General features: G+C 43.0%; 3 protein-coding genes across 5 annotated transcripts; all 3 read left to right on the plus strand.

Annotated features, from left to right (window-relative positions):
* Positions 1-22828: 22828 nt before the first annotated feature.
* LOC144691239 (uncharacterized) lies at positions 22829-32200 on the plus strand. Its single transcript, XM_078559285.1, has 5 exons — positions 22829-23205; positions 24228-24313; positions 28036-28163; positions 30322-30477; positions 31936-32200. Exons 1-5 carry the CDS (start codon positions 23156-23158, stop codon positions 32137-32139), a joined length of 624 nt encoding a protein of 207 aa, XP_078415411.1. The 5' UTR covers positions 22829-23155; the 3' UTR covers positions 32140-32200.
* Positions 32201-33268: 1068 nt separating this feature from the next.
* Positions 33269-185786, plus strand: LOC144690297 (uncharacterized). The gene is made up of 56 exons (XM_078557651.1): positions 33269-33306; positions 33744-33832; positions 40081-40214; positions 43003-43127; positions 45376-45544; positions 46950-47162; positions 48607-48777; positions 48953-49090; positions 54217-54266; positions 56303-56423; positions 60955-61040; positions 62728-62857; positions 64243-64433; positions 68820-68907; positions 76612-76732; positions 79601-79779; positions 80475-80621; positions 82436-82563; positions 83972-84105; positions 91288-91382; positions 94396-94555; positions 96061-96080; positions 97858-97879; positions 97964-97991; positions 99036-99117; positions 100710-100877; positions 103475-103686; positions 108812-108906; positions 111956-112074; positions 112999-113166; positions 116413-116621; positions 118286-118389; positions 125714-125832; positions 127530-127688; positions 137065-137267; positions 139568-139656; positions 141447-141577; positions 141732-141853; positions 146098-146248; positions 149176-149388; positions 152868-153038; positions 155890-156030; positions 157122-157174; positions 157887-158004; positions 160332-160417; positions 161745-161871; positions 166667-166854; positions 167388-167478; positions 167736-167853; positions 169201-169382; positions 173949-174095; positions 175869-176002; positions 178962-179095; positions 183483-183577; positions 184166-184352; positions 184477-185786. Exons 1-56 carry the CDS (start codon positions 33269-33271, stop codon positions 184578-184580), a joined length of 7197 nt encoding a protein of 2398 aa, XP_078413777.1. The 3' UTR covers positions 184581-185786.
* Positions 185787-202353: 16567 nt separating this feature from the next.
* On the plus strand, positions 202354-237798 carry narfl (nuclear prelamin A recognition factor-like). Of its 3 annotated transcripts, none has more exons than XM_078558652.1 (11): positions 202354-202479; positions 208758-208853; positions 209289-209432; positions 211468-211603; positions 214175-214309; positions 216396-216514; positions 217701-217830; positions 218612-218684; positions 224549-224686; positions 226248-226405; positions 236001-237798. In XM_078558652.1, the coding sequence occupies exons 1-11, from the start codon at positions 202405-202407 to the stop codon at positions 236240-236242; spliced, it is 1446 nt and encodes a 481-aa protein (XP_078414778.1). In that variant the 5' UTR covers positions 202354-202404; the 3' UTR covers positions 236243-237798. The 3 variants fall into 3 exon arrangements, with proteins under 3 accessions (XP_078414778.1, XP_078414779.1, XP_078414780.1); XM_078558653.1 differs by lacking the exon at positions 202354-202479 and adding an exon at positions 207636-207775; XM_078558654.1 differs by lacking the exon at positions 202354-202479 and adding an exon at positions 207776-207900.
* Positions 237799-278556: the final 40758 nt, after the last annotated feature.

Here is a 278556-nt window from a genome sequence, read left to right on the forward strand (position 1 = left end):
TACTTTACAGATAATGTCCCAGACACCACCGTCACTATCCCTAGGTATATCCTATCCCACCGGCAGGACAATCCCAGCAGAGGTGGCAGCACAGTGGTATACAGTCAAGAGGGAGTTGCCATGGGAGTCCTCAACATAGAATCCGGACTCCATGAAGTTCTCATGGCATCGGGTCAAACATGGGGAGGGGAGCCTCCTGATGATTAGCATCTACCCTGCCCTTCCCCCCACTCTGCCTCCCCCTCAGCTGATGAATCAGTGCCCCTCCATGTTGAGCACCACTTGGAGGAAGCACTGAGGATGGCAAGAGTGCAGAATGTACGCTGGGTGGGGGACTTCAATTTCCACCACCAAGAGTGGCTTGGTAGCACCACTATAGGCCAAGCTGGCTGAATCCTAGAGGCTATAGTTGCTAGACTGGGTCTGCAGCAGGTGGTGAGGGAACCAACAAGAGGGAAAAACATACCTGACCTCATCCTCACCAGATTGCCTGCTGCAGATGCATCTGTCCATGACAGTATCAGGAGTGACCACCACACAGTCCTTGTGGAGACAAAGTCCTATCTTCACATTGAGGATTTGGCATTGGTGGCACTACCACCATGCCAAAATAGATAGATTTCGAACAGATCTAGCAACTCGAGTTGGCAACCATTAGGCACTGTGGGCCATCAGCAGCAGCAGGTTTGTACTCAATCACAATCTGTAACCTTATGACCCAGCCTATTCCCACTCTACCATTACCACCAGGCCAGGGGACCAACCTTGGTTCAATGAAGAGTGCAGGAGGGCATGCCAGGAGCACCAACAGGCATACCTAAAAATGAGCTGTCAACCTGGTGAAGCAACAACAAAGGACTACTTGCATGCCAAACAGCATAAGCAGCAAATGATAGACAGAGCTAAGTGATTCCACAATCTGCAAATCAGATCTAAGCTCTGCAGTCCTGCAACATCCAGTCATGAATGGTGGTGGACAATTGAACAGCTCACTGGAGGGGGAGGCTCCACAAATATCCCCTTCCTCAATGATGGGGGAGCCCAGCACATGTGCAAAAGATAAGGCAAATACATTTGCAACAATCTTCAGCCAGAAGTGCCTAGTGGGTGATCTATCTCAGCCTCCTTCGGAGGGTCCCAACATTACAGATGCCAGTCGTCAGCCAATTCAATTCACTCCATGTGATAACAAGAAATGGCTGAATGAACTGGATATTCCAAAGGCTATACGTCCTGACAATATTCTGGCAACGGTACTAACGCTTGTGCTCCAGAACTTGCTGTGCTCCCAGTCAAGCTGTTCCAGTAGAGCTACAACACTGGCATCTACCCGGCTATGTGGAAAATTGCCCACGTATGTCTTGTACACAGAAAGCAGAACAAATCCAAGTTAAACAATTACCATCCCATCAGTCAAGTGATGGAAGGTGTCATCAACAATGCTATAAAGTGGCACTTGCTGAGCAATAACCTGCTCACTGATGCTCAGTTTGGGTTCCGCCAGGGTCACTCAGCTCCTGACCTCATTACAGCCTTAGTCCAAACATGGACAAAAGAGCTGAACTCCAGAAGTGAGGTGACAGTGACAGCACTTGACATCAAGGCAGCATTTGACTGAGAGCGGCATCAAGAAGCCCCAGCAAAACTGGAGTCAATGGCTGGTTGGAGTCATACCTAGCACTAAGGAAGCTAGTTGTGGTTGTTGGAGGTCAGTTATCTCAGTTCCAGGACATCACAGCAGGATTTCCTCAGGGTACTGTCCTCGCCCCAACCATCTTCAGCCGCTTTATCGATGACCTCCCTTCCATCATAAGGTCAGAAGTGGGGTGTTCACTAATGATTGCACAATGTTCAGCACCATTCGCAGCTCCTCAGATATTGAAGCAGTCCATGTCCAAATACAGCAACACCTGGACAATGTCCAGGCTTGGGCTGACAAGTGGAAAGTAACATTTGCGCTCCACAAGTGCCAGGCAATGACCATCTCCAACAAGAAAGAATCTAACCATCGCCCCTTGACATTTAATGACATTACCATTGCTGAATCCCCCACTATCAAATTCCTGGAGGTTACCATTGTCCAGAAGCTGAACTGGACTAGTCATATAAATAATGTGGCTACAAGAGCAGGTCAGAGGTTGGGAATCCTGTGGTGAGTAACTCGCCTCCTGACTCCCCAAAGCCTGTCCACCATCTACAAGGCACACGTCAGAAGTGTGATGGAATACGTTCCACTTGCCTGGATGAATGCAGCTCCAACGATACTCAAGAAGCTTGACACCAACTATGACAAAGCAGCCCGCTTGATTGGCACCCCATCCACAAACATTCACTCCCTCTACCACCAACGAACAGTGGCAACAGTGTGTACCATCTACAAGATGCATTGCAGCAGTTCACCAAGGCTCTTTAGGTAGCACCTTCCAAACCCACGACCACTACCATCTAGAAGGACAAGGGCAGCAGACACATGGGAACACCATCACCTGGAAGTTTCCATCTAAGCCATTCACCATCCTGATTTGTAAATATATCTCCATTCCTTCAGTGTCACTGGGTCAAAATCCTGGAACTCGCTCCCCAACAGCACTGTGGATGTGTACATCACATGGACTACAGCAGTTCAAGCAGGCTACTCATCATCACCTTCTCTGGGTCCGTTAGTAATGGGCAAAAATGCTGGCCTAGCCTGTGACGCCCACATCCCATGAATGAATTAGAAAAATGTCCTGGAGCATCCCAGGGACTCTCCCAAACTTCTGCGTCAACTTGGGGAGTGCCAGCCGATGCTTTGCTATTGAATCTTCATCACAGTAATAAATAGGGAAGCATCTCAATTAACTGTCTAAAGTTGTGCTCCTGTATTTTTTAGCCTTTCTCCTTCTTTCTGCACTCGCCCTACCCTTGACCTTTGCTCCCAACGTTATAAATGCCAAAATGGATTGGGCAGCTAAGAAATGTCTCTGTTTTCTTCAGGTGGCGCTCCAGCTGATGATCTGAAGTCACTTGCTAATAATAGGGTTAACATGGACTTTGAAACCTTCAAAGGGTTGAATCCTGAGGAAGTAAAGGTAAAGTCTGATTATAATGTCTGATTGCATTAGCATGGCAGCAGTTCCATATGTTTTCCTGTCTCATCACAGCTCATTTTCAGCCCATAGACTGTGCCTTTGACCTTGAAACAGTGCTGTCGATTAGTGGCATGTCATTGTAAAATTGACCCTCAGTATTTGAAACACAGAGAAAGGTAATTGTGTTTGCTGTTATATGATTGAAAATACAATGAATGTAAAGGCTGCATAATGAACATTGTAAATGCTGCACTGTTTCAAATTCTAAGATATGTTAGATAATGAATATAGAGACAGTGGACATATGGTTCAAATGGGATTATACATTGTGGGAACAAAAGGCCAAATAACTTGTTTTCTAGCTGAACTGCTAACATGGGAAAGTTATTGCAGCTTATTGTCTTCCTATTGGAAGATGGGCCAAGTATATGTGAGAGCACATATGAGAGATGCAATATCTAGATGACAGCAGAAAGGGACCCCTCAAGTTATTCAATTCTGTAATTACATATGTAACACAACAGGCACGCTTTGACCATAATTTGTTGGTAGTTGTGTATGAATTGAGTTTTCTTCGATGCAGGCGGTGGGCATTATCTAGGGATTCATTTGGTGCTCTAGGAATAGGAACAGACTGGAACTGGGGTGGGCGTTTAGCAGACGCATGTTTGTAATGTGTGTCTCTTTGAATAAATGCTGATAAAAATGTGTAAAGATTAGTTCCAGTTTTATCCTTCACCACCAGGCTTTCTGTAGAGAAACACGTCCGGGGTGACTTACAACACTAATGGTTAGAGTATAACTCAGAGAGGTATAATATGTAGCTTATACTCATTAATCTATATGAAACTGCTGCTAAAGGTTTCAAGATCCTGCAAAATAATTACTTGTTGATACCCACTATATCCAGTTCCTCGCTACATCTCGATTTCATGTTGTCAGGTTCATCAAGGGCAAGTCCCTGATGAGGTGTGAAATCTAAGATGTTTTATTCATTCATCACATGTTCTTACTGTTTCAGAAATTGAACCCTCAGAATCTGATTGACTTGCTTGGATTTAACCTTCAAGCTCTTCGGCGTGGAGTGAATGAAACCGTAGTGATCATCTGGGTGGCCTCACACACTGAGTCTGAAGTGAGGAGACTTGGGTTGACAGGAGGAATTCCAGATAATTCATCAGGTGCCTGTATTTTGCTGTGTATTTGAAAGCCTCCATGGCACTTTCCAAGATATTTTCTACAACAACAATTTTTATTTATATAGCACCTTTAACATAAGGGAACATCTCCAGATGCTCCACAGGTGGGTTATAAAACCAATTTTGATCCTGAGCCACGTAAGGTGATATTAGAGCAGATGGCCAAAAGCCGGGCCATGAAGGTAGGTTATAAAAAATGTCTTGAAGGAGGACAGAGAGGTAGAAAGATTTATGCAGGAAATTTCAAGCTTAGGGCCCAGGAAACTGATGTCATGGCCACCAATCGTGGAGCAGTAAAGTCAGGATAATTAAGAGGCCAAAATTAGAGGAACACAGAGATCTCTGAGGGTTGCGGGAATGGAGGAGATTACAGAGCTAAGGAGGAACAAAGCCATGGAGGGATTTGAAAAGAAGAATGAGTGTTTTAAAATCGCAACGTTGTTTGGTAGAGAACCAGTGTAGGCCCGCACGCTTAAGGATGATGGATGAATGGAACTTGTCACAAATTTGGAAATGAGCTGTACCTTTTTGGATGACCTCAAGTTTACTGATGGTATAGTATAGAAGGCCAATCAGGAGTGTACTTAAATAGCCAAGACTAGATGTAACAGAGACATGGATGAGGGTTTCAGCAGCAGAGCTGAGGCGGGCAGAGCTAGGTAATGTTGTGGAGGTTGAAAAAGGCAGTCTTTACGATGGCATGGCTATGTGGTTGGAAACTGAATTCTGGATCAAATTTGATATCAAAATTGCAAATTGTCAAGTTTAGCCTCAGACAGTTGCCATGGAGATGGATCAGTGCCAAGGGAACAGACTATGTAGCGTGGACCAAATACAATGGCTTTGATCTTCCTACTTTTGAATTGGAGGAAAAGCCTGCTCATCCAGCATTGGATGACGAGCGGGCAGTCTGATAATTTAGCAACAGTGGATGAGTTGAGGCTGGTGGTGGTAAGGTAGAACTGGGTATCATCAGAGTGCCTATGAAAATGTGTTAATAGTTCACTGTTCATTTTATTGCCATTTTGTACATTAGCATACATTGAGTATAACAGAATATCACGAGTACATGAAGTTACTACAGCTAATGTAGTGGATTAAGAGGCTAACATTTGCTGTGAAGCCTGTCCATTTTACAGTACAGTGTGTGTCAAACATCAAGGCTGGAATTTTACGTTCCACAGGCAGGTGTGCGCTTGACCTGAACAGGCATAAAATTGCGTGAGCATCCCGACATCATCATCCACTCGCACAATATTTCACTCAGTGGGCATGCACAAAAGTTGGAAGAGCGTCCACCAACAATTAAGCGGGCATTTAAACTCACTAACAGCCCAATTGTAAGCGATTTTTTTGTACCCCATTCAACCTTACGGTTGGTGGACGGGCCAATCGGCCAGGCAGGCTTTACATTTTTGATTAAACCTGATCCAAGGATGGGATGAAATCTCCATTAGGATTTAAAATAAATAGAAATATCTGGGGACAGCGTTTTTATGAGGTATGCTTTCAGGTGCTTGACTGTGCTGCCTGGACATTTTTAGCAGCATTTTTGTGCTTTCTTTTATTATTTGGAGGTCTGCAGCTCCCTGAGGCATCTGTCTGGAAGTACTCACCAACACTCGCGGTGATGTTGGCGCGCACCCTCTTCCCGCTCCCAGCAGCAGTGCTGAGCCTTTCTCAGGGCATGTATCACGCTGGTTGGCTGTTAATTGGCCAGCCGGCGTGAAATCACGGTCGGAAGCTGATCGTGCTCGGGGGACAATTTCCCATCTGCTCCCAGGCCCTCTGATCGTGCGTGCCAGACGAGCACAAAACTCAGGCCCAAATGTGGACACATTGTATTCTCAAATTAGAACATAACATAAGAACTAGGAGCAGGAGTAGGCAATTCAGCCCCTTGAGCCTGTCCCGCCATTCATTACGATCATAGCTGATCTAATTTCGGTCTCAACTCCAATTTCCCACCCTCTCCCCATAACCTTTCAACCCATTACTAATTAAAAATCTGTCTATCTCCTCCTTAAATTTATTCAGCGTCCCGGCATCCACTGCACTCTGAGGTAGTGAATTCCACAGATTCACGACCCTTTGAGAAAAGTAAGTCCTCCTCATCTCTGATTTAAATCTACCACCCCTTAGCCTAAAACTATGGCCTTTCATTCTAGAATGCCCCACAAGGGGAAACATCCGCTCCACGTCTACTTTGTCTATCCCCTTTAGCATCTTATACACCTCAATTAGATCTCCTCTCATCCTTCTAAACTCTAGCGAGTATAGGCCTAAACTGCTCAATCTCTCCTCATAAGACAAGCTCTGCATCTCTGGAATCCATCTAGTGAACCTCCTCTGAACTGCCACCAGTGCAACTACATCCTTCCTCAAGTAAGGGGACCAAAACTGTGCACAGTACTCCAGGTGCGGTCTCACCAATGCCTTGTACAGTTGCAACAACACTTCCCTATTTTTATACTCTATTCCTTTAGCAATAAATGCCAAAATTCCATTTGCCTTCCTTATTATCTACTGTACCTGCATACTAGCTTTCGGTGATTCATGCACGAGGACACCCAGATCCCTCTGCACTGAAGCATTCTGAAGTTTCTCTCCATTTAAATAATAAGGTCGCCTTTTTATTCTTCCGACCAAAGTGGATAACCTTACGTTAAACTCCATCTGCCAAATTTTGGCCCCTTCACCTAACTTGTCCATATCCATTTGTAAATTTCTTATTTCTTCATTGCAACTTCCTTTCCCACCTATTTTGGTGTCATCTGCAAATTTAGCTATAGTACCTTCTATCCCTGAATCCAAGTAATTAATATGGATTGTAAATAGTTGGGGCCCAAGGTTCGAACCCTGTGGCACCCCACTAGTTACAGCTTGCCATCCAGTTGAATGAGCCTTGCTACCAAAGTGAGTATGATATTTCAGCAATATTTCCTATCCCTTCTGAGAGCAGTAACTGTGGGTGCAATTTAATCTAGTGAAGTGGTGTGGTTAAAAATACTGACACATTATCGGGAACCCCTTTTAATAGTAATCATTCTGTTTTATTTTTCAGAACCCCAACCTGATGACAGGGTAAGACAGTCAATAATTTGCACTTAAAGGGGTCAATTTTCAACCCAGTTTCTAACCTTATGTGTTTTAAAGCCACTATTTTGGATTCAATATCTATTTTTAAATTTACGCAATTGTTACTTTAAGCTTGTGTAGATTATGGAAAGGACATTGGTTTAATGATTTTTCTAAACATATAAAATAATCGCTGTAAATCAGGTTGCATTTATCCCATCAATTTAAGATGGTTCAGTGGTAAACATATTATTGTGCTTTCTCTTCTATAGCCTGATAATACCAAAGTTAATGGTGAGTGCTTTTTCCTTCACTTTTTATGATTTCATCCAATAATTTTAGTGATTTATTCCTACATAATTTTTTTCTTACTTTTCAAACAGAAACAACACTGTGCAAAGCTGTAAACAGGTAAGAATATGCAGAGAATACCTTTTTCTCAGGTGGGGCTCTGTTTTAGTGGCCCGATCAACTTGCTGGTGTGTGACTTCACCTGATACTGAGAATGCCCAAAGTATCCTGAATGAAAAACGTAGAAACTGTGTGGAAACTTAAATCACAAGTTTGATTAGTTCCAAATAATTTGACATGTTGAGCATTCAGTAGAAGTTGTTCGGTTGTTTGTTCCTTAATGCATTTCCTTTCCTAAGAGGAGTTTATTTCTCTTCCCACAGTTCAGCTTTGAATAATTTCTTAATTAAAGTCAACATGACCCAACTCTGCAATTTCAACATTAAAGACTACGCATGTGCTAAGGTAAGCTGTGTTTCCATGCAGGTAAAGCAAAGGACATGTAGAGCTGCTGCAGCCCATGACTGCATTTTAATCATTGGTATGACAACATTCAGCACAATATACTACTTAATGAATTGATTGACAATAGAGTATTCCTCACTTGTTGATATTTTATATCATTGTACCGGAATGCCTTAGTCCACCATATGATTTTTTTCTCATTGGATTTCTTTGCAGACTGATCTACTGCTTTCAGGTTTAAGCAGTGATGCCTTGACAGGTATATTTCAGTGTTTCATTGACCCTAAGCATCTGAAGAGGTCAGATGAAGCAGCACTGTCCGTTTTTGTTCAGAAACTTGACAGGACCACACTGAATGAGGGACTGGACAAATTCAACAGCAAGGTAATTAATTATTAAGCAGAAATAATTTGCAGAGGAGCAAAAACTATCCAAACCGCTATATACATGCAGTGTCAGGGATTTCTTAACACATTACTGTGAAAACTTCCATATAAAGTCTTCCTGATTTGACTAAAGATATGCAAACTTAGTTGGCCATTGTTATTGAATCATAGAACAAGCTATTGGGCTGATTTTCCCTTCTTAGGCCGGTGTGCCTTGAGGGCTGCCAGTGTTCTGGAGGAAGACTATTGTGGTAGCATTCTCTCACCATGACTCGGCTCCTTAAAAGCCTAAGAAATCTCCTTTTCAGAAACAGTAGGCTGGTATATTTGGACTCTTTGGCAGATTTTACAACACAGGCATGTTAACTACCATTTCTTGCATGATGGACTGTGTTGTAGCCACCCAACCATTGGTGCTGCATCGGGACGCTGAGGAAATCCTGGCGCCCACCTAGGAAATTTAAATTTCTGATGGGCTGATTTGTGCTGCCACGGATCCTCTGGGCCAGATACATGGAACTTACCCAGATACTTAGCCTGGAAATGTTATGCTGATTAATTTCTGTATAATTCAGTGATTAGCCAGCATAACTGAACTGAGCACCACACTGACACCACCCCCGCAATCACCTCCTGACCCGACTACCCCCCCACCCCCACATCACTGTCCCAACCCAACTACCTACCCAGCCCAACTACCCATCCACTCACTTACTCATCCACACACTCAGTCACTCACTAAAAGACTTGAGACCTTTACAAACTTACCTGAATCGGGCAGCTAGTGTTGCCAAAAGGGGATTTGCTTTCTTTCTCTCCATCGTTTCTTACACTTGCCGTGCTGTCCCGTCTCTGCTACAGCCAGGATAGGAAATCCCAGGTGAAAATGTGCAATATAGTCAGGACACTGAAAACTTTGTGGGCAGCAGCAATGCTGCTTGACCTGTCGAGCATTTCCAGCATTGCGCTGACTGGAAGATAATCCTGGCTTCAGCAACTTATCTAAGAGCTTTGATTTCTGCATTCCTTGCCTTTGGTCTAGCAGTTTTTACTTTGTTAGTTTTTACAAATTAACAAATCATTTCCTGGCTTCCTATCTGATTCCAGAGGTGGATAAGATCGTATTGACCCTACTGATGATCTCCTTCCCAAGTTTATACCTGGTGTGTGAATATCAGAGAGTGATTACCGTATTTAACTGAGTCAAGTATCGTTGCTTGCTTGGGCAGTTATTCTTGCATATTAGGTATTTCAGTATCATTTTGTGATTATCTTTGAGGCATATAGCTGGAATTTTGCTTAACAATAGCATCAGGAAGTGTACAGTTATACAAATCAGGGATGAAAGTGGCTGAAGACAAAAAGGTCTGAAAATTTTTGTGACAAGGAATCATGTAGTTATGGCACTTTTCATGAACTGTAGTGAAAGGCAAATGCTTTTGGGCCATTCAAATGAAATTATTAGACTTCATGGGCAGAAACATTAGTTTTACCTTTGTTCACTGTCAAGAATGTGGACTGATGCATTTCTATAAAATCACCAAAGTGACCTCAACATTTCAGTATTCAGTGCAGTTGGTGCATGTAATACAGGATGAGTTTATACTAGCTACAGCACATGACCTTTCTGGATTATGTACATGCGAAACGAAGCAAAGGACTATGGCAGTACTTCACAAACTCTTTTCCAATGAGACCCCATTTAAAATCACCACTAAGGGCATTTAGGGATGGGAAAAAAAATGCTGGTCTTGCCAGCAAAGGTCATATGTCAGCAGCCCTGCTTCCCAACCCTCCTCCCCCCACTCACTAGCTTAGTTACTCATTCAGAAGTCCCTATTTCCTATCCACCTTCCCTTACTCACTGACTCAGCAGAAGTTCTTCCCAAAACCTCCCCACTCCCACTCACTCAGCAACCTTTCCAACAGCCGTGTAGCACCATCAAGCAGCCCATAACCATGGCGCACCACCTTCTTACACCAATTTGAAAATGAACAGATTCTTTGTTGCAAAAGCAAAATATTAATACCATATAATAACAATTTCTAATAAAAGGTTGTCGACCTGAAACATTAACTCTCTTTCTCTCCATAGATGCTGCCTGACCTGCTGAGCATTTCCAGCATTTTTGCTTTTGTTTCTTCATTAACCCAATTAGTTGATTATTGGCTGTTAGTCAAATGCAAACCCACCCCCCTCCCCACCACCACATCTCAGTATTTTCATAACTAATAAAGAAAGTCAATGAAAAATAAAAACAATTGTTTATAAAGCCCCTATCACTCCACATGATATCAAGAGACCACTGAAGGTCCTGGATACTGCAAGGACTACGGGCCCTGACAATATTCTGGCAATAGTACTGAGGGCTAATGCTCCGCAACTTGCCACATCCCTAGCCAAGTTGTTCCAGTACAGCTACAACACCGGCATCTAACTGGCTATGTGGAAAATTGCCCAGGTATGTCCCATCCACAAAAAGCAGGACAAATCCAACCCGGCCAATTACTGCCCCATGAATCTACTCTCAATAATTAGTAAAGTGATGGAACGGGTCATCAACTGTGCTATCAAGCAGCACTTGCTTAGGTATAACCTGCTCACTGACGCTCAGTTCGGATTCCACCATCTCCTGACCTCATTACAGCCTTGGTCCAAACATGGACAAAAGAGCTGAACTCCAGAGATAAGGTGAGAATGACTGCACTTGACATTAAGGAAGCATTTGACCGAGTATGGCATAAAGGAGCCCTAGCGAAACTGGAACCAGGAATTGGGGGGGAAACTTTCTGCTGGTTGGAGTCATACCTAGCACAGAGGAAGATGGTTGTAGTTGTTGGAGGTCAATCATCTCAGTTCCACGACACCATGGCAGGAGTTCCTCAGGGTAGTGTCCTTGCCCCAACCATCTACAGCTGCTTCATCAATTACCTTCCTTCCATCATAAGGTCAGAAGTGGAGATGTTCGCTGATGATTGCATAATGTTCAGCACCATTCATGAGTCCTCAGATACTGAAACAGTCGAGAATCTAACCACCACCCCTTGACATTCAATGGCATTACCATCGCTGAATCCCCCACTATCAACATCCTGGGGGTTACCAAAAACCAGAAACAGAACTGGACTAGCCATATAAATGTTCTGGCTACAAGAGCAGGTCAGAGGCTAGGAAACCTGCAGCAAGTAACTCACCTTCTGACTTCCCAAAGCCTGTCCACCATCTACAAGGCACAATTCAGGAGTGTGATGGAATACTCTCCACTTGCCTGGATGAGCGCAGCTCCAAAAACACTCAAGAAGCTCGATACCATTCAGGACAAAGCAGCCCACTTAACTGGCACCCCTTCAACAAACATTCACTCCCTCCAACACCAATGCACAGTGGCAGCAGTGTGTACTATCTACAAGATGCACTGCAGGAACTCACCAAGGCTCCTTACGCAGCACCTTCCAAACCCATGACCGGTAGAAGGACAAGGGCAACAGACAAGGGAATACCACCACCTGCAAATTCCCCTCAAAGCCACACACCATCCTGACTTGGAAATATATCGCCGTCTCCTCACTGTTGCTGGGTTAGAATCCTGGAACTCCCTCCCTAGCAACACTGTGGGTGTACCTACACCACATGGACTGCAGTGGTTCAAGAAGGCAGCTCACCAGCACCTTCTCAAGGGCAATTAGGGATGGGCAATATATGCTGGCCTAGTCAGCGATGACCACATCCCAAGAATGAATAAAAAAAAGTTTTCTCCTGGCCTTGCTCGCAGCAATGCCCTGAAATTTCACCTTTAATTCCTGGAGACTCCAGGGCAATCCTGGAGGGTTGGCACTCCTCGTGAGTACAAAGTGGGGAAACCTGCCTCATATCCTTTGCGAACCTTCACTTAGCATACACCTAGCATCTGCTGACCTTTCTCCTATATTTTGCTCCTTGATCCTACCCTTTTCAGAGTCTTCACCCTTCAAAAGGACTTCTGAATAAAATGATCTGCATTTTTTGAAAATGAAATAATCTGCTATTGAAAAATTTAAAATTAATGTTCACCAGAGCTGATTCTTTTATGCTGAAGATGAGTTCACCAGTCGGGTCTGTGTCTCTAAGGATAAAATCTTTGCCACAGCACCAGCTATGGGATCAGGCTTTAGTTTTTTTTTGAAGCTTTTAGGGTTGATCCCTATTTGTTGGATTAAACAGTATACAAAAGACAACAGATAATTTGGTAAAAACTGAAGTATACGTTAATGAAGCCAGGCCACTGTGACTGAAAACTGACGCTGATTCAGCCAGCTAAGGCTCGGGCTCCATTGTTCCTTCCACTCTTTCCCCCCAACCATTGGCTGTCGAACCCCATGGAAACCTGGGCTCCGCTGCTCCCCACCTGCTGTCCCGCCCTGGTCGCCTGCAAAATCCTGCTGAGAATCCATTTCCACTGCTCCCTCCTCCTCCACATCTGCGGTTCCACCAAGTGACTAGCAGCAGAGCATGCCCTTCCGATGACTGAAGTTGGGGCCAGGCTGACATGAGGCTGAGTGGTGGGGATTGGAGTTCGAGTCCGGGCATGAACTACGATGAGATCAAAGTCCAGCGCACCAACAGCTAGGGAGAGGTAAAGGTTGGAAAATCATTTCCAAGGGTGGAATTCCATACTTGAAAAGTCAGAAACCTGCTCCTTTCTCATCCCTGACGATCCTAAATATTATTCAGTAATAACTGAAGTCACTGCCTGTTGTATCGGGATTGCCAAATTGAGGCCTCACCTTTTTCTTCTGTTATCTCAGGATACAATAAGATATTGCAAGAGATGTAGCCATTATTTGAAATGTTCTAAATTTAGGACTTTATTTTCCTCAAGTAACTCAAAATACAATAAGATACAGCAAATGTACAGCCTCTGTATGAAAAGTTGTAATTGACACCGGGATTAATTTTAACCTGACCCGTCTATCAAGATCAGATCAGCCGTATATTTTATACTATGCCCAGTTTTATTTTCCATTGATTTCAATTGAGAGTAAAATCGGGCAGTGTAACACCACTGGCCCATCTAATTCTGTCGGGTTCTTTCCTGGCGGGAAATGTTAAAATGACCCCCAAAATGACTGTTGTTTGTTCCCCGAGAATTAGATCATTTTAGTATTGTCACAGAGATGCAAAAATACCATATTGTTGACATGTTGCCACGACAATAATATTAGCTATTGTACAATTCATCAGATTGTTTAGACAAGGATCAGATGAAGATGTAGGCAAAATACTGTAGATGCTGGAAATCTGAAACAAAAACAAAAAATGCTTGCAAAACTCAGCAGGTCTGACAGCATCTGTGTGAGAGAAAGACAGAGTTAACTTTTTGAGTCAGAATGATTCTTTTTCAGAGCTAAAGGGAAATAGAAATGTGGTGAAATATATACTATTTGAGTGGGGGTGGAACAGGTGAAGTTGAGTAGAAGGCCAGCAATAGGTGGAGGCAAAGGAGAGATGGCAAAAGATGTCATGAACAAAAGGTCAAAGGGTTGTTAATAGTGGTGGTACTGGTGAAAGGAGGTGCTAATGGTGACATTAAGAGTGGAAAGCAGAATGTGATAATGGTCAGATCAGGGTAAGCACTCTGGAAAGTGACAGGTGGCCCTAGTGGGGTTTGGGTGGGGGGAAGGGACAGTGGTGGGAAAAAAAGATTAAAAATAGGCTAAAAGCTGGTCATAAAACACTGAATAAAAATGGAAATAATTTTTTTAAAATAATAATAATGATAATTAGTGGAAAAAAAATAAAAATTTTGGATGTCCAATCCCTCTACAACACCATCCCCCACCAGGATGGTCTGAGGGCTCTCCGCTTCTTCCTTGAACAGAAGCCCAAACAATCCCCATCTACCACCACTCTCCTCCGTCTGCCTGAATTTGTTCTCTCACTGAACAATTTCTCCTTAAACTTGTCTCACTTCCTCCAAATAAAAGGTGTGGCAATGGGTACCCGCATGGGCCCCAGTTATGCCTGACTCTTTATAGGGTATGTGGGACATTCCTTGTTCCAGTTCTACTCAGGCCCCTTCCCATAACTCTTCTTTCAGTACATCGATGACTGTTTCGGTGCCGCTTCATGATCTCAACTGGATCTGGAAATGTTTATCAATTTTGCTTCCAATTTCCACCCCTCTATCACCTGCACATGGTCCATCTCCAACACTTTCCTTCCTTGACCTCTCTGTCTCATTTCTGGTAATAGACTGTCCACCAATATTCATCCAATATTCATTACAAGCCCACCGACTCCCATAGCTACCTTGATGACAGCCCCTCACACCCTGCTTCCTATAAGGATTCCATCCCATTCTTTCAGTTTCTTCACCTCTGTTGCTTCTGTTCCGATCATGCGACTTGCCAAAACACTGCTTCTGACATGTCTTCCTTCTTCCTTAACCGAGGTTCCCCAACCACGGTGGTTGATAGGGCCCTTAACCATGTTCAACCCATCTCCCGCGCCTCTGCCCTCACACCTTCCCCTCCCTCCCAGAACCATGATAGGGCCCCCCTTGTCCTCACTTTTCACCCCACCAGCCTCTACATTCAAAGGATCATCCTCTGCCGTTTCCGCCAACTCCAGCGTGATCCAGCGTGATGCCACCACCAAACACATCTTCCTTTCACCCACCCCCGTCGGCATTCCGTAGGATCCATTCCCTCTGGGACACCCTGGTCCACTCCTCTATCACCCCCAACACCTCAACCCCCTCCCACAGCACCTTCCCATGGAATCGCAGAAGGTGCAACACCTGCCCCTTTACTTCCCCCCTCCTCACCGTCCAAAGGCCGAAACACTCCTTTCAAGCGAAGCAGTGCTTCACTTGCACTTCCCTCAATTTGACCTACTGCATTCGCTGCTCCCAATACGGTCTCCTCTATATTGGAGAGACCAAACACAGACTGGGTGACCACTTTGCGGAATACTTTCAGTTTGTCCGCAAGCATGACCCAGACTTTCCTGTCACTTGCCATTTTAACACACCATCCTGCTCTCATGCCCACATGTCTGTCCTTGGCATGCTGCAATGTCCCAGTGAAGCTCAACGCAAACTGGAGGAGCAGCACCTCATCTTCCGACTAGGCACTTTACAGCCTTCTGAACTTAATATTGACTTCAACAACTTCAGACCATGAACTGTCTCTCCATCCCCACCCCTTTTCATTCCCCTTTTATCTACGTTCATTTTATTTTTTTTTCCACTTCCATTATTATTTTTTAAAAAATTATTTCCATTTTTTTTCATTGTTTTAGCCCCAGCTTTTTAGCCTATTTTCGATCTTTTTTCCCTCCACCGTCCCCTCCCCCCACCCCACTCCCACTAGGGCCACCTGTCACTTTCCAGAGTGCTTACCCTGGTCCGGCCATTATCACATTCTGCTTTCCACTCTTGGGGCAGAATTTTCTGCCTGTCAGGCGGGCAGGCCCGATCCGATCTCCGGCGGGCACGGAGCCGATCCCCACCAGTGAAGCGGGCCGCACCGCCATTTTACTTGGGCGAGCCAATTGAGGCCGGCCCAGCATGACGCCCAGCGGGAAGCGCTATGTGCTCCCTGTGCGAGCAGGGGGATTCCCTAAAAGCGAGAGTGTGCTCTTTCGCGCATGCACATGAAAGAGCGTACATCTCCCTGAGGCTAAGTGCTGCCTCAGGGAGATCGCATGGACTTTGAAAAATATTTTTTTTTTAAAAATTCCCTTACATGTCCCCCTCATGTGACAATGTCACATGAGTTGGGACATGTTCATAATTTACACAATAATTTTATTAAAATTTTTAAAACTCTGCATGAAACCTCATCCCGCCGCTGGAAGAGGTTTCATGTTTTCTTTATTTGCCAACCTTAAGGTTGGATGAGCAGGTCCTTTAATTGTTTAAATGATCCTGTCAATGGCCTCAATTGGCCACTGACAAGTGGGCGGGCCCACGGCTGATTTTGCTTCGCCCCCGCCTTCTTGAAAATTTAAATGGGGTGGTGTGAGGTCGGGGGTTCCGCTCGACGTCATCCCGCGTCATTTTACGCTTCGGTGAGCGGGCCCCACCCCCTGCTCGCTGACGGCAAAATCCTGCCCTTAATGTCACCATTAGCATCTCCTTTAGCCCGTACCACCACTATTAACAACCCTGTGACCTTTTGTTTATGACATCTTTTGCCATCTCTCCTTTGCCTCCACCTGTCGCTGGCCTTCTATCCAGCTTCACCTGTTCCACCCCCCTTAAACAGGATAAATTTCATCACATTTCTACTTCCATTTACTCTGAAGAAGAGTCATACAGACTCGAAACGTTAACTCTGTCTTTCCCTCCACAGATGCTGTCGGATCAGATGAAGATATGTTTTGCTCCCTACGCTCATACAATTCTGCTGTATGATATTTTGGGTTCGAAATATTCCTATTTTCTTTAAGTTCCCCAATGGATGGAAATATCAGTTTTGAAATCCGTAAAGGAATCTCTTTATTCATTGAGTTTAAACATGCATCATGATTTGTTTCAGACCCTGAACACATCATTGATTCCTTTGATGACAAAGATCACATTCATGAACGCTCTGTGGGAGATTGTCAAGTCCAATGAAAACTTAACCAATGCAGATTTCTTGAGAAAATGGTTCCAGGAACGATTCAGGCCTTTCATTGCTGGCATTTCTCAGTCGGTGCTGAGCCGCCTTCTGACAAGAAACATAACTTGTGATGGTTACCAAGCAATGTGAGTGAATCACTATTTTTTTTACAATAATCCATTACTGCATATTCAATTGTAACATTGATCCATGTCAAGACATTTTTAGATATTAGTAGTCTGGAAGCACGTGTACTACTAAATGCCTTACACAGGTGGGGAACATTTCAAGACTTAAACTCAATTCAGTACCAAGTGATGCTGTCTGTCCAGTGTGTCAATATTGGTAAGTCCAATAATCCATCACTGCCTATTCAATTGGAAGCACAACCCCCATCAAACAACTTAAAATGTTAACAGTTGGGGTTGCATTTAATACTAAATCCCTTAGAGCGGCTGGGAAATTTCAAGATCCCAATTCAATTAAGTGACCAATGAATTTCTCAGAGCTTTGAACTGATCTCTGAGTAATTATTCACCATGGGAGAAGTACATGGGTCAGCTTTCGATTACAGGGACAGGACTTGATTATTGAGCATCTTAAGTGAAGGATCCCAACTTGTTTTCTACAAAGTATAAGGTTGCTATTGACCTGATATCTGATTAATAATGCTAGCAATGTTTATCCATTTAGCATAAAAGGACTGAATGATGGATTCAACGAGATGTCACAAGGAACAAGAGAGACTGTGCTGAGAGTGTGGATCTTTGGTTACCTCAACACCACAGGTAAGCTGGAAAGGCCCATGAGTCAGTGAGAAAATTAGATTCACATCCAGCAAAATGAGAACCCATAACAATGTAGTAAATTTAACTTTAAAACTATCCAGAATAAAAATAATTAAATGGGAAAAAAACAATTTCAATGGGGTATGGAACTGGGCTGAATAAATTGGAGTCAAAGGTTGGCAGGAAAAATGGTAGCTGATCAGTGGGCTTCCTTCAGAGAGAGAGTTCAGACACAATCACGGTATATTCCCTTGAAAGGGAAAGGTAGAGCAAACAAATCCAGAGCTCCCTGAATGACAAAAGAGATAGAAATTGAACTGAAGAAGATGATGTGTGCTTATGACAGATGTCAGGTAGAAAATACTTTTGAGAACCAGTCTGAGTATAGAAGGTTCAGAGGGGAGGTGAAAAAACAAATAAGAGAAGCAAAGAGAGAGTATGAAAAGAGACTGGCTGCCAAAATAAAAAGGACTCTCAACGTCTTCTATATATAAGTGGAAAAAGGAGGATTAGGGCCAATTAGGGACTAAAAAGGAAATTTACGCAGGGAGGCAGAGGGCATAACTGAGGTATTAAATGAATACTTTGCATCTGTCTTTACCAAGAAAGAAGATTCTACCCAAGCTATGGTGAAAGAGGAAGTAATTCAGACACCAGAAAGGCTTAAAATTGATAAAGCAAAGCAATTGGATAGGTTCTCTGAACTGAAAGCTGACAAGGCACCTGGACCAGATAAAATACTTCCAAGGATGCTGGAGGAAGTGAGAATGGAAATTGTGGAGGCACTGACTATAATTTTTCAGCCCTGCTTCAACTGAGGTGGTGCCAGAGAACTGGAGAATTGCATATGTTTCAAAAAGGGTGTAAGGATAAGCGCAGCAATTACAGGCCTGTCAGGTTAACTTCGGTGGTGGGGAAATTACTGGAAATAATAATTTGGGATAAATTGGTAACTACATGGACAAATAAATGTGGGTTATTTAAGGAAAACCAGCATGGATTTCTTAAGGGAAAATCATGTTTAACTAACTTGCTGGAGTTTTTTTGGAGAGGTAACAGTGAAGGCTGATGAGGTCAATGCTTTGGTGTGGTGTGCATGGATTCCAAAGGTATTTGATACAGTGCAACACAACAGGCTTTGAGCAAAGTTATATCTCATGGAGTAAAAAGGACATCAGCAATATAGGTATGAAATTGGCTGAGTGACTGGAAACAACGAATAATGGTTAATGGATATTTTTTGGGTTGGATGAAGGTTTGTCGTGGAGATCCCCAGGGGTCAGTGTTGTGATCCTTCCTTTTCCTGATATATATTAATTTCTAGGCCTGGATGTACAGGGAGCAATTTCAAAATTTGTGCATGATATGAAACTTGGAAGCATTGTGAACTGTGAGGAGGATAGAGTAGAATTTCAAAGGACATAGACAAGTTGGTGGAATGGGCGGACAGATGGCAGAAGAAGTTCAACGTGGAGAAATGTGAAGTGATTCATTTTGGTAGGAAGAACATGGAGAGACAATATTAAAAAAAAAGTGAGTGCAGAAGCATAGGGACCTGGGTCTATATGTGCATAAGTCATTGAAGGTGGCAGGTTGAGAGTGTGATTAATAAAGCATACAGTAACCTAGGTTTTTTTAATAGGGGTATAGAGTGCGAGAGTAAGGAAGTTATGTTGAACTTGTACAACACACTAGCTCAGCCTCAGTAGGAGTATGTGTCCAATTCTGGGCACCGCACTTTAGGAAGGATGTGAAGACATTGGAGAGAGTCCAGAAAAAATTCACAACAACAGTTCCAGGGGTTAGGACCTTCAGTTTTGAAGATGGATCGGAGAAGTTGGGTTTGTTTTCCTTGGAGTAAAAAAGGCTGAGAGGAGATTTGATAGATGTATTCAAAATTATGAAGGGTGTGGACAGAGTAGATAGGGAGAAACTGTTAACGCTCATGAAAGGATCAAGAACGAGAGAGCACAGATTTAAAGTAATTGCAAAAGAAGCAAAAGCGATGTAAGAAAACATTTTTTCATGCAGGAAGTGGCTAAGATCTGGAATGCACTGCTTGAGTGTTGTGGAAGCAGGTCCAATTGAAGCATTGAAAAGGGAATTAGACTTATCTGAAAAGGAAGAATGTGCAGGGTTACGGGAAAAAGGCAGGAAAATGGCACAAAGGGAATTGCTCATTCGGAAAGCTAATGCAGACAGGATGGGCCAAATGGCCTCCTTCTGCACTGAAACAGTTCAGTGATTTTAATTTAAACCAAGAATAATATGTGATGAAAGTTTAATTTGTTAAATAGTCACTATCTTCATATATTTCTTTTTGATCAATCTGAAAATTTCTAAGCACTTTAAATGTTACTGTGAGAAAATATACATATGAAATGTTTGTCCGAACGTTTTCCTTTTAATTGTAGTTTATGTTAATATGTGGGAGCAATATTGCCAAAAAAAACAAATGGAACAATCCAAATCGTCTAACCTTATGTCATGCAATAGCAATTGAAGGGAGCCAGCTTGGCTGATGGACTCGGAGCAATTCTTATTCAAACATAGCTCTTGCAGAAGTTCATTCTAAGCGATTCATCAGACAGAAGCACAATAAGATATGAAATGTTTCTGGATAATCAACTGGAAAATGTTGAATGCACACAGGTAATCTCCTTTTATCCTTCAACTGCAGATGCTGGTTGTATCAGTAACACCAATGGATCCAGAGTCTGGCTGCTGATGAATTGGGGAATGTTCAGTCAATTTGTCCAGATAGGGGATTTAACCAGGCTGAATTCAGACTTCAATGCAGTGAGTTACAGAACCAATCATAAGCTTGTAGAATGCTGAATAAAATGATTTTGCTGGTCTGGGTTTGTTGTAATAAGAATGAAATTATTAGTTGAATCTTTAATGTGAAGAAGACTTAAATAACAACAGTTAAATAGCTACATATGATATTGTAGTGTTGCAGTCTTTTATAAGTGGCAACTTAGGTTTTATGAAGTTATACTTTTTAAAGGTATCAATAGGTTAGTAGGTTAAATCATCTAATTTTGTCTCCAGTTTTTATGAAGTTTTCCTTGCTTCAAAAGATAAAGTTCCCATTTGTAAACAGATGCTATTCAACAGTGCAATTGCCTTTTACTCTCTCAATGAAGCTACGAATGGCTGTCTGTACAAGTTTACATTTACTAAAATGTTCTATTTTCCTATGCCACGCGGTATCATGTAATGATAAAAAGGTTAATGGAACTTCTGCAATGTCCAAATTTAACTGCAGCTATTTATCAAACATGACAGAACGATGGAAAATAAATTGGCACTTGAGTACAATGTTATTTTAAATAGAAGTCTCAGTGAATTTTACTGGGGTAGCAATTTATCGTGGAAGGTAGCGCAAAATGGGTGATAATGCATTGGCCACCCAAGAATAATTTCTACACCACCAATTGGAAGCTCAATGATTACAAGTTGATAGAAATCAACAGAATATATGCACCAAACCAATTTTTTGTGTGCCCCTATGAAGATTGGTGATTTGTTAGCCTGCAGGATTCTGATCATCTCTATAACAGGATTAGTCTTCAGGGTTTTCTTATTTCACAGCTTGATGTAGCAGAATTACTGACAGCTTCCCAACTCGGAGAGTTTGCTGGTAAGAATGGAACATTGACTAACGCTGATGACGTGCAGAAGCTTTTCAACAGCATCACTAGTGCTACTGTTACTAATTTCATCGAAAAATTCAGAACTGCTGCCAGTCAGGTAGTAGACTGTTTCAAGTAATCTTTTTAAAAATGCTATGAGTAGAATTTAATACCCTCCCCTGAGGTGGGTTTGGAGGTTGGCGGGGGCATTTAATTGGTTGGGAGGGTGCTGGATGGGGACGCCGTTGCCTTCCCACCTCTGCCCCAATTAAGTCCAAGAGGTGAAGACTCATGGGAAGCTTTCCTGCCCCGCTGTCAATTGAGGCCCTTAAGTGGGTAATTCATGCCCATTTGAGGGCCTCATCTCAATGCTGCTAGTATTCAACCAACAGTAGGCAGGATGGTCGCCACGTGGGAAGCCCGAAAAGCAAACCCTGTTGTGTTAGCTTGTGGACTGTCAAGGGAAGATTTCCTCATTCAAAGGCACTCAGTTCCTGATCAAGGGATTTGGAAGGAGGTCTCACTGAAAGCCAACCCCCTCACTCCTCTCCCATGATCCCCATGCAACCCTCACTCACCTATGGCCTGGGGTCCCTTGCTAATCCTGAGCCTCTGGTGAGCGCATTGCTGGCTGCTGCCAACACTCATTCTAGTGCTGCCTGCAATGGACATCTGCTAACTCCTGGTTGGCCGACAGCTCTTGGGGAGCAGGATATCTGCCCCGCGGTCCTTGATCCCAGGAAAGCCCTGCCACTGGCCACTTAAGTTAATTAAATTAATTGGCAGTTAATATGGTGGGTTTTCCCCAAAGGGGGTGATTTGCTGCTCTCTGGCTGGCGAGTGAGACACCCATCGTCTGGATTAAATACTGCCTTACGCGTTTAAAACACTGCCACTCAGCAGTTTCCCTGATGAATTAAAAGCAAAGTACTGCAGTTGCTGGAAAATTGAGATAAAAACAAAGTGCTGGAAATACTTAGTGGGTTTAGCAGAATCTGCAGAGAGAGAGAAACAGAGTTAACTCCTGAAGAGTTCTGAAGAAAAGTCATATTCAACTCGGAATGTTAACTCTGTTTCTCCCTCCACAGATGCTGAAAGACCTGATGAGTATTTCCAGCACTTTCTGTTTTTATCCCCAGTTGAATTGTTTAGTTTCCAAAGTATGTATCATTGTGAACACAGCGCATCAGAGAATCTCCAGTAATATTTAATTCTGTGAGAGTTGTAATGCGCAGGTCATTCATAGCAGCGCAAATTTATTGTTATTTTTGTAAAATTATTAATGTTAAACATAATCATAAAATTTACATTGCAGCACATATTTCACCTTCTGCTACATGAATTTTCTATGAAGGAGACTGGATCAATGGATACTGAAGTGTCTGAAAACCCTTGACATTGAAAGCAGTTTTCAGTACTGATTTATCAGTTCGTACCTATTTTTGAATTAATGCTGTTTTTCCCTCCACTCTGCATTCTCCTCCCAAATTTTTTCAGAACAATGTGGTTTTCGCTTCTGGTGTCCGAACAGCTTTACTACGAGAAGTTCTGAACCGCACACAGCCAATTCTTCTGAATGCCAGCAACACTGAGCTCCAGATTTGGTTTGGCACAAGGCTGAAACTACTACTCACAGGACTCACTGAAAACATGGTGCCTTTAATTTTTGTCACTGAGAGCTGTAATGGATCTCAAATCATGTAAGTGGAGTTTTTTTTTGTTTCGGTACAAAAATGGGGAAATTGATTTACGTGGCCTTGCTGCTTTTGGTTGCAGCGAAGAACACTTTGAAATTTAATGGCAAAGGGACTTGTGTCTTTGCCTTTGCATTGCTTGGCAACTGTTCTCTTGCTCTTTGTCAGTTGCTGTCCAGTCTTAAAGCAGCTGGATCCCCTGACAGCTTGATAGATAAATGCTTCACATAATGTTCTCCTCAGTCACAAAAAAAAAGCTCTGTAGTGTGCTGAATTAATTGGTGCCATTTGGAGCAGTATACCTTTGACTCTCTGAGGAAATCTCAGCCATGAAGCCTACACCTCATTGCAATTGCTATGAAATGGAAATCCGTGAATATCAAATAAATGCAAAACCAGGCTCAGCTATGATAACCCATGGTCCAGACTCTCAAATAATACTGGATACTGGAGCAAAAACAGAAAACCCTGGGAAAGCTCCACAGGCCTGGAAAAAGAAACTGAGCCAACACCTCAAGTCCGTATGGCTGGAGAGCTGCCTGTACTACCAGCACCTTTCAAGGAGCTGAGGAGTAAAAGGAATCTAATTGCACCACCATTGTGAATGTATTGGAAAATTTGGAATTTAATTTTGATGGCATTGCTTCATCTACAGTAAACCCCTTTGATGTCAAGGAAAGTTTTCCAAAAATAAATCAGTTACTAATTGCAATTATGCTTCTATAGTTATTCCAACAACATGAAAAATTCTTTATTTCATAATGTGAAGATACATTTTATGAGTTTCTGCTGCAGGCATTCTGGGATTTTGGGCATGCGACCTGCTGGATTTTCCATCTGTTAAAACTTCCTATCCATTAATTTTTTAGGGTCCGATGATCTTCATGTACAAATTTCTAATGTATGCTTCCATTGCAAGTAACTCCAAACTAGGAACATAAATTTGTGAAATCTACAGTTTCATATTAAGAGAACACTGTTGTCAATTACAGCGATCAATGTATCTCATTCATTTGTTTTTTTTGTAGTGTCTCAACACTGAGCTCAATCAAGCAACAGCTGACTAGTAGTGTTCAAGAAGCTATATATCGAAACATACTAACTTATACTAAAGGTAATGAAATTAAGTTTAATTTCATAAATGTGATTGTTTCTGTTCAACAGACAATGTAATTTAAGACTTAACTTTTCATACTGTATGACTGCCCAATAATTTTTTCAATTTCCTACTCTTTCAGTGTGATATTGATCATGTTGGTTTTTTCATGTTTGGGCTTTGCCAAAACATGAAGAGGTGGGGTTTAAATTGGATCGTATAGGGCCCATGTTTCAGGCACTACACGGTCTCTAAAGGTCCCAAAATAGTGGACAGGAAAAGTGCACGCTTCCAACTTGGATAAGGACAAACCAAAGGTTTCCTTTATCTGTGCCTGTAGCAGGCTTTAGGGTAGCATTTCCCAAACTATTTTCCAATATAGCACCATTTTGACACTTGAAAATTAACGTGACCTCAGATGCCATCAAAAACAAAACAGTAATGAAGAAGCAGCATAGCAGCATATAGTATATAATTATTAAAGTTTGCATATTATAGATCAACATATAATATGTCATATAAATATGAAAATGTGTGATGAAAATCCCAGGTCCTTGGTGACTGGGCTGCTGCTGGTTACTAAATTCATGTTTGCCTCCATCACGTTTGCCCCAAGGTGGCATTGTGGGAAACTTCTGACATATCGACATAGACACACAGTTACGTCACAGCATGCCTGATTAGAGGAGCCACAGCAAATCAAAGTGACAAACTTCGGGAGTTCATCTTGTGATTGGTTATTTCCCATTGCTGGGACAATATGAGGGAGCGGGAGATTAATGTGATTTTATTTCTTGTGATCTATTCACTGTTTCTGCAAATCTAATTGGGCTTATGACGCACATTTTGGGAACTGCTGCGTTACAGCCTTTGCATGTGCAAATAAGGGAACTAGCGCCTGCTTCAGATCTCTGTTGCAACATTAGTTTGACCAGAGGCAGAGGCAGCTAGTGCTAAACTAACCCTAAACATCACATTTTTAAAATAAGGCAAACCTTTACCTCCAACACTATTCTGATCGCAAAGAGAAAAGCAAAATACTGCGGATGCTGGAAGTCTGAAACAAAAACAGAAAATGCTGGAAAAACTCAGCAGGTCTAGCAGCATCTGTGGAGAGAGAAACAGAATTAATGTTTCGAGTCCGGATGATCCTTCCTTAGAGCTAAAGAGAAGTGAAAATGTGATGAAATTTATACCATTTAAGGGAGGGTGGAGCAGGTGAAGCTAGATAGAAGGCCAGCAATAGGTGGGGACAAAGGAGAGATTGACAAAGATGTCATGAACTGAAGAACAAAGGGAGTGTTAATGGTAGTGGTAAGGGCTAAAAAAGGTGCTGATAGTGGCGTAAAGGTAAGAAAGCAGAATGTGATAAAAGCAGAACAAGGGTAAGCAGTGTGTGAAAGAACAACATGGAACAAGTAACATGGCCCTTTTGAGGATGGGGTGAGGGAAGGGGGTGGCGGTGGGGGAAAAAAGGATAAAAAATGGGATAGAGGGGGGGTAACAAAGGGGGTAAAACAATGAATAAATGAATAAAAATAAATAAAAATGTGAATAAAAAATAAAAATGAATAAAAAAGGGGATTAAAAAGGGGTGAAGATAGAGGAGAGAGTTCATGGTCTAAAGTTATTGAACTCAATGTTAAGTCCAGAAGGCTGTAAAGTGTCTAATTGGAAGATGAGGTGCTGTTCCTCCAGTTTGCGTTGGGCTTCACTGGAACATTGCAGCAGACCAAGGACAGACATGTGGGCATGAAAGCAGGGTGGTGTGTTGAAATGGCAAGTGACAGGAAGGTCTGGGTCATGCTTACGGACGGACCGAAGATGTTCCGCAAAGTGGTCACCCACTTTGGTCTCCCCAATTTAGAGGAGACCACACTGGGAGCAGCAAATGCAGTAGACCAAATTGAAGGAGATGCAAGTGAAACACTGCTTCACCTGAAAGGAGTGTTTGGACCCTTGGACGGTGAGGAGGTAAAGGGGCAGGAGTTGCACCTTCTGCAATTGCATGGGAAGGTGATGTGGGAAGGGGATGAGGTATGGGGGGTGATGGAGGAATGGACCAGGGTGTCCTGGAGGGAAAGGTTCCTATGGAATGCTGACAGGGAGATGAGGGGAAAATGTGTTTAGTGGTGGCATCATGCTGGAGTTGGCGGGCGGAAATGGCTGAGGATGATTCTTTGAATGCGAAGGCCGATCCTTTGAATGTAGAGGAAAGTGAGGACAAAGGGGACCCTATCATGGTTCTGGGAGGAAGGGGAAGGTGAGGGCAGAGGCGCGCGAGATGGGACAGACAGGGCTGAGGGCCCTGTCAACCACGTTAGGGGGGAAACCTTGGTTAAGAAAGAAGGAAGACATGTCAGAAGTATGTCTGATTGCCTCTGATTCCTGCACCCTGGTTCCAATCTCCAGGTCTACTAATCCTGACAGAGGCCCCAGTCAGTCCACCCAGCCCACAATCCTGAGTTCAGATCCTAAACTCTCCTTTGAAACTCTCAATCCTGAGTTCAAGGCCCTCCCAGGCCCCATACCTCAAGTTTCACTTAACTGTTGAGTTGACAGCGGCCCAAACTTGGAGCACCTACATCCTCCCACTGGGCCAACCTCAATATGATGAATTCCAGGGTCCGATATTAGTAACTCCAAAACCCTCACCGTTTGCAAGTGGGGAACAACATTGTGTCTGGTAGGGGAGTTGGGAGCTCCAGAATTTAACTCCCTTGCTCTAATTTGCATTTGAAAGATATTTGACACGTTTGACCAATTTGTACAGTTGTTCCAAGACATGCAGTCTGCTGCATACCACTCAATTTGGGCCATTTAGCATGAAAATGCAGGAGGCAATAAAATGCTGATTTCCACATGGAAATGAGCAACATCAAGTTACTTGCACTGGTAAACACTTGCTCTATGGAACATTCCCAATGGACTAGAGAATATTCATGCCAGTACTCACTGTTCACAAGCTCGTACTGTGAAAATAAGTTGTGGTAATGCAATCAGCATTTTGAGCTTAAAACAATGCTAGTTATTGTAATAAATACACATCCATAACTTTAGAGAAAATAGAGGGGAATATGCCTAAACCAAATCTTTTTGCCCAAATAATAGGTTTTGCACACCCTGGGCTAGGGGAAATTCCCAATTTTACATTGCAATGGCAGATACTTGTACCACAAGGGTCAGAATGAGGGCCGCACCATAATAAAAGAGGCCAGAAAGTCTGGTGGAGGTTCCTGGGCTAGAGGGAATGTCATGATACCTGTTCCCTATCCTTAGAAACCATGCTAAACTGCCCCTTTGTAAGAGCACTGCTTTTAAATATAAACATTGTCCCTTTGCAGATGTCTAGGTTTTGACCCTAGCCTGGGCCCCAAGTAGAGCTCAATTTAAAGGTCATAACCCGACTGCAGTCCCTCTGTGGGCCAGAAATGGGGAATGCTCTGACAGAAGGACTCTCAGGTACCACAGACCTCTCAATGATAATTGCTGCAGCAAGCTGTCCTGGTATATCTGGATCCCAATGTAGTTTCTGACTCTTCTAGTACACCCCTGTGCTGGAAGGGTAATGGATTTTCAACCCGTTTATCCTGATGACTAGTTATCAAATGAATTTATCTTTATTCAGTTGAATTAACACAGCTAAATTGGTGACAGTTTCCAAGTCACAAGGTAATATCTTTATGCAAGTACTTGTTAGAAAATAACCAAAACATTTACAGTTCTTTTTCATTCCCTAGCAATCCCTCTTCGCTGTTATGAAAACAACAGTTTCAGCCTTTACCTGGACAGCCAATTTGAAAATTTCTCCGAGTTTCTAACTCTGTCTGATGTATCATCATTTGTTCCTTCCAACCGTGCAGTGGAGGTAAAATCAGCTGTGGTAACTTTAAACACGAAGGGCCTGAGAGGGTTTTGGGGGTTGGGTTGAATTGGCAAATAGTGAAACTTGACAGCAACCCACTGTGAAGGTGCCCACTTCCAGTTTAGCTGTGGTGTTTTTGTGTTTTGGCCACGTAAGCCATTCTGGAGAGGTGGCCATTAATTATAATACGTAAATAAGGATTCAGGAAATCTATTAGCTGACGGGAGGTGAGAATTGCCAAATCCAACAGGTAGGCGCTTTATTTGGAGCACTGGCTGTGGGTCAAGAGGAGCAGGAGCGCTACTCTCCCCCCACCCCAGGCACCCAAATTAATCTTCTACAGCAATCTGCCTTCCCATCCCATGATCTGCTTCCCTCCTGTGGTCTGCCAACCGCCTGACATGCTCCAATCTTTTCTGATTGCTGAGACTGTCCCCACAGCTCCCTGGCTGCATCCTTCTTTTGCAGGCTTTTCCGCCTGGCAGCCGGCCTGCCTCTTATTCTGGCTGGGCAGGAAATGGAGTAAAAAAAATTAATGAGAGCCTGCAGCTGAATTGAGCTGGACCTCCCACATTTCCGCAAATATCTGAGCCTTCCTCCTCTCCGCTTCACGGTAAAATTGGGACCAGCTTGCTTTTGAGTGTCAAGTGGGGTGGGTATGTGTCTTTTCAGTTTGACGTTACTTAGTTGACCTTCCAGTGTACACCTCAGTCAAGCTGTTTAAAACACTTCAATTTTCCATATGATCAGTCTGGTTTCCAGAATAACCTCTGTAGCCTTCTGTAAATTCAGCCATAAATAAAATGCATTAAGGAGAAAAAAAACATTTGATGCCTCTTTAAACACCGTCTTCCGTATCATGTGTAACTTTCCAAGTGAGAAGCTTATGGGGAGGCAAGGATCTTTCTACAGATCCTGTCTTTAGCTTTGTAACTGTTAAAGAACAAGAACAAGGATTAATACTTTCTGTAATAAATGACTGAAGTTATGTGTGTAATTGTTATTTTGAATATCACATTCATAGAAAAATTTATTATAAACGTCATGGTGCAAGTGTCATTGGATGTTTGAACATTAATATTAATATTGAAAACCCATAGGCACTGTTGAAATAGCAGCCTCCCCACCACCGCCCAACTGCACTTCACACATACAATGGGAAACTGCCCAAAATGTGCTTGAAATTGCATTGGTTAGGTTCCAGTTCAACTTTCCACTAAAAATATTTTGCATAATCCAAACACAAAATCTTTCATGAATCAGTGCAATCAGGCAGAGAAATAAAACATAATTGTTTACTTTCTATCAAGAAGTATTCCTTGATATATTTAAGTGTGGTAACCTGGTGCAGTTTTATTAATACATCTGAAAATGGATCTATCACAAAAAATAAGCATTTTTAATAAGTCTACTATCCTTTACCTTTGAGTAACTTCATTTAAAATCATTTAAAATGTCTTTTTAAAAAAGCTATACTAAACCATTTACTACTTGCATTGGTGTACACCAGTTGGTTTCTTAGTAAATTCAGTGTTTTTGATATATGGTAACTGTGCCTGTGTGCCTAAGAAAATTAGTGCAATTTGACGAACCATTCTAACCAGCACGGTCAGCAGAATCAAGCAATGTCGACACAGTGGTGTGACCAGTTTTGTGGGTGGGGTTTGATCTGAGTGAATTGAATCTTGAACCATCATTAAAAAAATGCAGAGACTTGAGCATAAGTATTTTTGGGTATTAAAATCTCATTTTAAATTCCCAATCTTTTCCACTGGTTTGGTTGATTCCACGCAAAATGCACTGATATTACTGGGGTAATTGAGCAGAAATTCTTTTCCATTTACTACTTTTTAATAAAAACACTTATGGATGCACATTGGATATGACGAGCAACATTATCCCCCCATCGGGGGGGATGTGCAGGAGTGGGCGTGGGCGTGCGGCCCTCCAATTGGTGCCCCCGATCGGAGGCACGCCACCATTTTTCGTGGGCAGGCCAATTAAGGCCCGCCCAATGTGACGTCCGCACAGAAGCACTATGCTATTGGAGAATACTTTGACATTGCCCAGTTTGTTCAACGTCCAGCACAGCCTTTACTTCTAATTGCCTCATACAGTCTGTCGCAAAAAGGTTAAGAATTTCCCTATTGTGTTGTTACAGGTGTTTAATACCGCTGATCCCAGTGATTTTGCTGATTTGTTCAGCAGGCCTGGATTCATTGACGACAACAATATTCTGATAATGGTGTTAACGAATTACCAACCCATCCAAAATCTGGCAACATTTGTGGATCAGTTCAACCAAAAGACACGAGATGTGAGTTGCCAGTGTTATTTAAAGCTTTAGAATCACAGGAGTACTGCAATACAGTTTTTGACCTCCTTACTTACTTGTCTTGGAGACAGTTCAGAGAAGATTCACTAGGCTGATTCCTGGGATGAAGGGGTGTCTTATGAGGAAATGTTGAGCAGATTTGGCCTATATTCATTGAAGTTTAAAAGAATGAGAGGTGGTCCAATTGAAACATATAAATTTCTGAGGGGGCTTGACAGGCTAGCTGCTGAGAGGATGTTTCCCCTCGCTGGGGAATCTAGAACTAGGGGGCACAGTTTCAAAATAAAGGGGATCTCATGTAAGACAGAGAGGAATTTCTTCTCTCAGAGGGTCATTAATCTTGAATTCTCTACCCCAGGAAGCAGTGGAAGCTGGGTCATTGAATATATTCAAAGCTGAGTTGGTGAGATTTTTCATCTACTAGGGAGTCGAGGGTTATGGGAGAGGCAGGCAAGAAAGTGGAGTTAAGGCCACAGTCAGGTCAGCCATTATGTTATTGAATGGTGAAGCAGCTTTGAGGAGTCAAATGGTCTACTCCTACTTTTATTTCTTATGATCTCATGTTATGAACTTAAATTTTTGCAATGCCGTTTTTCTGGGAATTCCAGGGATCTTACACCAAAGTTGCAGGAGAGAACTGAGAGAACCCGTGTATAGAGTTCAACCCCACAAAGTTTAGCAGAGCACCTTGAGGATTACCAACTTTAGCTTCCTTACCTGTCATACCCACAAAACTCTCAGATATATGAACGATTGGAGGCTAATTTCTAATGATTCCACATGATGCAAGATTTAGACATCACAGTACATTGAGCACAAAATCAAATTATAACATTGTGTTGTTTGCATCCAAGCTCCCCAACACAGGCAAAATCATTTGAACTTTTTTCTGCACTTAAGCATGTCACACAAACTACCATCATCAAATATGCACGCTGTGATTTTTAAGGTCAGAAAGATCTCCTGATTCTGGAGGGCCAATAGAAGGTCCTCCAGTCCTGATACATCAGCAGATTCACCATCAGAGGTGGAAGCTGTTGATGGAGGTATATGAAAGAGGCTCCCTCTGAAGACCTTTTAAAAAGTTTAGAAATAAGAAGAGGCCACAGCTGTCAAGCTGTCAGCAAGGAGGGGGAATCTCTCCACAGAGCGGTCTAAAGCCACAGCTGTAACCATCCCTGTCCCTAAGAGGGAGTGGTTAAAAATAGTATAAGGAATGCTGGCCCCCTCTCTCAAAAACATGGCTAATTGCTGTAGTTCATTTGTATATATATATTGAGTGAGAGTTGGCTTCTCTTGGGTCATTGCTAAAGAAAATTCAATAATTTAAATATCAGCCTCTGCTTGAAACAAACACCAAATATAGTAAACTTAGACCATCTGTTTTGTAATTTTATGTATCTAAAACGGTAACAAACTCATTTCCTATTTCTTTTTCAGGATAATCTGACAGATGCTAAACGAACCAGCATCATAGAGGGCCTATGGCCTCAGTTTGTCAACAGCTTGCCTGTACTCAATGACACAGAACAGGGTGAATGGCTTAATGCCAGACTAAGTCCCTATCTGTCTTTCATCACCACTGACCTCCTGGCTTCCAACAAAACCCTTCGAGTCCAGTGCCTTCCTTACAGGAAAATGTAACTATAGTCATATCCATTTATAATCTATTTTATGTTAATAAATTCTACCATTATTCTGTGCCAATTGTTCAGAAACATTAGCTTATTCTTTACGGAGTCATCAAAGTTACAATCAAATCAGTTTCACAGAGCTAAATCATTGCTAATTATTCCTTGTACTGTAACTCCAGGTTAACCTGAACAATACTGGACTCTCATAATGATTTTCCATAGCTACATGTGGCATACTTCATTCAATAACTAGAATATATATGTCACCTATAAGAATTCAAAGCATAATTATTATTATCTTGATGTAGTTCATGTTGAATTTATTCATGCTCCATTTTAAGTATGTGCAGCAGCAAAATCACTTACTAATCTCTTCCATAGCAATGAATTGATTTCCTGACACAACGATGTGCATACTCCTGATCTAAGAACATTGTTTACATTTTCAATATTGATTCTACTGATCAAAGTTATGGTCCATTTTATATCACCAGTCATATAGTGAAAAACAGAATACTGCAAATTGATTTTACATGGTCTTTTATAATCTAAAAATTCCTAAGGCCCATCTAGTTCACCTTCCACCATCCTGGTAATCATATGATACGATAATGGAGTTGTTGACTAACTGAGAAATTAATCTCTATTAATTAACAGACGCAAAAACATCTTTCAAATGTTATGATTTTTAAAATATCTGATTGTGTCACCTCTGAGGAGAAGATGCAAATTGAGTATTGTTGAAATTTGATTACATGCTCATTGATCAGTTGTCGGTTGCTGTGATAACAATCCCTTATAACATTTCTAAACTACTTAGTCCTTCACACAGACAAATTTTTTTTTTTTAACTCATGATGAATCTGAAATTGCTGGGTTCATTCTTGGAGCAATGGGAGTGTGTGGGCCGGAATATGGGGCAGTTCTGTCAGATCTCTGTCCCTTTTTATTGTGGTATCAAATGATGCTGGAAAAAGAAGCCATCACTGCTCCCATCCCTGGCCCCTCAGTTCAAATACATCAGAAGAGGCAGGAATAGTGAATTAAAGTTGTCCGTCAAAAGTCTTGCTGGTTCTGACTCTATTGCATCCACCCTCCCTCTAGCACTAAGTTTGCCTACATGTTAGAGACATGCCAGCATGCCAGATCTAGGTCATAGTGGAGCTAGAGTCTGCAAGTAACTCAAATACCAGTTACCCAATGACAAGTGATCACAGATTGGAAAAGGAGCAACTTTGAGTTATTGACCATTTTTTCATGTGCGGCATCCTTAGACAACATGGTTAACATCCTTAATATTCTTCCCTTCCCCTACTAATTTGCCCCAGTGGGTGGGTGCCCACCCTTCATAGGCAGATGCCCTCATCGTGAGATTTCAGAGAAGGCCTAGGGCTCAGCAGATTGACGACCAATCTCTTAACTCTTCACACTTCTGGCAGAAGAGGAATTGCAGGTCCCATGGACATGTGTAAGAAAGTAAAAATACAGTAGATTATGCAGTTATTCTTTTCTGATGATGTTACAGGGATCAGTTCAATTATATTGCTTGAACTTTAGAAATTAATTGTAAAAACTCAAATGCTTAGATGTTAAAAAATTACATTTTACATTTAGTGTGAGAACACTGAATACTCGTTACAGTGATTTTACCTCAGACAAACAGAAGGAAATCTACAGTGGCATCAAAGTTTATCTACAACAAGGTATGTATTGTATGCATCTTGTATGCAATGCGTGGAATTAAAATAATGTGAAAGGAACACATTGTTCAGTAAACAGGATATAGCCACCAAATTAATTTATCAGATGTTAGCAATCCAATTTCTAGTTTATATAGGGTAGATTTTAAGGTTACATGCAGGGAAATTAGTTTTGTACTGCAAGGCTCAAACATGGTGAGATTTTGTATTACTGACTGCTCAGCTACATGCCAATTACAGATCAATGCTGACAGCAACTTTCCCTGCTATTCTCCTGGGCTCTAACCTATGTCTAAACAAAGTAAAGTTAGCTTTATTTAGTCTGAGATAGAGGCTATTTGATTCTGATATATAGTCTTATGAATATCATAATGTTTACTCATTGAAATATTTGTACAGCAAAGAAATGAATAATACATGCACCGACCTCATATAATTCATTCACAAAGCACCATTTGTAGTCAGTGACACATGGGTCATACAGGGCTGCAATTTACTATGCCTCAAGCAACTTATCAGAATCATATAATGGTGACAGCACAGAAAGGCCCCTTGGTCCATCGTATCCATGCTGGATCTCTGAAAGAGTGACTCACTTAGTTCCACTCCTCCACCTTTTCCTGGAGCCCTTCAAAATTTTCTTTCTCCTGAGATAGTTATCCAATTCTCTTTTGAAGCCCTGCATTGACCCTGCCTTCACCACATTCTCAGGCAGTGCATTCCAGATCCTAACCACTCGCTGCATTAAAAAATTTTCGTCGTGTTGCTGTGGCTTCTTTTGCCAATCATCTTAAATGATTGCTGGTTCTTGATTCTTCCACCTACAGAAACAGTTTCTCTCTTTCTACTCTGTCAAGACCCCTTAAAATTTTGAACATCTCTATCAAATTTCTTCTTAGGGCAGAATTTTCCTGTTGGCGTGCCCCAGACGTCTGCGCATAAAATGACGCGCGGTGACATCAGGCAAACGTCCCAACGTCATCGCGCGCCATTGCGATATTTTGTTGGGCAGGCACGCAATGTTATCCACTGCGCACCCGTCATTAATTAAAGGGCCACTTAAGGCCCTTCACTCACCAATCGATGCAAATTTTTCGGCTCCCATGCAATCTTCGGGTCGGTGGACAGGCGCAACGGGCAGGCGGGTAGGACACATTTGTATGAACCTCATCCACGGGCAGGATAAGAGGGCTCGCAAGTGTGGTCTTTCAAGTATTAATTTTTCAAAGTTTTTGAAACTTGCCTGCGTGATCTGCAATACTTCAAACAGCTGCTTTGTCTGGACTCTTAACCCTCAGGTCAGCACTCTGCAGTGAGGAATTTTTTTTGGGCCTGCAGGTTTCAGGAAGCCTTCCCATAGCCTGGGAATGGGAGCTGAACTCTCCACTGGAGGCACCTCCTCTGAGGAGGGGGGTGAGGAGGCCAGGAGTGCACATTCAGCCTCCGGGGGATTCACCTTTGGGAGGACAGTTGCAGGCACAAGGGGAGCAGGGTCAAAAGGTAGACCAAGGTGGAAGGGGCCGCAGAAGACGCCACTATCCTGCTGCCAGGGTATACAGGCGGTGAAGCAGCTACCTCAATGTGTCTGAGGTGCAGTGCCAAAGGAGGCTCCGTCTCTCAAGGGAGACAGTCAACTATATCTGTCAGATGATTGGGCTTGAGATCTCCGCTAACTGTATGGGTGGACACCCCATGCCAGTGGCTTTAAAATTCACAGCTGCCCTCAACATCTATGCCTCTGGCTCCTTCCAGGGGTCGGTGGGTGATCTTTGCGGTGTCACCCAATCAGCTGTCCACACTTGTGTCAAGACGCTCTGTTTAGGCGTGCATTGACCTTCATCCACTACCGTTGGGACCAGACGAGCCAGACACAGCGAGCCAGAGGCTTCACAGCGATTGCTGCCTTCCACCATGTTCAGGATGCAATAGACTGTACACATGTGGCCATCAAGGCGCCAGCAGGTGAGCCGGTGCCTTCGTCAACAGGAAGGGCTTCCACTCCATGAACGTGCAGATAGTGTGTGATCACAGGATGCTGATTTTACAAGTCTGTGCAAGTTACCCAGGCAGCTGCCATGACACCCACATCCTCAGACACTCCCAGGTGCCAGGGCTCTTCAGTGCTTTGGCCCGGATAGATGGATGGCTGCTGGGTGACGAGGGCTATCCCCTCAGAAGGTGGCTCATGATGCCTCTCCGCCATCCAAGAACAGAAGCTGAGCAGCGGTACAATAGGAGTCACCCCTCCACAAGGGCTGCAGTGGAGAGAACCATCAGTCTTCAAAAGATACGCTTCCGATGTCTGGACCGCTCGGGGGCGCACTCGAGTACCCCCCAGATCATGTCTCGGTGATAGTGGTTGCATGCTGCACTCTCCACAATCTTGCGCTGGAAAGGGAGGACGCAGTGGACGATGAAGATGTCGATGCAGTGGCTGCGGCTGCACACGATGAGTCCAGCAGTGAGTTTGAGGATGAGCATGCACAGGGAAATGCTGAGGGGGTAGACGCTGACCCGGGCATACACCAGGGAGGCAGGAACACCCAGCAGGCTTTAATCCAACGAACCTTCAGCTAGCACACCACAGATGGACCTCCAGGATTAAGCCTGGGCTGTAGACTCCATACTCTATACCTATGTGCCAAATCTTCCAGGTTAGGAATAGTAACTGAAGGCCTTGTTAATAAAGCTGAATGTCCCACAAAGCACTCCTAACATTTTTGGAAACCATACACATGCAGAAGAAAAGAGGCACCCTCAGCCATGGTCACATGTCTGAATTTAATATCACAGGCAAAGAAACTTAATGGGCAGAATCTTCTGTTCGGTGAGCGGGGGCAAGGCCTGCTCACCGGCGTGCAAAATGACGTGGGGTGACGTCGGGCGTGCATCCCGATGTCACCTCGCGTCATTTCGATTTTCAGGTCAGTGGGCACACAGCCGACTCGGCTGCGCGTCCGTCGACCTGTCAACGGCCTATTAAGGCCATTAAAAAACTAATTGAAACCATTAAGGTTGGATGGGCAGGCCGGGAGCCCTGGTGGGCTTCTGAAAAATCATGAAACCTCATCCACGTGTGGGATGAAGTTCCATGAGTGATTAAAAAAAATCTCGGAATATTTCAAAATTAAAGTTATGGACATGTCCCAATTCGTGTGACAGTGTCACATGAGGGGATACGACAGCGAAATTTTTCTCTCATCTTTATCTGAAGTTTCAAATCTGAGCTGATCTTTCTAAGGCAGCACTTCAGGAAGATCTGCGCGCTCTTTCGCGCGCATGTGCGAAGGAACGCACTCCCGACAAAGGGAATCCTCCCCCACCTGTATAGGGAGTGTATAGTGCTTCCTGGTGGACGTCACGCTGGGTGGGCCTTAATTGGCCTGCCCACGTAAAATGGCAGCACGCCCCCAATTGGGGGCGCCGATCGGGAACCCGCCTACCCGCGCCCGCTCCCACACATTCCCCCGGACAGGGGGAAAATGTTGCCCAGTGAAACAAAATGACAAGGGTGTTCCAGTTCAAAGCAAATCATAAAGACCTCATCTCGGGCCAACACAAAAGCAGCAGTGATAAACCCATGGTGTGCCTAAGGTGCCTTATGTTTACGTTTCCGGGTGCTACATCTTGGTGCTGCCCCAACGCTGTGAGTGGCATCTGAGACAGCTGCTGACTCTGCTGTCCTGTTGGCCTCGATGACCTTGGCAGTCGCCCTCTGGCCCGTGAAGCCTGTGCTGGCCTCACCTGGGAGGGATCTGCCAGTTCCACAGCTGGCATCTCCCCAGTCATCGCAGCCTCACCAGATGCTACGGAGAGGGGCAGAGGAGCTGCTGCCCTCATCCGGAGCGCCCTAAGAGGTGCCCGCAGAGACGACAGGCAGCTGCTGCACCGACGTGAGTTTGCTTCGGACCTCCCTGCACACCGTGGATGCATGGGCACTGGGCTGGGAAACTTGGTGCCCACACCATCTCCCACATTGGCACTGACCAGCTGAGGTCAATGCTGATCTGAGGGCTTGCTGGTCCAAGTGCATCCCCAGGAAACCCTGATGGGTCTCCTGGAGGAGGCTCTCCACAAGAGTCGCCACTCTCTCCATGGAGGACACATGGCGCTTGGACATGTGGCTCATTGCGTCGGTGATCATCTGCGTAGACTCCTCCACCATGGAAACCAAGCCAAGGATAGCCTCATGTATCTCCCCCAGATGCTCCCGCACTCCCGGCCACATTTCATGTCCTTGCTGCATAGCGGACAACTCCAGAGGCACATCATCAGGCACCGACTGAGCATGTGCCAGGTCCCCTGCAGTCCCCTGACTGCTGACACCATGGGCACTCTCTGTCTCTACCAGCTACCCCAGCGACTGTGAAGTGCCCTCACCGCTGTGCCCCGGGACACTAGCCGATGTTCTAACTCCCACCGAGGTGCTAGTATCTGAGCTAGTGCCAGCCTGGCAGAGATGCCAGGTGTGATGCTGGTGAGTCAAAATGGTCAGGGCCCTCTGCCTCCTCCTCCTGGCCCTGCTCCGGTGGTGCTGAAAGGAAGAACAAGGACATTTGATTAGTTAAAGTGGAGACAATGTCAGTGTGCATGCCTGTCCCCCAGATCATTACGCGCTCATCCTTCCATAATCAATGGTCAACCCATATTGCAGACTTCAATCACTGAGCATTCAGCAGTGCCATGGTTGCTGGGACACACATGGTGACCTCAGTGCTCCGCAAACATACCTCCCCGTGGCACCCCAGACTCACTGCCACCAGTTGACCTGGGCGCATGGTGCCTCTCCAGATCCATGGCCTGTTGCTCAAATTAAGTCACAATGACCAACTGGGCCCGGCCTCCGCCAGTCCACATCCGCTCGGTGGAATTGTGCGCAGTCTTCTCCTGAAAAGAAGAGAAGAGCATTGATTAGTCCAGCCTGCACCTGAATTCCCATCGCATCCCTGCCAACCCAACCAGAGTGGGACATTGCAGGGCTCTAGTGCTTTGTCACCCCCCAGCCGCCGCACACTCATACAAAGAAGCCAGGGCTGATCCCCCCTTGTCCAATTCTGCCTCCATCACGCTTGGCAGCACACGGTCTAACCTTGCAAAGCAAGGAGACACAAGCATGTGGAACGCAAAGGCCAGCAGATGGATTGGTGCCCCACCACCGGAAAGCTCCCCTCCCAGCATGCTAGCACCCTGACTTTGACGTGCTTCACAGTTCCAGCACTGTGCCTAGGTGCAGATCCTTGAGTTTGCCCCCAAATCTATAATCTGGGTGTCAGTGACACACATGCTGCGGGTGCAGAACCCATCTCAGGCTGGGGGGTTGTGGGGGGCGGGAAAGGCTGACGGCTGCATTAAGTGACCTCTGCCAACATGGTACTCACCCCTCCCCAGTGCAGGAGGCCGTTGAATCTCTTGCGGCACTGAATCCACATGCATCACACAACATCATGGGAGCTCACAGTCTCGACCACTTCCTCCCAGGCACGTTTGGTCAGGTGGGGGGGTCTCTGCCTCCCGTCCCTCGGAAGCAGGGCCCCCCGTCGTGCTGCCACCTCCTCCAGGAGGGCAGCTAGGCACTCAAAAGTAAAATGAGGGCACACTGCCCCGCTGGCCTACCCTCCAGCCTGGCCTGCTCCGCTGGCCTACCCTCCGGACTTCCCTGCTCACCAGAAGCCCTTTGCCATTCTTCTACCTGCCATTATGAGCAGCCTTGCAAAGGCTGCCAGCGCTTCATTTAAACAGGCTGCCGGGTCACCACTGGACCCGGCGGTCAGTCCACTGCTGTGTGCCCACTCCTGCTATCCTTGGGAGTTGCGCATTACGCTGGGCAGGCCTTAATTGGCTCCCGCTTGGCCTGCCCGACATGGGGAATATTCTCCCCAAGATTTTATTTCTACTACTCCCATCATAAATGGCACCGGAAACTAAATCTAAGCACCGCCTACTAAATCAACTCACCAACAGATGTATTCCTTACTGTAACATTATATTGTACCAATAAAGTATGCAGTGCACTCAATGTTACAACTTTTGATCCATTTGAAAGAAGCTACCTGGAATAAAAGGCGAAGGTCTTAACCAACAGATGCACTCCTTAAACTGACCAATCAAAACAGCCTGGACAGGCAAAAACTGCATATTATTTTATTATTATTATCATTATAGATTGAAAGAAACAGGATTGAATTGAATTTTAATTTCTATAAACCATTCTTTAATCACCATTCTAATATTTTGTTCACTTTGTGTAACAGAGCCCAAACCAAAATGCTACAATGTTAATGATCCAGTCCTGAACTCCACTGCTTGGTTTGCTCAATATCTGGGACTCTTTATGAATAATGTGACAGCATCTGATCTTCAGTCTTTCACCAGCAACGAATCAATTGTACGTAGCTTTCTGTTTGCTACTAAGATATAACACAGAAAAGAGATTGAGCCTAGGAAGAACTGATCTCCCTCAATGACCAAGTTATCTGAAGGTGCCACTGGAACTAATCTGATGGGGTGTAGACTGCCAACTGGTTTAATATTTCAGAGGGGTTGAAGTAATACGGTGTGTTATTATGTTCACATGAAAATCTACTCTGAAAAATCTGTTAACACAATTCCAATAAACTAGTAGAAATCTTCATTAAAATAGGGGACAAAGATTTGCTTATTACGCAGTGTAGTTCTGACCCACAAGTTACTAACATTTGAAATTGCATTTTCATGGAAAGATTTAGTAGATAACTGATCACTAAAATTATATGTTCAGTAAACATGCAAATAAAAGCTCTTTGGGCCAATCTTCCTTGCTTTAGCAGTTACCTGAATTAGCCCTGGGGCTTTAGACAGAGAAAATTGTCGCAGTCCCCCCTTACGCTGGGTCGAGTGGCATCCTTGGCAATGGTTAGGAAGCTTATGCCTAAAATAGGTACAGGCATTTAAAAGTAATTGTAAATATTGTGGAGGCATTGTAAAGAGTGGATTCACCCAGAGAAATTAGCCATTTGAGGTTACCTAAGCTCCTCAGACCAGAGGATCAGAGAATAGGCTGCCATCAATCTTTTCGGATATCCAGAAACGTTTAATGATGCTGCAAGGAGACAGCTAGTGTTGGCAAAAATTCATGTCTTTGACATTTGAATATATTGATTTCTCTTCCTTCCAATGCAAATGAAGGTATATTGGGGCAAGGTCTACAGCAATAGCTAAATTTCTGTTACTGGTTGTGGGCTCAGGTAATTGCTAAGGTACGGGCCTGCACTGAGGGCAATTCTTGAGCCATGCTAATTAATGATCTGGATCTGGAAATACAAATAGGTTCAGGCAGTGAAACAAAGGCCACTTTGAGTCCAGTGTGTCAGACTAGCACTTGGCAAAGGAGCAAATAATCATTGGGTCTGCTGGACACTTTTTAACTTGCGTGTTGTTAATTTTAAGTATTTGGACAGTATGAGCACTAATGCCTGCATGCTCTGTAAACCTTTCAGTTTTACTTCAGGGCAAGCTCAGTGCATATATATAGGCAAACATAGGAATGATACAAATGCAAACAGAAAGTGCTGGAAAAGCTCAGTAGGTCTAGCAACATCTGTGGAGAGAGAAACAGAGTTAATGTTTCAAGTCCAATATGACTCTTCTGCAAACTCTGTTTGGCATGGCAATTACAGATTGGCAGTGCAAGCAAAGTACTGCCTGACTGGAATTGATGATGTGAATTGATAGAGGTGGTTAAAATTACAAGGCAATGCAATAAGTTCCCTAATAGTGTTTTTCCATTGTATTTAATATTACTGATTTTTACTGCATCACTTGGATTACAGAGCAGATGTATCATAAATAGATTGTTTCCAATAGGGAAGCGCTTTAGAATGAGAGGCATAAATATAAGATTAAATGTAAGAGATTTAGGACAGAGAACATAAAAATTTCTTTCTTTCACAAGTTGTGAGGCAATGTAATGCATGGGAGGGGAATGGTAGTAAAATGGTAATGTTTCTGGACTGGTAATCCAGAGACCTGGACTCATGCTGTGGAGAGTTGAGTTCAAATCCCATTTTGGCAGCTGGGGAATTTAAATTCAATTAATAAATCTAGAATAAAATGCTAGACTGAGTAATGGTTACCATGAAACTATTGATAGTTATTAAAAATAAACCCATCTAATTCACTAATATCCTTCAGGGGCAGAAATATGCCATCCTTACCTGGTCTGGCCTAGGTGTCACTCCAAATTCACAACAATTTGGTTGACTCTTAACTGTCCACTGAAATGGTCTAGCAAATCACTCAGCTGTATCAAACCGCTACAGAAAAAAAGCACTGAGAGTGTATCTACACTTCATGGACTGCAGCGCTTCTAGGATATAGCTCACCACCACTTTCTCAAGGGTAATAAGGGATGGGTAAAATATGCTGGCCTTGCCAGCAACGCTCGCATCCCAAGAACAAATTTTAAGAAAATCACTTCAAGACTGAAGCAGCAACTATGGGCAGAATTTTGCACTTGATGGGCAGGCGGGCCCCAATAGCTCGGTGGCGGGCGGGCAGCCGATCGCCGTCGCCGCCATTTTAAGTGGGCGGGCGAAGTAAGGTATGCACTTCCTGTGCTGGGGGGGCGAGGGGGGAAATTCCCCAACTGTCAGAGTACGCTCTTTCGCGCATGCGTGCAAAAGAGCGCACATCTCCCTGAGGCAAAGTGCTGCCTCAGGGAGACCGCTGAAAGACTGGCAAATATAAAAAATAGAACAATAAAAAATTCATTAACATGTTCCCCCAGATGTCATCCTGCGTCATTTTCCCGTCGGTGTGCGGGCCCCGCCCCCAGCTCGCCACCGAAAAAACTTTCCCCTATGTCAAGAATAAAGAAAAGGAATAGAGTGAAGGAAAGGAGGATAAGGGGATATTGAAACAAAGGAGGCACATGGAATTAGAATTATTGCTCTTGTAGAGGCTAAACACCATTATTGACTGGTTGGGCCTAATGACCTGTTTCACTTCTGTAATTTCTAGGATTTCTGTGACAACCAAGTATAAATGCAACATTATTCTGCTCCATATTAGTGCTAAGGATTATCAGTTATAAAATTTTAATCTTGTGACGTGTAGAGTGTGGAACCTTTTGTGATTTTATTTAATCTATAATTTGTGGTAAAATATTTTTCATTCTGTCAATCTGCTTTGTGCAGCTTCAAGACTTTGCAGCAAACCGTGAAAATCAACTACTCATAGTGAATTTGACATTACCCACTGAGATCTCAAAGCTCTATGTTAATTTCCTGGTGAACAACAACCCAAATATTGATATCTTAAGGTATGTAGTCATTGGGTGATATTTTTGAACAATTATTCACAAAGATAATTGAATATAGTTTGAAAATATGCACATTTTCCACATTTGTCCAGAAAATGTTTTTAAATGTTCAGTTTCTGCTGCTAGTGATTTATAATAGTGTATCAACAATATCTTTGCCTGATTATTTAATAGAACACCCCCACTTTCCTGCATGAAATAACTAAACAGTTGGTGGAGGTTTGTAAAGCAAATACTAATTATTCTTCTCATTACATACTTTAAACTAATTACATTAAAGTACACACTCAGCTGCAGATTGTAAAGTGCATATCAGCCTCAATTCACAGAAGGCCGTTGCAACTCTTTAGATATAACAATATGTTACAAAATTGCTTGATTCATGGGAGAAGGCATCATAAAACTGTTTTTTATTGGATAGGGTTCGGTTACAATGAGGAAATTGTAACAGTTGGCGAAGTTATTCATGGTGTGGTCTGTATTTCCAACTGATGTTGGATTGCACACCTTGGCTACTTGATGTTTTATATTATAAACTGTACTGCAGACCACAGTATTAAAGTTTCATTATCTGTGTATTATTAAGGGCAATATGTACAAATGAACATATGAATTATATGAATTAGGAGCAGGAATAGGCCACATGGCCCCTGGAGCCTGCTCCACCATTCAACAAGATCATGGCTGATTTAACTGTAACCTCAACTCCACATTACCACCTACCCCAAATAACCTTTCACCCCCTTGCTTATCAAGAATTTGTCTAGCCCTGCTTTAAAAATATTCAAAGACTCTGCTTCCACCACCTTTTGAGGAAGGGGGTTCCAAAGACTCAGTACCCTCAGAGGAAAAATTTCTCCTCATCTTTGTCTTAAATGGGCGACCCCTTATTTTTAACAGTGACCCCTAGTTCTAGATTCTCCCACAAGAGAAACATCCTTTCCACATTCATCCTGTCAAGACCCCTTCAATCAAGCCCCCCCTTAACCTTCTAACCTCCAGCAGGTATAAACCTAGCCTGTCCAACCTTCCCTCATAGGAGAACTGCCCCCATTCCAGGCATTGGTCTAGTAAACGTTCTTTGAACTGCTTTCAATGCATTTAGATCCTTCCTTAAATAGGGAGATCAATACTGTACACAGTACTCCAGATGTGGTCTCACCAATGCCCTATATAACTGAAGCATAACCTCTCTACTTTTGTATTCAATTCCCATGCAATAAACAAGAACATTCTATTAGTTTTCCTAATTACTTGCTGTACCTCCATACTGTTTGCGATTCATGCAGTAGGACACCAAGATCCCTCTGCATCTCAGAGCTCTGCAACCTCTCACCATTTAGATAATATGCTTCTTTTTTATTCTCCCTTCCAAATTGGACAATTTCACATTTTCCCACATTATACTCCATTTGCTATATCTTTGCCCACTCACTTAACCTATCTATATCCCTTTGTAGCCTCCTTATGTCCTCTTCACAACTTGCTTTCCTACCTATCGTCGTGTCATCAGCAAATTTAACAACCATATTTTTGGTCCCTTTATCCAAGTCACTTATATAAATTGTAAAAGTTGAGGCCCCAACACTGATCCTCGTGGCACACCATTCATTACATCTTGCCAACCAGAAAAAGACACATTTATGCCTACTCTCTGTTTCCTGATAGCTACCCAATCTTCTATCCATGCCAATATTTTACCCCCATGAGTTTTTATTTTCAGCAATAACCTTTGATGTGGCACCTGAACAAATGCTTTCTGGAAATCTAAGTACTGTACACCCATGGTTCCCCTTTATCCACAGCACATGTTAATTCTTCAAAGAACTCCAATAAATTGGTTAAAGACTATTTCTTATAAAACAATGTTGACTCTACCTGATTACCTTAAATTTACCTAAGTGCCCTGCAATAACATCTTTAATAATAAAATTAATTGAAGTAAAAATGTATTTGAAATGTACAGTGTTACTTTTTGTATGCTGTTCTCACCATTATAAATTTTTAGTCTGTTAAGCTAGGATCTAGTTAGTGTAAATAATTTTTTAAAAGGGCTGTTTAATTTTACAGCTTGTACCAGGATTGATGAATGCTTAGAATCTATCAGCCCTTTAAGCTTTAGAAACAGCAGTTTCTAAATAACTACAATGCATTATATTTTTGATTCCTATTAAATGTACATATGTAGAATCCTGATAATTTGTGATTCTGAAAGACCCATTAATAAACCTCTGACATTTTCTTGTAGCATTCCAGACTCCCTTGTTTGCTTCAGTGCTGGTACAACTGTATTTCAGTCCTTGAATGAAAAGAAAGCCTTGTCTGTTATTGAAAGGGTGAACCAAGTTTGTGAGTTCAGGACAACATCCAACGCAACAAGCGACACATTGTCTGAAATAACTGATGAACAAATCAAGGTAATAGGAAAAAAACCCTCTTCAAAAGCTAGAGGAAAATGTTCACCTTGCTTGCACAACTGTGCAGGCCAACAGGTTGCATGTATATCTGTTGTTTAGAACGAGTATGATCAAACACTTAGAAACTTTCTACTTTCAGTTAGTACTACACATGATTGACTTTCTCGGGATGGGGGAGAGAGACCTGAAGTAATTTTACTTTGGGTAATTGTACAAAACAGATGATATTGGATCAGCTGCCCATTAAGCATCTTTCCTGATTTTAGTTTCAATAAATATCATGTGTTTGCACAATTATTCAAAGCCAAAATTACACTCAGAGGGAGCCATGCACTTAGTGTATTTCTGTCTGGACAGAGACTATACATTTTCCAAAATAATCTGAAAATTGGATATTGACTGAGTGAAGTGAGCTCATTGCCAATTCAACCAGCACTAGCAATAAACATTAGAGGGTGACACTTCTTGTCTGCCAGTTGCTGATGTACAGAACCATGGAAAAGTTACAGTACAGAAAGAGGCCATTCAGACCATCATGTCTGTGCCAGAAATTGATTACATTATTATATATGTATGTATATTTCAGCAAAACATCAAGACAACCTAGTAATTATCCTCCTTTGCTAAAAATGGTATGGGTCCCTGGAGACAACGGTGCAGATTTTTGTTTAAATGTTAACTTAGAGCTAGACCATTTAAGAGTAAAATCTGGAAGGACTTTTCATTAAAGGGTGGTTGAGACAGAGAGCTCTCTTCCCAAACAGCAGGGTCAATTGAATTTTTAAGACTAAGATGAATTAATTGAAATACCCTACTCAGTATCTGCTGTCACTTGACCAATAAATCCTATAAGTGATGGCAAAGACCGAGAAACCAATAGAACAGCTCCTGCTGGTTTTTTTGCTTTGTTGCTTTCCTGCATGGAAGTTAAAATAGAGCTCAGAGTGTCAGCAAATAACTGCAGAAAACATTTTTAAACAGTGTAAACAAGAAATAATGTCTTAGTAAGTCAAAATTAAGAATCCTCGAGTTACTGTTTACAATCAGCCCCAGATGAAAAGAAATCTGCATTTTAAAAAAATTCTTTGTGATCCCTTTATATCACCTCCTAAGGTCCTGAGATCCCAGTTAAAAACATGATCTGTAGCTAATCATGTATCTTTTATTCCCTTGTATCATAGCATAAGGGTGGGAGTAGAGTGGAAGGGTATGGGCCGTGTTAACTGGTGCTCAAAGGAGGCTCATAAGTTGTCTTGAAAAATTGCAACTCAACCCTTGGCACCTTTTGCATTCATGTCAAAGTTAGTTGAAACAAATGCTGCACCCTAGTCTTTCGCATATCTGTCGAATTTCTATTCAACGAATCTCGAGTTTTAATGGCATTTCCTTTTCTTATCCCTTGCAGCTCTCCAGATCATTAGTGAGTAAAATTGACAATTTTTCAGCCAGCACTCTGAACAATTTGAAACAAACAGCTATTGGAATGTCAGTGTCACAGATTGAAGAAACTGATGCAAACAATTTCAAGGAAGCCCTGACAAGTTTGAATAATGTCAGAGGATGGAACCTTGGTCAAGCCAAAAACATTGTGTCCAAGTTATCCAGTAGTGGTTTGGAGGTAAGATATGAATAAACGGGAAACTAAAGTTTTATAATCATATTGAACTCTGAAAGTTACAGAGAATTTATGAGATGTAAGTGGAGTGACTAGTATACTTACAAAAAGTAGTTTAATACATTGAGAAATTATCAACTGTAATATGACTTCCTGGGATCAGACAACTGTGGGATTCTCTGATCAGTTTCTTTTACTAATTCTTTCACGGGGTGTGCAGGCAGCCAGCATTTATTGCCCATGCCTTTGAAGACAAAGAAAGGGGGCATTTTACTTGCCAGCATGTTTCCAGTGGAAAGCCACTGGATTCAGTGGGCAGAATTTTCCCGTCGGCGATTTGGGGGCAGGGCCCGCTCGCCGATGGGAAAATGACACGGGATGACGTTGGGAGGAACCCCCGACGTCATCCCGGTCCATTTAAATATTGAGGAAGGCGGGCGGACAGCGAAATCAGCTATCCGCCCGCCGACCTGTCAATGGCCAACTAAGGCCATTGACAGGATAATTAAGCTTGTTAAATGCCCTGCCTGTCCAACCTTAAGGTTGGTGGGAAGGCCAGGAGCCCCAGCGGGCTTCTGAAAATACATGAAACTTCATCCACTGGCGGGATGAGGTTTCATGCCCGTTTTTAAAAAGTTCAATAAAGTTTATGTGCTTCTTATTAACATGTCCCATCTCATGTGACATTGTCACATGAGGGGGATATGTTAATAATTTTAATATTTTTCTATTTCTAAAGATTTTTATACTGTCAGTAATATCCCTGAGACAGCACTTAGTCTCAGGGAGATGTGTGCTCTTTCCCTCCACCCCCCGCACAGGATGCGCATAGTGCTGCCTGTCGGGCAGGCCACTGGGTGGGCCTTAATTGGCCCGCCCACACAAAATGGCGGCGGGCCCCGTTTCGGCGGTGGAGTTTAGCTGCCCACCCACCGCCGAGCCAGTGGGGCCCGCCCGCCCATCAAGGTAAAATTTCTGGCCAGTCAGTTTTTTGTCAGAAACTTGCTGGCAGTATGCGACTTGGTGACTTTAACCTCTGGCTCTTGTTAGTCTACTACTTTTCGGGAGTTGGGCAGGAAGCTGATGCCAGCCTCTGGAAAATAAGGCAGTCCTTGTAACCTGCCAGCACTCTGTAATTGGAAAGAGGGTTCCAAGGTGCTTGTGGCACGATGGTCATGGTGGGGAGGGTTTGGTGGTTGGGAAGACTGATGTTGAGGAAGTCTAACGTTTTATGTAGGCTTGGGGAAGCAATCCTGCTCCTCCAGATTCCATAAAAGAAAGTAAAAGAACATACCTGGAGGCCTTCATTAGCTTCCTGATCCACTTCCCACAGCCTTTCACCTGGTGGGAAAGCTGCCATGGCTTCCCCACTTGGCTCAAAGTTAAAATTGCTGTCGGGGCCTGTTTCATAGTTTTGAATTTATTTTTTCCTTTTTCTTTTTATTAGTTTAATAACAAAGACAACCTGGTCAGTCTCGGAACCTTGGTGTTTGGTGTTCCAAGCAATGTGTTTGAAAGTATTGAATCCACAGTTCTTGCTGATGCGACCTCCAACCCTACTTTTGTCAGAAATATTCTAGAAGCACCGCAACCAACACAGCAGATTATCATTCTGAAGGTGAGCATCATATGTATTAATGGCATCAGAAAAATTAATTAAATCTAGTTACTATTGTTGCGTGTATTTGTGCATTGTGTTTAGTCACATCTGGGAAACTTCAACAATATCCTGAACTCCTGCTTAGAGAGTGCAATGCATTTCCTAAATTAAACTGCTTTTCGTTCGAATCCAGGTTTTGCAGACTGAAATTGATCCTTCAAGGAAAGTGAGGAAGATTCCAAAAGATCTGGTTAAAGAGATCCCAGCTGTGTTCTTGACCTCAGGCCTAAATCTTAATGATGTCAATAATAAGCAGTGGGTGCCAAATCAAGTAAGTGATTGTATCCTTCAGTTTTGAAGCTGACACTTAGAAGAAACATGAAGGAAATTATTTAACTACAATATGTGTGGTATTCTCCTCACTAGTCTGTGTAATACGAGTATTTTCTCTGACCAATGTGTGAGAATCGGGACTGAGTTGTGAGGTGGATTTGTGGAGTGAATGAGAGTGGGCCACTTTTCCAAAGTGCCTCATATAAGGTTTAAGTAGTTGAAGAGCAAGCCTAAAATTGCACTGGGGTCAGAGGCATAGAACATCAGACTGGCTGAAGGTAAATTCCTGTTCCACAGCTAAAAACTTAGAACAACAGCTCCTGGAAGGAATTCCTCGGAAACAGGCATGAGATGGCATGCTCATTTTTCCAGGACTAAGTGCTTACAATGATTAAATTCTAGAGAGGCAAACATCTGCAGTTCAGTTCAGTTCCTTCAACTTGAGCAACGACAGTTTGAAGCAGTATGATGTGTTCATGGTGTGGTCATGATTGGCAATGACTTCTACGTTTTAGAGTGAACTATGCAGCTCAGCATGCTTCACCTCGAGCTTCTAGTACCTGCATAAAAAGGGAGAACTCAAATAGTTGCTTACCGTTTGTTTTATGACTAACTATCCTCCCCATTGGTTTGGGTTGAAGGAATAAGCGAGATGTCTTAGAAATCAAAGTGGCTGGAAAACAACACAAATGGGAATGGAGATTTAGAACCAAGTCAACCATTTGTGACAGACTCCCAATTTCCAGTACTTTTTACCAGGCAGGCCCATAACCCTCCTGGACACAATTAGTTGACCAGTCAACTTGAACACTATATTGATACTTCACCTTGGGGATCCAGATACTTCCTACTTATTTCTGGATAAAATGAAAAACCTCTATGCTCAATGCTCTAGGGGCTGACTGCACAAATAACAGAAGACTTACCAGTGCTCTATGCTGGTGACCTGTGTGGTTTTAGATGGTTAAATTCCAGCCGTACTCTTCTATGCAATTGATCTCAAAAACGTGGCTTCTCCAAACTGCACCAAAGCTCTCTAGATTTAGATTGAACTGTGTCCCTATAGGGAAAATTTATGAGCTCCATATGGGACAAAGGGAAATTCTACAAGAGTAAATTTAGCAGTTGTTTGGTTCAAACATTCTTAAATTTATGATGGATTTACCAAGTGCCATCCACACACCATAGAAAAAAATTATTACTCAACAAGAGCAAATTTAATCACTTCAGTAACTCCTTCCTCACTCCTTGGCCGGGATTTTGTTGGGCTGACAGGAGGTTTCCCCATCGGTCAGAGAACCAGCAGGGAACCCCCTGTCAGTTCCGAGGGGGAGGCTCGATTGAAACAAGTGCCATAGCTTCAGGCAGTTAAGTGGCTGCCATTGGACCTTGCCCAAAATTGAGGTCTCCCGGCAACTGAAGTTCTCCTGCCAAGAGCTGCTGGCCAGTCAGAAGCCGGCAGCTCATCATTGCCACCAGCAGGAGCAGTGACTGCTGGTAGCAATGCACCCAACTAAGGCTCAGGATCGCAGAGGGATCACAGATAGTGAAGGCAGAATGGGGGTGCAATGCAGGAGAGGGGTCAGAGGCAACGATTGGGAGGTGGCTTTCAGCAGCCACCTCCCTGCCTCATGTCAGATTCCTCAATAGGGTTCCTCCCCAGGTTCCACAGAATTGTTGAAAGCAAGGGACGTGCCCCCCACCCCCTTGGGAGGCTGCTGGCAAGCCCGACAGGTTTTGCTGCACGGTCGCCCAAGGGCACGGGAAACTCATGCATTCTCCATTTAATCTCTGCGCCACCACTAAACAGGAAACTACAGACCATTTAGCTTAACATCTGTCATGGGAAATTGCTGGAATCTATTATTAAGGAGATTATAGCATGGCATTTAGAACTTCTCAGTGCAGTCAAGCAGATCAGCATGGTTTTTTGAAAGGGAAATCATGCTTGAATAAGTTATTGGAGTTCTTTGAGGAAGAAACAAGCAAAGTGGATAAAGGGGAACCTGTGGATGTGCTGTACTTCGATTTCCAGAAGGCATTTGACAGGGTGCCATACCAAAAGTGCTACACAAAATAAGAGCTCGTGGTGTAGGGGGTAGCACATTAGCATGGATAGAGGATTGATTAGCAAACAGGAAGCAGAGAGTAGGAATAAATGGGTCTTTTTCTAATTGGGAAGATGTGACGAGTGGAGTGCCAAAAGGATCAGTGCTTGTGCCTCAACAATTTACGATTTATATCAATGACTTGGATAAAGGGATCGAATGTAATTTTGCTAAATTTGCTGATGGCACAAAGATAGGTAGAAAAGTAAGTTGTGTGAAGGGATGTCCCTGCATCCCTGCAAAGGGACAAATGCCCCTGCAAAGGGATATAGATTAAGTGAGTTGGAGTATAATGGGAAAATGTGAACTTGTTTACTTAGGCAGGAGGAATAGAAAAGCAGCATATTATTTAAATAGAAAGAGATTGCACAAGCCTGAGGCAGAGAGAGATTTGGGTGTCCTGGTACATATATCAGGAAAAGTTAGTATGCAAGTACAGCAAGTGACTAGGAAGGAAATGGAATGTTGGCATTTATTGCAAAGGGAATGGAATATAAAAGTAGGGATGTTTCGCCACAGTTGTACAGGGCATTGGTGAAACCACATCTAGAGTACTGTATACAGTTTTGGCCTCCTTATTTAAGAAAGAATATTAATGCGTTAGAAGCTGTTCAGAGAAGGTTCACTCAACTGATATCTGGGATGGGGGTTACCTTACAAGGAAAGGTTGAACAGACTAGGCCTGTACCCATTGGAGTTTAGAAGATTGAGAAATGATTTTATTGAAAAATATAAGACCGTGAGGGGACTTGACAGGGCGGCTACTGAAAGGATGTTTCCCCTTCTGGGAGAGACTAGAACTTGGCGACACAACTTAAAATAAGGGGTCTCCCATTTAAGACAGAGATGAGAAGAAATTTTTTTTCCCTGAATGTTGTGAATCTTTGGAACTCTGTAGCGTGGGGGCAGGGTCAATGAATATTTTTAAGGCAGAGGTAGATAGATTCTTGACTATCAAGGGAGTCAAAAATTATTGGGGATAGGCAGAATGTGCAGTTGAGGCCAAGTCAGTTTACCCATGATTTTATTGAATGATGGAGCAGGCTGACAGGGCTGACTGACATACTGCTGTTCCTGATTCATTTGCTCATACGTTCTGGGCTCCGGGATAATGGGTTTCAGTATCTGAGGAGTCACAAATGGTGATCAACAGTGTGCAATCATCAGTGAACATCCTCACTTCTGACCTTATGATGGAAGGAAGGTCATTGGTGAAATGGCTGAAGATGGTTGGGCCAAGGACACTACCCTGAGGAACTCCTCAGTGATGTCCTGGAACTGAGATGATTAACCTCCAACAACCACAACCTTCTTTCTTTGTGCTAGGTTTGACTCCAACCAGTGGAGAATATTCCCCCTGATTTCCAATGACTCTAGTTTTGCTAGGGCTCTATGATGCCCCACACATTCAATTGCTGCCTTGATGTCAACGGAGTCACTCTGGAGTTCAGCTCTTTTGTCCATGTTTGAACCAAGGCTGTAATGAGGTCAGGAGCTGAGTGATCCTGGCAGAACCCAAACTGATTGTCAATGAGCAAGGTATTGCTAAGTAAGTGCCGGTTGATAGCGTTGTTGATGACCCCTTCCAACACTTGACTGATGATCAAGAGTAGACTGATGGGACAGTAATTGGCTGAATTGGATTTGTCCTCCTTTTTGTGACAGGATGTGGCAAGCTCTGGAGCACAAGTCTTCAGTACTATTGCCAAAAAATTGTCAGGGCTCATAGCCTTTGCAGTATCCATGTTTAATTAAGTTCAACTAACTGGCTTGAATTTTTTGATTAGGTAATGAAGAGAGTTCATGAAGGTAATGCTGTTGATGTGGTGTACATGGACTTCCAAAAGGCATTTGATAACATGCCACTTAACAGGATTGTCAGCAAAGTTAAAACCCTTGGAATAAAAGGGATAGAGTCAGCATGAATAGACATTGGCTGTGTGACAGGAAACAGAGTAACGGTGAACAGTTGTTTTTTGGACTGGAGGAAGATATATAGTGTTGTTCCCCAGAGGTTGTTGTTAGGAACACTGCTTTTCTTGATCTATCTGCATTAATGACCTAGACTGTGATATAGGGCACAATTTCAAAATGGGCAGATGACACAAAACTTGGGTGAACTGTGAGGAGAATAATGATAGAGTTCAAGAGGACATAGACAGGCTGGTGAAATGGTCAGTCATGTGACAAATGAAATTTAATGGAGAAAAGTGAAGAGTAATTAATTTTGGTAGGAAGGGTGAGAAGAGACAATATAAAATAAAGGATGTAATTCTAAAGGAGGTCCAGGAGCAGAGGGACTTGGAGGATAGACAGATGCACTGGTCAGATGGACTGCAGTGATTCGAGGTGTCTCACCACCACCTTCTCAAGGGGAAGTAGGGATAGGCAACAACTGCTGGTCTTGCCAGCCCTGCCCATACCCCATGAAAGAATAAAAAGATGTATGCATAAATCATTGAAGGTGACAGGGCAGGTTGAGAAAGCAACTTATAAAGCATACGGGATCTTGGGCTTTATAAATAGGGGCAGAGAACACAAAAGCAAAGAAATAGTGAAAAAGCTTTATTAAACACTCTTTTGGCCTCAACTAGGGTCTTGCATCCAATCCTGGACACCACACTTTAGGAAAGAAAAGATGTGAAGGCATTAAAGAGGGTGCAGAAAAGATCCACAAGAATGATTCTGGGGATGAGGAACTTCAGTTACATGGATAGATTAGAGAAGCTCCTGGTGGCTTTGCATTCAACATATAGGCCAGTGCCAGTTCCAGCAGAAATAAGGGAGGTAAATTCAGTTTGGGATAATGAGCTGGCTGTTGGCCTCACCGCCCAATTCTTGCACATGTTTGGTACCAATCACCTGTCATCATCACAAGTAACAATGAGTTTACCTAATTACACCACAGTTGTTCTTATTTAACTGCTTTGAATTACGTGTCTTTCTACTTTAATGGTGCAATTTTCCAAAAGCAGTTAGTATTGCATAGTAATATTTTATAATTTCCTTTTCTAAGGCTGCTGTATTCTTTGAAAACATCATAACAGAGAATAAAGATTATAAAACGTAAGTAATTTTTAACTGCTGTTCATCTATTTAAAATGCCTTTTCAAATATATATCTCTCTCTGGGTCTGGCTTCATCATTATTTGTAGAATTGTTTTTATTCATTTAAAGGAATATATTCCATACAGAATAATATATATCTTTAAAAAAAAATTCAGAACTAAAAAAGCCAGAACTAATGTTCAAATAAATAAATAACTATTGGAAGTTGTTGGAGCATTAAATAGTTTGTCATAGTTAGATTTGAACTGATTTTGCAAAGAGCTAGCATAGGTGCAATAATCCAATGCCGCCTTCTGTACTATATACTTCTATGATTCATTGGTAAACCATACTATGGCTGAAAAGTTCTTACTTTCATCTGTAAAATATGTTTTAACCACATGAGTATTTTATCCATTAGCTTCAGGAGCAGACCAGTTTCAATTCGATTTACACTACTCTTTAGACCTCTTTGAATGTTAAAAGCAAATAGAACTCCATTTTAACATCTAACCTCATTTGAATAGTTATGTCTGCCACTGGTAAACATCCTCAATGGCGAGACTGCATCAGGGAGCCATCCCAATGCTGCTCCTGGGCATTTTACTGGCCTCTCCACCTCCATTCCCGCCTCCTGGGGTCCAGTAAAATTCCATTCAGTAAGTCTGGCGAAGTCAAACTCAACCTACATAGTGCTCAGTTAAGATCATTCCATCAGTAATGTGTCCAGTTCTGATCACTGAAACACAGCTGTGAAAGCAGTTCAGAGAACTGTTGTAATGTTATATGTTGTCTCATGAAGAGGTCTAGAGGCTTTTATGGTTGAACAATAACTGTTTATTAATAACACGTAACTATGTACATATATATAGGATACAGCCCTGACGAGGTGCTATCTTCATGCCGACTTCTACCAGACTCACTATTACACTCTACTCTCCCATGTGTCTTTCTACATCAGAATGTGGGGGGCACTATTTCTCCAGTCCCCCATTAACCCTTACAGTCCCAAATACCTAATAATACAAGAACCACGCAACTGAGTATGATAACAGGATTAGAGCAGCTTGACATTTCAGCCTTCAAAGAATGTGAATAAGAGGTGATTGTGTAAAGGTACATAAAACAGCATACTTAGGACTAAAGTCCAGAAGTTCTTCATTACATAAATAGTGGTCAACAAATAGTGATCTGACAGGAATACAACAGAAGAGTACAGAATTTAGACAGGGCCATGATATATCAGGGCCGATCTATGCTGAGAGTATTCTGAGGGGTGGAGCTTCCACCTTGTACAGGGCCAGTGATGCCAAAGGGATAAAGTGAAGCAGGACTCCTGCACCCTGGCCTTCAGACAGGATCCAGGGCATGATCAGTGACTGCTATATCTAGTTTGGCCAGATATGCCTGCCTAACCCTAGCAGAAATGTGACCAGCTGGGTATCTAATTGAGTTTGAGACCTGGATCCACAGAGATGTGAAGCCATAGAACTATTGACAGAAAAGTTTAAGTGGGAAGGGCAACTCAACCAACATGAACATTCTTCCAGAAAGGGGCTCAATCAGCTACTACTAATGTCCTCCGAGGTTGTGCTTTGGAATTTGCCACATAAGTTCGCTGACACCTCTGAAGGCCTGCCTGATCTCATGAACTTGACAGGGTTTGTTGCTGATTTCAACATCAGGTGTGATTTTCCAGCCACAGCATGCATTCCTGAATATAGTAATGAGAAAAACCCTTGCAATCATCTAGGAAACATGTGATGCTACAGTGGGGGTATGAACTAAAGTGTTGTAGATGGCTTTTCTCATCTGTATTTATATCGTGACTATGGTTAAGTTTGTTCACAACAGTGCATTCCTGGTTGTAGCATAACAATGCAACAAATGAAAATTTTGCCTAGTTGCCCTGATGAGTAAACCTCAATAATATTTAAGGAAAATCACACAATGAATGATTGTAATGAACGGGATTGCTGTTATGAAAAGAAATAACCTGTTGGAAGATAGTGAGTTGTTTAGAAATGAATTAATGATGTCATTATTTGTTTCAGATTCTCACCATCTGTCCTTCAAGGCTTCAGTTGTGGTGCAGTGAAGGACCTGAATTCTAGTACATATCTTCAGCTTATTCAAGCAATGAAGGGTAAAGGGGCCGTGTTTGATGAAAGTCAGGTGAGGTCATTCACAAAAATCACAATGGAGGAAAGTTTGTTTTGTTTCTATTTTATTAATGCAAACAGGTTTCTTTTTTAAAAGTTCTACTTTGTTAGCTGGTCATTCAGTTTAGTCTAGGTGGTGAAATTAGTGCCAGAGATCTAATATTACCCAGTGAGCTGAATTTTACAGGCAGGGGGCATAGTGCTCGCATCCCCACCCCCAGAAGAAATTCGGTCCCAAACCAATGTTAAACAAGGCCGCCCCGCAGCCATAACATGCTCTGGGCAGCATTAAAGAGGTGAGGGTGGGACTTCCGCCCCTCAGTGGGAGGAAGTCATGTCCTTGAGAGCTGCCAACCAACTGATTGGCCGTCAGCTCTAGCAGTCCCAGCAATGCTAGAACTCAGTAGTCGGAGCTGCAAGAAGACCCTGGGATAAAGAGGACATGGCCACCAGAGGGAGTAAGTTTGGGGATTTTGGATGGGGAGGAATCGGGCAGCCTAGGGAGCAGGGTGAGAGTGGGGAGGGGTGGGTTTGGTGGCCGGGCAGGAAATGACAAAGGGGGAAGGGGGTAAAATCTTAGAGGCGGAGGGTGTCCCAAGTGCGCACATGGCACCCCCCTGAAGGATGTACCCTCTCCCTTCCCTCCTGCCTTTTAACTAGTTGGGTCAAGAAAACGGCTTTCCCACGTGCTTGCCCATGCCAACCGTATTAAGGTGGCTTGTTAACAAGTTCAATTGCCCAGTAGTTTTTTTTTAAATGGTAGGTCACTGCCGATTATGGCACCCACCACCTACAATTCTGTGGGGTATGAGTCGGGGGTGGGTGGAAAGAGTGTGGGCTAACTAAGCGTCATATTTTACATGTCCCACTGCACCCCAACCAAAAACATGCCCAGGATGGCTGTAAGATCCAGCCCAATGTTTCTCTACGAAGCAATGTTGCAATATTTGTTGTAAAATGAGGGCAAAATTCCTGGGGATTCTGCTGAACTCTCACCATAACCACAGCTAGAAACCAACACAGCCCTATGGAAAATGGCAGAGCTTTGGTTACGTCAGATCTCTGCTATTAGTATGGATATTCTGTTAGAGAGAACCTCATCCACTCCATGCAAACAAATTATGCTGAGGGGCACTCTAGCTCCTAGGCCTGAAGAAAAATCTGGTATCTCTGATAATTAGCATGCCAAATGATTGGAGACATAACAACAACCTTCACAAGGGTGTAATGTGTGGACATATTGGGGCTGAAAGTGTGATGATAAGTGAGGATCCTGGGTAAACCCTCTCCACAACACTTGACTTTTTGCCATAAATAGGAGGACAGGTACCGGAGATTCAGCCAAAGTGGCACTTACACTCACTTGACCTGTGCAAACCCTCCCAGTGACCCCGTAAACTCTGATGGGGTCAACATTGAAGAGCATTGTTGGGATCACAATCTGAGAAATGTCAGACTATTGTTTTCATTTATATGGAACATGAGCTACATCTCTATAATGACTAGCATTGATAGAAAATATTTTCTCATAGTGGCTGTAGTTGGTGGTAAATATCTCTTTGAACTATTTAACTTATTTCCTATCAACGTCAGATAAAGTGTTGGGATGTGGTTGTTCATGATAAAGAAGATTGGCAGGTTTACTTTAGAATTAACAGATACAGAACCTTAAGAAATAAACAGTATAAGAACATTTCATTTGATTTCATAATGTTGGCATGTTGGAAGGCTGGGTATGATGTATGTTTGAAATGCAAATTGAACTTGTGGTAAATATGTGACTGCACTTTATTTTAAGATCCAAAGTAGCAAGAACATTAACAAACTACTATTTTCTGGCCTTCAAACAATTCTGAAGCATTCACTTGTAACAAACAATTGAGATCCATAAGGCAAAAAAAAATTTTGCTTTTTCTAAGTGCCTTCCTCTCTGCTTATAACATACGGTGATATTTCTGTGGCAGTACCATTATAATGGAATATGTGCTGAAAATGGCACAGTTAGAACTGGAGAAAGCACATCACAAATATGAATTGTCCTTTGATAAAATGGGCTGAATTTTCCAAGGCCCGCAGAGGTAGATTTGGAGGTGACACCAAGAGCAAAGTTAGAAAATAGCATGTCAGGTTGGCCACCCGTCACATTCCTAACTTTGAGTAATCTTGCTGGAAGCAGAATCAAGTCCCCTCTGGCCACAGGAGAGGTGCCAGAGGACTGGAGGACAGCGAATGTGGTGCCATTATTCAAGAAAGGTAGTAGGGATAAACCAGGTAATTACAGGCCAGTGGGTCTAACATCAGTGGTAGGGAAACTATTGGAAAAAGTTCTGAGTGGCAGGATTAATGTCCACTTGGAGAGGCAGGGATTAATCAGGGATAGTCAGGGGGAGATCATGTCTAACAAATTTGATTGAATTTTTCGAGGAGTTGATTGAGGGTAGTACAGTTGATGTAGTCTACATGGACTTCAGTAAGGCTTTTAACAAGGTCCCGCATGGGAGAATGGTCAAGAAGGCAAAAGTCCATGGGATCCAGGGTTATTTGGCAAATTGGATCCAAAATTGGCTTAATGGCAGGGGGTAGAGGGTGATGCTCAAAGGTAGTTTTTGCGTTTGGAAGCCTGTAACAAGTGGTGTACTGCAGGAATCGGTGCTAGGACCCTTGGTGATTGTTGTGTACATTAATGATTTAGGCATGAATATCGGAGGTATGATCAGTGAGTTTGCAGGTGACACAAAAATTGGTGGTGTCGTAAATAGTGAGGAGGAAAGCCTTAGATTACAGGACGATATAGATTGGCTGGTAAAATGGGCAGAGCAGTGGCATATGGAATTTAATCCTGAGAAGTGTGAGGTGATGCATTTTGCGAGGATTAACACGGCAAGGGAAAACACAATGAATGGTAGAACCCTAGGAAGTGGGGAGGATCAGGGGACGTTGGTATACATGCCCATAGATCCCTGAAGGCAGCAGCACAGGTAGATAAGGTGGTTAAGAAGGCATATAGGATACTTGCCTTTATTAGCCGAGGCATAGAATATAAGAGCAGGAAGATTATGTTGGAGCTGTATAAAATGCTAGTTAGGCCACAACTGGAGTACTGTGTGCAGTTCTGGTCGCCACATTATAGGAAGGATGTGATTACACTGGAGAGGGTGCAGAGAAGATTCACCAGGATGTTGCCTGGGCTGGAGTGTTTCAGCTATGAAGAGAGACTGGATAGGCTAGGGTTGTTTTCCTTAGAGCAGAGGGGGGAACCTGATAGAGGTATACAAAATTATGAGGTGCTTAGATAGGATAGATAGAAAGAAACTTTTCCCCTTAGTGGAGGTGTCAATAACCAGGGGGCATAGATTTAAGGTAAAGGGCAGGAGGTTTAGAGGGGATTTGAGGAAAAGTTTTTTCACCCAGAGGGTGGTTGGAATCTGGAACATACTGCCTGAGGGGGTGGTAGAGGCCGGAACCCTCACAACATTTAAGAAGTATTTAGATGAGCACTTGAACTGCCATAACATACAGGGTTATGGACCAAGTGCTGGAAAATGGGATTAGAATTGTTTGGTGCTTGATGGCTGGCATGGACACAATGGGCCGAAGGGCCTGTTTCAGTGCTTTACAATTCTATGACTCTGTGCAGCTTGAGCAGGTAGCCAATTGTCCCCAATTTACGGACCAATTGGGGAATGCTGATGGTGCCACTGTGATCATCCTGGCAGTGATCAGGCCCCCACTGAGGCCAAAGCCCAGCAACTAACTGGAAGTGACCGCCCAACAGCAGGCAAGGGAAACCATCGTATCTCCTGTGCATCACCCAAGTACAGACATGCCGGGATATGACAGCTGTGGCTGCTAGCTACCCTTTGGATGGGCTTCCCCTCCAGTCTGATGGTCTGACTGTTGTGGCTGTATATTATTTTAATTTTTCACAATGCTGTAGAGAGTGTCTCCATTTTGATTTTGACAACATGAGCAGTCTCATCCTACCTCAGTGTCCACCCCTCCTGACTGGGCAGATGGCTAGACATCACCGCTGGCCCTCTGATTAGGCATCCTACTTCCCTGGTCATCCCGACATCCTTAATTGGATGGGGGGTCCTGGAGGTGAGTTCTTAGTTGGCCGCCCCCAGGAAAATCGTGACCGATGTCCCGTCACATCACGTCCAGGTTCCCAACCCAGATTTGAAGCCAATGTCAGGATTGCAAACCAACTGGGAAAATTCAGCCCAATATTTTTGGTAAATTTTCAAAGTTGTCCCACTGTTGTCCACAACAAGAAAAAAAAACTTGCATTTATATAGAACCATATCACAATTTCCAGAGTATCCCAAAGTACTTTACAACTAATGGGTTGCTTTCAAAGTTTCAGCCATCAACTACCATGCTTGTCTACATGGTAACAATATAAGTACAGCAATTCTCATAAACAGCAAAGTGATCAGATGATCAGTTTTTGGCAATGTTGATGGCATCATGATTATTTTATAGAACTTGTTGGCTTTGTACTGGTTGTTTGTTAATCATAAATTTATTGTCTCTCTCTTCAGCTAAGCTGTATGTCACATAGATTAACCTCTAATGGAACGCCATCAGCCATAGACACCTTCCCTGAGGATCTTCTGTTGTTTTTCAAGTAAGTTGTTTTCCTTATGGGTTTGGAATTTCCTTGGAAATACTCTTGTCTGCCACTGTACCTTTGCTGGAAGTATGATGGAAACCCAGTTTGCACTACAATTCAGACAGCTATGCAGGAGCAGCCCTGAGAAAATTGCAGACCAAATTATTCTTAATCATCTCATTTATGTCCATGTATCCAAAACCTAACAGTAAAGTTCTCTAAGGTCTGTCATTGCTTTCATCCTTCAGCATGATCATCAAAGAAAAAACATGATTACACAAGCTGTGCAAAAGTGCAGTAATTTTCTTATTAGAAGCCTTGAAGTGTTGATTCTGATCTGATAATTATATACTGACTCTAGGCAAATCCCAAAACTTGGTTATGTTGCCTTGACCCATCATGACACTTGTCCAGCAACTTGCATTAATATAGGCCACTCATGCCTCCCAGCGCTCAGAAACCTCTATTCCTCTCACCTCCCAGCACCCAACTCCTGCCACTTCCGGTGTCCATTTACCCACTGCCACTCAGACCACTTAGTCACCTGTTGGAACCTCATTGGAAGAACTCTTGGATCAGCCCAACCTCTTGGTTGTGTGGTTGGTGGTGGTGTGAATGTTTTGTGTTGCAGGGAGACCTACTGAAAAGAATGGAAAGTTTTGTTTTGCTCCAAATTTGTAGCAAAGTAACTATTTTTACTTGTGCCACTGAAGGTGAGCAGAGGTGATGTTTTTGCCCCTGTTAGTCTGTTTGTTTGTAAACAATATATCTCTCAAACTAATGGATGGATTTCAAAGAAACTTGGTAATCAGGGTATGCCCGAAGGAAGTTTTTGGCGGAGTTGATGATTCAGATCCTGGAAATTTTTGAACGATCCGTTAACATCCATTAACATAGGACAATTTGACTGTTGTAGGTTGATTTATTTGGAATGTTGTTGATTGTTTTAGAATATTGTGGTTTGGCTCAGCTGCTGTGGTGGAATTTATCACAGCTGTCAAAATGTGAGCAAAGTTTTCAGAACAGGCTGTTGGATGTGGATTGGCCTGAAACCTCTGCAGAGAGTTGGAAGCTCTTAATATAAAGATTTATTTTTTTCAGCTTTGTAGTTACAGAGCTTCAACAAGGCAGGGAAAAGCCTCAAGGAAGAGCTCTATCTCTGAGCTGGCCCTCAATAAGCAGATGTCCTTTAATATGTACTGTCTACGATATGTAACCTTTTGTCCTTTCCAAGAGGTTTCAGCGTAGTTCTGTTCGGCAGTTCTTAGGTCTCCAATTCCTTTTTTTATTTTTGATTGTAGTTTGAAAGTTTGTAGTTGGCTCTTATGAATCCCTCTTATACTATTGAGTCATTTTTAGGACTTCTGCTTTTTATGACCTATCTAAGAGGGAGCAGTTTCTTCGACGCTGGATGAGCTGCTTCCAAGAGGCACTTATACCATATTAGTCCATGCTCCTGGCTATTATTTTAACATGTTGTTTTCTCGTGCTAGAGTTCTTGCAGCTTGAATTGTTCTTATTGTTCACATTGTTGCTGATATTTTTATATTATCTGAAGAGTATGGGAAATGGAATGAAAATAATTATTTCTGCTCTAGTATTTAACCCTGTTGTTTTAATGTTATAATCCATAAATAGTAATTAAAACAAAGCTATAATATTAATAGATTAACATTATCATATCAACTTTTGCCTATTTCAGCTCTAACGAATTCAGGAGATCTCCAAATTGCAAGGCATTCTTCAGAGCTATTGGAAAATCAAACCTTAATATCTTAAGAAAAGGATCTAAAAGGCGACAAAAACTGTTGAATGATGCCTTGATCTGCTTGGTAAGGATACAAATGGGCACAAATTAGAAACAAAAACACAAAATGCTGAAAAACAGTCAGGAGTTCAGCCATTCTGTGGAGAAAGGAAAAAAGTTAATCTTTCTGGTGCAACTGTTTGTAAAAATGAAAGGTTATATCTGCAACATTTTTATTCTTTCTTCACAGACACTGCAAGCTATGCTGTGTAATAATCTCCAGTATTTTCTGTTTTTGATAAAGTTTCTAAATTTATCAGTTATTAGGCAGGTTGCCCTTTTGTTTTCTGCTAGCCTGTCTTGATGGAATATTATATAATCATCCTTTGTTTTTCTTTGTTTTTGGGTGCCGTTTAATCTCTGGTCCATCATGGGAACCATAAAACCTGCATGTAATTTGACCAAAATGGAGCGTTTTATTTGGACTGCCAACAGATAATGTCAGGGAAAAGAGGACAGCTATTAAAACTGCTGCACTGTTCTGCATTGGGAAATTGACATTCAGTGCAAGCAGAAAGCCACAATTTTAATTAAACCATGGGTTGAAATTTTTGGTTCCTTATTTACCTTTGGAAATGCAATAGGCCAGGATTTCTTGACGTTGCTCTCCTTCAACCTTGACTGTGCCCTATATCCCATAAAACATGATCATCTTCATGAGAAGGGGGGAGGTGGGGTGCGGCAGTGTATCGTGGGTGGTTTTTGGCATTAATGGGGTGCCTGTCTCAGCAGGGGGAGGAAATTTCAGTGACACAACCTTATGGGGTCATATCTTACCTCGGAAGGTACTCCAGCATTATGAAAATTAACAAATGAATAGCCACCATTCTCTCAACCCTGTTAGGAAATTAATAGATGATACATTTATGTGCCTCATGTATGGTTTTGGCACACAAATACACTTGAATCATGCAGATATACTTAGCTTCAAGGGCACTGGAGGCTAAAATGGTGTGACTTTTGATGGATGACACCATATTGCCAGCCCAGCCTTTTCTGATACTGGCCACACAGAGGGGCATGGAAACAATGTGTCCACCCCTTCTTCCAATAGAATTTTTCAGCATCAATTAAAAGGCCAGAGACCTGGCAAAACTGTATTCCACTAGAAATTCTACCCCCGCTTCCCACTCCAATGCACTCCTGCCGCCCCCCACCTCTCCCCCAACCTCCACAACCTGCTCCACATTGCACCGAGCCATCCCAGGGCCATATGTCTAAAAGCTGTTTACCATAGAGCCTTATTGCCCAATTTCAAACTCATCAAATATACATTTCAGATATTTTCTCAAAGTCTAAGTGCATAATATTTTTTAACAAGTGTAATGCCACATACAGAGTTAAGATTAATTGTGTGAAAATAAAATATTATACGGTTAAAGTTTGCGCCTTAATCTGTTTGAATTTCAGGGAACTGCTGGTGGAAATTTGACAAAGGAGAGTGTTACAGTACTAGGTGGTTTGACCTGTGACCTTGAGGGATCCATTATTGCAAACTGTGATATTACTATTTTGGATCCATTGAGGAATTGCATCTCGTATTCAGAAGATCAAATGACAGCAATTGAATCCCTACTTAACAACAGAGCCAACAAATTCGGGTGAGTTTGAAGTTATTCATCTGTAAATTATATGCAGGCTGTTAAAGAGCGCTGAGTTGCATACTTCTCTATTTCACAATATGTGATAAGGAGAATATAGATGCTATTAGATAAAGATCAAAGAAATGTTTGAAGATCAAATTGTGATGCTTTGAGCTCAATGTTGGTGACTTTTAAAGGCATCCTCATACTATGCAGGTGTGCAGGCTGGTCAATGCCATAGGTTTTTTGATTGTGTGATTGTCTTTTAGAAAGTTAATTTTTCAAGTCACCAATCTGCCTGCTGCAGATGCATCTGTCCATGACAGCATTAATAGGAATGACTGCCGCACAGTCTTTGTGAGACGAAGTCCCATCTTCACATTGAGGATACCCTCCATTGTGTTGTGTGGCACTACCACTGTGCTAAGCACGATAGATTTTGAACAGATCTAGCAACTCAAGATGGGGCATCCGCGAGGCACTGTGGGCCATCAGCAGCAGCAGAATTGTACTCAACAACAATCTGTAACTTCATGGCCCAGCATATCCCCCACTCTACCATTACCACCAAGCCAGGGGGTCACCTCTGGTTCAATTAAGAGTGCAAGAGGGCATGCCAGGAGCAGCACCAGGCATACCTAAAAATGAGGTGTCAACCTGCTGAACCTACAACTTAGGACTACTTGCATGCCAAACAGCGTAAGCAGCATGCAATAGACAGTGCTAAGCAATCCAACAGCCAACGGATCAGATCTAAGCTCTGAGGTCCTGCCATATCTGGTTGTGAATGGTGGTGGACAACTAAAAATCTCACTGGAGGAGGAGGCTCCACAAATATCCCCATCCTCAATGATTGGGGAGCCAAGAACATCAGTGCAAAAGATAAGGCTGAAGCATTTGCAACAATCTTCAGCTAAAAGTGCCGAGTGGATGATCCATCTCGGCCTCCTCCAGAGGTCCCCAGCATCACAGATGCCAATCTTCAACCAATTCAATTCACTCCACATGATATCAAGAAATGGCTGAAGGCACTGGATACTCTAAAGGCAATGGGCGCTGACAATATTATGGCAATCGTATTGAAGGCTTTTGCTTCAGCACTTGCTGCATCCCTAGCCAAGTTTTTCCAGTACAGCTACAACACTGGCATCTACCCAGCAATGTGGAGAATTGCTTAGGTATGTCCCATCCACAAAAAGTAGGACAAATCCAACCCGGCCAATTACCACCCCATCAGTCTACTCTCAGTCATCAGTAAAGTGATGGAAGGGGTCAACAACAGTGCTATCTAGCAGCACTTGCTTAGAAATAATCTGCTCACTGGTGCTCAGTTTGGGTGCTGCTAGGATCATTCAGCATCTGACCTCATTACAACTTTGATTCAAATGTGAACAAAAGAACTAAACTCCAGAGGTGAGGTGACAGTGACTACCCTTGACATCAAGGCAGCATTTGACCGAGTGCATCATCAAGGAACCCTGGCAAAACTGGGGGGAATCGGTGGGGGGGGGGCACTCTCCGCTGGTTGGAGTCATACCTAGCACAGTGGAAGATGGCTGCAGTTGTTGGAGGTCAATCATCTCAGTTCCAGCGTATCACTGCAGGAGTTCCTCAGGGTAGTGTCCTAGGCCCAAACATCTTCAGCTGCTTCATCAATGACCTTCCTTCTATCATAAGGTCAGAAGTGGGGATGTTCGATGATGATTGCACAATACTCAGCACCATTTGTGACGACTCAGATACTGATGCAGTCCATGTCCAAATGCAGCAAGACCTGGACAATATCCAGGCTTCGATTGACAAGTGGCAAGTAACATTCATGCCACACAACTGTCAGGCAATGACCATCTCCAACTAGAGAGAATCTAACCATTGTCCCTTGACATTCAATGGCATTACCCCCAACATCCTGGGGGTTACCATTGACCAGAAACTGAACTGGACTAGCCATATTACTGTGGCTACAAGAGCAGGTCAGAGGCTAGGAATCCTGTGGTGGGTAACTCACCACCTGACTCCCAAAGCCTATCACCATCTACAAGGCACAAGTCAGGAGTGTGATGGAATACTCTCCACTTGCCTGAATGAGTGCAGCTCCAACAACACTCAAGAAGCTTGACACCAACTAGGACAAAGCAGCCTGCTTGATTGGCACCCCATCCACAAACATTCACTCCCTCCACCACCTACACGCAGTGGCAGCAGTGTGTACCATCTACAAAATGCACTGCAGGAATTCACCAAGGGTCCTTAGACAGCACCTTCCAAACCCACAACCTCTACCACCTAGAAGGACAAGGGCAGCAGTCACATTGGAACACCACCACCTGGCAGTTCCCCTCCAAGCTACTCACCATCCTGACTTGGAAATATATCGCCGTTCCTTCACTGTTGCTGAGTCAAAATCCTGGAACTCCCTCCCTAATAGTGTGGGTACACCTACACCACATGGACTGCAGCAGTTCAAGGCAGCTCATCACTACCTTCTCAAGGTCGTTTAGGGGTGGGCAGTAAACATGGCCTAGCGAGCGATTTAAACATCCCTTGAGCAAATAAAAGAAAATTGTGGAATCCCTGGAGAAAGGTACATGACAATGGGATAGCGGTTGCAAGGATATGGGAGGGGCTCGCTGGCAAGGGGGTGATTGGTGAAAAGGGCAGGGAAGTGGGTATCATGCCATGTTCCTCAACCAGGATCTCAGTGCCTTTGAACGAGGGATTCTCCAAACCCTACCCAAGCTAGGCCACAAGCATACCCAATAGTTTGCTTGTCAGTCTCTCCACATGGCAAATCCCTTGACTGCTGCTGGTTAAATATGATTAATTGCCCACTTAAGGGCCGCAGTGGCATCTGAGCGCGAAGGCAGCCCACAAGCCTTCCAACCCTGGATTTAATTGCAGAGGAGGCCATAAGGTGGCAGGGTCCCCACCCTGGACCCTCAACCCTGATCAAAGTCACCCCACCAGCCTTGGAATCCGCCTCCTGTGGGGACATTAAATTCCGACCATTATTTCAGCATGCTAGTAGAAAGCTGTATCATGTTATTTTGTGGCAGCGTGATTTTCATTGTTTGCTTGCTTGGATGCCCATGAGTGACTGGATTATACGTTGGAATCTTGAGCCATGCCATCAAAGTATAAGTCCTTAATTGCCCAGTAGCCATCCTCTGGTTTTTCATGCTGGCTCAAAAGCAGATGGCACAGCGCACTACCACAGAATGAAAGCATCATGACTGCTTCCGGGATACCGGGCATTAACTTACATGATACACTGCTTACGGTCACACACTAGCTGCATGTTGAGGAAGCAGAATCCATTTCAGTTGCAGTATATCTCAGAAGTTGACATGCAGCACCCACAATGCAGCGTGCGTGCAGTCAATGGGGCCCTCCAACCTGCAGCATTCGCAAAGCCCTGTGCTCGTTCTGCCAGCTTCTCTCTGGCAAGAGAGAATTAAAGGTATTCAGCTTTCCTGGAGCACCAAACCTCATTAACCTACTTTATGCAACAGGAGATGCCAAAATGGGAGATGTTGTAAATACTGCCTGCTCCAGCCTGGAAGTATAGCCACAGTCAACTTCATGGCCACTGACAATGCCACCTTCGTCCTGCTCAAGGTTGCTGTTCTGATGGCAAAGGCTGGCAGATTTCAGTGAGCATGCTGAAGCACAGAATGTGACACACTGTTCCTCACTGAGGCTCAGGTGAATTGCTCTGAACACCCTGGGTGGACATGGCCTCCTGCTCTGAGCCCTTCTCCCTCTCATCCTCTGCCATCTTCAGTTTGTCCTGATCTCTGTCACCTCTGATCTTTCTTCTCTATCATGCTGTAGTCCAAGGGGAATGCATATTGCTGCACCCACATCTGGGAGCAAATGGTATATACAGAATCCTTGAAGTTAAGACTAAGCCCTTCAGCATGTGTCACACTTCCCTGTAGATTTATCAACTTCACAGAACTCTAGACAGCACCAAAATATTCAACAATAAGAGCAGAGCACATAGAAATCAATCAACAACTAACCTGAAAGTAGTTGATGATCCTCTTAGTGATTGGGGGGTGTCCTTACTGCTGCTGAAGAAGTGTTCAGTTGTGCACGTTTAACAGGCATTGTTAGCTGAAGCGTTGAGCCCTAAAATGACATTGCTGGTGTCAAATCAGCTTTACACAGCAACTCTGCGTATGACCAGCGGACACACCCTGCGGCATGCTAATGACCTTACCAAAATGGTCTTGAGCATAGCCAGCACTACAACTGTACACACACTGCAGACTCTATTTTGGAGTCAAAACTGAACTCGTAGCAGTGAACAACTAGATCTTAAGGAATAAAATTTTGCAGCCAAACTGTCATGTGCAAGAATTCATTTAGTAACTTGAAGAGTTTTTTGTTTGCCTGTAGTTTACCTCGATCATGGACATCCCGTACAGTGGCTGAACTCGGAAACCTTCCTTTGGCTTTGTCTTCGATATGGGAAAAAGTGGATCAGGTACAATTTAAATGATTCACTACCAATTCATGCAAAGTTAACTGTTTGGGACTATTAAACCCTTTTACCGTTCCTTGTATAGACTTCCTCCGGCTTCATAATGTTAGCTATCAATTTGAAAAATACTAGAAAATACTCCCAGTCCCACTTTACGAACATGTTTCACACCTTTTTAATCAGAGCATTAAACACAGAAGGCAAAATGCTGCATCTTGTATCCATTCTAAATGTAGTTATATAGTCTAGGCATTGTTTTAGGAGGTGCAGACCTGTCAAGCATCTGTTGCTGATATCCAGAGCAAAGACAAAAGCCTATACTTTTATAGTCTAGCCAGTGTAGGAGTTCCCAGAAGGTGCTAATTTGAGGGAAACACCAACCTCCTAATGGGACTCTACTCCAGATTTTGTGCTAGGTTTGCTTCCTTAAACATTAATTCCTGATGTTGTTGTTGTTGTTGTTAATATTGAAAGACACCAACCAGCAGGGTCCAGATTGCCACAGAAATTGTGGAGGATCTTGCCCTTCCGGGTGTACCATTCCCTAGCCCTCTCACGGCAACAAGCCCCCATCTCTGGTGCCCACTGGCTAAATCCAGCCTAGCCACATGGATGGAGTCACCACCTCAACAAATTAAATTATATTAAACCCCATCACAAGCCCACCACCTCAGCAATTTAACCTCCTCAATAAAGCCACACCTCAATACTAAATCACTTCAGTAAGCCCCCACCATAGCACTAACTGCCCTCCAACAGCCCCCTTTCTTCTAAAACTCCAGCAACCAGGGGAACTATTATCCAAGCGCCACAGGTCCAGCTGGGACTGTCTTGAGGCCTCATGTGGCTAAGAGAGTCTTCAATGATTAACCAGAGGTCACATGTTTTCTGGCCTGGTTTTTAAACACTGTGAGGGGCTAATTGAGGATACTTAGGGCAGGATTTTCCCCCCGTTGGGGGGGAAGTTGAAGTGTGGGTGCGCGGAGACATGCCTCCGATCGGCGCCCCCAATCGGGGGCATGCCGCCATTTTACGCGGGTGGGCCAGTTAAGGCCCGCCCAGTGTGATGTCTGCACGGAAGCGCTATATGCTCCCTGTGCGGGCGGGGAGGAATTCCCTCAACCAAGAGTGCGCTTTTTCGCACATGCACACGAAAGAGCGCACTCATCTCCCTGAGGCTAAGTGCTGCCCCAGGGAGATCGGATCTAATGTACAAATTATTAAAAATAGAAAAAAAAAAATTCCCTGACATGTCCCCTCATGTGACACTGTCACATGAGTTGGGAAACGTCCATAACATTTTTAAAAACTTAAATTAAATTTTTTAAAACCTACATGAAACCTTATCCCAACCATGGATGAGGTTTCATGCTTTTTCTGAAGCCTGCCAGGTTGGATGGGCAGGTCCATTAATTAGTTCAATGACTATCTCAATAGCTCAATTGGCCATTGACAGGTCGGCAGGCACACTGCTGATTTTGCTGAGCCCCCGCCTACCTGAAAATTGAAATGGGGCGCAGTGACGTCGGGAGTTCCGCCCGATGTCACTGCGCATCATTTTACGTGTCGGCGAGCGGGCCCCGCCCCCCCCATTCGCCAACTCGAAAATCTTGCCCTTAGTGTCATAGTGAGGAGTCATTACTTTTGGGAGATTTAGTGCTGCGGTGAAGGTTTTTTGGGGGGATTGCTGTGGTAAGGGGTTTATTTGGTGGGTTTTAATACCGTCATGGGTTTTATTTGGGGGAATTTAGATCTGTGTTGCGGGGATCCTTTGGTGGGATTTAGAGCCATGGTGAGAGGTTTATTGACGAAAATGCAGTTAATCCACTTTAGATAAAACTGCATTGTAAATCAAATCAGGCCACCTCTACAAGACCTGCCCCAAACGCGGCCTCACTTATGCACAGGCAGCCAAAGCCAACGAGGGGGAAGCAGATGAAATGCTTCATGTCACTACTACCAAGGACACTTGCAACCCTCCAACTACCAAAGCCCCCAATGAGAACAACGGGATAAAGGAGGGCACAGAGAGAGACAAGGTGGAGGAAAAGATTGAGGCAGCAGCCAGCCAATCAACAGCACTGCCCCCTGAACCTCCCACTCCTCAGGAGAGCGAATCAATGGAGGAGGAAGCAGCAGAAAATCAGCAGGGGGAGTGGTAGCTGGTGAAGAGAGCCAAAAGGAAGAACGGGCTAAGAAGGGACCAAGCCACTTCCCAGACAAGTGGCAAGAGGCGTCTCCCATCCGACACGGATGACAAGGATAGCTGCTCTTCAGACGAAGAAGTGCAAGGGCGGCACCGACAGAAGAAGCGGCAAAGCTCTAGGGAGTTGGAGGACAAGACACCCGAGCTCCAGAACATTGGAAACAATGAGGAGACCAGCACACCCCAACTTTGCCCACAACCCGCAGAGGCCAGCGTACCCCAGCCCCAGGAATCTAGGAACAGTGAAGCGCTTAGCGTACACCAGCTCCGGGAAGCCGGGAGCAGCAACGCCCCAGAGGGGGTGAGAATTGGAGAGACTTCTCCAACGGAGGACATTTCAAATCCCGTTCTTTGCACGAACCCCCAGATGCCACCTGAGTGGAACATCTCCAATGGGGTGGTTCAGGACAGTTTCCTCAGCCCATCCAAAGTGAGGCAATTTGTGGACACTATGGGTATGCAGGAGCAGACCAAAGGTCTGGAACCTTCAAAGACAGCAGGTTGGGTAAGCGACTAAATGCTTTAAAATAGGTGTAAAGATTGTATCCATAAATGTGCATAGCATTAAATCTACTACGCGATGTGTTGCGACCTTGCACTACCTTGCCAAGGTCAAAGCTGACCTGTTGTTTCTGCAGGAGTGTGCGATACCGCACCTCAGCTCCTACAGGCAATGGTCACGATGGTAGTCCCATGGGCCATCGATCTGGTCAGGAGGAAACGACTCTCGTTCCTCCGGCCTGGGTATTCTGCTGCGGGGAGGCAATTTCACCGTTTCTGAGGTTAAGGAGGTGGTGGGTGGGCGCCTCCTTGTAGCCGACGTAATGTACAAGAATGCTCCACTCTGGTTAATTAACGTGTACGTCCCGGCACAAAAGGGCAAGCGGCTGGCGATCTTTCAGCAGCTCCCACTGCTGCTGGCGACCTCCAGGCCGGTCATTCTGGGCGGGTGACTTCAACTGCATCATCGATGCAGCTGGACGATCCGGCAGGGCTGACAGCAGATTGGACACTACGTCCAGATCCCTGATGGAAACAGTTAAGGATGCCAAGCTGCACGATGTCTTCAGCAACTCTGCAGACGGAGCGCAGTGTAGATACATCTGGTCGGGCTAGACGGATCCATCCATTCCAGGATTGACTTCCTGTTTGTGTCCCGTGCATTCGCAGTCAGATCCACCGACGTCAAGCTGGTGTTCTTCTCTGACCACTGCCTCCCACTGGCTGACTGTCACTTAGAGGAAGATCAGAGGGTGGACAGGGGGGCATGGAAGCTAAACGTGCAACTGCTGACCTCAGAGAACATTGAGGAGCTCAAGAGGGATTACAAAGGTTGGAGAACCGTGAAACCCCTCTTTGAGTCCCTGACACACTGGCGAGAAGTGATCAAGAGAAACATGAAGAGGTTTTTCATCCTCAAAGGCACCCAGAAAGCTAGAAAGGAACAGAGGGAAATGTCCCGACTCCAGAAGAACATGCAGAACCTGCTTCGGCTGCAGTCGATGGGGGTCGATGTCAAGGAGGAACTCCAAGAGGTGAAGAGCTAGCAAGCCTCACGCTTTGCCTCGGAGGCCTCCAAGATCATCTTCCGGTCCAGAGTCCGCTCCGTGGAGCAGGATGAGACGTGCTCACGTTTCTTCTTCCAAAAGATACACAGAGAGAGCTCTGTGATCAGCAGCCTGAAGGAAAATGACGGCTCAGTAAAGTCATCGCATTCCGACATTTTGAGGATCAGCAAATCCTTTTATGTCAGATTGTATGACGTGAAGCCCACAGACAGCACGGCCTCCCAGTCCTTCCTGTCTTCTATCACGGAGGTCTTAGACGACAGTACACGGGAGAGCCTGGACAAACCGCTAACTCCTGATGAACTGACTAAAGCCCTTGAGTCCTTCGAGAAGAGTAAAACTCCCGGAAGCGACGGCTTGCCAGCGGAGTTCTATTCTGCTCTGTGAGACTGGATCAGCCTAGACTTGCTAGAAGTGTACGCGAGTATGCTCCTGGCCGGCAGTATGTCAGAATCCATGAGGAAAGGCATCATCACCCTCATCTACAAGCACAAAGGGGAAAGGGAGGAAATTAGAAATTGGCGACCCATTTCACTGTTGAATGTGGACTATAAGATTCTGTCCAAGGTCATTGCCAATCGGGTCAAGTCCGCTCTGGAATTGGTGATCCACCCTGACCAGACCTGCGCTGTGCCCGGCAGGAAGGTCTCTGACAGCCTCGCGCTGCTCAGGGATATGATTGCCTATGTGCAGGACAGGGGTGTGGACACCTGCCTCATCAGCCTGGATCAGGAGAAGGCCTTTGACAGAATATCGCACACCTACATGGTGGATGTGCTCTCCAAAATGGGGTTTGGGGAGGGAATTCGCAATTGGATCCAACTGCTCTACATTAACATCAGTAGCGCAGTCTCAATCAATGGGTGGGAATCAGATAGCTTTCCTATTAAATCTGGAGTCAGGCAGGACTGCCCTCTCTCCCCTGTCCTGTTTGTGTGTTGCATAGTACCCTTTGCTGTGTCCATCGTGAAGGACCTGGGCATAAGAGGAGTGATGATCCCAGGCAGTGGAGGCACTCAGGTCAAAGCCTCCCTGTACATGGACGATGTCGCCGTCTTCTGCTCGGATCCGCTGTCGGTGCGCAGACTGATCCATATCTGTGACCAGTTCGAACTGGCCTCGGGAGCCAAGGTAAATCGTGGGAAGAGCGAGGCCATGTTCTTTGGGAACTGGGCTGACTGATCCTTTGTCCCCTTCACCGTCAGGGCTGACGCCTAAAGGTGCTGGGGATATGGTTCGGAGGGACTGGAAGGAGAGAGTGTCTCTGGTGAAAAAAAAGCTGGGCATGTGGGAGCGACGCTCCCTCTCCATTGCGGGTAAGAACCTGGTCATCAGGTGTGAGGCACTCTCGCTGTTGCTGTACGTGACATAGATCTGGCCCATTCCAGACTCCTGCGCGATGGCGATCACCCAAGCCATCTTTCGCTATATCTGGAGGTCGAAAATGGATCGTGTCCGCAGGGACATGATGTACAAGCCTCTAGATAAAGGGGGAAAAAACGTGCCCAACATCGCCCTCATACTGATGGCCACCTTTGTGTGCGGCTGCATCAAGCTGTGCGTAGACCCTCGGTACGCAAACACCAAGTGTCACTACGTGCTGAGGTTCTACCTGTCCCCGGTGTTGCGAAGGATGGGTCTGGCCACGCTGCCGCAGAACGCTCCAAGTAGTTGGACCATGCCGTACCACCTGTCCCTCGTGGAAACATTTATGCAGAAAAACACCTTTGACCACAAGTCCATCAGGCAGTGGTCGGCACGTGACGTCTTTGAGGCCCTGAGGGAAAAGGAGAGGGTGGATCCTGTGGGATGGTTCCCCAAGCAGACTGTCAAAGTCATTTGGCAGAATGCCTCATCGCCAGAACTTTCCAACAAGCACCAAGATATAGCTTGGCTGGTGGTGAGAAAGGCCCTCCCGGCAGATCCTTCCAACATGCCAGGAGCCTCACCCCCTCCACACGTTGCCCTCGAGGTGGCTGTGGTGGGGACGAGACTGTTGTTCACCTCCTTGTGGACTGTGCCTTTGCAAAGAAGGTCTGGAGAGAGATGCAGTGGTTTCTGTCGAGGTTCATCCCGAGCGGTTCTGTGACACAGGACTCTGTGCTCTATGGGCTGTTCCCAGTGACACACACCGAGACAAACATCAACTGCAGCTGGAGGATCATCAACTCGGTGAAAGACGCTCTTTGGTCTGCCCGAAACTTGTTGGTCTTCCAGCGCAAAGAGTTGTCCCCAACTGAATGTTGCAGACTGGCACATTCCAAGGTCCAGGACTACATGCTGAGGGACACACTAAAGCTTGGGGCAGCCGCCGCAAAGGCGCAATGGGGAAAGGGCACTGTCTAAGACCTTTCTGCCATAGTGCACCGAGGGGCTGGGAACTGTTGAGAGCCCCTCGGGCTGTACAGCTCAAAATGAATGTATGCATTGAATACTAATTGTATTATAATTGTATTGAAGCACCTCAGAGTGCAACATGATATATGTTGATAACTCCAATACCATTGTCTGATTGTCTGCATTGACCATATTGGAATGATTGTAATATTCATTGATTGTATTGATGCACCTTGTGATCTATGTGTAAAAGTTGAATCTGATTGTACTTTTGTGATGGTGATTTTGAAATGTTTTGGAATGTTCTTCCAGATATTTTATGAATAAAGTATATTTTTCAAAAAAAAAGGTTTAAAAAATTTTAATAATGTTTTAGTGAAATTTATTAACACGTCCCATCTCGTGTGACATTGTCACATGAGGGGGACATGTTAAGGATTTTTTTATTTTTCTATTTTTAATGTTTGAACAAGTGTAAGCGATCTCCCTGAGGTAGCACTTAGCCTCAGGGAGATGTGCGCATGCACGAAAGAGCACACTCTCTCGCATTTGGGGAATCCCCCCCCGCCCGCACAGGAAGCGAATAGCGCTTCCTGCCAGGTGTCACGCTGGGCGGGCCTTAATTGGCAAGCCCACTTAAAATGGCGGCGGGGCCCGCTTCTCTGGCGGGGATCATCTCCCTGCCCACCGGAGATTGTGTCAGGCCCGCCTGCCCAGTAGGCAGAAAATTCTGCCCCACAAGTTTCTCAACTTCAAGTTCGCTCATCAGCGTGTGTTTCTTTTTCAAGTGAATTTTCTCAGATTCTGGTTGACCCCACAAAGAATCCATAGGGCAGAATTTTTCTCTCGTCGGGCGGGTGTGCATGCAACCCGAACGAGAGTAAAATAGTGCGTGATGACGTCAGGCAAGTGTCCCAACGTCATCGCGCACGCTCACGATATTTCGTTCGGCAGGCGCGCGTGAGAGGCAGCAGTGCGCCCACTGACTATTAAGGCCCTTAATCAATTAATTAAATCGGATTTTTCACTGCACATCTAACCAATCGGTTGGCAGGCGGGTGAGAAGGCCAATCGGCCTTTGGATTTTTCATGAAATCTCATCCACGGGCGGGATGACGTTTCCAATAGGAATTAAAAATAAAATACAAATGTTTAAATCTCATTTATAACATGTCCCTGCTCATGTGACAGAGTCACATGAGGGGACATGTTCACCTTATTTTTAAAATCTTTATTTATACTGTTATAAATCTTCAGCCCCCTGAGGCAGCTATGTGCCTTCAGGGAGCTTTCAGTACGCGCACCTGCACGCATGCGCAAACTTCCCTCCTCCTGCCCTCACCCCGACAGCACGCAATTCATGCTGGCTGGCCGTTAATTGACCAGCCAGCATGAAATCATGGCTGGGGCCCGATCGTGGGCGACGGTCGGTTTCGTGACCGCTCCCAGGCCCACCCACCGCGCCCGTCCAACAAGGTAAAAATCTTGCCCATAGTTTTTGGATCCAAGATTTTTCTGGAAAATAATGTTTTTACTACTTGAGAATTGCATGTAATTAATCATATACTAAGAGTATTTCCTTTTTGTACCCTGCAGGATGCCTTTAATGAAGCCATCCCTAAAGTTATCAGAAAAGTGAAAAGGTTTAGAAAACGAAAAGATGTGCTTAAGTTTTTAAAGCAGCTCAGACGACAAAGAAGATTAAGGCGAGCAGCAGGTAAATAACCAGTAGGAGTAGGAAAGATTGAATAATAAAGCACTATTATCTGCATGGAGGCCTCATTAATTAAAATAAAAACTGTGAATTCTTCGTGAATGTGATTGGTCCCATGAATAGAATCTTTAATTAAGTGATTTTAATTAAGTTTTACAAGAATAACAGGACTGGATTTTCATCCTCACGCGGGTAGTGGGAGTCAGGAAAATTACCGGCTTGGCCCCCTGCCTCAGGAGAAAATACAAGGAAAGATGGGATTTTCATTCTGGGAGGTGCAGGGGTTGCTGGTGGTTGGTGTAGGCTGCAGTCAGGCCAGTTGACCCAGGAAAGATTTCAGAGGCAGCCACAGGGATGACAGGATGCTGAGGTGAGTTGTTGAAGAGGCCTGCCTCAATGCTATGGGACTTCTCCCAGTTATAATGAAAACAGGAAGGCCCTCTAGCCTTCAAATCTCAAGCCCCTCACCCACCCCCCCACACACTCCCCATGCCCATCCATGCCACCTCATGCCCCCCCACCCACACACCCACCCACATCCATGCCACCATGTCAAACTATGGCATTTTTATGCCCATTCACCGATCATACACTGTATAGAACCAATGAACCCTATAGTGACAATAGGATGTATAAAGAAAGCTTTAAAAAAAGTAATTCATTGTTAACTTTCCACTTTCTTGAAAAAAACTCCTTTGAGCTACTGACCAATAAAAATGTCAATCACCCATACCCTTTAAAGTATCAATAGCTGAAAATGAAAGCACTTGAAACCTCTTTATCTTATGGAAATAAATATTTTGCAATTGACAGAAGAGATCAGAGAGCCAGAGTTGTTCATCAAGCAATGTTTTCCCTGGGGCTCAGATGTTTCAGTACTCTAATAGATGCCTGGGCCCTCAGCCCAGAATACATAATGAAGCTAGACCATTAATGCTAAAAGGTTAGTTAAGGAAAAATTGGGACCTATCAGAGATGAAGATGGAAACTTGTGTGTAGATGCAGAGGCTGTGGGAAGGGTTTTGAATGAATATTTTGTCTCCGTGTTTACAAAGGAAAGGGAGGACGTAGATATAATAGTTCAGGAGGAACACTGCGAGATATTGGATGGGATAGTCATAAAGAGAGAGGAAGTACTCGAAGGGTTGAAATCCTTGAAAGTTGATAAGTCACCGGGGCCAGATGGATTGTTTCCAAGGCTGCTGAAGGAAGTCAGGGAGGAGATAGCAGATGCTCTGAGGATGATTTTCCAATCTTCACTAGATACAGGGGAGGTACCGGAGGACTGGTGAAATGCAAACGTAGCTCCATTGTTTAAAAAGGGATCAAAGGAAATGCCAAACAATTAAAGGCCAGTTAGTCTTACGTCGGTGGTGAGCAAATTAGTAGAATCAATCCTGAGAGATAGGATTAACTGTCATGTGGAAAGGCATGGACTAGTCAGGGATGGTCAGCATGGATTTGTTAAAGGAAGGTCTGGCCTCACAAATTTGATTGAATTCTTTGAGGAAGTGACAAGAAGGGTTGATGAAGGTAGTGCAGTGGATGTTGTGTATATGGATTTTAGCAAGGCATTTGACAAGGTCCCACATGGCAGATTGGTCAGGAAAGTAAAAGCCCATGGGATTACAGGGTAATGTGGCAAACTGGATAAATGGTTGGCTTTGTAACAGGAAACAAAGGGTAATGGTCGATGGATGCCCTTGCGAATGGAAAGTTGTCTTAAGTAGTGTTCCACAGGGCTCAGTGTTGGGACCCTTGCTGTTTGTGTTATATATTAATGATTTGGACGTGAACGTGGGGGGTACAATTGGCAAATTTGCAGATGACACAAAGATTGGCTGAGTAGTAGATAGTGTAGAGGTTAGCCATAATCTCCAAAATGATATAGATGGGTTGGTGGAGTGGGCAGTAAAGTGGCAGATGGATTTTAACATAGAGAAGTGTGAGGTCATACATTTAGGGAGGTCAAACAGTTACAGGGATTACACAATAAATGGGAATATACTAAGAAGGGTAGATGAAGTGAGAGATCTTGGCGTACAAGTACACAGGCCCCTGAAGGCAGCAGTCCAAGTAAACAAGGTTGTAAAGAAGGCATATGGAATGCTCTCCTTCATTGGCAGAGGTATAGAATATAAAAGTAAGGATATAATGTTGGAATTGTATAAAACACTGGTGAGGCCACAACCGGAGTATTGTGTGCAGTTCTGGTCACCACATTACAGGAAGGACGTAATAGCTCTGGAGAGAGTGCAGAGGAGGTTTACAAGAATGTTAGCAGGGTGAGAAAAGTGTAGCTACGAGGAGATATTGGATAGATTGGGGTTATTCTCCTTAGAACAGAGAAGGCTGAGAGGTGACTTGATTGAGGTGAACAAAATTATGAGGGGAATAGATAGAGTGGACAGGATAAAATTGTTTCCCTTGATGGAGAATTCTAGAACCAGGGGACATAGATTCAAGATAAGTGGCAGAAGGTGTAGGGGGGACATGAGGAAGAACTTTTTTACGCAGAGGGTAGTGGGTGTCTGGAATTCGCTGCCCAAGTTGGTGGTAGAGGCAGAAACTTTAAACTCTTTTAAAAAGTACCTGGATCTGCACCTAAAGTGCTGTAAGCTGCAAGTCTATGGGCCGGGTGCAGGAAGGTGGGATTAGAAAGGGCACCTGGGTGTCCTCAGGCTGGCATGGACAAGATGGACTGAATGGCCTCCTTCTGTGCTGTAACTTTTCTATGGTTCTATGGTTCTAATCACTACAAGTGTTGTGTTTGACCCGCAATTCAATAATCCATAGACTTTGCATGAACAGTCATTTTTAATACTTTGAGAACAAACTGAGTTGGTATATCAAATAAAACTTTATTTGTAGACTGTACAGTGGGACAAATAACATCAGAAGTCATTAACGAGCTGATCCCAGTAAATTATGATGCTGCCCAGCTAGAAGCCTGTTTGAGTAATGCTACATTAAAAGATAACGTGGAGTTATTGGGCACCCTTGACTTTGATTCTGATCAGCTTCAAGTTCTGAAAAACAAACTCAATCAGGTAAATAACATGATTGTTGCTCTGCTCTTCTCTTACTTCTAGTATAATATTTTATTATTTAGGGGGTATGTTTTCAACTTCACTGCCTAAACATTAATCTGGTAGAGTGAATCGCACTCTGCTCCCCCCAACCCCATGATTTTCATCCCACTGGGCGATTTGTCTATATTAAAGGTTCTACATAAATGAACGTTGTTCTTGTTCCCTGACCAAAGGCAATATTATGCCCTGTTTTCTCATTTCTAGTTTTTGTTAAAATTAGCAAGCAGAGGAAAATATACTAGGTCAAGGATTTGCAAACAGGTTAAGCTCTGCGGTCATGTTATTGTGGTCTGTCATAATTGTATAAATATTATGCATTTCACTTTGGTGTAGACTATGTGACAGGCAAAGATAGCATCTTATACAGTTCTCCAGCATTAACTGTTCATTTGCTGTCCAGTTAATCAGCCCATTATCAAGGTATACTTATTATTAGACAGAGGGCAGAACCCATTATTTGTAACAACATGTCTTTGAGACATCTTTTACAAAGCAAAGATTCTAGGTAGTAGTCTCAAGTGTAAGGAACTTATCTGTCAATCAGTCCCATTCAATACTGTAACTACAGTAGGCATTTAAAACTGTATTTGAATACTGGGAAATAAAACCTTAATAAGTGAATGAATTTTATTATGTTGGCTTTCCTGAAACAGATTTACCTCAATGGACTACCAGAAAACCAGATTCAACTGCTAGGGAACATATCCATTGTGTTTAATGGGACAGAAGTCAGAAACTGGAATATCACTCAAGTTGAGACACTTGCTACATTAATGATGCAAGAGCTGGCAAACACCACGGTATTGAAACCAGGATATTATGAATTTTAAAATATTGATATCTGCAAATATAGAGGGATTTGGTCCTGAAGGAAATTTGGAATCCAGGAAGAATTTTAACCTCCATCCCAATTCAATATGGTTGGTTTCTTGAATTATTGATGAAACCACCTGATTCAGGTAGAAGCCTCAGGAATACCTGTAAAACAGAGTCCTAAGGTATACACAGTAGCCTGGTGGGAGTATTTGTTGTTGCAGATTCACTCAGTAAAACTTGATAACCAAGAAACAGATGACTTAACAGCCTTGAGAGCAGAATACTTCTCCGGGCATCTCAAAGAAAGCTTGGACCACTGCTGCCCCAGGTTGTTCCCTGCAGGTCTTTGCTGCCACCCCTCCAAACGAATGTCAGCTTGCCTAAGTGTTGATCAAATGGCCTCTGGGCCACCTAATATTCAATGGCCAAAAACCAGTGAACTGCCTTTGGGCATATCATCCCATCTGTGTTAATGAGGCCTGGCCATTCTATTCGACCAGGCCTCTTGCAGCACTTCCTGAATGGCAAGCCCCTGTAGTCCACTAGCTGCCCAGCCAAGAGTTAAAATTCCCCCTTCTGTGTCCCCTTTTGTTACACTATATTTTTGAAATATGCTTGTTACTGGCTTAATATTGGCAATTCATGATGGTGCCCAAGAACAAAGAGTTCATATACCTCTTCGCAATGTCCAGAATGTTGTGATAGGTGAAGAATTGAAAAACTTTAATGAATTAGAATAGAAACATTCATTAATGGGAATTATATGACTGGAAGATATTACAGTTTGTACAGTTTAGTAGCATTAACTCATAAATCCATATTAGCACATATCAATCTTTTTTGTTGAAGCGTTACAAATGCTTATATTTATTCCATTATTTATTAAAAACACAATGGAAATATTGTGTAATTCATGCATTATCATTAAGCAGAAGGCATAAACCACCAGTTGCAGAGACTTATCTTTGCGACGCCCCTAACAAAGCAAAGATTGGAGTTAGTGGATAAAACTGTACAAGTCAGAACTACCAATAGTTTGGCAAATAAAATGAAAGGGTCAAATGCATGCCAAATATCCGCAATGAAATTGCTATTTTAGTGAGTTTAGTGGAGGCTACAATTCTAAGGATTATCAATGCATTAGATGCAAAAACTAGTAAAATATTAGTAAAATAAAATTCAAGACTGATGTCTTATAGCTTTATGAGCAAAAATTTCAGGTCCCATTAAACCAAATTAAAACTTAATAGATGCCAAATTTTACTCCGTTCTGATAACTGTAAAAAGGGTATTGTGAATACTTAGGATCCAACATTTGAAACACAATGGTATGGGCCATGTGATAGTTGTTGATACTCAAGTGCTATGTCTGCTAGAATACAAGTCATAGGCAAGATCCCAGCTGCAAATTGTTGGAAAGGAGAAGCACCAATTAGAACTGAAGGCTTTTAACTCTATTTCCTAACAGGATTGAGATGGGGGTCAGGTTAACAGTGAATTGCCATAGACTGCTCCTAGTTAGCTCTTAGTAATCAGCTGTAACTTAGCAGTGACCAAAATCGGAAATAGGGTAATGAGTAATGGTTACTTGGAAAAGAAAGGCAGGAAAAATTGAATAATAAAAACTGTTGGAAAGTTTTATTTCCAGTTATGTGGCGGGATTAAAAAGAATGTTGTGTTGGGTTACATATTCTAAAGAACATAATTTCAAGGGTTACACAAGGAAGGTAAACGGACAAGGGTAAACATGGAACTTATTTGGTATCTTCTCTTTAGTGATTTATGAACTGTTCTTCAGGTTAAAGGCATTATTACAAGATACCTACAATTGGGTGGAACTCTCGATGCAGTTTCTGTGAAAGCTATTGGTGGGCCTAACTTGTGCACTCTGGAGGAAAGTCAGCTGGTGACTATTTCAAATTTGACGTAAGTATTGTATCCTTCTCCTCTTAGTTTTCTCAAATCTATTAAATGTCCTTGTTCCAAATGCAATGTGAATGACTGTCCTAATCATTTCAGCACACTCCCCAACAAACCAAACAGTAGCAATGAAAAGGTGAAAGGTACAAGCATTCCTACTTCCTGGAGATAAATAAACTTATTCTTTAAATAAGAGTATTCCTTCTACCACAAATTGTTTCCCCTGGTCAGTTCATGTGAGATTCAGGGGTAGGAGGTGGTATAGTGATGTTGTCACTTGACTAATATTCCAGAGACCCAGGGTAATGCTCTGGGGACCAGGGTTCGAATCCCACCATGTCAGATGGTGAAATTTGAATTCAATAAAAAAAGCCTGATTGACCACAAAGCCATTGCAGGTTGTTGTAAAAACCCATCTCGTTCACTAATGCTGTCCATCTGCTATCCTTACCTGGTGGCTCAGTTCATAGCACCCTCGCCTTTGAATCAGAAAGTTGCGGGTTCATGTCCCACTCCCGGAAAAACCAAGAACTGTGAATGTACTCGAAAGAGTTACCTGGTCTAGCCTACATGTGACTCCAGACCCACAGCAATGTGGTTGACTCTTAAACACTCTCTGAATGGGGGCAGTTGGGGATGGGCAATAAATGGTGACCTAGCCTGCAACGTCCACATCAGATGAACAAATAAAAAAAAATTTAAGACCACCTCCTAGGATTCCTGATTTTTAAACCAATTTTATGAGCTCCATCTTGATTAACTGGTTATTTCAATCCCTAAACTAGACAGTATTCAAATATTTGGGTTGAATTTTCAAGCGTCTGATTCCATCAGGCAGGTGATGGGTGTTGCCATCTTCATTTGAATAATCTCAGTGAGCTGAGGAAATGCTGAACTAGTGGTAACTGACAGCTGACTGGTTGGGGGAGGAGTGCAAAATTTGGCACCTTCGCCTTGGAGCTGAGCCTCAAGTGGGACCTTAAGTTTGGGGGGTGGGGGGAGAAGACACAGAAGGGTTGGACCAGGTGCGAACTTTTTTTGTGGAGCCAGAGAAGGATTAATGCTGAGCTGACCCCATGAAAATCAATTTAAAAACTTGTTCTCGTATATTTTTGAGCAGCCTGCCTTAGTCTCTTAGAGTGGCCTATCCAGTGATCCTTTATGTCAAATATTATCTTATGGTAATTGGGTCCAGCTGCTGACATACAGGAATGTCAGCTACTATTTCATTGCAACTGCCAGTCATGTGCAGCTACTGTTCCCTGGGCTAAGGGAGTTACCAGTATCAATAATTAAAAGGTTAATTGTATATTTGTGACTGTTAATGACAGAATGACAGTTAACAAGAATGTCAATGAAAGCATATTGATTCTTGCATGTATTTTAAATTAAGTTTGTATCTATTCTTCCACAGGAATGCTGGAGTTCTGGATATTTCCACATGCACTCAGTCAAAGAAGAACCTGCTTTACAGCCAAGCATTGTCTGAATTAATATCTCAGCAAAATAACTCAATTGCTTACTTCAATCTAATAAAGTCATACCTTGGTAAGATACTTGATTCTTGACATTAACCATATTCGATAAATGTCTTTATTTGGGTTAGAATAAAAAAATTCATCATTTTGGCTGGTTGACAAGTTAAATCTAAAGCATAATGAAAGTGGTGAGCTAATTTATTCTTGGCTGTAAGGCTGACCCTTCATTGCAGTACTGAGTTATTGCTGCGTTGTTGGAGGTGTTGTCTTTAAGGTGAAATGGTAAACCAATGCATGGTCTGCATGTTTATTAAGATGTAAAAGATACCATGGCAAATTCAAAGAATAGGGGAGTTCTTCAGATGTCTTGGCCAACATTTATGCCTCAACCAACAACACCATTTTAGATTATCTTGCCATAATTACAATACTGTTTCTGGGACCTTTCTGCACAAATTAGTTGCTGCATTTGGTTACTTAACAAGAATGACTACACTTCAAAAGTAAGTCATTGGCTGTTAGAAGCTTTAGAACATCCTGAGACTATTGAAGGTGCTTTAGAACCACAAGTTTTTCCTTCACTGGTTCAATAAATGCATGTATTTTAACACATTTAAAATAAATAACAACTATGTTAAAGTAACGCAGACCAGATTTTAGCATGAATGGATTCGCTACTAAGTTAAAATAACAGATAGTGAAAGTCAAACTACCAAGTTATGAGGATGTGATTTTACAAAAACGGCAATAGGTTAAAATGCCTTGAGTATTTCTTTTGAGTATTTGAGTATTTTAAGATGATATAGGGTGGAAAAGCAGCCAAAGCCTGTTGTCTGACTTCATCCAACTCAGAGTACATCTTCTAAACCAAGCATTGCATCAGACCAGATCTAAACTTGGATCTAAACCAGCAAGTTGACCGCCTGTCTGGTAGATGCAATAGGAGATCATGGTAATTTTAACCACTAGGCCTCATTTAAATGTTGCTGGTCCACGTCTTGTCTGGCCCACCATCCCAGTAAGTGATAGGGAGGAACTTTCAGGAGAGTCGCACATGAGGGAAGAGGGTGGGGGAGGGCTGTTTAGGATATTGGAGGCCACAACTTCCAATGTGGAACCCAGAGGAGTACACCTGCACCTCCTGACTCCACAAATTAAAATTTAGCAATTATTTTAGGTGTCTCTTCTGCCCATGGACCTATTACAGCCTGGCAGCAAAGCCGCAGTGACCTTTCAGCTTAAGCCCTGGCTAATATCTCATCCGAGTCCTTTTGACATCATTGGACCTTGCTTAGAATTTATGCAGGAGGTTCCTGCTTGCCCTAACAGAAACTAATCTCTACCAAAACTAGTGACATTAAATTTAGAAATTGCTCCATTTTGACTGCTCTTGCGCTCCCAGTCTAGCCCAGCAAGGAGAGTTAAAGTTTCTCCTGTAAAACAGACCTGTATGAGTGACCTACGCAACCTGCTGTGTGGCAGCTCCATGTGAGAAAATTCTTGGTTGCACGCATCCATTTACAGATTGACACCAGATATCTAGTTCTCCCTAACACTTGCAAACTTGTTTTGTTATATTTATCTAATGAGCATTGTTATTTTTTTAGTTTAAGGTGAATATAACCCCCATGCAAAATGAAGAAGCAGCATCATGCATTTTGACAAAGATTGAGATAGATTTTCAGTTTGCCACTCAGGCATAAAACTAGCATCAGCCGCCTGTTAGAGAAACCACCTGATTTTCATTCCTGTTGGTTTTAGTGGAATTGAAAATTGGGTGGTTTCTACAAATCTATCTCATAATTTTCATTTTGAATCTCATATTTTATCTATTCCACCAATTTCAAATCAGCCAACATGTGCAAATTGATTATTAACCTCAATTTTTTAAATCAAGTTCTAAAAATATTAATGTTGAATTGCCATATACAGGTTGTTTGAAAAATAAACATTAAATAGTTACGCTATAATAGTGTAGATTTTCCAAACAGTGTTATTTAACACGGGTAGAAACCTAGTTAAAATAAAAGGGCTGTGGGTCAGTGTTTAATTCAGGCTTTTAACAGGTGCTGCAATTGTTCATACGAACTAGGAGCAGAAGTAGGAGTAGGCCACTTGGCCCTTCAAGCCTGCTCCGCCATTCAATAAGATCATGGCTGATCTGATTGTAGTCTCCTGCCTACCCCCGATAACCTTTCACCCTCTTGTTAATCAAGAATCGACCTAGCTCTGCCTTAAAAGTATTCAAAGACCCAGCTTCCATTTCCCTTATGAGGAAGAGCGTTCCAAAGACTCACGACCCTCTGAGGAGAAAAAATTTCTCCTCATCTCCGTCTTTACTGAGCGACCCCTTAATTTTAAATCATGCCCCCTAATTCTAGATCCCCCCACAAGATGAAACATCCTCTCTACATCCACTCTGTCAAGACCCCTTAGGATCTTAAAGATTTTGATCAAGTCAACTCTGACTCTTCTAAATTCCAGTGGACACAAGCCTAACCTATCCAATCTTCCCTCATAAGGCAACCCACCCATTCTTGGGATTAGTCCAGTACACCTTCTCTGAATTGCTTCCATCGCAGTTACATCTTTCCTTAAATAGGGAGACCAATACTGTACATTGTACTCCAGATGTGGTCTCACCAGTGCCCTGTACAACTGAAGCATAACCTCCCTACTTTTGTATTCAATCCCTCTCGCAATAAACAATCACATTCTATTAGATTTCCTAATTACTTGCTGTCCCTGCATGCTAGCCTTTTGTTGAGGCCCCAACACTGATCGTTGTGGCACACCATTCATTACATCTTGCCAACCAGAAAAAGACACATTTATGCCTACTCTCTGTTTCCTGATAGCTAGCCAATCTTCTGTCCATGCCAATATTTTACCCTCATGAGTTTTTATTTTCCGCAATAATCTTTGATATGGCACCTTATCAAATGCCTTCTGGAAATCTAATTACATTATAGCCACCAGTTCCCCTTTATCCACAGCACATGTGACTCCTTCAAAGAACTCCAATAAATTGGTTAAACATGACTTCCCTTTCATAAAAGCATGTTGACTCTGCCTAATTGCCTTAAACTTTCTAAGTGCCCTGCTATATTATGGTTAATAATAGCTTCTAACATTTTCCCTATGACAGAGGTTAAGCTAACTGTCCTGTGGTTTCCTGTTTTCCCTCGTTTTTTGAATAAGGAGCTATTTTCCAATCTAATGGAGCCTTCCTGGAATCTAGGGCCAGGATTTTCCCATCGAGGGGCGGGGCCTGCTCGCCGACACGTAAAATGACGTGCGGTGATGTCGGGTGGAACTCCTGGTGGGCATTAGAAAAAACATGAAACCTCATCCACGGGCGGGATAAGGTTTCATGTAGGTTTTAGAAAATTTAATTAAAGTGTTTTTAAAAGTTATGGATATGTCCCAACTCATGTGACAATGTCACATGAGGGGACACGTCAGGGAATTTTTTTTTCTATTTTTAATATTTTTTAATGTGCAGCTTATCTCCCCGAAACAGCACTTTGCCTCAGGGAGATGAGTAAAAGAGCGCACTCTTGGCTGAGGGATTCTCCCCCCGGCCCCCCCAAGCCCGCCCGCACAGGGGGCACATAGCCCTTCTGTGCGGACGTCACACTGGGCGGGCCTTAATTGGCCCGCACACATAAAAGGCCGGCGTGCCCCCCAATTGAGGGCGCCGATTAGAGGCACGCCTCCAAGTGCTCGCTCCTCAACTCCCCCCCCCCCCCCCCCCCACCTCCCCGAATGGGGGGAAAATTCTGCCCTAGGGATTTTTGCGAAATTAAAACCAATGCATCAACTATTCCACTAGCCACTTCTTTCAAGACCCTAGGCTGATGTCCATCAGGACCTGGGGATTTGTCAGCCCGCAGCTCCAACAATTTGCTCAATACCACTTCTTTGGTGACTGTAATTTTCCTGAGTTCCTCCCACTTTCCATTTCCTGATTTACAGCTATTTCTGGGATGTTACTGATATAGTGAAACTGATGCAAAATACCTGTTCAACTCATCTGCCATATCTTTATTTTCCATTAATTTCCCAGACTCACTTTCTGTAGGACCAGTGCACACTTTGTTAACTCTTTTTATTTAAATATCTATAGAAACTTTTACTATCCATCTTTGTTTCCAGCTAACTTTCTCTCGAACTCTGATTTTTCCCTCCTTGTTAATCTTTTTGTTATTCCTTGCTGTTCTTTATATTCTGTCCAATCTTCTGACCTGCCACCCATCTCTGCACAATTATATGTTTTTTCTTTGAGTTTTATACTGTCTTTAACTTTTTAGTTAACCACAACATATGGTGGATTCTCTCCTTGGAAGTTTACTTTCTCTTTGGACTGCCTCTATTCTGTGTATTCTGAAATATCCCTTTAAAAGTCTGCCACTGCATCGCTATGAACCTATCCCTTAACCTCATTTGCTAGTTCACTCTAGCTAGCTCTGCTTTCATGCCCTCAATTGCCCTTATTTAAGTTTAAAATACTAGTCTTGGACCCATTCTTCTCTCCCTCAAACTGAATATAAATTTCAATCATATTATGATCACTAGGGGTTCTTTCACTATGAGGCTATAAATTAATCCCATCCTGTTGCACTGTACCAAGTCTAGGATAGCCTGCTCTCTGATTGTGAATGTGCTGTTCCAAGAAACTATCCTGAAAACATTCTGTGAGCTCCTCATCTGGGTTACCTTTGCTCATCTGCTTTTTCCAGTCTGCCTGATTATCAGTGTACCTTTCTGACAAGCTCCCATTATCTCTTCCTTTATACTCTGTCCTACTATGTAGTTACAATTAGGGGGCTTGTATATCATTCGCATAAGTGACTTTTTGCCTTTATTGTTTCTCATCTCAACACAAACTGCTCCTACATTCTAGTTGCCTGAACTTAGGTCATCCCTCACTAATGTGCTATTATCATTAATGAACAGTCACCCATCCACCTTTCCCTAGCTTCCTGTCTTTACTAAATGTCACATACCCTTCAACATTCACGTCCCAAATGTTATGCTGCAGCCATGTCTCTGTAATGGCTGTCAGATCGTCCTTATTTATTTCTATCTGCGCTATCAGTTCATCTGTTCTGTTTCGAATGCTACATGCATTTGGATACAGAGCCTTTAATTTTGTCCTTTTTATTATTTTTGTAATGTCTGGCCTTACCTGCTGATTTACTCTTGGATTTGTACTCTCTGTCCCTTCCTGTCATGTTCTGTTTATAATTTCCTATATTAGTACCATTCTCTCTTGCCTTGCCTCTACTCTTTGCTTTTCCACATCTTCCCAAATTTGACCCCTTGCCCCACTATTTAGTTTAATGCCTTGTCCACTTCCCCAGTTTTGCAGCTCGCTAGAACATCAGTCCCAGCATGGTTCAGTGTAGACTGTCCCAACGGTACAGTCCCCACTTTCCCCAGTACTGATGCCAGTTCCCCACAAACTGGAACCCATTTCTCCCACAACAATCTTTGAGATACACATTAATTTCTCTAATCTATTTGCCTTATGCCAATTTGCATGTGGCTCAAGTAATAATCCAGAGATAATTACCTTTGAGGTTCTGCCTCTTAATTTAGTGCCTAGCTCCTCAAACTCACTATGCTGAACCTCTTTCCTTGTCCTGCCTATGTCGTTGGTACCTACATGGACCACGACATCTGGTTGCTCCCTCTTCCATTTTAAGTTCCTCTCCAGCCTTGAGCAAATGTTCTGAACCATGGCACCGGGCAGGCTGGATTCTCACTCTTTGCTACAGAGAACAGTGTCACTCCCTCTCACTATACTGTCCCTTACTGCCACTACATTCCTTTTTGCACCCCCTACTTGAATGGCTTCCTGTACCACAGTGCCACAGCCAGTCCGCTCATCCACCCTGCAGCCCCCACTCCTACCCAGACAAGAGGAGAGAACCTCAAACCTGTTGGACAATTGCAGAGGCTGATACTCCTGCAGTCCTGGCCTTTCAGTCCCCTTACCTGCCTCACTTGCAGTCGCAGCCTCCTTTCCCTGGTCACCTTCCAAAGCAGAAGACCCTATTCTAACGGGTGTGACCGCCTCCTGGTACAGAGTGTCCAGGTAACTCTCACCCTCCCTGATGTGACAGTGTCCGCAGCTCAGCCTCCAGTTCAATGGCTCTGAGCTGAGGCTTCTCAAGACGCAGACGCTTACTGCAGACGTGTTTGCCCTGGATCACAATGTTATTCAGGAGCTCCCACATGCTGCAGCCATGACAAATTACCTGTCCTGCCATCCTCATTTGTTTTAATTAATTACTTAATTATTTTATTCAATTATTTCTTTTCTTTTAGGTATTTTGTAAATCTTAGCGCAAATTCCCGTACTATTTTGAATTAAGCAATTTCAGCATTTTACTGGGGGAATAGAGTCCAAATGATGAAAGTGCCTGTGTTGTACAAGAATAGCACACAAAAAATGGGCAAAATTTTTACCTTGACGGGCGGGCACGTGCCTGACCCACTCGAGCGTAAGAGGAGTGAGTGTCCCTACGTCAACCCGCCAGTTGTGCAATATTTTGTTCAGCGGGTGCGTGCCAGAGTCAACAACGCACACAGCAACAATTAAAAGGCCTGTTAAGGCCATTAAGAAATCAATTTAATTGAATTTTTCACTGCCGTTCAACCTTATGGTTGGCGGGCAGGCGGAAAGGCCAAGTGGCCTTTGCACTTTTTAGGAAACCTCATCCACAGGCGGGATGAGATTTCCTAATGCAAATAAAAATAAAATTTAAAATTAAATTAATAACATGTCCCAGCTCACAGAGTCACATGAGGGGACATGTTTTATAACATTTTTAATCTCTTCATTATCTTTTTTAGACTCTTCATCTCCCTGAGGCAGCTCTGTGCCTCAGGAAGATTTTCAAGAGCTCACTCGCATGCATGCACGAAGTTCACACTTGCCCCGCTCGCACACCCCCCGCCACCCAGCTGCACAGGCACGCTGAGCACTGCCGCTTGCATTTCATACTGGTGAGCCAATTAAATCGCCTTCCGGCCTCAATCGCTGGCGGCATCCCAACCGCCCCCAATGAGCCCGCCCGATAAATGTGAAATTCTACCCAATGTGTTGATAAATACTGGAAGACAATTATACGACATTCCATCTTGAAGAAATTATTTATAACACAGAATTCTAAATGGATACCAGTTCATATGTGGAGATTGTTACTGGTATGTGATAAATTAATTTGTCTGGTTTCTTAAGATGGTGCCAAAGCAGTTGATCTGGACATCCTTGCAAAGAATAAGGTCAACATGGACTTTGCAACCTTTATAAAGCTGAACCCTGAAGAAGTAATGGTATGTATATATTAGAATAATATGGTTTGATCACAAAAGTTGAGGGTTCCTGTTTCTTCTTTTGTTTAGTACATTTAAAGCTGGGATGGACAGATTTTTGGTATCACAGGGAATTAAGGGATATCGGGAGTGGGCAGGAAATTGGAGTTGAAGCCCAAGATCAGCCATGATGGTATTAAATGATGGAGCAGGCTCGACAGGCCACATGGTCTACTCCTGCTCCTATTTCTTGTGTTCAGTTATGCATTTCCATCAGGGAACAACTATGAACTTCCTGGGAAAAAATATAAATTCATGGGGATAATTTTCATGTCAGCGTGTGGGGACGGGCCCCGCACGCCGCCGCGTAAAATGATCTTCCATTTGGCAGGCGCACGCCAAAGGTGGCTGCGTGCCCGCCGAACTGTCAAAGGCCTGTTAAGGCCATTAGGAGAGTAATTTAAATAATTGACAGGGCTGCCCTTTCAACCTTAAGGTTGGTGGGCAGGCAAAGAGCCAAAGCATTTTACATGAAACCTCATCCACGGGCGGGATGTGGTTTCATGAACATTTTATTAAATTAATAAATATTTTTCACACATTTCATAAACATGTCCCAGCTCATGTGACACTGTCACATGAGGGGACATGTCTAAATAATTTAAATCTGTCTTTATTTTAAACTTTCAATTTGAACTTAATCTCCCTGAGGCAGCTTTGTGCCTCAGGGAGATTTCTGCAGTCATTCGTGCGCATGCGTGAAAGAGCGCAGGCCCCAACTCTCCCTCCTCCCCCTGCCCGCACAGGTAGTGCTGAGCACTACAAGGCGTGGGTCACTTTGGGCGGGCCTTAATTGGCTCGCCCACATAAAATGGTGGCGTGCAGCCGAACGCGTGCGGTGATTGGCTCCGTGCCCACTCCCGACTGGCCCGCCCGATAGGCAGAAGCTTCTCCCCATGTTATGAAAGCTGTTCAGTTGTAATGGGAAGTGTAAGATCAGGTATTGTCTTCCCACACTGTAATGAATGGTGAGCTGTTTTTAATGACAATCACTCTTGATATCATTGTGCTAAATGGCAACAGACTTCACACAATATGGGGCAGCGGTGTAAGATTAGTGTAGACAGAATTCACCAGTGTTCCCATAGGATATTAAAGCATTCCCAGATTGTTATTCTAACAAGCGTTTATTAACAAATTATTCTCTGTACTATCCAATATTTCTATTAATGAGCTCTTTTCTCGCTTCAAATATCTTTGTGATTTTGAGGATCACCCAACTTTATAATCTCTTAGCCTTGCTACATCATAGATGAGTTTATTTGCCTGGGTAGAGTCAAACACTGAGGTTGCTAGTGAGTACTTCTCAGGCAGAAAAGGTTCCATGTTTGGCACAATAGAGACTGATCTGGTCATATTGTAGTTGTCTGGTTAAAACAAAATTTTGGAGGTGGGCCTTCATTCAAATTTTGAATATGTCTTTCAGCTCCTTATTGGATGGTAGCAGTCAGGAGAAGATGGAAATGAGATGGTTAAGTTAAATGAGAATATATAGAAAAAAACAAAACTAAGCTAAAATCACAAATGTGGTGAAGAAAAAAATGGGAGAAACAAAGATAGGGCAACTAGGGTGGTATTTAACATTATATTTGAAGTATGTATTTTAGCTGTGTAAAATAACATAAGGATAATAAAGCAATTCCTATAATTTTGGAAGATCAGACAGCACCTGTGTAAAGAAACAATGTTTATGTTTCAAGTCAAGATGACCTTTCATTAGGATGGTTCTGAGAAAAGGTCATCGACCTGAAACATTGAGTAGGATGTTGTTGAGGCGCCAGGGGGGGGTCACACCTGCAGCTGGAGAGCCGGTGGGAGACCTGTGCTGCCTCTTTTTGGGAAGGCATACCGAAACACATGCCAGTCAGGCAGTGGCGGGGCAAGCAGTGGGACCTCCCCTGGAATCAAGACCGCGGTGGCAGAAGTCTCGACCACTGAGCCTGCTGGTCAATCAGAGGCCAGCGGCTCTTGTGCGGAGAAGCACCACTGGGAAGGCCATGGCTGCTACTGGAACAACAGGTTCCCAGAGTCCCTGCCACAGATAAGTAATGTGTGGGGGTGGTGAGGGGTGGTGTGTTCACGGGCTGGTGGTCATGGGGAAAGGGGTGCCGGGGGTTGCCAGCAAGGGCTGAGGGGGTGGCTCTCAGCTGACCCTTCTCACCTACCTCCCCCTGCCCCTTTCCGATGTTACGAACCTTAATCAGGCACTGAGTGCCTTTAATTAAGGGACATACAACCCCCTCCCCGCCACAGGAGGTTACAAGCTGGCCAACTAGTTTTACCTGTTGTACATGCCGTATGGCGACAGGCCCACATGCAGCTGGGTTCATACCAGTGGCAGTGGGATGAGGCTCTTAAGTGTTAATTAATTGACCACATAAGGGCCTTAGTTGGCGCAGGATGGAAAAGTCAGCCATGGATCTTCATGCCCAGAACTTAATTCTGGTGGAGCTGGGAAAGGGCGGGGTCCCAGTACGCCGCCATCCTGCCTAAGTAAATGCCCTTCCTGCCTTCAAGCTCACCACTAGTGAGAGCACACGATTCTGGCCATTAACTCTTGTTTCTTTCCATGGATGCTGCCTGACAAGCTGAGTGTTTCCAGGACCTTTTGTTTTTATTTCTGATTTCCACCATCTGCATCCTTGGACCTGCCATCTGGTAGTTATAGATACTAAGAACAAAACATATAATGTGATTACCTGTTAGTTTGCTCCACACAATCTAACAGTTCACGTGTCATAATTTCATAATTGATCAAAAGCTATCGACTCTGTTTTCAGGTTTTAGATTCACTTTATTCTGTAATACTAGAAGCTGTTCAATTCCAAAATAACCTAGTTCATTCACACAGTTTAGTTTATGCTGTCAATTTTTTCTTTCACAGAGCTAAGGTAAATAATGGGTTTATCTCTGAAAGGAAATGTGTAGGCAAATGTTTTTATGTTGATTCTTCTCATATTCTTTCTGTTGTTAGAAACTTTCTGCCGAGCAATTGCAAGCCTTGCTTGGAATAAACCTCCCAGCTCTTCAAACTGGAGCCAATGAAACAGTAGTGTTAGCTTGGGTGAGCTCACACTTTCAATCTGAAGTGAGGAGTGTTGGGTTGTCAGGAGGAATTCCAGATCCTTCATCAGGTACGTGTCCTGATTAAAAACAGGAATACTGTGGAGAAATATTTATTGTTATTCAATCCTGCTCAAAGCATCGTACAAAATAACATGGATGTACGTAAACTCTTTCAGTATAATTTCTCATATGTAACATTGCTGCACATTTTAGTTCTATTTTCGTGTAAATGCGTCAATAATTCTAAATGCAATATCAACCACATGGCGCACTGGCTTTCAAACATTTGGCATACAGCAAACCCTTCACAAATATTGACACAATGTTGTGACCCAGCTTCACAACTCAATACACTGGAAGAGATTCTCTGGCCTTATAAAGGACATGTCTGCTGCCCAAAAGGAAGCTATGCTTTTAAAAAAGAAAATAATTTTTATTATTGCAGTAACAAACGATATGATAGTAAGTCAACAAATACAAAAAAAAGTATAGAATAGAAACTTTTCAAGAAACCAGGCTTTCTGCACAAGATGTTCTTGGCCCTAGATGAACGACAATTTTTTTCCACATGGATCCCATTTTGAAGAATAATGCCTTAGGTTTAGCATGGCATTGATAGTGGCCTATGTGTTCAGGACTAATATATACTCTTGGGGCAGAATTTAACGTTCGGCATTCGGGCACGCACCCGACGCGCCCGAGCGCAATATGACACACGATGTCACTGGGCTTGCGGCCCGTCATCACACACTCGTACAGTATTTCGTTCAGCAGGAGCACACTGGAGTCAGCTGTGTACCCGCCGATAATTGAAAGGGCTATTAAGGCCATTAACAAGCTAATTAAAATTAAATTAATGCTGCCCCTCCAACCTTATGGTTGGTGGGCAGGCGAAAAGGCCAAGCCGCCTTTACATTTTTTAGGAAACCTCATCCACGAGCGGGATGAGGTTCCCTAAAGCAAATAACATTAACTAAAAACTTTATCTTTGAATTAAAAACGTGTCCCAGCTCATGTGACAGAGTCACATGAGGGGACATTTTAAAACATTTTTTACTGTCTTTATTAATTTTTTTAAAAAGCACTTCAATCACCCTGAGGCAGCTCCGTGCCTCAGGGAGATTGAAGCGCTCTTTCGCGCACATGTGTGAACTGTGTGCTAGGCCCATTCTCCCTCTTCCCACTGCCTGCACAGATAGTGCTGATCGCTGCTGCTCGCAATCCAAGCGCCCTGCGCATGAAATTGCAGAGCGGAGCCAATCGCGGGCGGTGGTCGGCTTCCCAACCGTCCCCGCCAGCTTCCGCCGAGCCCGCATAACGAGGGAAAATTCTGGTCTTGAGGTTAAACTCAACACTTAGTGGAAGAAATATGAAAAGCTGAACTCAAGTATTTTTCAGCACCTAACAAGTCATTCCCTCGGACCACAAATATCAGTAGGGTTTTACCCAAACGTTGTGGTTTGGTTCAGAGTACAAACAGATCATTATGAGTTTAAAAAACTAGAAGCATACACCAGGCATATCAGCATCTAAAAGCGAGTTTCCTTTAATAATATTTTCACTTTTTTTTCAGATCCCCAACTTAACTTCATGGTAAGATAGATTTAATAATGTTTACTTTAATTCTTTGATACAGAACCATATTAATGGACAATGTCTTGTTAGCCATTCCTGATATGGTCCATTCATCAACATTGCATTCTCGACATAGAACCTTGCTATATACTTACTGGATAAGGGCATGGATTGCAAATAAGTTGCTTAACACCAAGAATCAGTTTCGTAATCTGTGCTTCTTCCCAACCAGTCTTTGTGTTGGGAGTACAAATTCACCAAATTTACCTTTATATGAAAAGTATTTTTTGTGATTGTTAAGAAGAAACTTGTCTACTGAGAGGAAGTTCAACTTCTTTGATGGCTGTTCTGTGTCATTGCAGGACTTGTCCTTTTAACTTTTCATCTGCCTTCTGGTGGGATGTACCCTTGCACTTTTGAGCAGCAAAACTTGCTGACGGCACAGCAAGAAGGAGAACCCTTCTTGGTGGCAACTGGTATCAACAAAAGCATGTCAATTCCACAAGTGGCATTGGAGTGCTGTAGTATTGTGCTGTGCAAAATTACCTGCTTTTGAAATGCATATAGGAGGTTTTTTTTCCATCACTACTGTTAATGAAAATTCAACATGCTAATATGAGTGAAAGGAGGAATTATATAACCCAAACTGGTTGAATTATTTTCATTATTTAATTTGTACGAAGCCTGTTGCTTTTGTACATTATTCATGAAATTACAGAAAACGCAATCATACTTTTCACATGTTAATACTTTTGTTCAGCTACAATAGGATCTGTGTATGTGTGTGCGTGTGTGTTTTTTCATTCATGGGATGAATGGGCCAGCATTTATTGCCCATCCCTAGTTGCCCTTGAGAAGGTGGTGGTGAGCTGCCTTCTTGAACTGTGTGTGTGTGTGTTTGTACATATGTATATATAATAGTTCTTTATTTATTATGATATATTCTAATGTATTGTCTGGTATATATGCGTATGTATATGATATATTTTCCTGTATAATTGTAAGTATATATGTTTGAATTTATATATTCATTATAGTATATTTACATACATGTTTATTATGGGCAGGATTTTCCCATCAGCAAGGAGGGGGCAGGGCCCGCTCGCTGACGCGTAAAATGACGCATGGTGACGTCGGGCGGAACTCTCGACATCACCACGCTCCATTTAAATTTTCAGGTAGGCGGGGACGCAGCAAAATCAGCTGTGCACCCGCCGACTTGTCAGTGGCCAATTGAGGCCTTTGACAGAGTAATTAAACTAATGAATGTACCTGTCCACCCAACCTTAAGGTTGGCAGGCAGGCCAGGAGCCCTGGCGGGAATTAGAAAAAGTATGAAACCTCATCCACGGGCGGGATGAGGTTTCATGTAGGTTTTTAAAGATTTAATTAAAGTTTTTTTAAAAATTGTGGACATGTCCCAATTCATGTGACAGTGACAGTTTCACTTGAGGGGACATGTCAGGAAATTTTTTTTTTCTATTTTTAATACTTTTAACAGTAGAGCCAATCTCCCTGAGGCAGCATTTAGCCTCAGGGAGATGAGTGTGCTCTCTTGTGCACCTAACGCTCCTGTGCGGACGTCACGCTGGGTGGGCCTTAATTGGCCTGCCCATATAAAATGGCACTGCGCCCCCGATTGGGGGTGCCGATCGGAGGCGCGCCTGTGTGCGTCCGCACTTCAACTTCGCCCCTGATGAGGGGAAAATCCTGCCCTATGTTTCCAAGAATATATTTAGCTTATATTTGGCACTATGAAACTAAGATTAATTTATTTATGCTTTTTCTTTGCTAGTGCGGCAATACTACATTTAATGGTAAGTTCATTTTTGTGAAACTCAATATCCAATTTTCTTTGTACATTTTCTCTGTTAATATATATTTTTTTACATTTCAAACAGAAACAGCTTTGTGTGCAGCAGTAAACAGGTAAGAAGTTGAGGCCAATCAATATCGACATTGGTTCACTTAAACTATTGATTTGTCCTGTGAAACCAGATTCCTGCCTCCCTTTAGGAACTTCTTTGTCAAATCCTGCCTGTAGACAGGAGCCTTGCTCATTGCCCAATTTTATCCCCTCATGTTCAAAGTTCCCTCTAATTTTTCTCTGTTGCATACAACCTGTTTATTGCACTGTGCAGTACATTCAGGATTGCTGCGTTGTTGTGCGTGCATGCATCCTAGAGGGAACATTGGTGATAAAAGCAAAATACTGCAGATCTGGAGATCTAAATAAAAACAGAATGTAATGGAAAAACTCAGCCGGTCTGGCAGCATCTGTGGAGAGAGAAACAGTTAACCTTTCGAGTCCATTCTCACAGTGCTGGAGTACGGATCAATATAGTGTATCCATTCTTCAGTATCTGATCTAAGTGGCCATTCTCCAAGTGCACACTAGCCCTGGAATGCCTGGAACACATTCGCCTATAGGGGAAATTACAGCTTTGTCCAATCCTGTCCTCAACTGACTTCTGCAATTCCGTACCTATAGTTGGGATCAAAGGAGAGTAGTAGCTAGCAGGAACTCTGCAGAACGTTTTCCCTTCTCTAGTTGAGGCCAATGATACCATCCTCATCATCAACCTGGCTGAGATTCGCTTAGTGTAGCCCAGGGATCAAACCTGGAAGGCTCATCACATTACAAGCAGCTTTTCCAATCACCGTAGAATCATTGAATGGTTACAGCATGGAAGGAGGTCATTTGACCCGTCATACCCATGCTGGCTAAAGTGCAACTTGCCTAGTTCCAGTTCCCTGCTTCCCCGTAGTCCTGCAAATTTTCCTCTTCAGATAATGATCCAATTTTCTTTTGAAAGCCATGACTGGATCTGCTCCCAGAGTTCAGAGTTTCTCTCACTTGGCAGATAATAATGTAAAGGAATATATTTAAGATTGTATTGATGGTAAAACAGTTTTAATTAAATTCCAATGTAATTCCTCTCCGGATAATAGATTGCATTTCCACCCCAACAGTTCAGCTGTGAACAGTTTTCTGATGTCTGTCAACAAGTTCCAGCTTTGTAATTTCAACATTACATACTACGCATGTGCTCAAGTAAGCTTTGTCATAGTCCAGAATTTCACATGAGAATAACAGTCTGCTAAAATGTTGTTGCTGGTAACATTCCTCATTTCAGTAAAGGTGGTAGTAATCCAATGAATTTACTTGCAATACAAAATAATGCTGCACAATTTTAAGTGGATATATGTTGCATACTTGGAGAACTCAGGAGCAGCGAAGAGGGATCTCACACCCCAAGGCTTTAATGTAGCCTGTTGTCTTCTGAGTTATGCTGTTAGTTTTGCATCAATGTATCCCAACGCTACTTTGAATTAAGGCAAAAGTGGTATAAATGCAGCCTGTGCATTTTAATCCAGATTATTTCTAATGCTTAGTAAAATAATGAGTTTCACCACTAACATTCTTCATTACATATTTGTCCAACAGTCTGTCATATACAGTGCTTCGTGAACAGCTGATATGTAGATTTTCTATTCTGTATTGATTTTTTTCCCGATTTTTTTCAATTAAGCATTTTTAACATTGAAGGATAAGAAAATATTTAGTAGAGACTTTAAAATCATAAATGGCCTTAATATGCTAAATAAGGAAATACTATTTCCACTGGTTGGCAAGTGAATGATGAGGGTTTATCAATTTAAAATTGTCATTGAGAGCATTTCCTTATGCAGAAAGTTTGTTAAAGGTTAGAATGCTTTGTCACATTGAGTAGTTGAGGCAGAAATTATTGAATAATTTAAGGGAAGAGAAGATAAATATTTAATGCAGAGGATTATATAGATCTATGATGAAAGAGTAGAACAATAAGATTAGTTTGGATTGCTCCATATGAGGGCAGTCCCAGTTATGATAAGCCAAATGGATTCATACTGTGCTGTAAACTTAAGTAATTCTAAGTTCAACATGGGATCCCAGTAGAAATGAGTTATTTTTGTATAATTTTGTGGTGTTTGCTTTTAATAACATCCACCAAAAATTTAAATAAATGAATATCAAGTATCAGTACCAATTATGCTAATTTATCTTAAGGTTACTTTACCCAGTAAGCATTTCAGATCTATGTTGGAGCTCAAAAGACTGGAGAAAGGGGTTAATCTTAGCTGTAGAATTTAGTGGGGACAGAGTTTGCTAATGAGTGGAATTTTACGCCAGCCGAATTTTACAGTCCCGCAGAAGTCAATGGACTTTTCAACAGCTCACCACATTTTATGGCCCCACCCCAGCCACGATGGGGCCGTAAAATTCCATCCAACATGTGTGGTGTTCTTTTCATTGCAGACCAGGCTCACTGTGATTTCAGTCAAATATAAAAGATACATGAAATTGGCTGTAAGAATTTTGTAATATTGAGGGCTAACCAAGAAGAAAAGCTGAATTTATATACCTTATTTTACTCAGAAACATCTTCAGGCATTTCACAGTTAATGAAGTAGGGATCTGGAATGCCTGGCTGTTTAATTGCTATTATGCTGTTCTATGTTAGTTTAGTTTCTGAATTCCAGCATCTTATACTGCTGGATCCATTGAACATCAAAGCAGAGTTCCATTATTTGTGATGTTTTTAGATCAGTTAAATATATTGAGATGTATTACCCTAATGTTTTTTGAAATTGATTTCTTTACAGAGTAATCTACTGCTGGCAGGTCTAACCAGTGATCACTTGACCTCTATATTTAATTGCTTTACTACTGCAAAGGCTCTGAGTAAGCCAGATGGAACTGCGTTGGGTGTATTCATTCAAAGGCTGGACAAAACCACCCTGAACGAGGCACTAGACAAATTCAACAACATGGTAAATGATAATTAAACTTTAGATGAGAAACAACATACAAAGGAAATGATAGACATATTCCTATGCAAAGATAGAAATATTTGCATTTATACAGTATATAATTGTTAGAAACATAGTGATGTTTTTAAATGCAGTGACTATAGCCAAAGGCAGCGGCAATTTTGCATAGAAAATCCCACAAGCAATGATTTTGGTTCTGTAGGTTGAAGGAGGAATATTGGCCAAGGCACTGAAAGCACTAAATGTTTTAAATTCACCAATGATAAAAAATAAAACCCAGATACATCTCCAGACCTGGTAATACTTCTGTCTACAAAGCAAAAGGGCTGGTTGGTAACTGACTTTGCCAGCATTCAACAAACCATATATTTACAATAATTATATAAGCTTAAGGAAACATCTCTATATAATTTATAGATTTCAAAACATGTTTATTGGATTTATTTAAAAAATAACCATCCATAAACTAGGTGCCTGCCAGCTTGAGAAGCTGAACAATTGGGGCTGGATTTTCAGTTGCTGGCAGAGATCAGGACCCAGGCAGACACAATTTAAAAATCGTGGTCTTGGCAGTGACCTCTGAATTCTGATGCCTCCAGGACAGTCTGCAACTTTTAAAGGGAGTGGGGTGGCACGAAGGGAGTGAAGGGAATGGAAAACTCACTCCTTTACAATTATTGGCCCCTTAAGGTCCTTTAGCACTTCTTGTTAACGGACCAGGGAGGTCATGAACATAATTTCAAATAGAGATTTCGGCAAACCCAAACAGTCTGCTGCATGTTAGTGCAGAGCTGTCATGTTGCTGTGGGGCAAAGAGAAAGTTTTTTGTAATGTTTAAAATTATCAGGCCCTCGGGTATCCTACGCCTGAACATGCACGGTACCTCAATTTTGCCCTGTCGTCCTCCATATCACACCTCTATGCTTCTTAGGCAGTTCCTCACGATCAAGAATTACTTGCTTTCACTCCGTTCAGTGAGTTCTGAGATGACTGATAACATTGCACAATCTGCAGACTCTGCCACATGCAGGACAAGTGGTGATTGAAGGGTTAAGTAGATGGGTTGTTTGGAGATGCCCTTTGTAGAGCTGCCTGCTCTCATCGGCTAGGCCTTGACAGGCCTCAACATGGCTGCCGTCTGCTTTTGCTGCTGGTGCCAGGTAGGCACCAGCATCGCCTGATAGAGAGCTCACCTCTAGTCCAATTAAGGCATTTGCATTTACGAATGAGTGAGGTGCGGGCTTGGGACATGGAATTTATCTGGGCATTGGTTTCTCAAACCCACTTAGAAAATCTGGCCCTTGATTTCTAACTTGGAAATTGTGGTTTTGAATAACCTGGACATTGAATGCTATCTCTTGTCTTTGAAAGATATTTGGGGGCAGGACATCATTACTGCACCAAATTTTCTACTTTTATTCCATGGGTGAAATTTTTAGCTCAGCAGGCGGGCATGCGCCTGACTCGCTTGAGCGTAAAATGATGCGCACTGACGTTGGGTGAGTGCCCTGACATCAAATGCAGTTGCGCGATAATTCGTTTGATGGGCGTGCGCCAGAGTTGGCAGCGTATCCGCCAGCAATTAAAAAGCCTGTTAAGGCCATTAAATTATCAATTAAATTGATTTTTTTTGCTGGCAAGCGAAAAGGCCAAGCGGCCTTTGCACATTTTAGGAAACTTCATCCGCGGGCAGAATTAGGTTTCCTAAAGTAAATTTTTTTTTAAAAATAAAAATTTTACAACTCAATTAAAAACATGTCCCTGCTCATGTGACAAAGTCACATAAGGGGATATGTTTCATTACATTTTTATTTTCTTTATTTTTTTAAATAATATTTCATCCCCCTGAGGCAGCTCTGTGCCAAGGGAGATTATGAAGTGTGCCAGCGCAGGCGGTACTGAGCGCTGCTGCTCACGTTTCATGCTAAGGCCTGCCAGCGTGAGATCACCTTCTGGCCTCGATTGCAGGTGGTGGTCTGCTTCCCGACCACCCCCGCCGAGCCCGCCTGACATGGGTGAAATTCTACCCCATGAGTTTAATATTGGACAACTGAAAATTTAGATGTAAGAGTTTGAATCAACTTTATGAATATCTCAAACTAGAATCTCAAAATTATAGACTGGTCTTTAAGCAATAAGCATATTCACCCAACAGCATTTTTATCCTTATGACCATTTGTAACTTATTAATTTAGACTTCTCTTAAAATCTACACACACATCAGACTACATAGAAATAATGATCCAGTCTCTAGTGAAAATCAGTAACACTGCACCAGACTTACTGAATATTTTTGGTATTTAAGTGCTCTCCATTGTAAGCTGTCAAATGCTATTTCAGAAGTAATAAGTCACAAGGTGAAATAATGTGACTTTCCATTCTGTAAGTATTAACTGATGTTTTGGTGTTTTTCCTACATTAACAATTAAATTAACCTGTAACTAGATTGATCAGAGGAACTACTTTGTTCATTACATTAGTCTGAGCAATTTTATGAATTGTATTTCTTTTAGTTCTGAAGTGAGGGAAAGTTTCTTATGCCTGCAGTGGAATCTCTTTATTCACTGAGTTTAAATACATGCCTTGGTTTGTTTCAGACCTTGAGCACTTCACCAATTCCTCTGATGACGAAGATCACATTCATGAACGTCCTGTGGGAGACTGTGAAAACCAATGAAAACTTAGCCAGTTCAACTTTCTTGACAAAATGGTTCCAGGAGCGATTCAGGCCTTTCATTGCTGGCATTTCCAAGTCAGTGCTGAGCTGCCTTCTGATCAGAAACACAACCTGCGAAGGGTACCAAGCAGTGTAAGTGTGTGGCTCTCTTTTAGAATCATACACAGCAGATTGTAGTCACGAACGACTTGGGCTCACAACATTCCCCAGGGTGTTCGTCCTTGTCCTCAGAAACCAGCACTTTGGTTAACTTAGTAATAGTCTCAGTATTATTAGCCAAAAATGAGCAGAAAGATGTGGTGCCTGTGAATTGTTGCCCATGGAACCTCAATCTAGCATAAGTCACTGTCTTTAGAACAAAAGAGATAAAAGAAATGTGGGGGAAAAATTAGTTTCATATTTCACCTTGTGTTTACCTTGGGGAGGAAATTTGAAATCTGCTGAAAAACAGGTGTAAACTTTAAGGAGTTGAGCTTCTTTTAAATGCCATTGGTGAGTTGTGGGCATCAAATGGGCAACCTACTGCAACTCAATAGTTGAGGAGGGTGCGAAATGAGCTGACTTTGATGCTAAGCCAGTCAGCTGGTCAAACCTTGCAATGGAATATCTTTCTCCCCCTGGCCCCATAAAAATAAGAACAATTCTTAATCTCTTTGTTTGAGTGGCCTCCAACGATCTGTTTTGGGGTCTCCTGTTAGGCTACTCAGTGCCTGGCACAAATTGATGGAGTGCATGATATAGTTTCTGCATTTTGTACCTGAAATTTGTAATTGAGGTGTGCAACTTGCATAGGATTATTATTTTCATATTTAAGCAGCTTTATGCTGATCACAGGTGGGTGAGCTGGTAGCCCATTTACAGGGTCAGCTGAAAATTACATAAAATGAGCCTTAGGCATCAATGGGGTGCTGAGGTGCCCCCACCTCTGATTTTCAGCTGCCAACTTTCCAGGGGAGAAACAGGTGGCCAGCAGTTGAAATTTTTGGCCTAGAAACTGGGTTGAGCAGTGCCCATTTTCCAGATGTTACAGTGTCTGCTAAAGCCTGGCTACTCACCATATTGGGTAAGGACAAACAAGGACGTGCCTTATCCAGGCATAAGGCTATTTTATATGTAAACAAGGGGCATGACACCAGATTTAGATCTCTGCTATGACATTGTTTGCCCTGAGGTAACTGGGTCCAATGCTGGCCACATTCAGTGAAACCACCCCTAATGACCACCTGAATAAAACATTGATAAATACTAAGTAAATATCTTTACAAGTGCAATAAAGCCTTAAGTTGGGAGCCTCTAATAAGCCCTTGGCCCAGTATCAAGATGAACAACTCCAGCCAATGAGATAGGGCAGAATTTTTCGCTCGGCGGGCAGGCACGCGCCCAACCCACTGGAGCATGAAATAATGCGCGTTGACGTCCTGGAGTCAACGCGCGCACTCACGATATTTCACTCAGCAGGCGCACGAGGGAGATGGAGGCACATCCGCCACTAATTAAGAGGCCAGTTAAGGCCCTTGACACATCAATTGTCTCCAAATTTACTTAGCCCGTACGATTTTTTTGGCCATCGCACGGGCAAAACAGGTAGGCCACAATTTGCAGAAGCTCATCCACGGGCGGGATAAGAAGGGTCAGCAGCATTGTCAATGTGAGTAGTGAGGAGATTTGGAGATCCTGAGCTGCTGGTCGCTTATGTGAACTGGACAGCTTCATCTCGCTTCAGAGCTGCATTCTGATCATTTCTAGGTTTCATTTCAGGACTCATTGTTGTCTTCCAGGCCCCTGGAAGATTCTGATTGTGTAGGCTCTTCCAGGTATCAGAAAGCCTTCCATAACTGTGGTAATGGGGATTGTGGTCTCTGCTGGAGGAAGAGGAGGAACAGAGGGGCAGAAGGGAGAGGAGGCCAGATGTCCGAATGCAGCTTCCAGGGGAGCGACCTGTGGGAGGAGAGGCACAGGCATAAGTGGGGCAGGTCCAGCTGGCAGTCCAAGGCAGAAGGGGCCACAGAAGACAGCATTATCCGGCTGCCAGGGTTTACAGGTGGTGATGCAGCTACCTCAACATGTCTGAGGTGCAATGCCGAAGGAGGCTCCACCTCTCGAGGGAGACAGTGACCTCAATTTGTCAGAGGATCAGGACTGAGATCAGCTCTGATTATGTGGGTGGACGCCCCATGCCAGTGGCTCTGAAGATCACAGTGGCCCTCAGCTTCTATGCTTCTGGTTCTTTCCAGGGCTCAGTGAGGGATCTGTATGGAGTCTCCCAATCAACTGTCCACAGTCGCGTCATACTTGACAGAAGCTCTGTTCAGGTGTGCATTGACTTTCATTCATTTCCGCATGGATGAGGCCAACTGGGCTGAGTGAGCCAGAGGCTTTGCAGCGATTGCTGAGTTCCCCCGTGTCCAGGATGCCATCAACTGCACACATGTGGCCATCAAGACGCCAGCGGGTGAGCTGGGTGCCTTCATCAACAGGAAGGGATTCCACTCCATGAACGTGCAGATAGTGTGTGATCACAAGATGCAGATTCAGCAAGTCTGTGCACGATACCCTGGCAGTTCCCATGACGCTTACATCCTGAGACACTCCCAGATGCCGAAGCTTCAATGCTCCAGCCCGCCTGGATGGATGGCTGCTGGATGACAAGGGCTATCCCCTGAAAAGATAGCTCATGATGCTGCTCCACCATCAAAGAACAGAGGCTGAGCATCGGTACAACAGGAGCCATGCCTCCCCAAGGGCGGTGATAGAGAGGACCATTGGTCTTCTCAAGATGCGCTTCCGATGCCTGGACCATTCAGGGGGCACACTGCAATAGTCCCCTGAGTGGGTACCACTAATAGTGGTTGCATGCTGCGCTCGCCACAATCTGGCACTGGTAAGGTGGGACCCAGTGGAGGAAGAGGATGTTGACACAGCTGCACTCGTGATAAGTCTATCTTGTGCTTAAGGTGCTTTACATTTCCATTTGTGGGTGCTACGTCTAAGTGCTCCCCCCTCGCTGACACGGGCATTGGAGACAGCCTGCTGACTCTAATGTCTTGTCGGCCTTGATGACCTTGGCGGGCGTCCTCTGGCCCGTGGAGCCTGTGCTGACCCCGCCTGGGAGCGAGCGGCCAGTGCCACGGTTAGCATCTCCCCAGTCGCCGCAGCCTCATCAGATGCCATGGTCACTGGCAGAGGGGCAGAGGAGCTGCTGCCGTCATCCGGAGTGCCCTGAGAGGAGCCCGCAGAGACGTCGGGCAGCTTGTGCGTCAACATGAGGTCGTTTTGGACCTCCCTGCTCACCATTGATGGACGGGCACCTAGCTGGGATACTTGGTTCCCAATCCATCTCCCACAGGGACACTGACCAGTTGAGATCATTGTCTGCATGTGGGCTTGCAGGTCCGAGTGCATCCCCAGGGACTCCTGATTCTGTTCCTGGAGTGTCCTCTCCATGCAAGTCACCACTGTCTCCATGGAAGAGGCATTGCGCTCCGCCATGAGGGTCAACGCAGTGGTCATGCTCCGCAGGGACTCCTCCCAAACGGAGACCATGGCACGCATTCCCTCATGTATCTCCGCCAGATCCTCTTGCACACCCTGCTGGACTTCCAGCATCTGCTGCCTAATGGACAACTCCTGAGACCCATCATCAGCCGTCGACTGAGCATTGTCCTGGTGTCCAGCAGTCCTCCGACTGCCGGCGCCCTGGGTGCTCTGGGCGCTCTCTGCCTCCACCCGTACCTCAAGCAACTGTGAAGCGCCCTCACCATTGTGCACCAAGATACTAGACAGCGATCTTATGCCCACCGAGGTGCTGGTGAATGCGCTGCTGCCTGCTTGACAAAGCTGGTGTGATGCAGGTGCGTAGGGAGCATGGTGGTCCTCCGGGGTCAGGGGTGGCCCTTCAGGGTACTCAGTGCGAAGGCCTGCTGGTGAGCCTAAAAGGGAGAAGAAGGACATGTCATTCATTAAAGTCACCACACTGTCACTGTGAATGACAGGCACCCTGGTGAGACAACAGAGATCTGCATTATGGTGCCCTCGTCTTTCGATTATCAATGGGGACTCCAGCTTCAAGGCACAAATCAATATAGAGATGACACTAGAATCGTTGCAATATCTGACATTCTCACCTCTGTGCACTGCACTCTTACCTTCGCCTGACTACAGCCGGTTAATCAAGGTACATGCCATCTCTCAAGCTCCAGGGCCTCCTGCTCATAGCGAGTGAGGATGAGGAGGTGTAGGGGTCCCCCGCCAGTTCGCATCCTCTCAATATTGTTATTGGATGTCTTCTCCTGAAAGGATAGAGGGACATTGATTAGTCCACTCTCTACCTGCAGCACCATGGCCAACCCCACCTGAGGAACACCTTACAGGGCACATCCGGTTTGTGGCCCTTAACCCGCAAGGCGCTCAGTCCAAGCAGCCAGGGCTCACCACATTGGCCAGCTCTGGTGTCATTGACAGTTGGCACTCATACTCTAACACCCCTGAGGTCCACGCGGGAATGGCCAGCCCTTAACTACTCTCCACACTGACCCATGCCAACACGGTACTCACCCTTGCCGATTGCAGCAGATCATTGAAGCACTTCCCGCACTGCACCCATGTGCACCTCACCATGTTGTGGCTGCTCACCCGGGATGTCGCCACCTCCCATGCCCTGTTGGTGATGTGCAGTGGCTTCCTCCTCCCGTCTCTGGGGACAAGGGCATCCCTTCTGGCAGCCACCTTTTCCAGGAGGGCTGTGAGGCACTCGTCGGAGAAATGCAGGGCAGACTGCCCCGCTGACCTTCCCTCCCGCCTGCCAAGTCCAACCACACTAAAATCCGTCCATAGCAAGAGTACAGAAGACGTCCTTCCATGGCAGCCGCCAGGGGCTGCCTGGGCCACTTTTGAATCGGCCGCCGGGTTGCCATTGGACCCAGTGGACATCATGCCCCTGCCCCCACCCGCCCTTCTCAGAGTTTCCCCAGCCCCTTTCACCTGAGGCGGGCCTTAATTGGCCCGCCAGGGTGAAATCGCCTTCCGGACCCGATCGCGGGTGACGGTCGGATTGCCAACCGCCCCCGCTCGCCAAGGGCAAAATTCTGCCCATGGGACCTTATATCTCCAGTAACAGTAACCTGCATAGATCAACAACAGATGTACATAGACCAGCCCTGATTATTAAGCATACAGTTACAGGTATGTCTGTTAGATGAATGGATGCTACAGATCTGACTACCCAATAAGTAATACTATAAATGTTTTGCCATTTTAGCATAAAAGGACTCAATAATGAATTCAAGGAGATGTCACAGGCAGCAAGAGAGACTGTGCTAAACATGTGGATCCTTATCTACCTCAACACCACAGGTAAACAAGAAAGGCCATTGAAAAATACAGAGTGAACTGGATTTACATCCAGTTAGGTTGCTACTGTAATATTGCAATAAAATTGTATGTTTCTGAGATTTGCCAAATTTTATACATCTTGTAAACTATTTTAATGCCAAATGAGGTTTTCTTACAATTTTCAAAGATACTGTTTCCTTGGTCCCTCAATTCTAACCAGAGGCTTCTACCTCTTTCCTTTAATGGCACCACCCTTTTCTTCCTTCATCTATGAAAACATGTGGTCTAACTCAAATATTACATCAAATGGAACTTTTTCTTCATTTGTTCATGGGATGTGAATATTTCTGGCTGGGCCAGCATTTATTGCCCATCCCTAATTGCCCTTGAGAAGGTGGTGGTGTACTGCCATCTTAAACCACTGCAGCCCATGTGCTATAGAAACAACCACAGTGCTGTTAGGAAGGGAGTTCCAGGATTTTGACCCAACGACAGTGAAGGAACGGTGATATAGTTCCATGTCAGGATGGTGTGTGACTTGGAGGGGTAGCTGCCTTTGTCCTTATAGGTGGTAGAAGTCACAGGTTTGGAAGGTGTGGTCTAACGAGCCTTGGTGAATTGCTGCAGTGCATCTTGCAGATGATACACACTGCTGCCACTGTACGTCGGTGGTGGACAGAGTGAATGTTTTAAGGTGATGGATGAGGTGCCAATCAAGCAGGCTGCTTTGTCCAGGCTAGTTTCAAGCTTCTTGAGTCTTGTTGAAGCTGCACTCACCCTGGCAATTGGAGAGTATTCCATCACATTCCTGATTTGTGCCTTGTAGATGGTGGAAAGGCTTTGGAGAGTTGGGAGGTGAGTTATTCTCCACAGAATTTCCGGTCTCTGACCTGCTCTTGTAGTCACATTAAATTTATCTCATGAGCAAAGTTATTGTAGAAATATGATTTTATCCAAGGGATAAATGGAGGACTTTTTAAATCTGAAGGTTTGTATTAATGCTAGCGGCAGTTGCAACGAGTTGCTTAATATATTATCATTTCTCAAGTGTAGTAAAAAGGTGATATGAGGCAGACACTCTCGCATCTCCATTGTTAAAATTACCTCCAAGAAGCACAAATCCTGAAGTTCCAAGGTGGTAGAGTTTCCCAGCCATAACTTAGTGGGAGAATGGTACTACCCTGGGGAAAATAGCAGATATCAAGTGTGCCCTGATTATGCCAGGTCTTTGCTGTTTCCCCTGGGGTTTCCAGAGGTCTGCCAGCAAAATTACAGCAAGAGACCAGAAGAACCCTCCTGAATTTTCAAGTACTTGGCTTTCTCTTTATCACTCGTCATCTTGAAGGGGATTTCTCACTCATCTTTAGCCTTCAATATCCAACCTTTCCCTGCTGCAACTTTGTTTTCAATTTCATTTTATCAGTCCAAATATGGTAAGTACTCTCCAGAATTTTCCTCATCTACTAAGCTCTGAATATACCATTCTGTAGTTTCTTCCTTCTTGCATTCCCATTCTAATGAAATTAATACTCATCCTGCTGACATTCACTCATCCTTTACTAGGATTCAGTGGATTTTCTACATTTTTCAGGCATGCAAATCCAAGCTAGGCATCATCTAATCACTACTCCTTAATTTATCTTGCCTCTCCTCTCTACATCCTTGGTTGTTATGTTCATTGTGCACCTTGGTCAATTTTCTTGGGTTTCTCAGTGATAAAAAATGTTTAGATATATTATGACAGTATTGTTAAGAATGTCTCCTTCTCAGTTTCCTATCAGTATATCTTAACGTTAGCTTCAGAAAGCAATGTAGTTTGTCATGTCAGTCATAAATGCATTGGATATAATCCATGGGGATTTGAATGAAACTGCCTCATAACATCTGTTTACTATATTTGAGAAATGATAACATATGAAGAGCCTTGTTGCAATTGCCTCTAGCATTGCTTCAAACCTTCAGATTTAAAAATTCCTCCATATATCCCTTGAATAAAATCATATTTCTACAATAACTTTGCCCATGAAGTTAATTTAATGGATGATAAAATATCTGGCCATATTTCTCATAGGCCTGAATCTTCTGGTTGGCGTCTGGGGGTGGGCCCCACTCGTCGACGCGTAAAATGACGCGCGGTGATGCGAGCGTGCATCCCGACGTCACCGCACATCATTCAGATCTTCAGTTTGGCGGGTGTGCACTGGAGTCAGCTGTGTGCCCGCCTATTAAGGCCATTTAAACATCAATTAAAATAATTTACAGAGCTGCCCGTCCAAACTTAACGTTGGCGGGCAGGCGAAGAGCCCAGGCAGCCTTCGCATTTATCATGAAACCTTATCCACGGGCAGGATGAGGTTTCATGAAGGTTTTTGAACTTTAATAAAAATGTTTAATAAAATTCATAGACATGTCCCAGCTCATGTGACACTGTCACATGAGGGGACATGTCTTAAAAAATTTTTCTTTTCTTTATTTAACTTTTTCAAAATCAAACTAATCTCCCTGAGGCAGCTCTGTGCGTCAGGGAGATTTCTGCGCTTTTTCATGCGCATGCGCGTAAGAGCGCAGGCCCCGACCCAGCCTCTCTTCCACCCTCCCCCCCCACCCTCCCCTCCGCCCGCACAAGAAGTGCTCAGCACTTCCGGGTGCGCGTCACACTGGGTGGGCCTTAATTGGCTGCACGCCCACCCGCTCCCGCTCAGCACCCCCCAACGGGGGGATAATTCTCCACATAATGATAACCCAGTGATCTATTCAGTCACACCTGTGCACATGCAACAGCTGAAAACAGAAACTCAATTTGATTGAAGGTAGCAGCCTTCTTGAGGGCAAATAGTGATGGCCAAGTATAAGTGCTGGCCAGTGACGCCCACATCCCATGGCCGAATAAAAAAAAATCTTAAATTGCAAGTTCAAACACAACTTACTTGCTTCCAATGTGAGAGACCATTGATTGAAGCACTGTGAGCTTAAAAAAAGTTGAACGTTATTTTGTATATACATAAAGTTCGTGACAATCTACTGGGAAATATCCACCACACAGGTAACCTTCTTCATCCTTTAACCTCAGGTGCTGGTTGTATCAGCAACACGAATGGATCCAGGGACTGGCTGCTGATGAACTGGGGAATGTTCAGTCAACTTGTTCAGATAAAGGATTTAACCAGGCTAAATTTGAATTTCAGCGGAGTAAGTTATTGAATCTGTTTTTTTTTTAAGAAACTGAGAAGCTAAAATAAGAAATTTAAATCTTTTTAATGGCCACCATGGCCCATCACTTTGGAATTGATTACCAAGAAGTGTGGGAAAGATCATGGTAAATCTCCCTCTAACTTTTCCTTCCTCCCTCTGATGAAGTGCCTAGTTTCTACTGGGGTGGGATGGGGTGGCGGTGGACTGTGGATGTGGATCTATAGCCCACCATTCTCTGATATAGCACACTGATACTCCACTGCACTGTGTTAATGTGCTATCCCGGTATAAGCTGTATACTTATTGAGTCACATCTTAACATTAGGCAAGTGTTGGGCAACTATATTAAAAGGATCACTATGAATAAGGTGTGAGGTGGATGATAAAACTAGAATAAGATAAAATACACTGTAGGCCTCTACACTATTAAATGTCTACATTCGCCACTTTCCTTGTGTACCACAATGCACATTTCAGTCCATTGTTGTGACCTGTGCCATTTTTGGCATTGACACTGATTGCCATGTGATATTGCAACATTAAACCATCATTATAAAATGCAGAAGGTCCAGAATTTGGAAAAGGAAAGGCGAAGACTTATTTCATGAAATTAAATAGAATAATAGAAGTTTCTTAATCTTTTTCTTGCCATTCATGAGATATTTTGCTGTTTATACATTCCCCCACTGATAACAGATAACAGCGAAAGCTATGTATTACTTTTCATGTTCAGCAAAATGCTTCCCTTGTATAGTCATACTTGTGAAGCTGATGGAACAGTACAAATGGGTGATTGACTGACCTTCGATATGCTGACAACATGTGGATACTGTATATCAGATGCATGTAGTACTGCTTGGAGGCATTACTCCAGTGCTTATTTCAACAACGCTCCACTTTAACAACTTCAAATTTGTTTAGTTTGACGTGCTGGACTTACTCACTCCGAGGCAACTATCTGAGCTGACTGTGAACTCAAATGCTTTGACCAATACTGGAAACATCAACAAGATCCTTGATGCACTTTCAAGCAGAAGCTTCAGTGAACTGAAGACCTACATGAACCATTTTGTCAATGACACACAAACAGTAAGTTAGCCATTGTATTTTAATTAATCATTCTCAAGATGTGGGTGTCATTGTCAAGGCTGACATTTATTGCCCATCTCTCATTGACCTGATACCATTGAGTGGCATGCTGGAGAGAGCAGTTAAGAGTAAAACACATTGGCATGGAACTGGAGTTGTATATAAACTAGACAGTCTTCCTCAAAGGATATTAGTGAACAAGTTAGTTTTTTTATGACACTCCAATAGCTTATTTTCACTTCTTATTGATGCCATTAAAATATGAATTTAATATTATGTGTATCAAATTTCTATTGTAGCTTTGAAGATGCAGATTTTCTATCTCACTCCAAATGCAGGTAGCATTTAATAATCAAAAGAAGAATTTGCGCTTTTCTCTTTAAGTAGCTTTCCATCAGTATAGTATGCATGCCATTGTTATTTAAGGGAAACTGAATACCTAGAAGATTGCCTTAATTGGACTCGAGACAAAGCACATGCAAATTAAAAAATGTAGCCACAGGGATTGTTCAGATTTATAAGTGCATTTGTGCATTCTTCAAATTTTCTTTCACTACCAATTTCCTCTATAGAGTGGAAAAGAAACTACCTGAATGGTAAAAAAACAAAGTTATATTGAGGGAGGGAGAAGTACTGAGTGGGGCATCCCAGGGCTCGATATTGGGACCACTAGCATTTGCAAGTGGGAAAATAATAAAACTACAGATGAAGTTTAATGTAAATGTGAAGTACTGCACTCAGGAAGGAAAATGGGAAACACAAATAAATAAACTAGCTAAGTAACAAGCTGAAAGATGGCTAGGTAACTTAGTAGATTCAGCCACCTTCATGTCCAACCAATGCACAGCAACCATCAACAAAACAAAAACTTTTGAGCTGTATAATCAAATTTGTAGAATATGTGTCAGAGGAAGTTATGACCTAACTGGATAATGCTCTGGGCAGACTGTGTCTTTAATATCACATCTAGTTTTGGCAACCAACCCCAATTTGCCCACTTACAGTTTTACCAGATGCGGATTGGGGGAACTGGGTGGCAGACAACTGCTCCACTCCCAGTAGGTTGGTATAGCGCTAGAATATGTTAAGGAGGCTGTGTGCATCTACTTTAACCACATTTCCAACTGTAAAAGGAGGAGTTAAGGAGCCAGCTCCTTGAGGTTAAGTGCATTTACAGTACCATAGAACCGTAGAAAGGTTACAGTGCAGAAAGAGGCCATTCAGCCCATCGTGTCTGTACCAGCTAAAAATGAGAAAAAAAGAAACCAACCACTCATTTTAATCCCAATTCCAGCACCTGGTCTGTAACCTTGCAGGTTACAGCACTTCAGATGCAGATCCGGGTACCTTTTAAATGAGTTGAACGTTTCAGCCTCAACCATTAACTTAGGCAGTGAATTCCAGATGTCCACCACCCTGTGGGTGAAAAAATTTTTCCTCATGTCCCCTCTAATCCTTCTACCAATCATCTTAAATCTGCGCCCCCTGGTAATTTACCCCTCAGCTAGGGGAAACAAGTCTTTCCTGTCCACCCTATCTAGGCCCCTCATAATTTTGTACACCTCAGTTAGTTCACCCTTGGCCTCCTCTGTTCTAAGGAAACCAACCCTAGCCTATGCAATCTCTCCTCATAGCTGAAAATTTCAAGCCCTGGCAATATTCTTGTAAATCTCCACTGCACTTTCTCCAGAGTAATTATGTCCTTCCTGTAATGTGGTGACCAGAACTGTACACAAAATTCCAGCTGTGGCCTAACCAGCGTTTCATACAGTTACATCATTACATCCCTGCTTTTGTATCCAATACCTTGCCCAATAAAGGAAAGCGTTCCACATGCTTTCTTGACTACCTTGTCCAACTGTCCTGCCACCTTCAAGGATCTGTGGACATGCACTGTAAGGTCTCTCACTTCCTCTACCCCTCTCAATAACTTCCTGTTTATTGAGTATTCCCTTGCTTTGTTTGCCTTCCCCAAATGCATTACCTCGCACTTTTCTGGTTTGAATTCCATTTGCTACTTCTCAGCCCACTCAACCAAACCATTGATATCATTCTGGAGTCGGCAGCTATCCTCTTCAGCATCAACTACATGGCCAATTTTTGTCATCTGCAAATTTCCCAATCATGCTTCCCATGTTTAAGTCTAAATCATTAATATGTACAACAAACAGCAAAGGCCCCAACACTGACCCCTGTGGAACACCACTGGAAACCATTTTTGCAAAAATATCCATTGACCATTACCCTTTGTTTCCTGTCACTGAGCCAATTTCAGATCCAACCTGCCACCTTCCCCTGTATCCCATGAGATCTCACTTTCCTGACTAGTCTGCCATATAGGACCTTGTCAAATGCCTTACTGAGATCCACGTAGAGAACATCCACCGCATTACCCTTATCAATCCTTGTTACTTGTTGAAAAAATTCAATTAAGTTAGAAAGACACTATCTTCCCTAACAAAACCATGCTGACTATCCCTGATTAATCCGTGCCATTTTAAGTGACAGTTTACTACTTGTGGGTGAGGAGGAGCAGGACTGTTCACCCGCCACTTTGTGCCCCACCCTCAGTTCCTCAAGCTGGCTACTTAACAGACCCCATGATTGGACTCACAATGTCCAATGTCTACTCACCCCTTTCCACCCCCACCACCCCATCCAACATTCCCTCCTGGAAAAGATATGTCTGAGAAGGGATGTACAGATATATAAGGTGGTTAAGGGAACAGGAAATTGTTTGGGCTTCATATTATGACCATTGGATTGATGGATGGCTTTCTCCATGTGATGGAAGAGGTCACGTGAAAATACACCCTGCCCACTAATGCACAGTGGTGTAATTAATTACAATGGGAAAAATTTTAAAAATCACTGACAGTCTTTCAGAAGAAAGATAAATTGTTGGTCAGCAAGGTGACTGTCCTCTCATTTAGAAGGCTTGATGGAAGATGGTGACACCACAATGAATTCTCATCTTTTTCAGTTGTCGTTAAGGCACTATGCCAGATATTGTGAGAGAAAAATAAAATATATTGTTCTTGACATGTAAAATTCATCTAAAGCCAACTGCAAAAATGTTGTCGTTTTTAAATGTGGAATTGTATATTATAATTTATTATATGTGTAGTAATCTCTGCATGGATTCAAGTGTGTAGTAAACCTTTTCTTAGATTTTGGTGTTAAGATACTAAGTAGTTCCCAGAGGATCTTTAAGATGATTTTTCATGTGATTTAATTTTATTTCAGATGGGCACTTCAGTTATCCAAAACACAGCAGTAAGAGATGTGTTGCTGAGCAAGATCTTGCAACGTCTAAGGCCCCAGTTTCCAACATTTAATACGGCAGACTATGCTGACTGGTTCCAGACCAACTTACTGCTTCTGCTGCCCAGTATTAAAACTAATGACCTTGCTGCTATACCTACTAACATAACTTGTGAATCAAACCAAGCCATGTGAGTGCACAGTCTATACTTTTCTTAAATTCTTTCATGGGGTGTGAGTATTACTGGCAGGCCAGCATTTGTTGCCCATAATTGCCCTTTCGAACCACTGCAGTCCACCTGTTGTAGGTAAACCACAGTGCTGTTAGGAAGTTCCAGGATTTTGACCCAGCGACAGTGAAGGAACAGTGATATAGCTACAAGTCAGGATGGTGTGTGGTTTGGAGGGGAACTTGCAGGTGGTAGTTTTCCAATGCATCTGCTACGCTTGTCCTTCTAGATGGTAGAGGTTACAGGTTTGGAAGGTGCTGTCGAAGGAGGCTTGGTGAGTTGTTGCACGGCATCTTGTATATGGTACATATTGATGCCACTAGGCATTGGTGGTGGAGGAAGTGAATGCTTAAGGTAGTGGATGCAATCCGGATCAAACAGGCAGCTTTGTGTTGAATGGGGTCCAGCTTTTTAAAGAGTTTTTTGTTTTTGAAAGAACACTCATCCAGGCAAGTGGACAGTATTTCATAACATTCCTGACTTGTGCCATGTAGATGGTGGGGAGTCAGGAGATGAGGATACAAAGTTTATAGCAAGGATAGATCCCAAAGGGCTTTAACTTTGCAAAAAAAAGTTTGTGGAGAATGGAGGAACCAATCTGTTTTTAATGTTTATTTGTTTGGATATCTAGTCACGGTTATAGTATTTAATAGTTGCTACCAGTTCCAACATACATGTGTATTTGCCAAAATAAGTCCAAAAATGATTAAGGGCAGGATTTTACGACCCGCGGGCAGGCGCACGCCTAACCCGATAGGGTGTAAAATAGCGCGCAATGATGTCGGGCAAGCGTCCAACGTCATCGCGCACACACAATATTTTGGTCGGCAGGTGCACACCATTAAGACCATTAATATGAAGGCTATTAATCAGTTAATTAAAAGCTCTTTTACGCTGCCCATCCAACCTTACGGTTGGCAGGCAGGTGAATCAGCCTGGCAGCCTTTGGATTTTTTAGGAAACCTCATCCACGGGTGAAATGAGATTTCCAACATTACTTTAAAAAAAAACGTTTTGACATTTTTATTATGTCTATGTTAATGTGAATGAGTCCTATGTGGGGACATTTTTTTCCAATTTCAAAAGCTTCATTTTTGATTTTAAAATTCTTCAGCTCCCCGAGGCAGTTCCTTGCCTTTAGGGAGCTTTCAGCATGCACTCCCCCATGCATGCGCAGACTTTTGCGCTCGCACTCCTCCCGCCCCCTCCCCAGCAGCGCTGAGCTTCTCAGCACGCCTTTCACGCTGGCCGGCCATTAATTAACCAGCCAGGATGAAACTGTGGTCGGGGGCCAATTGACGGGGGCGGGCTGTTTCCCGGTGCTCTTGGGCCCGCCTGCCGTGCCTGCCAAAAATCCTGCCCCAGGCCTTTATTTCTGTCGTGCAATGTATACAATCTACATTTCAACACTGAGGGAAGATTTCTCATGCTCACTATTCATAACAAAGCTACAAACAAATTCCTAAGGCACAATATTTGAATTTCACTACAAATAGTGAAGAGAAAATCTTCCTCTGACATTTCTAAGGGAGGCTGCAGTCTATTATTGTTGTGTTTTTCATGCAAAAATGCTATTAAAGTTCATGCAACATTGTGCAATCACTTTTTTTTTCTAATCCATGCAGAATTAAAGGACTGGACAAAGTATACCCGAGCTTAACAATGTCGCAGATAAATGATGCATACAAACTGGCATTGAATTACCTCTGGAACCAACTCAATTCATCAGGTATTGTGCAGACATCAAATATAGTAACCAATAAATTGCAGCCAGGCAATGTCCAGTTATCGCCTCATAGAATATCAGCAAGACACATCACTTCATAGAGCTATAGACTCGATGCAGCTCAGAAGGAGGCCATTTGGCTTGTGTGTCAGTGCCGGTCCTTGCAAGAGCAAACCAGCTAGTACCACTCCCCCATCCCTTCCTTGCAGCCTGTAAATTTTTCCATTCAATTCCCAACTAAATATTTTTTGAAAGCCACAATTGAATCTGTCCTCACCATTTTTTCGACTACTAATTGGGCAAAAAGTTTTTTCCTCATGTCACCTTTGGTTCCTTTGGTAATCACCTGAAATTGTTGTCATCCAGCTCTCAACCTTTCTGCCATTGGGAACAGTTTCTCTCTGTTTACTTTGTCAAGACCCCTCATGATTTTAAACACATCTGTCAAATCTCCTGTCAGCCTTCTCTGCTCTAAGGAGAACAACCCCAGCTTCTTCAATCTAACTGAACATAACTGAGGTTTCTCATCCCTGGAACCATTCTAGTAAATATTCCCTGCACCTTCTCCAAGGCCTTCACATCCTAAAGTGTAGTGCCTAAAATTGAACACAATACTCCAGTTGTGGCTGAACTAATGATGATGAAAAATAATTCATCATTTCTTAGCTTTTGTACATTATACCTCTTTTTAGAAAGCCCAGGATCCATAAATAAGGAGAAGAATTGCACTATATTGTCTGCTTGCTGTTAGTTAAATCATGCCTTGTTACAGTAGGGCTACACACTGCCAAATCACTCCATCTTCTACTTATGATTTGGAAAGGATTTTTCACTATTAACCATGTTCTCAACCTCCTCTGCCCCTTCAACAAGCTGTACACATATACTCCCAGATCCTTCTGTTTCTGTACCACCATTAGAATTGTACCCTTTAGTTTATAGTGCCTGTCTTCTTTATTCCTACCAAAATGTAACACCGCATTTCTGTGTGTTAAATTCCAACTACCATGATCTGCACACCCCACCAGTCTGTCTCGGTGTGTCTCATCTCCTCACTGTTCACTACATTTCCAAATTTTGTCATCTGCATAGTTTGAAATTGTGTCCTGTTCACCCAAGTCTGGGCTATTAATATAAATCATGAAACGCAGTGGTCTTAGTACCAACTACGAGGAACTCTGCCATGTACCTTCTTCTGGTCTGAAAAACAAACACTGATTGCTACTCTCAATTTCCCATCCTTTAGCCGATTCATATCCATGCAGCACTGCCCCTTTTAGTCTATGAGCTTCAACTTTGCTGGCATGCCAGTTACGTGCCACTTCATCAAACACCTTCCAGAAGTCCATATACATCACATCAACTGAACTGCCCTCAATGATGACAAAAACTTCTGAAAACACTGGAAGCAATAATGCAGTAGCGGTCGATTCGCTGAAGCACATTAGGCACTTGTATACAATGGCATTGTGGTCTGTTATGCCCGACACACTGAACAATCGCCAACACAACTGATCAGCACATAGCACAATGGGAGCTTAAGTGCAAACTATGTACCAGACTCATTAATATTCCAATTATTCTAGAAATCGGGAACCTCCCAATATTGTAACTGGAGCATCTCAGCAACTCCTGATCACAGCATCTATTTTAAATAGCATTTTTTGGCTATAAGGCCAAACTGGGTTCTCAATGGTCCTCCCTTCTTCCCTCTGCATTGATTGAATGGCTCTAATGGATCGAGCAAAAGAGCTGTCGTGGCATAGAATGGTTACAAAAATAGTGATGGGCAGTCAGCTTCTCTTCACTGGCTTCTGATGCCCAATGCTAAGCCTCCTGACCCATGATGCACTCCAACGTCAAGTAATTTCTCATCATTGTGTGGTCAGCTGATTTCAGTGCAAGTGTACACTGCGCCTGATGGAAAACAGTCTGGCACCATTGTGTAATATCCCAGAAGTATAAGACTAACCTGCACAGCTCCTTTGAACATGATTCATGATCTGGGGCGGAATTTTACAGCCCCTCCCGCCAGCGGGATTTTCCCGCCGAAGTCAATAGACTTTTGAACGGTTCGGCACATTTTACGGTCCCGCCTTTGCCGCAACGGGGCCATAAAATACTGCCCCTGGTGTTTTTAATTTTCCACTTTGCCAGAGTTAACTTCAAGGAAAAGTATGCCTCACTGGTCTTGGTAGTGGTTACACCAATTGAACACTTCCAATGGAAAATGAATAAAGGGTAAATTTATATTCATTTCTGGCTTTGCCAAAGGTGGTATTTTAAACTTGGGACATGTGAAAGAATTCACCTTTTTTGAAAAACAAAAGTACATAGTTTTTAATTCATTCATGGGGTGTGGGCGCCACTGGCTAGGCCAGCATTTATTGCCCTCCAGAAGGTGGTGGTGAGCTGCCTTCTTGAACCGCTGCAGTCCATGTGGTGTAGGTACACTCAAAGTGCAGTTAGGGAGGGAGTTCCAGGATTTTGACCCAGCGACAGTGAAGGAATAAAGATATTTCCAAGTCAGGATGATGAGTGGCTTGGAGGGGAACTTGCAGGTGGCGATGTTCCCCTGTGTCTGCTGTCCTTGTCCTTCTAGATGGTAGCGGTTGTGGGCTTGGAAGGTGCTGTTTAAGGAGCTTTGGTGAGTTCCTGCAATGCGTCTTGTAGATAGTACACACTGCTGCCACTGTGTGTCAGTGGTGGAGGGTATGAATGTTTGTGGATGGGGTGCCAGCCAAGTGGGCTGCTTTGTCCTGTGGATGGCGTCAAGCTTCGTGAGTATTGTTGGAGCTGCACTCATCCAGGCAAGCGGAGAGTATTGCATCGCACTCCTGACTTGCGCCTTGTAGATGGTAGACAGGCTTTGGGGAGTCAGTAGGTGAGTTACTCGCTGCAGAATTCCCAGCCTCTAACCTGCTCGTGAAGCCACAGTATTTATATGGCTAGTCCAGTTCAGATTCTGGTCAATGGTAACCACCAGGATGTTGATAGTGGGGAATTCAGAGATGGTGATGCCATTGAAAGTCATGGGGAGATGGTTAGATCCTCTTTTGTTAGAGATGGTCATTGCCTGACACTTGTTTGGTGTAAATGTTACTTGCCACTTGTCAGCCCAAGCCTTGATATTGTCCGGGTCTTGCCACATTTGGAAGTTGGCGACTTCAGTATCTGAGGACTCACGATGGTGCTGAACATCGTACAATCATCAACGAACGTTCCCACTTCTGACCTTATGATGGAAGGGAGGTCATCGATGAAGCACCTGAAGATGGTTGAGCCTAGGACACTACCCTGAGGAACTCCTGCTGTGATGTCTTGCAACTGAGATGATTGATCTCCAACAACCTCAACTGTCTTCCTTAGTGCTAGGCATGACTCCAACCCGTGGAGAGATTTCCCTGATTGCCATTGACTCCAGTTTTGCTAGGGCTCGTTGATGTCACTCTCGGTCAAATGCTGCCTTGATGTTAAGTGCCATCACCTCACCCCTGGAGTTCAGCTCTTTTGTCCATGTTTGAACCAGGCTGTAATGAGGTCAGGAGCTGAGTAGCCCTGGCGGAATCCAAACTGAGCATCAGTGAGCAGGTTATTGCTAAGCAAGCGCCACTTAAAAGCATTGTTGATGACCCTTCCATCACTTTACTGGTGATGGAGAGTAGACTGATGGGGCGGTAATTGGCTGGGTTGGATTTGTCCTGCTTTTTGTGTAAAGGACATACCTGGGCAATTTTCTCATAGCCGGGTAGATGCCAGTGTTGTTACTGTACTGGAACAGCTTGGCTAGGGGCGCAGCAAATTCTGGAGCACAACTCTTCAATACCAGTGCCAGAATATTGTCAAGGCCCATAGCCTTTGCAGTATTCAGTGCCTTCAGCCGTTTCTTAATATTACATGGAGTGAATCAAATTGGTTGAAGATTGGCATCTATGATGCTGGGGACCTCAGGAGGGGGCCAAGATGGATCATCCACTTGGCACCTCTTGCTGATGATTGTTGCAAATTTTTCAGCCTTATCTTTTGCACTGATGTACTGGACTCCCCCATCATTGAGGATGGGGATATTTGTGGAGCCGCCTCCTCCATTGAGTTGTTTAATTGTCCACCTCCATTCACGAATGGATGTGGTAGGACTGCTGAGCTTAGATCTGATCTGTTGGTTGTGGGATCGCTTAGCTCTGTCTATCACTTGCTACTTATGCTGTTTGGCTCACAAATAAACCTGTGTTGTAGCTCCACCAGGTTGACATCTCATTTTTACATATGCCCGCTGCTGCTTCAGACATGCCCTCCTTCATTGAACCAGCGTTGATCTCCTGGCTTGGTGGTAATGGTAGAGTGGAGGAATATGCCAGGCCATGAGGTTACAGATTGTGGTTGAATACAATTCAGTTGTTGCTGATGGCCCACAGCGCCTCATGGTTGCTCAGGCTTGAGTTGCTAGATCTGTTTGAAGTCTATCCTATTGAGCATGGTGATAACCTCCATCCTGTTGTATGGCACTATCGTCAATGTGAAAACGGGACTTCGCCTCCACAAGCACTGCGTGATGGTCACTCTTACCGATATTATCATGGATAGATGCATCTGCAGCAGGCAGGTTGATGAGGATGAGGTCAAGTATGTTTTTCCGTCTTGTTGTCTTCGCCACCTGCCACAGGCCCAGTCTAGCAGCTATATCCAAAGGAATGACTGTACATCTTACTGCCATTTTATGGCCATTTATGCAGTTTTTTCAGGGATTCCACTGAGGTTATAGTGGCTAATCGGAAGCAAGCCCACTTAAATTGCTGTGTATCTAGATACACCTGGCCCTTTAATTGTAGCCTACCAGCTGAGAAACAATATCAGGCACAGCTTTCAATTCCTACCAGAAAAGAAATTGACTCACCATTATTAGATTTGTATCCGAGCACCACTTTTATTGCATATAACTAACCACTCGACTTCTATTAAAGTATTATTTTCTAACTTGTTGGGTGGAATAATACAGGGTGTGCAGATGACATGCTCTGTCCCCCCCCACCCAACCCCAACCAAACAACTTTGGCATGGAGCTACAATGCTCCAAGTCAACTCGCCCTGCAGCCATAAAGCATTGTGGGACTGATTAACGAGGGCCAAGTGGGACTTCCATCCCTCATTGGGGCTGAAATCCTGCCCTTTTGAGCTGCCAGCTAATCAGAGGAAGGTGTCAGTGGCAGCTGCCGGGACTACAAGAAAAGACAAAGATCAATGCCCGTGGATCCCCGGAGCAGATAAGTCAAGGGTTTTGGGCCTGGAGGGTTTGGGTAGATTAGGGAGGGAATAGGTAGGAAGGAAGGGGGGTTCGACCTAAGGAAGGGGGGGGTTCGCGATCAGTGAAGGGCAACCCCCGAAGAGTAACCGCCCACTCTTTCCCGCCCTTTAAACATTTAAGTCTAAAGAATGGGCTTCCTGCTCCCGTCCTGCTGCCCTCGCCAAACGTTTTATGGCATGGGCAGCATATTATCGGGGTTAATTGGCTTGAAAAGCCTAATTGACCCTTAATTATTCATTTAAATATGGCAGGCAGGTTGCCAATTTCAGTGCCCACCTGACCCCTGCGTTATGGGAGAAAGCCTGGGGTGGGCGGGGAGGTGATGGGTTGGGCGACCACCCTATTTTAGGTACATCCCCCATGGGAAACATGCCCACCAATGGCACATAAAATTCAGCAGGTTATTTCAGGAAAAATGTACAGTTGCACAATTGCTTTAAAAAAGTAAAGCAGTTTCTGTATTTTGGAGCATTAATTGTTTAACTCTCATTTTAATTTAATAAATTTAGCTACCATCAAGTTTTACAAGCCATCAAACACCTTCCATGTGCTGAAAAATGTAGACAATATGGGCTAAAAATTTAAACCCCCAGAACTGAATAATGTGGAGTGCATATGAGAATTCCTAAGAGTCATTCTATGACATTTTTAATTAAAAATATAATTTTATTTAATAAGTTATGCTGAGTTTTCTGATAAGATAATGGATTTCTAAGCAGACTTTGCTTCGAAGAGATGATGCTTACTAATTTGATGCTGACATTGATTTTGCATGGATCGCAAGATTTTTAAGTGTAGTTACATAGAGTTGTATTTCAATATTCAAGCAGTTCAAATGGCCTCTCGTGGTCCAAAGAAAATATAACTTGAATAACACCCTTAACATTGCTTAACATTTTGACCCCCGAGACCAGACACACAGTAATCAGAGAAATTAATTTTAAAAGAAAGCATTCAGAACTGTAACAACTCAATTATTTTCTGTAAATGTTAATTATGGAATAATATAGTCTTCTCAGCCTCTAGTTTTACTTCATTTCTTACTTCACCTGAATGTGCAAATTACATAGTATAATGAATCATGATACAAAAATGCACATTTAATGGTCTGGCATGATTTTATCCAATGCTGCTGAAAGCTAAAGTACAAAATTATCCATTAACATTGTGTTTACTGCTAATTGCAGTTATTTTTTTAGTGCTCAGTAGATCATCATTGCTTCAGGATGCATGACAAAAGATTGAATACAAAGTGTAAATCTCTAATAGTCACAACAAGTTGAAGTTTTTGCAGATTTCTCTCAATGACATTGGGAGTGCTTTCACGAAAGTAACGCTGACTATATTTTAACTTTTCTAACCAGTGATCTCAATTGTATGGCATTCTTTCTTCTTAATAGAAATTTTGCAATGCACAGACCTCAAACAACATGGCTTTTCCCCTGATTCCAAGCTGTTTAGTACCCTGCTGAAGGAGAGTGGAAAGAATTTGCTTAGATGCCATTAATGGCATAAACAACTCCATTTTCCTCCTCGAATGTAGGAAGAAAGCACCTTAGGCTGGATTTTACAGCCTCCAGACAGTGAGATGGCTGGTGGCAGGGGGCCATCAAATTTGTAAAGTGCCATGGGCACCCTGCCAACTGCTTAACCTTCTTGCCCCTACCACAATTTTACCAGTGGTGAGGGAACCTTTAGGCGGCCTGCCCACCCATAGGCCATTTGAGGCTCTTAAGTGGCCAGTGGTCACTTAAGAGTCTTATCCTGCTGCTGTGGAATTTAAACAGTAGCGGGAGAGGCCGACACCAAGCATTGAGCCTGGCAGCTTTCACTGCATGGGCTGGTAGAGGCAAGGGGGTGCACCTCCAGAATGGAAGTCCTGTCTCAAGCAACCTAACAAATGGCTGCAAGGCAAGCCTACCAACTGGAGGTGGGCTTGTCTTGAATATTTCCTCACTACAGTTTAAAGTGTAAAGAGCTATCTTTGTGGTGTCGTAATAATGCTGGTCCACCTTCCACTTGTAGGTTCTGCATGCACTGTGAACACCACTGGCAGCCGAGATTGGATACTCAAGAACTTTGGCAGATTCCGGTCACAAGCTGAATACAGCAAGCTAGTATCTCTGAACAGTAACTTCATGGGAGTAAGTTATTCTGATCTAGAGGAATGCAAACAATTTTAGTTGGCTTTTGCTATGCAAAACTCTAGCAAAAGGAATTAGTCAAAAATATTACTGACAATTTAAATTTAAGTGAAAAAGGCTATTCAGACAAATTTATAAAGATATGAAACATCTAGTGGATATTTAAGAAGATGCCAGATTCTAAATAATAACATGTTTACAAGAGTAAGCCTCTAACAGCAGAAGTCCTCTCTAGAGAACGCTGTGCAAATTTATTTTACAGATGCTTAAAAATATCAGTCACATCAGGGTTCTGGCACCACATTGAGAAGTTTAGAAATGTAAAAACTGGCAACAGAATGCCCCTGCCAAATTTTGCTCAAGTAGATTGGCAGTCCATTTTACATCGCATACATTCAAGGCAATGAAAAGAAAAGCAGGGGCTGTGTAAAACAGCAACTTATGAGCCCATTTTACACTTCTGGAGAATAACTGTAACTCCCATGGCTCTTAATTCAAATTAACTCTTTGCTCAATGTTCCCCAATCACAATGGTAGATGCTTCCTGTACATAGGCTGAATAATGAACTTAACATCTATCCTCGAACTCGATCAATACTTGAAGCCTAACAATTCATCAAGTTACACTGACCTGTGGAAAAAATCCCCACTCCAGCTGACACTATGAGCTGAATTTTCACCACAAATGCAGGAAATGGGAACTGAGTTTGTTTTCAGGTCAGAAACCCTCCTCCGGGGGAAAACTGATTGAAGTTAAGACTTGCACACAAGTAAGCCCTTAATTGGCATGGAGCCAAGTACCTTTCCAATAAAAAGTGGAGGGCAGACTCTCGAAGTTAGAAGGCTGATGAGAGGCCTTCCAGCTTGAGAGGAGCACCCGGTTGCAGTATAAGCTAAGTAACAGGGAGGGCGCCTCAACATGAAGATACCCTCTCAGCTACTTTTTCAAAAATGTAATTTAAAAATGCAAAAATCAGCCAGCCCAACATTGTGGCAGAGAACCCCTTTTACAGGGTGGTCTTTGACTGTAGCCCCACCCTGGCAGGCATGAAGGGACTGTAGACCTGTCCAGGAGCACTGGTTCTTCAGCCTGCCACCTGGGGGCTTGCCTCCAGGCTGTTGATCTGCCTCTCCACCCACCCCCTTCCCCATCACATCAGGTAACTGGAAGCCACTGGAAAATACCAGTAGGCCTCATAAACTTACCTTTAACGAGACTCTTAATTAGCCTAATTGCCGGGCTTATGTGGGTGGGCGGCTTTCCTGGGCCCAAACTAACCTCCTCAAAAATGGCACCCCATACTGACACATGCCGGTCAGCGCCAGTATTTTCAGGCCCCCCTCCCTTGTCTCTTACATCAGGGTGCCCGAAAATTCAGCCCAACATGTTCTGCAGCACACTGATATTTCTTTATTTTTTTTTCATGTTCACTTAAAATTCATTTAAAACCTTGACACACCTATAGAAATCAATGAAATTATGCCGCTAAGTCATCAATCTTATTATTGTAGACTTCCTCTGTTTGCAAAGGTGTTAAAAGATTTTTTTTACAACATATTTCCCTGGGTAATAACGTTGCTTTGGAAAATACTAAAACTATTTAAGAATAGTGAATAACTTTTAAGTAAATAACTCTTGGTTTGAATGCCTAAAATACTGAATGAATAGAATATAATATTTCATATTTTTGTTCCAGATTGATGTTGTGGATTTACTGACTGTAAGACAGCTTGCCCAATTATCTGCTAGCACTAGAACACTGAAGGATTCAGATGATGCACGGAAGGTTATGAGCAACATAACACTTGATAATATTACTCAATTCATGGACATTTTCAGCTTTGAGGCAAAGCAGGTAGGAAACACCAACAGCTAATGGTACCGCGAGGAATAAATCATATGATAATGAATGGATGGTGATTTTAATATAGTGTCCGATCAAATGTAACCCTGAATCCTGTAGGTTTCTTTCACTCATGAGATGCGAGTATCGTTAGCAAGGCCAGCATTTATTGTCCATCACTAATTGCCCTTGAGAAGGTGGTGGTAAGCTGCCTTTTTAAACTACTGCAGTTCATGTGGTATAGGTACACCCGCAGTGCTATTAGGAAGGGAGCTCCAGCAACAGTGAAGGAACAGCGATGTAGTTCCAAGTCAGGATTGTGGAGGGGAACTTGCGGGTGGTGGTGTTCCCATGCATCTGTTGCCCTTGTCCTTCTACGTGGTAGAGGTTTTGGGTTTGGAATGTGCTGTCAAAGGAGGCTTGGCAAATTGTTACAGTGCACTTTGCACATGGTACATGGCTGCATTTGCCACCAATGCTGCAGCCAACGCCAGGCATGCGCAATCGATTCTGTTGCTCCCTTACATCATAGGGATGGAGTCAGCAGCGGCTAGGACCAAAAATGGCATCGCTAAAATAATCACAGCTGTTTCCTCCCCTTGATCTGATAGCCTTGATTTATCAAGCACACCCATTACTTCTACCTCTACATCTGCACTTTGTTTAACTAGACAACATTCCCATTCATCATTCTTTGTCCATGTCAGTTTAATTTGTGAAAGTCACATAAGTAAACAGTAATGCTTTGCTCAGGCACTGCAACTACACCAAACCCAAATGTATATTGGAAGATCACAATCAGTCCACATTTTTATAGTTCACACAGATTTACTATATTCAGTGTACACTGCAACATAAACACATTACTATATATGTTCGATTCGACAGACCACATGTACCAATGTGTTTTTAATCTAACTGGATATCTCAGGATACTTTGATTCAAGCTAAATGGAGAATTGTGAATCTGATTGTTTGATTATTTCTGAATCCAGATGTGCAGGTCTGTGGTGTTCTTTCCCTTTTCTTCCCCTGTTAAGATCCAGCTCCCAATTGCTGCCTCAAACTGTGCGCGTGTGTTGGAGTGTTGATCTTGCTGTCTGCTCACATTTCCACTTGCTGGTCGAATCTGAGATACAAAGTGCAGACTCCACATTCATACGTGCCATCTCGGTGGGAATAGGGCGGGGGCTGGGGTGGGCGCAGGGGTGGGTGATGGGTGAGGAGAGGAGGGGGATGGGTAGAGGAGGAGGGGGTGACTATGGGGGTCAGAAGGTGGGGGTGAGGAGGAGGAGAGGATGAGTTGAGGGGAGGTGGAAGAGGAGGAGGAGCAGGGGGTGAGGGGGAGGGGCTAAGGAGGTGGATGGGGCGAGAAGGTGGGGATGAGGAGGATGAAGATGGGTAGAGGAGTGCATGGGTAGAGGAGGGTTGAAGTGAGAAGAGCAGGGGATGAGGAGAGGAGGGGGATGAGGAGGAGGGAGATGGGTAGAGGAAGGGATGGGGTGAGGAGGAGGAGCGGCATGGGGATGAGAAGGGGCGGGTTTCAGTGAGCAAGAGGGGGTGGAGGAGGAGGAGGGTAATGATGAGGGGGGAGTTAAGAGGAAGGGTGATGGGTAGAGGAGGGGGATGGGTAGAGGGGGGAACAAGGGGTGAGGAGGAGGGATGGGGGTGAGGAGGAGAGGGTTGGGGATGAGGAGGGGGATGGAGGTGAGGAGGAGTGGGAAGGGGGTGATGAGGAAGGGGAGTGTGGGAGGAGGGGGATGGGGGTGAGGAGCAAGAGAGGGATGGGGGTTGAGGAGGGGGAGGGCGATGGGGGTGAGGACTGCTATACTCCCCATGAACGCCCCATAAATACGGATACACTCCCCATGGTTTGCCCGTAAATACGGGTACACTCTCCATGGACACCCTGTACATTCTGACACAGTCCTGGGACTTCCTGTAAATACTGACATTTTTTTTTATTCATTCATGGGACGTGGGCTTCGCTGGCTGGGCCAGCATTTATTGTTCATCCCTAGTTGCCCTTTAGAAGGTGGTGATGAGCTGCCTTCTTGAACCACTGCAGTCCATGTGATGTATGTACACCCACAGTGTTGTTAGGAAGGGTGTTCCAGGATTTTGACCCAGCGATAGTGAAGGAACGGTGATATATTTCCAAGCCAGGATGGTGAGTCACTTGGAAGGGAACTTCCAGGTGGTGGTGTTCCCATCAATCTGCTGCCCTTGTCCTTCTAGGTGGTCTTGGTGGTATTGGTCATAGGTTTGGAAGGTGCTGTCTAAGGAGCCTTGGTGAATTCCTGCAGTGCATCTTGTAGATGGTACACACTGCTGCTACTGTGCGTTGGTGGTGGAGGGAGTGAATGTTTGTGGATGTGGTGCCAATCAAACGGTTGCTTTGTCCTGGATGGTATCCAGCTTCTTGAGTGTTGTTGGAGCTGCACTCATCCAGGCAAGTGGGGAGTATTCCATCACACTCCTGACTTGTGCCTTGTAGATGGTGGACAGGCTTTCGGGAGTCAGGAGGTGAATTACTCGTCGCATGATTCCTAGCCTCTGGCCTGCTCTTGTAGCCACAGTATTTACATGGCTAGTCCAGTTCAATTCTGGTGAATGGTAACCCCAGGATGGTGATAGTGGGGGATTCAGTGATGGTAATGCCATTGAACATCAAGGGGAGATGGTTGGATTCTGTCTTGTTGGAGATGGTCACTGCCTGACACTTGTGTGGCACAAATGTTACTTGCCACTTGTCAGCTCAAGCCTGGATTTGTCCAGGTCTTGCTGCATTTGGACATAGGCTGCTTCAGTATCTGAGGACTCGTGAATGGTGCTGAACATTATGCAATCATCAGCGAACATCCCCACTTCTGATCTTATGATGGAAGGAAGGTCATTGATGAAGCAACTGAAGATGGTTGGGCCTAGGACACTACCTTGAGGAACTCCTGCAGTGATGTCCTGGAGCTGAGATGAATGACTTTCAACAGCCACAACCATCTTTCTTTGTGCTAGGTATGACTCCAACCAGCGGAGAGTTTTCCCCCTGATTCCCATTGACTCCAGTTTTTCTAGGGCTCCTTGATGCCACACTCGGTCAAATGCTGCCTTGATGTCAAGGGCAGTCACTTTCACCTCACCTCGGGAGCTCAGCTCTTTTGCCCATGTTTGAACAAAGGCTGCAATGAGGTCAGGAGCTAAGTGGCTCTGGCGGAACCCAAACTGGGCATCAGTGAGCAGGTTATTGCTAAACAAGTGCCACTTGATAACACTGTTGATGACCCCTTCCTTTACTTACTGATGATCAAGAGTTGACTGATGGGACGGTAATTGGCCAGTTGGATTTGTCCTGCTTTTTGTGTACAGGACATACCTGGGCAATTTTCCACATAGCCTTGTAGATGCCAGTGTTGTAACTGGACTGGAACAGCTTGGCTAGGGGCGCAGCAAGTCCTGGAGCACAAGTCTTCAGTACTGTTGCTGGAATATTGTCAGGGCCCATAGCCTTTGCAGGATCTAGAGCCTTTAGTCGTTTATTGCTATCACATGGAGTGAATCAAATTGGCAGGAACTTTGCAGGAAACCCATGTAGCTAACTGGCACATTTCTCACAGACCCACAGCGAATACTGACACCCTCTCTAGCAAGTGGACATGCACCCCTACACCCCCTGTAAATACTGAGACTCCCCGGAGACCCCATTTAAATGGTGACATATTCCTGAGGGATTCCCTGCAAATACTGAAACACACTCACTCTCTGTTAATGCTGATACACTCCCTGGGCAACCCCTGTGAATTCTGTATTCTGTAAGATGTGTGGGAAGAACGAGCTTCTACTTGCAATGAGGATCCTCAGTTCTCTTCAAGCTTATACACTTGAGGTTCCTTGCACTTAATGCTATCGAACCTCACTTGTCACAAAGTGGCCCACACTGCAAGCTTGCTAATGTCTCATGTGGATTGTTGTTTAGAGATGTATTTCTGCGATACCTAATAACAAGTGACAATAAATAAAGGTACCCCTCTCCAACTAGAGTATTTTTCATCAAAAAGGATGATGTTTCATTGCACAGTGGTATTTCCTACTTGTCACTCTCTACTGCAGCTTTTCAGAAACATTTGTGAAATTATCACTTGTTAAATACAGACACACTGCAAATTCACAGTATGGAATGAGGCAATCCAGCCCACAGTGTTAGCTCCCACCAAAACCATGCCATCCAGCTCCAGCTTAATCCCACTTTCCAGCTCTTGGCCATTATTCTGCAGGTTGTGGCGCTTCCTGTGAGCTCCCTGCACCCTCATGAGCTCATCCACATCCTTCCTGTAATGCCATGCATAGACTGCACACTTTGCTGTGGCTGTGATCTATCTAATGTTTTATACAGCTCTAGTATAACCCCTTTGCTCTTATGTTTTGTACATTGACTAAGAAAGCATCCCATATACTTTTTAAACCTACTTTTTAAACCTTACAGGCACTCCACTTTTTTCTCTATTCTCCTAAACTTCTCAGTTTAGCACCATTTATTTTGTCATTCCTTGCCTTGTTTGACCTCCCCAAATGCATAACCCTTCATCGGTTCCTCCCCCTCCCTCACCTCCCTGCATGCTGCCTCCCAAAATGAGCCACATCCCCGGAAGACCAGTCGTTTGCACTAATATGGCCCTCCCTGTGCCAAGGTTATCATCAAACCTCTCTCCTGCCTCACTGAGTGGGTCCCTAACAGGTTTAAAACAAAAAACTACTGCGGCTGCTGGAAATCCAAAACAAAAACAGAATTACCTGGAAAAACTCAGCAGGTCTGGCAGCATCGGCGGAGAAGAAAAGAGTTGACGTTTCGAGTCCTCATGACCCTTCAGCAGAACAAGTTTCATCAGTCAGGTCTGCAGAAGGAAGCACCTGTCACCACTGATCTCTCTATAAATCTTAGACAAACAGTTGTGACACATGAGTGGAACAGCACAAACGCATTGTGGCTACTGATTGGTATCACTCACACACCTGCTACTTTAGCTTCCTATCAGCCATAGTAACCTGGATGTTGAGCAAGTAGAAGCCCCCACCTATGTGGAGAGGCAATCTTATTGAAATGTGAATCTTTGGAATTCTCTACCCGAGAGGGCTGTGGATGCTTCATCGTTGAATATCTTTAAAGCTGGGATGGCAGATTTTTGCTGTCAGGGATTTAAGAGATAAAGGGGCTGAGCAGGCTCAATGGGCCGTGGCATGTGCTCTCCAGCTCTCTTGTGCTGTACAGTCAACACCTTCAAGCTGCAGTGGGTGGCAGGTAGGGAGTTCCCGCAGTTGAGGTGGATGGCTGTGTCCCAGGTGGGGTTGGTCTGTTCAGGCACAGGCTCGCTGCCCTTTGTAGGTATGCCCGCCTAGCCCTGCACACTTCTGGCTGCATGGGGGTGCCAATGTCTTTAGCAGGGTGTATGGTGTGGGGGTGGGGGCATTGGGGAGCATAAGCAAGGAGGAGGAAAGAGAGAAAGATAGAGGTGGGGAGAAGTGTCCTCCATACCTTCGGTATCATGATTATTGCCAACTTCAGACTGCTCGCTCCTCCCCTCAGAATAAATTACACCACACAGAGCTACCAAGTTTTATTCATTTTAATGGAAACTGAACACTATGTCTCTGAGCCAAGAGAAAATGGAGTACAAGCTGCCATAGCCAATTGCTTTAACATGTTATGAGCTATAGAGTACAGCATAGCCTGTACTAAGTACAGAAGTTTTTTTCTCATTGGAAGATGATCGCCAGGTGTTGCCTGATCGCTGTCACCAGCAAGGCAAGCACATCTGGGATTTCACAGTGGCTGTGCATGGTGTCTGTTGTCGATGCTGCTGAACTATCCTGTGGCCTTTTCTACTGTGAACTTTCAGAGAGCCTGCCGGGGGAGAAACAAAGAAGAGAGCAGGCGTCAATGGCATTGATTGAGACAGGCAGTCAATAGGCAACGGAATGGAGCTGAGTACGCGTGCCAAACTGCCACTGTTAAATGATACATCGAGGGACTATAGGGCACATTAGCTCTCTGAGCTATCTCCCTTTGGGATCTGGGATCTGCAGGCGAGCGTCCCGGCGTCATTGCACACTCGTGCGCTATTCCAGTCGGCGGGTGCACACAAGGGTCGGTAGCACGCCCACTGACAATTAAGAGGCCCATTAAGGCCCTTAAGCAATTAATTTAAACATATTTTCCGCTGCCTGTCCAACCTTATGCTTGGCGGGCGGGCGAATCGGCCAGGTGGCCTTTTGATTTTTTAGCAAACCTCATCCATGGGATGAGGTTTCCACAATTAAATAAAAAATAAATATAAATTTTTGGGCAGAATTTTCATTCTGTTCATGTAATTTTGAGTGAGTCCCATGTCAGGACATTTTTTTCAGATTTTAAAAATACTTATTTTTGATTTTAAAATTGTTCAGCTCCCTGAGGCAGCTCCCAGCCTTCAGGGAGCTTTCAGTGCGCTCTCCCCCGTGCATGCACAGACGTTTGCGCTCGGACTCTTCTTGCCCCCACCCCGGCAGCGCTGAGCTTCTCAGCGTGCGTTTCATGCTGGCTGGTGTGAAATCGCAGTCGGGGGCCGATCGCAGGCGGCAGACCATTTCCTGGTCACTCCTGGGCCTGCCCAGCGACCTGAAAATCCTGCCCAATGAAATGTTTTAGCAGCAAATAACATTAATCTTGTTTACTCACCTTCTGAAAAATTGCACTGCAAAATAAAAAGATAAATTTCCTCTGAAACAGCAGACAAAATGTCTCCGTTTTCAGTCTCTTTCTCTACCAATTCAGCTGACCGTGAAATTTTGAAATTTGCACATGTGCGATCCTTCTGATTGGCGCATGTGTCCTTGTTTCCAGGCGGGCCTTAACTACGCACACACAGTTATGTATGTGAAGTCACCACGCAAAGGCGTATGGATATCACTTCATGTTCATGTGGTGATGTCATTCATGCGTGCACAAAGGTGTACAGGCAGGCTGGGTGCAGCGGATTGATACCATTGGGTTTCTGTGTATGCTCGAGCCAGTGCACATACACAGACCGGCTTCGCCTGCCATGTTGTGTTGACAGAAATTACAGTGATGATGTACACTGCTGTCTCTGTGTGTCAGTGATGGAGAGAGTTAGTGTTTAAAAGGTGGTGAGGGCAGGGTGTTTCCAATCAAGCTGCGACTTTGACCTAGATGGGCTGAGCTCTTGAGTGCTGTTGTTGCTGCACTCATCCAGGCAAGTGGAGAGTATTCTATCACACATTTGACTTGTGTCTTATGGACAGGCTTTGTGGCATTATGAGGTGAATTACTCACTGCAGAACTCCTAGCCTCTGACCTGTTATTATAGCTACAGTATTTACATGGATGGCCCAGTTAAGTTTCTGGTCAATGGTAACCCTCCATGATGTTAATGGTGGGGATTGAGTGATGGTAATGCTATTGAACATTATGGGCAGATGGTTAGATTCTCTCTTCTTGGATGTAGTCATTCCCTGCCATTTGTGTAGCATAATTGTTGCATACCACTTATCAGCTCAAGCCTGAATGTTGTCCAGGTCAGGCACAAGTCCTCAGATGTTACTGCGGCATACTTTGCAGGGTAGACTGGGCAGTGTAGGCCTTTGTTGTTTCCGGTGCCTGGATCAATGTCAGGTGGTCAATCTGGTTTTATTCTTCAACTTTTCTGTAGCAGTTTGATACAGCTGAGTGGCCTGCTAAGCCATTTCAAATGGCAGTTAAGAGTCAACCACATTGCTGTGGGTCTGGAGTCACATGTAGTCCTGACTAGGTAAGGATGGCAGAGTTCCTTCCCTGAAGGACATTCGTGAACCAGATGTCTATTTACTACATTATGGTGGTTTCATTATTATCATTACTGGTACTATCTTTTTATTCCAGCCTTTTTACTAATTAATTGAATTTGAATTTCACCAACTGTTGTGATGGAATATGAACTCAAAGCCAGGAATTTACCAGCCCCCAAGGAGGTAGTGGTTGGTGGAGGGAGGTGGGGTGCGGTAAAATCATGAGAAGCTGGGTCCACAACACAATCCTGCCATCAGTAAAATGCAGTGACGGCGGCACCAAATGCAGAGAGGCTGTCCATCCCAAGGTGGTAGGTAACTGATTGACATGTAAAAACTCTATTAAGAGCCACTTACATTGACATTGGCATTTTGCCAATTGTGGGGTGACCACCTGCCACCTGGGGCAGCCACCAGTTAAATGAAGGCAGCGTCCCAGTGACAGCCCAGTTGGGAAGGTCTCAAGAGCCAAAGAAGGGGCTGCAGGGATGAAAAGCAGCACCCACAACCCCACCACCTCACGGGAGGGGTTTGCCCTCCAACACTCTACACAGTGATTAGAATGGCAGCATTGGGAGCCTGCCCACTGTTAATGTTGTAAATGCTGTGACAATTGAGTGCATGCTCCAACTGGGGAAAGATTAGGGCACATATATAAGAACCTGTGGAGAGGAGCTGCGTGGAAGGGAAAAGTAATCTGTACTTAACGTTATATTGGGCTTTGTAAATAAAGCTATGTTGAAGACAACTGGTCCAGCTTCTTCCTTTGCCAGATGGATGTTCAGCGACTTAACACCTGCTGTCCTTAATTGGATGGTGGGCCCACAGGCAGCTAATTAGGCATGTGGTAAAAGCACTGAGCAGGTCCCACTGCCAGCAGGTGGGCTTTGGGCCCACTTTTTACCCCAACATTGAGGTTCAACGCCCCTCGTAAAATTGAGCCCCTGTTTTTATAGCTACATTATTTATGTGGATGGTCCAGTTAAGCTTCTGGTCAATGGTAAAGCCCCCAGGATATTAATGGTGGATCCAGAGCATCAGTCCTGGCCTCTGGATTTCGGGCCCAGTGACACTATCACTGTGCTGCCATTCCCGTCAACCAACCTAATATCTTGTGCAATGCTACATCAAATGCAATCCCTCATATATCATCAAAACCTTTATCATTATAAACAATACAACATCTCAATGAAATATGGACAGAAATTCATTCTCTGAGTTGTCCAAACCAATATCCTGCATCAAAGCCACAGGGAATCCCTCATAAATCATCAGATCCCTTATCCTATAAAAAATACTGAATCACATTGACTCAGTGAAATAGACAACAATCCATGTTCAGAGATCAGAGAAACTACTTTAGTTTGTCTCAACCATCTTCCAATCAGGCTTATGTATAACAAGTTAAACCAGCACTTGCAAAATGAAGAACAACTTGGTAACTGGTGACAATTTGGTTAATAATTTAAGAATTTATTTATGTGAAGAGTGCATATATGTGAATTTGAGCATGTATATATGTTTTAACCTGATAGAACTTGGTGCAGTTCATACTGTTTGTTAACTTTTCCAGAACAATGTAACATTGGTCCCAGAGGTGAGGTCCGCCTTATTAAGTGAAGTTCTGAATCGTGCTGAGCCAATTATTTCCAGTTCAAATGAGACTGAACTCCAGACCTGGCTTGGTACTAGGCTTCAACTGCTGATACCAGGACTGAATGGAAGCTTGACTGAATTAATTTTGACCAACGGGAGCTGCAATGGAGCTCAAATCATGTATGTTCTCAGTATTGGATCTCAAAGTATTTTTCCACTTCTTTGAAACATTTGAAATACTAACTAATTGGCAGTGTTCTTAACAATTTACTTAAAGTGAGAGATTGAAAAGAATGTTGTTTTGTTTTATATTGTATCTCAGTTTATTCAATGGTATTGTTTTTAAAAATATCCAAATATTACTTTTTATCTAATTTTGGTCAGGTTTTCCAAAGATTGTTGTACCACTTGTATGTAAATATCATTCTCGATATGAAAAAGCGTGGTGGCACAGTTTATTGGGGCACAAATGGAATAGTAGGTTGGAGGTACAACTCTTTAATTCCCTTCATGATGACTTGAATATTCTGTCACGAGTAGTGTCCAAATGAAGGACAAGCACTATTCACTGAGATGCATAGAGACATCCTGCACCATTTAGTGCACAGTTATAGAGCAGAGATGGAGAGGCCTGGCAGCAGGTTCCCAGTTAACAACATGGAGGGATGAAAAAGGCAATTCATTTTGGAGTTAATGACAGAATTATCAGAATGTCATGAAGCTATTAATGTATATAATATTTTGGAAAATATTTTTCTTTTAAAATCAAGGCTTAGTCTGCGGGTGTGTCTTAATTGGATTAAAGCCAGCTAGTCTGGGTGCTTTGATGGGTACTAGTTTTGATATGTAAGAGAGATAGAGTGCATTTGCATTTTTTGAATAGAGCATTCAAGAAGTGGTGTGAAATCTGACGCCTTTCTAGCAATTACCTAGCAATATTACTAATAAAATTGGCACTATGAAAGGGGTTTCATTGTTAAAAGGTGAAGTTCAAAGAGGCTGGTGAGACAATGAGAATTTGAATTCAATCAGTGGTGGTAGGTATAACTTCAGTTTTCGGGTGTGCAGAGCAGAGGCAATGTAAGATCAAAAGGCAGCTGTAAGCCTCCAACTGGCTCCACATGATCAAAAGTGCAAAGAACCTCATTTTGAATCCATAAGGTGAAAATGCTTTGCCTGGTGTCTGATTAAGTCTATGGGTTGCTGTTGCTTTAATGGAGATTAGTTTGGGAATTTGTTACAAGTTATGATAGTAGTAGTTTGAAGCTACGTGTATATATTTTAACGTGTGTAAATTAATAAAATGTTTCAATTAGTTTAATGTAAAGCCTCGAGAACTGGTGGTCTGATTCCTGAATTTAGAGTCGCATCTCAAACATAACACTTAAAGTTATATGCTATGACAGTTATTTAAAGTTTCCCTCTGGGATTTTAAAAAATTCCGCTTTACCAACTGCATCGGTCATGATAGAGAACAACAAAAATACTGTTTTATTATCATTCAAAGGAAACTTAAACACAGACTTGTATTTATATTATATTTGCATGTATATTGCGCCTTTACAACCTCAGGACATTCCATAGAATATTACAACCAATGAAGTACTTTTGAAGTGCAGTCACCGTTGTATGGTAGGAAATATGGCAGCTAACCTACACACAGCAAGATCCCACAAACAGTTGTTTTAGCAACTGATTGAGCAATAAATATTGTCCAGGCTACTGAGGATAACTCCTCTGCTCTTTTTCACAATAATGCTATGGGTTCCTTTATGTTCAGTTAAAGAGCAGAAAGGCCTTGGTTTAGCATCTCATACAATAGACAGCAGCTCCTAGTAGTGCAGTGCTCCCTCGGTAATCAACTGGAGTATCAGCCTAGATTTTTGTACTCAAGTCCCCAGAGTGAGAATTGAATCCTCAACCTTCTGATGACAGTGCTATCCACTGAGCCATGGCTGACATACTGTCTTGCTGAATGGAGTCAAATTCCAATTAGCTAGACAATATCAGGAGAGAATGATACAGCTATCCATAGTCTGGGCTGTCCCTCCTGGCTAAAGGAAGCTGTAGGGAAAATAATGACCAAAATGTGATTAAAAGATGAGGAAAAATATGAATAAAAGCTATTTAAAATTATTAATTGCAGTAATCTTCCAACTTCATGCTTTGGGCAAAGTCTTCCCATCACTAAATTCAGGAGTATGGGGTGTGCAGTCTTCTCGCTACCAAGTTACATGTTGTGGAAATTATGCTTCTAGCAGATGAGGCTGCCAGCTGGTAATCTGAAACTGGAGATATAACCTCTAGTGTACGAACAAAGCGGGGAATAATTGTGACTTTGGGTGACAGTATAAAGCAGATGTTATCAATTTAGTGACTGAATTGATATCACCCATTTCTCACTATCAATATTACCTTCAGGGAAAAGGTGTATGATTACTAAAAAGTTTAATATTCACTTTATGATTTTTTTCTTTTAGAATACGGACCCTAAATGCACGGTTCTCTGAATTTACAACAAACATTCGACAACAACTGTACAAGAGCATCAGAACTTACCTACGTAAAGGTATTCAGCTTACATTTTGTACTGTGTTGGTGACAGATTTTAAGGTTTGGAAGACAGTGCTCATAATCTTTTCACCTGCATTCCCTTTCACATTTACCCTCTCTACAAATGCAATAGCTGAATGGATTTTTGGGGATAGCAATTTGACTTGGGTAGTGGCTAAGAACTGTAATATATTCTGGTTCTGAACAATCTAAGAATAGTAACATTTTGGCCTGAATTTTTTAGTCGATGGGAGTGGGCGGCCGCGGAGCCAGCCGCCGCCCGCGATCGGCTCCACGCTGCCATTTTACGCGGGTGGGCCAATTAAGGCCCCGCCCGGCGTAAGACGTGAGCCGTAGCGCTCAGCACTACCTGTGTGGGCAAGGGGAGGAGTGAGAGTCGGGGCCAGCGCTCTATCATGCGTGTGCGCAAAAGAGCGCTTCAATCCCCTCCAGGCAACCTGATCGAGGTGTACAAGATTATGAGGGGCATGGACAGGTTGGATAGGGAGCAGCTGTTCCCCTTAGTTGAAGGGTCAGTCATGAGGGGACATAAGTTCAAGGTGAGGGGCAAGAGGTTTAGGGGGAATGTGAGGAAAAACTTTTTAACCCAGAGGGTGGTGACGGTCTGGAATGCACTGCCTGGGAGGGGGTGGAGGCGGGTTGCCTCACATCCTTAAAAAGTACCTGGATGAGCACTTGGCACGTCATAACATTCAAGGCTATGGGCGAAGTGCTGGTAAATGGGATTAGGTAGGTAGGTCAGGTGTTTCTCACGTGTCGGTGCAGACTCGCTGGGCCAAAGGGCCTCATCTGCACTCTGTGATTCTGTGAATCTCCCTCAGGCACAGAGCTGCCTGAGGGAGATTGAAGTGCTTTTGAAATAAATAAAGAAATGGTTTGAAAATTTAATCAAACATGCCCCATCTCATATGACTGTGTCACATGAGATGGGACATGTTTTTATATTTCAGAAATTTTTTTTATTTAAGTGGTAAAAGCTTTAGGAAACCTCATCCTGCTCGTGGATGAGGTTTCCTAAAACACGTGAAGGCCGCTTGGCCTCCTTGCCTGCCCACCAACCTTAAGGTTGGATAGGCAGCGTAAACAATTACATTAATTAATTTGTTAATGGCCTTAATAGGCCTATTAGTTATCGGCGGGCGCACAGCCAACTCTGGTGCACGCTCGCCGAACTAAACATCACAAGACAGCGCGATGACGTCAGGACGCACGCCTGACGTCATCGCGTGTCATTTTATACGCTGGCATGTTCGGGTACGCCGACTGAAAAATTCTGGCCTTTGTCATTAAAACCAAGTATTAACATGTAGCAATTTATACCTCAGCAAAATAGCAGAGAAAATGACATCATAGACAATTTCTAGGCTGAATTTAATCAAATCTTCTGATTTTTAAACTCCTTTCTGTGCTCACTTTTTCCATTAATATGAGTAGAAACATGAAGGTGACCATGCAGAGGAATTTCCTGGAGCTGTGTAGTTCCTGATACATATAAACTTTGTGGCTTAACTTATCCATTTCTGATGTATTAAATTTGCCATGTACATCACTCACTCCTTTTTTGGTCATCACCATTCTGTGTTACAGTTATCCCCACAACAATGCACTTTTGCCACTGGACGGAGCGTCCAAAAGCTGCAGATCTCCAAGCCTATACCAGGCAGCATCATTAATACTCTCTGAGGAAAATTCGCTGACTTTGCAGGGAGTTCACAGGAGACCCACTAATACTGGAGGAAATCTTTGTTTCATGCTGTTCTGATTGCACTTCATTTATTTACTTAGGTCCCAAACCAAGATGTTATAATGCAAGTGATCCAGCTCTGAACTCTACTGCTTGGTTTGCCAATTACTTGGGGGATTTTCTGATCTATACAAGCACTGATGACCTTGCTATGCTCACCGACGATGCAACAGTATGTATAACAATGTTATTCAGTCGCTTAAGTTATCTTCCTTTCTTCTTCTGCCCTTACAAATGAATATGTTGACTTGTCTCTTACTTATTATTCCTTAAATATAATATTTGCTGTGAAAATCCTAATGCTGATTAACACCTGCTTTCTGCAGTTACAGATATTTGCAGCCAACCAGGACAATCTAAATCTTCTGAACAGTCTTAAGCTTCCTGAAGATATCCAGAGATTTTATGCCAATGCACTCTTCAAAAATACAGCCATTAATGTGTCAAGGTATACGTTGTTTATAACTTTCGGCACAATTAAACAAGTGACATTCGCATAACTTGGAGTAAAACAGATCTGAATACTGACATGATTAGTTTTTTCTAACTCGGGGAAAGTTTAAAAGCATTTACTGCCTTTTTTTATTCATTCATAAGTGTCATTGACATGGTCATCGTTTATTAGCCGTCCCTAATTGCCTTTGAAGAAGATATAGCAGTGAGCCATCTTCTTCAGTCACTGCAGTCCATGTGGTGTAGGTACACTTACATTACTGTTGAGAAGGGAATTCCAGGATTTTGGTCCAGTGACAGTGAAGGAACGGTGATATGATTTCAAGTCAGGATTATGTGTGACATGGAGGCGACCAAGCAACTGGTGGTATTCCCATGTGTCTGCTCACCTTGTCCTTCTTGTTGTGGGTTTGGAAAGTGCTTTTGAAGGAGCCTTGATGTGTTGCTGCAGTGCATCTTGTTGATGTTACCCCTTGCTGCTGCTGTTGCTGTGTCCCAATGTTGGAGAGAATGAATGTTTAAGATGGTGAACGAGGTGTCAATCAAGCTGGTTGTTTTGCCCTGGAGGGTGGTGAGCTTCATGAATGTTAGTGGAGCTGTACTCATCCAGGCAAGTGGAGAGTATTCCATTACACTCCTTGACAAGTGTCCTGAAGATGGTGGACTAGCTTTGGGGAGTCAGGAGGTAAGCTACTTGCTGCAGAATTCCCAGCCTCTGACCTGATCTCATAGCCACAGTACTTATATGGCTGATGCAGTAAAGTTTCAGTTTAATGTTAACCCCCTAGATGTTGATGGTGGAGGATTCCATGATGAAAATGAAGTTGAATAAAAAACAAAAACAGAATTACCTGGAAAAACTCAGCAGGTCTGGCAGCATCGGCGGAGAAGAAATCAGTTAACGTTTTGAGCCTTCATGGCCCTTCGGCAGAACTGAAGCATAGTTAGGAGAAGGGAGAAATATAAACTGGTTTAAGGTGGGGGGGGGGGGGCGGGGGGGGGAGGTGGCAGGGGGGAGAGAGACGTTGAGGGTGTGGTGATTGTGGAGATGAGCAGATAATCAAAAGATGTCACAGACAAAAGGGTCAAAGAGGTGTTGAAGGTGGTGATATTTGTCTAAGAAAAGTGCTAATTAAGAATGGAAAACAGGATATTCAAAGTACAGCTCTAGTGGGGGTGGGGTGGAAAGACTAACAAGGTTTTAGTTTTAGATTTAAAAATAATGGAAATAGGTGGGGAAAGAAGAATCTATATAAATTATTGAAAAAAAAAAGGGGGGGTGATGGGGGAGAAACGGGGTGGGGATGGGGGGAGGGGGAGTTTAAGATCTAAAGTTGTTGAATTCAATATTCAGCCCAGAAGGCTGTAAAGTGCCTAGTCGGAAGATGAGGTGCTGTTCCTCCAGTTTGCGGGAACAATGCAGCAAGCCAAGGACAGACATGTGGGCAAGAGAACAGGGTGGAGTGTTAAAATGGCAAGCGACAGGGAGGTTTGGGTCTTTCTTGCGGACAGACTGCAGGTGTTCCGCAAAACGGTCGCCCAGTTTGCTTGGTCTCTCCAATGTAGAGGAGACCGCATTGGGAGCAACGAATGCAGTAGACTAAGTTAGGGGAAATGCAAGTGAAATGCTGCTTCACTTGAAAGGAGTGTTTGGGCCCTTGGACGGTGAGGAGAGAGGAAGTGAAGGGGCAGGTGTTGCATCTTCTGCGTGGGCATGGGGAGGTGCCATAAGTGGGGGTTGAGGAGTAGGGGGTAATGGAGGAGTGGACCAGGGTGTCCCGGAGGGAACGATCCCTACGGAATGCCGTCAGGGGGGGTGAAGGGAAGATGTGTTTGGTGGTGGCATCATGCTGGAGTTGGCGGAAATGGCGGAGGATGATCCTTTGAATGCGGAGGCTGGTGGGGTGATAAGTGAGGACAAGGGGGACCCTATCATGTTTCTGGGAAGGAGGAGAAGGCGTGAGGGAGGATGCGTGGGATATGGGCCGGACACGGTTGAGGGCCCTGTCAACGACCGTGGATGGAAAACCTCGGTTAAGGAAGAAGGAGGACATGTCAGAGGAGCTGTTTTTGAAGGTAGCGTCATCAGAACAGATGCGACGGAGGCGAAGGAACTGAGAGAATGGGATGGAGTCTTTACAAGAAGCAGGGTGTGAGGAGCTGTAGTCGAGGTAGCTGTGGTAACATGAAGTTGAATGTTGCATTACAAAAGTGCACCCAAATCACTGATGTAATATTTTACTGGATACTTGCTATTCTATTGGAAAATTTGCAGCTTGTTATTTAATTTAATATCTGAATCGAATATAAATTACATGACAGTCGCTAACAGTTTTTTTCAAAGCTATGTTCGTGGGAATCCTAGAGCTTTGTAGCACAGCAGGTGGCCATATGGCCTATCCTGCCATTGCCAGCCCAATGACATTGCAATCCTCTTAGTTCCATTCCCCCTTTGTTTTCCCCTTACTCTTTTTTGTTCTTTTTTAGATTTCAATAGCTATTCTGGATTCTGCTTCCAGTCGTTTCAGCCATTCCATACGCTAACAAAACTGCATGAAAAATAATTCTCTGAACCTCTTCTTTTACATAAGAACATAAAAGGGCAGAATTTTGCCCTTGATGGGCAGGTGGGCCCCACCAGCTCGGCGGCGGGCAGGCAGCCGATCGCCGCCGCCGAAACAGGCCCCGCTGCCATTTTGAGTGGGTGGGCCAATTAAGGCCCACCCAGCGGGCCACCCGACGGGAAGCGCTATGCGCTTCCTGTGTGGGGGGGAGGGATTCCCCAACTGTCAGAGTGTGCTCTTTCGCGCATGTGCGCACATCTCCCTGAGACTAAGTGCTGCCTCAGGGAGAGCGCTGACAGTTTTTGAATGTTGAAAAATAGAAAAATAAAAAAATTATTAACATGTCCCCCTCCTGTGACAATGTCACACGAGATGGGACATGTTAATAAATATCACATAAACTTTATTAAAGTTTTTTAAAACAGACATGAAACCTCATCCCGCCGGTGGATGAGGTTTCATGTTTTTTCAGAAGCCCACTGGGGCTCCTGGCCTGTCCACCAGCCTTAAGGTTGGATGGGCAGGGCCTTTAATTGGCTTAATTATCCTGTCAATGGCCTCAATTAGCCATTGACAGGTCGGCGGGCGGACAGCTGATCGCGCTGTCCCCCAGCCTTCCTGAATATTTAAATGGAGCGGGATAACGTCAGGGGTTCCCTCAACATCATCCTGCATCATTTTTGCGTTGGTGAACGGGCCCCGCCCCCAGCTCGCCAATGGAAAAATTCTGCCCAAGAAGTAGGAGCAGGTGTAGGCATTCAGCCCCCCAAGCCTGCTCCACCATTCAATAAGATCATGGCTGATCTAACTGTAACCTCAACTCCACTTCTGCCTGTCCCCATAACCCTGACTCCCTTGATGACCCAGCCTCCACTGCTTGCTGGGGAAAAGAATTCCAAACACTATCAACCTTCTATACCCTTTATCCCAAGAGAGGATCCTCATTTCCGTCTTAAATGGGAGATCTCTTATTTTGAAACTGAGCCCTCTAGTTCTAGATTTCCCCCCATCAGAGAAACATTCTCTCAGCAACTACTCTGTCAAGCCCCCTCAGAATCTTCAAGATCACCTCTCATTCTTCAAAACTCCAATGAGTATAGGCCCAACCTCTTCAACCTCATAAAACAAGCTCTTCACCCCAGGAGTTAGTCTGGTGAATTTTCTCTGAACTGCTTCCTATGCAAATGTGTCCCTCCTTAAGTAAGATGACTAAAAATGTACAATACTCTAGGTGTGGTCTCAACAATTGTTCTTTTTATGGTGATCTTAAACTTATACCCTCTACTTAACAACTCACCACCCATTGAAATTAGTTTATCCTATTTCACCTCATCGACACCTCTTATAGTTTTAACTACTCCCATCAAATCTGCTTTTAACTGTCTTTGTTCTAATTAAAATAGCACCCATTTATGTGGCCTCTCCACTGTAAATATATCAGATTCTATTGTAAATTTTAATCCCAGTTCAATGTCTTCAAGGCAGTTTTTGATCATTTTTAAGGGAAAACAGTACAGAATTTAAAAGGTATGTTTTACTGCTTTTGATGCCAGTGATTTACTATGTGTGACAGTGTTTACATTGTTGGTTTAATATGCTTCATATTGTGTTGCATTTTCCAACTGTATCTGCATAATGAATCCTGATTGTTGTTGGCTTCTCAATTTTTATGCAGCATTCCTGACAGTTTGGTTTGCTTCATTGCCGGTACCTCATCAGTTCAATCTTTAACAACACAGCAGGCTGTAACCCTGCTTAAGAAAGCAAACAAAGCTTGCCAGACTCATGGCACAAATGAAACGGCACCAACAGATGAACAAATGCAGGTAGGAATTTACTACTTGTTTTCAGTGTGGCAGGACTTCCGCTATTAGCAAAGATGTGCTCTTGATCCTAGTTACTTTCCTGGCCTTTGTGTTATTTACATAATCTTGATGGGCAGACAGCTTCAGCCATTGGGGTAAAGGTTGAATGTGGCAAGCTTTGGGAGGGCCTGTCACAGCATAGCATTGCCACTGACCATAGTGCTGCCAGTGTAAATCCCCCCAAAATAATTTTGTTTTAAATAAAAGGAAAGTGCTGGAAAAACACAGCAGGTCTGGCAGCATCTGTGGAGAGAGGAACAGAGTTAACGTTTTGGGTCTAATATAACTTCTTCAGAACTACTTTTAATGCTATTTTAATTTTGGTGCCTTTAGCTATATAATTAATTGTTCAGTAATTGGTTTCATAAGTGGTTATTTAAATTTTAAATGTGCAATCTTTAACAACACTGGATCAAACAGACCTTCCTTGCATCTATCATTGCTAAGGTACAATGACAGGAGGCATGTTGTATTTGTATATTGTATAGATGGGCAAACATATTATTTTGTTTATTCATTCAGGGGATGTGGGTGTCGCTGGCAAGCCAGCATTTATTACCCATCCCTAATTGCCCTTGAGAAGGTGGTGGTGAGCTGCCTTCTTGAATCGCTGCAATCCATGAGGTGCAGGTACGCACACAGTGCTGTTAGGGAGGACGTTCCAGGATCTTGACCCAGCAACAGTGAAGGAACAGTGTGATATTTGCATGTACGCCCTGATATTTGTGGGAAGGATTCAGGGCAGGGTAGTAGTTGGGGAGGCCAGGAGAGGCTGGGGACACTGAGGTCCTGCTAAATTTATAATTAACATGTTCTTTTGTCTCCTGCTCAACAGCTGGCCAAATTGATAGACTGCAACCTCCTTCCTATGGTTTTCCTGCTTGGTAGTGGGCCAGCCATCAATCTGGTTCCTGGGCAGTGGCAAGAAAGAGATCAAGATTTGGTTATGGGGGTGGGGATTGTGGAGGAACGTGGCAATGGCAAGGAAGAATGGCTAAAGGTGGGGGGAGGTTGCCAATTGTGGCAGCAAAGAGAGATTCCCGTTGGTAGAAGGGAGACCCAAGGCTTTCTTGAGGGGTTGGAAGGGCATCCTGCTCCTCTTAGCTCACGCGGAGTGTTATGAAAAGCACTGCTGGAGCTGACAGCTAGCTCCTGCCTTCAATTTGCTGCCAGCTTTCCCGAGCCCTGGAAAACTTAGCTAATACTAACTTTAAATCATGCTTCCAATTGCAATGTAGGAACCTGATTTAAATATATTAATGAAATGTCCCACTCCACCAAGCAGGACACGCACAACTTGCTGCTGTAAAGTGGTGGCACATACATAGGTGGGGTGTGGATACAATCCCCAATTTTTAATTTTTAACCTCCCTGATACCTACTGCGAGTCATGGGAGATTTAGTATCAAGACCATTGTACATTGTCTCATGTCCAGCAATGTAACCCCAAAAGTGTTGGGGGTTGTGAGTGGGGAACTGGCAGATTATTCACCATTGAATTTCCTGCCTACCTCTGTCCATGTAAACTGAGTGGAAAATCTAGGCCCTGTTGGATCAGATCACTTTTTGTGCTGTTGTTTCAATATTAGACTGCCTGCCTGATATTAATGTTAATGATCCAGACTATACTATAATTAAACATTAAAAAGGCCAAAGGTTTTGTTTTCAGACCCTGCCAGCATACCACACATTTCCTGTTGACTCCATCATCAAGCTGAACCAGAATTCACACAGTTTCATTGTTCTAATCAATATTACTGAAAAAAGAGATAATGTTTGCTAAATAATCCTCATGCTAAGAATTGCACTGATAATTAAAGATAGTCAGGCTCGCAGTGTGGTGCATTTGCATGCACTGTAAGCTACATATATTAATATGTGGGGCCCTGTTCTTTGCAGAAAGAAAGAACATGTACACACATTGCGCCTGTTTCAGCTAAACAGCATAGGTAACAGCCATTTGCTTATTCATTCCTCAGGGCAATGCCTTGACCAATCAGACCAGGTTTAAATTTCAAACTATGGTCAGCAGTTAACTGTCAGTCATAATCACTGGTGCATTCTTCATGGCATTGCCTCTACCAATCAGAGTCTACTTGCCAACCAATCAGCACTCTTCACATACAGTATAAATTGTTGTTTTCCCCTTATATTTGTATTCTTGCGAGTGTCCTGATGCATGCAAGATGAGAATCTTCAACATGTCTCTTTTTTCAGCAATACTCAAGTTCTGTACCACCAAACGATTAGTTCTAATCAATCCAGGGCTAAGTTTCAAACCCCACTTTCTACCCACTAAAAGCCCCTTTATCTAGCCTTAATCGCCTCTTGATTTGAGTTATATAAGGCCTTCCTTGTTGGTTTTTGACCTCCATACACTGAAATTTCCTTGTCTACAACTTAGTATCACACTGAGCCCCACCTGCCTTTTGCCCTTCCCCCATCCATGCTGACCCACATTGATCAGTCATTAAGCAACAGATTGAACTTAAAATCCATGCCCTTATCTACAAATCTTTCCATATCCATGCCCCATCCTACCTCTGCAACCTTCTCTGGCCTTACTTCCTTCCCTGTCCTCTGCTCCTCTGAATCTAGTCTCCTGTGCATCCACCACCCCACCCCACCAGCGCCCCCACCACCCCCCCCATTCAATGCCCCGTTTGATAATAGAACCTTATCTTTCTCTTAATCTTTGGAACTCTTTCCCCAAACCCTTTCCATCTCTCTCTTTCATTCATTGCTTTTTAAAGCCTTCTCAAAACATCCCTTCAACCAAGCTTCTTGTAAAATCTCCTAACCCTGTAAGTTATTATTATGGTAGGAACTCTTGCACTCATGAGGACAATGCTTTTGAAAACCCTGATGATGGTTGTATTTTCTTGCAGCTTGCAGTTGCTCTAGTGAGTAAAATTCAAAGCTTCTCCTCCAATACTCTTATTAACCTGGGCCAATCAGCTGCTGGACTATCAACAAAACAGATCAAGAACATCAATGGCAGCGATGTCTTAAAATCCCTGGGCAGCCTGCGTGAAGTCAATGGCTGGACCTATGGCAAAGCTAACGCATTGGTAAAGAGGTTGACAATTATCAACTTTCAGGTAAGGTTTAAATAAATCAAAGGAATTGTGCAATTAATGAACAAAATAGGACTGATTCCATATTGCCAATTAGGATTATTGGAAGCACATGGTGAAAATCTGCTGAAATGCAAGAAGTAATGTCCTGACCATTAAAATTAGTGGTTGGAAATCAGGGCCAGGATTTTTACCTTGTTGGGCGGACACAGCGGGCGGGCCTGGGAGCGATCACGAAGTTGACCGCTGCCTGCGATTGGGCCCCGACATCAATTTCATGGTGGCTGGCATGTGAACTGTGCGCTGCCGAGGTGTGGGTGGGAAGAGGACGAGCGCAATGAGAGCCCCCTGAGGCACAGAGCTGCCTCAGGGAGCTGAAGATTTAAAAACTCTCAAATAAAAAACTTGCCACTGTTAAAAACATGTCCCCTCATGTGACTTTTTATTTAATTTTTAATTGCTGTTGGAAACCTCATCCCATTGGCAGGTAAAATAAAGGAAAATCCAAAGTTATTTTACAAGTACATTAAGAGTAAGAGGATAACTAGGGAAAGGGTAGGGCCCATTAAGGAGCATAGTGGTAATTTGTGTGTGGAGCCAGAAGACGTAAGTAGGATTCTAAATGAATACTCTGTGTCGGTGTTCACAAGTGAGAGGGATGACGTGGGTATGGAAGTCAGGTAGAAGGACTGTGATATAATTAAAGAAATTAGCATAGAAAGTAGTCTGGCAGGCTTTAAAGTTGATAAATCTCCAGGCCCGGATGAAATGTATCCCAGGCTGTTGAGTAAGGCAAGGGAGGAGATAGCAGGGGCCCTGGCAATAATTTTCAATACTTGCCTGGCCACAGGAGAGGTGCCAGAGGACTGGGGGACAGCCAATGTGGTACCATTATTCAAGAAGGGAGGAAGGGATAAACCAGGGAACTACAGGCCAGTCAGTCTAACCTCAGTGGTGCGGAAACTATTGGAAGCAATTCTTAGGGACAGGATTAATCTACACTTGAAGAAGCAGGGATTAATCAAGGACAGTCAGCATGGTTTTGTTGAGGGGAGGTCATGTCTGATCAATTTGATTGAATTTTTCGAAGAGGTGACCAGGTGTGTAAATGAGGGCAATGCATTTGATGTAGTCTATTTGGACTTCAGCAAGGCTTTTGATAAGGTCTCGCATGGGAGACTGATAACAAAGGTAAGAGCCCATGGGATCCAAGGCAATTTGGCAAATTGGATCCAGAATTGGCTGAGTGGCAGGAAGCAGAGGATGATAGTCGAGGGGTGTTTTTGTGACTGTATGCCTGTGTCCAGTGGGGTTCCACAGGGATCGGTGTTGGGTCCCTTGCTGTTTGTGATACATATAAACGATTTAGACTTTAATGTAGGAGGGTTGATCAGTAAGTTCGCGGATGACACGAAAATTGGTGGGGTGGTAAATAGTGAGGAGAATAGCCTTAGATTACAAGAGGATATAGACGGGCTGGTCAGATTGCCTGATCAGTGGCAAATGGAATTTAATCCAGATAAGTGCGAGGTGATGCACTTGGGCAGGACAAACAAGGCATGGGAATACACGATGAATGGTAGGACCCTGGGAAGTACCGAGGATCAGAGGGACCTCACCACATGTCCACCGGTCCCTTAAGGTAGCGGGACAGGTAGATAAGGTGGTTAAGAAGGCATATGGGATACTTGCCTTTATTAGTCGAGGCATGGAATATCCTGTCCGTGGATGAGGTTTCATAAAAAATCCAAAGGCTGCTTGGCCTTTTTGCCTGCCCGCCAACAAGGTTGGATGGGCAGCGAAAAATTGCATTCGGTTATTACTCAAATGGTGTTAATAGGCTTGTTAATTATCGGTGGGCACTCTGCCGACTCCCGCGCATGCCCGCCGACCAAAATATCAGATGAGTTTGCAATGATGTCGGAACGCTTGCCACGTCATCGCACGTCATTTTATGCTCGAGCAGGTAGAGCGTGCACCCACCCGCTCATCGAAAATTTCAGCCCCAGGAGCTGCATAATTTCCCACTATATACATTCCCTGTGAGTCTCACACCTGATTGGGAGCACAGAACCAATCCTTCTATCAGAAGGTATTAACAGAGTCATTGGGCTTATTTTTCATCCTTGAGGTGAGTAGTGGGAGTCAGGAAAATACTTGGCTCGTTCTGCCCGCCTCAGGTGAAAGCGCTAGGAAAGACAGCAATTTCATTGTGGGGTGGGGTTGGGGATGCTGTAGTTGGGCAGCTGACATGGGAAGAGTTCCGAGGCAGCCACAGGGGCAAGCTGCTTAAAAGGCCCGCCTTGGTGCTGGGGCACTTTATCCCAGTTATAATGAAAAAGGTAAAGCCCTCTAGCTCTCACCCCACCACCCCCACAACACACACACTCTCTCAAGCCAAGAATGCATAATGAGGTTTGGCTGAGAGCCCAGAAATCCATTAGAGTACTGAAGCACCTGAGCTGCAAGGAAAACGTTGCTTGATTGATAGCTCCAGCCCTCTGGTATCTTATGCCAATTTCACAATGTTTTGTTTACAAGAGGTTTCAAGTGTTTGCAGTTTCAACAATTGATACTTTAAAGGGTCTGGATGATTGACACTTTTATTGGCCTGTTGTAAAAGGGAGTTTTTTTTTAAAGAAAGTGAAAAGTTATCAATGCATGACTTTTTTTAAACTTTCTTTTTCACATCCTATTGTCACTATAAGGTTAATTGGTTCTGTACAGTGTATGGTGGATGAACGGGCATGGAAGTGCCATATCTTGGCATGAAGGACCATAGGGGGAATGTGGGGGCGGGCATATTTTGGCATGGGGCACGAGGGGCATAGGGAGTAAATGAGGGACATAACTTGGCATGATGAGGACATGAAGAGGGCCTTTAGAACTTACCGTTCAAAAGGTTCCCTCATGCTAAGTATGGTTTGTGACACCCCTGAGGTGCCGTGAATCACAAATCTCTAAGAACCTGGCCCAACTTCATGAAAATTGCGGAAGACTAGAACATGCCTATCCCCACAATGGAGCCAGCCAGGTCGGGACTGCAGGGTGTCAGCTTGCAACCCGAACCAGCCCACATTCTTAAAAAGCACTCCTGAGAATCAGAAACCCTGGGATTGGGGCCAGGTTCCTGGAATCGGGTCCCGGCCACCATTTTCACTTCTCCACAGAGCCTCCCAACTCCATGAAAATCCAGCCCACTGCTCTTATTGTAATGAGATTTATACTGCTGGCTGCAATTCCGAATTGTTAACTTTAAATTGTGCCTAAATAAATTAAAAATACAAGGCTAGGAGAAGACCCGAGTCCAGCCCCAATAAAATGATATAACAATTAAAGTACCGTATATGACAAATGACTTGAAAAATGCTCCAGTATGGTCGAGTGCAGTATAATGTAACCGTATTCAGGCATTGGTAAGGCCATGGAGCTGCAGACTGAAGGAATAACAGCCAAATGAATAGAATTCATCACATTTAACCATTTTTTATTCTACTTATTAGGTTAACAATGTTACCAACCTATTGAATTTGGGAACCTTAGTATCTGGGCTTTCAAGAGATGAAATTAAGAAAATCAATAGCAGTGTGATCGCCATTGTCGTTAATGACACTACCTTTGTAGAAAATATATTGCTTGCTCCTGAGCCTGTGCAAGTACTTGTTGTCCAAAAGGTAAGTGACCAATAAATTTGAGTACCATCATGGGATAAAAAATTACCATTTTACTTTACTTTTCAGGACATAGTACAGCTTTTGAATTTAGAGTTACACTGGTGGCCAACTTAAAAAGTCTCAAGTTCATTACAATTAGTTACAATCAGTACCTTAAAAAGGTTAAGACAAAAATCCTTGACCTCTCTCACATGCACTCACTGTAACTCCACCAACGCTCACTGCAACTGTCTCTATTGCAAGGCCATTAGGCTAGGAAGAGCTGGAGTTGGGAGGCCCAGCCTGAGAGTTTTCACTCCCTCGCATCTCAGCAGGGCAATGGGACAATGGATTATTAGCATTTGCTTTATCAGGTAAAAAGAAATGTGGGAGCCCATGAAATAGTTCAACTGGGGCCAGGGAGAAGGTGTGTCCACTCCCTGGGGTGGACAAAGCCTCCTTCCCCCAGCCAGCCCCCCACCATTCCCCCTGATGCCCCCAGAGATTTTAGCCAATTTGCTAAGGTTTCAGGCAGGCAAAAACCAGCACTAAACTGGAATCCACATTCATTAGTGCTGAGTTTTAGCCCCATTTTGTTTATCTGCATAAATAGGGTAAATTTTCCAAATCTGCAAAGATGCTGAGGAACCAAGAGGCTGCCAGTACAGATCAGAAGACTGCAGGCACACTGTAATTAATTTTCTGTTAACTGGAACACATTCGCGACCTTCTGATTATGCACTAATGGCGAACAGAGTATCTCACTACCAGCGCCAACTCAGAAAACCTCAGCTGTAATCTATTCTCTGCATTTCAGATTTGTTTTCTTGACAGATATTGGTCTGGCTATTCATCATAAATGCCACATCTTTTATGTGGGATTGTGGCAGATACTGTAGAAAAATGAGATGGGGGATGCCTTGTGATATGTTCCCATCTGGGGACAGATCTCACCACCAATGTTCCCTCTAAGCTGCATGCACGCACAACTATCATAAAGGTATCACGCAGGCTTATTCCTTTAGGGTACTGTACATAAAATTGAAATAAACAAACCGCAAACAAAAAGAAAATTTAGAGAGACCATTTCTGTCCATCCACCTCACCTCATGTAAATAATGCCAAGTGAGTAGACCAGGTCTCTACTGATGCTCTGCTTCTTTGGGAAAAAGTCTTCTTTCACTTTAAACCCTGCCCATAACTTTTTTTTCAGTAGAATAACTTTTCACTTAGATAGACTGCTCAACTACCACCAGCTCCCCTTCCCCACATACCCCCCACCCCTCCCCTGTTGTTGGTCTGTCTCTTTAAACAGCTGCAGCAAATCAAATGTTGCAACAGTGCTTGATTCTTCTGCTGTAATTAGTTCTGGCATGATTTTCAGTGAAAGACCTTACAATAAGAAACATCCAGGGTTAAATCTTAGAATCTAAACAATGAAGAACTAATTAGATTATAGGGAGAATTTTCTCCCCTTTGGAGGGGGGTGGTTTGTGAGGGGGCGGGTGCAGGCAGGCGCGCAGCCGATCAGCGCTCCCGATCAACTGGGCACTGCCAATTTATGTGGGTGCTGAGCGCTCCCTGTGCGGTGGGGGCGGGGGGGGTGGTTTGCCTAAGTTGGGGAGTGTGCTCTTTCCCGCATGCCTCAGGGAAATTACTTTCACTTATAAAACATTAAATAAAGATTTTAAAAAAAATTTCAAGAACATGTCCTCTCATGTGAAACTGTCACATGAGCTGGGACATGTCCATTAATTTTATTAACGTTTTTTCAAACACTTTAAGAACGTTCATGAAACCTCATCCCGCCCATGGATGAGGTTCCATAAAAAATGCGAAGATTGCCTGGGCTCTTCACCTGCCCGCCAACCTTAAAGTTGGACGGTCAGCTCAGCTAATTGCTTTATTGACTTTTTAAATGGCCTTAATAGGCCTGTGACAGTTTGGAAGGCACACAGCCAACTTGGCTGCATGCCTGCCAAACTGAAAATCTAAATGACGCACACCCGATGTCGCCGCGCGTCATTTTACGCCCCAGTCCTGCTCGCCAAGCCGAAGATTCTACCCTATGAATTTATTCCTGCCTTAGGTACAGATGCTGGTTACCATAGCACAACTAGGAAAAGAAAAGCTTAAACATTTTTCTTTTGAGATGAAACTAGATTTAAATTGCAAAATTTTGCTTAGGTCTGATGTTTTGATGGACTTTATAGAATAAGACTGTGCAATTACAATGTCTTTTGTTGCTAGTTGTATCTCATGTGCAGGTATAGAGTTGTTTGTGACAACACCAAATACCCAAATCTCTAGGATAACATTCAGCTTTTTATCTTTCTATTCTGAACTTTAAACCATAAAACGTTATTGGGATTTTTATATACATCTGCTTGAGTCCGGAATGTTTGAGCAGAACTTTGAGGCTCCATACCAGTAGCAAGGCTTCATGTGCAGTCCGCAGCTTATCAAAAAATTGCTGACTCGTTGTTATGACCACCCAAATTGCTGGATCTATGAATGTCACAAGCAGAAAATCACAGACCAACCACCTGCCATTGTTCCTTAAGGGATTTGCAATGTTTTTATTCATTCATCAGATGTAGGCATCGCTGGCTAGGCCAGCACTTAATGCCCATCCCTAATTGCCCTTGAGAAGGTGGTGGTGAGCTGTCTGCCACAAAGGCCCTTGGAAAATTCCACCCATTTTATTTAGCTATTCCTCTTTTATTTTTTGGGAGGAAGGAGTTTCGATAATTAATAACATATATTCCAATCCAAAAATCCTTAGGCTTCAGGAAGAGGAGGAGCCCATCTTTTAAAGTAATGCCTTGTTTCACTCTTACCAAATGTTTTCATGTGTTTGATTCTTCTTTAGATTATTGAATCTTCAAATGATCCCATTACAGCAGTACAGATGGTTCCATCTAAACTTGCAACCAAAATACGTTTGCCTCGACTGATTTCCAAAAATATTAATCTAATTCTTGTGAATAATAAACAATGGAAACCTGGACAAGTAAGTTATTGAAATGTTTGATGAAAATAACTGAAATAAAAATTCAGAATATTTTGTAAAATTTCATTCTCACCTAGGTGCAAAGAACCAATTCTGTGGAGTAGACAATTTTTCCACGTTTGGAAGCCAGTTCTAATATCAACTGAGGCAAAGCACCGGCCAGTTGCAAACTAAATCTCTGATTATTCTGCTCCAACTATGTCGCTTAACCTCCAAAGAGCACCATTTATTGCACCAATACAAATTTTTTATATCTCTCACCTGCAGTGATCCTTATAAACTCTGAGAGAAAGCCAAAGTGCGCTCAGCTTTGTGCTGAATATCCATGCCTATTAGAATTTGGGATACTATCCAAGCACATCTTGTGTAGCATCCTAACAGTTGGAAAAGGAAGATGGACTAGTTATCACTTTGATCAGGAGTGGAAAACTAGCAACAGAAAAAGTATTGCTTCCTTCTCGTTTAAAAGGAATTAAAACAGATAGCATGATGCTGATTTTGCACTTAATTGTAAACTTGAAATATTTTTGAACAAGAGTTCAGCACTGCAGTTGTTGAAGTTTAATAATTTACTGATTCTTTTTGTGCCTTAATGACAGGTCTCTTGCAAGACAATTCCTAATGATATTCTGATATAGTCTGGCAATATATTTCTTACTACACCTAGCTAGATCGTAATACATTGCTTACAAATCTTCCCCTTGCTGTTCTATTCCACTGCGCCACTTAAAAATCTGACCTGCTCCTAACCAGCTGTAGTGCAGTAAACCAAGCATTTGCAATTTTGCTCATGATTTATTGATTTTGTACTTTTGTTTTAAAGCATGCAGTTTGTAATGATAGAAGGTAGAGAAAAGTAATCTTGGTATCCCTGTGAATCATGTACCTTAATACTATGGTGCACAGTCAATAATTAAAATAAGTTGTTGTAATGCTGCCCATGCTGCTAAACCCTGTGTATTATTTTCTTAACATTTATAAATCAATTTGAATAATTGTGACCTAATTTTGTCATTTAGGTGAATAACAGCTGCTCCTAATGAGCTAAAATTCATGAAAGCGTGTACAGTTTATGATTGTTTTTTTTTTAGGCTGCTGTGTTTTTTGGCACTTTGACACGAAATTCTACCATAAATTTTGACAAGTAAGTATTTTATTCTCGAATTCCCGATGTAAATTTTCACAAGGAGTATTGTTAACTTTACGCTAACGGGTTCACGCCTCAGTTGAAAAAGCAAGACAGAACTTTGGTGGCAATTATAAATAATATCACATAGGCTAGTATTCTGTTGCGATTTAATCAGTAGTATATACAGAAAAGTTATGCTTTATATCCGCAGATGATACATTTGCTTCGGTGAAATATCAGTTTCATCCAAAGTGCACAATTATTTTTAGTTCCAGTATCACATTTGAGTCATGATCAGTTTGAGCAATTAAAAATTAATCTTACAGAGAAAGGAATTAACTTATATACGTTGTTAGATCATAAGCACATAACTGTATATTGTAAAAGCAATTCAAAAGAAGCATTATTGTAGTTAAGGGTCTGGCACCTATAGGGTTAACGTGGGACTGAGTACAGTACCGCCTGCGCAGTGATGTAAGAGAACACATGACCCACACCTAGGGGTCAGTCAGAGCCATGTGCACAAGCACGCATGGAGACAGCTCCTAGCTTGAGACTATGAAGACTTCATTAAGACCTACCAAATGGTATCCAACACCCTACAACAATTATAATCTATACAGAATGTCAGAGAAAGATAATACCATTATAATAGACCCTCATTTTCTAAATGCTAGTTTATGAAAGTCTTATTGACAAACATTAATAATGCTTTTCTATGTTGCAGTGTTTCAGCCTCCATTCTTCAAGGTTTCAGTTGTGCAGCAGGAAGCAAATTGAACAGTAAACAATTCCAGAAATTTGTTAAAGCCACGAAGGGTAAGACTTCACTGAGCCATGATCAGGTAAATTAATTTACAAATTAAACTCTTTGTTCATCTATATAACATAGAAGGAAGTGATGTATAGTTATTGTCTTCTAATACATTTTAATTGAGGACTGTAAGGATAGAATGCCAATCTACATCCTTGGATTGAACTCATGCCATGCTACAAGAGCATGGAAGGTGTTAATCATTTTCAAATCTTTTGCATATTACTTTCACAAAGACCTCAAATAATTTATTTTCTAGGGATTAATGTCTTTTTATACATAATGGTCAAAGGAATTTCTTAACAAGTTAATGGGTTCATTTCCAATATCAGACAGCACAGTTTCAATCCTTTTGTTTAATTTTCTGTTTCTGTAACTGTAAGTTGCAACTATTCCAAATTCAATCTAAAATTCTGTTTCAAGACATTTGAAAATAATGAATGTTCTTAAATTACTATTTTTGTTTCATGCACTTGCGTAAACAGAAATCAGAATTAAACGCCAGAGCCAGAATCTTCGGGGCGGCGTGCGGGAGCAGGCCCCACTCGCTGATGCATAAAATGATGCACGGTGACGTCGGGCGTGCGTCCCGACGTCACCACGTGTCATTCAGATCTTCAGTTCAACGGGCACACATCGGAGTCGGCTGCATGCCCACCGAACTGTCAAAGACCTATTAAGGCCATTTAAGTAACAATTACAATAATTAACAGAGCTGCCCGTCCAACCTTAAGGTTGGCGGGCAGGGGGAGAGCCTAGGCAGCCTTCGTATTTATCATGAAACCACATCCACGGGCGGGATGAGGTTTCATGAAGTGTTTAAAAATTCAATAAAAATTATTTTAAAAATTCTTTGACATGTCCCAGCTCACGTGACATGAGGGGACATGTCTCAAAAATTTTTCATTTTCTTTATTTAAATTTTTCAAAATCTAACTAATCTCCCTGAGGCAGCTCTGTGCCTCGGAGATTTCTGCATTCTTTCGCGCGCAGGCCCTGACCCAGCCTCCTCCCCCCGCCCGCACAGGGAGCGCTTACTGCTTCTGGGTGCACGTCATGCTGGGAGGGCCTTAATTGGCTCGCCCACGTAAAATGGCGGTGCGTAGCCGATCGCAGGCGATGATCAGCTGCACGCCCGCCCGCTCCTGCTCAGCCTCCTCCATGGGGAGAAAATTCTCCCCCAGGATGTTCACAAGTATTAACATTTATTATAATCCTTTGATGATCATTCTAGAAATAAAATAACGGCATTTGAACCTACCAATTGTATACAACCATAATCTTTCTCAATCTAGGGCATAATATGACAAACGTAACTGGATTAAGGCTGGTGTCTTGATCTTGACAAATTTTACTTAACAGTATTTGACTAATTTGAATAATATTTAGGGAAAAATCTTCCCCCCGTTGGGGGGGAAGTGCACGTGCAGGCAGGCAGGCGTGCCTCCAATTGGGGGCGCGCCTGGCCCGCCCAGCATGATGTCCGCCAGGAAGCACTATGCGCTCCCTGTGCGGGCAGAGGGGATTCCCTCAACCGAGAGTGCGCTCTTTCGCGCATGCACGCGAAAGAGTGCACCGATCTGCCTGAGGCTAAGTGCTGCCTCAGGGAGATCGGCTCCAAATTAAAAATTGTTAAACAAACGATAGCAAGATTTCCCTGACATGTCCCCTCATGTGACACATGAGTTGGGACATGTCCATAACTTTCATTGAAACCTTTATTAAATATTTTAAAACCCTCTTGAAACCTCATCCCACCCGTGGATGAGGTTTCATGCTTTTTCTTAAGCCCGCCAGGGCTCCTGGCCTGCCCGCCAACCTTAAGGTTGGACAGGCAGGTCCATTAATGATGTTAATTACTTTTTCAATGGCCTCAATAGGCCATTGACAGGTTGGCGGGCGCACAGCTGATCTGTCTGCACCCCCGCCGACCTGAAAATGGAAATGACACGGGGTGACGTTGGGAGTTCCACTGACGTCATCCCACTTAATTTTACGTGTCAGTGAGTGGGCCCCACCCCCGTTCGCTGACCGGAAGATCCTGCCCTTGGAGAAATAAGATCAAAAAGTTAAGTTAAAATTTACAAGAATTCTGGCTTTGTGAACAACTAAAACAAAAAATATATGGGCCTGATTTTAACTCTGTGTAAGTGGATGGGTTCTTTTTAAACAATTAGCCGTCAGGTAGAAAAGAAAACTATTTATTCATTGTTTGCTCTAACTTAAAATGTATCTAATATTTTTTAGGATAAAACCATGTAAGCAGAAAAGCATACTGATAAATATACAGTTAAAAGAAATGAGGTCTTATTTAATGCTTTGTGAATTTTATTTAATGGTGAAAACTTGTTTCTTCAGCTGATATGCATGGCTAGAAGACTGAATTCCAGCGGAACACCAGGAAGCATTTCTGCCTTGCCTGAGGATGTCTTGCTGTTCTATGGGTAAGATTTGCAGTGTTTGTTTTCTTTTGTTTTCATTTGTATAGACAAATGATTAAACAGTTGTTTATAATACAAAGTACTCATTCCACTTTCATTTCACAAGAATTTTTATTAACTTGTACCTTTGAACATTCATCCTTCCTGCTTTTGTTACTTCCAGGCTTGAATATTCCAAAATTCTCCTGGCTGGCCCCTCATCTTCCACCCTCCAAAAGCTTGAGCTCTTGCAAAATTCAACTATCCATGCCCTAGCTCACCAAATCCTGTTCATTGTCACCCCTGTGCTTGCTGACCAACATTGGCTCTAGGTCCCCAAACAACTCCATTTTCAATTTATTATTCCTCGTGTTCAAATCCGTCATGCCTTTGCTCTATCCATCTCTGTAACTTCCTCTAGCCCTACAATTCTCCAACAAACTTTGTTAAAAGCCAGAAAAGCAAAATGTTGTCAAAAGTACTTCATAACAGAAAGTCAATAGGAAGTCGGAGCAGTATCGCCATCCAAATAATTATTTGAAATCCAGACTATTGAGCCAATATTTTGGGGGAATTTTATGGAGGTGTCGGTGGTGGGGGGATTGCTCTCAGCTGCCGGCTGATGAGCTGGCGAGAGACCTGCGTTGCCTCTTTTGGGGAAGGCCCACCGAATTACGAGCCAATCAGACATTTAACAGGCCACAACATTAGGACACTGGGAGCACAAATCCCACCTGCTGAGAGCTACCAGCCAATTGGAAGCTGGCAGCTCTTTTGTTCAGCAATGCCATTGGGGAGGTGGTGGCTGCTACTGCAACAACACCCACTGGAGGTGATCTCAAAACAACCTAGGCCAGAGTTATGTAATGGTGGGGAGGGGTTTCGTAAGAAGGGGGTCGTGGAGAGGGCAGCATAGCAGGGTCGGCAGCAAGGGCAGCAGTGATATTGCCCCTTCGCAGTGCCAATCTCTTGACTGGGATCTAAGTATCTTTGAACAAGGGATGCCCCCCCCCCCCACCCCCACCCTGCTCCGGGGAGACCACACAGGTTTGCACATTGTGCTATTCACATGGCAAACATGGCAACAGACCCACCTGCCACTGAGTTAATACCAACGGCGGCAGAAGAGCCCTTAATTGGGCATTAATTGTCCCTTAGGGCCACAGGCCTTCCTGGCACAGACTTAACTTGGATAGAGGCTGGGTAATTTTTTTCTTGCTGTTTTTCGCAGCCGTTCCCACCATAATGATTATAGGTGAAAGGTCAGCAGTTATAGTACAAAGGTTAAGAAACAAAAAAAAGTGTAATCAATCATAAAGTGGAATTTAACCTGCAATGTTCAACTTTTTAGCCCTGAAACATTCTCAACTGAAACTTGCACAGACTTCTACCGTGCAGTTGGACATGCCAACATTAACATTTTGCCTCAGGGATCTCAAAGAAGGAAGAATCTAATGGAAAATGCTAAAAAATGCCTGGTGAGCACAAACTCCAATTAAATAATATCTGTATTTAATGAAATGAACACTGACAATTGGGATAATGTTTCATGTTGTGGCAGGCAGTACGCCACTACTTGTCTGCTATGCAAGATGAATGAGATTATCAGCTGTCAGTTTATGTTCCCTGTTTGTAAATGTTTGTAATGTAATGCTGTGAAGTGTTTCTCGGTTAGTGTTACCAGTAGTAAAACTCCACATCTGATTATTGAGTCGGATTTTAAATACTTCTGGTTAACAGTTAACAATTGTGTGTGGAATTTTCTACCTAATGGCTTAAACTTGCAATTGTGATGCCAAAAGCTGCCTACTTAAAATAAACAGGTTATTGGCGATGTTACAGTCATCATCATTTGTTTATATGTGAAGAAGATATGGGGCATAACTTTGCCCTTGTCGAGTGGGCTCGGTAGGGGCGTTCAGGAAGCTGACCACTGCCCGCGATCGGTGCCGGACCGCGATTTCACACTGGCGGGCCAAATAAGGCCTGCCCAGTGTGAAACGCGTGCTTCAGCGCTCAGTGCTGCCTGTGTGGGGGGAGGGGAGGAGGGCAAGTGCATGCCCTTGAGTATGCACTGGAAAAGCTCCCTGAGGTAGCTCTGTGCCTCAGGGAGATGAACAGTTTTGAAAATAAAAAATAAATATTTTTAAAATGTTAACAAATATGTCCCCTCATGTGACTCTTGTCACATGAGCAGGGACATGTTAGAAATTAGGATGAATTATTTTTTTAAATGATGGATCAATACCTCATCCATGGGCCCATGGATGAGGTTTCGCAAAAAGTGCAAAATCAATTGGTTTGTTAATGGACTTAATAGGCCTTTTAATTGTCAGCAGGTGCACTGCCAACTCCCGTGTGTGCCTGCCAACCAAAATATCGCCCAAGTGTGCGATGACATCGGGACGCTCGCCCGACATCATCACACATCATTTTACACCCAAGCAGGTGGGCCCACGCCCGCCCGCTCAGTGAAAAATCCTGCCCATGGTTTCTGGTTAATCTGCAATTGGCTGAGCACAAATTAACTGACTTCTTCCTGGTACCTAGAAGATATGCAATTAATCTTCATTGTAAAAAAAGTAATGTTTGCAACAAGTGGAACATACAAATTGTGATAGTTGCAGCATTCAAATTAAAAGGTCAACTTTTAAGGTACTGGAAATTGACATTAATGGAGTACATTCTTCAAAAGTATTACTAATATGCACTGAAATTTAAACATTTTTGTAAATTAATTATTCAAGAGGGCACTATGTCCATAATAAAAATGCTTTATAGAAATAACAGTCTTTATCTTAGTATGTGCATGTACCAAATTGGTGTGCAGCTGCTCACATTATTCTTCTCCTGAAAAAATATTTGTAAAGCGGCTTTTCAGTCAGGCAGAGAGAGCGCTTGGAATCAATAAGCAAAAAAATTGTAGTTGCTGCAATCTGAAACTAAAACAAAAATTGCTGGAAACATTCAGTCCATCAGCCAGCGTCTGTGGAGAGAACAGATCAGTTAACCTTTTGGCTGCAGACTCTTCCTCAGAACCTGAGAGGCTTTATACGTTTAATTCAGGGTAGCAACTCCAGAAAATCAGTCCCTTTGACAAGTCATATTCAAAGCAGAATGCACATTGTTCATGTAATACATAAAAGGCCTATCTAATTTTTTAAAATCAGTTTGACAGGAGTCAGTTTATAATGCTGTCCTGAGAGTTTCTCCAGTTTGCAGCTGATACAAGGTGCAGATTGCCAGTGATTGATCAGTAGTTGTTTTATCGGAAACCTGAGCAGGTTACACAGCTGTCTGATGGTGGTGAATGTTATTTTTTTTCTTTCAATGAATGCTCAGGTTGCTGAAGCAGTGAAATGTGGGCTCATGTCCATGGGGGTAAATTTCCTCAGAGCTTCTCTGCAAAGCTGTCATAACTGTGGTGAAAATTTGGCTGAAATCCTGTTCATAGGTTGTACTGAAGTTACAGTGGAAGTGTGCACAATGCCCCAAGAAAATTCTTGACACAGTAGTTCTCTATCTCGGCCATACCATCAAAAGGAGCAACAGATATTTATTGGGAACAGGGAATCTTGGTATATCAACTATAGCTACTTGACTTCTCATCTCTTCTTATTGGCTTGTTTGGGATTAGTATTGGCATAGTAACAGCAACATTCTCAAAGGTTCAGGAACAAGCTAGCTACAAAACAGAAAACAGAATAGGGGTTAAGGGTAGCTACTCAGACTGGCAAAAAGTGGTGTTTCACAGGGTTCGGTGTCCTTCACAATTTACCTAAATGATTTGGACTTGGAAAGCAGAAGAACAATCTCAAAATTTGAGGGTGACACCACCAAATTTGGAGGCGTAGTTAATGCAAAGGATCTGCACAAAATACAGGAAAACGCTGATAAACTTGCAGAATGGGCATGTAATTGGGAAATGAGTTTCAATACAGATGACTGTGAGGTGGTGCACCTTGCTGGGAAGAATAAGGAGGCTTGGATGATAAGAATCTGAATGAGGTGGAGATGCAAAGGGATCTAAGAGTGTGGATGCATAGGTTAATAGGCCATTTTTAAAGAAATCAAACATTAGGGTTCATTTCTAGAGGCATAGAATTAAAAAACAGAGACATTATGTTAAGCTTATATGAAGCCTCAGTTAGAGCACGGTTCTGGTCTACATACAAAAAGGATACAGTGGCACTGGAGAAGATGCAAAAAAATATTCACAAGGATGATACCAGTAGCAGGCTTCCAAAATCTATCCCCAGAACTCGGAGGATATACTTCTCAGGAAAGGCTGAACAGAATGGCCCATGTTTGTCTAGAAAAGAGAAGGCAGCAGGGTGACCGGATAGAGATCTTTACAATTATGAAAGGATTTAATAGGATAAATGGAGAGAAAATGTTTCCCACTTGTATTAGTATCCAAAACTAGAAGTCATAAATATAATATAAATCCAATTGAAAATTCAGGAGAAACTTCTTTACCAACAAGTGATAAGAATGTGAAACATAAGGAGTAGTTGAGGCAAATAGCTTAGATGCATTTAAGGGGAAACTAGAAAAGCACATGAGGAAGAAATAAATAGAGGATATAGTTAAATAAATGGGAGTGGGAGGAGGCTCCTGTGGCACACAAGGACCTACATAGACAAATTGGGCCAAATTGCCTGTTTCTGTGTAATGGATGGCAGAAGTTTTAACAAAAATGTGAGGGGGAAGGGGTGGTTTGGTGTGGGGGATTAATCTCTTAAAATTCAGCATCCTGACCAAAACCTGCCTCAAACCTACTTCTTGCTTCAGCTGAGGCAGGAAGGTGGATGGGGCAGGGCGGGGAGGGGGAGCAGTGTTTGATATTTGAATGCTGTGAGCCTCATTGTTATCCAGCTATTCAACTTTAACTATGGACAGCTGAGTTTCCCAATCTTTGGCAAACCTGGCAGCTACTTACAGGTGAGAACTGCAGGTTCCAGAGGTGTGCCTTTACACATACCTCTTGGATTCAGTGCAACTGCCTGGGCACCCCCTGCCACCCAATCTTCTGGCCTACAAGGCTCTGACCTTCCACCCCACTCCCCAACCCCAGGCCTCCGATCACCTTCCTAGACCTCAAATCCTTTCACTCCTGCCCCCAAGTCTGCGATTTTCCACCACCCCACCCGCAGCCCTCCAATTTTGCACCCCTCCCTCTTTCCCCCTCTGCTTCCTTGAGGCCTCCAATCCCCCTACCCAAATCGTCAACCTCCATAACCAATGTCCCTGGACCCTTGGATTGCCTGACTGAGATCGCCCCCAATCACTGGACCTACCTTGCCCCACAGCTTCTGCAAACCTGTTCCAATCCAACTGGAAGCCAAGCCTGCAAATATGCTGAGTTCCAGGCAGGGAACCAATTGGTGACATCATGCTATGGAATTAAAACTCTGCATCTTTCTAACCTCCACCTCCCCCACCCTGCTTCTGGCGGGTCAGTTAAATTAAACTCCAGGGGCAGGATTTTCCCTTCGTTGGGTGGGCCCAGGAACGTCCATGAAACGGACCGCCGCCCACAATCGGGCTTTGCCCGTGACTACAGTGGCTGGCCAACTAACGGTCAGCCAGCCTGAAACACATGTTGAGAGCCTCAACGCTGCCAGGGGCAGGGTGGAGGAGCACGATCACTGAAGTCTGTGCATGCACGGGGGAGCGTGCACTGAAAGCTCTCTGAAGGCACAGAGCTGCCTCAGGGAGCTGAAGAATTTTAAATCAAAGAATGAAGATTTTACAAATGATATAAACATGTCCCCACATGTGACTCAGCCACATGAAGAAAGACATGTTAAAAAATGATATTAAAAAATGTTTATTTTTTTATTTACTATTGGAAAACTCATCTGTGGATGAGGTTTCGTATAAAATACAAAAGCCGCCTGGTCTATTTACCCACCCACCAACTGTAAAGCTGGACAGGCAGTGAAAAATAACTTTTAATTACTTGCTTAAGGGCCTTAATAGGCCTCTTAATTGTCAGCCAATTCTCGCCCAACCCCGCTGACCAAAATATTACACGAGTGTGCAATAACCTCGCGCACTATTTTACTCCCGTTCAGGTCAGGCGCACGCCTGTCCGCAGGATGAAAAATTCCGCCCCAGTTCTATTTAGCTCTAATACCTGTCCTCCGTGCCAAGAAAATTATGAATAGCTCAGCAAGATCTAAGCAGACTGGCAGATTAAAGAAAAGGAACATAAACTAAAAATACTGCTCACTTCCTTAACATTTTTATATTTATTCTTACTTTTAGAAACTTTCCAATAAAAATCTGTCAAAGGGCGATGTGACAACATTAAATAATTTGATCTGTGACTATGAAGGAAACATCTCAAAGGCTGATATTTCTATATTAGAGGCTTTGAAAAATTGTGCTGATTATACATCCATTCAACAGAGTGCTATTGATACCCTGCTCAACAGTAAAAATAGCACATTTGGGTAAGTTTCAACATACCCATTTCTTTGACATGGTAGGTGATACTAATAGAAACTACCTAAATATTAGTTCTCGTTCAGCTTCATGTTTTCTGTACTGTTAAAATATACTAGTTTTCAAAATAATATTTTGCACTGAACATGAAAGGTCCAATAAACATTGATAACACTAAGAAGTGGGAATTTAGTGTTAATTTTTAATAAAATTATAAATGAATGCACTAAAAGTGATAGATTGTACATAAGGCTTTATACAAGTTACAGAATTGTATAATTGTCATTGTACTATGAGGATTGTAACATTTTTATAACATTCCGTAAGTTCCTTTTGTATAATTTTAGTAGAAATGTGTCTGTAACATGAATATCTAAGTTTAGTTCTGTAATGCCTATATTCTTTAAATAAAATGCAATTTTCTGCAATGTTTAAACTAATTTTATCTGAATAAAATGCTTTGCGTAGCAGTAGTAATCTCTAACACTCCTCCTTAATTGTACAGTAATTTACCCAAGTTGTTTTTTTAATTTGTCTTCAGTGATCCCTCCACATGGACAACATTCACACTGAGAAATTTGGATACACTTGTGTTTGCTGTGAATAAAGATACATGGAGTAAAGTCAACAAGGTATAAAATCATTAAAAGGCTCTGAAATTATATTAAATGGATTAACACTTCCAATATCTGACAATGATATTTGCTGCAACAAATGTGCTAAGCCCTATTAGTATAATAATACATGAAGGGCAATCCAGGTTAAGGACATTTTAGGCACTTTGATAAATGTAAACTTTATTGACAAACATTTAATCTTGTATTTAAAAAATTTTTTCTCTGAAGGCAGCAGTTTTCTATTGTTTATAATGATATTTTTCCCTCCACAGACTGTTATTTTAGAAGGGCTGAGACCGTATGTGAGCAGACAATCTAGATTCCAAATCCAAAATCAACGAAATTTACTCTCGAAACTACCCTTAGTGACAATGTCAAAACGTGCAACTGGTACGTAATCACTTATGCAGTGTTGTCAATTCTGGTTGGAAGCATTCTTGCAGGTTGATCATTTTACGTTCTAATCACATTACTTCTGACCGTGATGATTGATTTTTATTGTATTCCTCTTATGAATTTGGATTCCACGTAAAGGTGCCAACTCTGAACTGGGAACCTCAGTCAAAGTTGATCTGCACTTGGACTTGACATACCAAAACTGATGGTTATACACCGACCTGAACAAAACAGAAGTTGCACAAAGGGCAGTGGGCTTGGTGTTTGACATCATCCTAAACTCAGCCCAGCAACAACATTTCTAAATAGTTGCTAACTGACTCGATAAGAGAAACTTTTCATGGAATCATAGAAATTTCAGCACAGGAGGTGGCCACTTTTCCTGTCAGATGATTATGCTGGCGCCTTCTCCATTTCTGCCACTCCCCCAATAATTTCATATTTCTCCTTTATCAAATATTTTCCCAGTTCACTTTTAAATGATATTTATCTCAAAAGTCATTTGTCGTGAAGCATTAGTGCTTTAATAACCCTCAGTTCAAGATATTCTCTCTCCTTTCATTTTTGGTTCTTCCAGTGAGAATTTTCGACCTTCATTGAAAACTGTCCTTGACTGCTGACCCGGAATACACTCCCCAGGTTTCACACCACCCTTTACTAGCTGATCCTGTCATAACATTGCTTTCCGCTCACCATATTGCTGCTGTTTTGTGTGATTTGAGTTTTTTTTTAATTCTTCCCCTACCCATGTTGAAGATTGGTGACATTTCAGAGAGAAATGGCAACTTTGACTCATGGCTGCTAATACCAAGGAAAATCAACATCTCACTCGTATAGTTGCAATCAATAGAAAAATCGATACATAGGATTTAGATTTTCTTGCTATTGCTGTTGGGTTTATTAGATTACCAAGCATATTCAATTATCATAACACAGAGGAAATTCCGCTGGTTTCCATTACTGGCAAGTAATCATCCCTGTCCAGTTATCCTCCATGCGGTGTGCTGAAATGTGCCCAGGTGTAATAACAGGATGATCTTCCCCATTGACTAGGCAATCAAAGAATTTGGATAGAACCTTCCGGTGGCTCAGTGGGTCAGTGCATCACCTGGTGTGCTACTCAGCCTTACGAAGCTAGATGACCTCTGCTGTTGAAAGACTTGCTGATGCTTATAGTCTCAGCTCATGCATTAAGGAGACAAACATGGGAACAATTCTAGAACCACAATAAAACTCGCATTCAGGAGGGAAGACTTAAAAACATCAGCTTTTATAATAATGCATTAAATTACATTTGTTTCTCAAACTTAATGACACTTTTATTAATTAATGTATTTGCAGGGTGCTCAATTGGTCAAATAACAGCAGATAAGACTTTTGATGTAATGCTACCTGCACAATATGGAGCAGCAGATTTGGATGTATGTCTGGATAATAATGTATTGGATGAGCAACTGTCTCAGCTGGGAAATCTTGCCTTTTCTAAAGAACAACTTCAAGTTCTCAAAAATCATTTGAATCAGGTAAAGATGCATGGTGTGAAGAATAAGCATTGTCAGTTTAAGCAAGAGACTGATGAGATATGTACCTGGCGACCTTTGTATAGGTGTAATTCAAATGAACAAGTGTTTTCTCCGTCAGTGAAGGGGAAGTTATATCGAAAGAATCATAAGCTTTAAATTTACACAATAATTACATTCAAAAGTTTGCTTTATCCTTATGCTTACTTATCTTAACATGTACTGTAAATTCTTTTTCCCGTCCATCCTGCTATTTTATTGTGTGAATTATCTCTGTCAATATGTTTCAGATAGCAAAGCAGCTATTTCTGGTAGAATATAATTGTGGCCTAATTTCACAGCAGCAACCTGATACAATAAGGTATTTGGGCTGGAGTCAATAGGACAACCTGGAAACAGGAGAAGGCCATTCAGCTCCTCAAACCTGTTCCACCATTCAAGTTGACCATGTCTGATCTGTAGCTTAACTCTATTTACCCACCTTGCATCAAGGGACATGGAACAAAAAAATGTTTAATATCAGTCTTGAAAATTTGAATTGGCCCGGATCCACAGCCATTTTTGGGGAGAAAGTTGCAGATTTCGACCCCCTCTTTCCAGCTTTTCGATATTAGCTGAGATACCACAAATAGAATTAGATTTTTTTGAAAATGGCCCAATAAATCATGAACATAACTAAATTTCTTCCTGGTCAGGTTTTTTTTTCAGAGGTGAAATTATCCTTTGATAACCCAGCTACTACGAATCAACATAGCTGGACATCCCAGGGTGATTATTTGATTCCTAGCAGGAATCACATTCCAAGAAATTGTGGCCTGCAGGCTTGTGCTGTCCCGATCTATGCTCCCAGCTGGTGTTACTTCTTGTTGGCAAATTGCTGAATTGGCTTTCCTCACCTCTCTTTGCTGGTAGTAGTAATCTAAATACTGCCAGGTCATTTCATTATTTTAAACTGCTGGTTACCAGCGGTAGTGCAAAATTCACTTTGCAGTAAGCAGGTGGATTTCATCTTCTACAGCACTGACAAGCCACAGCAGAGGGAAGCATTCATAGAGGGTAGAACCAAGGGCGGAATTTTCCCAGAATTGCACTAAGTGTGGTAGCAGCTGGGTAAAATGGAGTCCTACCCACCGATGAAAATGGCAGGTTTTCACACCATATCTTCCCGAGCCCGCCTCATTATACATTCACTCTCTCGAAACACGCCATTTCCATGGCGAGCGGGCTGTCATTCGTTCACTCACCATCACCCACTGTTGCATCACACCGGCCATCATCTTTAACAGGCAGCTGTCAGCAAAGCGCTCATCACTACCAGCTCACCACCGCTGCCTGGGAGACATGGCCAGCAAAGGCAAAAAGACTGCTGCCCCCCCGCTTCAACGACGGGTCCCTCGAGCAACTGCTGGATGCCCGTGGAGGCCCGCCAGGATGTGCTCTACCCCTGCTCTGGCCACAGGATGGGTAGCAATGTCATCAACCTGGCTTGGGAGGCGGTGGCAGCAGTGATCACCGCGAATGCCCTGCAGAGGGGGACAGCCACCCAGTGCCACAAAAGGATGAATGATCTCCTCCGTTCTGTCAGGGTAAGTCACTCTTTTCATCACTCCCAATTCTCACACTCACAAACCCATCACACATCCACAGGGCCCTCACTCATTGCCAGTGCAAGGGACATCACCATTCACTGTTTCACACACACCATCATTGTCCTCATCCCATCCATGGGACCACTCACCACCCACACAGACCAGGCATACTTATCATCTGGCCCGGGAGGCATCCAGATACACTCTTCCCATCTCTATTCATGCAGGACAAGCTGGCACACAACAGGAGGGAAAGGTCGTGGACAGGTGGAGGGATGCCAGAATTCAAAGTTCTGACAGAATTCGAAAACAGAGCCATCCAGCTGGTCGGCGAGGACCAGGACCGATCCTGTGCTGATGGTGAGGTTGGTCCTGCTCTACCAAGTGAGGATCCAGCAGTGCAACACCCATCAGACAACCACACTGTGAGTGATGTGTCCTCTTTCACGGGCCACTGCCATGCACTAATTATCTCCCCTTGCTTTTGCAAGCTCATTTGCCAAACAGCTGATGGAGTCCACGGCCCAGAGTCTCCAAACAAGTTCCAAAGAAATCTCTGAAGAGGAATCTGAAGGCACCCTTCCTGAAGTCCTATCACAGTGCTCACCCACACCCCCCACCAGCGCAGAGACACACACCTCGGTGGGACCTAGCTTTAGAGTAGCCTCAGGATCACAATCTAGTGAGCACTTTGCACTTTCCGATCCACAGCAGACAGATGCAGGGACTTCCCAGGTCCCCAGCTCTCGGAGGACTGCTGGAGGCCAAAATGTTGCTGAGTCCGAGTCAGATGATGAGCCTCTGGACTCGGTCTTGTCACAGTTGCTGGAGCTGCAAAGGCAAACTAGGAACAACAGGAAGGAGTGTCCTCTACACACCTCAGATTGCAAGGCACGATGAAGGAGTCCATCCGTCTTCAGGCTGAGGTGATAGCGCCGGCATTGCAATGCACTGAGGTCAACACTGGCAGCATAGCGGCCGCCATGGAGACCTTGGTCCAGGATGTCACTCCTGCATGCTGCGCGGGCTTAACTCCATCACTGATGCCATAGTTGGCCTCCAACAGTGTGTATGCGAGAGGGATGCTGGGCAGCTCGATTACACTCCAGCTACCCCTTCCGCTCACGGAGTCAGCCAGGAGCCCTTGGGCACCCATAGGGAGGAGGATCAGCAGGTGCACACTCTGGGGCCATCCACCCAGGTGACTCTGGGAGTGACCAGCCCATCTGACTCCCCTCTTCCTGTGACCTCTGAAGATCCAGCTTCACAGGCCGAGGAGGGTATCACTGCCACACAGCAGGACCCCAAAAGCAGACCAAGGCTCTCCAAGTCTTGGCCCTCCAAAGGATGCGCGCCAATGTCATCACAGACAGAGCGTCATAGTCAGCAGGCTACCACCACCTCCGCTGTGGATGTCCGAGGAGCACCAAGACGTAGCGGCAGGGTTAGGACAGTTAAGGAGAATTAGTTGCACAGCCTGAGCACGGGTGTTAATCACTTGTACATAATGTTCACTATTGTCAATAACCTCCCAAGAATGTCTCCCTGCCTGTGGCTCCTTGTTATGATGAGCGGTGTTCTTGTCACTCAGATGTGAAACCTTTCCGCACAAGGTAAAAGGCAGGTGTCTCAGTCCAGGGCCTCTTCCCTGTGCTCTTTGCGGCCTTCAGACTACAGTAATGGTCCAGCCTCACAATCCCTGGAAACATTACTGATGCCTGCACCTCGATGGTGCTGGTCATTGCTGCCAGAATGTAGTGGGCAGGCGCCACAGAGTTCTCTCATACTCTCTGTGTGCTCTCAGCACCTTTAAGGTGGGGCTGGCCCCCATCACACCAGCATCTGCGACCAATGATGCTGTGCGCCAGCCCCTGAAGTGCTGAGGTGCTGAAGGTGGACACAGCAACAGATGCGTCTAAAGTTTCATGGCTGCGTCTCTGAGATGGCCCTGATCATGGAGCGCAAGCGAGCTGCCCTCGGTCAGACAGGAGTCAGACATTCTCAGAGGCTATGTGAAGGTCTATGGAGTGTCCTCACTGCATGTCATCATCATCCTCCACAAACCTGGCAGCTATGAGGGCTTCCCAAGTGTGCCTGCCTCATCTGGCCAGTGCGCGAGCCTCATCACCAACAAGGACCTCCTCACCCTCATCAGAATCATGTTTTCTCTGTTAAGTGTTGGATCAGTGGAGGAGAGACATAGACATTTGGCTGTTCATGTACATTTTCCAGTATACAGTTACTTAAGAGCACTCAACTCCATGACAGCAGATAATTCAATGGGCTATTAACCAAGAATGGTGTCTGGCAGACAAGCACACAAGGGAAATGGGGGGAAATATAATGCATACAAATAGAGAGCCTCATTAAATTATAGAGGAGAGAGTCCCCCTTATACAGAGGATACAAGGTTTAAAAGCTTAGCATCTGGTAAGAACTATGACCTGAAGGAAGCACAGGAGAAATTCTTTTCTAGTATTCATTTGACTTCCCTCCCCCTCATTTTTCATAGGAGAAAAGTACTAGAAAATGTGTTTGTACTTATTTTATTGCTGATGTCTAATAAGGGCAGGCTCTTTGGGTATTTTAGCGTCAGCAAAAGGGAATGTCCCAGAGTGGCTCCAACACAAAGAGAAAGTGTGGAGCTACTGCTGGTTAACCTAGAGCAAAAATCTAAAATTTCACTATCCAGTGGGCTCCCCAGCAACTTGCCCTGCTGAATGGCATCAGTGGATCCACCATTTAATTTACATCATCAGGTCGCCAAATATGTGGAAGACCCTTTTAAAGTCGTCCTTGTGAAAGTTACAACAAATGTAAAACATTTCTGGTTGGGTGTAATGTTTTCTTCTTTACTACTTCAATTATCCTTGCTACTATCTGTTGAAAAGGATCAAAAGTTTGGTCCCTTATTTTGTTTCTAAATTCTTCTGTACAATGATATGAACAAATGTTATAATTCTGGGTCTTTCTGAAACAGATTTATCCACATGGGCTACCAGAAGAGAAGGTTCTGTCACTGGGTTACATCGCTGTTGTGTATAATTCTACCGAAATCAGCACTTGGAATGTAACAAAACTGGAGACCATTTCAGCTGTACTGCCAAACAGCCAGAGTGATAACACGGTGCAGTAATATAAGGAAATTTGTAACAAAAATAATTAAGTTGAGGAATTGTGTTGGTTCAAAGAATATCTGCCTTAAAACTCAAATAATCTGGGCTGGGACTTTAGTTGTTCCTGGTTACATGGAAATATAGGACAATAAGAGGAGTCTGGAATGGGGTCAGTTGGGTTGACATACTGACATTTCTTTGCTATTCTTTCAACATTTGGCAAATGGAGAAATTACATATGAAAACATTAACATTCCATGATGAAAAACAGATGTGTTTTATAGTTTGCTTATGGCTTAGTGACTGCAGTAGAGAATTCTACTACTATAAAATCACTCATTTCATAATGCTCCCATCAAAGTATTTACAATTGGGGAAATGGGTAGTGCAGATAGAGCATACAATTCATTATCTCTAAGATCTAAATTCAAATCTAATCCAAGCAATAAAGATTCTTTGTGAAATTGATTTTGGAATTCTCAACTTTTTATTCTCAATGGATATTCAGCTCAAAGTTGCTATTAATTTAAAGTAAGTTGGTAATCTCAACCAAACAGGCTCTCCAGATTTGCTGCTAGGAGAAATGGAAATGCTCTCTTAATGCTGCTTTGAGGTTGGGGTTAGAAGACACTTAATGGAGCTAGACACTTGAGCAGACTAGAGGGAGTTCCAATTCTGCAACTGATCGTAATTGCTGTGGTAGTGCTAACGGGGAGTCGTAATCGGAGTACACTCTGACACTGACAGTCCTAAACAACTTTGCCATGACTCACTAGGGATAGTGCGCTGCAATATCAAGCCCCACTGCTCCCCGAGCCGTGACAACTGTGAAAAGTTTGATCAAACCACCTAATTGTTTAATTTAGGTTAACAGAATACAAGCACCGGGTTTTAAACTTAACAAGTAAATAACTATTTATTGGACAAATTGTCTTTAACCAGTGACAAAAGAAATAAATTTGAACTGCTAATTTCTAACTCTATAACCTAAACTCTGCCCCTTCTTAAATCCCTATTCACACACATACAAGGCACATAAGACACACAAAAACATGGATTTTAATGGTGGGATAAAACAGTTCAATAGCACCTATTCCAAAGTACAGGATTCGATGGTTAAATTTGATCTATGTATTCTAAATTCCTTTCATTTCTTTGTTGATGACACGAGGTGGTACTCCTAACAATTTCAGTCTTTAGTTCACTGGTTGAGCACCAGTGTCTCTAATGGTGATTTTCTCCTTTTTCTCTTGACAGGGGTTTTTCAGAAAGAGAGCAGGTTATAGAGATATGAGGGAAAGAAACAGCCAGCTATTATTGTAGAATTACTGGAATCTTACACACACAGGAGAAAGAGATTTTAGGTCTTTTCTCTTTTCAGGCTAGGAGCTATTCTGCTGCACTGCTCTCTCACAAACCCTGGTCACCTGGTCAGGAGCCAATTAAAACATTGCCAGGCAGTTCCCCATTATATCAGACTCCTCCTCAGCACCATCATGTCTTTCATGGCACACTCTGTTCCAGGACAGCAACATTGTGTATATCCCTCACACTGTTCCAGTAGACATGTCTTTCAAATGGCAGCCATTGTAATCTTAATCCACAGTCCAATTGAAATAAAAAGAGATGCTCTTTACAATTTAATGACAAACTTAAATGCCACCAAAAATGTGAATTAAGGAATGAAATATGCTGAAATTCTTGTCATATGAAATTCACTTTAAATAAGTTGACATGCTGCAGCTATAGTCATTCTCTTAACATTCTGTTCTTCTAATATTCAGAGAAAAGCCATTATTTCAAGATACTTGAATGCACCTGGAGTGTTAAATGCAGATGTATTGAACATTATTGGCGGTAGCGTGTTGTGTCTCCTTGATGAAAACCAACTCCAGACAATCAGTCCCACTGATATCAGGTAAGTGTCCCTTCTCTGAAGAAAGAAATCCAAGATACTGAGAGGCAATTACTTGTACTCTGTGTTTAAATGGGCACATTGCATGTATACATCACATTTCAAGCTTCATACAGAATAAAATAACTCATTTTACATTGGTTTCTTTTAACCAGGAACTGGAAATTTACAAGCACTGCCCAATCTGCAAATTTCCCTCTGCAACAAAAATTAACCTTGAATTGACCTTGAGATCTTCTATTTACTGCAATTGGACTTTGTTGCTTTAAAGTAACTGTCTATTTCAACACAGCTGTACCATAGCTGCAGAATGAGAAAACGTGCTTAACAGATTAGTATAAGCAAAGCCTCAAATACCTTTTTTTTAATTCATTCATTCACGGGATGTGGGCTTCGCTGGCTGGGCCAGCATTTATTGACCATCCCTAGTTGCCCTTGAGAAGATGGTGGTGATCTGCCTTCTTGAACCGCTGCAGTCCATGTGGTGTAGGTACACCCACAGTGCTGGTAGGAAGGGAGTTCCAGGATTTTGACCCAGTGACAGTGAAGGAACGGCAACATATTTTCAAGTCAGGATAGTGAGTGACTTGGAGGGGAACTTCCAGGTGGTGGTGTTCCCATTTATCTGCTGCCCTTGTCCTTTGAGGTGGTAGTGGTCGTGGGTTTGGAAGGTGCTGTCTAAGGAGCCTTGGCGAATTCCTGCAGCGCATCTTCTAGATGGTGCACACTGCTGCTACTGTGTGTCAGTGGTGGAGGGAGTGAATGTTTATGGATGTGGTGCCAATCAAGCGGACTGCTTTGTCCTGGATGGTGTCCAGCTTCTTCAGTGTTGTAGGAGCTGCACTCACCCAGGCAAGTGGAGGGTATTCCATCACTTCCCTGACTTGTGCCTTGTGGATGGTGGACAGGCTTTGAGGAGTCAGGAGGTGAGTTATTCGTCGCACGATTCCTAGCCTCTGACCTGCTCTTGTAGCCACAGTATTTATATGGCTAGTCCAGTTCAGTTTCTGGTCAATGGTAACCCCCAGGATGTTGATAGTGGGGGGATTTAGTGATGGTAATGCCATTGAACATCAAGGGGAGATGGTTGGCTTCTCTCTTGTTGGAGATGGTCATTGCCTGACACTTGTGCGGTGCAAATGTTACTTGCCACTTATCAGCCCAAGCTTGGATATTGTCCAGGACTTGCTACATTTGGACATGGACTGCTTCAGTACCCAAGGAGTCACAAATGGTGCTGAACATTGTGCAATCATGAGCGAATATCCCCACTTCTGACCTTATGATGGAAGGAAGGTCATTGATGAAGCAGCTGAAGATGGTTGGGCCTAGGACACTACCCTGAGGAACTCCTGCACTGATGTCCTGGAGCTGAGATGACTGACCTCCAACAACCACAACCATCTCCCTTTGCGCTAGGTATGACTCAAACCAGTGGAGAGTTTCTCCCTGATTCCCATTGACTCCAATTTTGCTTGGGCTCCTTGATGCCACATTCGGTCAAATGCTGCCTTGATGTCAAGGGCAGTCACTCTCGCCTCACCTTCTTGTATAACTAACATTATTCCATTTACAGATTCAGCAGCTTATTGTAGATACATCTGCATATTAATATCTATAAAAAATTATGACTACACACATATCTGTTATGAGCTTCTATGTCTACATTTATAATGGAAACTGTTCCTGTAGAGTTGCCTTATTGTAATTACACCCTCCCACCACGCGGAAAGTTATCTTTTTAGTAAGGACAGAATAATTCTGCAAACACGCTAATATGGTACTTGTGGGCCATCCTGGGTGTCCATATGAGAAACTGTGTACTTCCAGCCCATAATTTGTTTTGCTATAATTTTAACACAGAATATGTATGCTTAAATACTTGACAATAAGAACATAAAGATATGGGAGATGGTGGCGTAGTGGTAATGTCACTGGACTAGTAATCCAGCGGCCCAGGCTAATGCTCTGGGGACATGTGTTAAAATCCCACCACTATAGCTGGTGGAATTTAAATTCAGTCAATAAACCTGGAATTGAAAGATAGCCTCAGCTAACCATGGTGACCATGACAACTATTATTGGTTGTTGTAAAAACCCCTTTGGTTCACTAATGTCCTTTAGGGAAGGAAATCTGCCATCCTTACCTGGTCTGGCCTACATGTGATTCCAGATCCACAACAACTTGTTTGAGTCTTAACTGCCTTCTGAAATGGCCTAGCAAGCCACTTAGTTCAAGGGCAGTTAGGGATGGGCAAGAAAAGCTGGCGTGGCCAGCGACATCCAACTCTCATGAAAGAATAAAGAGAAAAAACGGAACCAGTTGATGATGGACAAAGTGACAATGAGAATGCATGACATCGGGGGAAGGCTAATGATTTGAAAAGGAAAGGGGGTCATTTTTTCTGGCCACCCCTCCCACTCAGGAGTGTTAAACCCTGCTGCCGCTAATAGTACCAGAACAAGCCCCAGTGCTTCAAATTCCCCAGCCAAGTTTTGTTGAAGCTCAGGATCTCACTCCTCAAGCTTCTTTCATCCCACATCCACAGACTTCTATTTCACATTCCCAGTGCTCCCTTGCTCTTTGACCTTAAGAACTTCCTCCAAAAAGTCCTTTGTTCTCAAAATCCCTCTCCTGATAATGCAAAATCGTAAGCAGCTAATGCAACCTCCCTCTAGTGTTCCTAGAAACCTGAAAGCTTCCACCCAGTGCTTCCAGGGATTGGGTGCCTGTGCAAGGTACTATTAAATCCTGATGTTCCATCCCAGTACTACCATGCCCACCCCCAATGCTGATAAAGCAGTGGCCCAGTAATACTAATACCTCTGGTACTCATGTTCTTATAAAACCTCTAACACTGAATAATGCTTTGAAAAAATCACTAGTTGAGTGTAATACTAAACTTGTAGAATATCATTTTCCATGAACATAACTGGCTGACTATTGTTTATTTTCATACAGCAATGCAACCCCATTGGATATTTCTTCCTGCTCTCAATCAAAGAAAACCTTAATATACAGCAAAGCAAAAAGCATAATCGAGAGACAAAATAGTGATCTAGTCACTTACTATAACCAGATGAAAACATACCTTGGTAAGTAATACAGAGACTGTGGTAAATGACAATAGAGAAGTTGTTTTGAATTCTGGACTTATTTTCTTCACTAAATTGTACAAATTTAATAGAAAGTTGGAGATTTTTTTCCCCCACAATTAACAAAAGGCTAATAAAATCTGAAAAGCATTTTTGAAACAATTAATCAGAATATGACTATGGACTATACCTTTTTTTTTAATAAGAGAAACAGAATGCCTACCTAATTGCACAGATATAGTTATTGTAGTGAATTAAGGAACAATGGTTACTTAAGGTTGACTGTAAAATGCTGATTTAACCAGGACAATGTTGACTGAAACACTAGAATGAAACTCAAGCATTCTAATGTGAGATTGAACTACTACTTCCAAATTGCTGCATTTCAATTTTGCATGTTAATTTATTGGAACTTCGGATCTATTTCTTATTAATGTTAAACAGCAACTGTCAGCACAAGTGTCAGTATGCTTTATTTGCGTTTTGAAATGTAACCAGTCTGATTGACATATCTGGCTTTTCCATAGTCATGTGACTATGCCATGAGGCTGCCTCTGGAGGCAGACATCTTAAGATCAATTCAATAATGACTCTCACTGAGACAGACACTGATGAAATCTGTAGTCCTTATACATGAAACATGGCATACAGAAATGGAGACAAAGTAGATCTTTGAACCCAGGAAAAGGTGCAGAGAAGACATTGAGAACCCACAAACACGAAAAGGTTCACAATTTGCTGAAAAGGACAAAGGAAATCAGACAAAGGCTGCAAAGCTGCAAGTGAGAGACAGCTCAGAAAGCCAGACAGAAAAGTACAAATCTGCAGAAAGCTACTAAAAGTACTGAGTGAACATGGCAAACTTTGTAAACTTTCCAATCCCATCTCCAGTCGAATTGAACAGTGATATGTTGCAGAATTGGCAGTTTTTCCACTTACAATGGCAAAATTGAGATTGCAAAAGACTTATTGAACAAGCCTGAACCAATAAGAGTAGCCACACTATTAACAGTGCTGGGGAAGGACTGCTACAAAGTGTAGACTACCTGAAATCTAACTGATGAGCAAAGAAAAAAGATGACAGAGAATTTGAAAGCCTTGAACGCACATTTGAATCCCGAGTGAATGTTACATATGAACGTTAAGTATTCTACACTAGAGTTCAGCATGAAAACGAGACCATTGAACACTATGTGACGGCAGTAATGCAGCTTGCAGAATCACAAATTTGGACAGCTAAAAGATGATCTGATTAGAGATAGATTGGTCTTAGGCATGAGAGACCCCTCAGTGAGAGCAAGCCTACTGAAAGATGAGAAACTGATGCTAAAGAAAGCGATAGATCTGTGTCAAAATGCAGAAGTTGTGAAACGTCAGCTAGAGCATATGTATGGCAGAGCAGACCTGGAGATACGTTATGCTGAGAGACAGTCCAAGCTAAAAGAGCAGAGCAATCACGGACAAAGGGCAGGATGCAAATATGCGGAGGACGCATGCACAAGAAAAGAAAGATTGTCCAGCATGGGGAAATAAGCATTTTAACTGCAAGAAGCAGGATCATTTCACACATGTGCTTGACCAGAAAGAAGCAACACAAGCCTATACAGATGGTCACTGAAGAGATATCAGAAGATGAGTCTGATGAAGAACTATATACCATAAAACACGTTGGTCAGTCAAATCTATAGGTGATAAATGGTTTGTGACTGTTACCATGATGAGCGGAGAAGGAGAGTATCAGGCGTACAAAGAATGCCAAATAAACATGGGGCGTCATACAACATAATGACCTTCACAGATCTGTGTGAAGTGGCTCAATATGTTGATCAGGAAATGAAGCCCTTGAAAGTAAAATTGAGGCTATATGATGGTATGATACTCATGATGAGAGAACAAATTAGCCTGACAGCTTGATGCAGTGGCAAGAAGGAAGATCTCAAGTTCCAGATCATAGATGGGACGCAACAGCCACTCATCTCTGCTGGAGCAAGTCTAAAGCTTGGGCTGGTAACCCTGAACATGCCAACAGAGGCCAACATAAGACTTCAGAGCGAGGGAGACAGGAGACTCCAGAGAGAGGGAGACAATATTCAAGTAAACCACAAGATGGTTGCCGACCATGTCAGTGCAATGAAATGCACAAGCTGCAGATAAATGAAGCAGTTCTACAGGGAAGTGGTCCTGTCCAGAGACTAGTGTCACTCCACACACAAACTATTCTTCCAATAGCAAAAAGGCTACTGAAACCAGAAGTAGTAACAAGCATGAGTGAAAAGATCAAGGTGAAACGACAGAAAGCAAATGTCATTTTGACTAGATTGCCAAACCATTACCAGAGCTGAGCACTGAAGAGCCAGTCAGGGTACAAACCTTCAACGCTCTCAACTGGAATCAGCCCACATGGAAACTTGGCATATGTGTAGAAATTGTCACCTCAATCGTACACAATGGAAGTGAATGACCAATACCAGCACGGCCACAGGCATATCCAAACAACTAGCAAAGCTGTTCCTTCACAGCACAAAGCTGTTCCTTTACAGCAATCGACCGGTCAGAGAGAAAGGATCTTACCAGCTGTACTGAGTACAGAACTACCATCAATCCCAGAGGTCCATGACTCCCCAGCAACGGCAATGTAACAACAACAGTCACCAAGGCAATAAGGGCCGTGGGAACGACACTCTCCGGACAAGGAACATCACCCAGATGAACAGCCAATGTCAGCGCGCACGTGTCCTATTAAGTGACCCACACAGTTTAAAGACTAGGTACAAAATTTTCTGTGCCTGCTGGCTTCGGGCATGTTGAGCGGCGTGAGTGGACAATATGGCGAGAAGGCCAAAAATCAGTTTCACAACGTCATGGAACCAGTTTACGATCGTCAGCTCAGCCCATCGATGGCTGGTTGCGTCTCCCGCCATCGGATCTCAGGGACCTCATTGTAATACATCTGCATATCATTATAAGGCTAGCCCACCAGACTCATCTACCTACACTGGATCATCAGCCCACATCATGATAGCATGCCAACATGTTTCACAACAGCACATAAGCGAGGTGCACCTGGCGAGCTGCACTTCACTCGGGACTTTGAAGTTTGTTTGCCTACCTAGCTTCAGGCTGTACTGGGGAAAAGAGGTATCCCAGGGTTTGTGTGGGGGCACAAGTTGATCTGTGCAAGTGGCCTCAAGATGGTGAGTGCTGATGAGGCAGTCTCCAGAGCAGATGAGGCCAGATGGAGATGTGAGGGTGTGTATGCAAGAATAAGTGGTGATGTCCCTTGAGCTGGCAGTGATGGAGGTGCCAGTGCATATGTGATGGGCTTGAGTGTAAGAGTTTAGAGCGATGAGATGTTTGCCTTACCCTGGCGGCACAGATGAGATTGTTCATCCTCTATCTGCATTGGATGGCCAACATCTTCTGTGCAGCATTGGCACTAACCACCACTGTCATCACCTACGAAGCCGGAGTGGTAATGTTGCTGCCTCTCCTGCGGCCAGCGCGGGGGTAGAGGACATGTTGGCTGGCCTCCATGGCGTCCAAAAGGCACTTAAGGGACACGTCACTAAACCTGGGGGCTGCAATATTTTTGCGTTTTGGGGCCATCCTGTCTTCTGTTCAGCAGTTCTGGGCTGGGAGCATTGAGAGGTGTGGCTGCGGCTGCACTTTAAATTTGGCGCTCGGCGTGTTGAAGCGGTGAGGTGATGTTGTGGTGGGTGAATGAGAGCCTGCCCATCAAGGAAATGTTGTGTTTCCCAGGAATGCATAATTAATGTGGCAGGTTTGGGACGATACAGCGTGAGAAATCGCCATTGCAGCCAGCAGGTAAAACATCATTTTTCCCGCCCACAACCGCCCTTAGGGTGGAATCATCCCAGATTTGCACTGTGTGCAATACATGTGCAGAAACTAACTGATAGAACGAACAGTTGTTAATGCGTGTGAATAGTGGGTAACTTGGGTAACTCACAGTCACATAGGATCGTGCATACAAATGTGTCCTTTGTTCGCTAGGAAAAAGATGTTTGTATCTTCTGTTCGAGATGAAAAGAGGGATGTTTGGGTTTTGTAATATAACCAGTCTGATTGACACATCTGGCTTTTCCATAGTCATGTGACTATGCCATAAGGCTGCCTCTGGAGGCAGACATCTTAAGAACAGTTCAATAAAGACTCTCACTGAGACAGACACTGATGAAGCCTACTGTCTTTATACATGAAACGTGCTTCATTTCAGTGTGAGAAGAGAATCATGTTAAAGAATTAATGATTATCGCATCACTACTGAAGCCTATTGTGTGCAGAAAGTTCTGTATATTGTAATGACGTAATTGCTCAGGGGGTACAGTGCGGTTCTTCTTTAACAAGTTCTTTTCATTTTCTGAAGGTGGTGCAACAACTGCTCACACACAGACTCTTGCTGTCGGAAAAATCAATATGGATCCCAGTGTAATCCTGGCATTAAATCCTGGAGAAGTACAAGTATGGAGAAACAAAATATTTATGCAAACGATTGTGTGGGAGGGAGGGTGGGTGGCTGGACAGGAGTGAGTTTGCCTTTGCACAGTGATGCCTTCCATGGTCAACTGTTATGTTAATATTATTTCTTGACACATGAGCTTAGAGAGTGGTTGCTCGGTTCAGATAATGGAATTCTGTAATCTCTGAATTTCACACCACAGAGCTAATACCTTTAGAAGAGTGAGAGGGGAGTGTGGAACACAGTGGATGGCATTGACTAAAATTATGATCACGAAAAGCAGTATCTTCATTAGTTTCATCATGCCATTACATCACTGCATAGCATAGCAAATGTGAAAAATAGGGCTCAATACATTAATAGCGAATTAATGTGAAAGTTGTATTTCATTGGCTGAGAAGCACGATGGGATATCTTGAGGTCATGAGGGGTGCTATATGAATGCAAATCTTTCTTTTAATTATAGTTTTAATTCTTCCTCACATTTTTTTAGTTATTTTTCAGCACTTTACACAACATTAATTAGACAAGTTGCAGAGTACAAATATCACTGTTTTCCATGAAGTAATGCACAATTCTTTTTGCTTCAGGAACTCAGTTCTGACGAATTGAAAAATTTGCTTGGAATTAACCTTCAAACTGTTAAGGATGCTGAAAACTCCACATTAGTGCAAGCTTGGATTTTGCAAAATTCAGAAAGTGAAGTGAGGAGCCTGAGAATTGGACTGACTGGAGGGAATCCAGACCCGATTCCACATGGCTTAATGACTTTCCAAGGTAAGTGGAGTCCATTACAAGTCGATTCTGCTGATGATGATTAGCAATGACAACAATCCATTCTGAGACTTTCAAAAGCAGTTGACTAATTGAAGGCTTAAAATCTTTTTGTTTTTGTTTTTAGAAATAGATTCATCGTCATCTTCTATGAACAAGAACTGTCTTCTATGTTTAATCCAAACTTTATCTATCAGCGCAATAATCATTCTAATACAAAGGTGGTTATAATAGGGATAGAGAGTTGTTGTATTTAATACTATCTGTAATACCACGTTAGTGAGAAATTCAGTGATGTCTTAATGCATTCAGCATATGTAAACACAGTCCAACCATGCCATTCACAGACATTAATTGTCTAAATTAATTGGTTTAAATTATGTATATAATATTTTAACTTACAAAGTAAATCCTTTATATCGTAAGTTCAGCTCTGTATATTAGAAAGTGATTAAGTGGGATCCTATTAATGATTAATAAGATTGGCAGAATATGACTTTGAATCAAGCCAAGAAAGTCATGCCAAGGGACATAAATTTAAAGCTTTAAATAAGGATATAAGGAAGATTCTCTTTAAACAGAGTGTTAAATGTTTTGGAATAACATGTCATTTAGTCTAGTAAAGAAAAAAATAATTGTTCAAAATATAACTGTATCTTATAATGGGAGAGGGAAGCTATTACAGAATTGAATTACATTGGGTCAAGTGTCATTTTCTTCTTCTTGATTTTCTTAAGTTATATTCTATTATGAAAATTTATTAATATTGATTGAAAGATAAACAAAGATATATTTTTCAGTAAATAGTAAGTGAACAATTTCTATGTAACTGGTGAATTAAGTACTTTTGAACTGGATGGATGTAATTGCTATTTTGTTAAAACAGCAATGGAAAATCTATGTGTTGACTCTCATTTAATAGCTCGATAATTAAGCAGAATTATATAAAATCTGCAAATATCTTTCCTAAAATAAATTTTAAAAAAAATGAACTCCAGACTTGAGCTTTTGTCTTGTGTTTTCTTTAAAATATATATGGACCGTAAGTGTTGCCTCTAACAGTTACATCATCACAGAAAAAGTACATAAAACACTTTGAGACATTTTAGACACAAAATATAAGTGCTACAGATTTTGGTTTGTCTCTGTTTTGTGTTCAAGAAGGAGACTAATGCCTTCAAATTCATTACAAACAGCTTGCAGGAGTTGTTGGGCAGCTTTTTTAAACTGCATGGACAGTTATTTAAAACTGCTTAGTCACAGTCACTTTTTAATGGTACTTGTCATCCTGTTATTTTAATCGGACAGTCTCTCTCTAGCCTTTGAGGAGAGATATGCCAGATATTTTTAATTGAAAGAAAAAGAGTGGATCCACTGCAAAGAGATCTGACAGGAAAGTGATCAGGAAGGTCTTTCATTGTAGTTAAATTTCTCTCCATTTACTATAAATAGGAATGATTGCCTTTCCTACCACCATTATCCCCCACTGCACCACCAACCCCATGCCAGCACCATCCCCCACCCCATCACCATCCCCCCACCCCACCCTACCCCACCACCATGCACCACCCCGCACTCCACCAAGATGGAAAGAATTTGAACCAGAGCACAAAATATCATAGCTCAGAACTGATAGGGCCAACTCCATTGAAACACAATGAAACAATAAATAAACGATGAAGATTCTTACTTTACAATCTATCCTATCCATTCTGCAGGATGGTTAGATTAATCATTCAGTTACTGAGCACTCACTCTAGATGGCAATCTAAGACTGCTTGGTCTTCTGTGTATTAATGTACATGTTATGAACAAGGCTAACCCTGTAGGAACAGGAGTGGGTCACTGAGCCTATTCTGCAGTTAGATCATGGCTGACCTGCAACTCAACTCCATTTACCTGCACACTCCCAAACTTTTCTGGCTGCATAAAAGCAAGAAACACAGATCACAGCCAGTTAGGTTTTGAATAAAGAATGCTGTAAAACAGTTAGGTAGCCACATGAAGTTTGGAATACAGGATGGAGTTAGAAACCAAGTCAAGCTAGATGATCCACTAATGCAAGGGAATATAGTTTTTTTTTTGTATAGTTACTTGAAACCAGGTTGTACTAATTGAACCAAATGAATCCAATGACAACCATAGTCACTTGGCTGTGAATAAAGCAGTGTAACAATTCATATCTCCTTGTTTCATTAAGTGTTAATTCGGCCTGCTTTCGAACAGATTGAAAAAAAACATATGCAAAAAACACGACTACCTAGTTCAGGTAACAGGAGGGTAACTATTGTTACTGTGCAAAATAGTTGAAGGGCAGCATGAGCCAAACCCTGTAAACACTTATGGGAGCAACTAACCACTATCAACATCCTGGGGGTTACCATTGACCAGAACTGGACTAGTCATATAAATACTGCGGCTACAAGAGCAGGTCAGATGCTAGGAATCCTGCAGCAAGTAACTCACTTCCTGATTCTCAGAAGCCTGTCCACAACCTAAAAGGCACAAGCCAGGAGTGTGACGGAATATGCTGCACTTGCCTGGATGAATGCAGTTCTAACAACACTGAAGAAGCTCGACACCATCCAGGACAAATCAGCCTGCTTGACTGGCACCCCATCACAAACATTCGCCCCCTCCACCACCGTTGCACAGTGGCAGCAGTGTGTGCATCTACAGCTGATGTTCATCTACAAGATGCACTACAGGAACTCACCTAGCCTCCTTAGACAACACCTTCCAAATCCATGACCACTACCATCTAGAAGGACAAGGGCAGCAGACAGGTGGTGGAGTTCCCATCTATCTGCTGCCCTGGTCCTTCTAGATGGTAGTGGTCGTGGGTTTGGAAGGTGCTGTCTAAGGAGCCTTGGTGAATTCCCGCAGTGTATCTTGTAGATGGTACACTCTGCTGCTACCGTGCATTGGTGGTGGAGGGAGTGAATGTTTGTGGATGTGGTGCCAATCAAGCGGGCTGCTTTGTCCTGGACAGTGTCCAACTTCTTCAGTGTTGTGGGAACTGGCACTCATCCAGGCAAGTGGAGATCCATCACACTCCTGACTTGTGCCTTGTAGATGGCAGACAGGCTTTGGGGAGTCGGGAGGTAAGTTACTCGTCACATGATGCCTAGCCTCTGACCTGCTCTTGTAGCCACAGTATTTATATGGCTAGTACACTTCAGTTTCTGGTCAATGGTAACCCCCAGGATGTTGGTAATGGGGGATTCAGTGATGGTAATGCCGTTGAACATCAAGGGGCGATGGTTAGATTCTCTCTTGTTGGAGATGGTCATTGCCTGACACTTGTGTGGCACGAATGTCATTGCCACTTGTCAGCCCAAGCCTGGATATTGTCCAGGTCTTGCTGCATTTGGACATGGACTGCTTCAGTATCTGAGGAGTCGCGAATGGTGCTGAACATTGTGCAATCATCAACAAGCATCCCCACTTCTGACCTTATGCTGAAAGGAAGGTCATTGATGAAGCAGCTGAAGATGGTTGGGCCTAGGACACTACCCTGAGGAACTCCTATAGTGATGTCCTGGAGCTGAGATGACTGACCTCCAACAACCACAACCATCTTCCTTTGTGTTAGGTATGACTCCAACCAGTGGAGAGCTTTCCCCCTGATTCCCATTGACTCCAGTTTTGCTAGGGCTCCTTGATGCTACACTCAGACAAATGTTGTCTTGATGTCAAGGGCAGTCACTCTCAACTCACCTCGGGAGCTCAGCTCTTTTGTCCATGTTTGAACCAAGGCTGTAATGAGGTCAGGAGCTGAGTGGCTCTGGCGGAACCCAAACTGGGCATCAGTGAGCAGGCTATTGCTAAGCAAGTGCCACTTGATAGCACTGTTGATGATCCCTTCAATTGCTTTACTGATGATGGAGAGTAGACTGATGGGACGGTAATAGGCCGGGTTGGATTTGTCCTGCTTTTTGTGTACAGGACATACCTGGGCAATTTTCCACATAGCCTTATAGATGCCAGTGTTGTAGCTGTACTGGAACAGCTTGGCTAGAGACGCGGCAAGTTCTGGAGCACAAGTCTTTAGTACTATTGCCGGAATATTGTCAGCGCCCATAGTCTTCGCAGTATCCAGTGCCTTCAGCCGATTCTTGATATCATGGAGTGAATCGAATTGGCTGAAGACTGGCATTTGTGATTCTGGGGACCTCCGGAGGAGGCTGAGATGGATCATCCACTCGGCACTCCTGGCTGAAAATTCTTGCGAATGCTTCAGCCTTATCTTTTGCACTGGGTTCCCCTTTCATTGAGGATGAGGATATTTGTGGAGCCTACTCCTCTAGTGAATTGTTTAATTGTCCATCACCATTCACGACTGGATGTGGCAAGACTGCAGAGCTTAGATTTGATCTGTTGGTTGTGGGATCGCTTTCAAAGGTCATCCTCCACCATTTCCACCAACTCCAGCATGATGCCACCACCAAACACACCTTCCCCTCACTGTCCGTCAGCACTCCGTAGAGACCGTTCCTTCCGGGACACCCTGGTCCACTCCTCCATCACCCCTCTCACCCCTCATTCCCTTCCCATGGCAACTTCCCATGCAATTGCAGGAGGTGCAACACCTGCCCCTTTACCTCCTCCCTCCTCACTGTCCAAGGGCACAAACACTCAGGTGAAGCAGCGCTTCACTTGTACCTCCTTCAATTTGGTCTACTGCATTCGCTGCTCCCAATGCAGTCTCCTCTACATTGGAGAGCCAAGCGCAGACTGGGTGACCGCTTTGCAGAACACCTTCGGTTTGTCCACAAGTATGACCCAGGCCTTCCTGTCGCTTGCCATTTCAACACTGCACCCTGCTCTCATGCCCACATGTCCATCCTTGTCCTGCTGTAATGTTCCAGTGAAGCTCAACGCAAACTGGAGGAACAGCACCTCATCTTCCGATTAGACACTTTACAGCCTTCCGGACTTAACATTGAGTTCAACAACTTTAGACCATGAACTCTCTCCTCTATTTTCACCCACTTTTTATCCTCTTTTTCCAAAATTCATTTTTATTTTTTATCCACTTATTTTCAGTTTTATTTATTTTTATTTTTATTCGTTCATTCATTTTATCCCCTTTTTTATCTCCCTTTTTATCCCATTTTGTTCCTTTCTCCTCACCACCATCCCCTCCACCCACCCCACCTCCACAAGGGCCATCTGTTACTTGTTAATGTTGTTCTTTTCAGAGTGCTTACCTTTGTTCTGCTATTATCATATTTTGCTTTCTTACCTTTGCCACTATCAGAAATTTTTTTAGCCCCTACCACTACCATTAACACTCCCTTTGTCCTTTTGTCCATGACATCTTTGTCAATCTCTTCTCTGCCCCCATCTATCACTGGCCTTCTATCCAGCTTCAACTGCTCCACCCCCCTTAAACAGTACAAATTTCATCACATTCTTACTTATCTTAAGCTCTGAAGAAAGGTCATACAGACTCGAAACATCAACTCTGTTTCTCTCTCCACAGATGCTGTCAGACATGCTGAGTTTTTCAAACATTTTCTGTTTTTGTTTCAGATTTCCAGCATCCGCAGTGTTTTGCTTTTATGCAAGAGTTCCTAGAGTGTGTTCAGAAAAATTTTCTTCAGCAGTAAGTTTCTAGTCCAGTGAGGAAGGAGGCACAGCTAGACCTGATTCTTGGGAATGAGGTGGGCCAAGTAGATCAAGTGTCAGTCGGTGAACATTTAGGGACATCCATCATTGTTTCATAAGATTTAGGCTGACAATGGAAATGGACAAGGAACAATTCAGAGTAAGAATAGTTAACTGAGGAAAAGCCAACTTCAATGGAATAATAAATTGGAATCAAAGGTTGGCAGGAAAAATGGTAACGCATCAATTCAAAGAAGACATGATTTGGGCACAGTCGAAGTATATAGTGAAGAGACGAAGACCTCATACCATATTTTTACAAAATAGATATAGATATCCTCATAGCTATATATAAAATTTTAAAGCCTGGAAAAAGACCTTTTATAATAGCTGAAGCTATATCTGCCTGTGACCCTCAAACAGAAGGAGCTACCATGGCTGTATCGCAGAAACCTGCACTTCATTATCTCTGAAGAGACACTAACCCCTGTGGGCTGCAGAGACCAAATTCAAAGACAACTATACAAAGGCCATTTGCATTTCATAAGCCAGGCTGGCCACCCAGAGCCTATTCGTCTGCTAGGACAAAGGACCCAAAACCTTCCCTTCAAGTCTTAATGGTTGGAACATTTAACCATTTCGGGAACCCAGATGGGATACACACCCTTTGTCAAAGACACTGTGAAGAGATGGGAATCATGTGACATGAACCTCTAGCTGGTGGGAACCAGTTATATTGCCTTGCTGTACTGCAAACTCAGTCTGCATTTTACCATCTGCAAGCAGCAGCACAGAAAAGGGGCACTGCCTAGATTGAATACCTGGCCCCATCTACACTGTTTCTACTGGAACTTCTGTACCATTACCTTACAAGACTTATTCATCTCTGCATGCCCATCACCTCATGTGAAGTCAACTCCACTAGAAAAGTGAATTATACAACATCGACTTTCAACCTGCTGACCGCCATGAAGAAATACCTCATTGGACTTTGATTCTGAACTCTGAACACACATGAAACAACAATTCTTTTCCCTGGGGTCTTTGCCCTGTAAACCTTTCTTTTCCCTATCCCTCTTTTACTGTATGAGTGCACAGGGAGCTACGTGGTGACCCCCACCCTCACCCCTGCGGTTTGAGTGTGTGCAAATAAACTAACCCTGTGAGTTCACCCTATCACAAGTTTGCTGTAGGGTTATTAATAAAAATTGGATCACACCAAAACTGAGGGGTTGGGAAATGCGCCACTGCTTATAAAGGGAGAAGCAAACTAAAACATCTTTCTCTTTATGGATGCGTGGCAAGAGGATAAATCAGCATTGTTTGAATTAACCCCCCTCCTGTCAGAACAATTTCTCCTCAAAAAGGATAGGCAGGGCAAACAACTCCAGGGCTTCCTGGATGACAAAGGAGATATGAAATGAAGATAAAGGGGATGTGGTGGCATAGTGGTATTGTCATTGGACTAGTATTCCAGAAACCCAGGGTAAAGCCCTGGGGGCCTGGGTTCAAATCTGACCATGGCAGATGTTGAAATTTGGCTTCATTTTTTAAAAATCTGGAATTAAAAGGATGATGATGACCATGAAACCATTGCCTATTGTTGTAAAAACCCATCTGGTTCACTAATGCCCTCTAGGGAAGGAAATCTGTCATTCTTACCTCGTCTGGCCTGCGTGTCACTCCAGACCCATAGCAATGTGGTTGACTCTTAAATGCCCTCTGAACAAGGACAATAAGGGATGGGCAATAAATGCTGGCCTAGCCAACGACACCCACATCCCATGAATGAAAAGGAAAAAAATAAAGAAGAAAAAGTGTGTTTATGTCAGTAGAAAGCACAATTGCAAACCAAGTTGATTTTTTTATTATTCATTCAGGGGATGGGCGTCACTGGCTAGGCCAGCATTTATTGTCCATCCCTAATTGCCCTTGAGAAGATGGTGGTGAGCTGCCTTCTTGAACTGCTCAGCCCATACAGTGTAGTTACACCCACAGTACTGTTAGGGAGGGAGTTCCAGGATTTTGACCCAGTGACAGTGAAGGAATGGCGATATATTTCCAAGTCAGGATGGTGAGTGACTTGGAGGGGAATTTCCAGGTGGTGGTGTTCCCATGTGTCTGCTGTCAGGAGGTGAAGAATCAAACAAGGGAAGCCAAGAGGGAGTATGAAAAGAGACGGGCTGCCAAATAAAAGGGAATCCTAAAGTCTTCTATAGGACATAAATAGTAAAAAGGTGGCAAAAGGAGGAGTAGGGCCGATTAGGGACCAAAAAGGGGATTTACACATGGGTGCAGAGGGTATAGTTAAGGTACTAAATGAATACTTTGCACATGTCTTTATGAAAGAAGAAGATGCTCTTCAGGCCATGGTAAAAGATAAGGTAATTCATACACTAGCTGTGTTTAAAATTGATAAGGCAGAGGTATTAGATTGGTTGTCTGTACTTAAAGTTGATAAGGCACCGGGGACTGGATGAGATGCATCCAAGGATACTGAAGGGAGTGAAAGTGAAAATTAAGGAGGCATTGGCAATAATTTTGCAGCCTTCCTTATACTCGGGTGTGGTCCCAGAGGACTGGAGAATTGCAAAAGTTACACCCTTGTTCAAAAGGTGTGTAAAATTAAGCCCAGCAACTAAAGACCAGTCAGTTTAACTTCTGTGGTAGGAACACTTCTAGAAACAACAATTCAAGACAAAATTAATAGTAACATGGACAAATGTCAATTAATTATGGAAAGCCTGCATAGATTTCTTAAGGGAAAGTCATGTTTAACTAGCTATCTGGAGTTTATTGAAGAGTTAACAGAGAGGGTTGATAATAGCAATGCTGTTGATATGGTGTACATGGACTTCCAAAAGGCATTTGCTGCACAACAGACTTGTGAGCAAAGTTATACTCATGAAATAAAAGGACAGTAGCAACATGTATACAAAATTGGCTGAGCGAAAGGAAACTGAGAGTAATGGTTAATGAAATAAAAGCAAAATACTGCGGATGCTGGAAATCTGAAACAAAAACAAAAATTGCTGGAAAAACTCAGCAGGCCTGACAGCATCTGCAGAAAGGAAGACAGAGTTAACGTTTCGAGTCTGGATGACTCTTCATCAGAACTAAAGAGGAATGGTTAATGAATGTTTTTCCTGCTGGATGAAGGTTTGAGTGGAGTTCCCCAAGGGTCACTTTTGGGACACTTGCTTATGCTGATATGACCTAGATCTTGGTGTACTGGGCACAATTTCAAAGTTTGCAGATGATACAAAACTTGGAAGCATTGTGAACTGTGAGGAGGATAGAGTAGAAATTCAAAGGGACATAGGCAAGTTGGTGGAGTGGGCAGACAGGTGGCAGATGAAGTTCAATGCAGAGAAATGTGAAGTGATCCATTTTGGGAGGAAGAACATGGAGAGACAATATAAAGGGTACAAATCTATTGGGGGTGCAGGAGCAGAGGGACCTGGGTGTATCTGTGCATAAGTTATTGAAGGTGACAGGACAGGCTGAGAGAGCAGTTAATAAAGCATACAGTATCCTAGGCTTTATTAATAGGGGCATAAAGTACAAGGAGGTTATGTTGAATTTGTATAAGTCACTAGCTCAGCCTCAGCTAGAGTATTGCATCCAGTTCTGGGTGCCACACTTTAGGAAAGACGTGAAGGCATTAGAGAGGGTGTAGAAAAGATTCACGAGAATGGTTCCAGGGATGACGAACTTCAGTTATGAAGATAGATTGGAGAAGTTAGGACTGTTTTCCTTAGAGAAAGAAGGCTGAGAGAAGATTTGATAAAAGACTTGGGGCAGAATTTTCTGCCTGTCGGGCAGGCAGTGCGGGCGCGGGTGAGTGCGGACCGGATTGCTGCCTGCAATCGGGTCCATGCAGCGATTTTACACAGGCAAGCCAATTAAGGCCCGCCCAGCGTGAATTGCGGCTCCCGAGGACAGTGGGAGTGGGTGGGCGGCAGCGGGACTGCAATGACTGCCGGGTCCAATGGCGACTGGCGGCCTGTTTAAAAAAGCTGCTGCAGCCTTTCAAAGGGATGCAGATTGACATTGTCACCATGTTAACTGATCCAATGTCCTTGTTCTTCCTTTCAGCATCATCGGAGCAGGGCCGGGAGGAGGAGCAGCAGAGGGCCCCTCTCACACCTGAGGGGCCTGAGGTCTCACCAGCGCAACATCATCCCTGCCAGGCAGGCACCAGCGCAGATACTAGCACCTCGGTTGGAGTTAGAACATCAGCTAGTGTCCCGGGGCACAGCGGTGAGGGCACTTCACAGTCGCCGAAGGAGCTGGCAGAGACAGAGAGTGCCCATGGTTCCAGCAGTCAGAGGACTGCAGGGGACCAGGCACATGCTCAGTCGGTGCCTGATGATGTGCCTCTGGAGTCGTCCACAACGCAGCAAACGCAGGAAATGCGGCCGGGTGTGTGGGAGCATCTGGGGGAGATACATGAGGCTATGCTTGGCTTGGTGTCCGTGGTGGAGGAGTCTACGCGGATGATCGTCGATTCAATGAGTCTCATGGCCGAGCGCCATGCGTCCTCCATGGAGAGAGTGGCGACTCTCGTGGAGAGGCTCCTCCAGGAGACCTATCAGGGGTTCCTGGGGATGCGCTTGGACCAGCAAGTCCTCACATCGGCATTGACCTCAGCTGGTCAGTGCTAGTGTGAGACATGAGACACCAAGTTTCCCAGCTCAGTGCCCACCCACGGAGAGCAGGGAGGTCCTTAGCGATCTCACGTCAGCACAGCAGCCGCCTGTCGTCTCTGCGGGCTCCTCTCAGGGCACTCCAGATGAGGGCAGCAGCTCCTCCGCCCCTCTCCCAGTGACCGTAGCATCCAGTGAGGCTGTGACAACTGGGGAGATGCCAGCCGTGGAACTGGCAGCTCCCTCCCAGGCAGGGCCAGCACAGGCTCCACGGGCCAGAAGATGACCGCCAAGGTCATCGAGGCCAACAGGACAGCACAGTGAGCAGGCTGTCTCAGATGCCACTCCGAGCGATGGGGCAGCATTAAGACGTAGCACCTGAAAACTTAAACATAAGGCACCTTAGGCACACCACGGGTTTATCACGGGTGCTTTCGTATTGGCCCGAGATGAGGTCTTTATGAGTTGGTGTGATTTTTAACACATTTGTCATTTTGTTTTCTTAAGTTCCTTTTGTTATAATATTAAAATCAGACGTGTCACCATGGCTGAGGGTGCCACTTTTCTTTTGCATGTAGATGGTTACCAATAATGTTATGAGTGATTTGTGGGACATTCAGATTATTTAACAAGGCCCTTAGTTAATGTTCCTATCCAGGCAGATTTTGCACTTAGGTGTTGAGTATTGAGTCTGCAGCCCAGGCTTGTCCTGGGGGTCCATCTGTGGTGTGCTAGCTGAAGGTTCGCTGGATTAAAGCCTCCCGGGTGTCCCTGCCTCCCTGCAGTATGCCCGGGTCAGCGTCTACCCCCTCAGCATTTCCCTGTGCATGCTCATCCTTGGACTCACTGCTGGATTGATCGTGTAAAGCCACAGCCACTGTGTTTACATCTTCCTTGTCCACAGCGTCCCCCCTTTCCGGAGCAAGATTGTGGAGAGTGCAGCATGCAACCACTATCACCGACACACGATCTGGGGGGTACTGGAGTGTGCCCCCTGCACAGTCAAGGCATCGGAAGCGCATCTTGAGAAGACCAATGGCTCTCTCCACCACAGCCCTTGTGGAGGTGTGGCCCCTATTGTACCGCTGCTCAGCTTCTGTTCTTGGATGGCGGAGAGGCGTCATGAGCCACCTATTGAGGGGATAGCCCTTGTCACCCAGCAGCCATCCATCCAGCCAAGCTGGGGCACTGAAGAGCCCTGGCACCTGGGAGTGTCTGAGGATGTAGGTGTCGTGGGAGCTGCCTGGGTACCTTGCACAGACTTGTAAAATCTGCATCCTGTGATCACACACTATCTGCACGTTCATGGAGTGGAAGCCCTTCCTGTTGACGAAGGCACCGGGCTCACCTGCTGGTGCTTTGATGGCCACACGTGTGTACAGTCTATAGCACCCTGGATGTGGGGGAAGCCAGCAATGGCCGCGAAGCCTCTGGCTCGCTGTGTCTGGCTTGCCTGGTCCTAACAGTAGTGGATGAAGTTCAATGCACACCTGGACAGAGCATCTGTAACCTGCTTGACACAAGTGTGGACAGCTGATTGGGAGACGCCGCAAAGATCGCCCACCGAGCCCTAGAAGGAGCCAGAGGCATAGAAGTTGAGGGTAGCTGTGACATTCAGAGCCACTGGCATGGGGTGTCCACCCACACAGTTTGCAGAGACCTCAGGCCCAATCTTCTGACAGATATAGTTGACTGTCTCCCTTGAGAGACAGAGCCTTCTTTGGCACTGCACCTCAGACACATTGAGGCAGCTGCTTCGCCGCCTGTATACCCTGGCAGCAGGATAGTTGTGTCTTCTGCGGCCCCTTCCACCTTGGACTACCTGTCAGACCTGCACCCCTTGTGCATGCACCTCTCCTCCCAAAGGTGGTTCCCCTGGAGGCTGATTGTGCACTCCTGGCCTCATCCCCCTTCTATCCCTCCCTTCCTCCTCAGAGGAGGCGCCTCCAGTGGAGAGTTCAGCTCCCATTCCCAGGCTAAGGGAAGGCTTCCTGAAACCTGCAGGCTCCAAAAAAGATTCCTCACTGTAGAGTGCTGACCTGAGGGTTGTGAGTCCAGACCAAGCAGCTGGCTTTTGTTTTGAAGTATTGCAGATCACACAGGCAAGTATTAGTAGCTTTGAAAAAACAATATTTGACAGAGCACACTCGCAACCCCACTGAGCCCTCTCATCCCGCCCGGGGATGAAGTTTATACAAATGTGTCCTGCCTGTTGCGTCCATATGCCAACCCGAAGATCGCACGGGCACCAAAAAATCAACATCAATTGGTGCCTCACGGGCTTTAAGTGGCCTGTTAATTAATGGTGGGGGCGCATCGGATATCATTGCACACCCGCCCAACGAAATATCACGATGGAGTGCGGTGATGTCGGGATGTTTGCCCGACTTCACCGCGCGTCATTTTACGTGTCAGCGTGTGGGTCCCGCCCCCGCACGCCAACGGAAAAATCCTGGCCTTGATAGAAGTATTCAAAATCATGAGCAGTCAGAACAGAGTAGTTAGGGAGAAACTGTTCGCATTCATGAAAGGATCAAGAACAAGAGGGCACAGGTTTAAAGTAATTAGTAAAAGAAGCAAAAGTGACATGAGAAGAAACTTTTTTAACGTAGCAAGTGGTTAGGGTTTGGAATGTACTGCCCTAGAATGTGGTGGAAGCAGGTTGAATTGAGCATTCGAAAGGGAATTAGACTGTTATCTGAAAAGGAAGAATGTGCAGGGTTACGGGGAGATCGGGGAACGGTACTAGGTGAGTTGCTCATTTGGGGAACTGGTACAGACGTGATGGGCCAAATGGCCCCCTTCTGCACCAAAACAATTTTGTGATTCTTTGACCATCTGTGCATTCAAGCTACAGTTCAGCGTGTCCACTGGCTGTAGGAAATCCATTAATTGATTGAACCCTATCTATTCAGTCGCCCCTGTGGACTAGACTTCTAGGTACAGCAAGGGGGTGCAAAAACCCTGGAATTATTTGATAAATAATCAGATCTGCAGTGGGGAGACTTTAGAATTTTTTTGGATGAATGTCAGTGTGCTTGCACACGAGCAGGGGAGAGACCTCATCCTGAGTGAGACACAGCCTGAGTGAGTGTGGGGATTGACAATTTGGTGCACAGTGGGAATTCGGTGCAGAGGGAAAGAGGTGCTCTTTGCATTTTTTCTTTGCTATTCAACTTCTTAAATCTTCAGAGAGTGGTCTTGCCCTGCTGTAGCAGTAAAGGCTACAAGGGAGAGAAATGACTGGTAAGTAGTGGGTAAGGTCGGGTAAGTATTCACTACTTTTATCGCTTATAGTTTAAGGTCTTTTTTGTGGTTTATAGTTTGCATATTCTGTAGTAACGAGGAGCAGGAAAGAAGGGCCCTAGAGTAATTGACTTAAAAGGTTTAATTTAAAGGGATAAGTCATGGCAGGAGCGCTCAAAGCCATGGTGTGCTCCTCGTGCTCCATGTGGGGAGCCAGGAACATTTCCAGTGCCTGGGACCAGCATGTGTGCAGGAAGTGTGTCCAGCTACAGCTCCTGGGAGTTCAGGTTTCAGAGCTGGAACAGCGGCTGGGGACACTGTGGAGCATCCGTGAGTCTGAGAGCTTCGTGGATAGCATGTTTAGAGAGGTGGTCACACCGCAGATGAAGGGACTTGAGGAAGGAAGGGAATGGGTGACCACCAGGCAGTCCAAGAGAAACAGGCAGGTAGTTCAGGAGTCCCCTAGGGCCCTGCTCGCAAATCAGTATTCCATTTTGGAGGCTGATGAGGGCGCTGGTTCCTCCAGGGAGTGCGGACAGAGCCAAGCTTCTGGCACCACAAGCAGCCTGTCTGTACAGGAGCGGGGGAAGAGAGGAAGAGCAATAGTAATAGGGGATTCTATAGTCAGTGGGACAGATAGGCGCTACTGTGCCCGTCAACGTGACTCCAGGATGGTATGTTGCCTCCCTGGTGCCAGGGTCCAGAATGTCGCTGAATGGCTGCAGGGCATCCTGAAGGGGGAGGGTGCTAAGGCAGAGGTCATGATACATGTTGGTACCAATGACATAGGTAGAAAGAGGGATGAGGTCTTGCATCAAGAATTCAGGGAATGAGGCAGTAGACTGAAAAGCAGGACCTCTTGGGTTGTAATCTCTGGATTACTCCCAGTGCCACATGCTAGCGAGCACAGAAATAGGAGAATAGTGCAGATGAATACGTAGCTTAAGAGTTGGTGCAGGAGGGAAGGTTTTAGATTCCTGGATCACTGGTACCGTTTCTGGGGAAGGTGGGACCTGTACAAGCGGAATGGTCTACATCTGAACCAGAGCGGGATTAACATCCTTGCGGGTGAGTTTGCTAGTGCTGTTGGGAGGAGTTTAAACTAATTCGGCAGGGGGAGGGGACACAGAATATTAGCAGAATAGGGACACATCATAATACTGTAAAACAATCAAGTCAGAGGGAGTACAGCTGCATTAAGTTTCAGGGGAGTAAGGCAAAGCTGGAAGGCCTCTACTTTAATGCCAGGAGTATTACAGGTAAAACGGATGAGTTAAGGGTGAGGATTGACAAGTGGAATTGTGATATAGGAGCCATCACAGAGATGTGGTTGAGGGAGGGGCAGGATTGGCAGCTCAACACCCCGGGATATAGAATCTTCAGGCGAGACAGGGGAGGGGGTAAAAGAGGAGGGGGCATTGCATTATTAGTTAAGGAGTCAGTTACTGCAGTAAGGAGAGATGATATCTTGGAGGGGACATCGAATGAATCTTTGTGGGTAGATCTTAGGAATAAAAAAGGGGCAGCCACATTGTTAGGTGTTTATTATAGACCCCCAGGCAGTCAGAGGGAAATTGAGGAGTAAATATGTGCACAATTTGTGGAGGTGTGTAAAAACAATAACAATTAGGTAATTATATTAGGTGATTTCAACTTTCCCAACATTAATTGGGATAGACATAGTGTTAAGGGCTTGGATGGAGTGGATTTCTTGAAATGTGTACAAGAGAACTTTTTAGGTCAATATGTAGGGGGTCTGACAAGGGATGGTACATTGCTGCACCTAATTCTGGGGAATGAAGCCGGACAGGTGGCTGAGGTGGTGGTGGGGGAGCATTTTAGTGATAGGGATCGCAATACGGTACAATTTAAACTTGTTATGGACAAAGAAATAGACAAGTTGCAAAAAAAATGTTTTGGATTGGGGAGAGCGGATTTTAGTAAAATAAGGCAGGATCTGGCCAAGATAGACTGGGAACAGCTACTTGTGGGGAAATCTATAAAAGAGCAGTGGGGGGTGTTCAAAAAGGAAATGGGGAGGGTACAGGCTCAACATGTTCCCTCTAGGGTGATAGGAAGGAGTAACAAGTCCAGAGAACCATGGATGTCCAGACATATTCAGGTTATGATGAGAAGGAAAAGAGAGGCTTTTAGCAGGTACAAGGGAAGCAAATCAGCAGAGGCATTAGTGGAGCACAGAAAGTGCAGGGTGGAGCTTAAGAAAGCAATTAGGAGAGCAAAGAGGTGATATGAGAAAGCTCTGGCTGGTAAAAGTAGGGAAAATCCCAAGATATTCTATAAGTATATCAATGGAAGAGGATAACCAGGGAAAGAGTAGGGCCCATTGGGGACCAAGGGGGCAATCTATGGGTGGAGCCAGAGGACATGAGTAGAGTGTTGAATGAATACTTCACATCCATCTTCACACAAGAGAATAAGGATGAAGGTATGGAACTCGGGGAGAGGGACTGTGAGGTTCTTGAGCAAATTGATATAGGGAGTGACACGGTATTGGAGGTGTTGGCAGGCTTAAAAGTGGACAAATCTCCAGGTCCGGATGATTTGTGTCCCAGACTGCTGAGGGAGGCAAGGGAGGAGATCACAGGGGCTCTGATCCAAATTTTTAATTCCTCTCTGGCCACGGGGGCAGTTAATGTGGTTCCTCTATTTAAGAAGGGTTGTAGAGATAAGCCAGGGAACTACAGACCAGTGGGTCTCACGTCAGTGGTAGGGAAACTATTAGAGAAAATTCTGAAGGAGAGAATCTATCTCCACTTGGAAAGGCAAGGCTTGATCAGGGATAGTCAGCATGGCTTTGTCAGAGGGAGGTCATGCCTAACTAATTTGATTGAATTTTTTGAGGAGGTGACCAGGTGTGTAGATGAGGGTAGTGCAGTTGATGTAGTTTATATGGATTTCAGCAAAACCTTTGACAAGATCCCACATGGGAGACTTATAAAGAAGGCAAATGCACATGGGATACAGGGTAATTTGATAAGGTGGATTCAAAATTGGCTTAGTTGTAGGAGACAGGGGGTGATGTCAGAAGGCTGCTTTAGTGACTGGAAGCCCCTGTCCAGTGACGTACCACAGGGATCTGTGCTGGGTCCCCTATTATTCGTCATTTATATAAACAACATAGATGACTATGTGGGGGGTAGGATTAGTAAGTTTGCGGATGCCACAAATATTGGCCAGGTGGTTAACAGTGAGGCTGAGTATCTTAGGCTACAGGAAGATTTCGGTGGTACGGTCAAATGGACAGATAAGTGGCAGATGGAATTTAACCCTGAAAAGTGAGAGGTGAAACACTTTGGAAGGAGTAATTTGACAAGGAAGTATTCAATGAATGGCATAGCACTAGGAAGTTCTGAGGAACAAATGGACCTTAGCGTGTGTGTCCATAGATCTCTGAAGGCGGAGGGGCATGTTAGTGGGGTGGTGAAAAAGGCATGTCGGAAACTTGCCTTTATCAATCGAGGCATAGATTACAAAAGTAGGGAGATCATGTTGGAGTTGTTTAGAACTTTGGTGAAGCCACAGCTGGAATACTGTGTGTAGTTCTGGTCGCCACATTATAGGAAGGATGTGATTGCACTGGAAGGAGTGCAGAGGAGATTCACCAGGATGTTGCCTGGGATGAAACGCTTAAGTTATGAAGCGAGCTTGGATAGACTTGGATTGTTTTTGTTGGAGCAGAGAAGACTGAGGGGCGACCTGATCATGGTGTACAAGATTATGAGGGGCATGGACAGGGTGGATAGGGAGCAGCTGTTCCCCTTAGTTGAAGGGTCAGTCATGAGGGGACACATGTTCAAGGTGAGGGGCAGGAGGTTTAGGGGGGATGTGAGGAAAATCTTTTTTACCCAAAGAGTGGTGACGGTCTGGAATGCGCTACCTGGGAGGTTGGTGGAGGCGGATTGCCTCACACCCTTTAAAAAGTACCTGGATGAGCACTTGACACATCATAACATTCAAGGCTATGGGCCAAGTGCTGGTAAATGGGATTAGGTAGGTAGGTCAGGTGTTTCTCACGTGTCGGTGCAGACTCGATGGGCCGAAGGGCCTCTTCTGCACTGTGATTCTGTGAATATGAGGCTTTTCCTCATCTCTAGCAACTTTAGGAAACGAGTGGCAACTACTGCACTGTTTGTCAGCCTATGCAATGTGCTTATTCCTACATTAACCATTCTGCTGTACATCAAGGATTACCAAGAAAACGAAATTTAATGAAAATTTTAACATTGATAATTGTGCTATTTTTTCACAGCCTAGCACAAATTTGTCACCATTTGGGAAATAAGTTAGCTTTTTGATCAAAGAAAGTGTGAACAGTTCACAAACCCATGTTTAAATGTGTTAACAGGGTACTTTATTATTTTCTGGAGTGAGATACATCATCAAAGCAGGGTGCATGAGTCAGCAGGGTGAAGGCAGAGTGGCCTGGAGGCGGTGGGGAGGGAACTGACCTTAATTGCCTCACTGCCGTAGATCAAGCCACGGCGCTGTCGGGCTTTACGGCAGCATGTTTACGGCACTGTCGGGCGATGGTTAAAATGGTGTCGCAGTTCAGCGGGGTGCTGCAGCTGACGGATTTGGATGATTTTATAACCCCGTCTCAGGTAGGAAAGTGGTTCTAACGGGGACCGGCCGGGCTGGGTAAGAACCCCGGTTCACAGGTACAGGCTGCCTCCTGGCCCAGGCGGATGGTCCTGTTGATAAAATGATGTAATTAACTTCCAGCAGAGTTGAGGCGAAAAGCTAGGATCATTTAAATAAACAAGAGGAGGTGGAGTTGTTGAGTGTCCCAGAGTAATGGTGGGTTGAATGGCCAGGTAAATACCTGGTTTGTATAGAGGGCTGCTAATGACCTGTTGCTGTAAAATCAAGTGTTGTCACAATTAGCAACACTGGTTCTGAACTCCTCCATCCTGGATTCAGGTAACACTGTACTGAGAATCACACCATACAAAAAGGGAGAGTTACACAGTGGAAAAACTAGAATCTCTGAAATAGTTCACTCTTTAAAAACCCCAAGCTACCTTGAACCCATTGATAGTCATAAGATGCAAGTTCATAGAATGTTTTCGGGATAGTTTCTTAGAACAACATGCTCTGGAGCCAACCAGAGAGCAGGCTATACTGGACCTGGTACTGAGCAACGAGATAGGATTAATTGATAACCTCATAGCAAAGGTACCCCTGGATAACGGAGATTATAGTATGATTGAATTTTGCATTCAGTTTGAGAGAGAGGGGTGGGTCTAAGACTTGTATTTAAAACTTAAATATGGGCAATTATCTGGGAATAAAAACAGATCTAGCTAAAGTGAACTGGCAAATAAGTTTAAGGGATAGGTCAATAGAGATGCAGTGGCAGACATTTGAAAGGTTATTTCAGAACACACGCAATAGATACGTTCCAAGTTAAAGACAATATCAAACTTTTTCTTTATTCGCTCATGGGATGTGGGTGTCTCTGGCTAGGCCAGCATTTATTGCCCAACCCTAATTGTCCTTGAGCTGAGTGGCTTGCTAGGCCATTTCAGAGTCAACCACATTGCTGTGGGTCTGGAGTCACATGTAGGCCAGACTAGGTAAGGACGACAGATTTCCTTCCCTAAAGGGCATTGGTGAACCAGATGGGTTTTTCCAACAATCGACAATGGGTTTTTTTTTATTATGGTCATTTTAATTATCAACTTTTAATTCCAGATTTTTATTGAATTCAAATTCCACCATCTGCCGCATTGGGATTTAACCCCAGGTCCCTAGAGCATTACCCTGGGTCTCTGGATTACCAGGCCAGTGATGATACCTATACACCACTGCCTTCCCGAAGAAAAAGCATATAATTGCATAAAGATGGATGGCAGGTCAGAAGATTGGACAGAATATAAAGAATAACAAAATGCTTACGAAGGAGGGAAAAATTAGAGTATGAAAGAAAGCTAGCTAGAAATATAAAGACAGATAGTAAGAGCTTCTATAGATATTTAAATAAGAGAAGTGTTAACAAAGTGTGCATTGGCCCTATAGAAGGTGAGTCTGGGGAATTAATGGAAAACAAAGAGATGGCAGATGAATTGAATAGGTATGTTGCATCGGTCTTTGCTATAGAGAATACAAGTAACATCCCAGAAATAGCTGTAAATCTGGAAGAGGGAGGGAGGAACTCTGGAAAATTACAGTCACCAGGGAAGTGGTACTTAGCAAATTGTTGGAGCTTCAGGCTGACAAATCCCTGGGTCCTGATGGACTTCATCCTAGGGTCTTAAAAGAACTGGCTAGTGAAATAGTTGATGCGTTGGTTTTAATTTAGTAAAATTCCCTGGATTCGGTGAAGGTGCCATTAGATTGGCATTAAATGTGACTCCTTTAAGGGAGGGAGATAGCAAGCAGGAAACTACAGGCCAGTTAGGTTAACATCTGTTATATGGAAAATGTTGGAAGCTATTATTGAAGATGTTATGACAGGGCACTTGGAAAAACTGAGGGCAATTAGGTAGAGCCAACATGGTTTTGTGAAAGGGAAATCATGTTTAACCAATTTATTTGAGTCCTTTGAAGGAGTCACGTGATGTGGATAAAAGGGAACCGGTGCCACATCAAAGATTATTGCGGACAATAAAAGCTCATGGTGTAGGGGCTAACATATTGGCATGGATAGAAGATTGGCTAGCCAACAGTAAGCAAGGTAGGCAAAAAGAGGTCTTTTTCTGGTTGGTGGGATGTAACGAGTGATGTGCCACAGGGATCAGTGCTGAGGCCTCAATTTTTTACAATTTTTATAAACGACTTGGATGAAGGGACTGAAGGTATGGTTGCTAAATTTGTTGATGACACAAAGATAGGTGGGAAAGTAAGTTGTGAAGAGGACATAAGGAGGCTACAAGGGGTCATAGGTTAAGTGAGTGAGCAAAGGTCTGGCAAATGAAGTATAATGTGGGAAAATGTGAAATTGTCAATTTTGGCAGGAAGAATAAAAAAGAAGCATATTATCTAAATGGTGAGATTAGTGTCCTAGTGCATGAATCACAAAAGGCTAGTATGCAGGTATAGCAAGTAATTAGGAAAGCTAATAGGATGTTGTTGTTTATTCCGAGGGAAATTGAATACAAAAGTAGGGAGGCTATGCTTCAGTTATACAGGTGAGAGAGACCACGTCTGAAGTACTGTGTACAGTATTGGTCTCCTTATTTAAGGAGGGATGTAAATGCAGTGGAAGCAGTTCAGAGAAGGTTTGCTAGACTAATACCTGGAATGAGCAGGTTGTCTTATGAGGAAAGAATGAATAGGCTTGTATCCGCTGGAGTTTAGACGCGTAAGAGGCGACTTGATTGAAACGTATAAGATCCTGAGGGATCTTGACAGGGTGGATGTGGAGAGGATGTTTCCTCTTGTGGGAGAATCTAGAACTAGGGGTCACAGTTTAAAATTAAGGGGTTGCCTATTTAAGACAGAGATGAGAATAATTGTTTTTTCTGAGTGCAGGGAGTCTTTGCAACTCCCTTCCTCAAAAGGCAGTGGCAGCAGTGTCTTTGAATGTTTTCAAAGCAGAGGTAGATAGATTCTTGATTAAACAAGGGGGTGAAGGATTATCGGGGGTAGGCAGGAGGTTACATTCAGATCAGCCATGATCTTATTGAATGGCAGAGCAGGCTCGAAGGGCTGAGTGGCCTACTTCTGCTCCTAACTCGTATGTTTGTATTTATGTATCTAAGAGAGCTCACCAGGAGAATACTATGATCGTGTAAAAGTTTCTGCTGAAACAAACATCTTAAAAATGAAATCAGCTATATATCATTTGGACTAGCACTTGCTCCTGATTGTGTATTCCACAATTGGGTAATGAAAACAGAGTTCTGCTTTTACTTCTGTTTCAGTTGCAAGAAGTGCACTCTTTAGCATTCTTCTTTATTACACTGATGGTTCTTTATAAAGAGTGTCTTTAAACCTTTATCCTCCAGGAAAAAGTAAGCCATGTTGTAGCAAGTGTAGTAGATTGTTTACTGATATTTAACAGTACGGTAAAGGGAGAAAGTCACCTGGTTTTCAGTTTCTGTTCTCTTAAACTTACAAACAGCTAAAAGAAACACCAAGCTCCTAATCCCAGCAACGCATGTAGGAAAATATGCCATTCTCTCAAATCTGTGCACACAAGCATTGAAACCTCTTGTAGATATGGTATGAAATCTCTTGACCTGGAGATCCTGTGAAAGTGCTGAAGGTTTGTTGCCACACTAATGGATTTTTGGGGAGTTACTTGAGGAAAGTGGATATTTTATATCTGATGATGACCACAAATCCATTACCGATTGTCGTAAAGTCCCATCTGGTTCACTAATGCCTTTTAGGGAAGGAAATCTGCTGCCCTTACCTTCTGGCCTACATGTGAATCCAGACCCACAGCAATGTGGTTGACTCTTAAATGCTCTCTGAACGAGGGCGATTAGAGATGGGCAATAAATGCTGGCCTAGCCAGCGACACCCACATTCCATGAATGAATATAAAAAAGAGAATAGTGTAGATCTCCATTTAGGATAATTTTTTTTAGCTTAAAAAATTGATGCAGAACAGCAGAAAGTGTACACACAAAATTTTGGGCATTGACTGTTGAGAACTGACGTAAACGCAAGAAACTCATGACCTGGCCTGGTTTTTGCATAAGGTTTTTGCTCTGTCAGTGGGCTAGAGGGTAGCATCAGATGTTGCACTAAATCAGTGCAGTAGATTGAGGAAACTCGGCCGTAGCATAAAATGGGCGCAAATTAATTATAACTAAATTTCTTCAGTCTTTTGTACTGAAAATCGACATTATGCATTTATTTCAGTGAAACTTTTACCAGAAGGTTTCAGGCTAGAATCTCTCTTTGTACCATTTGTCCGTCTGACACACGTACAAATTCCCTGGGTCCTATTCCCTGGGTCCTTTCCTGCTGGAAGCATTCCTTCCCTACTACCTTGCTGTCTAGCCTGCAAAACTCCGTTGCCTTCCTCACCCAACCACAGTCCTGGCCTGTTAATACTAAATTTCCTTCCACGCTGTAGCCTAGCTGCAAGCAATACCATGAAGTGATTATAATTAGCAATATAATTGAGGTTTATATTCCTGACTGCATTTTGTGAACACCCAGGCTAAATTTCTGCCTTGCAGCCTTTTTAAAAATTCATTTATGGGATGTGGGCATTGCTGGCTAGGCCAGCATTTATTGCCCATCCCTAATTGCCCTTGAGAAGGTGGTGGTTCCTGAACCGCTGTAGACCCTATGATGTAGGTACACCCACAGTGATGTTATGGAGGGATTTCCAGGATTCTGACCCAGTGACAGTGAAGGAACGGTGATATATTTCCAAGTTAGGATGGTGAGTGGCTTGGAGGGGGAACTCCCAGGTGGTGGTGTTCCCATGTGTCTGCTGCCCTTGAATAACCATAATTACTTGATATTTTTCATTGTAGCATTTGCCATTAACGTACTTGCTGCGAGGAACACAAACTGATTCAGTGTTTTAATTTATATTGGTTTTCCCACATTCCCAGCCAGAATTTACTTTGCCTTGTTATGTCACTGATATGCACTCATATATTTTACGTTTGTTTAACAGAAGGATCTGTGCAGTCCTTTTTGTTTTGTACTGAAATTCAAAGCTGGGGAAGCTGGCTCACATCCCTGCTGCGTTTGTGCACAGTTCTACTAGCCACACCCCCGAACTGATTAGTGCTGTACTTCAGTTGCGCACGTCTTCAAAACTGGGTTACAGGACAGATAGTAACACCAAAAAAAACAGCAGTGAGCAGCTGATAGAGGATAGGGTGGGGAAGTTGGGTTATTAAGTTCACCTACTCCACAGAAGGGTCTTTCCAAAGTACTTATTTTGCCATGAAGCTGGAGAGGTGTGCCAACTGCCTCAGTAGGGTGAGAACAAGTCATTGTGTACCTCATTGAGGATGTTGTTTGCTAATAGAAGTAAAAACTCAGTATTAAATAATGGAGAGAAGTTTGATTTTCAGCTACCTTGAATGTATGTTGCATTCTTTGAGGTAATGTTGATGTGTAAATATCGTGCATGTATATGGTTCTCAAAGTAGATGTAAAGTGAAAGCATCAGTACAGTTTTTCGACTAATTGTGTTCTGCAGTGCTGTTTTTTCTTTCCTGCTGTAAGAAAATTAACACATTAGTTGGGGATTCACTTTGAAAGAATGCCCTGTGATAGTGTTTTCCTATAGGTCAGCGGGACCATTCACTCATTGTGAAGGAGCCTTACTGATGTTTCAGAAACTGAAGGAGGCTGTTTCACACAGGGAATTTGTAAACTGCCTTTCAAAATACAGAAAATGAGATGTTGTAAAACTACCCCATTTTCAAATTTCTGTTGTATGTGCCTTCTCTCTGCATGTCCTCGTTCTTTTATTATAATGTGTCAACACCCCTATGAAATGCAAGTCTGTTATAAAGAAGCTGTTTTTGTGTGTCTGGTGGGACTGGTTAGATATAGTGGGCTCCACAATAAATTCTGCCAGTACTTTCTTAATCCTCCCAATACTGCAGGATTATTGATTCCTGAGTTTGTAGGGCTTTAGGAAAAAAACCAGAAAACTTTCTGTTCAGTTTGGCAATTAGCTAATGTTGACTTTCATACCCAACTTTCCTTGGCCATCAGTTTACATCAAACTTTGTTGCCGGTGCTAAAAGAAATTGCTTGTGGGACTACTTGCAGCTTTGGTCAAGGCATGGTTCCAGCAGCAGGCATTTTTGCTGTTACTGGGCATTCCTGTTGCTACTAAACAGAACAGCATCAATGCGTTTGTTATAAAGCATCTCTGAACTAGACTGCGGGGAGAGGCAGTCCCATTTGCAATCAGAATTCAAAGTTAAAATACACTTTGTTTTTATAGGAATGTGTGAAGCCAGTGAAAGTGGAAAAGAAGCCAGGGAAAAGCTCTGGTATAATCAGGATTGAAGATGATGGTAGTTACACTCAGCTGAACCAGGTAAAACCTAAGTTTCTTTGGCTGCTTTTGGCCATACCTGTGCGGAGCTGACATCTGCACACAGAAGACTATAATTCTTTGCTGTTTTTTCTGCAACAACTGTTGAAAAATCAGGCTAATGTAGGAAGACCAAAAGTGCTTAAGCCAAGGTCTGAAGCATGTTTGAGGAAAGAAAAGGCAAATTATAAAAAAAATGTTTTTTAAAGTTGAAATGGAATTTTTTTATTTAAAATGAACAGACCTATAGAGCATCTTATACTTTTACTCTGGAAAGAATAATTTTGGGAGGAAGTTTCTAATTGTCTACACTGGTATCCTAATTCAGGAAATACTTATCCCTCGCTAAATAAAATACAAGATGGGAAGGTGTATTTCTTCATGAATGTCTTTGCATATTTGTTTTGTTCTGTTATCTCGCTGTGTTTTCATTTTCAGGATGGAGGTATCAAGAAACTTGAAAAAGCAAAAATAACCTTGAATGACTGCTTGGCCTGCAGTGGTTGCATCACATCAGCAGAAAGTGTATTAATCACACAACAAAGCCATGAAGAACTGTACAAAGTTTTGAACCAAAGCAAAGTAAGACACTACTTTCTTGTGGCGGGTGTGCATAATATTTCAGTGCCAGATTTTCGTTGCAATTGTCAAAATGCACATACAAACATAGACGCTTCATCTTGGGTGACTGATTTGTGTGGTCACACTGTCTTTTTGTTTTACAAAGATGAGGGAAGGACAATACACCAAGTTTTTAATTAATATAAAGGGAATTTGGAAAGATGGATTTGAGAGGATAGTTTGTGTAAAGCTAGGATAAATGAAGCAGAACCTTATGAATTGAGAAAGCCACAGGCCAAGTATGATTGGAATGGTAACTTTTCAGGACTAGTCATTAAACTAAACCACCTTATAGTGCAGTACATAGAGACTTAATTCCTGATTTAGCAGGGAGGCGAGGGGTTTGAATTTGGTGTAGGATTTTTATCAGCTGAGATCAGATGTAATTGTGCAATAAGATCTAGATGGCACACTTGTGTTTAGTAGTAATTTCTTCCTATGTTCTAATGTTGTGCCTAATGTAACCACTCCGATATTGCCATCTGAATGCCTGAAAACAAGAGTGTCGTCATGTTTAAAATGGTCCAAGAATGTGTGTTTCATGAAGGCTGAGGGTAATGCTTCCAGTTTCTTCTATACTCGGTGTTTTGTGTTGACAAATTGAGGATTGCACTGAAGCGCTAAATTATTTTTATTTTGAAAAGGGTTTAAAAAATGCGAAAACAATTGTAAATTGCGTTTTTAATTCCAACTCAAAGATTTTTGCTATTACTCAAGCTCAAATAAAGCTTAGTGGACCTTGTGTTTTGTTCAACATATACTCATTGTAATCTGTCTTCCAAGCCTGTACACACACACTACATCATAAGGGGTTCTTAAGTTTCTGAGAGTCATAAATGTTGAGGAGAAATTGAACAAAATATCTCCGTATTTCACTTATGTCACAACTCAGTTGATAATTATCGGAGCAGTGACTTCCATATCTATAACATCACCCATCACTGCCCTTGCCTCAGCTCAATTGATATTGAAATCCTCATCCATGCTTTGGTAACCTCTAGAGTCTACTATTTGAATACTCTCCTGGCTGGCCTCCCAGCTTCCTCCCTCCATAAATTTGCACTCATTCAAAACTGCTGCCCATACCTAACACACTCCGAGCCTGAGCAGGCAGATGGGGCCACGGTTTAGAGTCTCAATGGGAACAATGAAAACAACACCTCCAACATTGCGACATTCCCTCAGCACTCAATCCTTCAGTAATCAATAACACTCCCTCAGTGCTGCTCTGGAATGTTTCTTTTTGCCCTCAAGTCCTGGAGTAAGACTTGAACTCAGAACTTTGTGATTCAGAGGCAAGAGTACTACCGAGCCACAACTGACACAAAATAAAATGTTAATATTAGCAAAGCAGAGAACGGCTGAATCTAGCCTTAGCTTCTGCATGTAAAATTGTGCACACACTCCTCACTCTGGTGGAAGAAATAAACACTAATACTCAAACTTCTGATTCTTATCAGGGTGACTCTGCTATTTTCCACACACTGTGTATTGGCTGTGCAAATTAGATGTGTGAGTTATGTTTGAACTGCCATTATTACCTTTTCTGTCACCTCCCTCCTCCCCACCCCACCACTCCTCCAAAGGATATGCTGGTATATGGTTTCTCAGGTAATAGCAGCTTTTACTGCCTTACTCAATTATTTCATTTCTTGAGAGTTGGACTGTTCCTTCATGAGAGGCATCACAACTGAACCTGCCCCATTCTGACCTGATCCCTCACACCTTTTTACATTCTACAGAGATCACTGGTCAGCAAACATGAGTAAACAATCTGGTAGTTTTCTTTTATTTTCTCTTTAGGCTATCTGAGGTCACTTGCCATGCTCTGCTCTGAGCCTCTAAACAACTCTTTGCTCAGCCATTCAACAAAAGGAAAAAATACAAATAATCAATAATGCTGTTTCTTTGAATCCATTTAGTCATGGTCACTGTTTAAGTAGATCACAGTGTAGCACTGAGTATATTTCCTGAGCACTGCTGTTTCATTGATTAGGTATCTGGTTCTGCGAATCAAAAGCTGGTGGTGGTGGTTTCAGTTTCACCACAATCCAGGGCATCATTAGCTGCAAGATTTAAGCTCCAAGTTACAGACACTGCACGACGGCTGACAGCATTCTTCAAAAATCTAGGTGAGTGGATTTACAGCATGGCGAGACAGAATAAGTTGTTTTACTTGCAGAGCTACGATGCAATTTAGTGAATAAAACCTATGCAATCAACCCGATCCTAAATGGTGTAGGTGTGTTCAGTATACGTATTGGAGTAGTTGAGGGTGATGCCATTTGGCACCACTTTGGATCATCGCTCTGTCAAAGTGGAACCTGAGATGTCACCCACACGTTTGAATTCTTTTCACTGATCTGGGGGAGCATGGAGCAGAAATTAGATTCTCCACACAGGAAAGGAACCAAAATTGAAAGGTGAACCAAAAACAAAAAAACTGTGGATGCTTGAAACTCCGAAATAAATCAGTAAATGCTGGAATTGCTCAGCATTTCTGTGGAGCGTGAACCAGAGTTAACATTTCGACCTGAAACATCAACTCTCTTTCTCTCTCCAGAGCTGCTGCCTGATCTGCTGAGTATTTCCAGCATTTTTATTATTGAAAGGTGAGCCACCATGTACGACAGTTGTACATCTCATCGTGATTGATTCTGTGCAGCATTGTTGTAATTGTGAGAACAAGTCATCTCCTGCACGCACATCTGGATAATATGAGACCAGAGGAAGAAAAGTAAATTAAAGTGGGGAGGATCTTTCTCAATGGTTGGTATATAAGGTGGTTGTATCCGAGTCATACAGACAAGGCTGTTCCTAGTGCTATGTCCTATTTAATCCACGTTTGCTGCTGAATTCATTCAATTGAGCTGGGGAGCGGTAAACATAATGCAGTCTGTGAACCCATACCCAACTAGGAGGTCCTACACCTTATTAAACCATTCCCAACAACAGAGCATTTATTTATACTTTGTAATGTGTGCAGTTAGAGTTTGTAGATCTGAATATTCCATTTAGAGCAGCGTGCTTTTTGGCAGTGCCGGTTGGTTTTGGCAGGTAGGGATAAATAACAGCCTCCAGAGGCTTGATTGTGTGATTTGAATTCATGATAGTGGTCTTAATTTTACTACATACTTGGGAGGACTAGCATGCGCTCTACGCTGGTGAGGAACAACATTCATATAATTACTTCCCAAGTATGCACAGTTTGAACTACGTAAATAACGTCAGTCTAGCCAATTCAGCTTTTACATTAAAAATTCGCTTTTGATATCTGTGTTGTGCAAGTTGCCATAAAAGTTGCTTATTTATAAGTTGAAAAAGAAAACTAGAAAACCATACAAGTAAAAAGCCACTTTTCTGTGGTCAGGCTTGGTCGTGTTAAATTGTCACGGTTTCATCTGTGCTGGTGTATCTGCCTCAGGAGAGAGGAAAATGAAGCAAATGCCTAGGGATTGGAGGAAATGGCTGCTTTTAACCTTGGCTGCCTGCAGGACAGGGCAAGGTATTCTACATAGCTAAAATTAAATTTACCATGGGGCTACAGGGTGAATTTATCACCACCTTATCAATTCAGTACATTTTTGGTGGTGGTGGGTGCATTTATATTTTACAGGGACTTCCAGTGGTCCATGGACACCATGGGCAGAATCTTCGGGTCAGCAAGCGGGGGCGGGCCTCGCTCGCCGACGCATAAAATGACGTGCGGTGACGTTGGGCATGCGCCCAAGGGACAATGTCACATGAGGGAACATGTCTTAAATTTTTTTTTCTTTTATTAAAATTATTTAAAATCACACTAATCTCCCTGCGGCAGCCCTGTGCCTCAGGGAGATTTCTGGGAGTGCTCAGTGCTTCTGGGTGCGCATCACGCTGGGTGGGCCTTAATTGGCCCCCCCCACGCAAAATGGCGGCGCCCAGCCGATCATGGCCGCTTGCCCGCTCCCACCCAACCCTCCCAACAGGGAGAAAATTCTTCCACATGTGTCCGTTGCTGCTAAAATAGTGATGACCTGAAATATGATGTGGGAATATGGGTGGAAATCTGGTGGAGTAGATCACCCAGCTAATTTCTGTTTCATGATAGTTGATCTTAAGATATTATCCTGTCATTATCAGTTACTTTGGGTATGACTGTCAAAACCTGCAGCTTGGTACACCATGAGATCAAAATTGCAATCAAAATTTGTTGACGCAACAGCTCTATAAATGTAATCAGCATTTTCTTCATGGCAAATGAGTTAATATAGTTCACTGGAAACAGCTCAGATTGTGCAGGGTTAAATAGCTCCTTAAACAAAAAATCTAGAGAATGTTAAATTTTTCTCAATTAATGACCCATTTAAGAAATTGTGTGACTGCCCTGCTTTGAAATGTGTGGTTTCTGAGAATCTGATTTTGTTAGTTTCCATTACTTACAGAAAACAACCAGACATTCTCCTGTTTTCCATTAAAGGAATTACAACCCGATTATTCTGTGCACATATAGGTGAATGTGAACTACTTGGAGAGCATTGGTGATTACACATGCAGGAAATGTTAAAACGATGTGAAACAGTTAAGAAACATAACTAAATATTTTGTTATAATTTGAAGTTGATTCAGCTAAGTACGTAGATGAAAATATTTAATTATGTCTTGGAGCATATTCCTAAAATTTTAATTTCCCTAACCCTCCTTTTCTGCCTCCTAAATATCCTCAGGTGTTCACTATGTGTTAGACACAACCTTCTCGAGAAACTTCAGCTTGCTGGAGAGTCAGCATGAGTTTGTGCAGCGTTACTACAGGCGCAAGGATGATAGCAAAGCCCTACCAATGCTGGCCTCTGCTTGTCCAGGTATTTGTAATAGAAAGAAAGAACTTGCACTTGTATAGTACCTCTTATAAAATGTGTCATACTTATAAAATGTGCTCACTGTTGTAGAAAATGCAGGAACCATATTGCACATAGCAAGATCCCACAAAAGCACTGTGATAATAACCAGATAATTTGATTTTACGTGTCGATAAATGTTGACCAGGACACTGGGCAGAACTCCTTTGCTCTTCTTTGAAATAGTGCCGTGGATCTTTTACATGTGAAAACAGGGACTTGGATTAAGGCCTTGTCTGAAAGATTGTACCTCCAACAGGGCAGAGTTCCCTCAGATCTGATGGATTGGCCTAGATTAGGTGCTCAAGTTTCTGCACTGGGACTTGAACCCATTTGAAATGAAACACGGAAAGTAAGAACATAAGAAATAGGAGCAGGAATAGACCACACGGCCCATCAAGCTTGCTGTGTCATTTCAGTACGATTATGGCTGATCTTTGGCTTAAACTCCATTTTCCCACCACTCCCCGTAACCATTAATTCCCTGAGAGCCCAAAAATCTGTCTATCTCAGCCTTAAATATATTCAACGGTGGGACATCCACAACCCTCTGGGGTAGAGAATTCCAAAGATTCACAACCCTTTGAAGAAATTTCTCCTCATCTCAGCCCTGAATGATCAGCCCCTTATCCTGAGACTGTGCCCCGGTGTTTTAGATTCCCCGACTAATGGAACAATCTCTCAGCGTCCACCCTATCAAGCCCCTTCAGAATTTTGAGGGTTTCAATGAGATTGCCTCATTCTCAGAGTTTAGAAGAATGAAAGCCCAATTTACTTAGACTCTCATCATAGGACAACCCCCTCATCCCAGGGACCAATTTAGTGAACCTTCGCTGTACCGCCTCCAATGCAAGGATATCCTTCCTTTTGGTGACCAAAACAGCACATGGTACTCCAGTTGCAGCCTCACCAAAACCCTCTACAACTATAACAAGATTTCTTTATTCTTGTACTCCAATCCCTTTGTAATAAAGGCCAACATGCTATTTGCCTTCCTAATTGCTTGCTGCACCTGCATGCTAACTTTCTGCATTCCTTGTACAAGTGCACCCAAGTCTTTGAGGAGGACATAAAATAATATAGATCAGTTAAGTGATTGGGCAAGAAGATAGCACATGGGGTGGAATGTGGGTGTGAAATTATCCATTTTGGTAAGAAGAATGGAGAAAGAATAATTATTAAAAAACGAGAGACTAGTAAATATTGATTATTTAAAGGGATTTGAGGATCCTTTACATGAGTCAAAGAAATTCAAGATGTAGGTACAGCAAGCAAATAGGAAGGCAAATGGTATGTTAGTCTTTATTGCAAGGGGTTGGGTAAAGAAGTCTTGCTGCAATTATGTAAGGCTTGATAAGACCACACCTGGACTACTGCATGCAGTCTTGGTCTTCTTACCTAAAGAAAGATATATTTGCTTTCGAAGGGATGCAGTGAAGGCTCGCTAGATTGATTCTTGGGCTGAGGGGGCTGTTCTTTGTGGAGAAATTGGGCAGAATGGGCTTATATTCACTGGAGTTTAGGAGAATGAGGGATGATGTAACCAACATTAAAATCCTGGAGGGCTTGACAGGGTAGATTTAAGAGGCTCTTTCCCCTGGCTGGATAGTTGCAAGATAAGGGGTTGCCCATTTAGGACTGAGTTGAGGAGCAGTCTCTTCACTCCGAGATTGTGAATCTTTGGAATTCTCTACCCCAGCCAATAAGTATAATCACGACTCAGATTAATATTTTTTTGCACTAAGCAAATCAAGAGATATGGGTTTGGGTAAGAAAGTGGAGTTGATGTAGAAGTTCAACCATGTTCTTAGAGAATGGACCATAGGACCTAGTCCTGCACTTATTTCTTATATTGATTTAGAGGTGAGAGTGCTACCACTGAACCAAGGCTGGCATCCAATACTCTTCTTGTGAGCTGCATTCCTATTCCCAACCAGCAAATATTATTAGCATGAAACTGCTTTTGAAGTGCTGAGACTTCTTAAACATGATCTAGTGAAATTACATGGAAATATTTAATTCCTGTTACACTCCAACATGTGTCTTTCAGGTTGGATCTGTTATGCAGAGAAAACCCATGGCAGTTATATTATTCCCTATATCAGCACAACAAAATCTCCACAGCAGGTGATGGGCTCTTTAGTCAAGGACTACTTTGCAAAGCAACAGGTAAGTGATAATATTACTCTTTTCAACGCCACAAAATCTTGTACTGTTGCAGCAGAGAATTAGAATCTCAAAGCTGACATAATTAACTGCAGGCTTTCCTGATAGAGGTCAGGATAGGCTGAGAGAAAGCAACCACACTTAAACCATTGTAATTTTTATGCACGTTGGTGTTTGTGAATTTTCTCTGACTTTCCTTGCTTCAGTGCTGTAACTTGGGCTAAAATTTCCATCACAGATGGGGAGGATAGTGGGTATGCAGCATTGTTCCCTCAAATCAAAAGATCCACCAGCAAAGATATAAATGAGCTTGTTAAAAAAATTAATTACTATCTTGGATGCTTAATGAGATTTAGATGAGTGCTGTTGCTACAAGAGATTGAATATTTTGTTTGCAAGCCTTGCATGACTATATTGTGTGCTGTGTAATGTCTACCACATCATGTTGTGCCTTAATCAGGAGGAGTTGATGTATTTTTGAAGAGTTTAAGTGGGATGATTTGACTGTGTGCTTTGATAAGGCTGCTGCATGGAGATGCACATAACCTGGAATCTCCTGTACAACAATTCGCATCTGAAAATAGAGCTTTGAAATTAACACTTTTTATTTTAGCTTGAGATTAGAAGATTGAGGTCTAGAAAATGTAAAGAAATTCAGTAGGGCAGATACAGAGAAATTGTTTTCTCTGATGGGTTGGGGGTTATTCAGAAGAAGAGAGCATAACCTTGAAATTGAGCTAGGCTGTGAAGGAATGAAATCAGGAAGCCCATTTTCACACAGGTTAGTGGACTTCCAGAAGGCTGTGGGTGATCCCAAACATTCCCATGCAGGCCATGCACTTAAGTTGCTGCGACTTTGCGTAAAGTAGTAAATTGCCTGTACGCTCCAAAAAAAAACGCGAGAGTAGTTTGGGTAAGGATGTAAAGGACATAGAATGGAGGCAGAGATCAGCCATAATATAATTATATGGCAGAGCAGGATTGAAGAGCTGACTGACCTCCTCTTCTATATTCCTTTGAAATATGTTGCTTTAAAGTTGGGATTTTTCTTTGTTCGGTGGGGTGTTGACAATTTCTCATTTGACGCTAGTATGAAATGTGAATTAGTTTGAGAGTTTATGTGTTTACATGCATGTGCAGGAGGGCTGCAGCAAAAGAAGAGGATGATGTATTCTGTTTTTTTCCCTAGAATATGACACCAGATCAAATATACCATGTAACAGTGATGCCATGTTACGATAAAAAATTAGAGGCTTCAAGGGAAGACTTCTTTAGTGAAGAATACCAAACAAGAGATGTGGACTGTGTAATTACTTCAGGTGAGAAAAATTTGAAGCCAGGATACCTGTTAAAAGCATACTGGTATTGATGCTTCTGTCATTTTCTCTGCCTGTATTATCTTGTTACTCCTTCGCCCTTTTCACTCGGGCTTGTACTCTGTAATACTATTCCTTGGGGTCAAAACAAAAGGTTTCTAAATCGGCTGAATTGCCAGATTAAGACTTACATCAGTCAGTCTGTCAAAAAGTGGAAACATTTTGGCTGAAAGTCAAACTTGTGTATAAGTCACACCTGTACTTTTATGAACTTTTTACACATCTTTCAGATATTCTGTTCTATTGGGGTGTATGTTTTCAATAGACTCCTGGTGGTAGAATTTTATCTCTCAACTTTCATGGAGAAATCAGTGGAAGTAAAAGGTATATTACATTGCTATGGTTTCAACAGTGGCAACAATAGCATTGCATAGCAGCTTCAACGCTTTTGTTGAAACTTTTAACTGTTATGTGTGTCGTGGCTAGTAATGGTGTCATTAATATCTGCAAGAGTCCACCATCCAGCCTATGAGTTAGCTGGTTGATGTTGCTTCTGGAGATTCTTGTCATGTGACGGCGATGTGACTTACAAATAAGTTTGCACTCCTGAAAGCATCATAAAGATACCTTTCACTGGAAGGAATCCCAGTTATTCCTTATGTTGAAATAATTCACATTTGAGACTGATTTCCTCAGTGAGGGCTCCATTCTTGTACGGGCTGTCATTTGTTCGTTTTAAAGTTCTGCTCAGTGATATACTGATGATGGAATATTTGTTTTGAAGGTGAAGTGTTGAAAATGTTAGAACAGGAGGGACTTTCCTTGACAAACGTGGACCCTGTGCCATTGGATATGCTGTAAGTCAAAAAGTCTCTTTTTAAGAAGCGCTTTAGTCTCTAGGTTGTGATCAATGGCTCATTTAAACAAAATGTTTAATTTAAAAGAAAATATTTATTTTCAAATGAGAGAATTCATGAACATTATCTAGAATTCATTCAAAGGATTGTGTAATTTAACCCTTGTACTGTATGTTGAAAGCATACTCCCTTTCCTTTAGTATCCATCTCACCATCTGGGCGCTTTGCTGTAATAATGTAGGAGTTCAGATGTCATTAATTCCAGGAAGCCCGCAGTTTCCTCAACATGTATTGTAAACAATCACAATAATGCAGCAGTAAAAAGCTTCCATGCTGGTGACTGTAATGAATTCATATTCTTAATCTAAAATTATGACTTTTAAATTTATTTTATACAGAACTCTTCCTTGTAAAGGTTGTTGCTTTGCTCCTTTTATTCTTATAAGTAAACAATCACTTTCCTAATCTGATGAGTCCTGAATTCCTCCTCCCTGTCGTCAGAGCAGTTGGTGTGCCGGATAAGATAGTGGCTCAAGCCTGTTATTGCGTCAGTGCTGTCTAGGAAATGGAGTAAGCCCATAAGGGGATAGAAAGGTACAGTCTGCTCAATCTTCCATCAACATAACAGCAGATCCAGCCAAGGAACTGAATTTTTAAACAATTGTATTTTTATATTTCAACATTTTTGAATATGAAATTCTGAAACCTTTCTCGCAGGTAGTTCAAATATTCAATTCATAATCCTTTATAGAATGCAAATGTATGGTTGTGCTAGTCTAAAATACCATCACTGTAGAAGTGCACACTTGCTCTTGCAGAGAACTGGCATAAACATGATGGGCCAAATGGCCTTCTGTGCTGTAAACATTCTCTGCTGTGATTCTATGTTTTTAGTCTGCTTGTGATTTTATTGTTGTCTTGCAATAATTAGATTATTCTACACCTGAGGATAGCAACCATGAAATAATTAATAATATTAATAATGCTCAAAATGATAAATAACAAATCAGGATTACATTTCTGAATTCAAGTCATGCCACTGTATTGAGCTACACCTGCCTGTCTTGAGTGCTCACCCATCCTGGGCATTGTGTGCAATCCGTTTTCTAACTATTTAAAGTATTTTCCATCTTAACATTCCTTCATATGCACCACTTCCAGCGAAAAAAAAGAAACAAATTATATCGTGAGACACTGCACCCAAAGCTCAGAATTTACTCAACAAGATATCAGCTGGAAAAGCGTACTGGTGGCAATCTGTCTGTCACACGTCATTAACTTCAGGAAGCTGCAAACAGTCTCTCTGCAGATATCAAAATCTCTGGGCATCTAACAACAGAAGCCAAGATTGTTTTGTCTTTGTCCTGCAAACACCAGATGGAGCAGTTTTTTTAATTTCAGAAAGTCAAACAGACATCATGGAACATGATGGGACACATCTGTTTCAAGTCAAAAAATGCTGAACAACATTCCATTTCTAAATGCATGAAAAGCTCATGTCTAGCTCATGTCTACATCTGCAGCATGGCCATTATAAAAGGCTAGACTCCCTCCACTAACTCTAAATTGCTGACACCAGGACAGCAAAGGCCATGGGCCTTGACAACATCCCAGCTGTAGCGCTCCAGATTTGTGCTCCAGAACTAGCTGCACCTCTACCCAAGCCGTCCCAGTACAGCTACAACACTGGCATCTACCTGACAATGTGGAAAATTGCCCAGGTATGTCCTGTCCACAAAAAGCAGGACAAATCTAATTCAACCGATTACCACCCTATCACTTGACTCTTCTTTCATCAACAAAGTGATGGAAGGTGTCATCACAGTGCTATCAAGCCGCATTTGCTGAGCAGCAACCTACTCACTGATGCTTAATCAGGATGTTGCCAGGGCTACTTGGCCCCACTCCTCGTTGCAGCCCTGGTCCAAATATTGACAAAAGAGTTAACTCGTGAGGTGAGAGTGACGGTCCTTGACATCAAGGCGGCATTTGACAGAGTGTGGCATCAAGGAGTCCGAGCAAAATTGAAGTGAATGGGAATCAGAGGAAGCCTCTCCACTGGCTGGAGTCATACCTAGCACAAAGGAAGATAGTTGCGGTTTTTGGAGGGACACCACCACCTGGAAGTTCCCCTGCAAGCCACCCACCATCCTGACTTAGAAATATATCGCTGTTCCTTCAATATCTCTGGGTCAAAATCCTGGAACTCCCTTCCTAACAGCACTGTGGGTGTACTCACACCACATGGACTGCAATGGTTCAAGAAGGCAGCTCACCACCACCTTCTCAAGGGCAACAAGGGATTGGGCAATAAATGGTGGTCTTGCCAGTGATGTTCACATCTCAGGAGCCAACCTTTTTTTAAAAAAAATCTGGATGAGCAGAAATTTTCTCCAACTAAATATTGGGAAGGCTAAAGCTCATCCCTCACCACACCAACTGTCTGATTCTGAATCAGACTGCTCACAGCCGTAGCGTCACACTTGACTCTGTGATGAGCTTCCAACCACCTATCTATGCCATCAATAAGAATTCTATTTCCAACGCCATAACATTACTCAGCTCCACTTCTGCCTCAGTTCATCTTCTGAAACCCTCATTCATGCCTTTTGTACCTCTAGACTTGACTATTGTAACATAGAATCATAGAAAGCTTATGGCACAGAAAGAGGCCACTTGGCCCATCGTGTCTACACTGGCTGAAAAAAATGAGCCACCCTGCCAAATCCTACTTTCAGTGTTTGGTCTGTAGCCCTGCAGTTACAGCACTTGAGGTGCATATCCAGACACCTTTTAAATGAGTTGAGGGTTTCTGCCTCTACTACCCTCTCAGGCAGTGAGTTCCAGACCCCTACAACCTTCTGGGTGAAAAAAGTTTTCCTTATCTCCCCTCTAATCTTTTTATCAATCGCTTTAAATCTATGCCCTTTAGTCAGTGACCTCTCTGCTAAAGTAAATAGATCCTTCCCATCCACTATCCAGGCCCCTCACAACTTTGTACATGTCAATCAAATCTCCCCTCAGCCTCTTCTGTTCCAAGGAGAACAACTCCAGCCTATCCAATCTTTCCTCATAGCTGCAATTTTCCAGTCCTTGTAAATCTCCTCTATACCTTCTGTAATACAATTACATCCTTTCTGTAATGAGGTGACCAGGACTACACACGGTACTCAAGTTGTGGCCTAACTAATATTTTATATAGTTCCAGCATAACCTCCCTGCTCTTTTATTCTATTCCTCAGCTAATAATGAAGGATTCCATATGCTTCCTTAACTACCTTATCAATTTGTCCTGCTACCTTCAGGGATCTGTGAACATTCACTCCAAGGTCTTCAGCTCCTGGCTGCCCATCCTCTAAACCTGAAACCATCCAAAACTCTGCTGCCCTGGTGCTAATTTGCACCATGTCTCGTTTACCACCTGTGCATTTGCTGACACTGGCTCCCAGTGAAGACATTATTTTAAAATTATCATCCTTGTTTTCAAATCCCTCCGTCACCTCGTTCCCCTCTCTTTCATTAATTTCCTTGGCTCCACAACATTCCAAACTATCTGCACTCCTTCAATTCAGGCCCCTTGCATATCTCCAATTTTAATCACTCCACTGTTGATGACCTTGCTTTCAGCTGCCAAGGCCCAAGCTCTGGAATTCCCTGCCTAAAACTCAGCCTTTCAACATCTCCTTCTTTAAAAACTCGAAAAAATGGTCAGTTTTGAGTCACCTATCTGAGTATCATTTCCTTTAACTTGTCAGTATTGGCCTGAGTACGTGCCTATGAAGTGCCTCCGGCTGTTTTACTACATTAAAGGCATTATATAAATGCAAGTTATTCTCAATATTAGTCTGTTAATGAGCGTGGATAAAGCTTCACAGGCTGTCTATTTTTGTGGTTGCTGGGATTGGGAGTTCACTTTGCTGAATCATGCACAACAGGTCCCATTTTGCCCCACCATGCCATGTACTATTATATTTAAAAATGTTTGGTCAGTCTTAATTGGGAAGTTTGCAAGGATCTTCAATTTTGTTTGTCTATTTTGTTCATCATTTATTTATAGCTTAAAGTCTCCTTGCTGTTGCCTTTTATTAGCCAATGCAGTTGATTTAAATCAGTAGAAATGACTCGATCAATCCAGGGCTGAGGAATTTTGTATATTTTGAGAAGTTTTTTTTGGTGTAGCCTACGAGTCAAAAGGCAACGCTTCCACTCCGTCTATTACTGCTGATATCTTAATTAGTTTGTAGGAAGGTAAGCAAAAGTCACTGAACTTGGCTGGGATAGCAGAGCCTAAATGCCAAACTCTGCGTTTATCAGAGCAGACCTGTCTGGTGCTTTTATTGATGAGAATAATTTCCGCAAAGCTACGTGATGGGAACCACACTTGGCTATTAGCATTACAGGCTTCCTGTAAACAAGCCAGCTACAGCTAAAAATAAATCTGAAAATATAGTGTCTCCAGAAGATAATTGAGTTTCCTGGCAGTAATAATTTTCAAAAATTTCTGCAGATTTTTTGTTTTCATTTTGTGCAGTGCTGGTGCACTGGTTTCTAGATAATTCACAACACTTGAGCTACCTGTGTGGAGTTCAGACTCTTGCAGAAATTAACTTTGTATTACCTTTCAGGTGTTTTCAATGTTTATGACATGAACGTAACAGTTTACTAAAGCAGGGTCATTACCTATGGATTTTCCATAGGGGCTTAAGATAATCACAGGATTTGAGGACTGATGTTAAAATGAAAAACTGCACTATTATTACAACAAACCCCCTATACAAAGAATATAATAATGGTTTCAGTCATTAACAGCCAATTGCAGCCAGGCGCTAATACATTATGTGCGGCGTTAAAGATTGTTAGCCATATGCATCTACCTGCTACAGTTTATATAGATCTATAATTTGACTTTATCATTTGTGTCCTCGACAATTTAAGGAACTTAAATATATGAAACTAAGCACCAGAACCAGGTTACCTAATGTATGAATGTCCTAATGGTTTACATAACTCTTCCTTCCGATTCAAGACAAGTTTCATTAGAGTAATGATGCACTTATAACTGTGTTTATACAATAAATGCTTCAGAGGCTTTTATGGACTGTTTGGTTACATTTGAGTAATTTTAGTATCCTCACACTGATTTATTAAGGTTACCCAAGTTCAATTAGAAATCTGTTTACATGTATCCCTGTTACTTTATGGAGTTGAATTTTTGTGCATATCAAGAACCGAATTTCAGTGCTAGGGAATGAAATATTTTACTACTATTTGCAGCCATGTCATATACCAAACTCGCTTCTTTTCCCCTCACCCAGGTTGGGTTTATGTATTGCTTGTGTGCGTGACCATACATAGTAACATTGCAAGTTCGATGCTAACACTAACCTTGAAAGAGTATGTTGTACTACACCAATATCACCTCTTCATTGACTTTGTGGAATATTCTTGTTGGCTTAATAGCAAGTAAAGTGCTTGGGGCAGCAAGGTGGAGGGGAATTCAGTCTAACCTGCAGTTCACTGCGACTGATAACTGTCAACAGGAATAAGATCACACAATCACTTGCCCACCCCATTTAAAAAGGAGAAACTTGAGTATTAATCACAATGAGCATAAAAATTTATCTCTGAGAAGAAATATAATTTTCAGAAAATCTTTTGAATAAATTCTAGGGGAGGAAATTTTTCATTTAAAAATGGCTTTGCTGAAGATGCTCTTTGATGTCATACTAAGATCTCCCTGTCTGATAGCCCACAATATGGAGTAAGTGTTTCAATTTTTTGAACCACTCATAATGCTATGACGTTTGGGTTTAACTCAACATCAAGGAACTTAGAAATTCATGTTAATTTAACTTGCCTTTTAGGTTCAGTAGTGTGGCTGAAGCTGAAGTGATTGGGCATTCTGGTGGAGGTTCAGGTGGATATCTGGAACATGTTTTCAAGCATGCTGCTAAGGAGCTCTTTGGAATTGAAGTACATGAAATTACCTATAAAATACTCAGGTAGGTGGTTTCACCGCTTCACTGAAATTTATTTCTCTTGTATCTTCAATTAAAACAGAGATTTGATTCTCCTGATCGCTCAGTGAATATTATTCATTAAGTAATGAGTCATACAGACAGGAGGTTCCCTGGTTCATTTCATTTTGTACTGAGTTCTCTTAGCCAGGACATGGGGTGGGGCTGTTATAATTGCCACAGCGTCCCTCAGCTAGCAAGGAGAATATTGGTCAGGGTTCCCACCACTTCCACCATAAATGCGCTTATGATCTCTTCTTTCAAATTTATATGATTGATTACAGGTCAACATAAGATGTGGTACATGAAATTCAAATGCATTGATCAGGTAAATAGATTTGGCTGTGGTGCGCCTGACCATCGAATATCATGTTGATGTTGGGCTGAATCAGCCAGGGTCAGGCGAAAGGAAGTCCTGTACTCGGGAAAACAATTGAAGCCCCTAATTCATTACCTTGCTAACAACCAAGTATCCTTTAATTTTGTGAAGGTTAACTGTTCTAAAAACTAGTTGAAATAAATGGACTGCTTTTCAGCGATTACAGTACCAAATGGATGAAGTTATTACCAGAACCATTTTTTGACGAGCAAGGAAAAATTGCTATTATGATTCACTCATTCTGCTTTCATTTGATTATGGTAGTCTGGTCTAACAGAATTTCAAAGGCAGCTACATTTACCAAATATAAGGGACCTACCTCTCTGTTCTAAAATGTCCTTTAAGCTTAATTTCTATATACCTGATCAATGCATTTGAATTTCATGTACCACATCTTGTGTTGACCTGTAATCAATCATATAAATTTGAAAGAAGAGATCATTATGACAGCAGCACCAAACTAAAGGATCCCAATAGTTAATTTTATCATGTTGATCAACTTTCCTTGTTCCATCCCGTGGTGTCTGTTAGCTCACCTTGTCCAAGGACCCACAGAAAACAAGATTAAAGGTAATTTAGGTATCCCATAGAAATATTTTAATTTAATTTAAAACTTTACCTGCTATAGCTGCTTAATAAGAATAGCATTTTATTACCTTTGATTGAAGCATGTGTTGCTTTCTTGAATTTGTTTGTTGTCAACCAGTCTTAAGAGCCAAGGCAACAAATTCACAGGAATCTCTTCAGCTACACTCCTTTAACTGATTGTGGATATTGTTGTAGGCAAAGATTGTCATGTAACAGCGAAGACAAAGGTGTGAGAGCAGGGAACATAAAAGATTGGAGGAATTTTGTGCTGTAAAGAACCTACATTTTATTCAAAAGTACCCCACCTACCTGATCTATAACTGCTGAGGAAAGCATGTATATTTGAGCACACTTCATGCTGTAAACCACAACTACTGGACCTTTCGCCTGACATCTGGTAATTTTGCAGTAAACTGCTCAAATCTCCCTGCTCCCTTCAGATCAGCTGAAAATGCAGCGCATATTTAGAATGGCAGAGTACTTTTTAAAAAAAACATCTTTAAACACCACCTTGGCATTGAATTTTTTTTCTATAACTGTTTATTGGGCAATAATTTTTCTAATCTTTCCTTTCTGTAGGAATAAAGATTTCCAGGAGGTAACATTGGAACAGGATGGGAGTGTTCTACTCCGCTTTGCACTAGCTTACGGATTCAGAAATATTCAAAACCTAGTGCAGAAGTTGAAACGTGGAAAGTTGATCTATGATTATGTGGAAGTGATGGCTTGTCCTTCAGGTAAAACTAGACAGAAACCTTTTTGTGGGGGAGGAGATGCAAATTGGGGTGTCAGTGTGAGAAGTGCTTGCTGCATCTTGTGTGGCAGAAAAATAAATAGTCTTATCACTTGAGTCTACAGAAGATTTATTTTGAAACACAATTTACAATTCTGGTTGATGTCTTGCACTCTTTCAGGATTTTTTTCTGTACATTTTCATACGTTGTAAAGTTTTTGATTTTGTATTTTTTCATGGCCTTGCAGACAGGGAACCAGGAACAGACATATTCTCGAGGCCCAGCGGGGTTAGAAAGTGGGCAGTAGTTGGTTGTATATCAATTGTCATTTTAAAGTCATGCATTCTGTCTTGGCTTTCATCTTTTGGATATGAATTCCTGATGTCCACATTATAAAGGAAATTGCCTGTGTAAAATTGTTATGCTGTAATCATGTGCAACTAGCAGTTGCAGTGCTAAAATGCCTCAGGGTGGGGTAATTACAGGGGCAATTTGCAATGGCCAGTTTCTATTCTAAATGTGGATATTTCTATGAGCAAAAGTTGACGGGAAGTGAAGTTTTAAATATTTTAGTAGTTGATTCCCTATGGCATTGCTTGCGGCAGGCGGGTCAAGACAAAACAGTCTTCAGGTGAGGAAAGATTAAAGGGCAGGGATAATATGCCCTGGATGCACAGACATAATTTGGTATCCATTTTAAGCTACTTTCTTTCCTTATTGTTATATTTTCTTTAACTATTCTTATTCTAATGGAAGCCTACTATGTAGATATGTTACTCTGTGATTACATCCTCTTAAAAGCTGGAAGCGAGGTACTTCACCATCTCTGCTGGAAAAGGGTGTATTTACAACACAAGTTCACATAGGCAGTTTCATTATAAATGTGAACCTGGAATTTACAATATACAAAAAATGTGCACATGTACGAACATACAAATTAGGAGCAGGAGTAGGCCACTTAGCCCCTCAAGCCTGCTCTGCCATTCAATAAGATCATGGCTGATCTGAATGTAACTTCAACCCCACATTCCTGCCTACCCCCGATAACCTTTCACCCCCTTGTTAATCAAGAATCTATCTAGCTCTGCCTTAACAATATTCAAAGACTCTGCTTCCACCGCCTTTTGAGGAAGAGAGTTCCAAAGACAACACTCAAAAAAATTTCTCCTCATCTGTCTGAAATGAGCAATCCCTTCTTTTTAAACAGTGACCCCTAATTCTGGATTCTCCCACAAGAGAAAACATCCTCTCCACATCCACCCTGTCAAGACCCCTCAGGATCTTGAAGGCTTCAATTAAGTCACCTCTTACTCTTCTAAATTCCAGTGGATACAAGCCTAACCTGTCCAGCCTTTCCTCATAAGAAAACCCACCCATTCCTGATATTAGTCTAGTAAACCTTCTCTGAACTGCTTCTATGCATTTATATCTTTGAGACCAGTACTGTACACAATACTTCAGATGTGGTCTCACCAATGCCCTGTACAACTGAAGCATAATCTCTCTACTTTTGTAATCAATTCCGCTCACAAATGATAACATTCCATTAGTTTTCCTAATTACATGCTGCACCTGCATACTAACCTTCTGTGATTCATGCACTAGGACACCTCTGAATCTTGGAGCTCCTCAATCTCTCACCATTTAGATAAGCTTCTTTTTTTCCTTCCTGCCAAAATGAATGATTTCACATTTGACCCCATTATACTTCCATAAGACTTAGGAGCAGAAGCAGGAGCAGAAGCAGGCCATTTGGCTCATTGAGTCTGCTCCACCATTCAACGAGATCATGGCTGATCTGATAATCCTCAACCCCACTTTCTTGCCTTTTCTCCATAACTTTTGATTCCCTTGCTGATTTAAAAATCTGTCTATCTCAGCCTTGAATATACTCAATAACCCAGCCTCTGCAGTCCTCTGTGGTAAAGTATTCCACAGATTCACTACTCTCAAGAAGAAATTCCTCCTCATCTCTGTCTTAAGTGGGTGAGCCCTTACTCTGAGATTATGCCCTCTGGTCCTAGACACTCTCAAGGGGAAACAACCTCTCAGCATCTACCCTGTCAAGCCCCCTAAGAATCTTATGTTTCAATAAGGCCGCCTCTCATTCTTCTTAACTTCAATGAGTACAGGCTCAACCTCTCCTCATAAGAAAATCCGTTCGTACCCAGGATCAATCTAGTGAACCCTCTCTGAGCTGCCTCCAATGCCAGTATATCTTTCTTTAGATAAGGAACTAAAATTGTTTACAGTATTCTAGGTGTGGTCTAACTAGTGCCTTGTATAGTTTTAGCAAGAATTCCCTATTTTTATACTCCATTCCCTTTGAAATAAAGGCCAACATTCCATTTGCCTTCCCTATTACCCGCTGAACTTGTATGTTAGCTTTTTGGGATTCATGCACAAGGACTCCCAAATCCCTGTGCTGCAGCTTTCTCCAGTCTTTTTCCATTTAAATAATATTCAACTCCTCTATTCTTCCTGTCAAAGTGCATAACCTCACATTTTCCTGCATTATATTCCATCTGCCAAGTTTTTGCCCACTCACTTAACCTGTCTATATCCCTCTGTAGACTCTGTCATCCTCACCACCTGCCTTCCCACCTATTTGTGTCATCCACAAACTTGGTGATAGTACATTCATTTCCCTCATCTAGGTTATTAATATATATTGTAAATAATTGTGGCCCCAGCACTGACCCCTGTGGCAGTCCACTAGTTACAGGTTGCCATCCTGAAAATGCCTCCCTTATCCAAACTATGTCTTCTATTATTTAGCCAATCCTCTATCCATGCTAATATACTAGCCCCAACACCATGGGCTCTTATTAAGTAGCCTTATGTGCGGTACCTTATCGAATGCCTTTTGGAAATCCAAATATATTATACCTACTGGTTTCCCTTTATCTATCCTGCTTGTTACCTTCTCAAAGAATTCCAATAAATTTGTCAGGCATGATTTCCCCTTCATGAAGCCATGCTGACTCTGCTTGATTATATTATGCATTTCTGAATGCTTTGCTATTACATCCTTTTTAATAGACTCTAACATTTTCCCAATGATGGATGCTAAGCTAACTAGCCTACACTTACCTATTTTTTTGTCTTCCTTTTTGAAGAAGGGTATTACATTTGCAGTTTTCCAATCCTCTGGGACTTTTCCAAAATCTAAGGATTCTTTGAAGATTACTACTAGTGCATCCGCCCATCAGGTCCAGGGGACTTATCAGCCTTAAGCCCTATTAGTTTCCCTAGTACTTTTTCTCTAGTGATAGTTATTGTATTGATTTCCTCCGCCACCCCACCTTTTGCCCCTTGATTATTTGGTATTTTTGGAATGCTATTAGTGTCTTCTACTGTGAAGACTGATGCAAAGTATTTATTCAACTCCTCTGCCACTTCCTGGTTCCCCATTATTATTTTCCCAGCCTTGGTCTCTAATGGACCTATGTTCACTTTGGCCTCTCTCCCTTTTTATATATTTAAAGATGCTCTTGTTGTCCGTTTTTATATTACTTTCCAGCTTACCCTCAAAGTTTATTTTATCCCCCTTTATTATTTTTTGGTCATCTTTCGTTGGTTTTTAAAACTTTTCCAATCCTCTGGCTTACCACTAATCTTTGCCACATTGTATATTTTTTCTTTCAATTTGATACTATCCTTAACTTCCTTGGTTAACTATGGTTGGTTTTTCCCCTCCCTAGAACCCTCCTTTGTCACTGGGATATATCTTTGTTGTGAGTCATGAGCTATTTTCTTAAACGTCTACCATTGTTCATCAATCGTCTTTTCTGCTAAACTCCTTTCCCACTCCACTCCAGCCACTCTGCCCTCATTCCTTTGTAATTACCCTTATTTAGTCCTTTCCGACCCAAGTTTCTCACATTCAAACTGAATGCTAAATTCAACCATGTTATGGCCACTGTTTCCTAGGGGATCCTTTACTCAGATCATTTATTAAACCTGCCTCATTACACATTACCAGATCCAAAATAACCTGAACCCTGGTTGGATCCACAACATTGTTCTAGGAAACCGTCCCGAATACACTTTGAATTCTTGATCGTGGCTACCTCTGCTAATTTGATTTTCCCAATCTATATGAAGATTAAAATCACCCATGATTAATGTGCTGCCTTTTTTACATGCCCTCATCATCTCCTGATTTATTCTCTGTCCTACAGTATAGCTACTGTTAGGGGGCCTAGAGACTACTCCCACCAGTGCCTTCTTCCCCTTGTTATTTCTTACCTCCACCCATATGGATTCTACATCTTCCGATCTAAGATCATTTTTTGCTATCGTACTTATTCCATCTCGTACTAGTAAAACTATCCCACCACCCTTTCCTTTCTATCTGTCCTTTCGAAAAGTCACATAACCCTGAATATTTAGTTCCCAGCTTTGATCTCCTTGTAGCCACGTCTTCGTAATGGCTATAAGATCATACCCATTAACCTCTATTTTGTTCCAAATATTACGCCTGTGTAAATAAAGGACCGTTAATTTTGCCTTTTTACCATTTTTTCCTCCTTTGACCCTATTTGCTGTTTTTTTTTTATGTTTGTACACTCTGTCCATTCCTGTCACACTTTTGGGCATCATTACCTAAATAGCTGCCCTGCAATGCTGCCGTATCCTTTTGCTTTGTAAGCCAACATATCCCCTTTCCAGAACCCTCCTCCCTCTATTTAGTTTAAAGCCCTCTCTACAGCCCTAGCTATTCGATTCGCCAGGACACTGGTCCCAGCACGGTTCAAGTGAAGCCTGTCCCACCAGAACAGCGCCCTTCTACCCCAGTACTGGTGCCAGTGCCCCATGAACTGAAACCCATTCCTCCCACACCAATCTTTGAGCCACACATTTAACTCCTTGACTTTATTTACCCTATGCCAGTTTGCCCGTGGCTCAGGTAGTAATCCTGAGATTATTACCTTGGAGGTTCTGCTTTTTAATTTAGCTCCTAATTTTTCAAATTCTTTCAGCAGCCCCTCCTTTCTAGCCCTATCAATGTCGTTGGCAGCAACATAGATGACAACTGGATCCCTTCCCTGCCACTCCAAGTTCCTCTCCAGCCCTGAGGAGATGTCCTTAAACCTGGCACTGGGCAGGCAACACAGCCTTCAGGACTCACGCTCACAGCTGCAGAGAACAGTATCTATCACCCTAATTATACTGTCCCCTACCACTACTACATTCCTATTTCCTCCCCCCGACTTGAATGGCTCCCTGTATCACGGTGCCGTGGTCAGTTCGCTCATCCTCCCTGCAGTCCCGGCTCTCATCCACACAGCTTGCAAGAACCTCGTAACTGTTGGACAGTTGCAGGGGCCGAGGCTCCTCGAACGCTACCCCTGGGTCCCCAAACCTGCTTCGCCTGCAGTCCCTGATCACAGACCACATTTGAATGACCTAATCTGAGGGGTGTGACCGCCTCCTGGAGCAAAGTGTCCAGGTAACTTTCCCCCTCTCTAATGTGGCACAATGTCTGCTGCTTGTACTCCAGCTCCTTAACTCGGATCCCAAGTTCCTCGAACTGCAAACACTTATTGCAGATGTGTTCGCTCTGGATCACCTTGGTGTCCAGCAGCAGCAACACGTCAACCGTCTTGCTATTGTAGTTTAAAAAATTTATTAATTAGTTACTCTAGTATCCCTGCTATTTACACTTGAAGAATCTCTCGCTCTTTACACTTTACTGGTGTAAAAAAAATTTACAATATCAACCCTATACTTAACAAGCTACTTTTAAGAAAAAAGAAAAAAAAGACTAAAGACCTAAACACAAACTAAAGACCTTACTTTTACTTTAAAGCCTAGAAATACTCACCAATCCGATTCACCAATCAGCTGCTCTCCACACTCTTTTCCCTCTCACACTTTTTAATGGTCTCTCTCGCCTCTGTGCTCTCCATTTGCCAGACCTTTTCCCACTCACTTAACCTATCTATGTCACTTTGTAACCCCCTTACGTCCTCTTCACAATTTACTTTCCTACCTATCTGTATCATCAGCAAATTTAGCAACCATTCCTTCGGTCCTTTCATCCGAGCCATTTATATAAATTATAAAAAGTTGAGGCCCCAGCACTGATCCCTGTGGCACACCACTCATCACATCCTGCCAACCAGAAAAAGACCCATTTATGCCAACTCTGCTCTGTTGGCTAGCTAATCTTCTATCCATGCCAATATGTTAGTCCCTACATCATGAGCTTTTATTTTCTGCAGTAACCTTTCATGTGGCACTTTATCAAATGCCTTCTGGAAATCTAAGTACAGTACACCCGCCGGTTCCCCTTTATCAACAGCACATGTGACTCCTTCAAAGAATTCCAATAAATTGGTTAAACACGATATCCCTTTTACAAAACCATGTTGACTCTGCCTGATTCCCTTGAATTTTTCTAAGTGCCCTGCTATAACATCTTTAATAGCTTCTAACATTTTCCCTATGATAGGCCAACTGGCCTGTAGTTTCCTGCTTTCCATCTCCCTCTCTTTTTGAATAAAGCAGTTACATTTGCTATTTTCCAAACTAATGGATCTTTCCCCAAATCTAGGGAATTTTGGAAAACTAAAACCAGTGCATCAACTATCTCACTAACCACTTCTTTCAAGACTTTAGGGTAAAGTCCATCCAGACCCTGGGGAATTTTCAGCCCGCAGCCTCAATAATTTGCTCAATACTACTTCTCTGGTGATTGTAATTTTCCTGAGTTCCTTCCTCCTTTCCATTTCCTGATTTACCGCTATTTCCAGGCTGTTACTTGTGTCCTCTAAAGTGAAGACTGAAGCAAAATACCTGTGTAATTCATCCGTCATCTCCATACTTTCCATTATCAATTCCCCAGACACGCCCTATAGGACCAACGCTCACTTTGTTAATTCTTTTCTTATTTAAATATCCATAGAAACGCTTACCATATACTATTGAAACTCTTTTATTACTAGCTAGCTTTCTCTCATTCTCTAATTTTCCCTCCTTATTAATCTTTTCGTCATTCTTTGCTGTTCTTTATATTCTTTCCAATCTTCTGATCTGCCACTTGTCTTTGTGTAATTATATGCTTTTTCTTTAAATTTGATACTGTCTTTAACTTTTTAGTTAACCGCGGATGTTAGACCCTCCCCTTGAGATTTTTCTTTCTCATCGGAATGTATATATCATGTGTATTCTGAAGTATCTCTAAATATCTGCCGCTGAACTTCTATTGACATATCCCTTAACCTCATTTCCCAGTTCACTTTAGCTAGCTCTGCTTTCATGTCCTCATAATTGCCCTTATATAAGTTTAAAATACTAATCTTGGACGCACTTGTTTCTCCCTCCAAATTAATGTATAATTCAAGCATATTATGATCGCTGCTACTTAGGGGTGCCTTCACTATGAGGTTATCAATTAATCCTATCTTGTTGCTCAGTAGCAGGTCCAATATAGCCTGCTCTCTGGTTGGCTCCAAAATGTGCTGTTCTAAGAAACTATCCGGAAAACATTCTATGAACTCCTCATCTATGCAACCTTTGCCCATCTGATTTTTTCTAGACTATGTATAGATTAAAATCCCCCATGATTATTGCTGTACCCCTCTGGCAAGCTCCCATTATCTCTTCTCTTATACTCTGTCATACTGTGTAATTACATTTAGGGGCCTGTACACCACTCCCACAAGTGACTTCTTGCCTTTATCAGTCCTCATCTCAACCCAAACTGCTTCTACATCCTGGTTTTCTTAAGTCATCTCACTCTAATGTTCTAATACCACCATTAATTAACAGAACCGCCCCTCCACCTTTTCCTAACTTCCTGTCCTTTCTAAATGTCACGTACCCTTCAATATTCAGATCTCAATCTATGTCATCCTGTAGCCATTTCTCTGTAGTGGCCATCAGGTTGTACTTATTTATTTCTATTTGCACTATCAGTTCATCTGTTTTGTTTCGAATGCCATGCGTTTAGATACAGAGCCATTGATTTTGTCTTTTTATTATTTTTGTAGCATCTAGCCTTATCTGCGGATTTACTCTTAGATTTGTACTTTGTCCCTTCCTGACACAGCCTGTTTATCATTTCCCATATTAATACTTGTCTCTTGCCTTGTCTGTAATCTTTGATTTACCACATCTTCCCAAATTTGATCCTTTGCCCCCACTATTCAATTTAAAACTCTCTCTGCTTCCCTAATTGGGTACTCGCAAAGACACCAGCCCCAGCACGGTTCAGGTGTAGGCCATCCCAATGGTACAGATCCCGTTTTCCCGATACTGGGGCCAATGTCCCATGAACCAGAACCCACTTCTCCCACGCCAGTCTTTGAGCCACGCATTCATTTCTCTAATCCTATGCTAATTTGCACGTGGCTCCGATAATAATCCAGAAATTATTACCTTTGAGGTTCTGCTTCTTAATTTGGTGCCTAGCTCATCATACTGACTATGCAGAGCCTCCTTTCTCATCCTGCCTATGTTGTTGGTATCTACATGGACCAAGACCACTGGATCCTCCCCCTCCCACTGCAAGCTCCCCTCCAGCCCTGAGCAGATATCCCAAACCCTGGCACTGGGTAGACAATAAAGCTGTCTGGACTCTTGCTCTTTGCTACAGAGGACAGTGTCAATCCCCCTTATTGTACTGTCCCCTACTACCACTACATTCCTTTTTGCTCACTGCAATTGGGTGGCATCCTGTACCACAGTGCCATGGTCAGTTTGCTCATCCACCCTACAGCCCCCACTCATCCAAACAAGCTGAGAGAACCTCAAACCTACTGGACAATTGTGGAGGCGCTCACTCCTGCCCTCTGGGTCCCCTTACCTAGCTTACTCAAAGTCACACCCTCCTGTCCCTGGCCACTGGCCAAATCAGAAGACTCTATCCTAAGTGGTGTCACTGCCTCCTGGTATAAAGCATCCAGGTAGCTTTCCCCTCCCTAATGTTTGGCAGAGCCTGCAGCTCAGCCTCCAGCTCAATGACTCTGAGCCAAAGTCCCTCAGGCCGCAAACATTGACTGCAGACGTATTTGCCCTGGATCACAATGTTATCCAGGAGCTCCCACATGCTGCAGCCTTTACAAATCACCTGTCCTACCATCCTTAATATGTTTTAAATAATTACTTAATTATGTTAGTCACTTATTTATGTTGCTTTCTTATATATTTTATTAACTTTACCACCAAATTATGTACTATTTTAAACCTTAAGGATAGAATAGAACTTACCCACTTACCAAATACTCACCAAACAGCTAGCTCCTTTCCCTGTAGTAGAGGAAGAACCAATTTCTATGGGGTGAGAAAGATAGAAAGGGGAAATGAATAACAACAACAATATAAATTAACACTTGCAGCAGATTCCTATCAGCAATACCCTTTTCAGTTGAAGGTACGAGGTATTTAATTGGCCTCTTAGACCAGATACAGCTATACAACAATTGAGATTTAAACTTGAATGCAGTTATCTAAAAATCAATTTAAAGATTAAAACAAAATGCCCAAGGGTGTAGTTCTGCTTCCTTAAAATATATTTTGGAGCTTTTTTAATGTATTAATTTCTCCTGAAAACCAATTACTAATTAATCAGATCCGTTGCTGCCTGCAGGTTGTCTCAATGGTGGTGGCCAAATACGAACAGAGGGATCCGAATCCAGTAAGGATTTGTTGCAGCAAGTTGAGGAACTGTATGCAAGTGTGAAGGTCCAGGCACCAGAAGCAAATGAGTCCATTAAGAAACTCTATGAACAGTGGTTTGGAAGTACTGATAGCAGCAAAACTTTGAAAATGCTGCACACACAATACCATGCTGTGGAGAAAATGAATACTGCCCTGAATATTAAATGGTAGCGTTATCGAAAACATCAAAGTCTGTACTGAAAACACATGGTGGGCATTAACAAGATCCTGCTGTAGTACGTTTTTTTGTGAAAGACACTGATGATTTTTTTTGCATTGGAATCTTCATGTTTTGAAGGCACAGGCTTACAATTTACAAATAGATGTTCAAATTGCAGCCTGAACTAATTTTCTACCAGTCATAAGTGGAAGGAAAATGAGAAGTATGCCTTGATTGCTCGCTATAATCAGTAGCATTGTCAATCACTTATAACAGGACAATCATATGGGAATAACTATTACCCCTTCTGGTTCAACTTGTAACTTACAGGGATAAGTTAAAGGGAGGAGGAAATACTTCCAAAGTATTCTGCCATTGAAGTAAATTGAACACATTTTCCTGCAAAGACACTAGACTGATTTTCCACTTCGTCTGGTGGGAACTGGCTGATAACATGATAAATTGTAGTGCAACACTTACTGCTCTGTTTCTATGGCTTCTTTGGCTAATGCTGTTTAGGTGGCGGCCTTGAAACCCTTGTCTCCAGAAACAGGCAGGAGTCTTATTGGCCTATGTAAAGGTCACTAGGACCCTGGTGCAATTTTCAAGGATACTGAAGACCACTTAAAAGGTTAGTCTAAGGTTTAAAATTGATTTTTGTTGGTCAGGTGGAGCATTAGCGCTCCTGGCCACACAAAAGTGAAATGCCCAACCTTCCGCCTGCAATTTACCTACACCAGCTAGTCTCTGATTTTCAACCCTCTCTGGGTGAGCTGCTCATCACGAGCAACTTACCGACACACCACTATCTGCTGCCCAGTGGAATTGGTCACCTGAAAATCAATGGCAGGTTTTATTTCCCTTCCCCTCTGAGACATGCAGGCAGAAAGTAGAGACAGTACCTACAGGGAAGCAGCTCCATAGGAAATAAAGATCTGCATGCTTTCTGGTACTGGATCACAGTCTGAAAGTGACCTTGCTGGAAAAATTCAACTTCCACTACTTGGAAGTTTCCCAGCACCTATCTTGGGAATAAACGAGTGCCTTCTTTGATCACAGTGGATAGCAAATTCTTTATAATAATAAAATAGTAAATAATACTGGAAAGCATTTCTTCATGTTAATCACTACTGATTTTGTAAATGACCAAGATTCAGCGTTTGTGGTTAAGGCTGTCAACCTATCCCAAAATCATTTCTAATAAGTTCAGATTCTCAACAATATTGGCTGCAGCCTTGGATGAAAAGAATGACTATTGTTCCTGGAATTTATTTCCTGTTTTCACACTCACCTGTGGAATTACATGAATAAACTACCTTTTTAATAATACACTTGTTAAAGAGGCAAGAAAGGAAAATATTGCTCCAAAGGGAAATTTAAAATGAGAAAATGCAAACGTGTGATTCTGTTACTGTTTTCTTTTACAAACTGCTGTATAATTTGATTTGTGTACAAAGCCTACTAAAGGTGATATGCAATGTCAACAGTCAACAATATACGTTGTGTAATTCTGTAAATGGTAAATGTAATTATTTTTCAACATTCAAAATAAAGTGTAAAACTTTAATTATTCTATATGGCTAAAAAGTATGCCATACTTATTAAAAGCTGCATCAAATGATTAAACCAGTAATAACCTAAATTTATTAATATTGCAATAAAAAAGACCAAATTTTACATTGTCAAATATCTGATTATATTACAGAAGCCATTTTAAAGAACTAACTTATTATGCCGCAATCAAAAGTAAAAGACCCCATGTACAGGGAGATACAATGGGGAACTGTATCTTAACAATAATAATTTTGGTGTAATGCTGATCATAGTTTCATTAATGGTATACAATAGCCTGGAGTCCTGTGCAGTAGCTCATTCAAAATCACTATCCTTTATGAAATTTGGGATCTTTAAAATTGATGGCCTATGACTCACCATAAGTCTATTCTATGATTATCTACAGGTCTAAGTTCTAAACTGTTGAGAAATCCCACTCTGAATAGTTGAATTCTATGTATACATTCGCTTGCAAAAATCTGTAGAGCATCAAGTACAGATTTGGACCAAGGGAGAGAAGGGTAATGAGAGAGGAAATTGCCAACAAATTACATTTAAAACAGAACAACTTGCATTTACATAGTGCCTTAGGTACTACAACATCCCAAGGTGTTTGAGAGGAATGCTTATCAAACAAAATTTGATATTGGGCCACTTGAATTATTAGTTATTATTATAAAAAGCTTTGTCAAAGAGGTAGGTTTTAAGGAGCATCCTGAAGAAAGAGAGGCAGAGATTTTTAGGGATGGAATTCCAGAGCTCCTGCCCCAGGCAACTGAAGGTGGAGCAATTACAACAGAAGATGCACAAAACACCAAAATTGGAGACATGCAATGATCCCTGAGGGTTCTAGATCTAGAGGACGTTACACAAATAGGGGAGGATTCACGAATGAGGAAAACTATTTTAAATTTGAGGCATTGCTTAACTGGAAGCCAATGTATATCAGTGAGCACAGGGGTTGATGGATGAACAGGACTTAGTATGAATTAGGATACAGTAGCAGAGACTTGCAAATATGTTACAGGAGGAGGAAAAAAATTCTGAAAGCTTCAGAGAGACATCTTCATCTCATCGGATTCTGTGGATGAAATGGTAGAGAAAAATGAAGTGGCAGGTATGATACTATAGACCAATATCAAGCCATTATACACAGGCACTTGACTTTTACCCTTCCTGTTAATTACCTTCAGAATAATCAAAGCATTTTGTTACAATTCTTCAAAGACTCTTGGAAACTTTTACCTTTGATGCAAAAAGACTAAGGATGGAGCTATTAAATGATATTGTATAGTGTCAATTCATACTCTGTTATCTCCCTGGCAGATCCTAACACCTTTCTTCAAAATTCATGTTCCATTTGGACATCACTGGTCCCTTAACCTCTCTCGATCATTTCACTGAGAACTGTCAGTGACATTGACCATTTCTGTTTCTTTATTCCCCTCACACTCTAACTAATATTCCTGTGATTTTGCAGAACTCTGTTCTCACATTATCAAAGCTGCTGATAAGGAAGAGGGAGGCAGTGTTGCTGAATGGCCAAGAGACCTCTCTACCTTCTGATCTCCTCTTACCTTCTACCCCACTAAACACCAAGCTCCACCTCAGATCCTGGCAAATTGCCCTGTCTGTGAAATTCAGGTACATGTTTTAGGAGAACTTTGTAATCTGATCCTACAATGGCTTCCTATGTACTCTTCTCCTCTCAAAGCCCATCTCCATGGCAATATGAATCACATGGGACTTGTATCCAGGTAGACATGCTGATGACCTATCCTTTGGCCTCCCAACTTATTTTGATCTTGAAATTAAACATATAGTTAAAATGTAGCTGTTTACAAATCCTGACATTCTTAACAGCTCCCTGGGACTTTGGAGACTAACAGTTTATCTCCCCTTGACATTCTATGGCATTACTATTGCTGAATCCCCCACTATCAACATCCTGGGGGCGTTACCATTGACTAGAGAGTGAACTGTACCAGCCATATTAATACTGTGGCTACAAGAGTAGGTCAGAGGCTAGGAATAATGTGGTGAGTAACTCAACTCCTGACTCCCCAAAGCCTGTCCACCATCTACAAATTACAAGTCAGGAGTGTGATGGAATACTCTCCAGTTGCCTGGATGCAGCTCCAACAACACTCCAGAAGCTCGACACCATCCAGGACAAAGCAGCCTGGTTGATTGGCACCCCACCCACCACTGACACGCACACTGAACCATCTACAAGATGCACTGCAGCAACTCACCAAGGCTCCTCCGACTGTATCTTCTAAACCCGTGACCTCTACCACCTAGTAGGACAACTGCAGCAGATGCTTGGGAACAGCGCCACCTGCAAGTTTCCCTCTAAGCCACCCACCACTCTAACTTGGAACTATATTGCCATTTCTTCACTATCACTGGATCAAAATCCTGGAACTCCCTAACAGCACAGTTATCACATGGGCTGCAGTGGTTCAAGAAGGCAGCTCAGCACCACCACCTCAAAGGCAATTAAGGATGGGCAATAAATGCTGGCCTAGCCAGTGATGCCCACACCCCTTGCACAAACATTTAAAAAAAAATCTACAGTCAGCACAGATGCTTCTGCCATCGTCTACAAGTGTGAACACCTTGCACCTTATTCCCAGTAAAACAACCTGGGCCCTGCTTTAATCTTTTAATAATCATAACATCCAGGTTTGGTGTCAGCAAAATTTAGAACAAGTCATATGAATCCAAATGGCTTCCTTCTGTGCCATAGTGACTCCATGGGTGGAATTTAATGTTGCCTTGGAGATGCATTCTAAGGGTGGGGGAAGGTGTGGACCGGGGACCCTGCTGGCTTTCTGCTTCTCCCCAATCAAACTCAGGGCAGGAAGGGTGGAGGTTGGCCTTCTCACTCAGAGGCCAATTGAGGCCTTTAAGTATAAGGGTTACTTAACAGCCTTATCCTGACACCACTGGTATCCAATTACTGTTGTGTGGGGGACTTGCCATGCAGGGAGGCAGCCCAGCAAACCCTTTTGGGTTTGCCTGTAGCCTCATGGGGGTGAGTCCATCATTCTTAGGCATTCTGTGCCCAATTGAGGGGACTGGCATAGGGAAGGGAAGCTCCACCCTCTCTATCAACCTCCTCCTCACAACATCCATCCCACCCACACTTACCTCTGTCTGGGGATCCAATGCTAATCCCTCTTGCAAGCCTGAGTGTTGTATCGGTAATGGCTACTGCTCCCCGGTGGCACTGCTGGTACAGGACAGCTGCTGGCCTTTGTTTGGTCAGCAGTTGTTGCGGCTGGGACTTGTGCCCTTATGGGAGCTTGATTGCCTAGGGGTCCCAACATTGTCCAGATAAGTGCTTGATTATCTGGTATTGCATTGGGCTTCCTGGAGAGAAGCGATGCAGGATTCTCCAACCAGTGGGCGCGATCACAATCACACTCATTAAATTCTGCCATATGACTCTACTTATTCAAAGCCTAGTTCCCAGTATCCCAGTCACCCATCACTCCTATCCGCAATAATCTACACTGGCTTCTTGTATTGAATTTGAACTATTTGTCTTCAAATCCCATCATGCCTCAGCCATGCAATCTCATACAACTTCTTCGGCCCGCATAACCCAGCACCACCCTCTGTCCCTCTGACTTTGACCATTTGTACATCCCTCATCTCTTCACCCCAATGCAAAGGGCAGAGCATTTGATATTTTGGTCTTAATTTCTGTAGCTCCCTCCCTAAATCCATCCATTTTTCGATTTCTCCTATCACATTTTAAAAAGTGCTCAAAATCTATCTTTGCTAGCAAGTTTTCAGTCAGATCTCCTAGTTCTCTACCATTATTCCTTTTATCTATTTTAATTTTGACTCCTTCACTCTATAAAGTTATGGCATATTCTGCATTAAAGGTATAACAATGCAAGAAGATGATGTTATTGGCATCGAAGGAACATTGGGAACGCAGGCAGTCCATGTCCAAATGCAGCAAGACCTGAACAATATCCAGGCTTGGGCTGACATGTGGTAAGTAACATTCACGTCACACAAGTATCAGGCAATGGCCATCTCCAACAAGAGAGAATCCAACCATCGCCCCTTGATGTTCAATGGTATTACTATCACTGAATCTCCCACTATCAACATCCTGGGGGGGTTACCATTGACCAGAAACTGAGCTGGACTAGCCATATAAATACTGTGGCTACAAGAGCAGGTCAGAGGCTAGGAATCGTGCAACGAGTAACTCACCTCCTGACCACCCAAAGCCTGTCCACCATCTACAAGGCACAAGTCAGAAATGTGATGGAATACTCCTCACTTGCCTGGATGAGTGCAGCTCCTACAACACTCAAGAAGCTGGACACCTTCCCGGACAAAGTAGTCCACCTGATTGGTACCACATCCACAAATATTCACTTCCTCCACCACCGACGCACAGTAGCAGCAGTGTATACCATCTACAAGGTGCACTGCAGGAATTCACCAAGGCTCCTTAGACAGCACCTTCCAAATCCACTACCACCTAGAAGGACAAGGGCAGCAGATAGATGGGAACATGACCACCTGGAAGTTCCCTTCCAAGTCACTCACCATCCTGACTTGGAAATATATCACTGTTCCTTCACTGTCGCTGGGTCAAAATCCTGGAACTCCCTCCCTAAAAGCACTGTGGGTGTACCTACACCACATGGACTGCAGCAGTTCAAGAAGGAAGCTCACCACCACCTTCTCAAGGGCATCTAGGGATGGGCAATAAACGCTGGCCCAACCAGCGAAGCCCACATCCCGTGTATGAATGAAAAAAATGAATTATCTCCATCTCCAGGCTTCCTAACTCATTTGAAAACCAGTTCTCAGTTAATCCACTAGATGGCATCTCTAACATTAAAAACATGACACTAAACCCTTTTCTGTGTTTCCCAGTATAATCGACTCAATGCCCTAGAAATCCCATACAAGTTCTTTTCCGTAGTAAGGATGGTTTTGTTGTAAATTTGAGCCTAGAAATCAGATATTGATCCATAATTTTAATATAAGCATTACATAGTCTCAATCACATTAAATTTTGATCATATGTCAAATAGCTCTACAATATTTGAGATTTTTCATGCATTTTACATTATTTAAGGGCTTCCCAGCAGTGTTTCCCAATAATAGACAGGCTCCCTTATGTTAAACAGATCCTCTTAAGGTAGACAGACTCCACACGGTTCAAGAAGGCAGCTCACCACCACCTTCTCAAGGGCATCTAGGGATGGGCAATATATGCTGGCCCAGCCCGCGAAGCCCACATCCCGTGAATGAATAAAAAAGAAGGCCCTTAAAGCTACTCTGTAACTGGCCGTGCTGAGGGGGTGTGACAGCAGTTCAAGTGAGGTCGCCGTCCTACCACTTCATGTTGAGCACAGTATTTTAATACTCCACACTGCGGATAAAATATTCTCTATCGGCTGGTTGTGGAATTGAAAGTGAAGATCAATGGAACAAGAAAAGTGTTAGAACAAAAAATATCAGGTTTTTCGAACAAAATTAAAAGTAATTGACTTATTGATACTTTTGACATTAACACCTCCAATGGTGCCATCTGAGCCTTCTGATCTCCCAAACCTTGCGGCCTGTGTCAACAATCCTGAACATTTATCTTGTCTTTTCAGTTTAGGCAGTTGTGAAAAAAGAAACAGAAGGGGAGAGAGAAAAACACAGAAAAAGTGTTGTTCATGCCGCTCAGCCTTCTCCCAGTGGCCATGCGGCAGTCACAGCTTGCCACTCTTATCCACATTATGTCTCTGGTGTGAGGCAATGCTTGAGGTGCACAGACTGTGACTGAAAATCTCACACCAACAACGTTGACAACAATGTTGACAGCTCTGCTAATATTAATTGAAATTCTTATCCTTAATAACGAGACAATAAGCAGTCAAAGCCCAAAAAGCCACCCACTGGAAAAAAGGCTTGAAAATTATACTGGTAGAAAATAGTCTGATTAAGCTGGGACACAGAGAGCAGGCTGCAATTTGGAGTTTTTCCGCCCTATTGAAAAGGCTCATTTAGTTCTTTAACCTCCAGTTCCTGATTATGGTCGACCTCATCTGTTAAAGCACCAGTTGTTTCATCAGCTGCATACACCCTTAAGCTGGGCTGTTGCTTGCAGTTCCTTGGTGCGTTTTGCATGATCCCTCAAGGCATCACCTATAGGTTGGCTACAAACTGTTTAACTTTTCCAATAAGATTAACTGTTGGTAGAATGCCTGAAATATTCAACTGGTAAATATTGTAATGTTCTTCAATTCCACATAAATGTACCAATCACACAACAAGAATTGGTAAACAATAATGTGGGTTCTTTATTTGAAGATGAGACTATATACATACAATGTTAACTAGGAGACCATGTGCTCATCTGCCCTTTGCCATTGCTGCTTGTAGACTGAGTTCAGAGTCCTGAGACTACATCACATCCTGTGACTATTACATTACATCCTGTGTCGAGGTGGTAGTGATTGACAGCAGTTTAAGATAACGCCCCCTTATGAATTATACTACAATATGAAAAGCACCTAACAGATATAAATATAAGATAGCCACTAATAAATCCAGCAGGGAATTCAGAAGAAATTTCTTGATGCAAAGAGTGGTAAGAATGTGGAATTTACCATCTCCCACAAGAAGTAGTTGAGGTTATTAGAGTAGATGTATTTGAGGGGAAGTTAGGTAAACATGAGGGAGAAAGGAATAAAATGTTATGTGGAGAGGGTGAGATGAAGAGAGGTTTATGTGAAGCACAAACACCAGCACGGACAGGTTGGATTGAATGGCCTGTGCTTTAGATTCCATGGAGGGGGCTTTGAAAGCCAGGAATGGATGGGTTGGTGTTTGGGTAAAAAGTGAAGCACAACCCGACTCCAACTTGTCCAATTCAGGGATTAACAGAGACATGTTTGGATGTGTGCGAGTTCAGCAGCAGGGATGTGATCATTAGTACAGCCAGGTTGGCAATTAGCGCAGCAGTTGACATCATTAACATATGATAATGAGAGGATTTTGAATTGAATTAAACAAGCATTTGAATTTAACACCTCCAGGATGGGTTTCCCGGGGCTCGAGAAACTCACCAGCAAAAAGGAGGTGAGTTTGAGTAATAGCTTATGTAGGTATTTACACCTCAGATTGTTGATCTCAAGAAAGCCTCAGATCTTGCAGCTATGTTGTTAGTTCTCTCGGGCAGACATTTTGTAGAGAGTTCTGGCCAGCATCAAGGTTGTGGAGACGTTTGTAGCCTCTCAGCCACCAGCAGAATGGGGGGCACCGTGGATGTTACGCATGATGTGGTGGGATCAGCAGATGCACAGGAGATGGGTGCACAACAGAGGCCCAGGTCTCAGGATGCACTACTCATGTAAGAGGCCCCACCAACAGGTTCAACTTCCATCACTGATGAAATAAAGTCAGCATGTCGATCAGAAAATTCTGTCACCGGCAATCTGTCTCTTCAGCTCTGATTGAGAGGGATGTAGTTCTGCCACTTATCTCCATGTTCCTATGCTCTATTTCTGTCAGCTGCACACTTCCAGTCCTCTCTATTGTTTTGTGTTCTCTTCTACATTAGGCAAAAATCAGACCTGTGGGAAAAAGAAGGCTTCGATGGTGGTGACTATCAGATGGATTCATCACATTGCATAAAGATTATGGTGAGTGGCAACGGTGAATGAACACATGGAGAGATGAGGAAGTGCAGAGAAAGTGAAGGATGTGTGATGTTGCAACTTAAGTGGATGTGAGGATTGGTGTGTTGGAATGTGCTTGGCAAGACAGAGTGAAAGGAGGTTAGTGGCTTATGCCATAGGATATGGCTGAATCAGCAAATGCGCTCATTGTTCCTGAACTGGTTAGATCATTAAACTCCTTTCTGCACTGTATCAGACCAGGGCACCATGCTCCTGCTGCTCACCTTCTCTGTTATGTCCAACCATGCCTTCTTGGTGACTATAGCAGGTTTTTTCCTTCCATTGCTGGGAAATAGTACGTCTCTCCTGATCCTTACTGCCCCCATAGTAATTCCAGGGACTCTTGGTGCGCTCCTTGTTCTTTGTGACTCCATCCTAAACACCTCCTGCCTTCTCCAAATTCCATTCCTCTATTTGCCCTTCAAATTTTTGAACATCCGATTGCAGCAAGTGTGTGAGGATCACGCCCTGTACACAGCTAGAAGACTCAACACCCAGAAGAAAACAATTAATGATGCAATCAGGCAACTCGACCCACTGACTTTACTTTGGGGTTTAACACACATGTCCCCCCCTCATCCCAGAACCCACCATTTACATTAATATCTAGGCCAAAATGCTACTGGCCCTTTAATGGCTTTAAGCACCTGCACTGACATTTCCAGGGAATTATATCCTGGAATCCCCAATCTCATTGTGCATCCACACCCTACACCTACAATGGGTAGACTCCTGATCCTTTCCTTCCTTCTCATGTATTTTATGTGCGCATCCCTGAGCGTGCATTGGAGTTTTCCATCTCTGATGCTCTTCTTATTACAAACCATTTGATGACAACAATGCAATCGTCATTGCTAACGTTTAAAATTCACGCTGCCTACACTAAACTCACTACAGACTGGTAACGATAACGTATAGAAAATATCCGTGTTCTGCAGCAGCGTACTGACAATAATACTTTTACTACAGCTTCTAAAGATAACATTACGAGAATCTGTTCTTAACACGTACACAAGATAGAAAAAGGAAAAAAACTGAAAAATCTTGTAAATTTGACTAAAAACAGAAACTAGAGTGCAACAAGGTGATTAGAATTGAGGGAGAAGGATAGATTAACATTTCAGATGGGATTCTATCTTTACTGGTCAGACACTGAATAACTGACTGACTAATCATTTATAGCACTGTGTATTTTTATTAGGTGATGCTTTATAGCTTTGGGCTGGGTCATCATCCACATATTGCCCTGAAACCAACCCAAGACCATAAATCATTGTAATGTATCACCATCAGTTGTGCTTGTGTACATCTTAGACAAACACAGCAACACTGACGTGGGAGTTTTACATTTTTATTTGCTCAGCACATTACTAAATAAAGTAACTAATTAACAGTAATTAGTTTAAGGTTGAAGGGAAGGTGTGTAGCAGGAGTGGAGGCTGAACGCCAGAGCAGCGTACCAGCTTTAGATCATTAAAAAGCGATACTGTGATAGCCTTATTCATAGGCATCATTACCACATGAGTATTGTAGGTAAATCATTAATACCTCACATATGGTGCATCTGTTAGTGTTCTACAGGCCCAGGTAGGCTATTAAAGCTAGCTGCTTTGCTGAAACGTTAATAAATCAGAGGAACTCCTGCAGGAGAAGACTTCTGTCTCAGCAACAGATGTCTTTAACCCTTCATGAATCGAATGAAGTCTCTTAATTTGCACGTTAGAGTTTGTTTTATAGTTAAATATGAAGCCTTAGAGAGTGAGAATGAGAAATAAAACATTTATCCCATCACCTCTCAGATAAAATTGTTTACCAAGAGCACAAAATCTTCATTCGCATTCATCTAGATATTATTCTTTTCTGTAAAACCTATTCTACTGCTCTTATTGCAGTTACTCTGCACACCATCATATTAATTATATAGAAAATATAGTGTGCAAGGTATAGGGCAATAACATGTGGTCTGCAGACAATCCAGAAGACATACTGACCATTGGCCAGCTGAATGGCCTTGGCATTTACTATGGGAAGCTTGTTCTTAGCTGTATATTGGTGGGACATGTGATGGTCACATCATGCCTGCAAGGATATCATATTGCTAACTTTCAAGATACAGACTTCAGTCAATGTGAACTTTTGAAAATTGACGTTAAAAATTGGTCAAAATGCTGCCTAAGATGGCCACCAGGGGTCATGTGATTTCTGCACAAAGCATTAATTCATGTCTGAACATGCTTCCGGAAAGTTCTCAAAGTGTAAAGGACCATGGGTGGAATGCCCTCACTTGGATAAACACTCACAATGTGAAACCACTTATGAATTTACATCCCCTGTTGACTGGATATTTACTGAAACTCCAAATCAACAGCCATCAATAGATGCAGTGTTTGTGAGCTTGACCCCTGATAAAGAAAGGTGCAGAGAAACCAGTTTATCACAAGCAGGTGTGATCAGCCACCATTGAAACCAAAATGTGTAGCGGTGGCTTCTAACTTTGGACCAGTTATGTGGGTAATGGAAATATTGATCATGGAGGGGAAGCGGGGAATCACGTGACTGAAATCGACCTCAGATCACAAAATCTTTTACCCCCAAGAACCAGGGAGGGACAGAATGATCTGTAAACCAACAGGACAAGAGGGATCATCCTCCAGAGAAAAGAACAGAACTCTGCCGAACGACCAGTCAACCTGGGCAGTTAGAGAACTAATTTGTTTTCACCTGCAAAGCTTTACTTCTGCAAAATTTAGCCCCAGCTTTGTCTGGAGATCCAGAGGCTTCCAACTTCCATTCAGCCAAAGAACCATGAGAAAGGGCCCATCTAGCCCTGCTATGCATACATTTTTTAAAGGACTGAAATTTTGATATGTGATTTACTTCTTGTATTTTCTTTTGCTAATACCCTAAACGTGAGCTTTGTCTCTAGAATTCATCTTTACTTGTGTGCGTGAGGGAGTGAGTGTGTTTTGTTGTGCCTATATTTCCGAGTGTTGTACGAATAAACATTATCCTTTCTTTTCATTTAAACTTACCTGAAAATTCGCTTTGTGCTTATTAATGAAAATCAATACAAACACGTTTAAAACACTCCCTCTAAAACACATCTTGCTGCGGTTAACTGAGAGGCGAGAAGAAAGAGGAAATGTTATCCCACCTCCTCTCCCCATCTGTTACAGACAGCAAGGAAGGAAAGGAGAGTATACAGCATTTCTGACAATTCTTCTTTCTGTCTCTCCATTTCTTGAATAGAGGTACGTTGGACTTAGGAACATAGGACTTAGGAGCAGAAGTGGGCCATTTGCCCCTCTAGCCCACTCTGCCATTCTATAAGATCAGGGCTGATCTGATTATGGACTCAACTCCACTTTCTGTCTGTCTCCAAAGGTGTCACATTTGTGATTTTCCAGTCCACTGGGACCTTTCCAGAATCTAAGGTATTTTGGAAGATCACAAGCAATGCAATGAATTTTACGGTGATTCCCCTTGACATCAAGAGAGCATTTGACTGAAAATGACTCCAAGGAGCTGTAGTAAAATTGAAATCAATGGGAATCAGGAGGAAAACTCTCCACTGGTTGGACTCATACGTAGCACAAAGATCATTCCAGTTGTGGAGGCCAATCATTTTAGCCCAAGGACATCTCTGTAGATCCTCAGGATAGTGTCTTAAGCCCAACCATCTTCAGCTGCTTCATCAATAACCTTCCCGATGTTCACTGATGATTTAACAGTGTTCAGTTCCATTCGCAACTCCACAGATGCTGAAGCAGTCTGAGCCCACATGCGGCAGGACCTGAACAACATACAGGCTTGGACTTGACAAATGACAAGCAACATATGCACCACACAAGTGTCGGCAATGACCATCTCCAACAAGAGAGTCTAACCGTGTCCCCATGACTTTCAATGGGGTTATACCATTGCTGAATTCTCCCACCATCAACATTTTAGGGGTTACTATTGACCAAAAAACTTAACTGGACCAACCATATAAATACTGTCTCTACAAGTGCAGATCACAGGCTGAGAATTCTGTGGTTAGTAAATCACCTCCTGATTTTCCAAAGCCTGTCCACCATCTACAAGGCATAAGGCAGGAGTGTGATGGAATACTCCCCACTTGCCTGTCTTCTGACATAAACTGTGGATCATTATCTGACACCAACACCTCTGGCATCCCATAAATTACAAACCAACTTCTGAAAATCTCAGTAGTTTTGGTACTTTCAGTATTGCGCATATACTAAACACTTAACCACTTGCTATAGGCTGACAAGTCCCTTGGACATGACAGTCTGCATCCTAAGGTCTTAAAAGAAGTGGCTGCAGAGGTAGCAGATGCATTGGTTGTGACCTTCCAAAATACCCTAGATTCTGGAAAGGTCCCAGCGGACTGGAAAATCACAAATGTGAAACCTTTGGGGACAGACGGAAAGTGAAGTTGAGTCCATAATCAGATCAGCCCTGATCTTATAGAATGGCAGAGGAGGCTAGAAGGGCCAAATGGCCCACTTCTGGGCCAGGATTTTATGCCAGCGGGTTATACAGTCCTGCCGAAGCCAATGGAGTTTAGAATGGCTTGCCGCATTCTGCAGCCACAGTTCCACCGCGATGGTGCCGTAAAATTCTGGTCCTGCTCCTATGTTCTTACGTCCAATGTACCTCTATTCAAGAAAGGGAGGGCCAGAAAGAGGGAACTATAAGCCAGTTAGCCTAACATCTGTCATTGGGAAAATGCTAGGACCTATTATTGAGGAGGCAATAGCAGGACATCTAGAAAATCGGAATAAAATCAGGCAGAGTAATGATGGTTTTGTGAGGAATTAACAAGCAAGGTGTAGATGTGGTGTACTTGGATTGGCAGAAGGCGTTTGACAAGGTGCCACATCAAAAAGTACTTCACAAAATAGGAGCTCATGGGTGTAGGGGTTAGCATATTATCATGGATAGAAGATTGGTTAGCTAAGAGGAAGCAGAGAGTAGGGATAAATGGGCCACTTTCTGGTTGGCAAGCTGTAACTAGCTGTGGAGTGCCACAGGGATCAGTGCTGGGGCCTCAACTATTTACAATTTATATAAATGACTTGGATGAAGGGATTGACGGTATGGTAGCTAAATTTGCTGATGATGTCAATATAGATGGGAAAGTCAGTTATCAAGAGGAGGTAAAGAGTCCACAAAAGGATTTAGAAAAGTTAAGTGAATGGGCAAAGATTTAGCAGATGGAGCATAATGTGGGAAAATGTGAATTTGTCCACTTCAGCTGGAAGTATAGAAATAGCAGTATATTATTTAAATGGAGAGAGACTACAGAACTCGGTGGTACAGAGGGATCTGGGTGCCCTGGTACATGAATCACAAAAAGTTAGTATGTAGGTACAACAAGTGATTAGGAAGGTAAATAGAATGTTGGTGTTGCTTGAGCTATACAGGGTCTTAGTGAGGCTGCAGCTGGGGTTCTGTGTGCAGTTTTAGTCTCCTTACTTAAGAAAGGATATAATTGCATGAGAAGCAGATCAGGGAAGGTTCTCTCAACTGATACCTGGGATGAAGAGGTTACCTTATAAGGAAAGAATGAGCAGGTTGGGCCTATACCAATTAGAGTTTAGAAGAATGAGGGGTGATCTTATCGAAACGTATACAGTAAGATCCTGAGGGGACTTAACAGGGTGGATGCTCAGAGGATGTTTCCCCTTGTGGGGGAGTCTAGAATTAGGGGGCACAGTTTAAAAACGAGGGGTCTCCCATTTAAGACCGATAAGGAGAATTTTTTCTCTCAGAGGGTCGTTAGTCTGTGGAATTCTCTCCCCCTGAGAGCAGTGGAGGCTGGGTCACTGAATTTATTCAAGGGCGAGTTAGATAATTTTTTTGACTGACAAGGAATCAAGGGTTATGGGGGTGCAGACACGAAGGTGAAGTTGAGGACGCACTCAGATCAGCCACAACCTTATCGAATGGCAGAGCAGATCGAGGAGCCGAATGGCCTATTCCTGTTTCTAATTCTTGTGTTCTTGTATAGCTATCGACCAAAACAAGGAACACTTTCTCTTCCACCAAACTGACATATTGTTCATTCTTATGGTTTTCTTGCGTTTCACCAGGAAATGAAAGGAACTTTAGATGGATCATTTCTCATTCTGAAACACACTTTGCAACTTTTCACCAATTCTTCAATATCTCTGCTGACCTTTGGATCCAAAAATAGCTTCTCTCTATTCCTTTTATACGAACTATACTTATCTAGTCTTGTTATAGTTCCTCTAACAATCTCTCTCTAAATCTTGTTGGGATAATGACTCTTAAACCCCATTGGAGACAGCCTTGATCTGCACTCAGTTCATTTCTATGTGTGAAATACACCTGTAATTTTTCATCCTCACATTGTTTATTTCAGCCATTCTTGACACAATTTTTTTCTTTTATTCATTCACGGGATGTGGTCTTCGCTGGCTGGGCCAGCATTTGTTGTCTATCCCTAGTTGCCCTTGAGAAGGTGGTGGTGAGCTGCCTTTTTGAACCACTGCAGTTCATGTGGTGTAGGTACAATTGAGCACTTTACTGAGCAACATATCCCTGCAAGTTTCTCCATTTATTTCTCTGGCAGACATTGGCATGTCATTTGTGTATATGAAGTAATCCACAAATAACTCAGTGACTAAGAATGAATCTGTCTTCACAGTAGATCTTGAAAGAACGCCAGCATTAGCATTATCTGCTGACTTACGAAATTTGATAGGGTACAGATGGGCCATTAAAATCAATGTCCAGCTCTTGCCGCAAGGGATGGTACTGCTTCTAACTGTGCATAAGGCACTGGCCTAGCCTTGCAAAATGTTGGCGGTACATTGTCCTTAACCTTGACTTCAGCCTTGTGATACCTAATTTTATTATTTGGTCCTCACTGATCAACGTCAGACGTACACTTACTGATCTCTACTGTAAATACCTCTGGCCAGTTTAACGTATCTACTTAAACAAATTCCTTCCCATCAGGGATAATTTGTTCCCTCCAACTACAGGTCGAGTATCTTTTGTCCGTAAATACGAAAACCAAACACATCCAAAAACCGCACTTTTTTTGAACCTTATTGACCTTTAGCATGGAAGCCTCTGACCCGAACCGACACGAACCTTGCCGACTCCACCCGACCTTTATTATTCAGTGGTACATCTTGCTTTTCTAGCCATTTTATTGACTTTAGACTATAGCTAGCCTAGGCTTCGGCCATTGTAATGTAAGTAGGCCTAGGCCTATATGCAGTGTCTGAAAACCGAAATTATCTGAAACCCGAAACGCAATTGGCCCCGAGAGCTTTGGATAAAGTTTACTCGACCTGTACTATCAAAAGCAAGCAAAATGATGCATCATCACATTCCACTCTAACATGACCTTCACCTAACACTGGAATACTGTTATTAGAATAACTAGTCAGTTTCTCACCAGTTTTGCATAAGGCAATGTAACCTAGGGATTTCTTGTACTCTCCTTTCATGATAACAGACACGACTGTAGCTGTATCAATGAGAAAAATAAGTTGTGAATCTCCTACCTTCACTTCTACTGTGGGTGCTAGAATTATATCTTCAGCCTGATTACTCTCATCTTTCACATGTTGTTTTTCTTGCTCTCTGGCTGAGCACAACTCTTGATCTCCCTGCTTGATAACACCAACTTCTGTTTCCATGTCTATCATACGTGCATTTGGAGAATTCCAGGCTCCAAAATTAGCTTTAGATCCAGCATAACTCAATTTGGTGTCTTACTGCAGAACAACGCTTGACTGCAACATGATGCTTTACTGCGAACTGGAGCATTACTGTTTCCTCTACTCCTGCATGCCCTCTAGATATGACCGACTTTCCCACAGGCAGAGCACTTTGACTGAAAATGGGGACATTTAGGTGAGTTGTGGCTACCATGGCAATGGTAACATCTGAACATCTGACTCTAAGACTGTGAACATGGCTGCTTTGGTCTGGATCCCTCTGAAATTCACTGGACCTCACCTGCTGTCTTGGGAAAAGAACTGTCTTGCAATTGGCAATTATCTCTTTCTGCCACTTCCATGGCCATAACCTTATCACAGGTCTCCCTTCCAAATCAGTTTATTTCCTTTACTCAAAAACTTCTCCTACAAAAGTGTCTCCAAGGTTGATTTCTAAGTTCACGCTATACCTCCAGTGGAGAGAGTTTCTTTAACTCAAGAACGTAATCTGCGACGGTCTCAATTGACAACTGTTTCCTTTGATGGAATACAACTCTCAGTGCAATTTTATTCTCCGTTGTGCCATAATAGAAGTACAGAACCTTATTTTTTTCAAAGTATTGGGATCTGTCAGCCAACACTGGTTAGACACTACATCAAAGGCATCTGGTCCCATCATGGAAGATATTAACTTTATCATCATTGCCTATTTCATTTACTTTCGTTCAAATGTTAAGTTTTTGTTCATGATTACTCCAATCTTTTTGTTAGTGTTGAATTCCTCCACTGACTTCAAATAAGCTTGTTGTGCCATTTTTCCATTCAATGACATACACCACCCAGTCTAAATTCATACCTGCTCACAGTTCATACGCCTGTGGTGCAAAATTGCGATAGTATCCATACTACTTACAATACCCTGACACGCAGCTGTTCAAGAACACAACACGTGTAAATGGAACAATCTTTCAAAACACTCAAAACATCCCCAGAATTAACCTCAGGAGTTCCAAAAAGTGTGTCATGATGTTCTCTGGTCCTTGATTATGCAAATAAAACAAACAAAAAGGTCTACTTCATCCTCACTGCCATCTTTCTGTGGTGTTTTGAACTGGAAGTCACTCACGGACTCTGCCCTTTAATCAGCCATGTTGTTGACAGACACTTTATTCCCCACTCTCAACAGTATCACAATATAATCAGCTCTTACAATATACTACATTCACATTTCACTTAAGCTGTGGATGCTAACAGATCTAGGTGGTCTGATTTAGGGTTAATCCACTAATGTGATAACAGCTGTAAAACAGCTTTTTCCACACTTCCAGAGTGAAACAAAGGCAAACAAGAAGTATATGCTCAAATAGAACTAAGGTGCTTGGCTTTGAGGACCACAATGTCACAACTGAATGTCCAATGGCCCATGGATTGTGGCTTGGGAACCTCTGCTGTAGATGTAAAAGGTACACATACGCATGTTAAGAAAAATTTATGGAGGCCATCCCAGATATTACAAGGTTTCTATTTGTACACAAATATGCCAGTTCCAATTTGCTGTTTACAAGAGCATGGCCCTCCCCCCTTAGTCTAGACAAGTGCTTACTTGACAATACAAACACTTCAACCCCAAAGCAATTAGCTAATAACAATTTATAGTTGTGTTTTTTTTAATGCATATTGACTGAGTAATCATCAATGAGAAAAGCCGTAATGTTTTTATTTTCTTTTTAAGACTTAATTTAATTCTTCCCAGTAAAAAGGAAGATATTTTAAACCAGAAGAGCATTTCGGTCAGAAGGTGGTCCAGGAAGCTTGATTTCAGAGTTTAGAAAGCAAAGGAACATTACAAATGAGTGAAGTGTTCTCTGCCTGTATATCCATAGCAACATGTAGCAAGCTAAAAGAGATTACCAATTCCAACAAGGCACTTTTGCTCATTATATGGAAGTTGCTCCCCCCCCACTGCCCCCTTGCGCTACTGTTGCTGAAGAGAAAGAAATAGAGAATGCACCGCATCCAATGCTCAGTCGGGGATATCTCACAGTCAGGCAGGCTGTGAATTGCATAGCTGAACTTGGATGTCATTTACAATTTTTCTGAGAAATTTATTTGACAGCCAGGACAGCTCAGATTGGAAAATCAAAACATAAGGCAACTATGAACTGTTTATCATAACAACGTTCGCCTGGCCAGAGAGAACCCAATTATTGTCATTAATTAGTATGTCATGTTGGAAGAAATTCAGGGCCTTGTTTCTTAAACTTGCATGAACCCATCATTGTTTTAGATCACAACATCCGTGGGAAATTCACCAGAGACTTGACATATTTATTCACATATGAAAACAACAACTTGTATTTATATAATATCTTTAAAGTTATAAAACATTGGAAGGCACTTCATAGGAGCATTATCAAGCAAAATCTGGCATCAAGCCACATAAGCTAACATTGGGGCAGACAGCCAAAAGCTTGGTCAAAGAGGTGAGTTTTAAGGGCTATCTTAAAGGAGGAAAGCAAGCTAGGGAGGCAGAGAATTTTAGGGAGGGAATTCCAGAGGTCAAGGTCTAGGCAGCTGAAAGCACAGCCACCAATGTTTCTTTTATTCTTTCATGGCATTTGGACATCACTGCAAGGCCAGCATTTATTGCCCGTCTGTAATTGCCCTTGCAAAGGTGGTAATGAGTCACCACCGCTGCAGTCCGTAAGTACACCCATACTGCTGTTAGGACAGGACTCCCAAGAGATTGAAAACAACGCGAGAGGAGAGTCAGTCGGGAGATTGAAAACAGCATGAGAGGAGAGGTGATTGGGAGATTGAAAATAAAAGGAGGGGAAGCTGAAGAGGAGCGGCCAGTGTGTGAGTGGCCCAGTGAAGGAGTGGAGCTTTGAGGCTTTGGCTCGAGAGGCTTCGGCGAGCAGAGGCTGAGGACGAGCTTGCTCCCAGTGAGGTAAGGCCGGGTAAGTTCCTTTAATTAAATTAGGAGTAGGTAATGGAGGCAGCAGTTAGGGCAGTCGAGTGCTCCGAATGAAGCATGTGGGAAGTCTGGGACAGCACAATTGTCCCTGGTGACTACACCTGCAAAAGATGCATCCAGCTGCAGCTCCTGACAAACCAAGTTAGGGAGCTGGAGCTGGATGAACTTCGGATCATTCGGGAGGCGGAGGCAGTGATAGACAGGAGTTTCAGGGAGACAGCCACCCCTAAAAGTCAGGAGGCAGGCAGCTGGGTGGATGTCAGGAGAGGGAAGGGGAATAGACAGAAAGAGCAGAGCACCCCTGTGGCCGTTCCCATCAACAATAGGTATACCGTTTTGGATACTGTTGGTGGGGAGGACCTACCAGGGACAAGTTGTAGTGGTCACATCTCTGGCACCGAGGCTGGACCCTCAGCTCAGAAAGGAAGGAGGGAAAAGAGGAGAGCAGTAGTGATAGGGGATTCGATAGTTAGGGGGACAGATAATAGGTTCTGTGGGAGACATCGAGAATCCCGGATGGTCTGTTGCCTCCCTGGTGCCAGGGTCCGCGATATCTCAGATCGAGTTTTCTATATTCTCAGGAGGGAGGGTGAGCAGCCAGATGTCGTGGTCCATATAGGGACCAATGATGTGGATAAGAAGGAGGAGGAGGTCCTGCAAAGAGAGTTTAGGGAGTTAGGTGTAAAGTTGAAGGACAGGACCTCCAGGGTTACGATCTCAGGAGTGCTACCCATGCCACGTGCTGGTGAGGCTAGAAATAGGAAGATAATGCAGCTAAATATGTGGCTAAGGAGATGGTGCAGGAGGGAGAGCCTCATGTTCCTGGACAATTGGGCTCTGCTCCAGGGAAGGTGGGACCTGTTCCGACGGGACGGTTTGCACCTGAACTGGAGGGGGACTAACATCCTTGCGGGTAGGTTTGCTAGTGATGCTCCGGGGGGTTTAAACTAGATTTGCAGGGGGAGGGGAACCAGAGTGTTAGAGCAGATAGTGAGGTGGAGGAGGATAAAGGTCAATCGAGGAATGCATGTATAGACAGAAATCAAAGGTTTGTACGTGATAGAAATGTTCTCAGGTGCATCTATTTCAATGCAAGGAATATTGTCGGAAAGGCAGATGAGCTTAGGGCGTGGATTGGCACGTGGGATTACGACATTATTGCTATTAGTGAGACTTGGTTGCAGGAGGGGGAGGACTGGCAGCTTAATGTTCCAGGGTTCTGTTGTTTCAGACGTGATAGAGGGAGAGGGATGAAAGGGGGAGGAGTGGCATTACTAGTCAGGGAAAATATCACAGCTGTGCGTAGACAGGACAGCCCGGAGGGCTCGTCTACAGAGGCCATAAGGGTGGAGCTGAGGAATGGGAAAGGTGTGACCACACTAATAGGGTTGTATTATAGACCACCCAATAGTCAAAGAGAATTGGAGGAGCAAATCTGTAGAGAGATAGCAGACCGATGTAAGAAACAGAAAGTTGTGATAGTAGGAGATTTTAACTTTCCACATATTGACTGGGACTCCCATACTGTAAAAGCGCTGGATGGCTTGGAGTTTGTCAAATGTGTTCAGGAAAATTTTCTAAATCAATATATAGAGGTACCAACGAGAGAGGATGTAATACTTGATCTCCTATTAGGGAACCAGACAGGTCAAGTGACAGAAGTATGTAGGCGAACATTTTGGGTCCAGTGACCACAATGTCATTAGTTTTAAGTTAATTATGGATAAGGATAGGTCTGGTCCTCGAGTTGAGATTCTAAATTGGAGAAAGGCCAATTTTGTGGAACTGAGAAAGGATCCAGGAAGAGTGGATTTGGGATAAGTTGTTTTCTGGCAAGGATGTGTTCAGTAATTGGAAGGCATTCAAAGGCGAAATTTTGAGAGTGCAGAGTTTGCATGTTCCTGTCAGGATTAAAGGCAAAGTTAACAGGCATAGGGAACCTTGGTTTTCAAGGGATATTGGCGATCTGGTTAAGAAGAAGAGAGAGGTGTATAGCAGGTATAGGCAACAAGGAGCAAATGAGGTACTTGTAGAGTATAGAAAATGTAAGAAAATACTAAAGAAGGAAATCAGGAAGGCAAAAAGAAGACATGAGGTTGCTTTGGCAGATAATGTGAAGGCAAACCCGAAGGGTTTCTACAAGTATATTAAAAGTAAAAGGATAGTAAGGGACACAACTGGTCCCCTTGAAGATCAGAGTGGTCGTCTATGTGTGGAGCCTCAAGAGATGGGGGAGATCTTAAACAGTTTTTTTGCATCAGTATTTACTCAGGAAACTGGCAGAGTGTATAAGGAAGGAAGGGAAACAAGCAGTAGTGTCATGGAACATATAGAGATTAAAGAGGAGGAGGTGCTTGCTGCCTTACAGCGAATAATTTAGATAAATCCCCCGGGCCTGACATGATATTCCCTCGGACCTTGAGGGAGACTAGTGTAGAAATTGCAGGGGCCCTGGCAGAAATATTTAAGATGTCCTTAGCCACGGATGAGGTGCTGGAGGATTGGAGGGTAGCTCATGTTGTTATGTTGTTTAAAAAAGGCTCCAAAAGTAAACCAGGTAATTACAGGCCAGTGAGCCTGACGTCAGTAGTAGGTACATTACTGAAGGTGTTCTGAGAGATCGGATATACAATTATTTGGACAGCCAAGGGCTGATTAAGGATAGTCAGCATGGCTTTGTGCGTGGTAGGTCGTGTTTAACGAACCTTGTAGAGTTTTTCGAGGAGGTTACCAAGAAAGTAGATGAAGGAAAGGCTGTGGATGTTGTCTACATGGACTTTAGTAAGGCCTTTGACAAGGTCCCACATGGGAGGTTAGTTCAGAAGGTTCAGACACTTGGTATCCATGACTGGATTCGAAATTGGCTGTGTGGGAGAAGACAGAGAGTGGTAGTGGATGATTGCTTCTCAGACTGGAGGCCTGTGACTAGTGGTGTGCCTCAGGGATTTGTGCTGGGACCATTGTTGTTTGTTGTCTATATCAATGATCTGGATGATAATGTGGTAAATTGGATCAGCAAGTTTGCTGATGACACTAAGATTGGAGGCATTGTAGACAGCGAGGAAGGCTTTCAAAGCTTGCAGAGGGATCTGGACCAACTGGAAAAATGGGCCAGAAAATGGCAGATGGAATTTAATGCAGAAAAGTGTGAGGTGTTGCATTTTGGAAGGACAAACCAAGGTAGGACATACACAGTAAATGGTAGGGCACTGAGGAGTGCGGAGGAACAAAGGGATCTGGGAGTTCAGATACATAATTCCCTGAAAGTGGCGTCACAGGTAGACAGGGTTGTAAAGGAAGCTTTTGGCATACTGGCCTTCATAAATCAAAAGTATTGAGTATAGGAGTTGGGATGTTATGGTGAGGTTGTATAAGACATTGGTGAGGCCAACTTTGGAGTATTGTGTGCAGTTCTGGTCGCCTAACTACAGGAAGGATATTAGTAAGATTGAAAGAGTGCAGAGAAGATTTACTAGGATGTTGCCGGGTCTTCAGGAGTTGAGTTACAGGGAAAGAGTAAACAGGTTAGGACTTTATTCCTTGGAGCGTAGAAGAATGAGGGGAGATTTGATAGAAGTTTACAAAATTATGAGGGGTATAGACAGAGTAAATGTGAATAGGCTCTTTCCACTTAGATTAGGAGAGATAAACACGAGAGGACATGGCTTTAGGGTGAAAGGGGAAAGGTTTAGGGGGAACATTAGGGGGAACTTCTTCACTCAGAGAGTGGTGAGAGTGTGGAACGAGCTGCCATCTGACGTGGTAAATTAAGAATAAATTGGATAGATACATGGATGGGAGAGGTCTGGAGGGTTATGGACTGGGTGTAGGTCAATGGGACTAGCGGAATAATATTTCGGCACAGACTAGAAGGGCCGAATGGCCTGTTTTTCTGTGCTGTAATGTTCTATGGCTCTATGGTTCTATTTTGACCCAGTGACTGTGAACTTCCAAGTCAGGATGATATGTGGCTTGGAGGGGAACTTGCAGGTGGTGGTGTTCCCATGCGTCTGCTGCTCTTGTTCATCTAGGTGACAGAGATTGCGGGCTTAGAAGGTGCTACTGAAGAAGGCTTGAGTTGCTGCAGTGTATTTTGTATATGGTATACACTGATGTGATTGTGCATTAGTGGTGGAGAGAGTGGTTATTTAAGGAGTTTAGGGGGCACTAATCAAGCAGGTTGCTTTCTCCTGGATGGTGTTGAGCTTCTTGAGTGTTGTTGGAGCTGCACTCATTGAGGCAAGTGAAGGATATTCTATCAGACTCCTGACTTGTGCCTGGTAGATGCTGGACAGGCATAGGGGAGTCAAGAGATGAGTTACTCATCACAGGATTCCTAGCCTCTGACCTGCTCTTGTAGCCACAGTATTTATTTGACTGGTCCAGTTAAGTTTCTGGTCAATAATAACCTTCCCCCCCATCACCGCTACCCCTCCCCCACGACCCCCCAGGATGTTGATAATTGGAGATTCAGTGATGGTAATGCCGTTGAATGTCAAGGGAAGATGGTTAGATTCGGTCATGTTGGAGATGATTGAGCAGCAATGTCCTGCCCTGACCTCCAACAACCACAACCATCTTCCTTTGTGCTAGGCATGACATCAAACAGTGGAGAGTTTTCCCCCTGATTCCCATTGACTCCAGTTTTGCTAGGGCTCCTTGATGCCACATTCAGTCAAGTGCTGCTTTGATGTCAAGAGCAGTCACTCTCATCTCACCTCTTGAATTCAACTCTTTTATTCATGTTGGGACAAAGACTGTAAAGAGGTCAGGAGCTGAGTGGCCCTGGTGGAACCCCAACTGAGCATGTTATTGCTGTGTAAGTGCCACTTGATAGAACTGTCAACGACTCCTTCCATAACTTTGCTGATGATCGAGAGTAGACTGATAGGGCAGTAATTGGCCAGATTGGATTTGTCCTGCTTTTCATGGGCAGGACATACCTGGGCAATTTTCCACATTGAGAGCTGTTTGTAGCTGGAACAGGTTGGCTAGGGGCGTGGCTAATTCTGGAGCAGTCCATGTCCAAATGCAGCAAATCTGGACAATATCCAGACTTGGGCTGACAAGTAGCAAGTAACATTCGTGCAATGACCATCTCCTACAAGGCAGAATCTAATCATCGCCCCTTTACATTCAATGGCATTACCATCACTGAATCCCCCACTATCAACTTCCTGGGGGTTACCATTGACCAGAATCTGAACTGGACTAGCCATGTAAATACTATGGCTACAAGAGCAGGTCAGAGGCTAGGAATCCTGTGTCGAGTAACTCACCTCCTGACTCCCCAAAACCTTTCAACCATCTACAAGGCACAAGTCAGGAGTGTGACGGAATACTCTCCATTTGCCTGGATGAATGCAGCTCCCACAACACTCAAGAAGCTGACACTGTCCAGGACAAAGCAGCCCACTTGATTGGCACCACATCCACAAACATTCACTCCCTCCACCACCGACACACAATAGCGGCAGCATGTACCATCTACAAGATGCGCTGGAAGAATTCACCAAGGCTTCTTAGACAGCACCTTCCAAACCCACGACCAGTACCATCTATAAAAACAAGGACACCAGATAGATGGGAACACCACCACCTGGAAGTTCCACTCCAAATCATTCACCATCCTGACTTGGAAATATATCACTGTTCCTTCACTGTCGCTGGGTCAAAACCCTGGAACTCCCTTCTTAACAGCACTGTGGGTGTACCTACACCACCACATGGACTGCAGCGGTTCAAGAAGGCAGCTCACCACCACCTTTTCAAGGGCAACTAGGGGTGGGCAATAAACGCTGGCCCGGCCAGAGAAGCCCACACCCTATGAATGAATTTAAAAAAGCACAAGTCTTGAGTACTACTGCTGGGATGTTGTCAGGGCCCATAATATTTTTAGTATCCAATACCTTCAGCTATTCCTTGATATCATGTGGAGAGATTTGAATTGGTTGAAGATTGACATTTATGATGCTGGGGAGCTCAGGGGGAGGCCATGATGGATCATCGACTCGCCACTTCTAATTGAAGATGGTTGAAATACTTCAGCCTTGCCTTTTGCACTGATGTGCTGGGCTCCCCTGTCACTGGGCTGGGGATATTTATGGAGATTTCTCGTCTGGTTAATTGTTTAATTGTCCAACAGCAATCACTACTGGATGTGGCAGGACTGCAGAGTTTAGATCTGATCCAAAAACAGAATATGCTGGAAAAACTCAGCAGGTCTGACAGCATCTGTGGAGATGGAAAAACAAAGTTAACGTTTTGAGTCCGTATGACCCTTCTTTAGAATCTGATCTTTTGGTTGTGGGATCGCTTAGATCTGTCTATCACATACTGCTTCTGCTGTTTAGCCTGCAAGTAGTCCTATGTTGTAGCTTCAGCAGATTGGCACCTCATTTTTAGGCATGCCTTGTGCTGCTCTTGGTCTGCCCTCCTGCACTCTTAATTGAACCAGCATTGATCTCTTGACTTGATGGTAATGTTAGTGTGGGGTATATGCCGGGCCATGAGGTTATAGATTTTGGCTGAATACAATCCTGCTGCTGCTAATGGCCCACAGCGCCTCATGGATGCTCAGTTTTGAATTGCAAATATATCTTGACATTTAAAAACAACAACAGCTTGTATTTATGTAGCCCCTTCAATAAATGGATATTACATTAGTTAATGTAATAAAACATCCAAAGGCACTTGACAACAGTATTATAAAGCAAAATTTGACACAGAGACACGTTAGGTGATATTAGGGCAGAAGGTCAAAAGCTTGGTCAAAGAGGCTGGTTTTAAGGAGTGTCTTAAAGGAGGAAAGAATGTTACTGACGAGGAAATAGGCAGTCTCGGTGATGGCACAGATATGTGGTCAGAAGTTCATCTATTACACCAAGGTTTCAAACAGACTGGTCTATTCTCAGTCATGCACAAGGGAGTGTGACTGAGTCGATAGCTAGGGAACAGAGTTTGTGGTGGGGTTGGATTTTTGGGGGACTCCATAGGTAACAGTGCAGAAGTGGGAAGAAAAATTATTGTAGTGGGACAGTTTGCATTGTGGTTTCCAGGTGCTGCTGAGGTTGTTGAAGGACATTGGTAGCACCTCAATAACTGTCTTATCCACTAGACAGTATAACTTAATGCACGTCCCTTCCAATCACTAATAATAGTTACCAGTAAGGAAGGTGAAAAAAAGAAAAATCTTATAGCCAATTTCAGGAATAATTCTGGGAACTACTTTCTGAGCTCCTTACAGGAATCAAGGAGAACTTTGTTGTCTATACACTTCACTAACCAAACTTAACATGCAGACTCCAAACATATCATAATATCATAACGCACTCATTCTTACCAAAACACTAGTTGCTTGATTGGTGACCACCAGAGAGAAAGCACTTCCAAACTGACTCTTTGCCTCTGTACATTATAGGCGCATCTTCTATTCCTATCATACAATATCCAAATTGAGAAAAATGTACCCGAGAAACATTTCTCCACTTCGATTTAATAAAGCTGTAGGAGTGCTCAGGCCTTGATTGAAATATTTTACTATTTAAACCTATTGAAGATCAAGAAGGGCACTTAGAATGTTATCAAAATATCTTTCCCCATTGCAGTGGTTCTTGTTTTTTGCAAAAGCAGAACGCCACAGATGCTGGAAATCTGAAATAAAAACAGAAAATGCTGGAAATACTCAGCAGGTCAGGCAGCAAATGTGGAGAGAGAAACAGAATTAAAGGCCAGGATTTTATGGCCCTGCCATGGTGTGTCTCTCCCCCCAGCGGGACTGTAATATCCCACCAGGCGGGAGGGGCCGTAAACTCCCGGCCAATGTTTCAGGACTATGACCATTCATCAGAACTGGGGAAGTTAGAAATATAATAGGATGAGCAAATGAAAGGGGGTTGGGGGCGAATGGTAGTAAGAAGAATAAAAGAGAAGGTCTGTAATCGAGTGAAGGGCAGGCGAAATTAAATGACGAAAAATTTCATGTTTCAAAGCCAAAGGGAGTGGTAACCGTAGTATTAGGGTGTTTGGGACTGTGAGGGTTAATGTGGAACTGGGGAAACAGTACTGCCCACATTACCATGTAGAGAGTCATGTGGGAGTAGTAGCGTGCAGTAGGGAGTTTGGCAGAACTCAGCATGGAGATAGCCCCTGGTGAGGACTGTAACCATGGGCTGAATCTTACCCAAGTCGGGCGGGCTGGGTGGGAGCAGGTGCAGAGCCGATCGCCGCCCACAATCAGATGTGTGCCGCCATTTTACCTGGGCGGGCCAATTAAGGCCCACCCAGTGTAATACGCGTTCCATAGCACTCAGTGCTACCTGTGCGGGCAGGAGAAGGAGGGAGAGTCAGGGTCCGCGCTCTTTCATGGGGCTGCCTGAGGGAGATTAAGTGCATAATAAAACTTCTTTATAAATAAAGTGAAAAATTATTTACACATGTCCCCTCATGTGACAGTGTCACATGAGCTGGGACATGTTTGTCAATTCAGCAAAATGTTGTTATTTATTTTATTAAACCTTCGGGGAACCTCATCCCACCCGTGGATGAGATTTCCTGAAAAACACGAAGGCCGCTTGGGCTCTTAGCCTGCCCGCCAAGCTTAAGGTTGGATGAGCAGAGTTGTCAACAACTCTAATTGCTTTTTTAATGGCCTTAATAGTTCGGTGGGCACGCAGCCGCCTCTGGCGTGCTCCCGCCGAATGAAATATCGAAGTGATGCGCCTTGATGTCAGGAAGCACGCCCGACATCATTGCGTGCCATTTAATGCATCAGTGTGCCGGGTCTGCCCCCGCATGCCAACAACAATATCCTGCCCCATATGTATGTATATAATTATGTGTTATTAATAAACAGTTATTGTTCAACCAGACAAGCCTCTAGACCTCTTCATGAGACAACATATAACCTTACAACAGTAATGACTGTGGTAAAGAAGCAAAAGATGTGCCTAGAGGAGGTGTGAATGGCAAATAATTACTATTCAAAAGCAAAGGAAATAGGGGAGAAACGAGAGAAAGAAACAAACCAGCAAAGAAACAAGAAACAAAATGGTGCAGGGGTAAATTGTTGAACTCAGTGTTGATTCCTGAAGGCTGTAAAGTGCCGAGCTGAAAGATGAGGTGCTGTTCCTTGAACTTGCATTGAGCTCCATTGAAACACTATAGCAGGCCAAGGACAGTAAGGTCAGAGTGGGAGCAATGTGGAGAGTTAAAATCACAGACAATTGGAAACTTGGGGTTATGCTTGTGGACTGAATGGTTGTATTCCACAAAGTAGCCACCTAATCTGTGACTAGTCTCCCCAGTGTATAGGAGGCCACATTGTGAGCAGTCACTACAGTATACTAAATTGAGTAAATTGTAAAGTAAATTGTTGTGTCTGGGGCCTTGGGCAGTGAGAAGGGAGGAGGTAAAAGAACAAGCATTCTTTTGTCACCTGTGCTCAACTAGAAAGAGGGTGTTAGGGTGATTGAGGACTAGACCAGGGTGTCATGTCCCTTCGGAATGCTGAAAGGGGAGGGGAAGTTTTAAATCATTTGATTTGCAGAAATTATCATTTTTATAGGTATGTAAAACCTCCATCCTACTGTAATTAGGATTGTGCAGTACATCAGTGTACCATCTTCACACAGATATGAAGCAATTACAGCTAATTAGCGGTGGCAAAAAATGTGCTGTTCTCCATATGTGTGTAACTCCTGGGAACTATACATCTTAAAGATAAATGGTTTTAATTTTGTTGTTTAACGCAGCACCAATTAGTACCAATAATAGGTTTATTACAGCAACATCCACCACCCTCAAAATGCCTGCAGTGCTACACAAAAATATTCTAATTAAATATTTAAAATACAAAAATTAGATATGCTCAATTAACTTTATTACTGATTAATGGTTGATGCTGGAAAAATAAACATTGCGCAGATGGCTATATCCTGCTGACATTAACATTCTTACAGCCTTTTCAAATTGCACCTAATTAACATTAATTATGCCTCAATTCTAGACTGTATACTCCAGCAAATTAAATGAATCTGCCTACCTTGTCTCAGTAAACATTCAAATATCAGTATTAATGAACTAACCTATGAATATTATTTCATCTGGTTAGAAGGGCACTAGACACAAGAAACATATAAACTCTTGGCTTAAAGAGATCAGCAGCAGTGCTTCTCCCTGCCTGTTTAATTTTCCCCTTTGTGTAAAGCAGTTAGCCTCACACCAGCAGCCCTCCTCCATATCGACAGTCTGAACTGGGAACTCACCAGGTGAGGAATGGTGGATTGCAAGTGTGAATCGTATTCTTTCTAGGTGTGGCATACCGGAGTATTGACATTCCGTCTTATTCTCAGCAATGTCTTTTTTAAGCTGCGCATTTCAAACCTGAAATATCCTAAAGGCAATTTTCTCACTTTACTAATCTATAATTTTGATAAAAGCATTCACTAACAGGAAATATAGCTGAATTGATTTGAAAAAAGTTGTTGGTCCAAATCAATAGGCATTAAGGTACTCACTTCTAAGACTTTTGCAGCTTCAGCTCCATAAATGTTTTATCCAGTGCATGTTGGCTATGATTTTTTTTTGTGTATTAAGTAGCAATAACAGACTGCACCTGGAATTAACTGTAACAAGAGTATCTTTCTCATGGAATTAACTTTATTACTTTTGAGAGTGCAGAAAAATCTGGTTGATTTGTGCTGGGTTACCACTTAAGGGACAATCTCTGAGCCTTGTGGTAGCACACATGCTTCAACAATGCTGATTCTGGAACTTGACAGTTAACTCGCCTTGCATTTCTTCATACAAATAGCACTAGCTCCAAGTGATAAAATTGGGTCAGTTTGACAGAAAAGGATGGGGTTTCTTCTGCTTTAGTTGTGTGGGCATCACAGAATAATATCTGTATCCTGGCAACATTTACATGGGAGGTGTTATTAGCAGAATAAAGGTCAGCACTATCTGAAAGCAAAATAGCAGAATGTGTTAATGCTAGAATAAAGGTCAGCACTGTCTGAAAGCAAAATAGCAGAATGTGTTAATGCCAGAGAAAGAGTCAGCGCTGTCTGAAAGCAAAAACACGAGAACAAGATACAGTCTGGCACTTGGGGAAAAGAAATAAAAGAAATTCAAAATGGAGGACAGAGTTCATGGTCAAAAGCTGTTGAGCTCAATGTTGAGTCTAGAAGGCTGTAAAGTGTGTAATCGGAGGATGAGGTGCTGTTCCTCCAGCTTGCATTGGGCTTCACTAGAATATCGTAGCAGGCCGAGGACAGAAATGTGAATGTGAGAGCAAGATGGTGAACTGAAATGGCGTGCACCTGGAAAATCGGGGTCATGATTGCAGACTGGGTGAAGGTGTTCCGCAAAGCAGCCACTCAGTCTGCATTTAGTGTCCCCACTGTAGAGGAGATGGCTTGTGAGCAGTGAATACAGTAGAATAAATTGAAAGAAGTGCAAGTAAATCGCTGCTCCTGGAAGGAGAGTTTAGGGCCTCGGATAGTTAAGAGGGAGGAGGTAAAGGGGCAGATGTTACACCTCCTGCGATTGCATGGGAAGATGTTGTGGGAAGGGGATGAAGTGTTGGGGGAGATAGAGGAGTGGAGCAGGGTGGCACGGAGGGAATGGTCCCTTCGGAATGCTGACAGGAGAGGGGAGGGGAAGATGTGTTTGGTGATGACATCATGCAGGAGTTGATGGAAACAGTTGAGGTTGATCCTTTGAATGCGGAGGCTGGTGGGGTGGAAAGTGAGGACAAAGGGGGACCCTGTCATTGGTCCCCAGAGGGTGGGGAAGGGGTGAGAGCAGAGGTGTAGGAAATGGGTCAGACATGGTCAACCATAGTGGGGAAGGAGCCCTCAGTTGAGAAAAAAGGAGGACATGTTAGAAGTGCCGTTGTGGAAGGTAGCATGATCAGAACAGATGTGACAGAGACAGAGAAACTGGGAGAATGGAGTGGTGTTCTTATAGGAAGCAGGGTTTGAGAAGGTGTAGACGAAGTAGCTGTGGGAGTCAGTGGGCTTGGAATGAATATTGGTAGAAAGTCTATCACCAGAAATAAAGAAAGAGGAGTCAAGGAAGAGAAGGGACCATTCCTCGTGACGCCCTGATCCACTCCTCTATCACCCCCAACACCTCATCCCCTTCCACTGCACCTTCCCATGCAATCGCAGAAGGTGCAACACCTGCCCCTTTACCTCCTTCCTCCTCACCGTCTACTGCCCCAAACACTCCTTCCAGGTAAAGCGGAGATTTACTTGCATTTCTTTCAATTTCGTACACTGTACACTTATCACAATGCAGTCCCCTCTACACTGGGGAGACTAAATGCAGACTGGGAGACCGCTTTGCAGAATACCTTCACTCAGTTTATAAGCAAGACCCTGACCTTCCAGTTGCTTGCCATTTCAATTCACCACCTTGCTCTCAAGATCACATTTCTGAGTTTGGCCTGCTACAATGATCCAGTGAAGTCCATCACAAACTGGAGGAACGGCACCTCATTTTCCAATTAGGCACTTTATAGCCTTCTGGACTCAACATTGAGTTCAACAACTTCAGGTGATGAACTCTGCCCTCCATTTTGAATATTTTTCTTTTTTCCCCTAAGTGCCAGTGTGTATCTTGTCCTCATGGTTTTATTTTCAGACAGCGCTGACCCTTTTTCTGGTATTAACACCTACTCTGGACCAAAGCTTTAGTCTTTAATATTATCATTACCGCTCCCCTTGTCTTGTGTTCCATGACATCTTTATCATTTAATCTCTCCTGCCCTCTAACCTATCCCTGACCTTCTATTTTGTCCCACCTGTTCCTCCCCAAATTTTTCAATAGTATAAAACCCATCATATTTCTGCCTCTCTCCAGTTCCAAAGAAGAGTCATATTGGATTTGGAACATCAACTCTGTTTCTCTCTCCACAGACGCTGCCTGGCCTGCTGAGATTTTCCAGCATTTTCTATTTTTGTTTCAGATTTCCAGCATCTGCAGTATTTTGTTTTTATTTATATGGAGCAGGTATTTCTGGTCAGCGAGCGCGGGCAGGGCCCACTCGCCGACGCATCAAATGATGTAGGGATGCGTCAGGCATGTGTCCCGACGTCACCCCGCGTCATTTAGACTTTCAGTTCAGCTCGGCTGCGCGCCCGCTGAACTATCAATGGCCTATTAAGACCATTAAAAAACTAATGAACTTGATTGATGGACCTGCCTGTCCAACCTTAAGGTTGGCGAGCAGGCCAGTAAAAGCATGAAACCTCATCCACGGGCAGGATGAGGTTTCATGAGGGCTTTTAAATGTTTATCAAATGTTTAAGTAGAAGTTAAGGACATGTCCCAACTCATGCGACAGTGTCACATGAGGGTACATGTCAGGGAAATTTTTTTATTACCTTTCTGTCAACTTTTAAATCGGAGCCAATCTCCCTGAGGCAGCACTTTGCCTCAGGGAGATCTGTGCGCTCTTCCGCATGCATACGCCAAAGAGCGCACTCCCGGCTGAGGGAATCCCCCTCCCGGCTTCCTGGCGGACGTCACGCTGGGCGGGCCTTAATTGGTCAGCCCACATAAAATGGCGGCGCACCCCCCCCCCCCCCCCACCCCTCCCCCCAATCGGGGGCGCAGATCGGAAGGCCGGCCACCAGCGCCTGCTCCCACACTTTCCCCCCAACAGGGGGAAAATGTTCCCCATAGGTAACGCTAGCTAAAGCAGGTTGGGTAAAAATCTGGCACTGATGTTCTGCATGGGCTTCTTGGACTTAAGTAGAATGTGAGATGCAACTACAGGACAGCTTGTACTTTTCTAGGTTTAATAGGCCTTTGGTCAGTTCTCAATCCAAACTGCTAGATATGAGAGCACCTCTCCACTTGGAGAGCAAACCAACAGGATGCATCCTTTAAAATTTACCATTCCACTGCATTGTTCTCAAAAGGATTCTGATTGTTTTTAATATGCAATTTACGTCAAAGTGGTTTAACTTCTTAGGTAGAAGAAATGCTCAACCTTGCTCCCTGTCTCATTTTGTAAAAGGCAGCAGACCCAACCTCAGCCAGAACATGGACTTCAAATTAGCAATGGCATTGAAATTGTTGAGAAATCTCTGGGCTTTGCAATATCTTTAGATGAAGGAGGCTTCTGTGAAAGAATAACTGGCTTTGACAATTTATCAGTTTTCTCATTGAAAACCTTTAAGTCCCACTTGGTCTGCTGAAATTCCAGGAGTGAAGAGTGACCATTTCCTACTTATTGGTATAGATATCTGCCAGTTAGGAAGCAGGAACATCTATGGAAGGATATTTTCTGCCTGAAGGAAGCCACATGGAAGAATCAATACAGACTTGAAATTACGAAGAATTATTCCCATTTTGTCTTCTTTGCTTCTGTTGACTTTTCCAACACTTTCTTACTGCCAATAAAACACCGACTAATTTTCAATTAAAGTTACATTCAAATTTCTCATTCTGAATATTGAAAAAATAAGTTCTGGCAAGTATCCAGGCCCCACAGAATCTCAGAATTTGCAGCATATAAGGAGGAATTTGGCCCATCATTTCTGTACTAGGTGGAGTCATACAATCTAATTCTTATTCCTGGCTTTTCCTCCTATCCTTTCATGTTCCTACTTTTCAAACACATATCCAATTCCCTTTGAGGTCTCTTATTTGTGGTAAATAATTCCGCAACCCTCTCTGTAACAAAAAAATCTTTATAAATCTCCCTCTTCAGGTGATACTCTCGAGCCTAAACCTTCTTCACCGATTCCCAAACAGCGGAAACAATCATTCACCCTCTCAAAATCTTTCGGAAATGTACAAACCTCTATTAAGTCCTGTCTTAATCTTCCCTGTTCCATTGGAAAAAGCCCACTTTACCTAACCTTTCTACATAGTTACAACTGAAACATTGCTTGGTTATTGCATTCAACGAATAAACTGCAATTGTGATAGATTTTGATTTGCTATCCTCAAAAAGGGTCATCACATGTGCTGTGCCTCACAAGAAACTCAGTACCCTGTGCTATTATACTCACGCATTCCAGAAGGCATCAGCCCCAATGTTTTCCAATGTCTTTAGTAGGGAATTAGTGTGCATTTATGCCAAGTTGACACCATTGTTGATTTAGATGCAGATCGTCTTCCACAGCATTAGTACTCATTAGATTTACCCAGTCTATATGCAGATTGAAGTCACCCATGATCACTGTATTACCCATGCTACATGCTTCTCACACTCTGTGGAAGAGCAAGGTATCTCTGACAACAACTACTGGATTTTCATGTTTAACTGTAGGCATGTGTACCCCAGAGTTCCTGTCAGATTTGATTTATTATACTGTTAATGGTAAGTGCTGCGAGGTTCACCACTGTTGGCATTGCAAAATCCAGGCCAATAATGTTTAATTCTTTGTACTCTTCCCAAAGTGCCTCTCTCCTAAAGGTCATAGTAACTTGTGCTCTCAATGGTTTGGTACCAGACCAGGCAGTGTAGTCACCCATTACCACTATTAGGAAAACAGCTTAAACCTTTTTTTAAAAAATGTCTTCATGTCCTAATAGTTTGGAATCATTTCTTTCAGATATAAGTAATAAATGATTGATATAATACTATTCATTTCAAAACATTTTACAAATTACTTTTCTTGACAAAAAAGACAGAAAATGAACCTGTGCAGTCAAAATTATTTGCAAGCGAATGACATTAATATGTTGAAAATGACCTAACAGTTATGTTTGTTTAAATCTTACAGTAGCACTGAATGGTTGTATGAGTAAAGTATTTAAACCATTATGGGGTTTTTGCTTTGGTTGTACATATATTCCATCAAATTAATCATACTTGAATATATTAAAGTGATTTTTAAAAATCTTTTAAATTCCAACCCGGATTGTTTTGTTTAATTGTATCTCATGGCTTTGTTTTGCCCGTTTGGGAACCAGAGTCGTGAACTACGGCCTCTCTGGTTACCTCTTCAATCACCAGATACATATAATTGTCTTCAAAGATGACAATAACTTTTAGCAGGTTAATGAACAGATGTGGCACAATGAACTGGAAACTGAACTTATTCATTCAGCGGGGGAGTTTCTGGCTTGAAAGTGAAACTTAGTAGCATTTTCTGAATAAGTTCCTTCAACTTAAGAAGTAAGGGTAAGTTCACATTTCCATGAAGGACATTGTTAAATCCCTAGAAAAAAACTAGGGTATCAAAGATCCATATTAAGTGCATTCCTTCATCCAGAGACTTCAGCTCACTGGTGACTCAGCGGTTAGTCAGTTATACATTGCTGCAAGTAACTCCAGCAACCCCACAACCAGTTCAGTTAATAAATCATTTATTATGTTTTGTGTACAAAACAAGAAATAGACCTTTCCTATCATACTAATTTTAAAATGGAGATCCTTGCCTAATAAGGGAAAGTTGAGAGGTTTGGTTAAAATTTAGCTTATTCATCTTTAAGTAAAGTTGACTAAATTAAATTAATAGATGCATTATTGCCTCAGCTCCAGTGCAGCCATTGATAACAAATGTAATGAGAAGAAAGGTCTATTGTGGTTTACTTTAGATCTGCTTAATCATTGTAAACTGATCACGTGTAACTTTGATGCTTAGTGAGCTAACATATAAGTCCACTGACTTTGAACAGTGCAGGAGATTAAAATCTGGAGAAAGTGGAAGTACAAATGCATATTAAATTAAAAATAATTTGATACAGTTAGAGAAATCACAGTATACTGGTACCTCAAACTATGTAGGTCCCACATTAATCTATTTTTTATCTCACACTACCTGTAACCATAATAAAGAAATCAAGAGTAAAACTGTGGGTCAAGTGCAATTCAGCTTTCTTTTTAAAACTTTCCCAGCAAGTTCTAGAGGTAATAAGATTTATTGATGAATTAACACTGCACTAGGGCCATCTCAGGAATATCCAATCGTTGCATTGTCATGAAGCAGTGTAAGTAATGCCTGAATCCATAGCTTGACCCATTTAAGATGAATATGTTTAATTTTACCCAAACCTCTCAGCTTTCCCTTATTAGGCAAGGATCTCCATTTTAAAATTAGTATGATAGGAAAGGTCTATTTATTGTTTTATTCACAAAGCATAATAAATGATCTATTAACAGAACTGTCTGTGGGGTTACTGGAGTTACCTGCAGCAATGTATAATTGACTAACTGCTGAGTCACCAGTGAGCTGAAGTCTCTGGATGAAGGAATGCACTTAATATGGATCTTTGATACCCTAGTTTTTTTCTAGGGACTCAAGAATGTCCTTCATGAAAATGTGAATTGACCCTTACTTCTTAAGTTAAAGGAACTTATTCAGAAAATGCTACTAAATTTCACTTTCAAGCCAGAAACTCCCCCGCTGAATGGAAAAGTTGTTTCCAGCTCATTGTATCACATCTGTTCATTAACTTGGTAAAAGTTATTGTCATCTTGGAAGGAAATTATATGTATCTAGTGATTGAAGAGGTAACCAGAGAGGCCGTAGTTAGCAACTCTGATCAGAGAGAAGAATAAGAATCACTGGAGGAGATCCGCTTTCTTTGTTCCAGTGAGTTCAGCATTGCCACCTGATTTACAGTCTACAAATTGGCGTAAGGCTAAAGCTTGCTTTGCAGCAACACTAATCCTGTAGTGAGTGCACCGTAAGAACACATAGGTAAAATATACACTCCATGTGTTGGATTTGTTTTTGTATTAGACCTTTTCCTTTCCCGGAGGCAATACCTTTCCACTGATGCTATAAAACTCACTCATGGGGATTCTGAGCAGAAAGTCAGCAGGGCTACTTCTACTGTTGGACATTAGGGATAAGAGTCAACTTGGTTACGTCCCCACCTGATGACCTGATTTGCACACTTTCCAGCAGGACATTACTGGACAGTGATTAGGAGGAACAACTTTGGCTAAACTTTCCCCCTTCCCTAATTCAGGGGTGCTGAGGCCAATGGTAAATGGACAGTTTGTTAACAAAGTGCACAAAGCAGTCTCCAGTCTTCATGTGGAAGAGTTATCAAGCTCTTCTAGTCTCCCTCTGCATAATGTCTTTAAACTGTGCATCATCTTAGTAGATCATCATCAGAATCCATTCCACTGCCTTTATGTAACTGTTCTGAATAAAACTGATCCAATGTTCTACATGTGGTCTCACCTGTATTTAATTGAACATTATGGATAATTTTGTATAATATTTTCAAGGCAGAGGTGGATAGATTCTTGATAAGCAAGGAGGTGATAGGTTATCGGGAGTAGGCGGGAAACAGATTTCAGGTTACTATTAGATCAGCCATGACCTTATTAAATGGTGGAGCAAGCTCAAGGGGCCAAATAGCTTACTCTTGCTCCTTGCTCATATGTTCATATAATTTCCATTGACATAGATTCTACTCATGTCCACTATTTGTCTCAGCAATTGCTGCAATTAAATGAGGCAACATTCTCAGCATTTGGTCAAAAATCACATCAATCATTTTTCCCTGATCTGTCCTATTTAGTGAGACGTGATTCAACTGGTCAACAAATCTGCTATAAGCCTAAATCTATAAGCCTGACATTCACCTGCCCAATTATTAACTCTCTGAAGACCCGTTCATCATGCTCAGAACTTCCAGCTTTCCCACACAATTAGCCACAAAATCTATACACCATAAATACAAACTCTCGTCAGGATCATTTATAAACTGTATGAACAGCTGGGTCCCAAGCACTGATCCTGGAGCACTTCACTGGTCACAGCAGCCCAATTAGAACTATTACTATTGATAGCTACCCCCTGTTTCCTATTATCTAACCAATTTGTTATCCAATTTTCAGCTTCCTCCTTGGTCGTTATGGTCACCTTAGCCATAAACCTCCTGTGAAAGGATCAGCAAATGTTTTCTGAATGTCAGGCTAAATAATAAATCATAATTTCCCACCAATTCAATTCCTCATTTGTTAGACATTAACTCTCCCTTATAAATCCATGCCAGATGAATGTATTCTTTTTGTTTTAATAGATGGTCTTGAATTGTTTCTCTTATGATTGACTCCACTATATTGTCCCAATGCAGGTCTCAAAATAACAGACCCATAATTCCTGTAATTGTACTTTTGACCTTTTTTTTAGATGAACAAACATTAACTATTTTTTCAATCTCTAGCTACCAACCTATAATGAGTGGTGAAAAATTTCCCCTATTATCCTCATTTCTATAAGTACTCTTCAATACATTCCAGCTGGTCCTACTTTCTTGTGAATGTACAATGCAAACTGTCTGAGGACGAAAAGTTCATTGCTGATTAGTTGACCTTTATTCATCCAGTTCCAGCACTGATCACCGCCAGATTAAGGACAGCAAACCCTAGATAGGAGGCAAAGCTTCCCCAAATTGTTCTGACAAAATGTCTCCAAAGAGCAACTCCACTGCGTCAGTAAGATATTTGGATTTCCCAAAGCAGCTATCTTTAAAGTAATCTGAGTGAGATTGAAATTAATGTTACGAACCTGCGCTCATTAAGCACTGCATCAACGCTGATTCACAGAATCTTTACACTGCAGAAGGAGGCCATTCAGCCCATCGAGTCTGCACTGGCTCTCTGAAAGAGCATTCTACCTAGTCCCAGTCCCCTGCCTTATTGCCATAACCCTGCACATTATTTCTTTTCAGATAGCAATCCAATTGTCTTTTGAATACCTCGATCGAACCTGCCTCCACCGCCCTCTCAAGAAGTTTGTTCCAAACTCCAAGCACCCTCTGGGTGAAAAGATTTTCCCTCACATCACTATTACTCCTTTTGCCAATTATTTTGAATCTGTGCCCTCTAGTTCTTGATGCTCTCTTGAATGGGAACAGCTTCTCACTATTTACCGTGTCCATACCCCTCAGGATCTTGAATACCTCTATCAAGTCTCCTCTCAGCTGCCTTTTCTCCAAGGAAAAGAGTCCCAAACTCTCCAATCTAACCTCATAGCTACAGTTCTTTATCCCTGGAATCATTCTTGTGAATCTCCTCTGTACTTTCTCCAATGCCTTCACATCCTTCCTCACGCATGGTGCCCAGATGATTTATTTAAGATACGAACATTCTTTCATCCATCAGTTTAGGTTCCAGGACCCTGTGCTGTATATTCCAATCCACCGCGCTACCAACTCTTAGTCTGCTGCGAGTTTTGTTCAATTACTACTGGGTTGTACTTGAATTCTGATGCATCTCCCATCTCTCCAGTTATTCAATTAGAAATGTTTTGGAGACTAAAAATTGTGATGAAATACTTTAGAAAGTACAAGGATCCCATTCAACTCCTCATTTTTTAACATTAATGTGACCTGCTAGACTGAGACCATCTTATTACAACAGTATTAAAGACCAAACTGAGTGTGTCTTTCCCTTTGTGCCATAATACAATCACAAATTGTAGAATTTACCTTCTGCTTTGAAAGGTTTCCAATTTAATCATTTTAATTTAATGCAATTAAAATTGTCCTTGCTATTCAAGTTGATTACCAAATATATAAACACTGGTGATCATGTAAGGTGTGCTTGTAAGTGTTGAATTAAAAATGATTTATTTTTTCAATATGGTACAAACTATTTAAGAAAAGGATACCTTAATTGGGATTGTTAGGTATTTGATCACTAGTATTGCAAAGTAATCATAATCTCTCAATTAAAAATCCAACTTTATCATTGGAAATAACAAGAAGCTACTCATTTTAATTAGCAAGAATGAAGGGTCAGGCAGGAAAGTAGAGTTGGGGTACAAGAATCAACCATGATCTTATTGTGTGGCTCAAGGATTGTATGGCCTAGATCTGCTCCTTTTCTCTTGATAGCCTCAAAGTGCCAATGCATTTTAAATTTTGACAGGCAAAGAAAGTGACATCTCCATGGGGAGGATTTTTACCTCGTTGGGATGATGCAGTGGGCGGGTCAGGGAGCAGCTGCAAAACCAACCACCGCCCGTGATCAGGCCCCGCCTGCGATTTCATGCTGGCTGGCCAATTAACGGCCAGCCAGCGTGAAACACGTGCTGAGCGCTGCCGGGGCGGGGGCTGGAGGAGCGCTAAGTGGGCGCATGCGCGAGGTTGCGCTCAGGGAAAGCTCCCTGAAGGCACAGAGCTGCTTCAAGGAGCTGAAGATTCCTAACATTAAGAATAAAGATTTCAAAAATAAAGAAAACATGTCCCCTCGTGTGACTCTGTCACATAAGCAGGGACATGTTAAAAATTAGGTTTACAAATTTTCATTGTTTTTTTAATCACTGTTCGAAACTTCATCCCGTGTACCGATGAGGTTTCGCAAAAAATGCAAAGGTTGCTTGGCTTATTCGCCCACCCGCCAACCATAAGGTTGGACGGGCAGCAAAAATTTTACTTTAGTTAATTGATTAATGGGCTTAACAGTCTGCTTAATTGTCGGCAGGTGTGCTGCCAACTCCTGTGCTCGCCCGCCAACTGAAATATCGTACGAGTGCACAATGGCGTTGGGACGCTCGTCCGACGTCACCGTGTGCTATTTCATGCTCGTGCGTGTCGGGCGCGCACCCGCACGCCGGGCTGAAAATCCTGCCCCATGTTACCACGAACTAAGGTGTTATCTACACCCTAGCCTGATTCAATCCCCCTGTGTCCAAGCTTTCTCAGGTTAAACCCATCGATGAGTAATCTCAGTGTCCTACTTGAATTATACTTCTGACAGCTTCGCTAAAACCTTCCATTTTCTCCCAATATCATACAGCTCCTATCCCTATTTCATCTTCAGAATCAATTTCTCCAATTTTCCTCACCTATCTCTCAAACTTTAATTCATCCAGAATTCCATCAACTGCATGATATGCATGTACGTACCTACCACATCTGTCCAACTGGCCTCCATCAGCAACCCATCAGGCAACTTCAAGATTCCCATCCTTATTGACAAATACCTTAATGAGTTCACTCCATCCTACTTCTGCAACCTGCTCCAATCCTACACCCAGCTCACACCATTTACTCTTTGGGGGTCTGGATTACTGTGTGTTCTCACATTTTCCCAGCTTTCCCAAGCATAGCAGAGATGGGTGAGCTTTGAGCTATCATGGCTTTCATTTCTGAAACACTCTTCCTAAAATCATAGAATAGTTCAGCAAAGAAAGAGCATTTGACCCATCAAGTCTGCGTCAGCTCTTTGAAAGAGCAATCCAGTTAGTCCTATTCGCCTACTCTTTCCCCATACCCCTTCAAATTTTCTCCAAGTATTTATCCAATTCCCTTGAAGGCCAACATTGAATCTTTATCAACCAACCCATCAAATGGTGCATTCCAAAGCCAAATCACTCATCACATATAAAAGTGTTTCTTCATGTTACCTCCTTTTTTTGCCCATTATTTTACAACTGTAC

This window comes from Cetorhinus maximus, chromosome 15 (assembly GCF_964194155.1).
Source record: "Cetorhinus maximus chromosome 15, sCetMax3.hap1.1, whole genome shotgun sequence".
Classification (NCBI taxonomy): domain Eukaryota; kingdom Metazoa; phylum Chordata; class Chondrichthyes; order Lamniformes; family Cetorhinidae; genus Cetorhinus; species Cetorhinus maximus.

Bases quoted from the DNA above. Each gene is read 5' to 3' on its own strand.
- LOC144691239 (XM_078559285.1), top strand. From the start codon at position 23,156: ATGGTGCCTTTAATTTTTGTCACTGAGAGCTGTAATGGATCTCAAATC. The intron at 23,206-24,227 runs GTAAGTGGAGTT...TTTTTTTTGTAG, and splicing joins TGTAATGGATCTCAAATCAT to TGTCTCAACACTGAGCTCAA. The intron at 24,314-28,035 runs GTAATGAAATTA...TTCATTCCCTAG, and splicing joins CATACTAACTTATACTAAAG to CAATCCCTCTTCGCTGTTAT.
- LOC144690297 (XM_078557651.1), top strand. From the start codon at position 33,269: ATGCCAGATCTAGGTCATAGTGGAGCTAGAGTCTGCAA. The intron at 43,128-45,375 runs GTATGTAGTCAT...ATTTTCTTGTAG, and splicing joins CCAAATATTGATATCTTAAG to CATTCCAGACTCCCTTGTTT. The intron at 80,622-82,435 runs GTATTGAAACCA...ACTGTTCTTCAG, and splicing joins AAGAGCTGGCAAACACCACG to GTTAAAGGCATTATTACAAG.
- narfl (XM_078558652.1), top strand. From the start codon at position 202,405: ATGGTTAAAATGGTGTCGCAGTTCAGCGGGGTGCTGCAGCTGACGGAT. The intron at 209,433-211,467 runs GTAAGACACTAC...TTCATTGATTAG, and splicing joins AAGTTTTGAACCAAAGCAAA to GTATCTGGTTCTGCGAATCA. The intron at 226,406-236,000 runs GTAAAACTAGAC...TGCTGCCTGCAG, and splicing joins AGTGATGGCTTGTCCTTCAG to GTTGTCTCAATGGTGGTGGC.